General features: G+C 42.8%; 5 protein-coding genes across 7 annotated transcripts; 2 read left to right on the plus strand and 3 right to left on the minus strand.

Annotated features, from left to right (window-relative positions):
• Positions 1-1,586: 1,586 nt before the first annotated feature.
• CCDC168 (coiled-coil domain containing 168) lies at positions 1,587-36,491 on the minus strand. Its single transcript, XM_052650045.1, has 7 exons — positions 36,258-36,491; positions 35,887-35,920; positions 29,972-30,047; positions 8,451-26,136; positions 5,444-8,273; positions 2,369-4,081; positions 1,587-2,311 (listed from the first exon to the last, which is right to left on the minus strand). The coding sequence occupies exons 1-7, from the start codon at positions 36,489-36,491 to the stop codon at positions 1,587-1,589; spliced, it is 23,298 nt and encodes a 7,765-aa protein (XP_052506005.1).
• Positions 36,492-41,940: 5,449 nt separating this feature from the next.
• TEX30 (testis expressed 30) lies at positions 41,941-48,293 on the minus strand. The gene is made up of 6 exons (XM_052650286.1): positions 48,229-48,293; positions 45,130-45,203; positions 44,414-44,644; positions 43,481-43,532; positions 42,767-42,972; positions 41,941-42,119 (listed from the first exon to the last, which is right to left on the minus strand). Exons 2-6 carry the CDS (start codon positions 45,142-45,144, stop codon positions 41,946-41,948), a joined length of 678 nt encoding a protein of 225 aa, XP_052506246.1. The 5' UTR covers positions 45,145-45,203; positions 48,229-48,293; the 3' UTR covers positions 41,941-41,945.
• A 1,606-nt stretch (positions 48,294-49,899) lies between these two features.
• POGLUT2 (protein O-glucosyltransferase 2) lies at positions 49,900-62,474 on the minus strand. Its single transcript, XM_052650071.1, has 10 exons — positions 62,293-62,474; positions 60,491-60,696; positions 58,240-58,445; positions 57,992-58,069; positions 57,462-57,634; positions 57,103-57,340; positions 54,508-54,717; positions 53,731-53,820; positions 52,212-52,319; positions 49,900-49,964 (listed from the first exon to the last, which is right to left on the minus strand). Exons 1-10 carry the CDS (start codon positions 62,472-62,474, stop codon positions 49,947-49,949), a joined length of 1,509 nt encoding a protein of 502 aa, XP_052506031.1. The 3' UTR covers positions 49,900-49,946.
• A 673-nt stretch (positions 62,475-63,147) lies between these two features.
• On the plus strand, positions 63,148-131,997 carry ERCC5 (ERCC excision repair 5, endonuclease). Its single transcript, XM_052650070.1, has 24 exons — positions 63,148-63,339; positions 74,557-75,154; positions 78,840-78,966; positions 82,653-82,748; positions 83,281-83,385; positions 83,604-83,698; positions 91,358-91,490; positions 92,111-92,197; positions 93,146-93,242; positions 95,009-95,240; positions 106,086-106,267; positions 107,169-107,278; positions 107,672-107,755; positions 108,799-108,859; positions 115,783-115,926; positions 118,248-118,455; positions 118,779-119,876; positions 122,829-123,076; positions 123,429-123,548; positions 123,788-124,001; positions 125,666-125,810; positions 128,266-128,466; positions 129,561-129,645; positions 131,312-131,997. Exons 2-24 carry the CDS (start codon positions 74,680-74,682, stop codon positions 131,894-131,896), a joined length of 4,932 nt encoding a protein of 1,643 aa, XP_052506030.1. The 5' UTR covers positions 63,148-63,339; positions 74,557-74,679; the 3' UTR covers positions 131,897-131,997.
• A 5,405-nt stretch (positions 131,998-137,402) lies between these two features.
• LOC128057553 (protein-lysine methyltransferase METTL21E) lies at positions 137,403-153,486 on the plus strand. Of its 3 annotated transcripts, none has more exons than XM_052650006.1 (5): positions 137,403-137,649; positions 138,628-138,707; positions 148,269-148,435; positions 149,608-149,725; positions 152,708-153,486. In XM_052650006.1, exons 1-5 carry the CDS (start codon positions 137,603-137,605, stop codon positions 153,166-153,168), a joined length of 873 nt encoding a protein of 290 aa, XP_052505966.1. In that variant the 5' UTR covers positions 137,403-137,602; the 3' UTR covers positions 153,169-153,486. The 3 variants fall into 3 exon arrangements, 2 of the variants coding, with proteins under 2 accessions (XP_052505966.1, XP_052505967.1); XM_052650007.1 differs by lacking the exon at positions 137,403-137,649 and adding an exon at positions 137,811-137,914; XR_008200325.1 differs by lacking the exons at positions 137,403-137,649; positions 148,269-148,435; positions 149,608-149,725; positions 152,708-153,486 and adding exons at positions 137,811-137,914; positions 141,479-142,190.
• The last annotated feature ends 134,872 nt before the right edge of the window (positions 153,487-288,358 follow it).

Here is a 288,358-nt window from a genome sequence, read left to right on the forward strand (position 1 = left end):
GCAGAATGCAAGCTATGGGAAACTCTATACAACAAACAACCTGGTTTCTTCGATTTGAAAAAAATGTCAGAAAAAAAAAAAAAAACCCAAGGGAATGGGAACCATTAGAAAATGACATTCATGAGAGCTGGAAATCATCTGACTAAATATTTGATACCAAGTAATTTCTGTTGCTTCTTAGATAGGAGATGGTTGTTTAAAATAATCTCTCTAGTAGAGATTTGTAAAATGATAAAAATTATATATCTGTGACTTGCTTCAAAACACTAATGGAGAAGTAGAGGAGGCAGGTGTGACTAGAGGTTAAAATTTTAGGGCTGAGTGAGGGGCACACAGAAGTCCATTATACTGTTGTCCTTTTTGTGCATATGTTCAAAATTCTCTACAATCGAAAGTAAGAAAATATTCGACTTGATTGTCAAACCTGACAGACCTGACTCACAGAAGATGCCAAGACCAGTATACTGATGACAGAATCTAGTCTGTGGCTGTAGCTGTGGGTCTTGGGGAGTTAATGTCTTGTTATTGTTAAATATCAAGAAGTGAAATAATTTCATTGTTTTTATTACTAAAAAAGTTCTGTGTAAGTTGTACAAAATTAGATACTTTCCTTGGTTTAAAAAAAAATTGAAATGTTTTATAATTTTCTATCAAGCACGCCCAAATATTCCACACACAGCAAATAATGCATTTCAAAGAGATCAAGGAGCATTTATAATAGGGGGAGGAGCATTGTTATTCCTAGCATGAATATAATGGGGATGAGTAAAATAAAATGATCAACATTATGGAATTTTTGAGGCAAAAAAAGATTTTTTTTTCCCCCAAGTGAGACCAATATTTTATTAACATACTAGAAATAAGCCAGCACAAAGTACATTCAAAAAAATTCACATGGTGCTAAAAATCCCACCACCACCCCACCCTCAGCCTCACAGATCTGGGCTTTCCCAGCAGCCCCTGGGCAGACTTGGCTTTTCCGGGCCTCCTCTAAGAGCCTGGGGGTGGGGTCTGAGGTCCTCAAGCGTGTTGATGCCCCAGCTATGGCAGGGGCAGGTCATGGAGATGCTGCAGGTTCTGCTCACCACTGGGGATGGTGACAAAGTCATCAGAGGAACCTGAGTCCTCAGGAAAGTATTTTTACTCCTGTATCTTGTGACACATGACGTTGTTCAGCCCTCGCTGCTCCCTGAAACTGTCTCCCTCTAGTATCTACGTCCCTCTGCCTTTCAGATTGTTCTTTCTCAACCTCATTGATGGGCTACACTTCTTCCAAGTCATCCTGCAGTCACTGGGGTGGGGTGGGGTGGGAAGGGGGCTTTGGCACCTGGGGGCTTCTCCTCTGGGGGCTTATAAGGAGATGGCACAAACTAAAGAGAGCTCTCCTGCACAGCTAGACCAAACCTAAAGTCATTCTCTTTCCCAACACGCCCTCCCAGAACAATAGATTCAAATCTACTGTAGGATGTCAGTTTAGAAAACACTCCATGAGGAAGCCATTTGACTGAATACGATTTTATTTTGCAAAGAATATCATCTTAGCAACCAGCTGTCCTCTGGAGATGAATCTTGAAATGGTAACATTTTTAATGAAGTAAGCTGAAGGACTCTAACAGTGATTCCAACAACTTTTTGGATGAGTTCCATATGCTGTAAGAAGTTGAAATCTTGGCCACCAGGGGAACTCTGAAGTTTCTCTTCCGTAAAGTTCTGGGGGGAATAGTCCAGCGAATGGTTTGGGGTATAATCTCCAGCGAGTCTGCTGGTATACAGGCATAAAAAAATGGCTGGTTTTGTTTTTTTTCAGAATGGAAGCTGATATCCTCTTGATGAGGTTTTGCTGATGATTTGTATTTACTTGGGAAATAATCCAGTCTTTCTGATTCATAAGCCCTCTCATCCTTCCTTCTTGTGTGTTTCTCTTTACTCTTTGTATAACTGTCATCACATTCCCAAGGCATGCTGTTCTTTCTAAAGAAGTCCAATTTGGCCTTCCTTCTTTCTCTGCTTTCTGCATGCCTGTGAGGTTTGCCTTGGCTTTTTGCAAGATGTAATTTAATATTGGATTCTGTTAAGGGAACTACAGAATTTTTCCCGCTTACTGTAGTCTGTGAAAGCATCTCCCCATTGAAAGAGATGGAAGAGGATACAGATGGAACCTCAACGGTATTTAAGGAGCTGTGACACCACAGGTCAGGGGGCTGCATTTTGGAGGACCACCCACGTTTCCTGCTTTTGCAGCATTCATGAGATGATGGCGTCATTTTGGAGGACGATCTGTGTTTCCTGCTTCTGTGGGATTCACAAGAAGGTGGTGTAATACTGGAGGAGGACCTGTGCATCCTGCTTTTATGGGATCCGTAAGAATGGGGTGTCACAATTGACGAATGTTGTCGATGACCTCGAAGATGATGGGAACCCGAATCTTCACTGTAATGTGGTTTCAAACCCATTTTGGCTTTCTTCTTGTAGAGATTTTCCACAGGTATGCCTTTCTGTAATTCAAATAGAATAGTCTCCGCTTCCTGCCTTAAATAAGGGGTGGCATCTAAAAAGATAAAGTCTTCACTCTCATGTACATCATGAGGTGAGCATTCCTCCAAGTTATCTGAATTCTCAATATCTGTCTGACTGTCAGTAAAATCTTCAGAATTATGAGTTGAATGGGAACTGCCTGCATCCTGAGCCTTTTTCTGAATCATTAAATCAACAGATTCATATGTACTTGTTTCTTGAAACCATACATGACATTGTTTATCTTTTTCTGGAGTCACATGAGATTTTAACTTAGAAAGAGCCATGCTATCTTTCTGCACTGTGCTGTGTTGATCAGGGTCAGGGGCACACAGCTGGGTAGGTGCCAAGAAATTTCTGACTAATGATGAGTTTTCATGGAAACTTTGTGTTTTGAAAGGGATATGTTCTAATGGTTGTGTATTAATGGAATGACCGCCACTTCCCCCACTGCTATCTACCTTTTTACATATTGTAACTGTCTGTAATTTCAGACTATGTTTGGGAAATACAACTGGGTTAGGGAACATCCTTGCAACTGGAGAACCCAGGAGAAAACGGAGGTATTTGTATTGTAAATCAAGATCTATTTGATGAAGAGAGTCTTCCTCAAAAAGTAACAAAACTCTGTTTCTTCGTTTTGGTACTTTGACCACAGAATGAACACATTTAGATAAAGGTTTCCGTCCATCCTGAGCACTGGCCATTGTGTAAGAGTCCCTTACAATTCTGGGAAAGGCTTTCATTTGAATCTCCAGTGTCTTCTTAGAAAAGTGTATGAGGAGTTTGTTCTTCTCTCCTACTGAGCAGTTCTGGAGAATATGAGGCAATGTTTTCTCTCTAGCGGAAGTCAGTGAAGGTGCTCCACTTTCTAGCGCTTTCATCCGCTTTAACTTTGTAATGTTCACTGCCTCTTCACTACCTCTTGAAACATTAACAGTCAGTGACTTCATACAATTGACAGGAAGTGAGTCTTTTTTGGATTCGCATTTTAGGTTAAATTCTATAGTGTCAATCCCTTCCAGAGGCAAAAAGAACATTTGTTTATGTCTTGGATAGAGCTTCCAACTGTTATGTTTTGAAACAGCCAATTTTTGATAAAAGCTGAACCTTTGGAAGGATTGTTTTACCACCTCTGGTATTAAATTCAGTCTTATTTCAGGTGCTTTTGATTCTAAATGATTTGTGAGCTTAACTTTTTCTTTGCAAGTAAAATTTTCTAAAATAGGTTTTGGCTGCAATTCAGGACGCATTGTCATGGATAGTGTACTTGGACCCCTTGTGAGACGTGGTGACTTCCAATCAACAGGTTTATTGTCTTTTGCTTTTTCAAGGTTTTTAGGAAAAAACGTGTTTTGAATTATGTTTTTTATCTGGGATTCAAGAACATTTTTAATTGCTTCACAAATAGGAATCATAATTTCTGCACTTGGACTATATCCCACTGGTTTTCTTTCATTACCTTTAGCTTGTGGTTGAATAGGCACAACTCCTAGAGAAGTTTCTTGTTGCTGGACCTTTTGCATGGCTGTGTCCTGTACAAGTTCACTCTGATCCCTATGATCAAGTGGCGAGGCACACCCCGTGATATCAACGAGTTGAGTCTCATCTTGCAGTTCTTCTACCCTTGGAGGAGAACTGTTCATATTTAGGGTGCTTTTCATGTGAGTTTCCACATTTTCCTTTGGATTTGTAGACATGATTAGACACCCTGTAGGTGTCTCAGTGGGTTTTGGTGCCTTTTCTTGCTGGATCATAAGCATGTCAGGTTCTTTTACAATCCTTTCCACATTTTCCTTTGGATCTTCAGACATGATTAGACACCCTGTAGCAGTTTCAGTGGGTTTTGGTGCCTTTTCTTGTTCAACCATAAGCAAGTCAGGTTCTTTTACGATCTTTTCCACATTTTCCTTTGGATCTTCAGACATGATTAGACACCCTGTAGCAGTTTCAGAGGGTTTTGGTGCTTTTTCTTGTCCAACCTTAAGGAAGTCAGGTTCTTTTATGATCCTTTCCGCCTTTTCCTTTGGATCTTCAGACATGATTTGACTCCCTGTAGGAGTTTCAGAGGGTTTTGGTGCCTTTTCTTGTTCAACCGTAAGTGAGTCAGGTTCTTTTATGATCCATTCCACACTTTCCTTTGTATCTTCAGACATGACTAGGCACTCTCTAGGTTTTTTAATGGGTTTTGGTGCCTTTTCTTGTTCAACCTTAAGCAAATCAAGTTCTTTTACGATCCTTTCCACATTTTCCTTTGGATCTTCAGACATGATTACACACTCTGTAGGTGTTTTAATGGGTTTTGGTGCTTTTTCTTGTCCAACCTTAAGGAAGTCAGGTTCTTTTACGATCTTTTCCACATTTTCCTTTGGATCTTCAGACATGGTTAGACACCCTGTAGCAGTTTCAGTGGGATTTGGTGCCTTTTCTTGTTCAGCCATAAGCAAGTCAGGTTCTTTTATGATCCTTTCTGCATTTTCTTTTGGATCAGACATGATTAGACATGCTGTAGGAGTTTCAGTGGGTTTTGGTGCCTTTTCTTGCTGGATCATAAGCAAGTCAGTTCCTTTTACGATCTTTTCCACATTTTCCTTTGGATCTTCAGACATGATTAGACACCCTCTAGCAGTTTCAGTGGGTTTTGGTGCCTTTTCTTGTTCAACCGTAATAAGCGAGTCAGGTTCTGTTATGATCCATTCCACGCTTTCCTTTGTATCTTCAGACATGACTAGACACTCTCTAGGTTTTTTAATGGGTTTTGATGCCTTTTCTTGTTCAACTGTAAGCAAGTCAGGTTCTTTTATGATCCTTTCTGCGTTTTCTTTTGGATCAGACATGATTAGACGCCCTCTAGGTGTTTCGGTGGGTTTTGGTGCCTCTTCTTGTTCAACCATAAGCAAGTCAGTTTCTTTTACAATCCTTTCCACATTTTCCTTTGGATCTTTAGACACGATTAGACACTCTGTGGGTGTTTCAGTGGGTTTTGGTGCCTTTTCTTGTTTGATCATGAGCACGTCAGGTTCTTTTATGATCCTAGAGATATCCTGGCCTGGAACAACCCTTTCGTTTGTTTGTGGAGCTAAATATTTATTTATTTCTCTGCTGAGGTTTGCTTCTGATTTGGTGTTAGGAAGTTTGCGCATTTGTTGGTTTACCATGAAGGGCTGGGAATCCTGTGGAATTGTGTTTGTAAAATTCTGGTTCCCTTCTTTCACAATGCTTGAACTGTCCCTCTTCATAGTTTCACTAGTATTTGGTGATTTCTTCTGGAATTCTGAAATATGGGTTCTCTTTGCACTTTCTAGGTTTGTCTGAGATTTTACTGGGTCTTTAGTCTGAGATGGACTCACTGTGGAAATAGAAAGACTTCTGATAAATATTTCTGAGGCATCTCCTCTTCTCAAAGCTATTTTCTTTGATTTGTTAAAGTTATACTCTAATTTCTTTCGATTGCTTGGAGTACCTCGTCCCGTGTTGCCTAGAATCTGTGAAATTGGATGTTTTTGGATTTTCATATTTAAATGTTTGGGGCCCAATTCTCTTTTCAAGTCTGCTATTGTTAATCTGCCTTTCTGGCCTCCTAATTTTGGAGAAAGAGGAATATAGGCATAAAATGAATCCAGAGCATGTTTTTGAAGCATTTTTTGTAGTTGAATGTCATGTTTTGCACTGGACACTTCTCGTTCCTTTTTCTGTTTTTGCTTGATTGGGCATCTGTTTGCCACAGGAGTGATTACCTGAGTCTTAATCTGAGGCTCCTCTGCCTTTAGAGATGCCGTGTTCAGGTTTATGGTATTGCTTGTGTCCATTTTTATTGTCTCCTCCTCCAGATTAACAATGGTGTGTTTGTGCATTTCTATTCTGTCCTCTTCTAGACGGACAGCTATGTTTGTATCTATTTTTAATATCCCTTCTTTCATTTCTAACTTTTTTTGCTCCAGATTTCCAGCAGAGCCAGTGTCAGTTTCGTCTTTTCCCCCCGCATCTCCAGATTGAAGTGGAAAAGTCCAGGAGGAAGCAGACTTCTGAAGCGCTTCTAGACTCTGTGCCTCTTTATCTGGAACAAGCAATGTCTGCTCCTTTTTCTTTCTTTGGGCGTCAAACTCTGTCATACCCGTTCGTATTCCTGGGAGCTTTTGTATTCCAGGGCACACTGTAGTTTGCTTGCGCACATCTATTTCCAATGATGTCCTTTGCTTTACATGTTGCAGTGGAATTTTCAGAGAAAGACTAGAATCCACTCTGGTCTTTTGTCCACTCCCAGACTGCAGCACCACTTGCTTTTTCATGACAATTTCTTGATCTGCATTTTGGAGTGCATCTGACTCTGTGAGATTCATTTCCTCAAGGGGTTCCTTTATCTGTGGTGCTAACACGTTGGGAGGGGACATTTCCTTTGTTTTTCCATTGTTTTGTCTATCTTCTTCTGGCTTATCCAGTTTACATAGATCTGTAGATGCTGGAGATGCTTGTGATAAAGCTTCTTGTTGGTGGTGGACATCTTGCTTGGAAGCAGAAAATCCTTCTGAACTGACAGGGGAGCCGAGTGTGGCATATATTTCCTTGGATAATTTCCTTGGCAGTGAAACCAGAATGTGAGGACTTATCTTATGGTTTAAGTTATTCATTATTTCTGTTTCTTTCTTCAGACTTTCAATTTTAGTGAGATCCATCATGGGGAAGGAAAGAATTGTAGCCAAAGTTTCTGGTTTGTATTTTTCTTGCTGAGCCTCTGACCCTGCAAAGAAACATTCTAGCCTTTTCCCACTTTTTATAGTACCATACCCTGTGACATAAAAGTCTTCCTGCTGTGAATTTGAAAGTAACCGACTCACATCTCCTTCAGATTTGACTTGTAGAGGTTCCCTCCTTTGCAGTACACTGATCACAAAGTTTGATGTCCACTGTTGCATGGCGTCTTCTGGCACTGAGCATTCTGCATTTTTAACAATTTCCCTCTCACCAGCAGCTGATTCTCTCATTGCTGTTTTCTGGGTATCTGATGTTTCCTGGAGATGTTGCTGTGAACCAGAGGATCCTGTGATTTCTGGTGTGTCTTTGTCTGTTTTGCTCCCTAAATCTAAATAAAGAGGTGCAGAAGGGATAGAAAGAAAAGTCCTTGTCAGGACCATGCTTGGTTCATCTTTATCTTTGTGTACTTTTTCCCCTGGCTCTTTAATAACATTCAACACAAATTTCTTTGTACTAAGGACATCTGGAATTGGTGAAATCGCTGATTTTTTGTGATGGGTCCGTAGCCTCATATCTACATTTTTCACATCAAGCTTTTTTTCTTTCTCTGACATGCATTGTTTTCTTTTTATTACATCACCGCTGATTCCCTTTGTATCTGTTCTCTTCTTTGCATCTGATAATGCTGAAATCATTCGTGGAAGTAGAGAGGGTTTCTTAATTCCAAGCTTTCCTTCATCTACTTGTGTGCCTCTGTCCAATTTCAGTTTAGCTGGAGGTGTGGCAAGATAAATATTTCTTACCATCTTACCAGGTGGTTTACCTTGAGTTTCCTGTTTCTTTTGCTCTGTCCCTCCAAGGTTCAGATACAATTCTGATCTGTGGAGTGTATATGAAGAAGGCGATTTCTTGGACTTCAAAATTATATATTTGGTGTGCATCACACCTCTCCTATCTACTGATTTTTCTCTGTCCCTCTCTTCTTTCTCAGGAATACGTTGTTCCTCATTTTGAACATCTTTCCTGGAATCACGACTAATTGAATATGTATGTATCATTTGCCCTGCCTTTGATATTCTCCCCAAAGCAGACCTTCTATGTGCTAGCATTTCCTCATCAACTTGTACTTCTTTATCCAACTTGAGGGCAGGGATAGATGGTGACGAAATAGAAAATTTGGTCAGGTTTTGACCATCTTTTGTGATATCATCCCTAATTGAATATGTATGTGATGTTTCCTCTGCATATGAAATTCTCCCCAAAACAGGCCGTCTAAGTGCTAGCATTTCATCATTGACTTGTACTTCTTTATCCAGCTTGAGGGCAGAGAGATATGGTGATGAAGCAGAAAATTTGGTCAGGTTTTGACCATCTTTTGTGGTATCACCATGAATTGAACCCCTATGTACTATTTCCCCTGCAAATGAAATTCTCCCCAAGGCAGACCTTCTACGTGCTAGCGTTTCGTCATCGACTTGAACTTCTTTATCCAATTTGTGGGCAGAAGAAGATGGTGACAAAGCAGAAAATTTGGTCAACTTTTGATCATTTTTTGTGATATCACCACTAACTGAATCTGTATATGCTATTTCCCCTACATATGAGAGTCTTCCCAAGACAGACCTTCTACGTGCTAGCGTTTCGTCATCGACTTGAACTTCTTTATCCAATTTGTGGGCAGGAAGAGACAGTGATGAAGCAGAAAATTTGGTCAAGTTTTGGTCACTTTTTGTGATATCACCGCTAATTGAATCTGTATGTCCTCTTTCCCCTGCATATGACAGTCTTCCCAAGACAGACCTTCTATGTGCTAGCGTTTCGTCATCAACTTGTACGTCTTTATCCAGTTGGAAGGTGGGGAGAAATGGTGATGAAGTAGAAATTTTGGTCGGGTTTTGACCATCTTTCATGGTATTACCACTAATTGTCTCTGTATGTACTTCTTCTCTTGCATACGACATTCTCCCCAGAGCAGATTCTCTACATGCTAGCATTTCATCATTGACTTGGACTTCTACATCCAACTTGAGGGCAGGGAGAAATGGTGATGAAGTAGAAGATTTGGTCAGGTTTTGAGCCTCTTCTGTGGTATCACCGCTAGTTGTGTCTGTATATAATTTCCCTCCAAATGATACTCTCTGCAAAATAGACCGTGTACATGCTAGCGTTTCATCATCCACTTGTACTGCTTTATCCAATTTGAGGGCAGAGAGAGATGGGGATGAAGTAGAAAATTTGGTCAGAACCATACCTGGTTCATCTTTACTTTCCTGCATCTCCTTTCGTTGATGTTTGGGAGACACAAAGTTTCTTCTTTCTACTCCGTCCTCTTTCTTGTTCCGGGGCAAATATTTTTCTTTGTGGGGACTAATGACAGTATCACTCGCCATTGACTCTACATATATCACTTCCTCAGAACTTGATGATTTCTGGAAGTTTACTGGGGGCAAAGAGGATCTTGGTAGCATTGACATGCCCTCTTCTCTTATGCTGGTGTTTTCATCAAGGCGAAGAGAAGAAGAGAGAGAAGCACAGGTCTCAGTGTGCATGGCATCACCTGGCTCCTGTTTATCTTCCCAAACCTTCCCTTTAGTTTTTCCCTGAAGGTCAGTTAGGTTGTGTGTAAGTACAATAGGTGATTCTGCTTGTGGGGGAGGCAATTTTGTGATTCTTATCACGTACCTCTCTCCTTCTGGTGTATCAGATTTAAGATATGGTAGAGTCAGTAAAGAAGTACAGATGTTTTTCAGTCTTGTAGCTAGTTCACTGTCCTCTCTCTGTACCATTTTCTTTTGCTTTTTCATTTTGCACTGTGATTCTTTGGTATCACATCTGTGTGAAAGTGGTAATTCTGTTGCCTTTTGATGCACAGATATTGGAAGCACTCTGTCTTCATTATCTGTTTTGAGTCTAACTTTGTTTTTTAACAAATAACCATCAAATGACTTAGCATCTGCTTTTGTGTTTAGGTTGAGTGGATCAAAAATCTTCAGTGGTGGAAAACAGGATTGCGTGATTCTTTCTGCATCTTTCCTTTCATTTCTGCTAGTGTCTTGTCTCAAGGAAGATAGAGAAGGTAAGGAGGCACGAGTTTCCCTCAGAACCATTCCCAGCTCACCATTGCCATCCTGCATTTCCTTCCCTCGCTCTTTGACATTCAAAGGCAGTCTGTTTCTACTGAGTAAATGTGTAAGTGGGGATGTTTGGGCTTCCACAGCTGTGATTTTGGGGTGTTTTCTACCTTTCTCGTCTTTTCTTTTTACTCTGATCTCTGTCTCTGTATACGACACACGTCCGTTAGCTCTTACTGTTATATTACACGAGCTAATACCTTGACTGAAATCTGCATGCCTGATTTTCCCTGCACCCGATGACTCAAGGAGCTGAAAGGGTGGAGAGAATCCCGTGACTGCAGGCGAGTGTTTGTCTTCTTTGATTCCTGCATCCAGTCCACGGTCTGATGGAGAAGGCAAGGCAGGAGGGGTTTTTTTTGGAGTCACACCAGGCTCTCCTGTTCGCCCCCGCCCCTGTTCTGCGCTCTCCTCCGCACTTGCGCGCGCTTCCTTTCTCCTGCTCAGAGCATCGTGCTTGGCGACACCGAACACATGACGGAGGGATGACGTCTTTGCCTTGAAGTCTGAGCCACTGGCATGCACCGTGCCTCTCACAACTGTTGCGTGTGCTCTGTTCCTTTCTGTTGGTGGCAGATATTGTCTTTCTTTCTTCCTATCAGTTGACTTTAGAGGTGCTTTCTGTACTGAAGGCCGTGAGGCTTGGATCTTGAGATGTGGCCCAGAGTGCCTTAGGACTCCTGGACCACCTTTGTCTTCTTTTATCGTGTCAGATTTAAGATGAGTTGAAGAAGTGACGAAAGGGCAGATTTTGCTCAGAATCACAACTGTGTCCCTTCTCCCTTTCTGCTCCCGTTTCACTTGCTCCCTAATGTTCACTTGCAGTTTCTTTGCTTCGAGCATACGGAAAAGCGGGGATTTCCTTACCTTCAGAGATAAGGACTTGGGATGCACTGGGTCCCTCACAAACATATTTGCTTTATCCTTTTCTTCCCACGTCACGTATTTTGTTCTTTTTGAATCACTTGAGATCTCACTCAGAGGTGACACTGTATATTTTAACTCCTGCGCATCTGATGACTTCCTGCGCCCTAACGGTGGAAGACAGGATTTGAGAGCTCCTTGGTTCTCCTTCTCGCCTTTGATTGATGTAAACTGAGGTAGACAAAGTCCGGTCAGGACCTCATCTCGTTCACTTTTTCTTTCCTGTGCATGACCCAGGTTTTCTCGTCTGTTCGTTGGTTTATCTCTAGTCTGGGGGCTGTGGCTCCCAGGGTTACTGGGAACGTGTGGAAGTGGGAACTCATTTGCCTTGGAACTTGTTTCTTTGGAGTACCTCATATAATTCATATTGGCTGTTTCTCCTTGATCCTCTCCTTTCTGGGGCATAAAGTCCTTTGCTGCTTGTACATCACTTATGATATCTATCTCAGTTGACTCTCGATTTGCTTTTTTCACTACATCTGATGATTTCTGGTGGGGTAGTTCTGAACAAGAATATCTTGTTACTTTAGCTCTGTCATCTGCTTCTATTATTCTTGTGTTCAAGTTAAAAGAAGTGGCAGGTCTCGAAGTACAGATCAAAATCACACTTGGTTCACCTTGAATTCTATGTATCTTTTTCTTTTGCTCCTTGACATCCAGCTGGATTTTCTGTGATAGTGTTGAATTCTTTTTCTTCGAAAGGACGACTTCTTCCATATTAACTCTCTCCTCTTCTTCCTGGATTGCATGTTCTTTAGCTTGTTTTACCCTGTTTGAGATATCACCAGAAACAGACTTTTCATATGGTACGTTTCCCATATCTGATGACTCCTGGAGTTTGGGTTGTAGAAAACAGGATCTTGTTTTTCTTAGCAAGACTGCTTCTCCTCCCCTTCTTGTGTCCACTTCAGAGTAAGGTGGAGAAGAGATGCAAACACAGGACTGTCTCTGAATCCTGACTTGTTTACCTTTATCTTGCTGCATCTTTTCCTCTTTTTCTTTGATGTTCAACTGCAGTTCCTGGGCAACTGGAGACTGGTTCACCTCCAGAGGCATTCTTTGGGGATGCCTTATCTCTTTCAAAGCCGTGTCCACTCTGTCTTCATTTTCCTGTGACATATATTTTGATCTTTCTATATTGCTTAAAATATCATCAGCTGGCTCCTTACATGCTATCACTGCATCTGACAGTTCCTGGAGGGTCAGTGATGGAGGGCAGAACCATGATACTGTTTGTGATGCCGCTTCTTTTACTCCAGGACCCTGCTCCAGGAGAGAAGATGGAATGGAGGCATGGGGCTTATTCAGAACTACATTTCCGTCACTCTCATCTTCCTGTATCATTTCCTCTCGCTCTTTATTGTCCCACTGCGGTTCATTTGCATGCGGTGTGTGTTTGAAAAGTTTTTTCTTTCTTTTAAAAGTGGCCCTTTTGCAGTCCCTTTTCTCTTTCTCATATACCATATTGTCTCCATCTTCCCTCTTTTGCTGTGGGCAATGTTTTGACTCTATTATGTTGCTTAAACTCTCTCTATTAATTGACTCTGCAAATGACGCTTTCCTGATATTTGATGTTGCCTGGAGCTTTAGTGGTGGAAGGCAGTTCTGTGGTATTCTTGACGAATCTCTTCCGCCTTTTGTTCTTAAATTCAAATCAAGAGGTGACAGAGATGGTACAGAAGCAAACAAGTTTGTCAGCTTCACACCTGACATACCTTTGCCTATCTGCCCCTCGCTCTCTTGCTTTATAATGTTCAACGGCCTTGGCAATTCCTTTTCACTGAGCATGTGTGATCGTGATGGTTTCTTTGCCTTCAAGGTAATGTTGGGGTCCACTGTTCCTTTCACATTGACTCCCTTTATTCTAATCTTCTCCTTTCTCTGCGATATAAGTTGTTTAATTCGTTTTACATTATTTGAGGTAATCTCATCAGCTGTCTTTATATTCAGTTTGAGAGAAGAGATGGACTCATATACATCTGTCACAACCAAATCAGGTTTAACCTTTCTATGGTTCAAATTTACCGTTTTCTCTTTTATCTTCCTCGGCAGTTCTGGTCTGTTGCCTGGACCACCACAGTCAGTGGTATTAAATATGTTTGAAAATATCAATTTCTCCCAAGTCCTTTGGGTGGATACCATGTCTTTCTCAACTTCTTGTTTTAGGTCATTCTTCTGTCTTTTATTTTCAGGCAAAGGAAACATATGGATAGAAAGAGAATGTGAAAAAAATCCAGGTAGACACACCTCTTTTCGTAGTTTTTTTTGACATGCTTTACGTAAGTGCGCCTTCTTTCTAACACTTAGCTTGGGGGAGCTAACTTTTGTTATTGAATCAATTGTCTGCTCCCCATATAATATTTTCTTTCCTTTTATCAGTGAGACATTCTGATATTTTGCAGTTTCACTGGATGATTCTAAAGGTGGCCTTGTATTTTGTCTCGTCGTTTGCGTTGGAGGAGCTGAGGGTGCAGTCCATTCCAGGCCACACTCACGCTGAGTATTTAGTTGTTCTTTAGAAATCAAGTCTAATCCTTTTGTCCTGCTCGACACATTACCTACTTCGGATAATGCTTCCTTCGTCTGAGGCGTTAAATGCGGCAGGAGCCAGGGATTGTTTTGAGGGTAAGATGTATGCTCAGAGGGAATTCTCAGGGAGGGAAAATTCTCAGAGGGAATCGGTAGGTGCTGCTGCTTTTGTTCCACGCTGGGTAAGTTCTGTCCTTTTTCACTTTTTTGTGTATATCCAAAAATAACATCCATTCCTTTTAATGCTTCTTTAGCCTGTGGAGTTGAATATTCGGAATGCATCTTACTTGTGTCATCAAACTTTACTTCTTGCACTGAGATATTAGTTTGGTGGAGACCTGCTTGGGGGTGAGATGTGGACTTTTGAAGGGTCTCAGGCATCCATTTCTCTTGCTGGCCTCCTTTTCCTGTAATATGTGAACCAAGTCCTTCTGTACTTGGAGTATACTCCACAGTGCTAACTACTTCTTCCGATACTGTCTTTTCATACGGCATCTTACTTTGAAATAATATATCTCTTGAAGGATCAGAAGCAAGATTTGGCCAAATACGTTGTACGCATTCTGGTTGCTCTTCTGTTCCTGCACCAGGCAAGCCAATTCCTTCTGTGTTTGAACTGTGGTGCCTTGGACTGTCGACTTCCTTTGCTGCCTTCATTACTCCTGGCAATTTAATCTGAAATATATTCATTATAGAATGAGAAAGAGATGTTGGGAGACCCTTGCGTGTACTTTCCTGTTGATGTTCTTTTCTTCTTCCTGAGCACGGAGGTTGATCCACTGGAGTATCTACTGTGTTTGATGCTTTCTGGACCACTGGACTCAAAACCGCTGAACTCATTCCTTTGGCTGAGATTTCTTTCTTTCGCCTTTCAATATGGAGTTGATACAATATGCAAGAGGAAATGAATTCCAGAAGATTTCCTTTCTTCTGGTTAGAACTGTTTCGCTGCTCTGTCCTCCCTTTTTTGGAACAGTTTATTTTCTGTTCATTCGATGTTAATAGAAGGTTCGTTAACTTTGGCATCTCGGTTTCCCATAGATTGACGTCTGAAACAACAGGGATGCTAACTTTTTCTTTCCGTGTTGCATTTCCTGCCTCTCTCACATGAAGTTCCCCACTGGGGCAAGATGCTGAATCCAGGAGACGTTCCGGAATGGGATCTGGTTTCACGTCTCTGATCTCCACCGCAGGTGTATATTGCCGGGCTTCTGCGTTTGCACAAAGAAATGTCTGTCCTTTTGAACCTTGTAAGGTATCAGTTTCTCTTAAGCCATCTCTTGCCAGTTGATTTGGAATGGTATTTTCCAAATGAGAGGTTTCCGTAATGGAGTACAAAGTAGGCTCCACCAGTGTCCTTGAATTACTTCCTTCTTTCAGCAGATCCTGTTCCTTGCAAGTCTTCTCTTGAGAAGCGTCTGACTCTGGAAGACACATATTCTGTCCTTTTGAACTTAAAGAAATATCTGTTTGCTCAGATACTTCCGTCCTCTGCGGAGTCGACACTGGAGGTTGGGCCTTGTCTCTGTCTCCCGCCTTTACTCCCAGGGCGAAGAGGCGCTGGCGCTGTGTGTGCACTCTCACTCTTGAGATGTCAAATGTGGTGGAGCAGCTTGCTGTCTTTGGTGGAGGTTGAGCAGGATGTGCTTCTCTTTTCAAATTGACTGTGTATTTGACATGGGTGGGGCTCTTCTTCAGTTGCTGTCTCATCACGAATCGGTATCTACACTGTGGGAAGAGGTCCAGCGAAGCAATTTGGCCATTTTCTTCTTGCTTTCTGATACACTGTCTCGGGGTTTTCCTATTTCTGGATTTGGCACTCTTAGCAAGAGACTGTGAAAATGCTATTTGTCTTGTGTTCAGCGATTTCTCCGGCCTTGGTGGCTTGCCTTTCTCCCTTTCCGCTTCCATCAACTCTTGAATTTGAGGTGGAATAGACTCAGGGTCACAGATAGTTTTCAGAGAGAATTCTACCTCAGTTTTATCTTGCTGGAACCCTGGTTTCTGCTTCTTGGTGTTAAACCTTGTCTCCTTTTCATGGCTTCGGGTTCCATGCCCTGCTGTATTATACATCAGGGAAACAAGTGGTTTCTTTGCCTTTGATTTTACCTGTTCAGTAGGCACAGTGCTTTCTACACCTGCTGCTTTCGCATTAGCTTGATGGTTTAGGATTTGGGGGTATGGAGGTGTATAAGCATAAGCAGAGTTCTGGATGTTTCCTGAGACACATAGTTCTTGCTGTTTCTTTTGTAGAAACTCAAGTGACGGGGTATATTGTGAAGGTGTTCCAGACAAGACCTGTTGTTCACACTCTTTTTCCTCCATACCTTTTGCTTTCTTTAGGGCATTTCTCTTTTCAGAAGATTCTTCATAGTTACTCGAGGTGTTAGGTGACTGCTCCATTTTTGTATGTGGTGGAATAGATGGAGAAGCATCTGTAGATTTTAGGTCTGTGTTTAACACAGCTTTCTCTCTGTGTGTGTCTATCTCCTGTTCTTTGTTAATGCTTAAAGCAGCAGGATCTGTGGCATTAAGTGACTGTAAAACCACTCTGTCTTCGACTGGCAGCTGAGTGTGTGTTGGCTGTACAGGATTAAACCCTGATATTCTGTCTGCCTCTGTTTGGAATCTGCTTTGCCTTCTAATGTTGGAGGTATCCACTTCGAAGTAAGTGGCATTTGTATACATATCAGTTGCATTTTTACCTGAGTGCATCTCTTTCATTTTGGTTTCTACCTTGGATCTAAATTTCGTCCTCTGTTTTGTGGCAGATTGCCTACTGATTTTAAATAGCTGTGAAATGAGTGGCTCCTTTTTTTTCATCACCGAACATTTGTGTTTTGGTATGATTTTCTCTTGCACTGTGTTTATCTGGCTTTCAGAGTCAGATAAAACCGGCATGAATAAATCAAAAGGCCCCAGGAGAACTGTGGCTAAGTTTTTGTCCAGCTCTGCCTTTTTCTCTGTAACAAAATCACCTAGATTTTTGTGAAGTGTTCCATGGTTATCCAGACTGTCTCTCACTGCTGTATCAAATGAGAGTTTATCAGTCACTAACGTGGTTGGTGGACTCTTAGCTCCCTCGCTGGCATGGAATAATGTCTCTCTTGCACCTTCATTCCATTGCTTTTCTCTTGCCTTGGTCTTTAGTTTGTGCCTTTTCTCTCTTTGTTTTTCGGTAAGACACCTCGTGCTATTAAGCTCCTGTAAAGCTGGTAGCTTCCCTGCCTCCAGAGCTGCCTGCTTGGGACTCATTGTGCTTTTCTCGCCTACAGCCTCTGCTGTATGACTCTGGCTCTCAGGTTCAGATGAATCGAGGCTGGAGAAACCTAAAGGCTTTGAGACTGTTCCCAGTAAGTCACTCTGACTCCTTGCCTTTTTCTTAAAAATAGGATTATCTCGTTTCCTCCTAGGATTTCCATCCCAGACACCATCACAGTGTATGGAACCAGTCTCTGATTTCCTAGCTTCTGGAAATGGGGTCTTTAGATCTGCCATGTGTTGGATTTCCTCTTGAGTGTGAAGAACTTTCTTCAGTGTTTGGACTTGAATTAAAGTCATCATGCTTTTAGAGACAGGCTTTAAAATAGTTTTTCTAATGTGTTCTTCTTGCCTCATGTTTTGTGCTGCACAAGACAGATTCCAAGTACTTCTACCTTCTGAACTATCCAGTTTAGGTTTTGATTTGCAAGGGCCAAGATTTTTCACATGATGAGAAGTGAAATGGAGATGTTGGCTCTCGTGTGGAACTGATTCTGCTGACATTTCTGGGACGTTTTCCTCTTCCTTCTCATGTGGCACACTCACTCCCCCTGTGTTGCTGGATCTGCTTTGTGTATCAATCAAATTGGCCTCCCATGCTTCCCCAACACTCAGTGATTTCTCTAGCTCTGGGCAGGTGTGGTTGTGTGTTTGTACTCTTGGTTGATCTGTCCCTGTTGTGAGTGTGCTATCAATTTCAATATCTATCTTATTATCCATTGAAACAGGTGTGAGAGATGAAAATGCATCAGCTATACATTTATGTTGTTGCCTGTCTTTTATCACAGACTTTAAATAGCATTCCTGTTTCTTTTCACAGTACTGATGACCATGCTCAGTGATATTAAGCACCTGTGAAAAAAGAGGCCTCTTTGTCTTCATGGTTATATACCTGGGACCCATAAGATCTTTCCGTTCTGGAAATTTTAGTGCTTTTTTCTGCCTTCTAGATTCAGACAAAACAGACGTTGTGGATATTGTTAGTAAATCTCTTTGCAACTCTTTATGTTTCTTGACAATAGAACCATCCACTTTCCTTCTACAGCTTTCAATAGGTGAATCTTCAAGCGCTGAGATCCCTGACTTGGGTGGGATATTTTGATCAGCTGCGTATTTTGTTACTTTCTGAGTTGTTCTGTCTTTCTCTTCTCCAGGTTGTAGGGGAGCTGGACTGGAAGCATCCAGCCTCCTTGGGGGATTCCCAGCAGATGGAGTCCTATACCCTGCCTCATCAATTAAAAGACCATCGACCATCGCTTTCTCTCTGTTCACACATGAAGTCTTTTCACTTTTTCTATGCAGTATGTTTGTATATGGTGGGATGTTCTTCACCTTTTCAGTTTGAAATGGAATGATCAGAGGAGAACAGGTAGACTCCAATGTATTTTCTGAAACTAGTGTTTGTTGCTGCATGTCTTGCTCTGTAATAAGCATATCTTCATCTTTTCTACTCTCTGTTTTGGATGCAGCTTCCTTGCCCTCTCTTTCGTTTTGCTGTCCTGACTGGGACGTGGTGCCCAAGGCGCCGCACCCTTTACACAGTCTTTGCCTGTCCTCTGGTCTCAGCTGTATAATACTGACTTTGACTGGGTCTTTCTTGGCTTTCCGTTTTTTATGTGTTTTGGTGGCAGGTGAAACAGGTGTAGCTGCAAAAGAAGTATGCATAAACATATTTGACATACTCTGAGATAACTCTTTGGCCATGTTATCAAAGGTGTAGACCAGTTCCTTTCCATGGCTGGGGGCACTGGGACTAGCGGTATTAGTTGTCTTCAAAACCGACGCCATCTGGGCTTCCCCAGTTTGAGACGTAGGGATCAGTGCTACCTTTCTCAACCCTTTAACTTCAGATGAATCCGGCCTGGAGATACCGAAAGACTGTAGGGCTCTGCCTTGTAAATCTGTTTGTAATTCTTTCTTTCCCTCTGGACTAGAACTAGCAGATTCCTCTGCTGGGTCTGTCTCAGGCAGGAGGTCACTTGGTACTTTAACAGCTAAAGAGTCGCCGAGTGATTTCTCTGTCGCTGGAGATAAAATCCTTGACCTCTGTGTTTTTGTCCTTTTTGGTGCCTTCTCAGATGGAAGTGAATTCAAAATAGAGGAAGACACAGAACGCAACGCACTTTGTGCAAAAAACGTGTGTTGTTGCAGCTCCTCCGCTATGGTTAGTGATTCTGGGATTTTTCCCCTTGCTGAATACTTCCGTTTGAGATCGGATTTCACACAGCGAGCCTCCTTAATATGGTGAGCACTGGAAGTGAGGTGCTGGAAATTCCAAGGCGTTGCTTCTCCACCGTGGCCTTTGAGTTCCTTCCTGGCCTTTTCCCTCTCCGCCCTAGAATGGGGACACGAGGCTCCCCCTCCATCTGGCCAGTGCCCTTGCTGTTGTAGCTCAGGATGGAACCTCGTCTTCCCCGGCATGTCTGTCTCTACTTTGGTTCTGTTATGCACCTTCATGTCCAGTGAAACCGACATGGGAGAGGAAGTGGCCTTCGGCGTGGCGACTGCCAGTGGCTGACCTTGTTTCCTCATGGTTTTGAACTTGCCTTCAAATTGCCTACCACGGCTTGGCACACCACGTTTTGTGACATTAAATGTCTTGGAAATCGGTGTCTTCTTTGCCTTCAAAGTGATATATTTGGGCCTCATTTTTTTTATCTTGTCTGTAAGTTCTGAGTGGTTTCTCTCTCTTTTCGACACAGGTAAAGCAAGTGTGGCTGCCTCCCAGAACTCCAGCATTGCTGCTAGCAATTCTTGGGCTCCTCCTTCCTTCCTCTCTGCAGTAACATCTTCTAGCGCCCCAGAGGATTTTATCTGAATCAAAAACTCAACGATCTGTGATCGCAGGGCTTTCGACGGGAGGGTTTTCAGACAGCCATTCCCAGGGATGTTAAATATCTGTGACACTGGTGCCTTTCTTGCCTTCATAACAACACACTTGGGACTCATTTTACTTTTTAAGGCTCTACATGTGTATGTCTTTCTCCCCTGTTTAGGGTCAGGGGGATCAGGTGTGGTAGTAGCTGAAGACTCAGGGACAGGTGCTTGTAGATCTGTTTTAAACTCTGACTTTTCCTCTTTACCATGATCATCCAGCTCTCCCATGCGGCTCTCATCACTTGGGACGTCACATTTCATTGTATCAATTACAACTTGACCGGTTAGTGATTCGTTTGACTTTAGAAGAGGAAGGTTTGAACTCACTGACCACACTGTGCCGCTTTGTGTCTGCTGGCTGCTCTTTGGCTGTGTTGCCTGCACTGGATCTGGTGTGCGCTGGGGGATGTCCTGTTTGGTAAAAAACAGAGTTTCCCCACATCCTTTGTTTCCTGGTTTGTGAAGCTCAAGCTCCTTCGTCTGGTCTGAACAAAGTATGAAATGTTGGCTGTGCTGTGGAATTACTTTTAGTAACATCTCCTGTTCACTTTCTTCATCTTGAAGATCACCTTCTTCGGGGTCATCTGGAGTCACATTCCCTTCGTGTGGGGGTATATTTTGCATTACTTGTTTGGAACTGAGTCTTTTTTCTCCTAACATGTCTTTTTCCCCTTCTCGGTCACTATATCTATTAATGGCAGAGATGATGTTCAGGAGGGAGTCCCTGCCCTCTGCCATTTTTGTACCCTGACCTACCTGTCCCATTTTGGTGCTCAAGTTATATCCCAATTCTTTCCTATGATTTTGTCTAGCACCACCCTTGATATTGAGCATGTGTGAAATGGGTGGTTTCTTTGCTTTTAAAATTCCACATTTGGGATTCATCAAGATTTTCATGTCTGAATATTGTTTGAAGTTTCTCTTGCCTTTGGATAGAGATAAAGCAGCCATGCAGAAATCTAAAGTCACTTTCTCTTCCTTTTCAGTTTCACCAGCTTGTTCCTTTTGATGGTTTGCCTCAGATGGAACACCACCTTCTCTTGCAGAAAGTATTTTTTCATCAAATTTTGTTTCTCCTGACGTTGGAGGAAAAAACCTAGCATTGCTCTCTAGCTTTCTCAGTTGAAATGGATCCAATGTTGGGCATGAAGCAGAGCTCAAAATACTCTCTGCAAAATGTGTTTGTGGTTGTACATGGATATTTATACTTCCTGTTCGTTTCTGCCCCTCATCTGATTTGATAAGGTCATGATCCTGCTCCTGATATGTACTGAATATGAAGCCTTGGCCACTCTCTGGAATTGGTAAATCTTGTTCCCCTGCCCCCTTCTCCTTCCTGTCTTTCACACTGTTAGGTAAAGTACTCATATCCACAGAAGCTGGGCAACATACTTTTCTTTCATTGGGTGATTTCTCTTGCATTTGCATATGATCAAGCCTTGTTATCCTTTGGGTTTCTGTCTCCACATTTAATCCGATGCTCATTTTGGTGCTGGGCCAAACAGGCACCCTGGACAGAATGACAGGTGAACACATATCTCCTGTGTTTTTATTTTGCTGTAAACCCTTCATTTGAAAATTGCATTGCAATGCCTTTCTCTGCCTGCCAGGGAGCATACACAGAGTGGATAGGTTTTGTTCTCTCATAGCTCTGTATCTACGACTCACTGTTGTTTGCTTTCTTGCTAATCTTAGTGTGTTTTTCTTTCTTTGAGATTTAGAAACGAAAGTGTCAACAGAACCAGAAGACTGCAAGAAGGTCACTTGCAAACTTTCTGGTAATGCTGAATTTTTATCCACAGAATAAAAACCTTGTTCCCTTGTAAGATTTCCACCAGAGGCTACACCACACTCTGTTGGAATGTTCAAAAGTTTCACAGGTGTTGAGTTCCCTGCCTCGGGAGGTAGAACCTCCAGACCCACAGGGGCTGTTAGGTCATCTTCTGGTTTCTTGGTCTTCAGGAGTTCCTTAGCTTCTCGAGGACCCATCTGGACATCAGTCTGCAAAGCAGCTTGTTTAAAGCATGTTTGGTGCTGTGTATCTTGCTCCTGTGTTAAACAGTGCAGGCCTGCATCTGGTTCAGCAAGGTGAGTCTCCTTTCCTCGACATCCATTGATCCGGAAGTACTGGGTATGCTGCGGAGCTGTTATTAGCAAAGTCTTTTGCTCCTTTTCCTCTACATCTTGTCCTTTTTCTTCTCTGTCACAGAGTGCATTACTCTCATCAAAAAAATCAACATACAGTGGTCTCTCTTCAACGGCTAGACCCCGGAGCTTTGGTTGAACATGGCAGAAGCTCTTTATCGCTCCTGGTAACCTGCTATGCACAGGAGAGTAAAGGGTGTTTAGAAATTCATATTCCAGTCCATTAGCTTGGCCGATCTTTTTGAACTTGGCCTTAAAGTCAGATTCCAGTTTCTTTCTTTGATGACCTGTGATATCACACATTTGTGAAATGGATGGCTTCAATGCCTTCATAGGTACAGACTTGGAGTTCACTCTACATTCTCTGTGTGAAAATCTTACTCTAGTTTTCTTCACTTTAGAATGAGATAAGACAGGCATGTGGCAATTAAAAGTCTTTGGGAACATTGCTGGTAAATCTTCAGGTCGTTCCACCTTCATTGCTGCAAAACAGTAACCTGTTTCCCTGGTATCACTTCCATCATCTGGTACATCACTTTCTCTTGTTTGGTTTAAAAGGTCTCCAATCAGTGATTTTTCTGATGTGGGAGCAGATATCTCAGAATCATCTTCAGTGCATCTTAAATCTGTGGGTGCTATCAGGCTTTTCTCCATATTCTCAACATGAACTAGGCCTGTTGTGGCCATGTGAATAGGCTCTGCCATGACTTCTGCAAATGTGATCAGTTGTTGCATTTCTTTCATGGATTTGAGCTCTTTCTCTGGATCTTCATCCAATCTGAGGTTCCAGAGATCCTCAAGGACTGCTTCTGGTGAAGCTTCCTGGTCCCCACTCACTTCCTCCTGCAACTGAGCTGCTTCTAGTGTGTTTCCAGAGTCACTTCCTTTATTAATGATATCTAAATAGTCTTCTTCTCTTTCAGCTTCCGATGTCTCTTGTTTTAGCTCGGTATGACTGTGATTCCCTATGTTTAATCTGCTGTGCATTCTAACATGGGGCAAAATAGACAGACAAGGGTCAGTAACATTCAGAAGCATATCTGCCATGGATTTATCTTGAAGTATGCGTTTAATCATGATTTTGAAATTGCTTCTTAATCTTCTTCTGTGACATTTTGGTGGCTTTTTTACTTTCGTAATCACACATTTGAAACTGAGTACATTTGTGGTTCCTGATAATTTTTTTCTGATTTTCTTCCTTTCCAAATTTGATAAAGGAGCCATATGCCTATGGAAAGACCCCAGGGCAACTTCAGGTAAAACTCCTTCTAAGTCCTGCTTTTCTTCTGCAATCTGAGCATCCAGGAACTTCTCAGGGCTTCCACCCAAAGGGATACCACATTCTGTTGATTCAGTCAAAACTGGCAAGCTCTCGAACACGGTGAGAGGATGCACTGGGTTTGCAGTTTCCCTGCCTGTAGGTCTGTCTGTGCTTTGCTTCACCTCAACTTGAAATGGATCCATCACGGGGTGTGGGTTAGTCTTCACAGTTGTCTCTGTAGAGAGAGTTTGTGGGTAAACATCGAGGTCTTTATTTTGAGTAGTTCGACCTTTTGAACTATTCTGTCCTGGTTCCAGTTGGACATACGTGGGCTTCTGCTGTAGTCGTAGGCTGAACCTGAAACCTGGAGTTAGCTGCAAAGCTGCTTCTTGTGGAGCCTGTTGTTCTTCCTCTCTGTTGTCTTCTTGTGGTTTTTTAACTAGACAGTTCTTCTCAAAGGAAAAATATATTTTCCTGTCATCTGGTAATTCGTCTGGCTTTACTGTGGAAAAACTAAGTCCTATTTCTGATGTATCCATCTTGGTTTTTAATCCACTCTGCATTTTCATACGAGGTGGTAAAGAAAGGGCAGTGTGAGTGGCCTCATGAAACGCAGGAGATATTCGTTCATCTTGCATATTGTTAATGTTGCTTCTAGTGTTGCATTCGAGTTCCTCACTTCCGCTTATGTCATCTTCCATCACGTGAACTCTTATTGCGTTCTTTTCCTTCTCAGTTACATCCTCTGGCCTCTCCTGAATTTCTACAACTGCTGGTTGTCCACTGCTTTTATGATTTTCGGTTCCTAGGGGAATGAACAAGTTGACGTCAGAAGACTCCAGAACAATTTCAAGAAGATCTTTTCTGTCTGTATTCCCCTGTGAGAAGCATCTTTGCATTTCTGATATACTCGTTGGTAACTCCTCTCTTCTTGAAAGGGCAGGATTTGAATTTTCTGAACCTTGTAGGTCCTCCCATGTTTTCATGTTTCTGTCTGACTCCATCTGGGGAGAGGAAACACATTTCTGCAAAGGTTCTGATATGGCTTCTTCTAAAGGTGTCTCTTGCCTTGCTACAGGCAGGTCAGATGTTGTTTCGCTATTTGGGGCACAAGACTCTCCAATATCCATTTCCTTTGGATCTTCAAGAGACTCTTTATTCATCCTGTTTGTTTCTATTAATGAAGGACAAGGTACTTTCTGTTGATAAGTACTGACCATGAAAGACTGTTCTAGCTGAGATGGAATTTCTTGTGAAATGTTTTCTAGTTCTTTATTGTTTCTGCCATGCTGCTCTTCATTTTCAGTACTCCCCATGGTTCCTTCTTCCTCAACAGACCCTATGTAATTAACTTTCTCTGCACATAGTGACTGATCTGGTTTCGGCAGAAAATCTCTACATTCTGTTAAACGTGGAGTGAATTTTGCTTGTCTTTTCCTATAATACTTCCTAATATAAGGAGGGACAAGCTTGAAAGCATACGTAAAATGCAACGCTATACCTGATACACCTTTTCTTTGATGTAACTCTTTCTTCTTAGTTTTATGCTCATATCTTAACTGGCTGCACTCTGAAGTGTGACATGCTGTGGTCTGAAGTATCTGTGAAACTGGTGTTTTCCTTGACTTCTGAGGCAGATCTTTGAGGCTAAGTTCACTTTTACTACGTGAGGGTTTTCTTCTGTTTTTCTGCCTGGTCATGAGAGGCAGTGAGCCATATGAAGGAGACTGGTTTAATGTTGAGGAAGCAATTTGTTTCTGGCCTTCACTCTTAACATGCTCTTGTTGTGGCATCACTTTATCAACTGAATTTGGGCTCAGAGGTAAAACCAGATGTCTGGCATCCTTTAAAATAGTGTCTTGCACTGGGATAGAATATTTAATCTTGTTTGACTCTTCAGACCAGACAGAATCCTGGGCCTCATCTGAGTGTTTTGTATCAGACGCTAGGCCCTTGACTGGATCTTGAGTCTCAGCAGACTGTGGAACTTGGACCAGATGTTGGCACCCATCCATGTCTGCAGTCTGGAAGGAGTCTTGGGTGCTGCTAGTGAGTGGTTCCCTCACCAAATCTTGAGGCAGAGCAAAGTATCTGGCCTCACTCTCAGGCTGCCTGTTGACTGATGACTGATTGTTAAAAAATTGGTGGGCTTGACCAATAAATTGGGCTTTGGAAAATCCTTGATTCTGAGTAGCCTTTTGTTTGGAAAAAGAAGCTTGTGCTTGGGGAGAAAGGTCCATTGTAGCAGAAGGTTGATTCTGAATCAAGGGCTCTAGAGAGGTTGGGGACCGAGAGGTAGTTTTATTCTCTAACGTGGCTTTGGATTTTGGAGGGCTTTGATTTCTCACATTTTCTTCCAGAAGTCTGACTTGGTCTCTAGAAAGAAACAGATGGGCAGGAGGGCATGGTGCCACATCTAGATCTTCACTTTCTATAATGATTCTCGAAGTTCTTGAAAAGTTAAAGTCAGAAGAAAACGTCCTGTTTTTACTTCTGTTACTTTTCATTATGGAAAATAATTTCTTTGATGAAAACTGTATTGTTTCGCGTTCATTTTTTGGGCACCCGCTACACCTTAGCAAAATTTCCTGTACTTCCGAATGAAATAGTGACAAAGATGATGAGCTAGTCCCATCTGAAGATGTCATATGGCTTTCGCTAAAGTGACTTACTTGAAATCTACTTTCACTGGTACTTTCCCGTGGTGGTTCATCTGGTGGTGGAACGCTGTCTTCAAAGTACTCTTCATTTCCTTCAGATGTAATTGATGAAGCATTTGTTCTCTCTGAATAGTTATCAACTCTGAAATATAAGAAAAACAGTGAGTCAACTGTCACTGAGGACCTATTTCATATAAGAACTCTCTTTGAAATTTAAGGAAATCCAATATAGTATATGAAAACATAGTTGAATGTAGAGATAAGTTGGGAAGTCATTATCCACATTACAAAATAATTCATTACCTAGTTGCATTCATTCAATAAATCAATCCACTGACAAAGTGAAGTAAGTTATTTTCATATCTAGGAGAATGAGGGATTTTTCCCCACAAAAATCTGTCCAAAAGTCTACTTTTGACTGTCTATTTTGACAAAGTTGCAGATTAAGATTATATCCTTTTACAAGGAATATCAGTTTCTGTTCTCTGTATGACAGTTTTGATAAGAATGAAAACATCCGTATGGAAATTTAAGAGGTACAACAGAACAATGCCCAATGCCATAAACTATAGCTTTCTATAAGTCCTAATTATTTAACAGCTGTTTGTTTTTGATCAAGAGAAAAGCCTACATTTTAGGGTAATGCTTCTCAGCATAATTTTGGTTTAAATAATTATCATGAAAGAAGGCAATAGAAGATGAAGATGGTTGAATAGCATCACTGATTCAATGGACATGAACTTGGGCAAACTCTGGGAGATGGTAAGGGACAGGGAGGCCTAGTGTGCTGCAGTCCATGGGCTGAAAAAGAGTTGGACACAAATTGGTGACTGAATAACAACAAGAATGATCACAGAGGACTTCCCAGGTGGCTCAGAGGTAAAGAATCCACCTGCAAATGCAGGAGACTCGGGTTGGCTCCCTGGGTCAGGAAGAGGCCCTGGAGAAGGAAATGGCAATCCACTCCAGTGTTCTTGCCTGGAGAATTCCATGAACAGAGGAGCCTGGTGGGCTACAGTCCATAGGGTTGCAAAGAGTTGGACACGACTTAGTGACTAAAGAGCAGCAGCAAATGATCATGGAAGTGGACCCTCCAGCATCCTTTCTACCTCAAATGATTAGGCTTGGTCTAGCAATGCTCAGACCAACAGCATCAGCATCACTTTGATCAGAAATGCAAAATGATCATAAATGCAAAATGACCAGAAATGCAAAATCTCAGATCCCACCCTAGACTTCCTGAATCAGATGCCCTAGGTGTGGGGCCTGGAAATTTGAATTTTAACAAGCTCTCCAGGTGATTCTGATGCCCCTTAAGTTTTGTTTCATAGTTGTTATTGTTTAGTGGCTAAGTCATGTCTGACTATTTGTTTCATGGTAAGGTACCCTAAAATCATAAACTGAAACTCATATAAGCTAAGTCAGAAATTCTGGTGGCTGTCTTTCCAGGGATCACAGATTCTCTTTTCCTTTACTGGAAGAATGGCCCTAGTTTTAAATAACTCATCATTATGAACAAAGCCATGAAAGTGAAAGTGAAAGTGAAGTCGTTCAATCGTGTCTGACTCTTTGAGACCCCATGGACTGTAGCCTATCAGGCTCCTCTGTCCATGGGATTTTCCAGGCAAGTGTCCTGGAGTGGATTGCCATTTCCTTCTCCAGGGGATCTTCCCAACCCAGGGATCGAACCCGGGTCTCCTGCATTGTAGACAGATGCTTTACAGTCTGAGCCACCAGGGAAGTCCAGAGCCATGAAGCTAATAAATAAAATTATCAACATATACCCCCATCACACAAATAGTTTTTCTACATGTTTACTTATACAGGAAAATCTCATTGATTTGGATTCTGCTAATTATTAATAGAATTTGGAGTATTTTAGACTGAACTATTGATTACCTTTTTTCACAGGGAACACAAAATTATTAGGTGGATGTTTAAAATACATTAAATATTTTTCAAGTTCTCTCTACTGTCAGGAGAAGCTGTTAATGTCTAATATACAGGCTGTATACACATTTTTGTTACCTAGTGTGATAGTCAATTTTGTGTGTCAACTTGCCTGGGCTGAGGAATGCCCAGACAGCTGGTAAAACACTATTTCTGAGTGCCTGTGAGGATGCTTCAGGAGGAGATTCACATTCGAATCAGCAGCCTGAAGATATAGAAGATATGCCCTCCCCAGTTGGCTGGGCATCGTCTAATCCACCGAGGGCTCAAATAGAACAAATAGATGGAAGAGCAAACTCCCCATCTCTTCTTGATCTGGGATGTCCATCTTCTTCACCCTCAGACATCAGAGCTCCTGATTCTTGGGTCTTTGGGCTCAGAGACCATCCACAACTCCCTGCACAACTCCCTGACACCCCAGGACTTCTGCGTTGGGCTGAATCATACCACTTGCTTTTTTGGGTCTCCAGTTTTCATTTGGTAGATCAGGGGACTTTTCTCAGCCTCTATAACCATGCAAGCCAATTCCTATAAAACTCCTTTTATCTCTCTCTCTTTTTTTGCATTTCTCTGCAGAACCCTGACTGATACACCTACCCATCATCTTTAGTATCATGTCACCTTTGGTATCATCATCTCTCCTTATGACTAAAGCAAAGTTATGGCTTGGAGTAATAATCATGGATGCGGACTCTTCAACATCCATTCTACCTCAAGGGTTTATGCTAAATCTAACATAGTAATCTCATTTCCAAGTAATTGAATAACGAGTGGGTATGAACTAATCCCAGTATAAGACAAAGACATTTAACAACTTCAGGGAAAAGTTGCCTTGTTCCTAAGAAAGACACAGAAAGAACTGGCCTCTTACATCCTCTGGACATTGCTGGTCTGATTTGGAAACTCTTGGTGGTCATCTTTCTATTTACCTCAGGGTAAAACCAACACCAAGAAAGGCAGAGGGAGGGGCTCCCCTGGTGGGCCAGTGGTTAAGAATCCACCTTCCAGTGCAGGGGACATGGGTTCAATCCCTGGCTGGGGAACTAAGATCCCACATGCTGTGGGGCAAGTAAGCCCACATACCACAACTAGAGAAACCTGTGCACCACAGTGAGGACCAAGACCCAAAACAAATATTTATAAACAAATAAATACAAATAGAACAACCATATTACATGAATAAAGCCCCTTTACACCTGACAACCCAAAGAAATTAGACTGAAGTCAAGTAATCTTCAGGTTTGTACTCTACACAGCTACTAGTGATTCAGCTGAAACACAAAACTGTCACTTCTACGCTCAACCACCTTCAGTGGTTCCTCACTACCTACAGAATAAGCTCTAAGCTTTTCACATGGCATACAGAGTTTGTATAGTCAAAGCTATGGTCTTTCTAGTAGTCATATACAAATGTAAGAGTTGGACCATAAAGAAGGCTGAGCACCAAAGAATTGAAGCTTATGAACTGTGGTGTTGGAGAAGACTCCTGAGAGTCACTTGACAGCAAGGTGATAAAATCAGTCAATCCTAAAGGAAATCAACCCTGAATATTCATTGGAAGAACTGATGCTGAAGCTTCAATACTTTGGCCACCTGATGCAAAGAGCTGAGTCATTGGAAAAGACCCTGATGCTGGTAAAGACTGAGGGCAGGAGGAGAAGTGGAAGACAGAGGATGAGATGGTTGGATGGCACCACTGACTCAATGGACATGAGTCTGAGAAACTCCAGGAGATGGTGAAGGACAGGGAAGCCTGGTGTGCTGTAGTCTATGGGGTTGCAGAGTTGGACGTGACTGAGCGACTGAACAACAATGAGAGAAAGTCCTTTATGATCTGACTCCTGCCTGGTTTTTCACATTCATCACCCACGACTCCCGGGCCCATCCTCACCATTCCAGCAACCCTGAAATAATCATAATTTCGTGTACATACCCTGCAGTTTCTTATTTCCTTGCCTCTGTTCATAGCCTATAAGGCCTTCTTTATTCTCCCAACCAGTGTCTTTTTCTGACTAATTTCCACTTACCTTTTAAAGTTCAGCTCCAGTATAACCTTCTCCATGAAGACATTCTCAACACCCCCTAAGCTGGTGTAGGTGTCTCCTAAAATGTTCTCCTAGATTTCTGATTATCGTGTTACCATACTGCAAGAAATCATCCTTTTATGCATAGAAATGAATGAAAATGAAAACACAACAACCCAAAACCTATGGGACTCAGTAAAAGCAGTGCTAAGGGGAAGGTTCATAGCAATACAAGCTTACCTCAAGAAATAAGAAAAAAGTCAAATAAATAACCTAACTCTACACACTAGAAAAGGAAGAAATGAAGAACCCCAGGGTTAGTAGAAGGAAAGGAATCATAAAAATTAAGGCAGAAATAAATCCAAAAGAAACAAAAGAGACCATAGCAAAAATCAACAAAGCTAAAAGCTTTGTTAAAAAAAAAAGCTGTTTATCTTCTTTGAGAAGACAAATAAAATAGACAAACCATTAGCCAGACTCATCAAGAAACAAAGGGAGAAGAATCGAATCAACAAAATTAGAAATGAAAATGGAGAAATCACAACAGACAACACAGAAATACAAAGGATCATAAGAGACTACTATCAGCAACTACATGCCAATAAAATGGACAACTTAGAAGAAATGGACAAATTCTTAGAAAAGTAAAACTTTCCAAAACTGAACCAGGAAGAAATACAAAATCTTAACAGATCCATCACAAGCACAGAAATCAAAACTGTAATCAGAAATCTTCCAGCAAACAAAAGCCCAGGACCAGATGGCTTCACAGCTGAATTCTACCAGAAATTTAGAGATGAGCTAACACCTATCCTACTCAAACTCTTCCAGAAAATTGCAAAGGAAGGTAAACTGCCACACTCATTCTATGAGGCCACCATCACCCTAATACCAAAATCAGACAAAGATGCCACAAAAAAGTAAAACTACAGGCCAATATTACTGATGACTGTAGATGCAAAAATCCTTAACAAAATCCTAGCAAACAGAATCCAACAACATATTAAAAAGATCATACATCATGACCAAGAGGGCTTTATCCCAGGGATGCAAGGATTCTTCAATATCCACAAATCAATCAATGTAATACACCACATTAACAAATTGAAAGATAAAAACCATATGATTATCTCAACAGATACAGAGAAAGTCTTTGATAAAATTCAACATCCATTTATGATAAAAACCCTCCAGAAAGCAGGCATAGAAGGAATACTTCAACATAATAAAAGCTATATATGACAAACCCACAGCTAACATTATCCTCAATGCTGAAAAATTGAAAGCTTTTCCTCTAAAGTCAGGAACAAGACAAGGGTGCCCACTCTCACCACTATCATTCAACATAGTTTTGGAAGTTTTAGCCACAGCAATCAGAGAAGAAAAAAGGAATCCAGATTGGAAAAGAAGAAGTAAAACTCTCATTGTTTGCAGATGACATGATCCTCTACATAGAAAACCCTAAAGACTCCACCAGAAAATTACGAGAGGCTAATCAATGAACACAGTGAAGTTGCAGGATATAAAATTAACACACAGAAATCCCTTGCATTCCTATACACTAACAATGAGAAAACAGAGAAATTAAGGAAACAATTCCATTCACCATCACAACTAAAAGAATAAAATACTTAGGAATAAATCTACCTAAAGAAACAAAAGACCTATATATAGAAAACTATAAAACACTAATGAAAGAAATCAAAGATGACACAAATAGATGGAGAAATATACCATGTTCATGGATTGGAAGACTCAATATAGTGTAAATGAGTATACTATCCAGAGCAATCTATAGATTCAATGCAACCCCCTATCAAGCTACCAATGGTATTTTTCACAGAACTAGAACAAATAATTTCAAGATTTGTATGGAAATACAAAAAACCTTGAATAGCCAAAGCAATCTTGAGAAAGAAGAATGGAACTGGAAGAATCAACTTGCTTGACTTCAGGCTCTACTACAAAGCTACAGTCATCAAGAGAGTATGGCACCAGCACAAAGACAGAAATATAGATCAAAGGAACAAAATAGAAAGCCCAGAGATAAATCCATGCACCTATGGATACCTTATCTTTGACAAAGGAGGCAAGAATGTACAATGGAGAAAAGACAATCTGTTTAACAAGTGGCACTGGGAAAACTGGCCAACCACTTGTAAAAGAATGAAACTAGAACACTTCCTAACACCATACACAAAAATAAACTCAAAATGGATTAAAGATCTAAATGTAAGACCAGAAACTATAAAACTCCTAGAGGAGAACATAGGCAAAACACTCTCTGACATAAATCACAGTAGGATCCTCTATGACCCACCTCCCAGAGTAATGGAAATAAAGCAAAAATAAACAAATGGGACCTAATTAAACTTAAAAGCTTCAGCACAATGAAGGAAACTATAAGTAAGGTGAAAAGACAGCCTTCAGAATGGGAGAAAATAAAGCGAGCAAAAAAAGCAACTGACAAGAATTAATCTCAAAAATATACAAGCAGCTCCTGCAGCTCAATTCCAGTAAAGTAAATGACCCAATCAAAAAATGGGCCAAAGAACTAAATAGACATTTCTCCAAGAAGACATACAGATGGCTAACAAACACATTAAAAGATGATCAACATCACTCATTATCAGAGAAATGCAAATCAAGACCACAATGAGGTACCATCTCACGCCGGTCAGAATGGCTGCTATCCAAAAGTCCATAAACGATAAATGCTGGAGAGGGTGTGGAGAAAAGGGAACCCTCTTACACTGTTGGGAATGCAAACTAGTACAGCCACTATGGAGAACAGTGTGGAGATTCCTTAAAAAACTAGAAATAGAACTGCCATATGACCCAGCAATCCCACTGCTGCGCCTACACACCAAGGAAACCAGAATTGAGAGAGACACATGTACCCCGATGTTCATTGCAGTACTGTTTATAATAGCCAGGACATGGGAGCAACTTAGATGTCCATCAGCAGATGAATGGATAAGAAAGCTGTGGTACATATACACAATGGAATATTACTCAGCCATTAAAAAGAATACATTTGAATCAGTTCTAATGAGGTGGATGAAACTGGAGCCTATTATACAGATTGAAGTAAGTCAGAAAGAAAAACACCAATACAGTATACTAATGCATATATATGGAATTTAGAAAGATGGTAACAATGACCCTATATGCAAGATAGCAAAAGATACACAGATGTATAGAACAGTCTTTTGGACTCTATGGGAGAAGGCGAGGGTGGGATGATTTGAGAGAATAGTATTGAAACATGTATATTATCATATGTGAAACAGATCGCCAGTCCAGGTTCGATGCATGAGACAGGGTGCTCAGGGCTGGTGCACTGGGATGACCCTGAGGGATGGGATGGGGAGGGAGATGGGAGAGGGGTTCAGGATGGGGAACAGATGTACACTCATGGCTGATTCATGTCAATGTATGGCGAAAACCACTACAATATTGTAGAGTAATTAGCCTCCAATTAAAATAAATAAAAACAAAACAAACAAACAAAATCATCCTTTATGAATATGTCTCCTCCCCAAGAATATAAACTTCTTGAGAAGAGATACTATCTTCTTATTTGTGCATGCATGCTCAGTCACTCAGTCGTGACCAACTCTCTGTGACCCCACGGACAAATGAGGAAAATAAAGCTTAAAGGTTAAGTGGCTTGTTTACCTACCATGACCTCTCTCTTCAATGCAAATGAAGAAGTAATAATCACCAGTTCTGATAATTCAGTTGAAAAATATTTATTTAGCATCTATCATAGCCTGCCAGACTCCTCTGTCCATGGGGTTTTCCCAGCAAGAATACTGGAGTGGCTGGTCACTACCTCCTCCAGGGCTTATTATTTGAATACCAGTGTAAAATACAAGGTCCATTGTATAGGGATATCTAATGGTTACTGAATGGATTTTGATGAAAACAATTAGGATGTTGATAGCAACAAGAGTAGCAATGTCAGTGCTGAATCTCTAGCACTCATGTATCCTCAGGATGCAGGATGAATTCTGATTGTATAAACTCCTTTCATGGCACTCTTGAAGAACCTAGCTCAGGGTCTGCTGGGTTCATAGTAGGTGCTAAATGAATACTTTTTCAGTTGAATTATCAGAACTTGTCATTATTACTTCTTTGTATTGGAGAGAGAGGTTGGGGTAGAGAAAGAAGCAAGCCACTTAACCTCTAAGCTTTATTTTCCTCCTTTGTAAAAATAGGAGTGATGCTCTGTGGCGACCTAAACGGGAAGGAAATCCAAAGGAGAGAGGACATATGTATGTGTGTGATTCACTGATTCACTCTGCTGTACAGCAGAAACTGACACAACATTATGAAGCAACTATGTGCGTGCTCGGTCGCTTCAGTCATGACTAACTCTTTGCAACCCTGGACTGTAACCCGCCAGGTTCCTCTTTCCATGGAATTCTCCAGGTAAGAACACTGGAGTAGGTAGCCATTTCCTTCTCCAGATTCCCAACCCAGGGATCAAACCTGGGTCTCCTGCATTACAGGTGGATGCACTACCATCTGAGCCACCAGGGAAGCCCCAATATATACATTATATACATATATATACATGTAGTATATATATGTATATATAGTATATATATATAGTATACATGTATATATATATATACATGTAGTATATTATATACATATATACATGTACAAATACATGTAGTATTCGTACATACTCTGAAACAAATTAAAAAAAAAAGTAATGATACTACCTACATGGAAGGATAATTTAAACAATATATAAAAAGCCATTAATACAGTTTGGAATAGAGCAATGATTTAAAAATCAAAGTTAAAAAACAGAACTACCATATGACCCACCAATCCCACTCCTGGGCATATACCCAGAGAATACCATAATTCAAAAAGACACATGAACCCCAGTGTTCACTGCAGCACTGTGTACAATAGCCATAACATGGAAGCAATCTAAATGTCCATCAACACAGGAATGGCTAAAGAAAATGTGGTACATGTATACAATGGAATATTACTTGACCATTAAAAGGAATGAAATTGTGACATTTGCAGAGATGTAGCAGCAGCAGCAGATGGACCTAGTGGAGAAGGCAGTGGCACCCCACTCCAGGACTCTTGCCTGGAAAATCCCATGGATGGAGGAGCCTGGTGGGCTGCAGTCCATGGGGTCGCACAGAGTCGGACACGACTGAGCGACTTCACTTTCATGTTTCACTTTCATGCATTGGAGAAGGAAATGGCAACCCACTCCAGTGTTCTTGCCTGGAGAATCCCAGGGACGGGGGAGCCTGGTGGGCTGCCATTGATGGGGTCGCACAGAGTCAGACACGACTTAAGTGACTTAGCAGTAGCAGCAGATGGACCTAGAGACTGCCATACAGAGTGAAGTTAGAAAGAGAAAAACAAATACTGAATATATCACTTATATGTGGAAACTAGAAAAATGATACAGATAAACTTATTCACAAAGTGGAGATACAGATGTAGAGAACAAATGTATGGATACCAAGGGGGAAAGAAGGGGTGGGATGAACTGGGAGATTGGGACTGACCTATATACACTGCTATGTATAAAATAGATAACTAAAGAGAACCTAGTGTAGAGCACAGGGAACTCTACTCAGTGCTGGGTGGTGACCTAAAGGGGAAAGAAATCCAAAAAGAGGGGAGATATATATATATATATATAAAACTCATTCACTTTGCCATACAGTAGAAACTAACATAACTTTGTAAAGCAACTATACTCCAATAAAAATCAGTTTAAAAAACAAAAATCAAAGTTAGACTGAATTATGATGTTGAACTGCTGTTATACTCTATACAAATGGGAAAACTTTTTTCTGTAGTTCAGATGTAATTTTGAATAGAAAAAAACCAATCCGTTTCATCTAATTTCAAAATATATCATTTACCTTGCTTCTGAGGATGAAAGAGCTGACCTTTTATCTAGAGAGAAATAGGAATAAAAAAGAGTCAGAGTATCAATGGGAGAAGTTCAGACTGAACAAGTTTTATATTAAAATATGAAATTGTATTGAACTGAACTGAACTAATAAAATTGTAGGATACTTACCAAATTTCATGCTTGTCAGGCAACTCCCATTGTCTTCTTTCTGTCAAGGGAGACAATAAAATGTTCAGTTCAGTTCAGTTGCTCAGTCGTGTCTGACTCTTTGCGACCCGTTAGAGTAATCCAAATACCAAAGTTACACAATTTTATAAGTTATTCTTCTGTGTTATTTTGAAAAATCTTGGAAAAGGAAATCAAGCATTTTTTTCTTACCTTGTGTATATCTGACTTATCCTTTTCTGAAGGAAGTTCAGGCTTCTTCTGAAAGGACATACAAATCTTTAAGAGTATAATCTCAAAAATAATTCCCAGGAAAATTATAAAGAAGATTGCCATCCAATTATTTTGAGAAGTCCAGGACTCTAGAAGTTCCCATAATGTCAAAAATGTATCATTTCCCAATCCTCCTTGCACCACTTTTTTAAAAAAATAAAATTGCTTTGACATTGTTATGTAATATATGAAATAGATGGATCTCTTCATTCCAAAGCCCTTGATTCTGGATGCCCCAAAACACAACAAGGTGGTATGCCCATCTCATAACCATATGCAATGTTCTGCCAGGAAAAAGTGCCCAGTATTGCCCAGTGCCTTGTTAAGTACAGTGGTGATTGCTCTGGGTCTAAGTGAGGTACGTGTCATAGTGGGTATTTAACTGAGCTCATATCAACTTACTTGAGCAATAATGAAAGTTCACTGGTGAGACATGTATGATGCTATCTGTAGTTTATTTAAATTAAAATAAAAAATAATCCTCCATTAATTTCATACAACACCCCCCCCCCCAATTCTATAAATAATTCCTTAGCACATTCGGGTTATAATGATACTGTAAATTTTTAAAATGTAGAACAAATTTGAATTGGACAAAACCATTTTCTTTTACAACCAGGAAGTTTATTTTATATTTCCTTGTGATCGGGAAAACATGAATGTAGGGTGGGAAGATTTACCATTAAAACACACACACAAACAAACTACACACACACACACACAAACTACATACACATACACACAAACTAGATGCTGCAGTTTAATCTGAACTTCAGATAAATACCAAATAATTTTTTAGTATGTCTCATTGTCTCTGCAGGACAGATAATAGCTTGTCTCTTGGGGGCCAGCCTGATGTTTTCTTAAAATAGAACACCTCATTTTATATTTCTTTTTGTCAGAGGTGTCTGTCAGCAATCTTCCTCTCCAATAATCTACTGCAATGTTGAAAACCAAAGTTAGATTTGGTGGGTTCTGGAATGGTCTCCTGGTGAATTTCCTCTTTACTCTGTTTCTGGTGATACCAAGGAACTTGGTATGCTTGCTGATGTCAGAATTAGGGTGGGGCAGAGCCAAAGTCTTAAGAGTCTAAGTATACAAAACAATCGGGACTGTTAGTGAAAATATTAACACTACCTTGGATTTAGAGCACTTTCCTTTGGAAGATGTGCTGAATTAATACTTCCATTGTCTTCATTTGTTCAAGGTGGGCTGAAGAAAGAAGTATAGTTATTTACACCAGAGTTTATTGTTCAGGTTTTCTCTGTTGCATAACTTTGAGAGCAAGAAAGATTTCTTGAGTTCTTACTAACCTAGAGTATTAGAGAGCAGGAGATCAATGACACATCCTAGAAGCTTATGATCTTATTTTAGGTTTAACTGTGATCTTGGGGTTTGTCTATGCAGACATATGTCTCACTGGGATGCATGGTATAGGAATTCCTTAGTTCTAGAAGAAACAATTCCTCTAGGCATTTCTAGGTTAAAATACACCCTCCTCTCTGACTCCCCTTCCATATACACAAACAGGGTGATTTTATTCTGCTGGGTTTTGCCATATCAATGCAGCTACTGAAATACTCAACTTCTCTTGACCAATGGCGAGAGAAATTAAATTCCTTTAATGTTTACTACCTTAAAGGGGATTCAACATTTTAACAAGAAGAAACTCTCTAGTTCGTTCCTAAGATCTTTTAAGTGATGACACTGAACCCATTAATTAGTATACCACTAATGTCTACCTCTCCTGCTAATGCTTAAGTTTGCATAGAGGTAAAGAAGAGTCTCCGCTTCCAGGGCTTTGTTGTTCAGTTCAGTTCAGTTCAGTTGCTCAGTCGTGTCTGACTATTTGTGACCCCATAAACTGTAGCATGCCAGGCATCCCTGTCCATCACCAACTCCCGGAGTCCACCCAAACCCATGTCCATTGAGTCGGTGATGCCATCCAACCATCTCATCCTCTGTCATCCCTTTCTCCTCCTGCCTTCAATCTTTCCCAGCATCAGGGTCTTTTCCAATGAGTTGGTTCTTTGCATCAGGTGGCTGAAGTATTGGAGTTTGTTTCAGCATCAGTCCTTCCAATGAATATTCAGGACTGATTTCCTTTACGATTGACTGGTTGGATCTCCTGGGAGTCCAAGGGACTCTCAAGAGTCTTCTCCAACACCACAGTTCAAAAGCATCAATTCTTCAGCACTCAGCTTTCTTTATAGTCCAATTCTCACATCCATACATGACTACTGGAGAAACCATAGGTTTGACTAGACAGACTTTGTTGGCAAAGTAATGTCTCTACTTTTTAATATGCTATCTATGTTGATCACAGCTTTTCTTCCAAGGAGAAAGTGTCTTTTAATTTCATGGCTGCAGTCACCATCTGCAGTGATTTTGTAGCCCCCAAAGTGTGTCACTGTTTCCATTGTTTCCTCATCTATTTGCCATGAAGTGATTGGACCAGATGCCATGATCTTAGTTTTTTGAATGTTGAGTTTTAAGCCAACTTTTTTCCTCTCCTCTTTGACTTTCAGCAAGTTCTTCTTTGCTTTAGTTCTTCTTTGCTTTCTGCTGTAAGGGTGGTGTCATCTGCATATTGGAGGTTATTGATATTTCTCCCGGCAATCTTGATTCCAGCTTGTGCTTCATCCAGCCCAGCATTTTGCATGATGTACTCTGCATATAAGCTAAATAAGCAGGGTGACAATATACAGCCTTGACGTACTCCTTTCCCCATTTGGAACCAGTCTGTTGTTCCATGTCGTTTTAACTGTTGCTTCTTGCCCTGCATACAGACTTTTCAGGAGGCAGGTCAGGTGATCTGGTATTACCATCTCTTTAAGATTTTCCCCCAGTTTGTTGTGGTCCACACAAAGGCTTTGGTGTGGTCCACACAAAGGCTTTGGTGTAGTCAATAAAGCAGATGTTTTTCTGGAACTCTGCTTTTTTGGTGATCCAATGGATGTTTGCAATTTGATCTCTGGTTCCTCTGCCTTTTCTAAATTCAGTTTGAGCATCTGGAAGTTCATGGTTCATGTACCGTTGAAGCCTTGCTTGGAGAATTTTGAGCATTACTTCTTGAGTGGAGATATGTGGCTTCCAAGGAGATACTTGGTTGGGGTAATTCAAGAAAAGCTATGAAGTGGTAAAGAGAACTTAAGGGTCTTAAAGGATGAAGATTGGTAGCAGACAAAGACTAACAAAAAAGTTTCAGGAAGAAAAGGCAGAAAGACTTTGTTCCAAAACTTTGTGCAGTGAATTTAGCTGGAGTACTATGTATAGGTTCAGAGTATGGGGGAAAGAAAATAAGGTTAAAATGTTGGTAGAGCCTATTGTGGAGGGCCTTGAACTAAGGTCTTTAACCTTAACAATCACCTTTGGAGATCCACCAACAGTTTCTGGGTTAAAGGTGTTAAATGGTTTACTGGTACAAGGAGACAATAGTAAAATGAATTAGGCTACTGTAACTATACAGATGTGAATTGATAAGGGCCTGGCTTGTAAACCACGCAGTGTTAACAAAATGTGGGTAGAATCAGACGTTGATACTGAAAACATAGGATTTAACTAAAAGGAAAGCAAATGGATTCAGGGGTGGTGTAGAAAAGCTAATGTGAAGGAGAAAGGACTTAAATCTCAAAGCTGGTTTGTCAAGGACAAGGTTCTCAACCTAGGAATTACTAACATTTTGGACCAGGAACTTCTTTGTAGTGGTTGGTTGTCCTGTGCCCTGCAGGATGTTAGCAGAATCCCTTTCTTGTGAGGTGCCAGGACCACTCCACCCGTCCTGACAACCAAAAATGCAGTTATGTGGTCCCCACCCATGGTACACAGTTCTCCAATGACAAGCTGTTTCATCAATCTGGAGTAGTTTCTTAGGGGTAACTCAGGGCAAGCTGAGTTGTGCTGTCGTGTCTGACTCATTGTGACCCTGTGAACCGTAGTCCACCAGGCTCCTCTGTCCATGGGATTCTCCAGGCAAGAATACTGGAGTGGGTTGCTATTTCCTTCTCCAGGGGATCTTCCCAACCCAGGGACTGAACATGCATCTCCTACATTGGCAGGTGAATTCTTTACTGCTGAGCCACCTGGGAAGCCCAACTCAGGTCAGGGGAAAACCAACTTTAAATGAACTTCTACGTTATCCTTATATTTGCAGTAGTATCTTTGAATGGTTATCCATATTATGCCTATAGTTTAGTGTGCAAACTTTATTATGACTACAAAGACTGGTTAGTAATCTTTCAAATCTATTTCTTCATTGTACTTTTATACTATAGTCTGCATTCTAGTAAGTTTTCCTTTGTATTTTCCTTTTTATAGTTTCACTCTTGGTTTACAATATTATTTGCCAATTGATTTACACATAATAGATCATTATTATATTTGTCAGCTCTGGTTAGGTATTTTTTATGTTAATATTTTATTCAATCTTGTTTTAAAAGTATTAATTATATACTATTTTTAAAAATTAAGGCATCATTCAAGAAATTCAGTCAAAAAGTAACTATTATACACTGAGTGACATGGAAATTTTGATTTTGTAATAGTACATTTGATTCTAATATTCACATTATATCTAATATACACATTAGATAGTTATCTAGATTTTTGTTCTTTATGCACTATTTAGAAAAATTAAAATCCATTGACTTCATCAGGGCAGGAGAAACAAGGGACCTGAAAACACTGAAAGCTTCCTAGGCTGCCCTGGCTGTCGGAACAGCCTAACCTGAGGTCAGTAGGGAACTCAGGGAGTTAATTTCCTACTGTAGAGAAACCACTGCTCACTACAAACTTATACGATAGATCATCAGCCTCATCAAATTTTTTGCATTTTTTATAGGAAATATAGAAACTAAAATTTTCATATCTAACTAATACCATTCAAGTCTAGTCCAAGTGATACCTGCACTTCTCAAAGCAAAATTAAGAGCCCTAACTCTGTCTAGATACAACACAGATGTTAGTTCCACTATTTACTCATTTCATTCTCTCCTTAATCAGAGAGCTTTAGACATCAAGTTCCCCTACTATATTAAACTCCAAATGTTTACTCATTGTTGTAAACCTAATGAAGCTTTTCCTGTAACAGACCTTCAATAAACATTTATTCAATAAAAGTTGTTACTTTATTCTAAAAACAATGTTCAGAGTCCTCATATTTGAAAATGTATCTTGATCTATCCCTTGAGATTTAGCAAAACATTAGGTGACTTAGATGTATACATTGTATAAAACTGACTACATTTACTAAAGCATTGTTTTTCCTTCATAAAGACTACACTGCTCTGCACAATTAAGAGCACTTTCTGAGTTGCACTGCAATAAGACAAAAGTTCTGTTGTAACAAAATTCAACGTTTAATTTTTCAAAACTTATTAAAGTAAATAAATTATATTTAGACCACCTTCAATATTTGTACATCATCTTTATACAACTATAACAGCACTTTTAAGAGACATTTTATAAAGAACATTAATTTCACAATTAAAATGTGTTTTAAAAACAGGGGAACATGAAAGAACATTAAATTAGTCTGAAATATATCTCATAATGCCAAGAAGTATGCTCTTCTTTAACAAATTAACTGTATTTGTATTCAAAATAACATAGCCTTTAACTTATAGACAATTATTTCTTGTCTGTTTCAGTAATTTCCTGGATCCAAAACAAAATCTGTGTGTTTATTTCTTTGAAAACATCATTTGTTGATCGTCCTTTCACTGCCATGGAATGATTTGCCTTCTCAATCCAGTGGATTTTATGAGGAGCTTGCATTTTCTGTGCCACTTTCTCCAACAAGTTCTAAAAGGAAAAAAGAAGATGATACTAGACTAATACCCTATTGGTGTTTCATAAAGATTTACTCTCTCCTACCCCGCCTATACTTGGCATCCATTCACTAAATATTAAAACCTACTCTACAGATAACTTCTGAGGCAATGGATCGTGCAAGAAGTAACAATACAGACTTCTTACATATAGCAACACCATAGTACAGATCAAGCATTCATTCTTGACAAGTCAAAAAATTCTTATAAGAAGTATTTTTTCCAAGAAAATTATATATTCTGGGAAAGACACTAAAATTTAGTAATATGTACAAGTTACTTTTCTTCAAGGGTCAATTTTATAACAAATTTGAAGAATCTGATTAAATGTTGAAATGATAAAACAAATATACAGTCTAGTAATCCCAAATTCACAAGATTCAGATATTAATCCTTCATTTGCTAAGTAAGAGTTTGTAATTTATACCTAATTACAAGGGTTGAATATTGTCAGTATGCTCATAGTTTTAGATTTCCCTCAGTAACAGGGTACCAAAGACACAAAAGCAGCATAGTAAAACCAGCATCTTTTTAAAGAGAGTGAATGTTGCAGGTAGCATCTTGTTCCCAAGATGTTTCTTTCATTCTGTTTCATTCACACAAATAGCAAGTCATAATCACCTTTTCACACATTTCATCTGCTGAGCCTGACACAAACAGTACAGGATCTTTTATACGAAAGAGATCTTCATCTCTAAGTTTATGCTGCTGTTTTGGATGGTGCAGTGGATAGGAAATACAAATGAGACCTCGAACAAAATCATCAGCATCATCAGGCTCAATATGACACAGTACAGAGGCAGCTGCTCTTGAGCCCATTGAACGACCTAAAATCAATTAAGATCAAGTTCAGTTTGAAATACAGACATTCACATAAAGTAGTAGTGATGATAATGGCAGATTTAATTTACTATGCATCCATCATATTGCTTATCTATACTTAACCAACAGAAGGTGGCAATTAACAAGCCACAATACCCACAGACTTGTGAAGAGCTAAAAACTGATCCTAAATCAAATCTTAAAAAAAAAAAAAATTATTTATTGAAAGAATACTTAAAGAGGTAAAGACAAACCTTGTGAAGGGATCAGTTCAGAGGATGACTCAAGAATTTAATAAAAGGAGACGTCTTTGGGTTATAATACATGTGTATTTGGCTTAAATTTATTTTAAGTATTAAAGTACCTTGATGTTATTATACCTGGAAGTGACTTAACAAAACAAAAAAAAAATCCTTAACTCTATTCCTGTCATTAATTTTAATTCTTGATTACCTATTCCTGTATTAATGTGAGTAGATTTTAAAACAAGTATTCACAAGTATTGCAACTTACCTCCAAGGAAAACACCTGCAAGTTTGTATTCTCCTGAGGTCTTTAGGTAATTCTAGAAAAATCAACCAAAAAACCATCAATTCTTCTCCTATGAAATATTCCACTGGAAAAACCAACACATATTTCTCATCATTACTAAAGTGTATAAAAACTTTTACAAAGACAACCACAACATTTTAAGGGATTCTACTTGGAAGAGGTAACCAGTTCTTTGCTCTTCTGGTCATGCCTTCACCATCAAGTCATATATTGGGTAATACACGCAAATATGTGGGGAAAACAAAAACACTGTCTAAAAAATTCAAGTACTAAAACATTTTTAAAGAAAAAAATTTGGAGGGAAAAAAAAGAGCCAGTTAAAAGCTTCCAACTTCGATGGACATGAGTCTGAGTGAACTCGTTGGTGATGGACAGGGAGGCCTGGAGGGCTGCGATTCATGGGGTCACAAAGAGTCGGACACGACTGAGCGACTGAACTGAAGGCAAAATCTGATAATGCTACAACTAACATCTGATTTAAAGCTCTGAAAAACTTAGCACGATTGAAGTAATTTGGATAAAAAGAAATTTCGGGTTTCATCCAGGGATTTTAGTTTCCAACGTGGAAATCATGCTAATTGTACACTCACAGCATATGAGGCTGTCTAGAACTGTATATGCTTAAGTTATATAATTCCAAGAAGGAAATTACATCATAAGTAGATGCCTTGGCAGTGTCATGGAGAAACATCTATGACGTGAGCACTCATCCCTATAGAAACTGATGGCAAAAAAGAGCAATCTGACCACTACCCAGCCTTCACACACTGTTGAGTTTCTAAGACTATTCATTAGTGTTTTTAAAATTAAACCAAATGACTAATAAAATTTGTCAATTTACTGTGCATTTAAAAAATAGAATTGTTTTTAGTAAATATAAAGAAATTTTCTTACCAAAACTGATTTATATGCCTTAATTCTATGTACAATATTAAGGCCTTTACAGGTAAACCTCAGGCAAAAAAACCCATGAGTGGCAAGATGGGATGCCAGTGACGTCAAATGAGGGAGATTCATATCTCCTGACGCTCCATGTGTAAGAATGACTCCATATGTTAAGCTCTTGTTAGGTACCAAACAAACAGCATCTAGCAATTTATTTCCAAAAGGTATTTTTAATTTTACCTGGAATTGAAGAGAATAAAGGGGTCAAAAATTACTTCCATGCCTATTCAGACAAATGAATAACTATATAGGTTTGTTCTGTAATACAAATGATTCAAATCACAGCCTCAAAATAAAAAGCAATATTAATAATAATTTATATTTAAGTACTTATTGTATGTCAGATATTATCATAACTGCTCTTTATGTATTAACTCATTTAACCTTTCTAAGAATTCTGTGGTAAGTACTGTTACAATTTCCATTTCAGAGATGAGAAAACTGAGGCACAGTACGTTATATCATGTGCCCAAGGTTATATATCCACTAGCCAAGATCCAAATTCAGGCAGTCTGCTCCAAAGTTCTCACTCCTAACCACTAATGCTATATTGTCTCTCACAGTACAAGCTGAAAATAAGAAAATTATTCTGGAGCCACATGACTACAAGAAGAAAAAAAAAAAAGGAATCCTGAAGATGCAGAATGTATGAAAATATGTATTACCTCTGTATGACTCATTTTCACTGTTGAATAACAAACTTTAAGTGCATTACATCTGAGACGCAAAGGACATCTCCCTGAAAAGAAGATTCTATTGTGAAAGGTGGGTTGGCAGACATGGATATGATACAAGAACTATTAATGAACGCATTTAGTAGCTAAAATAAAGACATTTATAACTACTTTAAGAACTGATACCTTTACATGTACCTTATTTATTTTCATTCCTATGGTCATTCAGAATTGGTTATAGGGCCAGGAGTGGGGCTGGCAGATGTTATCTAAGATAAAGTCAATGTGATACCATAATATGCATTCTGTAAGAAGACTCATATCAAAGTTGGATGCTATATCTTGGTACATATAAATATGTATTTTTCCTAAGCATCTTTATTCTCAACCAACTATCTTCAACCTAATTTCACAGCATCTTTCTACTAACCCACTTCCTTCGTCTTTACTGGTCCCAATTCTTCCTTCTACCCTGCAATGGAAGCATTCATCCACATCCTTCGTCCTGAGACTGCAGAAACCTCCCAGTAGACAGAATGTATATCTTCACACTATTACCTTTGGGCTTGACTATGTGACTTGCTTTAACCAAAAGATGTTTCAGTGCCACTTCTGAGCTGAAGCATGGCAAATTTTCCAGAAGTGCTCTTAAACTCTCACCGTCAGCCCCAAGAAAAGTACGCTCCATGTATTTTTGCTTCATGGAAAAATGAAGTGAAGATACATGGAGCAGATCTGAACTCAAAACTGAAGTCTGGAGTCCAGCCTAGTCCAATCAACATCGAAACCACTGAAGAACCATGAAATGTCTACCTGAAGAATCAAGGGCATGAAATGCTCTGAGCCACTAAGATTTCAGGGTTGTTACACAGTATTCTTTCTTGTAGTAAGAGATCTTTTATTGTTGAGGATATGCTTAACATCAGGATCATTAATTTTTTTCCTATTAACATTTACTAATTTATTCAATGAATAACATGTTCAAAATGTTCAAAAATATACAGTGAAAAGTCTCTCCCTAATTCCACTTTTGCCTTACCATCCAGATCTCCTCTTCAAAGGCAATCAATATTCTGCTTATCTTTCAGGTATTTTATATACATATATACATACACACATCTTTTTATAAAACTAGTAATATATTTTTCTGAACCCCCTCCCCAACATACATCTTTGTGATTACTCTTTTTTATACAATGAGCTTCTTTCACTATTTATGACTACAAAATATTCCAAAGGAGGGTTGTATAAAATTTATTTTACTAACCATCTATTAATGAAAATTGAGACTGTTTCCAATCTTTTGCTAAAGCAATATTGCAATGAGTGGCACTGTACTTATTATTTTACACGTGTGTAGACATATCTATAAATTCCTGTGTCAAAGGGTGTATTTATTTGCATTTAAGAAACATTTCATTTTTGAATAGGCAATATATGCACATGGTACATTATTTTAAAAGAATAAAATGTGTGAATAGTTAAGTCTCTTCACATTTCTCCCCCCAGCCACGAAGTTCCTCTTCCTTCCAAGAAGCCATCACTGTGACTAATTTATTGTACAGATCCTTCCCTTTACGTGTATGTGTGTGTAGAATTCTCATACAGAGCCTGAAAGGTATTAGACCAGCTGCAAAAAGTTCTGGGATTTAAACTGGAGGAGGAGGATGAAGAGTTTCAGCCTTCACTGTCTGTTTTCACAAATGTAGCCTCGTAATTGCGCCTGGGGTCCCCAGGTTCAAAGATCCCGTTTTATGTTCTCAAGAGGAGCCTCCAGTCTCCTGGTGGGAGAGAAGCAGTATCCTACCAGTGTGAAACGGGGAAGGAGAGCTTGCTATCTAATTACTTCTCAGACAGACCTCACCCAAGTGGTCTTTACTTGAGCCATCCACACCCATCCCCAGCACCATTCATTGCCAGCTCCCAAAGTGTCCTGGGCTGCCAGTTTCTGCACATTTTGAAGATTTTGTTTCTTATATATGTATATAATTGTACGACGCTTGCTTTCTGGAGCCCAGTATTTTACTGCTATTGTTTCTTTCCCATTTTCTTCAGCTCTGTGGGTTTGTGTCTTTTTGAAAATCCCTGTACTGTACATTCAGTGAGATTTCAGGGAGTAAAATTAGATACACGTCCTCAACCCACTCTCTTAACCTAGAATGCTCTACTATTCCTCGACAAGTAGGGTGTTCGTGGTTTTTTTTTCTGGCAAACGCCACTCTCTTGCGTGATGGACAGTCTGTCCTTGCCAACAGTGCACACACGTGCTGGATTATAGGGGCAATAGTGAGCCGGCACTAGGATCTAATTCCGACCTGCTCTAGCTAATAAATCTCGGGTTTAGCGGGTTAGAAGGGGCGGCGGGGTTGGAGCCTGGCTGCGCCTCGGTGTCTTCAAAGGCAGCAAACGCCACCAACTTCGGAGAGAGGCTGCGACGGTTCACCGTCTGGACCCGCGTGCCCACGCTTGTGGGCGTTTTCAAGAGTGATTTGTGTGACTACTGTCGTCAGGACGCGACAGAGACCACATCCGAAGCCGGATGATCGGATGCCACCACCCCTTAACTTTCAGTTGGAAAAAAACGTTCGGGCGTTATCCGCCTTGTCCGGGCGGAACGTTAGAAATCGCGAGGCAAACGCAATGGCAACTGTCAGACTTCAAGTTCTTCAGGGGGGTCGCGGGTCCGGGCTGCGTCGACAACAAGCGGAACAAGGGCAGAAACTCGAGGCCAGGCTTCCCGCGGTTGGGGGACCCAAAGGCGCCCGAGGACCGTCCGATTCCGCCCGTCGGGGCTGCACGGTGGCCGGCGCGCGGGAGACCCTCCTCGCTCGGGGGCCGCCGGTGCCCGGCTCGCCCCGCCCGCACCGTCCCTTCTCGGAGCCTCCCGACCGGCCGGCCGAAGCCCCAGCGGCCGCGGCCCGCGGGACCTAACCGACGCCTCACGCCTCACGGAGCCGCCCAACAGCCCCTGAGGGGCAACGGCCGCGAGCCCGAAACGCCTCTGGAGGGACCGCGGAAAGCCCTCGGAAGTCGTTCCCAAGTAGCAGCCCCGACCGCTGCCGCCGCCGCCGCCACAGCCGCCGCACTTACCAGGGACGGGAAAGCGGCCGGCAGCACCTAACCGTCCTCACTCCCTTCTGGGAGCGAACTACCACACTCGAAGCGACCGCCTCGCCGCGCCCGCCAGCGCGTTCCGCTACAGCGCAGGCGCACGCAGGCCCCGCCCCCAGGCGCGCGAGCCGGCGCGCGGGGCACGCTGGGAGCGGGAGTTTTCCCGCCCCTGCCGCCTCTGCTGTGGCGGTGTCTGCTGCTCAAACCCAGGGGGCGCTGCCGGGCCGCCTCCCCTCGCTGCTCACCCGCGACTTGCTCAGGATCCTTCGGCGTCCCAGCCATATCCTTCCAGCAGTTGCACTGGTCATAAAACTAAGACACCGCATGCCGCGTGATCAGAAGATTCCATCCATATTGTATCTTATCTAATAGTACTTTGCTCCTTATAACTCGTTCCTTTTCATTGCTGAGTAGTATTCAAGTTTACGGATAAATCCACATTTCGTTTATCCATTCACTGGTGGATGGCTATTTGGATGGTTTCCACTGTTTGACTTGTTATAAAGAACAGTGCTGCATCACTCAGAGAGAGAAGGCAGTGTGATGACAAAGATTTGAAGATGCTGAGCTGCTGGCTGGGAAAATGAAGGGGCCACAAGACAAGAACCATAAGAAACGCAGCCCTGGGAGCCAGACAAGGCATTCTGCCCTCAGAGCCTCAGGAAGAGACCAGTCCTCCAAATACATCGCCATTGTCCCAGAAACACTGATTCCTGACTCTCAAATCCAACCCTGAGATTGAATTCCTCTTGTTTTAAACCACTAAATTTGTGGTATTAATACTTTGTCACAGCAGCAATAGGAAACTAATACAAAACTATGGACACCAAAACTTCCATTTCAGATAAATTTTGCATGTCATTATTACTACTCTTTTCTTGATTTTTTTCAACCATTTAAAAGTTTTAAAATCATCCTTAACTTGCAGGCTGTCCAAAAATTGGTGGTGGGCCAGATTTAGCCGAATATTAGCATGATTAGTCCATCCATGGATTAAAACAATACATAATTGGATGTACTAGAGTTTTTATAATGTTCTATAGTGTTTCAAAATAAGAATAGCAATAATGTAGTTCATCATGGATTAATGGAACAGAATAAATCACCATAAAACATGAACATGTAAATAGATGCCTGAAAAGCATTTAATACAATTTTAATGTGCTTCCTTTTTAATAATTGGAAATTTCATATTTTAGTAGTGGTTGTTAAAATACTTGTTAAATAAAATCCATTTGTAATGGATACAGGAAGAGGCCAGATTACAAAAAACCTTGGAAGGTATATTAATTAGTATTCAGTTTGGCTGTGAGTGACTGATTATCTAAAATAATAGTGTAAACAAGTCAGAAGTTTACTGCTTTGTCATGTAAACTGTGTATCTAGGTAGGTGATGGCTTTTGACATACTTCAGACTGAGTTCAGGACTCAGACACCCTTTTTTTTTTTTTACTGCTCCATGGTCCAAACACAGCTAATGATGAGCACAACACAGGCCTTTAAAATAAAAGTGATTTTATTATAAAATTCTAAAAATGTACTTCCAATGACCATCGTGGAAATACTGCATAAGAAGAAACAGATCTTCATAATCCAGACAATCATAGAGCACGGAATTAGTATTTAGAAGACATTCTTCTTTTCACTTAAGAAGAGTCTTCAGAGCACCACTATTTGAAGGAAAGGTATTTTGCATATCACAGTTCATCTTTGGTCTGCAATTAAGAAACAAAATATTTAGAGCCATCAAGAAGTTTTCCATGAGTAAGAAGGCTTACATTTAGTCTATTAATTACTTTCCCCTAAAGACAAAAGAGGCTTCCCTGGTGGCTCAGATCTGCCTGCCAATGCAGGAGATGCGGGTTTGATCCCTGGGTGGGGAAGATGCCCTGGAGGAGGAAATGGCAACCCATTCCAGTATTCTTGCCTGGAAAATCTCATGGACAGAGGAGCCTGGTGGGCTACAGTCCACAGGGTCACAAAGAGTCGGACACGATTTAGCAACTGAGCACACAAGCACACAAAGATGAAGGAAGGGATAAACAAAGCAGAGTCATCACTAGAGGGCTTTAGTACTTTATTATTTGAATTTTAGGATTCAAATAAAATTTTAGGATTTTATTATATGAAATCATCTAAGGGTAAAGTCTCATTGGTGGGAACCTGAACATCTAAGGGTCTGTATTATGGTAAAGGCTTGTGTTCTGAACAGTATCAGTGAATGGCCAGAGTAGACCACGAGGGGTGGGAAAATCAATAAAGCTATCATTCTAGTCGTAAGTTCTACCAATCAGGGGAATCGTTTGGCATGCCTGGAAGTCACTTAAGAGATAAAAATAAATTTAAAAAAAGAGGAGTGGTGTAAGGCAGTCACCCAGTTCCATTTGGAGCCAACAGACTCATTCTGATACCAAATCAAACTCCATGTGGGAGCACCTTCCAATTTTGGCCATTTCTGTTTTGAAACTGGTTTTCAGTGATTCTGTGGCCTTGCAGCACTGAGAGGAGTTATCACTGATGCTGTACCACTTCTGAAGGCTGCTGCTGCTGCTAAGCACTTCAGTCATGTCCGACTCTGGGTGACCCCATAGATGGCAGCCCACCAGGCTCCCCCGTCCCTGGGATTCTCCAGGCAAGAACACTGGAGTGGGTTGCCATTTCCTTCTCCAATGCATGAAAGTAAAAAGTCAAAGTGAAGTCGCTCAGTCTTAGCGACCCCATGGACTGCAGCCCATCAGCTTCCTCCATCCCTGGTGTTTTCCAGGCAAGAGTACTGGAGTGGGGTGCCATTGCCTTCTCCTCTGAAGGCTAGCTAGGGGCAAATCCAAAACAAAACCAAATGAAGCAAAATAAAACTAATTTCAGCAGGTGCTGGTTTCATGGTGTAAATACTGCAACCAGGTGTATTCCAAACTACCAAAGGTTAACCACCATGCAGAATTCCAAAATATTTAACAATCAGTGAGCTTGTATGTAAATCCCATGGACTGAGGAGCCTGGAAGGCTGCAGTCCATGGGGTCGCTGAGGGTCGGGCACGACTGAGCGACTTCACTTTCACTTTTCACTTTCCAGCATTGGAGAAGGCAATGGCAACCCACTCCAGTGTTCTTGCCTGGAGAATCCCAGGAATGGGGGAGCCTGGTGGGCTGCCCTCTATGGGGTTGCACAGAGTCAGACACGACTGAAGTGACTTAGCAGCAGAGCTTGTATGTGACTTGGCCGGTGGCTCAGCAGTAAAGAATCCACCTGCAATGCAGGAGACAGTGGAGATGCAGGTTTGAACCCTGGGTTGGGAAGGTGCCCTGGAGGAGGGCATGGCAACCCACTCCAGTACTCTTGCCTGGAGGATCCCATGGACTGGACCAGCCAAGAGTACTGGAGTGGGTTGCCATTTCCTTCTCCAGGGGATCTTCCCGACCCAAGGATCGAACCCGGGTCTCCCTCATTGCAGGCAGACGCTTTACCATCTGAGCCACCAGGGAAGCCCAGTAACGTAGTGGTACTAACAGAGATCACGTTTAAATGCATAATCTATTAACATGAATAATCATGGTTATATATTTTTTCATCTCTAAACTGGGATGATAAACTTTGCAGAAACTATCTCACAGGGAGATGAGGCTATTAGATGATACATGTGAAAATACTTTGCAAACTGCAAATATCTATTCAAATGCCATGTGATCTGTAATTCTCACAATAAAAAAGGCCTCCCTCCACTTTGCTGGGAGCTCCTATGTATCTTCGCTTCACTGCATCTTAGCACCTGGTTTTTTTTTTTTTTTCTTTTTTGCCTTTTGTTGGTAACTGTTTTTTCTGCCTCTGCTAGAATGAGTTGCTTAGAGGCTCCAGGAGGAGTTTGAGTAGTTGCTGCCTGACTGAATGAGTAAAGGGGAGAATGAGGACTCGGATCACGGTTAGTTCTTCCTGTGACATTGGCTAGGAGGTCAGTTCCGGTTACCTTCTTCCTGTGGCACGTGCAAGGAAAGAGGTCATCCTCGGTCTCTGGCTCTACCCTCATCATGCCCTCTCGGATCTGGGGCTCACTCACTTGTAAACTGGCATATTCCTGTACAGGCAACAATACGAAAGCATGTTTTATTTAGCATTTAAGATGCTGAAACAGAAGGTCCAATACTCTGGCCACCTGATGCAAAAAGCTGACTCATTGCAAAAGACCCTGATGCTGGGAAAGATTGAGGGCAGGAGGAAAAGGGGGTGACAGAGGATGAGATGATTGGATGGCACCACTGACTCAATGGACGTGAGTTTGAGCAAACTCTGGGAGACAGTGAAGGACAGGGAAGCCTGGCGTGCTGCGTTCACGGGGTCGCGAAGAGTCAGACACAATTCAGTGACTGAACAACAATGTAAGGCGCACTTACCAAATTAGATACACTGGAGTTTGCTAGAACTCGGTCTGTTTAATTCACCTGCGCCCAGTTACGAAATGCAAGGCCCTCCTTAAAACCCCACAACAGAGCTTCTGAGAGGTGACTGTCCTATTTCTAATGGTCCACTCCTAACTCTACCCTTCATTTATGACTCTTTTATGGTATTTATTTTCATCTTCTGCCACGTAGTAAAAATGACTGTGTTCCCATCTTCCCTTAACTGAGAATCTGAGGACAGACTATTTCTGCCTGACCCACCACAGCTGGTACAGCCTCAGTCACGTCTTCGTTCATCATGGGCTTCCTTGTCCTAAGTTCTGGGCGAGGTGCTTATGTTCTAGTACATGTGAGTTGAATGAATGAACTCTAATAACCTGTGGCTCTTTAGGAATTCAGATTAGCAAATCCCCCCCAGTTCTTTCTATAGTTTACATATCACTCTTTAGGAAAGGTTACAAAGGGGGAGGGGATCAGCAATGACCAACTTTGTTCTGTAGCAGAGCCTGAGACACTGGGCTCAATATCTAGAATTCTGCAACTCTGAGATTAAAAGAATCTAACTTAGAGCTAGAACTATTTATTAGCGAATTACATGCTTAAGACTGCATTTTTTAAAAAACAGAACCTTTCAAATTGTCAGGTAGGCTTTGACTACAATCCCTAAATGGGTTAAGTCCATAAAGGCAAATTGCAAGAGAAGTTATGGCCCATATGGGGTAAGCACAACAGGTCCAAACATAGCTTGCACTGTATAGAGAAAGAGACAGTAACACAGTAGCGGTTTTGTACAAAAAACAAATGAGAATCCTCGCACAATAACTTTCTAGGCTCAGAGACCACTTTTCTAACCACATGCCACACAGTTCTAACATTAACACCTTTCCCTTAAGGTTGTGGCATTCTCCATTAGCTATTCCTTGGCATCCTTCACTTTTACTATAATTTAATACTTATCCCTGACTTTCACTTACAGAGGTATATATGTATCTCCTTAATGAAAATACTTTTAGAAATTGTTCAGTGAAACATTACTTGCTACTAACATGAACAATTACAAATATTTCCATTTTCTTAGAAAATACTGACCTGGAAAAGTTTAAAATAGTAACAGAATATGTCATCGCCCATGAGATTATTTCTTGCAAATTCTTGTCCTGTTTTGGCTATCTTCTTTGCCTATGGGAGCAAGAATAATATCCTTTAATGAAAATATTTGTCCCCATGCAGACATATGCTAAGTGATCTTCCAAGTACATTTTGGTGGGAAAATAGTGGCTACAGTATCTTTGAAGTCTTGTGTGTAAAGGGAACATTTAATAGAGGAAGTGTGTTCAAATCAAAGTGAGATTTTTAAGACTTGATAGTTTAAGAAGTCATATTGGGCCTTCTAGAATGGGCCTCTCTGGGACAGAAAGGGGAGACAAAACGAAGTAACAATGACTTTGCAAAGTCAATGCAAGATGAAGCTTAATGCACTGCCTGAATAAATTTTAGCAATTAGTTTGAAGCTTCTCTCATGCAATCCTTCATTTTAATCCACGGCACAGTTAGTTCTTCCCCTGCCAGGCTGACCATCTTTATCTTCATGTTGCTAGTGGAGGTGAGGCAGTGCTTGGAGCTCAGATCTAACTGAGTGAGACAGCAAAATCGAGGCCAAGGTTTAGGTTTTCGTGTCATGTGCAGAGTGGGCAGTTAATCCAAGCCACTATGCCTGGCTTTACCCTGAAGAGATCTGTGCTATGCATGGGGAGGTGGCTTCCCACTTACAGGAAAGGGTCACATGTAAGCATGTTGAATGCTTTCCAGGCACAAGACATGGAAATGACCCCATGATACCTGGGGGAACAAAGAGACTGACCTTACCTCTTCATCGTGATCTTTTGCCCACTGAAGTTTCTCTAGGAGATCGCTCAGGTTGCTTTTAATTGGAATGTAGTGTTTCCAGGGCTGCAGTTCGTTATAGAAGTGTTCATAGTAGATGGAGTCCTGCTTCAGCACCACACTGTCACCAACCAGCAGATACGGTAGGCGGTAGGCTGCCACGGTGCCATCGACGTTGATCTGATATTTATGCTGCAAACAGCGGGACAGCAGAAGAACCTCCACTGAACTCCCTTCTTCCCACTCTTCTTTATTCTCTTCCTCTTTCCACACATCAAACCTCACCATCCTCAGATACAAACTGGCTAGATTTTGTCCTTGGCCCCTGCCACTTGGGAAGTGCTATTAATTATTTATATGTATACATAACACACAGACCTAGATCTAGGGCCTATTTCGATGTTCCCCCAAATTTCAAGAAAGGGTGCCAAGTCTAACGCTGGAGCAGCCAATAAAATGATACAACTGTTGTCCAAAGCCTGCCAGCGAAGGAAATTAGATTTATTATGACTACTTCCCAGGTGGCAGTCACGGTGAAGAATCCAGCTGCTGATGCAGGAGACGTAAGAGACATGGATTCAATCCCTGGGTTGGGGAGATCTCCTGGAGGAGGAAGTGGTAACCCACTCCAGTATTCTTGCCTGGAGAATCCCCATAGACAGAGGAGCCTGGTGGGCTACAGCCCACAGGGTCAGAGTCAGACACAATTGAAGTGACTTCGCATGCATGTGACTACTTTATCGATGGCCTGATAGTACCTACTGAGGGCACATTCTAAACTGTGTTAACCACACCTTTGAAACATCAGGTGGCCACACCCAGGTCTTAAAGAAATTAACAAGCTCTGGGGCAAGAACATTTATGAATCAAAATATTTCTAGCACGGCAGAGGTCAATAAATATTTATCTGTTTATTTAACTGGGTCTTAGTTGAGGCACATGTGATTTTCATGCAGGCTGTCTAGTTGGGGCACACGGGCTTAGCTGCTCCACAGTATATGGGATCCCAGATCAGGGATCGAAACTGCATCCCCTACCTTGCAAGGCAGACTCTTAACCACTGGACCACCAGGGATGTCCCAGTCAATAGTTTCAAGCTGTATAAATCATAACAGGTACAACAGAAAGAAAGCAAAGGTCTGACAGGACACTCTCAGAGGAGGAATGGCTGCCATCAGCTCTCTTTGGTTATAACCATTTCTTTCCAAAATTTCTGTGACAGGCATATGGAAGAAAAACTGATTATTCAGCTAATGGCCATCTTTAAGTCTTCTTGCGCTCCGTGTAGTAAGTCGCTTCAGCCACATCTGATTCTTGCGACCCTGTGGACTGTAGCCCACCAGGCTCCTCTGTACAGAGCTCATCAATCACTGACCTTCCCACCTGCAGGAGATGGCAGACTAGGCTTCAAAACCCCTTGTGGGGTCTAGAGATCAGGGTGGTATACCTCACTGCTTGAGAAAGGGGAGTTGTCAGAAAAAGGATCAACCCTGGGAAAATAGAAACAGCCCACATTCTAGACACAGAGAGTGTAGAATCCCCAGAGTTTCTGAGCAGAACAACTGGATGGATTCCAAGTCATTTCCCTACAGAAGGGAAGAGACACCTGCTCTATATTCCTTCTTTAGTCTATTGTGATTCTATGGCTCAGGGGAGAAATATTTATAAAATCACTTACATGTATTTTTTAATAAAAATAGGGTTTGGAGTGAAAATATGCTTCTCTTGAAGGTCAGTTGGGAGGAAAAATTACCCAAATCCCAAACTCCCTTGGTGCATATTTCATGTCAGGTCTAGATACTAAGTCAAGGCTTCCCTGGTGTCTTAGACAGTGAAGAATCCGCCTGCATTGTGGGAGACCCACATTTGATCCCTGGGTTAGGAAGATCTCCTGGAGAAGGGAATGGCAACCCATTCCCATATGCTTGCCTGGAAAATCCCAAGGACAGAGGAGCCTGCAGGCTACGGTCCACGAGATCACAGAGAGCTGGACAGGACTGAGGAACTAACACTTTCACTTTTCTAGGTACTGAGTACAATCCAGGTTGCCTGCTAGGGGTTGGTTAGTCCCTGGTGCCCCATGCCTGGATGTTCCTAAAATTTTGTGCTCACCTCTCATCTTCTGTTGGAGAAGGGAATGGCAACCCACTCCGGTATTCCTGCCTGGAGAATTCTATAAACAGAGGAGCCTGGTGGGCTCCAGTCCATAGGGTTGCAAAGAGTCGGACACCACTGAGCAACGACTATCACTCACTCACTCATCTCCTGTAATTTACCTTGATTTCCCACCACTCAAATGCAGGTGGGACTTTCCAGGTGGCACTAGTGGTAAAGAACCTGCCTGCCAATGCAGGAGACGTTAAAGACATGGGTTCGATCCCTGGGTCGGGAAGATCCCCTGGAGAAGGAAATGGCAACCCACTCCAGTACTCTTGCCTGGAGAATCCTCACGGACAGAGGAGCCTGGTGGGTTACAGTCCATAGGGTCACGAAGAGTCCGACACGACTGAAGTGACCTAGCACGAAAATGCAGGTATTTGGAAAATCACAAAGCATTGGCTCTGGATGATGTCATACCTTGAAGAAATCGAAAAATGAAATGTGCTTCACGATGGGACCATACAGGCTTTCGTCGTGTTTAAAGAAGAAGAAGTTGGTGAAAGCAGCGTCTATGAGCTCCGGGTGCTTCCTGCTCAGCTTAACCAGCTCCAGTCTCTCTTTCCGGCTGTCTCGCCCTCTCCACACAGCGGTAGAGTTTTTGCTTTCCCAGGGAGGACCCGTGTTGGCCTGCACGGACATCATATCCAGACTGACTCTGGAAGACAGACAGTGCAACAGGTGTTTCCCCCAAACCATCGCCTCGCAAGGGGTGTTGGGAAAAAACTCATCAAGGAAAGAAAACCAAGACTCTGGGTTGTCTGCAACCCATCTCTCACCGGCCCATGGTTTCTAAGACAGAGTCTGTCAAGTCGTAGGTGGGCATCACAATATCCTTGGAGTCTGTGGAGCCACACCAAGAAAAGATCGGATGGATGTGGGGACTGGATTTCTTTTTTTCCAAAGGCCAGTCTCCCAAATTAACAAAAAACTCCACATCAGGCATCTTCACCTAGGACAAAGAAGCCCAAGTGTTAAAATGATGGTATCATTTTTCATATCAGCCATTTCACTATCACTGTCCAAACCCCACTGCGGTTGTCATTGTTTAGTAGCTCAGTCATGTCTGACTCTTTAGCGACCCCATGGACTATAGTCCGCCAGGCTCCTCTGTCCACGGAATTCTCCATGGCAAGAATATTGGAGTGGGTTGCCACTTCCTTCTCCGGGGTATCTTCCCAACCCAGGGATTGAACCCAGGTCTCCTGCACTGCGGGCAGATTCTTTACCACTGTGCCAGCTGGGAAGACTATGATGTAAAACCTGGATTTAAATTGTCCATTATACACAAGAGAAAAGAAATACTTACTTTTCTAGTCAAAGAAAGTAGTATGGCATCCATGAAAATTCTAAAACCTACATGTTCACCGTGAGTCTTGATATAAACCTGGAAGACAATTCCATGTTTATTCCATTAGTCTAAAAGTACACTTTGGCTTCACTGAGAGCAAGCTTATCACAATGATCGGCAGGATATTTTTTAATAAAACTAGGTAGCTAGTTGTAGCCACATGGCCAAAACAAAAATTAATCACCAAGACAAACAAGCAACTGCACCTTGTTATCCTTCAAGGTATAATGACACAAGCTCTGTCTTTGTCCAAATCTTTTTGGGATTTCCGTTGCAATCTTTTCCGGGTCAACGGTAGGGAAATGCACCAGATCTCTGTGAATCTGAGCAAAGGTTTCTGGGCAGTTCATCTCCCGCAGCCAGGCTGCACTGTCTTCCAAGGGACAGTCACAGCTCTCGTGGTACACCGGCCCTGATGACACACGGAGCAAAGGGTACAGGCACAATCTCACTCAGCGTGTGAAACGTGTAACAGATATTTGTAGCACGACTTCAGATCCTGCCTAGTTAGATGGGGAGGGAAATTTGATGGAAAACCTATTTTAAAAAGAGAAACCTTTCTATTACACTGGGGTATCGTGAGTACATCTGTTCTGACGGCTCTTTATGGTTGGGTCTTAAGATCTTTTCACAGTAAAGTCCACTTGGCGTGACTTCAAAAGAAAGCTAATGGTACTACATTTTGCTCTAAGTGGCTTCCACAGTCCCTCCATTACTCTTTTTTTTTCCCACATGGCATGTAGGGTCTTAGTTGCCCAACCAGGGATGGACCCCATGTGAGTCTTAACCACTGGATGGCCAGGTAAGTCCCCATAGTCCATTATTCTTTTTTTTAAATTAAATTTTATTGGAGTATAGTTGCTTTACAATGTTGTATTAGTTTCTGTTGCACCGCAAAGCATTACTCTTTATGTTTTGTGTACTTAAGAATAACCAAGCATTGGTAAAAGGATATCAGAGGCATATCCCTGTTTTAATGAAAGACAAAAGTGACAAGAAATTAATATTTCAATGGTCTGTTATACAAACCAGTTCTTAAAATGTCTAAGATACTTTTCTCAATGGGTGAATCATCCTAAGGATCAATACAAGTGGGAATTTCCTGATGGTCCAGTGGTTAGGATTCTGTGCTTCTGATGCTGGGGCCTGGGTTCGATCCCTGGTGGGGAAACTAAGATACTGCAAGCCTTGACACGGACATTGAAGTCGCTCAGTCGTGTCCGACTCTTTGAGACCCCACGGACTGTAGCCTACCAGGCTCCTCCGTCCATGGAATTTTCCAGGCAAGAGTGCTGGAGTGGATTGCTATTTCCTTCTCCAGGAGATCTTCCCGATGCAGGGATCGAACCTGGGTCTCCTGAGTTGTAGGCAGACGCTTTACCGTCTGAGCCACCAGGGAAGTCCAAAAAAGAAAAAAAAAAAAAAAGCCTTGAGGTGAGGCCAAAAAAAAACAATACAAGTAAATAAAGCACCCCTACTATGGTTAGTAGGTTTTTAAGGATAATATAAAGAAGCAAAATAATCCTCAAAACACCCATTTCACTAATACTATAATGAATTAATTACATGTAGAAATAATACATAACATAGAATCTGAATTGAGATTTCACTGTCATTTATTTCTGTAATTCTCAGATTGTCACTTGACCCAGGCAGGAGGAGACAATGGGACATCTTTTTAAGGTTTCACAGCTTATATGGTACCATGTGGTTCTAGTGGAGTTAGGGGAAGGAACCTAGACACTTTCTAGAAAAACGTTTGCCTTTCTTGGAGTAGTGGGTCAAGAAAGATTTGTGTGTCTGTATTCTCCTTGCTTCTCTAATATCTTAGGATATATGTCTGCTGAGATGGAATGATATGGCTTTAGGGAAGAAAGCTGTACGCTTATCCCATATAAGAAAACATTGGAGAATTTCTCTGGAAAAATAGCATTGAAACAAAACCAAAAAAACTACAGTCAACTTTCAAGTCAACTTGTCTCTATCAAGCCCTTTCTTCCTGAAGTGATTGACCAAATTTCAGTGACACTCATCAGCTACTTAAGTCATATGTCTCTAACTAAGAAAGTGCCATCTATGACCAAATATATATATATATAGATAGATAGATAGCTTGACTGTTCTTGCTAATGTTGCATCATCCGGAAGCAAATTCTCTATTACTAGAACTTAATACTATTAAGTTCATATTAAAGAACATATTAAGTTCTTTCCTCTTTAGTGAATTATAATTTCCATTCAAATCTTGCATTTCTTTCTTCTACCAGGATTCTCAACTTAGCTTTCAACTTCAGTCCATAGGGTCACTAAGAGTCTGACCTGATTTAGCAACTGAAACACAATAACAAAATTTTTTTTCTTCCAGTGAAAAATATCAGGCTAACCTGCTTTTACTGACTGAATGACAGGTAATATTGTAGTCAAACACTGTTGTTTTGAAATTATATTCCACATTACCTTTTAAAATATATGGAGATTTGGCCACATGTTGACCTTGGAATTTGACTTCTATCTTCAGGTTTTTGTAGCTGGCATACATTCTGTATCTTACTATGTAGGACCCATCTTTTCGGTCTAAAACCTGGACCCCAACTCTAGTAAATTGCTCATCTGGGGCTGAGACTTTAATCTGGAACACTTTTTCACCCGGAGAAGATGTGAATCTGTGATGGGAAGAACAGTGAAACATAAAGCTTATTTTAAGAAACAAACGTACAAAGACTATGGTCTCCAGTCTGTGAACCTGACTGTTCTCTATATCCTCCCCCTAATATGTGCTTGTTTCCTTTTCCTTATGCTTTCAGTACCAAAATGAATAGGATGGATCGGAGATTAAAAAAAAAATAAGAAGAGGATGACAATGGTCAAGATAAGTTAAAACAGTTTCATTAGAAAATTACAAGGAGGTATTTTAAGACTACTAATCTCTGTAAACATAGAATATCCTTATGCATTTCATATATAAAAATAGTCCTATTAACCTACTATTTATTTCGTGTCCATCACATCTGGAAATCTGTGATCAAATGATGCCTCTAATGGTTTTCTGAAACATCGCTCTCAATGATTCTTTAAAAAAAAAAAAATCACTATTATAAATTGTACTCAGCCATGGACAAAGCTAGTAGTTAGCATATTATCCAAGTGATGTTGTATAAAAGGTTTTTTATACAAAAGGCCATGCTCTTGGTGTTAAGATTAAGATGGTACTTAGTTTCCCAACCATACTATTTATAAACAAGTGACAAAATTTATAAGCTTCCTTTTCTTTGGAAAACTTCTTATTCCCAAGATTTTTTTGCCAACAAAATATACACAGACAGCTTCAATATAAAAAGACAATCATGTCAGAGGTATGTGAATTCTACAAATAAGTTTCAAGTACAAGTGGAATAGTTGAATGCAGTAGGATGAAATAAAGTTGTAACAAACACATAGGAGATTCATATTTTGATACTTTCTGCCTCAACCATAAAGTTATGAATCCTGTTGTATTTTTCATTTTGAGTTTCAAAACACACTTATGTGCAGAGGTCTACCTGAAAACACAGCAGCACCGGAAAAAGGTGAAGCCAACTAGTTTCTAACAGCTGAGTTCAAATTCCTTATAACGATTTATGCAAAAATTAGAAAAGAGTTCCTTGTGCTAGGTTTTCATTAGTTATCTCTTTTATACCTACTGCTATTGGGATTGACTGTATCTATGTCAACCCCAATCTATGTAGTGCTCTGTGGTGACCCAAATGGGAAGGAAATCCAAAATAGAGGGGATATACGTGTATATATATAGCTGATTCATCTGTACTAGCAGAAACACACAACATCGTAAAGCAACTATACTCCAATAAAAATTAATAAGAAAGAATGTATAGATCTAACTGAACCACTTTGTTATACAGCAGAAATGAACACACTGTAAATCTACTATACTTCCATAAAATAAATAAATAATAAATTAATTTAAATAGAAAAAAATTTAGAATAGCTTAAGCAAAGTACAGGGGTTTGTTTGCTCAGCACTCATGTAGGACTCCCCTTCAAAAGGGCCAGGAGAAGAGCTAATTGGAAACGATTTCTAAAGCTACAGAGAAAAATTGAGTAGGAGGGGGATAAACTTCCAAGGAGATGTGAATAGCCCCCAAGTGTCCTGAATTTTAAACTGCTGTGGAGAAACGAGTTCTGGGAGGACAGAACGCGAGGAGAGAAGCAGAAAGCTTGAACTGCCTTCCCAAATCGTCATGGAGCCATTGCGGACTTACTTCTCGCCAGATGTGTCCACCGCCTGAATGTAGAAATAGCGCGCGGGAAGGACCACGGCTGCCTTGAGTCCGGGACCCCATACTTCGCTCTTCTCGGGGCTCAGTCGCCTCTCTCCGCCGCTCTCGGCCAGTGCTGGAACGGTCCCCAGAAAGAAGCAGTAAAGTAGCAAAATGCTAAACATTTACAAGCTGGACTCAAGATGATCCACGGATAAATGAGGTGGAAGAGGTGGACGCAGCCAGCCGCGGCTCGGGCGGGGGCGCGTCGGCCGATCGCAACAGCAGGCGAGACTCCCGGAGGGGGTCTCTGGCTGTGCTGTTCGCGCGCGGAGGTCTCCCCCAGAAGGTCACAACCGGGGCGCAGGCTTGTCCAGCTGAAGGATGCCAGCAGTTCTGCTGAAACGGACAAGAAGCACGCCGCTCCTCTTTCTTGGGACGATGACAAACCGGCGTTGCTTCTGTAACTGTAGCATCATTGGGGGCGAGCCCGTCTCAGGTTCCAGCCCAAGGTGCAGGGCGAGGGGATTGGCCCGCGCGTCGGCCGGGCCTCAGTAAGGCCTCCTCCGAGTGGATGGCCGAGTGGACACGCGTCCTGGCGCCGGAGCTTCCTGGGACGTGTAGTTCGCGGCTGGGCTAGCGGAAATCCTGCCAGGTTTTTTTTTTTTTAACCTCTCCCTCGTTTATTTACTTTGCGGTAGCCGCTTTCAGGGGACAGATAAACAGTAGATGCCCAATTAAGGGGCACGCGCCTCTTGGAGGAGCAGCTAAGATTAAAAAACAAAAACAAAAACTGCCACCATATCCTCCGCACGTGCAGAGGACAGGTGTAAAACAAGATGAAAGGAAGGTGTTGCCCATGACATCGGACGATCGGTCGCCCGGCACGGCCGTCTGGGCGCTGGCCCCGCGCGCTCCGATGGGACGCGAGACGCCGGCCCCAGGCTAACCCGAGGCGCATCGCGGGCGGCGCGCTGGAAGCTGTGATCCCGGACCGGGGCTGGGCTCCGCCGCGACCGCCGCGGCCCGACTCCACCGGACAGGCCAGAGGTACCTCGGGCGGTGGGCGGGGGTTGAGGTGGCCGCCGACGACCCTGCGCCTTGCTCGCTGGGCCCGAGGCGGGGGGCAACTGAGCGCCGCTGGGCCGGGCCTGCTGCCTCCCACTTGCTCTCCGCGGGGCCCGGTGGTCATCCGAGTGGACGCCCCTGCATGGGGACCGGTCCTCCCGGGAAGAAGTGGGCGAAGACTTGGGCCGCAGGGCGGAGGAAAGCGTCCGAGAGAGAAAGGACACGTCTTCTCGGGAACAAAGCCCGGTTTGGAGGGGCGGCGGGGACACCGATGGCCCCCCGGCCGGCGCGGCGCGAGCCTCCGCGCCACGCTTGGCTGGGCCCGGGCCGGGAGAGCGCGGTGGCCGGGCCCCTACCGTGCACGGCCCGCGCGGTCGCCGGAGGGGTCCGGGCCAGCTCCGACCTCGTACCGGGAGCCTCCTCCTCTCCCTCTTCCGCCCTTCTCTCGGCCTAGTCGGCTACCCCACAAACTCTGATGAGCCGGTAGCCCAGCCAGCCAAAGCCGGGGCCCGGGCAGGGGTCAAGGCGAGGGTTTTCTGTACTGTTTTCTTCGGGGGACAGTTAACATTAGTAATCATATCAACTTGTGCATTCAGAAACGCCAATCGGGGGCTTTCTCTTAGCCCGGGGACGGGACTGCCTTGCGCGCCAACCCGCTCCGCGCCCCCGGGCCCCCGCGCGGGCTGGAGGCCGACGGCGCGCGGGTGAAGGGCGGGAGGAGGGCGCGGAGGCCCCGCTGCCGGGCCCGGGGGCGCGCGGCGCCTGGGGATGCGCGGGGATGTCCGGCGGCGCGGGCTGGGGTTGCCCCGCTCTATTTCCTGCGGGCGGGCGCCGCCTCCGTCTCTGCTGGCGCCGGCTGCAAGCGGCAGGCCTGCGCCACTGTCGTCTTCATCCCGGGGGCCTCCGAGCCCGCCGGCGCCGCCAGCTTCGCAGAGAAGGGCGGTGGGGCCTCCGATTGCCTGCCCAGGAGCCGGGGCTCGCCGCTGGCTGGAGCGCGCGGAGAACCCCCCTCTCCACCTCACCCACTGCCCGGCATCCTTCGGAGGCGGGCGCCTCTGCCTGGGCAGGGGCTCAGGTCTGAGCGAGGAAGGGGCCTGAAGGGCGTGCGGAGGGGGCTGGCAGGGGGCGGAGGGGGGAGACGGAGATCTGACCCCCTGGGCTTAGCGCGTCTGGCCCTCCGGCGTCTATTTCATTCCATCTTGTTAAGTCCTTCGCTGCCCTTGGTCTCAGAGACCTTGGGCAGAATATATAGATCACAATAGTGGTCCTACGTGGAAGTCTTTATTGGAAGAATTTTAAAGATACTTCGTTCTCTAAGCAAATCTGGTGCTTAAAAACAAGGATTTAAAATACAACCAGAAAACAGTGTAACTGAGGCCATGAATAGTGTATTTCCAAATGTTTATTTTACCTAGCAGTTCCTTCCAGTGACAAAAATCTTTCCTCCAGCGGTGCATTTGAAGCTGGCCATTTGATGAGATTTTTTTCTACACGGAGCTAAAGAGTACTTTTGTTGCTTCTCATAGGATTTTATGAATAAATCATTAAGTCCTGAAGCTTAGGCCCTGCAATCAGTCTTACTAGTAAATCATCATAGAGCATGGCCTCCTTTACTGGATGAGGGAACCTCAGTTCTCACCGATGAGAGCCTGGGAGGAGGAGTCCCTTTGCCTAGAACTCCCGGTCCTGGTTGCCAAGGCCACTCCTGGTAAGCCCTCCTGGAATCTGGGCTCCTAATCTCGGGCTTTATTTTTTGGGGCTCCAAAATCACTGCAGATGGTGACTGCAGCCATGAAATTAAAAGACGCTTACTCCTTGGAAGAAAAGTTATGACCAACCTAGATAGCATATTCAAAAGCAGAGACATTACTTTGCTGACTAAGGTCGGTCTAGTCAAGGCTATGGTTTTTCCTGTGGTCATGTATGGATGTGAGAGTTGGACTGTGAAGAAGGCTGAGCGCCGAAGAATTGATGCTTTTGAACTGTGGTGTTGGAGAAGACTCTTGAGAGTCCCTTGGACTGCAAGGAGATGAGCCCTGGGATTTCTTTGGAAGGAATGATGCTAAAGCTGAAACTCCAGTACTTTGGCCACCTCATGCGAAGAGCTGACTCATTGGAAAAGACTCTGATGCTGGGAGGGATTGGGGGCAGGAGGAGAAGGGGACGATAGAGGATGAGATGGCTGGATGGCATCACTGACTTGATGGATGTGAATCTGAGTGAACTCCGGGAGTTGGTGATGGACAGGGAGGCCTGGCGTGCTGCAATTCATGGGGTCGCAAAGAGTCGGACACGACTGAGCGACTGAACTGAACTGAAGCCCGGGCTTACGATAATGCCTAGGATGCTGCAGGGGCTTAAATATATATCTATTAATGAGACTTTTACAAATCACCCTGGGAATAGAGTAGTCAGGAAAACCAGATTTGCAGGAGACAGACATTCATCATATAAACAAACACACGATCTAGAATTGCACCCTGGTAAGACCTGTGAAGTCTCAGGGTACAAATCTGCCTGCCAGCGCAGGAGACTCCTGTTCCATCCCTGGGTGGGGAAGATCCCCTAGAGAAGGAAATGGCCACCCACTCCAGTATTCTGGCCTGGAAAATACCATGGACAGAGGAACCTCATGGGCTACAGACCAAGGGGTGGCAACTTAGCAACTAAACAACGAAAGACTTGTGAAGGGGAGGCACTGAGCTTGTACACGGTCGCCTGGTCTTATTGAAGGAAGGAAGCATCTGGCAGAAAGTGACATTTGACTGACATCCAGATGTGGCCTTCCCAGGTGGCTCTAGTGGTGAAGCACCCACCTGCTAATGCAGAGGATGTAAGAGACTCAGGTTCCGTCCCTGGCTTGGGAAGATCCCCTGGAGTAGGAAAGGGCAACCCACTCCAGTATTGCCTGAAGAACCCATGGACGGAGGAGCCTGCAGGGCTACAGTTCATGGGGTCACAAAGCGGTGGATACCACTGAAGCAACTTAGCGCCTAGCACACGGAGGATAAGGGGAATTAAGTAAATAAAGGAGAAAAGGGAGGAGACAGCATTCAGAGAAGGGAAACATGGTCCACAGGCAGACGAGAGTGAGGTGGAGGTAAAGAGAGAGAGAGAGCCAGTTTGGCTCTTTGTTTTCATAGCGGAGGGTTTTAGGCAGGGGAGTTACATGATCACATATGTGTACACGATTTACTTTCCATTATCTGTGCATAGGTCAGGTTAGAAATGGCAATGCATGGGAATGGGCAGGGACCTAGGAGCAGAAATAAATGGTTTATAAGAATAAGGGCAAAAGAAGATGTCATGATATCATGAGAGGTGAAGGCCATTCAGTGCAGGGACAGCCTGCCCCTCTGTACCTAGTCATGTCCTGAGGCTGTGATTACAATCTAATATATTAATTGACCTCCATCATGAGTCTATAATGAGTAATAATTTGTGTTTAGTTCATGTCTAAGAAACTCCGAGGATGCAATAACACCAGCGCCCTGGGCTTCATGGAGCTGTCGCTGTCATGAGGAGAAGAGACACCGGTCAGACAGAGAAGCTGGGTGGGCTGAAGTTCATGGGGTCCCAAAGAGTCAGACATGACTGAGTGACTAAGCATGCAAGCACAGGTAAATAACGAGGAAATCAACAGCAGCAGGGTTGTGGTCATGGGGTTTGGATAATCTTCCTTTTTGGTATGAAATCTTCTGGTAGTTTGCAACATTTTTCTCTAATTTGGTTTACTTAGGTGATAAAATTTATAAATATGACAACTTTTCAAAGAGAAATTTCTTTCTTTTTTTAAAAAAATATATTTATTTGGCTCTTCTGAGTCTTAGTTGTGGCATGTGGGATCTAGTTCCCTGGCCAGGGATTGAACCTGAAACCTGGGCCTTCTGCCTTGGTAGCGTGGAGTCTTACACCAGGGAAGTCCCTCAAAGAGAAATTTCCATCAATAGTAATTCAGGTGAGAAAGTTTTCATACCACTCCCAAGTTTTACTCTTGGCTTGGTTGACAATCAATAGAAAAACATGTCCTTTTGTTGATGATCTTTTGTTTTTGTTTTTTTTTTTTTTGGTGAAAGTGCAACTAAAAAAGATCATTCTTATCAGTGACCACTATTTAAAAGCAAACAAACTCCAAACAAAACAAACCAGATTGTTACACTTTTATTAATCAAGTGTTACGTTCTTTCTGGTCTATAGCTTCCAGGAAGCTCAGCTCTACCTTTTATACACAAATGCAGCAATTTCCCTTTCTCTATGTTTCTTGTTTTTAAATAAATTTTTATTAGAGTATGATTGCTTTACAATGCTGTGTTTCTAATGTACAGCAAAGTGAATCCCCCATACATAAACATATGTGCTCAGTCTTGTCCAACTCTTTGTGACCCCATGGACTGTAGCCCCCAGGATCCTCTGCCTGTGGAATTTATTTTCCAGGCAAGAATATTGGAGTGGGATGCCGATTCCTACACCAGGAGGTCTTCCTGACCCAGGGATCGAACCCAAGTCTCTTGTGTCTCTTGCATTGGCAGGTGGATTCTTTACCGCTAGCACCCACCTGGAAAGCCTATCATTTCAGTTCAGTTCAGTTCAGTCGCTCAGTCGTGTCCGACTCTTTGTGACCCCATGAATCCCAGCACGGCAGGCCTCCCTGTCCACCACCAACTCCTGGGGTTTACCCAAACTCAGGTCCATCGAGTCAGTGATGCCATCCAGCCATCTCATCCTCTGTCGTCCCCTTCTCCTCCTGCCCCCAATCCCTCCCAGCATCAGGGTCTTTTGCAGTGAGTTAACACTTCTCATGAAGTGGCTAAAGTATTGGAATTTCAGCTTCAGCATCAGTCCTTCCAATGAACACCCAGGACTGATCTCCTTTAGGATGGACTTGCTGGATCTCCTTGCAGTCCAAGGGACTCTCAAGAGTCTTCTCCAACACCACAGTTCAAAAGCATCAATTCTTCAGTGCTCAGCTTTTTTTATAGTCCAACTCTCACATCCATACATGACCACTTGAAAAACCATAGCCTTGACTAGACGGACCTTTGTTGGCAAAGTAATGTCTCTGCTTTTTAATATGCTATCTAGGTTGGTCATAGCTTTTCTTCCAAGGAGTAAGCGTCTTATAATTTCATGGCTGCAGTCACCATCTACAGTGATTTGGGATCCCCAAAAAATAAAGTCTGACACTGTTTCCACTGTTTCCCCATCTATTTCCCATGAAGTGATGGGACCGGATGCCATGATCTTCGTTTTCTGAATGTTGAGCTTTAAGCCAACTTTTTCGCTCTCCTCTTTCACTTTCATCAAGAGGCTTTTTAGCTCCTCTTCACTTTCTGCCATAAGGATGGTGCCATCTGCATATCTGAGGTTATTGATATTTCTCCCGGCAATCTTGATTCCAGCTTGTGTTTCTTCCAGTCCAGTATTTCTCATGAGGTACTCTGCATAGAAGTTAAATAAGCAGGGTGACAATATACAGCCTTGACGTACTCCTTTTCCTATTTGGAACCAGTCTGTTTTTCCATGTCCAGTTCTAACTGTTGCTTCCTGACCTGCATACAGATTTCTCAAGAGGCAGGTCAGGTGGTCTGGTATTCCCATCTCTTTCAGAATTTTCCACAGTTTATTGTGATCCACACAGTCAAAGTCTTTGGCATAGTCAGTAAAGCAGAAATAGATGTTTTTCTGGAACTCTCTTGCTTTTTCCATGATCCAGCGGATGTTGGCAATTTGATCTCTGGTTCCTCTGCCTTTTCTAAAACCAGCTTCAACATCAGGGAATTCACGGTTCACGTATTGCTGAAGCCTGGCTTGGAGAATTTTGAGCATTACTTTACTAGCATGTGAGATGAGTGCAATTGTGCGGTAGTTTGAGCATTCTTTGGCATTGCCTTTTTTATGGATTGGAATGAAAACTGCCCTTTTCCAGTCCTGAGGCCACTGCTGAGTTTTCCAAATTTGCTGGCATATTGAGTGCAGCACTTTCACAGCATCATCTTTCAGGATTTGAAAGAGCTCCACTGGAATTCCATTACCCCCTTTGCTTTGTTCATAGTGATGCTTTCTAAGCCCCACTTGACTTCACTTTCCAAGATGTCTGGCTCTAGATTAGTGATCACATCATGATTATCTGGGTCGTGAAGATATTTTTCGTACAGTTCTTCTGTGTATTCTTGCCACCTCTTCTTAATATCTTCTGCTTCTGTTAGGTCCAGACCATTTCTGTCCTTTATCGAGCCCATCTTTGCATGAAATGTTCCCTTGGTATCTCTAATTTTCTTGAAGCTCTGCCTAAGCAGAAGCTAAGTCTGAGATGAAGAGATAACAGGACAGGGCCTGGAACATTTCTGTCTATCCTGACCCACCCGGCCAGCCCCCTAAATCTTTGTTCACTGCCCCTCGCCGTGGCCTCATGCTCTGTTTCATGTCCCACCCTCCTGGAACCCACCCACACAAGCCCAACCCAGAAATTAGACCTCCCTCTATTCCCCACTGTGGCTTTTAGTGAAACACAGGAGAAAAACAGAAAAGAAGTAGGAAATACTTTGCTCGCAGGGAGCTATATTCCATATCTTGTGATGAACCATACTGGAAAAGGATATGAAAAAGGATATGTGTGTGTGTGTGTGTGTGTGTGTGTGTATACATATATGTGTATATATATGTGTGTGTGAGCATAGCTAAGTCACTATTCTGTACAGCAGAAACTAATGCAACTTTGTAGATCAACTTTACTTCAACAAAATTTTTTAAAAAAGAAAATGCTTTGCTAGGGCATCTGCTAAGAGAGTAGCTTAGAGTTTGGCCTGTACAACCTCAGATACACAGAGCTTCTTCTCTCTCTTTTTTTTTTCCCATCAATTTTATTTATTTATTTTATTTTTGACTGCGCTGGGTCTTTATTGCTGCGTGAGCTTTTCTCTAGTTGTGGAGAGTGGGGGTGTTCTCTAGTTGTGGTGCATGGCCTGCTCGTTGCGGTGGCATCTCTTGTTGGGGAGCAAGGGCTCTCAGCCTGCAGGCTCAGTAGCTGTGGCTCGCGGGCTCTAGAGCGCAGGCTCAGTAGCTGTGGCTTGTGGGCTCAGCCTGCGGGCTTCAGTAGCTGTGGCTCGCGGGCTCTGGAGTACAGGCTCAGTACTTGTGGCCCACGGGCTTAGTTGCTCCCCGGCCTGTGGGATCCCTCTGGTTCAGAGATCGGTGTCTCCTGCAGGAAGCTTCTTTACCGTTGAGCCACCAGGGAAGCCCTACCCAGAGCTTCTTTTTGAATCTACATCCATCATCACATCAGGAGAAGAGGAAGAAGAAAAAACCGTCAAGGCGTCCTGTCGAGAAGATCCGCTGCTCCTAGGATTTCTTGACCAAAAAGCAAAAAAACCGTGGAGGTTCCGCCTTTGGCAATGAAGCTCCCTCCAAACCAGCCCTCCTCCTGCAAATTACTGAACTCTGCATAAAGTACTAAAAAAAAAATCACTGTCCGAAAGGTATGACTAGGGAGGAAGCATTCCTTCAAAAGAAAGAAAATAAAATCTTCCCTGGGATATGTGGGGGCTTTCCTGGTGGCTCAGACAGTAAAGAATCTGCCTACAATGCAGAAGACCTGGGTTCGATCCCTGGGTTGGGAAGATCCAGTGGAGGAGGGCATGGCAACCCACTCCAGTATTCTGGCCTGGAGAATCCCGTAGACAGAGGAGCCTGGTGGGCTACAGTCCATGGGGTTGCAAAGAGTTGGACAGGACTGAGCGACTAAGCACAGCACACAGGATGTGTGGGGTCCTCTTTGTGGGGAGCTCTGTTCCATAAATTCCACAAAGGACACGCGGTAGCTGTGCCGGTTTCTCCTCACAGACTCCAGGGCTCTTGTGGGAACCATCTTCTATGATTGCTTATCGCTTCCGTTGTTCAGTTGCTCAGTCCTGTCTGGTTCTTTGTGACTCCATGGACTGGAGCACTCAAGGCTTCCCTGTCCTTCACTATCTCCGAGTTCAGTTCAGTCGCTCAGTCGTGTCCGACTCTGCGACCCCGTGAATCGCAGCACGCCAGGCTTCCCTGTTCATCACCATCTCCTGGAGTTCACCCAGACTCACGTCCATCGAGTCCGTGATGCCATCCAGCCATCCCATCCTCGGTCGTCCCCTTCTCCTCCTGCCCCCAATCCCTCCCAGCATCAGAGTCTTTTCCAATGAGTCAACTCTTCGCATGAGGTGGCCAAAGTACTGGAGTTTCAGCTTTAGCATCATTTCTTCCAAAGAAATCCCAGGGCTGATCTCCTTCAGAATGGACTGGTTGGATCTCTTTGCAGTCCAAGGGACTCTCAAGAGTCTTCTTCAACACCACAGTTCAAAAGCATCAATTCTTTGGCGCTCAGCCTTTTTCACAGTCCAACTCTCTCATCCATACATGACCACTGGAAAAACCATAGCCTTGACTAGACGGACCTTAGTCGGCAAAGTAATGTCTCTGCTTTTGAATATGCTATCTAGGTTGGTCATAACTTTTCTTCCAAGGAGTAAGCATCTTTTCATTTCATGGCTGCAGTCACCATGTGCAGTGATTTTGGAGCCCCAAAAAATAAAGTCTGACACTGCTTCCACTGTTTCCCCATCTTTTTCCCATGAAGTGATGGGACCGGATGCCATGATCTTCGTTTTCTGAATGTTGAGCTTTAAGCCAACTTTTTTGCTCTCCTCTTTCACTTTCATCAAGAGGCTTTTTAGCTCCTCTTCACTTTCTGCCATAAGGGAGGTGTCATCTGCATATCTGAGGTTATTGATATTTCTCCCGGCAATCTTGATTCCAGCTTGTGTTTCTTCCAGTCCAGCATTTCTCATGATGTACTCTGCATAGAAGTTAAATAAGCAGGGTGACAATATACAGCCTTGACGTACTCCTTTTCCTATTTGGAACCAGTCTGTTGTTCCATGTCCAGTTCTAACTGTTGCTTCCTGACCTGCATACAGATTTCTCAAGAGGCAGGTCAGGTGGTCTGGTATTCCCATCTCTCTCAGAATTTTCCACAGTTTATTGTGATCCACACAATCAAAATCTTTGGCATAGTCAAGAAAGCAGAAATAGATGTTGTGCTCAAACTCATGTCCATCGAGTCGGTGATGCCATCCAAACATCTCATCTTCTGTTGCCCCCTTCTCCTCCTGCCTTCAGTCTTTCCTGGCATCAGGTCCTTTCCAATGTATATTTTTAATTTATTTTTTAATTGAAGGATAATTGCTTTACAGATTCCAGTGTCTTAATCATCAGTTTTTGTTATTCAGTAGTTGAGGATGGGTTTTATATAATCATTTTCCTGTAACCTGGGAAAACTATTCTCATTTCTAGTTTTTCACGTAAGTGAAGGGGCAGAGACAATAACTGGTTACATTCCAACTGGCGACCCGGGGTGGGTTTTATCTATGAAGTGGTCCCTTGGGAGGTGGGCTTACTCTGCTTGGGCACTTGCTTCAGGGGATCTCCCATATCACCTGGAATGGTTTGATTCACCAAGGTCTTCCTTTTGTTTAAATCTTCAACTTCCTCAGATAACCCTCGGTTGTTATTAAACTTTGTTTCCTTCCCCAAAGGCTAGGTGTGCGCCTGAAACTCAGTTTTTCCTGAGACTGATCAGAAGTTAGTTACTATGGGCTATAATTCATTGTGGTGATGCCTGCAGAGTTTTGAGATATGTATACACCATGCGTGTGTGCGTGCTAAGTTGCTTCAGTCATGTCTGACTCTTTGTGACCCTATGGACTGTAGCCCGCCAGGCTCCTCTGTCCATGGGATTCTCCAGGCAAGAACACTGAAATAGGTTGCCCTGCCCTCCTCCAGGGGATCTTCCTGACCCGGGGATCCAACCCCAATCTTCTACGGCTCCTGCCTTGCAGGCAGATTCTTTACCACTGAGCCACCAGGGAAGCTTATATACCATACAATTCACTTACTTATTTATATCTATCTATTTATATTTATTTCTTATTACTTATTTTGGGAGAGCACACAGAGAAAAAGTTTATTTAAGACAGAAACAAGACAGAGATACACGCCCAGAGAGAAAGGGGCATGGGCGCCTTCCCTAATGAGGAGGAGCCCCTTGCACGTATTTAAAGTGTACAGTTCAGTGGCTCTTACTACATTCACAAAGTTGTGCATTCATCATCACAATCGGGGAATATTTTCATTCCTCCAGGAAGAAACCCCATCACTGCCAATCTCCTTTCCCCTCACAAGTCCTTAGGTAATCCCTAATCTAATTTCTGTTAGTGTAGCTTTTCCCAATCTGAGCATTTCATGTAAAAGGAGTTGCACTCTCTCTGGTCCTTTGTTACTGGCTTCTTTTACTTAGCATAATGCATTCAGGGTTCACCCATGTTGTAACATGGATCAGTATTCCGTTTCTTCTTATTGTCCAATAGTATTTCATCGTTTGGATAGAATTGAGTAGTTTCCTTTTTTTTTTTTTTTCAGCTATTATGAGTAGTACTGCTCTGGACATTTGTGTGGACAGACGTCTCCAGTTCTCTTAAATATATTCTGAGGAGTGAAATTGCTGGATCATATGCTAACTTCCTGTATAACGTTTAGGGAGCTGTTTTCCAAACTCACTGGAGCATTTTGCATTTCCACCAGCATTGTATGAGGGTTCCAGTTTCTCCACTTCCTTCTTGATCCTTATGATTATCTGTCTTTTTGATTCAAGCCGCTTGGATCAATATGAGGTGGTATCTCATTGTGGTTTTGATCTGCATTTCCATGAAGGCTAGTGATGCACCTCTTTTTATGTGCTTATTGATTGTTGCTACATCATCTTTGGAGAAATGACTGTGCAGATATTTTGCCCATCTTTAAATGGAGTCATTGGTCTTTTTATTATCCTATTTGTTGTTCAGTTGCTAAGTCATCTCCGACCCTTTGTGACCCCATGGACTGCAACCTGCCAGGCCTCCTTGTCCCTTACTATCTCCTAGAGCTTTCCTAAGTTCATATCCACTGAATCAGTGATACTATCCAACCATCTCATCCTTTATTATCCTAAAGCATCAATTAAAAATAATTTTTAACCAGACAGATGGTCAGTGATCACAACTTAAGTGTACAATAGTTGTGAAATAAATATTTATCGAACGAAGGCCTGTGAAACACTTGGAATATGTGTTTGCATTTTGCAGTGTCTAGTGGGTTGTTGATCTTTCTGTCTCCTCCCTCTTTCCTTAGGAGCCCATTTTTGCAGCTCTCACGTTTTTGCAGAATGCTGTAAACGATTGTCACAGCTGTTTCTCAAGAAATAGAAAGTGTGGCACCCTCTTCCTCACAACAGAACTTTCACAGTTGTGTTCAATGCCTAACGTTGCAGAAGCAGAAGGGGCAGATGATTCTGGAAATGGTGAGCACAAATCCGAGAGAAGGTCTCCCGAAGAGAGCCTGCAAGGTGCCGTTCAATCTTTCTGCACCCGCGCCTCCGGAGAACCCCTGGGTCCCAGAGGGGATGGTCATTATCCGTGGAGCTGTCCAGTGACCCACACTCGGGAGAAGATTTACGCCATCTGTTCAGACTATGCCTTTCTCAACCAGGCCACCTCAATCTATAAAACTCCAAATCCAGCTCGTTCTTGCCTCTCTGATAGTACCTCTTTATCTGCGGCAAATAATTCCTCAAGGTACATTGGCATCTCAGCCAGTACGTCGGACATCATCTACAACGAAGAAAACAGCTTGGAGAACTTATCCAACAGCCTGGGCAAGCTACCTCTCGCGTGGGAAATTGATAAATCTGAATTTGATGGAGTGACCACTAATTTGAAACACAAATCAGGTGAGGAAGGAGCCTGGATGTTTTCAAGTGAAAATAAGGAGAAAACAAGCAATATCACTTGTTTAAACTTGCAATTAGGCATATTTTCTTGCAATACAGGAGACCCAGTTCTGGAAGATCCTCTGGAGAATGGAATGGCAACCCACTCCAGTATTCTTGCCTGGAGAATCCCCATGGACAGAGGAGCCTGGTGGGCTACAGTCTGTGGAGTCACAAAAAGATGGACACAACTGAGTGATTAACACTTTCACTGTGCTGTTTTTCATTATCACTTCAGGTCAGTTGCTCAGTCGTATCCAGCTTTTTGCAGCCATGTGGACTGCAGCATGCCAGGCTTCCCTGTCCATCACCAACTCGGAGCTTGCTCAAACTCATGTCCATCGAGTCGGTATTTCATTATAGTTTAAAAAAATAACCTTGGGTGTAAGACACTTAGTTGATTAATGTGTTGCCATTGGAAATTTCAAACTTAACCCTTGTGTTTTGAGAGCTTGGGCCAAATCTAAGAGTGCTGTTAAATGGAAGTATTACAGCTATGTACGCAGTAGTTTAGAAGTGGGTAATGAGGTGGCTAGAATAACAGTATTTCTGTTTTGCAGCGATGTGAATTCATATTTCCCAATTAAGCATCTAGTTTTCTTTGTTACTATATAACAGTCTGACTTTTCTGTTGTTAAAAAGTTTTGAGCACTCAGCAGGGTCTCCAGGTGCCACCGAGTAGGTTGCCCACTGCACAATGTAAGGGGGTGCAGTGCAGTCTTCACTATCGCAACGTGGTAGTTCTGGAGCACATACTAATGCCCTTCATGTCTGTCTTTGGAACGCACAGTAAGACTGTAATTTTGTGAGGTAGGTCCTGTTGTCTTCATTTTATAGGTGAAGGAATGGAGGCATAGAGGGGATAAATTTTGGGATACATTTGCACAGCTAGAAAGAGGCAGAAGTCAGGTTCGTATTATTTCTTGGCTTTTCGGATCATTTTGTAAAATCTCTGTCCATCTGCTCGTTCATTGACAAAATCAACTTGTTTCACAGAATGTTTTGTAAATTTGTAATTCTTGGGGAGTCATCAGAATTTCACTTTGTGTCTCTGTTTGTGGGTGATTGGTCCATAATTTTTTTTGGGTAGTATCTGTTCAGGTCTCCTAAGATGTGTTGGGAAGTGTTCTTTCTTCCTGTTTTCTGAGGGGTTTTCAGAGGGCTGATAGCACTCTCTAAATACGATGATTGAGCTGTCTTGTGTGTGCTGTATGGGCTAAGTCACTTCGGTTTGTGTCGGTCTCTTTGTGACCTTATGGACTTGTAGCCCGCCAGGCTCCTCTGTCCATGGGATTCTCCAGGCAAGAATACTGGAGTGGGTTGCCATGCCCTCCTCCAGGAGACCTTCCTGACCCAGGGATCACACCTGCATCTCATGTCTCCTGCACTGGCAGGCAGATTCTTTGCCACTAGTGCCATTGGGAAGTGTCCTCTCATCCTGTCCTGTTTTCTGAGCGGTCTTCAGAGGGGTAATAACAGTCTCTAAATACAGTTATGGAGTTGTCTTAATTCCCATAGATTCTGTCAGTTTAGTCTGTGCATTTCATCTACATTGTCAAGGTGTTGACATAAAGCTGTTCCTAACAGTTCCTTTTATCCCTCTAACACCTGTGGGGTCATTAGTGATAACTCCTTTTTCATCCCCGATGCTGGTAGTTTACGTTCTTTTTTTTTTTTTTTTCCTAGCGGTGGGTGTATCAACTTTGTTTGTCTTTTCAAATAACCAGCTTTTAGCTTTACTAATTTTCTGAATTGTCTGTTTTTGTTTCACCTATTTATGCTCTTTACTATTTTGTTCCTCTTATTTTGGGTTTATTTTGTTCTTTATTTTCTATCCTCTTGATGCAAGACTTTTCTGTGTTAAGTATTAAATGCTCTAAAATTGCTCACCAAGTACTGTTTTGGGGTTTCCCTGGTGGCTCTGATGGAAAAGAATCTGCTTGCAATGTGGAAGACCCAGGTTCGATTACTGGGTCTGGAAGATCCTCTGGGGGAAGAAATTGCATATCACTCCAGTATCTTGCCTGGAGAATCCCATGGACAGAGGGACCTGGCAGGCTACAGTCTCTGGGGTCACAAAGAGTCAGACACCACTGAGCAACTAACACTTTCACTTTGAGTGCTGTTTTTGCTGAAGACCATAGATTTTAATACACTTTATTTTCAACTGTCATTTAGTTTGAAGTATTTTCCAATATCCCTTATAATTTCTTCTTTGATAAATACCTTATTTAGAAGTGTGCTATGTTATTTCCATATATTTAGGATTTTTCTAAGTACCAATGTCTAATTTAGTTCATTGTGGACAGAGGACATATGACCTCAGTTTTTTTAAATTTTTTTATTAAAGTATAGTTGATTTACAGTGTCATGCTGTTTCAGATGTACAGCTCAGTGGTAGGGTTATACATACACATATATAGTTTTCAGATTCTTTCTCCTTACAAGTTATTACAAATTATTGAGTATAGTTCCCTGTGCTGTACAGTAGGGCTTTATGGTTCCAGCTGGTTTTGGGTGCCAGATGGTTTCATTGTAGAGCATCTTGAATGAAGAAAATGTATCTTCTTCCACGTTTGTTTTCTAAACATGTATCTCTATAATCTATATTGTCCAATTTATGACTGACTCATGAAAATGAAATATTAGCTTTTATTTAATTTTTATAGCAGATTGATTTTGTTTAAAATGTAATATGTGTGAGAGATTTTAAAGTGCACCTAGCTAGGACTTCCCTGGTGATCCAGAGGTTAAGACTTTGCCCTTCCAATGCCAAGGGCGCAGGTTGGATCCCTGGTCGGGGAACTGAGATCCCACACGCGGTGAGATCGAAAATAAAAATAAAGATATAAAGTGCACATAGCTGTGTGAAATGTTCATGGTGTTTTAGTGAAATGAGGCTTGGATGTTAATTAATAATATTTTAATTTATATTATTTTTGGACTGGGTGATCCACTGAATGGAAATAAAAAAGTATAGAAATCAAAGAGTATAAAAATTCCCTTTTGTTTCCCCTTGGTGAGGCTCCCAATTTTCCCTACCCCCAAAGATAACCACTGTGTTTCCTTTTGTGTCTTTTAGAGAATATGTGTGGTGTCTGTGTGTCTGTCTGTGCACACATATATACCTACTTGCACAGAAAGGAGACTTTGTTTTCCATTCCGACTCCCGGTGCTAAAGTTGCATTTTAATAATGTACTTGTATGCATCATTCTTAATTCATTTTGTGACCTCTATAGGCCTGGAGCTATTTTTAAACATCACATCATCAGATTATTGGATCTGCTGCTTTTACTTTCTCAGCAGAGTAACGTTAATGTGGTTTTATTGTTTTTTAGAAAGGAAATTTGATTTTCTAAATGTGGCTAAGCATTTTGTGATTGATTCTTTTGCTAGCTAAGTGAGTAGTTCAGGGATTAAAATATAAGAACCTGATAGGAAATGACATTCATGGTTGTTTAAATGTATTTTTATTCTCTATCCCTTTCTTTAAGGCAGAGGGTATTCTTGAAGATACATACAGTTTTGAATATGTTTGTGAATAGCATTTTTAGACCTAGCTACTTTGATATTTGTTACATAATTAATTGTATTGTTTAGAGAGCTTACTTCATCTTACCTCATTTTTATACTCTTGTGTTCCAGGCAATGGAAAGAAGCAAGTTTCCAAGAAAAAAACATCAGATAAGAAAGGAAAACATCAAAGGGAGTGGACTCAGTATTCTCCTCTCGAAGATATTAAGCAGCGGAAAGTATTAGACCTCAGACGATGGTAATCGCTAAAAATTGACCTTTTTTACCTAACCACAGTACCACTGTCATACCTAATGAAGTTAACAAATATTTCCTTAGTATCTCAGTTTTGGGCTTCCCTGGTAAAGTGGTAAAGAATCCACGCGCCAGTGTAAGAGGTGTGCATCAGGAAGATCCCCTGGAGAAGGAAATGGTAACCCACTCCAGTATTCCTCCCTGGAAAATACCATGGATGGAGGAGCCTGGGGGGCTCCAGTTCATGGGGTCCTAAAGAGTCAGACATGACTGAGCTACTGAGCACACACACAGCGGTCCTTGTAACCTGGAAGTTAGATGTAAAGACATGATTAGATTCTGGTTGAATACTTGGGGGCGAGAATGCTGTCTTGGTGACCTACTGCATCCCATCAGAAAGTATGTGGAGTCTGCTCATTCAGGATTAGAGCTTCTAAGAGTGGTCCCTGGAATAAGGGGGCCGCAGCCTCAGCCACACTGTTAGGCCCCTTTCTTCCCTCTGCAGCTGTCAGGTCATCACACTGCTGACAGTGGCTTCGAGCTAATATCTAGACAGCCGTCAGCTTTTCATCTAGTGGTTTTAACCAAACCCACTGATGACCCCTGCCTGAATCCTGTTATAAAATGGTGATTTTTCAAAATTCTCTCATTTCTTCTGCCTTTACTAACTGGCATTCCTTTAATGAGAAGATCTTCCACTTAGCAGCTGGGGCTATTTGGTGGCCTTAACATAGAGTCCCTATTCTAAAGAAAAGGATGTTTAAGTCATGATAGTTTTTAGGTACTACTAATCTGTGATTTGAGGTTTTTAAAAATTCTTTTGTGTGACGTTTTAGAAATATTAGATTTCTTTCTCTTACTTTATAAATATTGGACGCTTTGCTGTGGGCTGAGTCCAAAGAGGCAGAAAACAGGACTTTATTTTCCAATCTAGTTGAGAAGAGAGAAAAATGTAAAAAATCTCAGGAACTTGGTCAGATGGTGGGTGGGAATAAAGAACCAACTTGAGAGGAGGTATGATCACTGAAGCGCTTCACTGAGGAGCTGGGGCTTAAGAAAGGAAAACGAGGTAGCAGAGGGTCTAAAGGTCTTTGAATGGATGGTAGGAAAGTGTCTGGCAGGTTGGTAATGAAGAGGAGACTGATCTGTCTGGCGGGAGGTTCAGAGCAGCTAAGAAACTTACCCAACATCACATGGCAAATACGTAGATCTTGCATTGAAACTGAAGAGAACTGGACTTCAGAGTCCTTGTTCTTTCTTGATAACACCTTTCAAAGTCTATTTCTTGGATGTCAGGTTAAGGATTTAGAACTTTTTTCCAGGGTAGAGATAATCCACTGATGCTTTCTTAACAAAAGCATATTTTACACAGATAAACTGGTAGACTGTATTGGATAAGTGACACAGATAAAAAACATTAACTTTAGTTTCTTTGGAGTGAGGTTTTATGCATTTTGTTCTGAATCCCTTTGACTTAGGATTTCTTATAACCACATATATGAGTAATTATTCTTAGTAGTGTAACACGTAAGGCCATAAAGACTTGGATGAGGAAAGATAGATGTGAAAAATAACCTAAGGGGAAAAATTACCTGGATGACAAGTGTATTTCCTGGAGAATGATACAAGGTTAGAGATGGAATGGAAAGACCCACAGAATGTCAGTAAAAGTTTTAAGGTGGTCATGAACAAGACTGGTAAACAAGTTTGGACTGATGAAGATGTATGAAAAATCTTAACAGTCTCTAAGCTTGATCCTAAGGATTTGTGAAGAAGTGTGTAAGATGGAGGAGGCAGACTGAACCATGACAGAATAAGGTCTTTTTACTCCACTCCTTCCCTCAAACCCATGAAAACAATAACAACAAAATGAAAAACAGGAAATCCTCTATCTTCCCCGAAACAAAGAAATAGCAACATCTCCAGACCATCGGCTCTAATATATACTCATCAGATGCCATACATTCTGTATTAACAGAGAGGAGATACTGAGACCTCATAGACTACTGCTGGCCTCGAACAATGCAGGTTGCTCTATATTTCAGGTGACGTCCCCCAACCATTTGGTGACTCTGGTTAAATCTAGGGGTATGAGCCCTGGAGTGAGAGGGGAAGAATCTGAGTTCTTTTAGGAGATCCAGGACAGCACTACAGAAATGCAGGGAGGGTTTCAGGAGAAGACACTGTATTGATATCTACCTGATTATCTTACCCCCTGTATGCCAGCTGAGGACACTGCCTCTAGGGATTTACAGGAAAGGTGGTGCTTACAGGAGGGCAACACAGGCCACACACTTCCTGATTTCAAAACATATTACAGAGCTACAATAACCAAGATGGTGTGGTACCGGCATAAAGACAGACATAGACCAATGGAACAGAATTGAGCTTAGAAATAAACATTCATGCAAATAGGCAAATAATCTTTTGCAAGGGTGTCGAGACCACAAGATGGGGAAAGGATGGTCTCTTTGGAAAAGAGTGCTGTGATATCCATGTGCAAAAGAATGAAACTGGACCCTTACTTCACATCATACACAAAAATTAACTCAAAATTGATTAAAGACCTAAATGTAAGACCTAAAGCTATAAGATCCTAGAACATAGGGGACAATCTTCATGACATTGGATGGCAGTGATTTCTGGAGTATGACATGAAAAGGACAGGTAGCAAAAGCAAAAATAGACGAATGGGACTACATCAAACTTAAACATTGCTGCGCATCAAAGGAAACAATCAACAAAGTGAAAAGGCAGCCTACAAGGTGGGGGAAAATGTTTGCAGATCATGTATCTGATAGGGGATTAATATCCAGAGAATATATAGAATTCCTATAGCTGAAGTTGCTAATAGTCATTCATGTAGCTCAACTAGGAGTTTGCAATGAAATTTTAGGAGCTGGCATCTAAATTTATATATTTGTAATTTTTTTCCATTGATTTGGGTAGCATTCACTTGAACTAGTCATACTTCAGAGAAGGCAATGACAGCCCACTCCAGTACTCTTGCCTGGAAAATCCCGTGGACGGAGGAGCCTGTGAGCTACAGTCCGTGCGGTCACTAAGAGTTGGACCGACTGAGTGACTTCACTTTCACTTTTCACTTTCATGCATTGGAGAAGGAAATGGCAACCCACTCCAGTGTTCTTGCTTGGAGAATCCCAGGGACGAGGGAGCCTGGTGCCGTCTATGGGGTCGCACAGAGTCGGACACGACTGAAGCGACTTAGCAGCAGCAGCAGCAGCAGCAGCAGCAGCAGTCATACTTAGCCATCATTCTTAAAAAGCATGATTTATTGTTATGCATTTACAATGCATGCATGCTCAGTCATGTCCCACTCTTTGCAACCCTGTGGACTAAAGCTCTTCAGGCCTCTCTGTCCATGCGATTTTCCAGGCAAGGATACTGGAGTGGGTTACCATTTTCTCTGCCAGGAGATCTTCCCGACCCAGGGACTGAACGTGCATCTCCTGAGCTGCTGCACTGCCTGGTGTGTTTTTGACCATTTGAGCCAGTTATGCATTTATAATGTGTTTAACAAATATGAAAATAAATGAATAAATATTTAACATTGGTTTGAATGATCAAAGTTTTCGTTATGCTAACATGCTCAGTTGCCATGAGTGTTCTGTTTTTATATGCGTATTTTGTGTTTATTCAAGTGAAGAAGACAGTCTTTTATTTTTTCAGGTACTGCATAAGCCGACCACAATATAAGACTTCTTGTGGCATCTCCTCATTAGTTTCTTGTTGGAATTTCTTATATAGCACAATGGGAGCTGGAAAGTAAGTTTGATAAGCTATCTCTAAACTCCAAATTCAGGAGTTCTTTGGTGTTGCAAAAGCAAACCAAAGATTTTGAAATATGGAATAATAATTTTGAAGATTTTGAAATATGGAATAATGAAAGATTTTTTGAAATATTCTTTTTAAAAATGTATTTATTTATTGATTGCATCAGGTCTTAGTTGCGATGCACAGACTTAGTTGTCCTGCAGAATGTGGGATCTTAGTTCCCTGACCAAGGATTGAACCCACATCCCCTGGATTGCAGGTGGATTCTTAACCACTGGACTGCCAGGGAAGTTCCTATAATGGAAGATTTTTAAGAACAGATTTTTTAGAAATTGGGGGGAAACTGCCATATTTTGTTTGAAATCTTTTAGCTAAAAATGTATGCATGCATTGTTTCTGATAAGATAAAAATTTTAAATGTTAGTAAAACTGTTTGCAAATGAGACAGACATAGTGACATTGAGACAGGCTGCATTTGCGTCTGATGGAAATTGTCAAATGAAAGGCCGTATTTCTTTTGTAGTCTTCCAGCCATCACTCAAGAAGAAGCTTTACATATTTTGGGCTTTCAGCCTCCGTTTGAAGATATTAGGTTCGGCCCCTTCACTGGAAATACAACACTTATGAGGTATGAAGCCCGTGCTTAGAGGAAGACCTTATTTCTAGTTCTGCAAAATAATAATTCTGTAGGTGTACATTGATAGTAAACCATGTATCTGACTGCTTGAACCCAACTTCTGATAGATATGCCAGACTTGGGCTCTGCCCGAATTTTACTGAAATTAGAATAGCACTTTCTTTGTTATGGAATTGTTGCTATGAGTGAGTCTTCTTGTTATTTTTCAGGTGGTTTAGACAAATTAACGACCACTTCCATGTAAAAGGCTGCTCATATGTTCTATATAAGCCTCATGGGAAGAATAAAACAGCTGGAGAAACTGGTAAGTAAATACATAGAAGATTTACACACACCCATACATAGACACACACACACACACACACATACACACAGGTATATGCTTTAGGATTCATCTCAAAGATTGGTTTTGATTCGTGGGATATGCTGTAAACTCTAAATACAGTCTATCACTCTATCTAAGAGGAAATCATAATAGATTATATTGATAGTAATATATAGGGTACTTTTCAATATACAGTTTAATATTTTTTAGTTCTTTTCCTCTTTGAGTGTAGAACTTTTAAAACTTCATGGCATGTCATAAACACTGTTTTAGCACGGTGTGTTTTTTGGGCCCATGGAGTGTGTGTGTGTGTGTGTGTGTGTGTGTGTGAAAGAGAGAGAGAGAGAGAGCTTGCTGCTACTAAAATCCTTTGAGGAAGCAGCACGGAATTTGCAGTTCCTCTTCCTGAAAGGGAATGCAAGGATTTTAGAATATTTGTTAGAGTGGCATAAAAATACATAACAACGGGACAGCGAACTGTGAAAGTGACACAGTTCTGTTATAAAAGGGTCTTGGTTGCTACAGAGGATAATGCAGTCGATCTTAAGGACTGTGTTAGTTATGTGCTCGTTAAATAATTTGCATTATTTGAACATTTCCATTTTTTAAATTTCACGATCGTCTTTTGAATTTACGATCAGAAACCTACAACACAGTGTTAAAGAACATGTTCTTCCGACACTTGTCGAAAGGGTAAGGAAGACTATTGAAGACTGTCGTAATGGGGAACTGGGTCATGGGGGAGCAATCGGGCTCAACCTGAAACAACAAACCAACTCTCAAAGTGAGGGTTCCATGGATGGAAGGTGATTAAGAAGAGACCTCAAGGGTCCTTGCTGAGCCAGTCTAACAGGTCTTATCTCAGGCAGTCTAACGGTTGGGCTTGAAGAGTGAAGGATAAGGACCTTGATCTGGTATCCGGGTGGGGGATTCTCTCTCAGCTGACTTTGGCAGAATTTTTGCTAAAACTGGATTCAGCCTTGATGGACACAGAAGCCCAAGGTCCAAGCCTAGCTGAGAAGAAGGCTCAGTGATGCCTTACTTGAGGTAGGATACAGGTGGACTCCAAGTTGGGGAATTTACAGTCAGCCAGCCTCCTCTTTGGATTTCTTGACATCAGAGAGAGCTGGGCTCCTGTTGAGGAATTTACAACCAACAAGAAACAGGATAAATAGCCAGTCTTTGCTCTTACCTCAAGGGCATAATTATGGCCAGGACAAAGAAAGGAAAAAGCCCTGTCTGATAAGGGAGATACTACCCATGCTCAGAAAGGCTTCTTGGAGTCAAAAGTCAGAAGATAATTCCAAGCCATAATGAGTCGTGTTCCTCCCAGAAGCCTTCACTTCGAGATCTATCCTGGCTAGGGTGTGCGTGCACATCCCAGGGGACGGTCCTAAGACATATTAACCAGGGGGGACAAAGCAAGGTGACTGGCCTGAGGGAAGATCTAGATCCAGAAAATGCCTCTTTCTAAAGGATTTAAATTTCCCGAAGGCACCACTGTCTCTCTGAGTTCGCCCATGTGCCTTTCCGCATGTACTTTTCTTTTCAATAAACTCTTTACTTTAGTCTTTATCTTCTGCCTCCTTGCCTGAATTTGTTCCTGACTAGGCAGGCAAGGCTAGGAACCTTAACCCTATCTGCTGGCTCCTGTGGCACGGTGGTTAGGAGTCCGAGTCTGAGAAACTAAGCCCCTGCTTCCAGCTAGCACTCGCTGCTGCTTGCTGCCAGCTGCCACTTACTGCTGCGTGCATCCGAAATCAAACTGAAGTCTGCTCAAGCAGAGGCTTTGTCAGCAGAGAGGGTACCTGGTTTACCAAGCTCAAGGTAACGGTAAATAAACAGGGTCTATTTCTGTTGCCTTTTTGCAGGCGTATCCAGCTGCTTGTGAGGCAGGCAGACTTGGAGTCCGAATAGTGGTTTCTGCACATCCTGGTTCTGTGATCTGAATGAGGCGCCTAAACTCTCACTCACTGAGCCAGTGTAGACTGTTATCTTACTGAGCCAGTGTAGACCTTGTCTCCATACTTTCACCCCACGGGGTCACTGTGAAGATAAAAGGAGACGTATTTGTAATACACTTAGCCCCTTGCTTGACAGAGTAAGGACTCAGTCAGTGTTAATTTTATTCTTATTGACTGACCTCTGTACAGTTGCAGGGGGCCTTTCTCCATGGAGCCTCCCTGGTCAGGCTCAGACGGTAAAGCATCTGCCTGCCATGTGGGAGACCCGGGTTTGACCCCTGGGTTGGGAAGATGCCCTGGAGGAGGACATGTCAACCCACTCCAGTACTCTTGCCTGGAAAATCCCATGGACAGAGGAGCCTGGTAGGCTACAGTCCATGGGGTCACGAAAGAGTCAGACACGACTGAGCGACTTCACTTTCCTTCCCTTTCTCCATGGAAAGGGGAGCCTTAAATGATGTTAATAATTTTTTCTGTTTCCACGGTGGCTGTCAACACAGCCTCTCTAAGTAATTGATCAGGCGATGGAAAGCTAAGAGAGGATAGACTTTGCAACACACATCAGTGTTTTTCCTTCGAGGAATAGGCTCTTCTCTCCATCCCTCTTTTTTTTTTGATGGGAGGAGAGGAATTGTTTCTATAATTTCTTCAAATAAATTTCAATACTGTATTTTTCTAATTTTGTTCTTGTTTTCACTTTCCCTGTTATAAGACTTGACTCCTCAATGTCTCTTTTTCTACGTGTGTTTTCCTGAAGAATAACTGATCCATCTTCCTCTTCAAGCCTCAGTGGTCCTTAGCAAGCCCTGCCTTATGTCTGACACTCGGATTCCTCTTAATTTCTGTAATACTGGTCATTTTTGTCTGTTGTTTGGCATTTGGAACGTGCAGCCTCATATGATGTCGTATCTTTTTAATGTGTGTCTGCCCTGCTTCTCGGTCATAGGGACTTCCCTCAGTAGCCCTTTGATTCTAAATATGATGCCCTCTGACCTTACCCATGTGACCCTTGGGACTTCTGATTGTATTCTGAGTGGAGAGTGTTAACCTGTGTCGAGCAGAAGTCGTTCCTGTTCCATCTCATTGTAAAAGACAGAGTTGCAGAGAGAGGCTTTTCTCGTTTGTCTCTGGGATATTCAGTAGTGAAAACAGTGGCCAGTTGTTAGTGTGCATTTAAAAAAACAATTTGAAATGTATCTTTTGTTTGTTTAGATTTTTTTTGTGGGGTGCCCTGTGGCATAGCATGTGGGATCCCAGTTGCCCAGCCAGAGACTGAGCCCACACTCCCTGCAGTGCCAGCTTGGAGTCCTAACCACTGAACCACCAGAGGAGTCCCATGCTTAGATTATTTTTAAGGGCTCCAGGCCTGTTTTCTTCAACAGGCTTTACATTTCCTGGTGACTACACTTCTTCGATTTTGGAACTCCCTCTTTTCTGGCTGACTTGCTCATTTCCTGTGGGCCTTCAGGAAATGTGAACCGAGCTCGTGCATGCTCAGCCACGTCCAACTCTTTGCAACCTTGTGGACTGTGGCCTGCCAGGTTTCACTGTCCGTGGGATTTCTCAGGCAAGAATACTGAAGTGGGTTGCCATTTCCTTCTCCAGGGGAGCTTCCGGACCTGGGGATTGAACCTGTGTCTCTTGAATTGGAAGGCAGATTCTTTCCTACGGAACCACCTGGGAAGCCCTCACTCGTGGAATAAAAGCAAAATCCACGGATATTAACAAAAATTAACAGATTTGACTGTGAATATGAGTTGAAGCATTTTTTAAGAGCTGTATTTAAACATGACTCACAAAATTTTGTGCCAGAAGTTGTCAACATTAATGTCAAACTATTGGTTCACTTATTATTATTCACTTCCTATTATTGTTACTTATTAGACTAAAATGTCAAACTGTTGGTTCCCTTAGTTACCAGCTTTTGTGCCAGGAACATCTAGATTCATTTGTTTTTAACAGCTAGCTTGAAAGTTACACTAACATTCCTATATTTAGTTTTGATTCTTCTAGTGGATATCTGCCCTGTCCCTACATAACTACCAGTTAACTACAGTGTCTTAGAGCATCTTGAGTGGACTGGGCATTTGTATTCTGTTTTCCTCATCTTCTGGTTTTCTCCAGTTCATATTAGACACAAGATCAAATAAATCTTCTCCGTGTGTGGCACTAATATATCCTTTCCTACTTTGGGGACGCTGTGTAACTTGCTGAAAGCGTCAAGTCCTTCGCACCATTCCAGGCGAGAGCAGATTGGTCTTTCAATGCTGTCCTGCATGAACCAGTTGATTTTAAAAGATTCGAGGGTCTAAGAACCTTGCAGGATGATACAGTGTTGCTAGATTACAAAATCCAGTTCTTGTCTTTGAAGGTGTAAAAACACATTTTGATAAGTTCTTTTAGAGTTCTCTGGAGTTCTGTTCTTATAGAATAGACTCTGACTCAGCAGGTTCACAGAATATCAGAATGCTAATAGATTAACTGAGAGTGAGAGTATCAAAGGCACCAGCATTTCCTTGACGGCTGCTCAGGACACACACAGTGCTCCTCAGGGGACGGGGGCCGGCACCTTCTGGTAGTTTTGATCTGCTTTCTCTGCACCATCCGCATCATGGCTCTGCATTTGGAAGTGGCTGCTGTGTCGCTGAAGTTTCAGATTCTTGATGTCCTCTGGCTTAGACTCCACGTTAGTCTGAATTTAGTTTCCATCTGTAACGCGTTCGTTTGTCTTCTCCTATGTAGCATCCCTGTCTTGGATGACCTCCTTAATGTACTAAGTGGTGTGTTGACTGTGGTGTGTTTTATTTCAGAAGGTGATCTTTTTCTGACCTTACCCTGAGATTCTGGGGGTGCCCTGCGAGAGGCCTCTCTGCGTGCCCTCCATTCTGGACCAGACGATGAGCTCTTCCCTGACTGTTTCCCTCCCATGCAGTAGTGTGCCTTTCTCCACATGCTCCTTCCTCTGGGTTCTCAGAATCCTGCCACTTGATTTTGTTCTGTCCTGAATGCCACCCCCTTCTTGATTCCTTAAACCCGAGGTGCTCTTTCTCCTTTGAATTACATCCCCCCTTTTATTTCGTGGCATTTTTTCCACCCTAGATCCAAGTCACCTCTTTTATCTTCTCTACAAGGGCAGCTTGAGGTACTGTGTATTCCTTGCCTTTTGTTTCCTTATGGTTCCTGATAGATTGGGTTGGCAGAACAATTCAGGTTTTCCTGTTACCGAAAACGTCATGATACAGCTTACAGAAAAGCCTGAACGAACTTTTTGGCTAACCCAATAGTTGGTAGCTGTTCATTAGTTTGCTTCCTAAACTGAGTGCAATAAAAATTTCCTGTTAACCCTAGACCAGTGTCTATTCAGATGTGACCCCTGGATGAATATCAGCATCACTTGGTAACGTGTTAGACATGCAAATTGTTGGTCCCCACTCCAGACCTACTGGGTCAGTCACTGAGGGGGTAGGTATCAGAAATCTGTTATTTAACAAGCCCTTCCTGCTCAGGTTTGAGAACTACTGCTGTGGCCTTTCTGGACTTCCCAGGTGGTGCTGATGGTAAAGCCTGCCAGTGCAGGAGATGTAAGAGACACGGGTTTGAATCCTGGGTCAGGAAGATCCCTGGAGGAGGGCATGGCAACCCACTCCAGTATTCTTGCCTGGAGAATCCCACGGACAGAGGAGCCTGGGGGGCTACAGTCCATGGGGTCGCAAAGAGTCGGATAATTAGTGACTGAACAACAACAACAATCTAAGTCCTTCAGAACGTTGTCATGTACTTTGAAATAGTAACAAAAGACATACCCGAGTAGCATGATCATTACTTCATAGAAGAAAACCCACCTCGTGTCCTCTAGAAAACGAGGACATAGCCGAAGAGTATTTGTAGCAGGTGAAATAGCATGAATATTAATGATGGCAAATTTTTCATCCCTATCTCATTTGCCCCTGAATATATTCCAGACATTAATGTGACTCCTATTCATAATCACAATAAGGAAATCAGCTGTTTTGGATTATATTTGACTTAAGCAGGGAAGTGTGAAATAAAGATTTCCATTAAAAAGTTACAATAAAGTTCTTTCACAGTAAGTTTTAGTTATCTGGGGTAACTTTTTACTTGGCATTTTCACAATCTGACAAAGATTTCAAGAGTTCTTCCTAAGCCAGTTATGTGTGTAAGAATCTTTACACATGTGGATTTATGAAGAGTCCAAATCTATTTACATTTGCTGACTATTCTGGAATATATCTACAACCAAGTTCAGCTATGGAAATGAAATACTGAGCATCTTCTTAATTTTAGTTCTTAGAATTCATTTAGAACTGTCCTCGGGTGTCGGTTTTTAGTTTGTCTGGGGAACTCAGCCCAAAACAGCAGAAAGACTTATTATTATGAAATAGAGATTGTAGTAGAAAAGATTGCCTTTCATGCAGGAATGCACATAATGAAGTAAAAATCTATGGTGAATCTATGAGTAAAAATCTCCTAGCTGACCTTGGAGAAAGAGTTTAAGACAGAAATGTTATGGTCTCCATGGAACTCACAAATTGTGTGTATCTCTGGGGGTTGGGGGTGGGCTCCCACCTACAGCCATTGACCAGCTGTTCTTGGGCTTCAGCTGTTTCAGTGGCCAGAAAGTCCATCAGAGAAGCCATAACTTGGAAACTTTTTTCTGCTTCAACCATTTTTAGTATTTCCTGTCTTAATGGGCTGTTTGTTCATGAATTATTTAGCCTCTTCCAGGAGATGCAAGTTAATGAAACTTCACTTAATGGCTCTAAGTTTTGAGTGGTGGTTAAAAACTGGTTTCTTATGTAATACTTTTGAAATTACTTTGTCACTAATAACACGCAGCCATCGGAAAGACACAAGGAGAAGCAGTTATAAGAGGATGCAGTTTTTCACCAGCCAGTCTCTAGAAAGGTGTTCTTACCACTTGGCTTATGAAAACTGTTCCTCTAATTTGGGTGACTTTTGTAGAAAGGATTGTAATGTGTATTAATGGGAGAAAGTTTTCATCTTTGGAAATTGTTTGGAGTTTGTATTTGTCCACATATTTCAGTGGTTTCCAAATTGGGATGTTTGCATATGACAGCTTTGCAGAGTGATCACTGTGGTCTGGGAAGAATGTATTAGATGTCTACATTTTAATCTAATTAAAAATTCCTATTTTTGTGTATCTTTTATATTAGTAGTCAATATACATAGTTTATAAACAAACATGCTTATCATGGACATGCTTACTTAGAAATTTCTAGTGACAGATGTGTGCAATCAGAGAAGTTGAGACCCTTGCTATATATACTAAGTATTAATGTTTGTAGACAAGCATATGTGTTATTTGAAGGTTTTGGTAATGAAGGACATATTTCAGTTATTTAGTTTGCTATTCAGTTTATTTGAATTTCAGTCTAAAGGGTAGGATTGAAATCCATTAATTTTTAAAAAAATCTATCAATAGTTATTCACTTTTTCCCCAGCAATGTCCCTTTGTCCCAAGTAATGTCTTTTCTGCCTTTGAGTCCTTAACTAATTGTTTGTATAATTACTTGTATATATATATATATAAAATTGTATATATAATATACAATATATATATTATATAATTGTTTGTATGATGCATAGACAGTGCTTTATGGTCCCTTAGTTGGTTTGTTTTGCTTTATTGTAGCATCTGGGGCCTTGTCGAAGTTAACTCATGGATTGAAAGATGAATCGTTAGCTTATATCTATCATTGCCAAAATCATTATTTTTGTCCAATTGGCTTTGAAGCAACCCCTGTTAAGGCGAATAAAGCATATAGGTAAGCATTTTTATATTTTATGTGCATACTTCACCAGAAAAATATATTGTTGGAAGCATTTATGAAATATTTGGTTTATTAGACATTGGAAGACTTGATGATTTGCTTTCCTTACATCAAGTAAGACTATCCTTTTAAACATTGTAGCTTAATCTTTTGCAGAATTGTGTTTGGTTTATTAGGCTTTTCTCAGGATTCCCTGGTGGCTCCGTGGTAAAGAATCCGCCTGAATTGCAGGAGAGGCGGGTTCCATCCCTGGGTGGGGAAGATCCCCTGGAGAAGGAAATGGCAACCCACTCCAGTATTCTTGCCTAGAGAACACATACCATGGGCAGAGGAATCTGGTGGCTACCTTCCACGGGGTCTCAAGAGTCAGACACAACGTAGCAAGTAAACAACAACATTTTATAACAAGGGATCAAGCCCTACCCTGATTTATGGTTCCTCTTTAATGGCCTCTGGAGTTTTGTTCAAACCTTAACTCCAGTTCTGTTCTAGTGCTAATGAATGCTATTTCTGCATAAACCTCAGTGTATGTTTTATCAGTATATAATTAAAGTAATATTTTCAAGGGAGTGAATGACTTTATGAAGCTTACTGTGAATGTATTTTATATCTAGCAGGGGTCCCCTCACACCACAGGAAGTAGAATATTGGATCTTAATTGGAGAATCGAGTAGAAAACATCCTGCTATTCACTGTAAAAAGTATGTTAACCCCTCCCTCTCCACTTTTTCTCAGTTTCTGCTAAAAAGCCTGTTGGAATTTTAATTAGAATAGAATCCATAGAATCCATAGTTTAGTTTGGGGAGCATTACATCTGAATAGTGTGGAGTTTTCTCTTTATAAACATAGACTGTATTTCCACTTAATTAGAACTTTAATTTCTCTTGGCAATAATATTTTTCAGCATAGAGTTTAATATATATTTTGTTAAAAATTTTTCCTAAGTGTGTATATTTTTTGATGCTATTGTAAATTGATTTAGTTGAAGTAATAGTTGAGTTACAATGTTGTGTGAGTTTTAGGTGTACTGTAAAGTGATTCAGTTATATATATATATATTTTTTCAAATTATTTCCCATTGTAGGTTGTTACAATATTGAATATGTTCCTGTAAACTGACTTTTAAAACATTTTATCTCCCAATTATTTTCTGGTAGTGTACAAAAATATAATGGATTTTTCTATATAGGCCTTAAATCTTACACCTTTATCAAATTCAGTTGTTAGTTCTAGTAACAGATTTGCAATATAAAGCAATTTGTAATTGTTTTGGATTTTCTATACCATCAATCATGTTGTTTGTGGATGAAAGCATACTAACTTGTAGGACTTTTGAAAATCTACTTGTCTCCAATTAAAAAGAAAATATAGAATGTTTCCACACTAGCCCGCAGGATGTCACTTAACAGGTTGATATATATTTTTATTTCATATGGAGAGTAACCGTTTTTAACCTTGGTACTAATTGGATAAAGAGAACTGTCATTTAAAAGAGGATTTATGAAAACCTAATAGATGCAATAAACCTCTGATGGAAGAATTATTGCCATGGAACTGTTGTAGCAAATTGCTCATGTGAAAAGTTCCATTACTTTTTAAAAGTATTTTAAACTTAAAGAAAATTGTGCTTTATTCTTCCTTAACAATAGATGGGCAGATATTGTTACTGATCTGAACACTCAAAATCCAGAATATCTAGATATCCGGCACTTAGAGAGGGGCCTGCAGCATCGAAAGACAAAGAAGGTAAGAATACCACTGTGTGGGAAAGCATTTCTCAGCTGGCCGAAATGCGGTTATTTTACTCAGCACTCTAGGTGGTAGATAACAGAAACCCAGTCCAGACCATTTTAGACAGAAAAGTGAAAGCTGAGGACACGTGTCTTTAAAAGGAAATTTGCAGTAGCTAGGACAGGGAAGCAATCTAGCTGTCCATTGACAGATGAATGGGTAAAGAAGTTGTGGTGCATATACACAATGGAATATTACTCAGCTATAAAAAGAAACGCATTTGAGTCGGTTCTAATGAAGTAGATGAACCTAGAGCCTATTATACAGAATAAAGTATGTCAGAAAGAGAAAGACAAATATTGTCTGCTAACACATATATATGGAGTATAGAAAGATAGTACTGATGATTCCACATGCAAGGCCGCAAACACAGACATAAAGAAAAGACTTTTGGACACAGCGGAGGAAGAGGAGGGTGGGATGATTTGAGAGAATAGCACTGAAACACATACACTACCATATGTAAAGTAGATAGCTCGTGGGAATTTGCTGTATGATGCAGGGACCCCAAAGCCAGTGCTGTGTGACAACCTGGAGGGGTGGGACGTGGGTGGGAAGAGGGAGGGACGTTCAGAAGGGAGGGGACCTATGTATACCTGTGGCTGATTCATGTTGATGTATGGCAGAACCACCACAATATTGTAAAGTAATTATCTTCTAATTAAAAATTAAAATTTTAAAAAGGCAAGAAGCCCAGCTGGGTGCCAGGCAGAAATGTTATCAGGGGCAGGGAGCTAGTCTGTCTCGTTCTCAGCTGTCTTTCTGTTTGCTTCCTGAAGATCATCGTCTTTCAACTTAGGTCTCCCTTTCAGAAGAACAGTCTAGACTGAGATGGGCCTGCCTCCAGCCCAGTTCTGTAGTTGTGGCCTGGTTGGAGTCGTGCTGGCTCCTGGGGCATTAACTGTGGCCTTGGGGCAGAGCTGTGTTTACCAACAAGGCCACTGGGGGCAGTTCTCAGGGAATGGTATGTTCTGTGGGTTGAGGAGACAGCCCATTGCTATAATCCCACTAACATGTGAAGAACACATAGCAGGGAGAGGAAGAGGAATGATCTCGGTGTTTGGATTAGGCAATGTGGGAGGGCTGAGCGTGCGTGAGAGGTAGAGAGGCATATGGGGATGGGGAAGGGGTCTTGGCTCCTGTGGACATTGTTATTTATATTTTTGTAAAGGCAGCTGGTCAGGAAAGATGCTGGGTATTGTGATCTGATGATGTCGGAAAGGATAAATACTATTTAGATGCAGATGACAGCAGGGAAAAAATCCCATGGACAGAGGAGCGTGGTTGGCTACAGTCTATGGGGTCGCAAAGACAGCACAAATGAGCATGCATGCATGCTGCTGCTGCTGCTGCTAAGTCACTTCAGTCGTGTCCGACTCTGTGCGACCCCATAGACGGCAGCCCACCAGGCTCCCCGGTTCCTGGGATTCTCCAGGCAAGAACACTGGAGTGGGTTGCCATTTCCTTCTCCAATGCATGAAAGTGAAAAGTGAAAGTGAAGTCACTCAGTTGTGTCCGATTCTGTGCGACCCCATGGACTGCAGCCCACCAGGCTCCTCCATCCATGGGATTTTCCAGGCAAAAGTACTGGAGTGGGGTGCCATTGCCTTCTCCATACATGCATGAAGGAGGGAAAATAACAGAATTCATTGGAACCCACATATTATAACTAGTTTCCTCTTGTTTTCTGAACCCAACATTTTTTTTTTCCCTCTTCTCAGGTTGGAGGAAATTTGCATTGCATCATAGCATTCCAGAGACTTAGCTGGCAAAGATTTGGCCTTTGGAACTTTCCCTTTGGAACCATTAGACAGGAATCACAGCCTCCAACACATGCCCAGGGAATTGCCAAATCTGAGAGTGAGGACAATATCTCCAAGAAGCAGCAGGGGCGCCTGGGCCGGTCTTTCAGTACTGGATTCCATCAGGACTCGACGTGGAAAAAGATGTCCAGTATCCGCGAGAGAAGGAACAGTGGCTACCATGGTTACAGTGATTACGAGGGGAATGACTGACCACGCTGGGTCCCTACGATGGCACACAGCTGGTCGATGCAGGACTGCGTTAAGGCAGTACGAGATTTTAAGTCTATGTTAAATAGGAACAGATCTTGTGGGGCAAAACATAACCTTGTAGTTCCTCCAGTAAGTAAGCTTGCATATGAATAGGATGGGTGATTTCAGACATGTAAACAGATAAGCACAGATTTTTTTTTTTGTCCTTTTAAAATTAAGAGTATATAAACATTCTGGACAGTTTTGCAAAGTCCGATAAAATTACGTATAAACAAATCAGACACAGTTTCATTCAATAGCATCATGATTTGAAATACTTAAGCATGAAGGGATTTCTTATGACTCGACCCCCAGATATTTGTTGCGGTTTTATTCCTAAGCTCAAAATTTAAGGTACTCTCTCTCTGCCTTTTAAAAAAAATTGGGGCTGTTGACTTCTAGTTTTTCTCTTGTGGTTAAAGCTCATTTCAAATAATTTAGTGAGTCTAGAAATTCCTTTTTACTTGTAGCGGTAACTTGCCTGCCTCGTATTTTTCCTGATTAACTTTCTCAGGATTCTCAATAAAGAGGCAAAAGAGAAAAGACTCCAGGCACTGATCTTTTCTGCTGGTGCAGATGGATGACTTCCTGCGTCAACTTAGGTGTTCTGGACTTTCTTGGTATGTTGTTGTTACATATTGACAAGAACTTTAGGTCTTGAAAGACTTCTCTAAGTCTACAATAAACCTTGGTTTAGGGATAGAGTAAATGAACAAGTGGGTTTCCCTGATGGCCCAGTGGTAAAGAACCCGCCTGCCAACGCAAGAGTCATGGGTTTGATCCCTGAGTTGGGAAGATCCCCTGGAGATGGAAATGGCAACCCACTGCAGTATTCTTGCCTGGGAAATTCCATGGACAGAGGAGCCTGGCGGGCTACAGTCCATGGGGTCGAAAAGAGTCAGACATGACTTAGCAACTAAAACAACAAAATAACAAGTGGCATCTGAAGTTTCTACACCCAAAGTAACCTTTGAGATGAGATCTGATATTTGACTGGTCCCCCCATATGGAGTCATGTGTTGATAAACAAAAGCATTAAGGATGTGTTAGGACTGCCCATCACTCAGAGGGCAACTATCCATATTCCGGGCTCTGAGCTCTTTCCTTTTGTAAAACCATATAGACTATTAGCTATTTGAAGTGAGTGTGTAATTGTTCAGAACGTGTGGATTTCATGTATTTGAGCTCCTGTCCAGTTTTTCTTCTTCTGCCAACCTGTGACTCGTGAACAACTAGGATCTCTTGTTCTTTCATTCCAGGGGCTGTTCCAGGACTCCAGTCAGTAACTTGATTATTACAAGGTGCTGAATATGTTGGTAACCATATTGCAATACACCTCAAGGAAAGGGTTCAGATTTTTATTTTGAAAATATTTTCATTTCCTTCTCTTTTGAATTTTATATCCATGTATCCACTCAGATACTCCTAGCCTACAGATGGGGATATTATGAAATGGGCATTTTTCTGAAGAGAATATTTTGCTTGAAAGGCCAAGGACTGAAAGAGATTTGTAGGTTGTTGATTTTGTTACTTCATACTGGAACTTTTAAGAAGTTTTCATCAATAAAGTTTTGTTTTCTACTTTTAATCATGTGAATGTTTTGAACTTTTAAGGATGGAGTGGCCTTATAATTTGAAGTATATGACAGAGGTACATGACAGAATTTGTCAATTCTGCCTGAGTAGCATAAGAAATATCTGACTTTTATAATTAGTGAGACTATAGGCATATGTCTGTAATTTTAGATTTTTGTAAGACTTTATAACAGGAAATAGAAAACGTAATTCTTTAGCTTGAACCAAATGAAACTAATTTCTAGACGTAAAATCTTGTTGATTTCATATGGCTCAGCCAAATATTTCAGAGAAGAGGTTGGTAAAGAATGGAGATGAATGCAACATAAAACAGAGAACACAGTGACATTTAGGAAAAGAGGATGAGTTTATACATATTGCTTATTGGCCATAATCAACTTTTATAAAACATTTAATATACATGATCACTTAATAACTTGGTTTTCAAGTTTGGCAGTTATGAGGAGCACACTGAGGTTTATAGGGACTGTTTTTCCAGAATCTGTAAGCAAGGGACTGAACATTGCTCTTTGAAGCTTAGTAACATTCCTGTTGTAATTTCTTGGTCAGTTTTTCTTAGGGGTCTCCATAGAAGTAATGAAAGTTCATATTACTGGCTCACTACTAACTGGCTGTTATCATCTTGGGCAAGTTAAGATTGTTTTTCTTGTGCATAATTCCTCACTGGATAAAATGGGGATAATAGTACTTATCTTACAAACTGTTATGAAGAATGAGTAAGTTAATACATGTAAAGTGTTTTGCACAGTGCTTTCTAGATAGGAATTGCTATTTAAGTGCTTGTTATTATTATTATTTGCCTATATAATGTGTATTCTCCTGTCAGAATCTTGATAGAGAGCCCTTTGCTGCTGCTGTTGCCAAGTCACTTCAATCGTGTCTGACTCTTTGTGACCCTATGGACTGTAGCCCACCAGGCTCCTCTGTCCATGGGATTCTCCAGGCAAGAATTCTGGAGTGGGTTGCTGTGCCCGCCTCGAGGGGATCTTCCCGACCCAGGAATTGAACCCATGTCTCTTATGTCTTCTGCACTGGCAGCAGGTTCTTCACCACTAGTGCTGCCTGCGAAGCCCTTTAAACAGCATCCAAAGGAACCAATTCCTTATTAATCAAATGAACACTCCTCAGTTGATGTTCCTGCAAAAACACATTTTGTATCCAAGAAATGTTCTGGTTTTACAAGCACTTACAGTACTCAAATGCTCACATTAACTACTTGTTTTTACCTAGCTCTCAGGTAGCTTCATTTAGATCAAATCCTGAAAGTGTTCTTTTTCCTGCTACAATGCCCCATCATTAGGGCAAGCTGGTGCAGCAGCTATAATACCCCCCAACTTGCCTTCCCCGGACACCAGAGGGTTTCAGGTGAGGTGCTCTGCAATTCAGTCACATTCTGTATTTCAATTTTCCTCATGGTGTTCTCCCCCTCAGTCATTCACTCAACAAACTAATGGGGGTGTCATTACCTACTAGGTGTTTCATGTTAAGTCACTGATCTCAGAGAAACTGCAAAAAAGAAGTGCCATCTCCATTTTATTCAGATTCTCAACATTGAACAAATGTGTCCAGGATCCTAGATGTGTCTGCTGGGGCTACCAAAATGAAACGTCAGACTGGTAGCTTACACAGCATTTATTTTCTCATAGCTCCAGAGGCTAGAAGTCAAGATCCAAAATTTGGTTTCCTGAACCTTCTTGGTTTGCAGCTCCCTGTGTCCTCACTTGCTTTTTCCTCTGTGCAAAGAGCCTTAGTGTCTGGGTGTCCAAATTTCCTTTTCTAAGGACATCAGTCAGACTGATTAACTTACCCTAATGGCCTCATTTTAACTTTAAAAAGGCCCAGTTTCCAGTTGGTCACATTCTGAGACACTAGGGGTTAGCGCTTCAACATTTGAACTTTGGAGGACACAATTCAGCCCATACCTCAGGATTATTACATGGCTCTGATGGGATCTGAACTTGTGAGAAAATTCAATAGGGTGCAAGATGCCCTGCAGATTTAGATTTGAGGCTGGGAAAGTGGTCATTTAGACAATATTTATAGAATTCCTGCTAAATATAAACAGTGGGGTATACAACTGGTGGCTCAGAGGATAAAGCATCTGCCTGCAATGCAGGAGATCCGGGTTCCATCCCTGGGTTGGGACGATCCCCTGGAGAAGGAAATGGCACCCCACTCCAGTATTCTTGCCTGGAGAATCCCACGGACAGAGGAGCCTGGTGGGCTACAGTCCACGGGTTCGGAAAGAGCCGGACACGACTGAGCGACTTCACACACACACATACAACAGTCAACAAAACAGTTGTTGGTTCCAGTAACTTTACAATCTACTCTGTTGGGTGGAGGAAGACACAAATAGGTAATCATATTAATTCCGGCAAAATACATTTAGGAACAAAAGTTCCGCGTATAATTTTACATCTGGAGGAAATGCAAGTAAGTACTTTACCAGGATTAGCCCTGAGAGAAAATTAGTTGCAACTAGGTCGTGGGGGTAAAGAATCTATGTGACACAGGAAATGCAGATTAGATCCTTGGGTCAGGAAGATTCTAAGTTAGGAAATAGCAACCCAAATCATCCGCCTGCAATGCGGGAGACCGGGGTTCAATCCCTGAGTCAGCAAGATCCCCTGGAGAAGGAAGTGACAATCCACTCCAGTATTCTTGCCTGGAAAATCCCATGGACGGAGGAGCTTGGGAGGCTGCAGTCCATGGGGTCACAAAGAGTTGGACACGACTGAGCGAATGCACTTTCCTTTCACTTTTCCAGTATTGTTGCCTGGGAAATCCCACGGACAGAGGAGCCTGGTGGGCTACAGTCCATGGGGTTACAGGGTCTGAGGTGACTGAGCAACTGAGTACACAGGTTCAGGAAACTTGGCTACTGGGAACCATCTGTTTGGGCAAAAAAATAATTTCGCTAAAAACTTATTTTCCAATCATTTCTTTTCACTGATTTAAATCTAATTTCAATAGTCCAAATCTGAACAAATTTGTACAAAAAGGCTACCATTCATTGACCACTAGTGGTTAAGTACTTCACAAACATTACCTATGATCCTTGCTTGAAACAGTTTGCAAGACTGCTTCTACGCCTGCCTATTACAGATGAAGAAAGATGTTTTGAACAAACCTCTGGGCAATGCTAAACACCATAAATGGTTCGGTGGGGGTTTGAATCTTAGCCTGAGGGTCCAATCTACCACCTTTCCAGGAGCTACTCTGGCAATGAGTTTCTTGTTATTTCTGATCTACAAGCCTCTTAAATGCTGAAGAAAAATGTACTTCAAGGGCTAAGATTTTCAACCATATTACTATCTGGTTACTACAGATTTTCAGATAACTACCTACTTATTAATGAAAAAACATCAACCAAATCTTCCACCTACTTCTGTTTTGACTATGCTAAGGCCTTTCACTGTGTGGATCACAACAAACTGTGGAAAGTTCTTAAAGAGATGGAAATACCAGACCACCTGACCTGCCTCCTGAGAAATATGTATGTAGGTGAAGAAGCAACAGTTATACTTGGACATGGAACAACAGGCTGGTTCCACATTGGGAAAGGAGTACGTCAAGGCTGTATATTGTCACCCTGCTTATTTAACTTTTATGCAGAATACATCATGAGAAATGCCAGACTGGATGAAGCACAAGCTGGAATCAAGATTTCCAGAAGTATCAATAACCTCAGATATGCAGATAACACGTCTGGCAGAAAGCGGAGAACTAAAGAGCCTCTTGATGAAAGTGAAAGAGGAGAGTGAAAAAGTTGGCTTAAAGCTCAACATTCAGAAAATGACGATCATGGCATCCGGTCCCATCACTTCATGGGAAATAGTTGGGGAAACAATGGAAAGTGTCAGACTTTATTTTTTTGGGCTCCAAAATCACTGTAGCTGGTGACTGCAGCCATGAAATTAAAAGAGGATTGCTCCTTAGAAGAAAAATTATGACCAACCTAGACAGCATATTAAAAAGCAGAGATATTACTTTGCCTACAAAGGTCCATCTAGTCAAGGATACGGTTTTTCCAGTAGTCATGTATGGATGTGAGAGTTGGACTATAAGGAAAGCTGAGCGCAGAAGAATTGATGCTTTTAAACTGTGGTGTTGGAGAAGACTCTTGAGAGTCCCTTGGACTGCAAGGAGATCCAACCAGTCCATCCTAAAGGAAATTAGTCCTGAATATTCATTCATTAGAAGGACTGATGCTCAAACTCCAGTACTTTGGCCACCTGACGCGAAGAATTGACTCACTAGAAAAGACCCTGATGCTGGGAAAGATTGAAGGCAGAAGGGGACGACAGAGGATGAGATGTTTGGATGGCATCACGAACTCAATGGACATGAGTTTGAGTAAACTCCGGGAGTTGGTGATGGACAGGGAGGCCTGGCGTGCTGCTGTCCATGGGGTCGCAAAGAGTCAGACACGACTAAGCGACTGAAACGAATTCAAAGCCTTTCAGTTATTGCCTCCCGCGATAAACAATACTTAGCATCAAGAATTTTCACAACTGGCGGCAGACTGGGAAGAAACCGACGCTAGAAAAGGATGCACAAACCCGTAACTTCTGAGAGAAAACGCTTTGCGTACGGTTTCAACGTTTAACAGAAATAAGATCCCTCCATAGAGAAAGTAAGGCGGCCAACACGCCGTAAACACAGAAGCTGAACCACCCCCTCACTTCCGGAATGCATCGGCGCAGCGGATATACGTCATCGCGGGGAGCCAGGACTTCCGCCCTGCACGACGCATTAAACGGCATCCGGGAAGCTCCATTTCCCGTGCGTTTACGCCTGAGCTTGAGGAGACTGGAGTTTTCGGAGGAAGTTTTTCTGGCTATTAAATCTTGCCTGCGCCGGCCCCTCACCTTGGTCGTCCGTTAAGAGTGCTAACGTTTGGGCCAGAGCGCTGGAGGAGACGAGGACTTGCCCCTCAGCGTCGCCAGTTTTGTCCGGTCCCGTTTTTCTTCCGCAAGGCCGTGTCAGTTTCTGGAAACTGCCCGTTTCGCCGGGGTCGGTTTTTCCTGGACAGCTGCGGGCTCTTAATTTTCCGTCTTTCTGAGTAGAAGCTGAGAGGGCTTTTCCTGGGCCCCGGGCGGCGGTGCAGCCGGGCGGGGAAGACTTGGAGTGAGAAGCCGCCCGCGACGCCGAGGACACAGCTCCCTCATGGGAGTCCAGGGGCTCTGGAAGCTGTTGGAGTGCTCCGGGCGGCAGATCAGCCCGGAGACGCTGGAGGGGAAGATCCTTGCCGTGGGTATCCTTTACACTGGGGATGCTCGGTGGACGCCAGGGCTGTTTTTTTTTTTAATCGAAGGATAACTGCTTTACAGAATTGTGTTGTTTTCTGTCATACATCAACGTCAGACGCCAGGGCTTTTTGCCCTCAGTTTTGCTGGGGCGCAGAGCGGCGTTGGAGGGGCAGCCCAGGGGAGTCTCAGGCCGGGGAGGAGTAGCTATAGGATCTTCCTCAGGACGCTTCCTTTCTAAGTGTCTCATTTTCTTCCGCTTTGCAGTCACAGCTCCCTGGATTGGAGTCTTAGGCCCAACGCTCTGCGCCTCTCTACAGTTCTTTCATCTGGGAAGTGGAGGTGATAACAGTCTCTACACACAGAGTTGGTGGGAGGAATAAAGGGAATATTTAAATGAAAGGAGTTTAGAAATAGTGTCTGGCACTGTTAATATTGCAAATCCTGAAGGTGTTATTCTGGCTGGGAGGTCAGCCTAGAGAAAATGAAGTCGACTTCCTACCAGTAGTTTTGCCAGCCGTCCTGAGTCTTGCCGGTTTATATTTGTGAGAGGAAGAAAAACGTTGTGGACATGTGTTTTCATTTTCTTTTTTTAAAGTAGCTTTTACTGTTTTTTTTTTTTTTTTTGTTACTGTTTTTGCAATAGGAAATTCGTATGGTACAACACCGCAGAGATTTCAAAAGGTGTACCGTGCGTTATTTTCCTCGTTTGTGTGCGTGTTTGGCTGGTTTTGTCTTTAGAATTAGATGTTGTTTCCTAATTACGGAAGAAAGTGAAAGCTGTTTCTGAAGTTTTAGTGTTTTTATTCGTTAGGCATTCTTCATTATCTTTCTGTTTTTATCTTTTCTTTTTCTGAGTGTCTGTTCTGTTCCAGAAGCTGGTGTTACCTTCCACCAGTTCCCTAAGTTGGGACGTATGAGCCTAGGAGCTCCATGCTTTGTGGAGAAGACAGTCCTGCAGTAATTGCTGTGGTAAATGCGCTGTCAGGGGTTGGGGATTCAGCAGGAGGAGCCATTCATTGACTTTGGCTGGAGACAATTCATATGTAATGGAACAGTGATAATTTTTTTTTGGTAAGGCAAGACGATGATAATGATTACATAATTTTTGCAATGTGGTTAATTTAAAACACATCCGTAATGAATGGTGGGTTAAAAATTTTGTGCCTGATACCTTGTGGCAGAGGTTTGTTGTTTTTTTTTGAAGCACACGTGCTGTGTCCGCCCTCTAGTGGTTCCATAAACCATTGCTTCCTGAAGGTTTTCTCCATGGAACTATTAATATCTATCCATAGGAATGAAAGCAGTATTCAGTGTCAGGAACCCTTAAAACGTCAGCAAAAGTTTAAATCAGTTTACATTCCAGCCCATGTGAGAAAATAATAATTTGTAAAATGTATTCAGGTTTTTTGGTTTTATTTGTTAATGAAGAAATTACCCTTGGCATACTAGGTTCATAATTTATTCTTGAATCCCTGAAATAAATTGTTTGGTCTTTTTACCATTTCCAGCTGAGTGTCTTGTTTATTTATACAGTATAAATGTTTGTGTCAAATAATAAAGAATTAATAATTAAACTTTTGTCTTTTATGGACCTTACTTAAAAGTAAAATACACTAACTCTATTATTAACAAGATATTACACTCTGTGTAGGCCCCACCTGCAATGTGGGGACCTGGGTTTGATTCCTGGGTTGGGAAGATCCTCTGGAGGAGGGCATGGCAACACATTCCAGTATTCTTGCCTGGAAAATCCCTGGACAGAGGAGCCTGGTGGTCTTCAGTCCATGGGGTGGCACAGAGTCAGACAGGACTGAGCGACTAAGCACAGCATGTTTAATAGCCTGTGTTGCAGAAGGTTCATGTCTAGTTCCAAAGGATAGCAGAGTTGAGAGCTCCCGACCTGAAATTAGATTTCCCATTCCCTGGTGGCTCAGATCGCAAAGAATCTGCCTGCAGTCCTGGAGACTCAGGTTCAGTTCCTTTGTTGGGAAGATCCCCTGAAGAAGGGAATGGCTAGCCACTCCAGTATTCTTGCCTGGAGAAATCTATGGACAGAGGAGCCTGGTGGGCTACAGTCCATGAGGTAGCAAAGGGTCTGACACGACTGGGTGACTTAATGCTTCATAAAATTGAATGAGTTAGGTAGAAACTTATTCCACCTAATACAGTGGTGTAGCAGCCGGAACAAGCCAATTAGAAATCGACCCAGTACGATACAGAGCTAAGCCAACACCTAATCGTACTTCCAGGATGGACCCTTTAGCTGACATCTTGTCCTCACCACTGCATTCTGCTTTCACTCAGCCTATTGTAACTAGTTTAAAGCAGGTTTCCTTGTATTGATAGTTCATTCATCACTTGGCCACTGGGGTGAGCCTTCAGTGACATCCTTACATCACGTCCTCTCCCTGCTCCCCTTGCACCTGCCACGTTGTCCTTGAACGGAACACATTTCTGGTCGAGGGCATTTGTGTTACCTGTACCTCCAGCCTCACTGTCTTCTCTCATTTGCTCAGATCTCTGTTACTTCTTTGGACGGGCCTTCCCCATCTAATGTAGTCCCTGTTGGCTCAGATAGTAAAGAATCTGTTTGCAATGCAGGAGACCTGAATTTGATCCCTGGGTTGCAAAGATCCCCCCTGGGGCGTGAGCACCCTGGTGCAAAGACAGGGAGCTCTTTTTTTTTTTTTTAATTTTAATTTTTTTTATGAATCTCAGTTTTTGCTTGTGTCAAGTATGCAGTGACTGTGAAGTAGCAGGTAGACATGTCAACTCAGTCATCCATTCTGGGGTGAGGAGAGCTCTGGGTCAGAGGTCCATGCCTGGAGTGGGGGTCTGTGGGGGCTGCAGTTGCGGGGGGGGCGGGTCAGAGGTAGCCTGGATGGACACTGCAGACAGGAGGAAAGGAGAGGGCCTGAGAGCCCCCATCGTGGAAGTGAGCATTCTGATGGTGGGCCAGGAGAGTGGGCAGAGGGATCCAGGGAATGCAGCAGAAGGCTGTGTCCCTCTCTTAGGGACAAATAGAAAACAGTTGGTTAAAAAGCACTCTTTAGTGAAGTTTAAAAATAGAAGGTGACTCCAAGAAGAAAGCAATCAGCTATAATCACAGCAGAAGACAACTACTCTTAACATTGACCAAAAAGTTTGTTCCAGTTTTTCTGTAACATCCTATGGAAAACCCTGAACCATCTTTTGCGTCAAGTCAGTATTTTGAGGTCTGAGCTTTGAGTATATTTAACATACTGCATATGTTACAAAATAGATTTATACTTTCCATACTTCTGTAACCTGTTTTATTTCTTCCTTTAATAATATTTTCTGACTGCTTTATGTGCTCAGCTTCCATTTTTAAGGGTCGCTTGGATTGCAGCAAATCATGATATCATAATCTAATTTTAAAAAAAGACCAGTTGGAAAACTTCCATTCTTCATATTTTCATTATTATAAACAAAACCACCTTATAAGTCACTCTGATAAGTCTGTGATGATTTCTTGAGGATAAGTGTGTGGCAGTGGAATTCTTACATAAAAGAGAATGTAGATTTTAAAGTGTTTTGCTATGAATTGCTAAATCATTCTCCAAAAGAGTTGATTAATTTACTAAAATTTCATATAGATCACTGATTTCTTTTAAAGAAGTTGCTTTCAATTAGACTTTTTAAAGGAGACATGTGCCTGTGTAAGCTTTTACAATTCAGGATGTCAACAGTGATGACAGGAGCCCAGCTAAAGTGAGCTCACTTTAGGGAGATTCCAGTAGGGCTGAACCTTTTTCACTTTCAAGGGAATTGGGATGAGTGCTCAGTTTGAATGTTTTGATAATACCAGACATTGGGAATTTGTAAGGGGAGGTAAGGATTTGCAGAGTGTTTTCCATGAACAATTCTTCTAGATATTAGCATCTGGTTAAACCAGGCTCTTAAAGGAGTCCGCGATCGCCACGGGAATTCGATAGAAAACGCCCATCTTCTCACTTTGTTCCACCGACTCTGCAAACTCTTATTTTTCCGAATTCGTCCTATTTTTGTGTTTGATGGGGATGCGCCACTGTTGAAGAAACAGACATTGGTAAGAGTTACATATATATAGTTTTTTTTCTTTCTGCATTCTTAGAATTTTAGGTCATATTTTAACTGACCTGATATTAAAATTTTCTTAGAATTTTGGAAACCAAGACTTACTTTGACATATATCCAATTTAATTCAACTTTTAAAAGTTTATCATGAACAGATAATTTCAAAGAGATTTACCTCTGAAAACATTGTATAACATGGGTGCAATAATATTTAACTTTTAATAAAACTATTAAAGTTAACAGTAGGTAAAGAGTTTTCCCTTTGTATTGTCTTCTTGTGTTCTACAGTTAAACTTACACAGTATTGTATAGCAACTATATCAAAAAGAAAAAGAATGTTTTGATAGTCTTGCCTTGTATTCAACTGTAAGCACAGAGACTATTTCATTTTTTCCTGTTTGGAAATTTCTTACAAGGTATATCTGTACATTTTAGGATTTTTTATGACATCATTTTGGATATGGAAGGGCAGAGTTACATATAAGTAATGTGTTTTTATAAAAACTAATACCAGAAATTGGTTTTGACCTAATAGTAGCATTTTAAAGACTAGTTAATTGATGTAATAATCCCTTTAGGGAAGCATTTACTTAATTATATAGTATTAAGTTTAGGCTTCTTGGGAACATTAAAGGACATTTAAAAGAAACAATGGTTTCCCAAATACATTGTATAATAATTCATTAAGTAATACTTAGTTGGAAACTCTGGCTGTCCTTTACACAACAAAAACCTGAAGCTATTCACTCGTACACTAATTAGGAGAAAATACTAAAACAGCTATAATCTGAAAACTCAGAAGACAAACCAAATTCTATGGGGAAAATAGCCACAGAATTGTTTTTAACATCCTAATACCTCAAAATAAAATCCTATATTCTTTCTTCTCACAGGCTAAGAGAAGGCATAAAAAGGACTTGGCCACCAGTGACTCCAAAACAACTACAGAGAAGCTTTTGAAAACATTTTTGAAAAGACAGGTTATCAAAACTGCCTTAAAAAGCAAAAGGCAAGCAGAGAATTACACTCATTTCAAAGATGAACATTTTTTATGTTTGCACTGAATTCTGTGATTCCTTTCTCTAATGAGAGGAATCAGTGGAATGTCCATTTGACCGCGTGAATTGAAGTTGTGAAAGTTCTCTGATTTTTGAGAATCAGCTTTGACAGTGAGAAGGAAAAGCTGCTAGGTTGCATCGCTTGTACATTTTACCCTCCTAACAGTCTTCCTCATGCCAAGACCAGGTTCCCTCTTCCTGGAGGCAGGCAGGCCAGCGAGGGCAGAACCCATCCCCCTGGGTTTCCCCTTCTCGGCCGGGTTTGTGTGTTCAATGGGGAGCATTACTGACTCTCAAAATACTGTCTCCTGTCATCTCTGGTGAAGTCTCTGTGTACTTTGCAGGGAGGAAACCCTTCCCAGTCTTACTCAAGTTCAGAGAGATGACATCTATGCTTTGCCACCTTTAAAAGAGAGAGAGAAAAACAGGTAAATGTTTTAACTATTTAAAAATGTTATTGCTGCATTCAGACAGATTTAAACCTTTATGTTTTACTTAAATCATCAGGTGTGTTGGATTAATGCATCTGCAATACACATTCTCGACATTTTTATTGGTTTTTAAAGGCTACGTCTTCTATTGACTCCCTTTGTGTTTTAGTGGTTTGTGGTGGTTTCCTTTCTCCATCCTCAGGAGCCTGTGTTAGCACTGTTCACTTAGAGTTTGTGGAGATGTGGATTCTAGTTTTTCTGACTCTTTGTTGATACCTACCATCTCAGCCTGCTTCTCAGTCCGGCGTTTTCTCTCTCACCATCACTGAAGTCCACACACACGATGTCCTCCCTGTTAAATCCAGTGGCTGCTTTGCAGTTCTCAGGCTGACGTGCCCACATGGTCCTGCTCTCCGGGGACCTCTCTGGTCGCTCTTCCTCCTGCTGGCTGATAATCCTCAGCGGCTTCTCTGGTTGAAGTGCAGGTGGAGGGCCAGTTTGTACCCCCCGACCATCCCTATTCCTTTCCCAGGGCTCCCGTGAGGCCACACAGCTCTTGAATCCCCGCTGCTGCCATCACCGTATCTTGAGGTTACTGGCCTGGCTTCTGCACTTCTGTCTCCATCTCTGATCTTATCCTTTTGGAGGAACTCCTGTCAGGCCCAATTTCTGATTTGTAGTGTAGAACCTGTTAAAACTCAAATCTGATACTGTCATGTCCTTGCTTAAAACACTTTCTAGTTTCTTCTTTTTTCTCCAAGCAGTGTAATTGCGAGAGAATTCAGACAGCTTCTGCAGTGAGGTGACCCTTAATTGCCCCTTTGGCAACCTGCTCTGCGCTGGTGATGGAAGATGTTAGATCTTCTTAAGATCGCTCCCTTACAGGTGTCCCTACCAGACGGTGAGACCAAAGATGGCGCAGTTTTCGCCATCTTATTCACCACTGTAGCTTCTGTAACTAGCAGTGCCTTGCACTCAAGAAATATTTTTGTAAGTCGTCATTAAATCATAGGTATTATAAATGTGTGTTTGACTTTCAGTTCAGAAGAGGAGGATGAAAAAGAATGGCAAGAAAGGATGAGTCAGAAACAGGCATTACAGGTATTTAAATAATTTTTGACTGTACAATTCTATTATTGGTATTTGAAATGAATAACATGAAAATGAATGATTTTAATGGGTAGTATGGACTTATGCATGTTCTTGATAAGAAAGACAGATACTACCTTATTTGTTGTGTATATATATATGTATGCATGCCTATTAAAATATACACATGCTCATAAACATACATGGGATTATGCATATCTAGGTATCCAAAATAAGCCATCTTTCTTTTTTAACCAATCAGTAAATAAATATAATAGTTAATGCTTATATAAAAATATTGGAAAGCATATCACCCATGAATAACTTCTAGTAGCATTTTGCTGTATGTTAATGCCCCTCCCACCCTGTATAGTTGCATATCTGTGTGTGTGTGTGTTTGGAAATGTGTATATGTTTCAAAGGTACATGGGTACATATACATTAATGAAGATGTATGTTGGTGCACAGGCTGTAGTTATCTATTGCTGTGTAACTTAGTGCTGTGACAGCAGTCTTTTATTATCATCTTCTTTGCTGATCTGGGGGTTGATGAGCACAAGGGGCAGTTCCCTTGAGTGTCTCCTGTGTGGGTGCAGTCAGGCTGGAGCTGGGACTGGAGTCCCTCCAGGCCTCCTCTCCTGCGTGCCCCGCTGTTGATGCTGGCAGTTCGTCAGAACCCCTGCCTGTGTGTCCTTGCCGGGGTCCAGCCCCGGTGGATTCAGGAAATTCGAAGCAGGGACGGAGTCGGTGAGGAAAAAACTTATTTATTTATTAATATAAGATTAGATTAGGAAGAAATAGTGTAGTAAGAAAATTAAGTGGAGAAAGAAGACTGAATAACTTGGCTTACGGGGAAGGCCAATAAAGTTCCAGACAAGGAGCTTGCACTGTCTACGCTGGGCCACCGGCGCCCACTTGAATACCTAAGGGTGCCCCTTCTTAGGCTCCCTTTCGCGCCGGTCTTAAAAGCCAGGGCAAGTAAGTAGACTTAGTGAGCTGCCCCGCTCCAGATGGGAATTCAGCCTGAAATTAGAGTAAAGAGGAGAGGGAGGCAGAGGGAGAAAAAGAGAGAGAGAGAGACACGGGGGGAGCCAGATTCCCAAGAAACTAGGCCGAGAGACTAGTCTGAGAAACTGGTCCATCCTTTATTGTTCAGAAGGCTTTTTATACTTCTGATAAAACATGGAGATCAATGGGTAACACAAAGTTATGCAGCGTTAGCAGTCCAGACTCTTATCAAAACCAGGCTTTTCTCTCTGCATACCTAATTGTATATACAAGTCTTAGGTAATTTACATCACCTTCCGGCCAAAAGGGCCAATTAACATTTTACAGCCTTTTTTCTGATAAGGGTTTGTCAACCAGAAGACTTATTTGTGTTGATCTTCCCAAAGTCTGGTGCCATTCTCAGAAAGCACTAAAGTTACATTCTTACATAGCAAAGACACAGCAGTTTATAACAAGTGAAAGGAGTACAGTGATTTATAACAAAAGAAAAGTAATCAACTCAAAAGTCTAGTGTTGCTAACATCAAAACTACTATATATCTTTTTCCATATCCCGTTTACATTGATTAACATCCTCCCAGGTGCCTAAAAGATAAAGAATATGGAGGCCTGGCGGCAATCATTAAGTCAACAGTGAAAACCCATCACCAATATGATTTTTCGCTCTTTAGAAAAGGCTCTGTATCTTTAAGATGCTTTTAAGCTTTGTGCCTTTCCGGGTTGGGGGGCTGTAAGCAATTCACAAGCTGTAAGAGGTCAGGGGAACCTGTTAGGCAAGCTAGAGAGCTATCAGAGGGGGTTTAACTGAAACATCCCTTTCAAATGCAGAAGACTAAAGCCCTGAGTTGACTTTTTCCAGAGAATATCAGAAGAGTGGAAAAGCAGGTAGATTCTTATTTTTGGGGGGTGGATGCTCAGGAAATTCCAGGGGGAAAACCTGAGGTCTGATTAGCCTTGCCATCAGAGCTCTGCCGCATGACCTTGTCACGGGTGGAATTCCTCACGCTGGCTCCCAGCATGTCCTGAGCTCAGGCACAGCGGCGCTGGGTTCCCAGGGCAGGAGCCCAGGAAGAAGTGACTGCTTGGCCCGTGCTGCCCTTTCTGATGGCCTTGGGGGATGCACAGCCTCCTGTCCACAGCGTGCAGTTCACTGGCTGCCGAGTAGGGTCAGCACCTACTGGATGGGAGGGGAATTCATCCAGAAAAGAGAGTCAGAGAACCTGTGGACATGTTCTATCATCTAATGAATAGCATGCTTACAAATTGAACTTGTGCTGTGGATACATGTTTTTGAAATTTCCTGCAAGTTTCTCAGAAAAGCAGGTAACATTCTTTGATTCCCTTGTCTGTTTATAATAATATTTTAGTATGTCTGTTAGAAGACTTTTGAGCTAAAATTGCAAGGTTCTTCAGCTCATGAAGATACTGCCTTATTAACATAGCAAGAGAGCACAGACTTGGTGAAGACCAGGGACCCTGTGGGCAGAGAGATCTGCAGTTAAGTCTGGGCCCCATTACTAACTAGTTTTGAGATCTTAGATGCAACTTAGCTTCTCCATGGTGCTTTTTTTTAAAAAAAAAACTTTGATGCCCTCCCTGTAGGAGTGATGAGATCATTCTTGAGGAAGAACACTGGAAGCTCTGAGTAAAATGACTGGCCTGTTTTAAGTGCTTGCTGGTCTACAAACACAGAGCACACATACATACAAGAAAGCAAACTGTATTATTTTGTCTCCTTTACTAATGAAGATAGAGTGCCTGATGAACTATGGAATGAGGTTCGTGACACTGTACAGGAGACAGGGATCAAGACCATCCCCATGGAAAAGAAATGCAAAAAAGCAAAATGGCTGTCTGAGGAGGCCTTACAAATAGCTGCGAAAAGAAGAGAAGCAAAAAGCAAAGGAGAAAAGGAAAGATATAAGCATCTGAATGCAGAGTTCCAAAGAATAGCAAGAAGAGATAAGAAAGTCTTCTTCAGTGATCAATGCAAAGAAATAGAGGAAAAGAACAGAATGGGAAAGACTAGAGATCTCTTCAAGAAAATTAGAGATACCAAGGGAACATTTCATGCAAAGAAGGGATCCATAAAGGACAGAAATGGTCTGGACCTAACAGAAGCAGAAGATACTAAGAAGAGGTGGCAAGAGTACACAGAAGAACTGTACAAAAAAGATCTTCACGACCCAGATAATCATGATGGTGTGATCACTAATCTAGAGCCAGACACCCTGGAATGTGAAGTCAAGTGGGCCTTAGAAAGCATCACTATGAACAAAGCTAGTGGAGGTGATGGAATTCCAGTGGAGCTCTTTCAAATCCTGAAAGATGATGCTGTGAAAGTGCTGCACTCAATATGCCAGCAAACATGGAAAACTCAGCAGTGGCCACAGGCCTGGAAAAGGTCAGTTTTCATTCCAATTCCAAAGAAAGGCAATGCCAAAGAATGCTCAAACTACTGCACAATTGCACTCATCTCACATGCTAGTAAAGTAATGCTCAAAATTCTCCAAGCCAGGCTTCAGCAATACGTGAACCGTGAACTTCCTGATGTTCGAGCTGGTTTAGGAAAAGGCATAGGAACCAGAGATCAAATTGCCAACATCCGCTGGATCATGGAAAAAGCAAGAGAGTTCCAGAAAAACATCTATTTCTGCTTTATTGACTATGCCAAAGCCTTTGGCTGTGTGGATCACAATAAACTGTGGAAAATTCTGAGAGAGATGGGAATACCAGACCATCTGACCTGCCTCTTGAGAAATCTGTATGCAGGTCAGGAAGCAACAGTTAGAACTGGACATGGAACAACAGACTGGTTCCAAATAGGAAAAGGAGTACGTCAAGGCTGTATATCGTCACCCTGCTTATTTACCTTCTATGCAGAGTACATCATGAGAAACGCTGGACTGGAAGAAACACAAGCTGAAATCAAGATTGCCAGGAGAAATCTCAATAACCTCAGATATGCAGATGACACCACCCTTATGGCAGAAAGTGAAGAGGAGCTAAAAAGCCTCTTGATGAAAGTGAAAGAGGAGAGCGAAAAAGTTGGCTTAAAGCTCAACATTCAGAAAACGAAGATCATGGCATCTGGTCCCGTCACTTCATGGGAAATAGATGGGGAAACAGTGAAAAAAGTGTCAGACTTTATTTTTGGGGTCTCCAAAATCACTGTACATGGTGACTGCAGCCATGAAATGAAAAGATGCTTACTCCTTGGAAGAAAAGTTATGACCAACCTAGATAGCATATTCAAAAGCAGAGACATTACTTTGCCGACTAAGGTCCGTCTAGTCAAGGCTATGGTTTTTCCTGTGATCGTGTATGGATGTGAGAGTTGGACTGTGAAGAAGGCTGAGCACTGAAGAATTGATGCTTTTGAACTGTGGTGTTGGAGAAGACTCTTGAGAATCCCTTGGACTGCAAGGAGATCCAACCAGTCCATTCTGAAGGAGATCAGCCCTGGGATTTCTTTGGAATGAATGATGCTGAGGCTGAAACTCCAGTACTTTGGCCACCTCATGCGAAGAGTTGACTCATTGGAAAAGACTCTGATGCTGGGAGGGATTGGGGGCAGGAGGAGAAGGGGACGACAGAGGATGAGATGGCTGGATGGCATCACTGACTCGATGGACATGAGTCTGAGTGAACTCTGGGAGTTGGTGATGAACAGGGAGGCCTGGTGTGCTGCGATTCATGGGGTCGCAAAGAGTCGGACACGACTGAGCGACTGAACTGAACTGAACTAATGAAGAGTTTTAAAGTAGTTTCAGTAATCAAGTTAAATGTAGAAAAGTTTTACACTTTTGCATGTCTGAAAATTTCTCACAGTTAATTTCACTTTTGGTTTTAGAAAGGGAAAGTTGCACCCTTGTGTCCGACTGTTTGTGACCCCATGGACTGTACCCTGCCTGGCTTCTCTGTCCTCTTGTCCTAGAATTCTCTAGGCAAGAATACTGGAGTGGGTTGTCATTTCCTTCTTCAGGGTGTCTTCCCAACCTAGGGATCAAACCCAGGTAAAGAATTGCAGGCAGATTCTTTACCAGGTGAGCCACTAGGTTAAAAGCAAAACAAAATGTATCTAAGTAAAGCAATTATAAGTATTATTTAAATTCATAAGGCTCATCTCTGCCTCAGGGCCTTTGTACTTGTTGTCCCTTCAGCCTCAGATGCTCTTCCCTGAGCAGATTTCTGGAGTCTTTCATGTCTCTGCTCACAGGTCATTATTATTATTATTTTTACTGTGGTAGAGCCGATTAACATTGTTGTGATAGTGTCAGGCGAATACAGGTCATTGATTTTTGTGGAGTCTTTCCTATTTATCAAATATTTTTTTCTCTTTCTTTTCTTCTAATCAACTCAATCAGATTAACTTGCTTTGTTTTCTCATCATTTATCTTGTTCATTTATTTGTTTATCATGTGTCTTCTTCTTCCCCTGAGAATAGAAGTTTATCTGGCATGATCTCTAAAGTACTTTAACACCTGAAACAGTACATTGTATATTAGAGATGCCTAGTAAGTATTTCTTGTTTTTTTTTTTTTTAAATTAATTAATATTGTTGTTCATTCACTCAGTCCTGTCCAACTCTTTGTGACCCCATGGACTGCAGCACACCAGGCCTCCCTGTCCATCACTGTCTCCCAGAGCTTGCTCATACTCATGTCCATTGAGTCGGTGATGCCATCCAACCACCTCATCCTCTATGTCCCCTTCTTCGCCTACCTTTAGTGTTTCCCAGCATTAGGGTCTTTTCCATTGAGTCAGTTCTTTGCATCAGATGGCCAAAGTATTGGAGCTTCAGCCTCAGCATCAATCCCTCCAGTGGATATTTTGGATTGATTTCCTTTAGGATGGACTGGTCGGATCTCCTTGCAGTCCAAGTGACTCTCAAGAGTCTTCTCCAACACTACAGTTCAAAAGCATCAATTCTTGGCACTCAGCCTTCTTTATGGCCCAACTGTCAGATCCATACATGACTACTGGAAAAACCATAGCTTTGACTAGGTGGACCTTTGTTGGCAAAGTAATATCTCTGCTTTTGAATATGCTATCTAGGTTTGTCATAGCTTTTCTTCCAAGGAGCAAGCGTCTTTTAATTTCTTGGCTGCAGTCACCATCTACAGTGATTTTGGAGCCCAAGAAAATGGGCTCTCATTGTTTTCATTGTTTCTCCATCTATTTGCCATGAAGTGATGGGACCAGATGCCATGATCTTAGTTTTTTGAATGTTGAGTTTAAAGCCAGGTTTTTCACTCTTTCAGCTTCATCAAGAGGCTCTTTACTTCCTCTTCGCTTTTTGCCTTAAGGGTAGTATCATCTGCATATCTGAGGTTATTGATATTTCTCCCGGCAATCTTGATTCCAGCTTGTGCTTCATCCACCCTGGCATTTTGCATGATGTACTCTTCATATAAGTTAAATAAACAGGATGACAATATACAGCCTTGACATACTCCTTTCCCAATTTTGAACCAGTGTGTTGTTCCACGTAGGGTTCTAACTGATACTTCTTGACCTGTATACAGGTTTCTCAGGAGGCAGGTATGGTGGTCTGATACTCCCATCTCTTTAAGAATTTTCCACAGTTCCTTGTTATCCACACAGTCAAAGGCTTTAGCATCAATGAAGCAAAAGTAGATATCTTTCTGGAATTCTCTTGCTGCTTCTATAATCCAACAGATACCGGCAATTTCATCTCTGATTCCTCCGCCTTTTCTAAATCCAGCTTGAACATCTGGAAGTTCATGGTTCATGTACCTGTCTGTTCACTTTAATGCCTGTTGCAGATATGTATAACTGTGTTTAGCCTACTGTAGTTACGTAGAACTCTGTATACAAGCACACACACACACAAAGTCTGGCATGGTGTGTAGAGTTAAGTGTATAAAATGTAAATGTCATGGTGTTACGTTTCGCTCTTTACAGGAAGAGTTCTTTCACAATCCTCATGCAGTTGACATTGAGTCTGAAGATTTCAACAGCCTGCCCCTTGAAGTAAAGCATGAAATCTTGACTGATATGAAGGAATTTACTAAGCGGAGAAGAACATTATTTGAAGTGATGCCAGAGGTGAAATATACAATAGCATGTTAATGTGTAAAGTTAAGAGTGCCAGCAAAATTTTTTGTTAAAATAAGAGAATCTTGATAAACATTACTTACACGATCTGTTGTTTTCAGTAAACAGCCTTTGTATATTTCTGAGATCTTATGCAACATCATTTTGTATAAGTTGGAGCTTACAGATGCTTACTCACAGAAGACCTCTTGACTTTCCACCAAGACCAAGTCTTATCTCCTGCTCTGTGTTCTCACAGCTCCCTGTGGTGTCTCTTTAGATTTTTAGCACCCAGCTGTGCCTACCTTGTGCACTTCTGTATTTTCAGTGCTTAGCTCAGTATTTTTCACATAGTAGGTACTCAGTAGTTCAGTCCTTAAGTTAGTTCATGAAAGTTATTTTAATCCATCATATACATTGTAGACTATTCGCAGTAATAGAGAACCTAATCACAGTGGAGAAGTTTGTTCTAACTTGAAATTCCAGGTATCTGTTCCCTGAAGGCTAGAAGTGTAGTCGGATCTCCTGTCTTCCCTCTTCCTCTTTCTGGATGGTGGTAACAGGGAATTCAGTGGTAAATTGCTCAGTTTGGAGCCTCTGATGGTGGCTTCGCAGCTGCAGAAATGGGAGGTGGGGCAGTGCGTAGAATCAGGTTCTGTTGAGTATGTTCCCTGGTCTCACTGTACCATCATTACTGTGTTTAGCTGGTGAATGAGTCTTGTTTTCCTTCCTACTGCTACCACCTGTTCTTTCTAACATTGTTCTCCATTAACTTTACCTATAAATTTTGTAATATTGCTAATGAATGGATGTGGGGCTTTTTTTTTTCCTATAGACTTTTGAACTTTTCTTTGATTGATAAAAAAAATATGAAAAAGGCAGGAGCTATTTCTTTTCCCATCATTCCTTTCTGCTTTTCTATGAAGCACATGAATGTAGGAAAATGCCAAGGTGTACAGAAATGATGTACAAAGGACAGAAGTAGATTTATTTTCACCTCTGGGGAGGGGCGAATCTGTGCTCAGTTTATCAACCAAGCGTTTTAAAAAATAATTTGTATTTATTTATTTTTGGCTGCACTGGGTCTTGTTGCTTTGCACGGGCGTTTCTCTGGCTGTGGGGCGTGGAGAACTACTCTTCGTTGTGGTGCATGGGCTTCTCAATGCTGTGGCTTCTCCTGTTGGGATCATGGGCTCTAGGGCGAGCAGGCTTGGTAGTTGCAGCTCTTGGGCGCTAGAGCGCGGGCTCAGTAGCTGTGGCACACCGGCTTAGTTGTTCCACAGGCTGTGGGATCTTCCTGGACCAGGGATTGAACCAGTCTCTCCTGCATTGGCAGGTAGATTCTTGAATCCTGAGCCACCAGGGAAGCCTTCTGAAGCCCTCAGTCAAGCGTTCTATTTCTTGAGTGTGAAAGGACCTCTGGCTTGTCTTTGAGGAAATAGAATTTGGATTATGTAAACAACAGTGGAACAGATGGGAGAAAAAGAGGCAGTCCCAATGCCTTGCTCCATTTCTTCTCTTTCTGCCAATGCAGAGCCTCTGGGCTGGGTTGGCCAGGGTAGAATGGTGCACAGCCCATTGGATCTATCATGCTGGTAGCTGAGGGAAGTTCTGAGTCATACAGGTTGGACCTTTGCATTGTCTGTACATTAGGCAAATGCAATATTGATAATAGTAATGTTGGTGAGAATATGAGTAATCATAATAATTTGGTAATAATTTAGTATAAGGCTTAGCAACCTGGTTTTGACCCAAATCTACCATGTAACTAACCACACGGTTCTAGGGAGGTTACTTAAACTGTTTAAGCCTCAGGTTCTTCATTTGTAGAATGGAGGTAATGACTTCTGTCTCCTTGGTGGTTGAGTATAAAATGGGATAGTGTATGTAAAAACACTTAGAAGAATGCCTTACTCAGGAGATGTGCTGTAAATGTTAAGTATTATTAATAACTGACTACAGTGATTTATCGTGTGTCTTTTGTGGACCAGGGACCAGCACTTGACTTGCATTCTAAAAAACTGTTAAGCCACAGTCAACATTTCAGACTCCCTGGTGTGCATCCCATGTTCGGTAAATCTTTTTTGAGTAAATAATTGAATCATAAACAGGATTCATGATTTCTTTTCTTTTGCCCAGTTCTTTTTGTTTGAAAGATTACTCTTTAACAAGGCAATTATGGCTTTCCCCTACTACTCACATTTTACTTTTCTAATGTAAAAATACCACCAATGGAAAAAATCAGTTATCTCCTTTGGGGAAAAGGGTGGAAATATGGGAATATTATCTGTATTTAATATATGAAACCATTCTGTTTGTTTTTTTTGTTTTAGGAGTCTAATGACTTTTCACAGTACCAGCTAAAAGGCTTGCTTAAAAAAAACTATCTAAACCAACACATAGAAAACGTCGAGAAGGAAATGAATCAACAACATTCAGGGAAAATCCAAAGGCAGTATGAAGATGAAGGAGGCTTTCTGAAGGAGGTGGAGTCCAGGAGAGTGGTCTCCGAGGACACGTCCCACTACATCTTGATAAAAGGTACCACATACCATCACTTACTTGATGGTTAAAACCCAAAAGTATGTCGTGTCTCTGAATTCTGTAAACTCCCACCTGCAGATAACATGAATGAAGCCCTACTTAATTTATTAAGTGTAATTATTATTAATGTGATGATCTATACAACCATTAATGTATTAACTAGTACTGTACCAACCCACTTTAAGATTAATTAATTCCTAGTTGCTGGTTAAATGAGAATTTATAACTTCATGAGAACAAGTATATTCTTACTTATCTAACTAGAAGCATGCTGTCACCCTGTAGAACTACCTAGTGACCCTGTTTTAATTTTTCTCAAGGTGTTCAAGTTAAGAAAGTCACAGAAGCGGATTCAGAGTCCCTTCCTTCTTGCAGCGAAAAGCATAGTGGGGCTTTAGACACGAAGTCACCTCCGTGTGAAAAACTGAAGCCAAAGAAAGAACCCGACACCTCCCCTCCCTCCCCCAGAACCTTGCTGGCCATGCAGGCTGCTCTGCTGGGCAGTAGCTCAGAAGATGAGCTGGAGGGCAAGCATCGCAGGCCGTGCGATGTGAAGAGCCCACCAGCTCCCGCCTCTGAGGGTTCTGTGTCCCCGCTGACCCTCTTGGCCATTCAGAGAGCTCTCGATGACGACGATGAAGATCTGAAAGTGCATGCCGGTGTGCAGACAGAGGGGGCGGGCAGGAGAAAACCAAGACCGCTGGTGAGCAGTTCTGATGAGGAAGCTGTGGAAGAACCTGAAGTGAGAGATGGAGACCAAGAGCTGTTGACGGCAGCGCCTCGTGCTGCCAGTGTGACCCTCACAGAGGAGCATGTGACCAAGACCAGTGATGAAAAAGAGCAGACAGACTCAGCTCCTTTACTGCAGACTGTCTTTTGTCAAGGCAGTGAGTCTAGCTTTCCAAAAGAACAGACGCCATCTATGCACGCGTTGAAGGAACCCTTTCAGACCAGCGCTGAGTCTACAGCTCAGGATGGAAAAGATCTGGTGCCACACAGGGATGTGCCTGGGCTCCCGGGGGGACCAGAGCAGATACCAACACCTCCGGCAAGTCCAAGTTCTGGGTCAAGGAGTGGGACATACACCAGAGTGTCCAAGCCACAGCAGGCTCTTCCATCCGAGAGTAAGCATGACACCTCTGTTCTATCAAGTGATGACGAAGCAGAATCTGAAAAAAATCCTGCCCCTGACATCGTTGGCACCACCAGTTTGCAAGAATCGAGTAACATCCTGAGTGTCGCTATAGACACAGTAAGTGACTTAGGAAATGAGGCACCTATTAGTGCCCCAGAGCATGAGAATTTCTTGAAAACCATCCAAGAACACGAGTCCGTTGAATCTGCAGGCCAGGGTTTGATTTTGGTGCCAGAGTCCACGGAACCAACGGAAGTAGACTCCGAAGACAGTGAATCCGACGGTAGGTGCTTGTGCTTTCCTAAGAGATAAAGAAAAGCAGGATTTCACACCTGAGCATAGTCCAGGTCCACGTTGTTCAGCTGATGAACTAGAGACCCAGAAAGGTCAAGTGGCTTTGCGAGGGACACATAGCTCATAATGCGATCTTGACCTTTCCTGGTGGCTACTCTTTTTGTTTTATTTAAATTAGGGAGGAAGTGCCCTAGTTGGAGAAGGTAAAGGTGAGTTTCCCTTTTAATTTTTTAGTTTTTTGTTTTGAAATAATTAGAAAGTTTAAAATGTTGAAAAAAATACTTCAAAACCTATTTCCCTCACCTAGAACCTCATTACTGGCATTTTACCACATTGGTTTTTCCGTATCTATCTCTCTCTCTCTCTATATGTTCAGTTCAGTTAAGTTGCTCAGTCGTGTCCGACTCTTTGTGACCCCATGAACCACAGCTCACCAGGCCTCCCTGTCTATCACCAACTCCCAGAGTCCACCCAAACCCATGTCCATTGAGTTGGTGATGCCATCCAACTATCTCATCCTCTGTCGTCCCCTTCTCTTCCTGCCCTCAATCTTTCCCAGCATCAGGGTCTTTTCAAATGAGTCAGCTCTTCGCATCAGGTGGCCAAAGTACTGGAGTTTCAGTTTCAACATCAGTCCTTCCAATGAATACCCAGGACTGATCTCCTTTAGGATGGACTGGTTGGATCTCCTTGCAGTCCAAGGGACTCTCAAGAGTCTTCGCCAACACTACAGTTCCAAAGCATCAATTCTTCGGCACTCAGCTTTCTTTATAGTCCAACTCTCACATCCGTACGTGACTCCACTCCCCTGCAGAGGTGACCAGAGGGTAGAGACTGGTGCAGTGTAGACCAGGAGAAACCATAGCCTTGACTAGATGGACCTTTGTTGACAAAGTAATGTCTATGCTTTTTAATATGTACACATGTATATTATATATCTATACACATTTATGTACAGTCAAACCTCATTTTTCACAGATTTCATATTTGTGAAATTGCCTACTCACTGAAATTTATTTCTTAGCTCAGAATCTGTCCTCACAGTGGTGTCTTTGTAGTCATCTGCAGACGTGCAGAATGACCAAAAAGTTGAGTGACCACACTGTTCCCAGCTGAGACTGAGTGGGAGACACTCCGTCTTCTTGGTTCCGCTCCCCTGCAGAGGTGACCAGAGGGTGGAGACTGGTGCAGTGTAGACCAGGAAGCTCCAGCTCTGGGGCCATCAGATGGGGCTGGAATCCCAACCCCTGCACCTGTTCATGGGGCCGTGCAAACACCTTTGAACTCACACTCATGTCTGTACTTCCTCTCCAGTGTCACAGCTCTCACTCCACGCTCTGACCTCTTTGTAACTTCCCTGGCTGACAGTGAAGGACCTTCCACTGTCTTCAGTGTATTTACATATTGAGTCATTCTCTGTAACCACCTCCTGGTCTCCCTGGCCGCCTCCTTGGAGGAGGGCTGTCTCCTTGGCCCCAGCCCCCAGCCCTGAGCCCCAAGCCCTCTGTCTTGAGTATGTCCTCAGACCCAGCCTCCTCCACCTAAAGTGGAGGAAGGGAATTAATCCGTAGATACTTTTTAAAGAGAAGAAGAAATATTGAGAGAGGAGGGAAGGGACGTGGAAGACAAAGAGCTGTTTCTCCCATCTTTCTCCAGGGCTCTTTTTCTAAGTCACAGCTTTTTTCTTTGCTGTGTTCATAGTAAAACAGCATAAAAACATTTTCAACAACCTCCATAATTGTGTACATACCCTGATAGTTCTTTTTTAATTTTAAGACAATGTAAGTTAGAGAACATTTTTGTATAAAGCAGATGTGTAAGTATTGAAAGCTCAGTTCCTAATTTCAAAGACAGTGCCAGTATGTCTAGCTGAAGAGGCTTATTTTGAAGTTATAGACACTTATTACTAAATCTATTTAATAATAATATACTATGGTTATGTGTTTTCTGTTACTTTTAGGTCTTTCCTTTTTAGGGTAAAACACTTTTCAAGATTCTTTTAGAAAGCTCTTGATTTCAGGATCAGTTCAGTTCAGTTCAGTCGCTCAGTCGTATCCGACTCTTTGCGACCCCGTGTATCTTAGCACACCAGGCCTCCCTGTTCATCACCAACTCCCGGAGTTCACTCAAACTCACGTCCATCGAGTCAGTGATGCCATCCAGCCATCTCATCCTCTGTCGTCCCCTTCTCCTCCTGCCCCCAATCCCTCCCAGCATCAGAGTCTTTTCCAATGAGTCAGCTCTTCTCATGAGGTGGCCAAAGTACTGGAGTTTCAGCTTTAGCATCACTCCTTCCAAAGAAATCCCAGGGTTGATCTCCTTCAGAATGGACTGGTTGGATCTCCTTGAGTCCAAGGGACTCTCAAGAGTCTTCTCCAACACCACAGTTCAAAAGCATCAATTCTTCGGCACTCAGCCTTCTTCACAGTCCAACTCTCACATCCATACATGACCACAGGAAAAACCATAGACTCGATTAGACGGACTTTAGTAGGCAAAGTAATGTCTCTGCTTTAGAATATACTATCTAGGTTGGTCATAACTTTTCTTCCAAGGAGTAAGCGTCTTTTAGTTTCATGGCTGAAATCACCATCTGCAGTGATTTTGGAGCCCCCAAAAATAGTCTGACACTTTTTTCACTGTTTCCCCATCTATTTCCCATGAAATGATGGGACCAGATGCCATGATCTTCGTTTTCTGAATGTTGAGCTTTAAGCCAACTTTTTCGCTGTGCTCTTTCACTTTCATCAAGAGGCTTTTTAGCTCCTCTTCACTTTCTGCCATAAGGGTGGTGTCATCTGCATATCTGAGGTTATTGATATTTCTCCTGGCAATCTTGATTCCAGCTTGTGTTTCTTCCAGTCCGGCGTTTCTCATGATGCACTCTGGATAACTTTAATATTTCACTTGTAGACAAAATGACCTCATTATTTTGATACAGGAAGTTTCATTGAAGTGCAGAGTATAAATAGCAGTGATGAACTTCCAGCCGAGTTACAGGAAGCTTCCAGACCTCCCTCTGGACAAGGTGAGGAGGAACCGACAAGAAGTGAGAAGGAAGAAGCCACCAGTGACTCCGAGGGCCTCCCAAGAGAGATTTCTGAGAGTGAGGCCATGGCTATTGAGAGACGCGAAGAGACTGAGAAAAATGCAGAGGATTCGCTCCACGAGTGGCAAGACATCGATCTGGTAATAACGTGACGTCGCGCTTTTACTCATTGCTAAGGAAGCCAAGTTAAGTAGCGTTCGGGTTTCCCAGGAGTTGTGGGTTGAATCCTTACTAGCTGCTCATACGCATCTTCTTGCTCCTCCTGACGGCGTCTTTCTCGCTAGGTTGCCGGCTGGGATAGTGTCCGTTCCTTGTGTGAGGTAGTGAGGGAACGCTAAAGGTTTTACAGACTTGCTCAGAAATCCAAGTGGAAAGCTTCGTAAGGAGAAACGCTTATTGGTAACTTTAGTCAGACTAAATGCAGACTTTTTAGAACCAGTGAACTTAACTGGGTTATTAGTGTAATTGTCTACAAATGAAATTATTTTACAGGACGAGCTGGAAGCTCTGGAGAGCAACCTCTTAACCCAGCAGAATTCACTGAAAGCTCAAAAACAGCAGCAAGAGCGGGTGGCCGCTACTGTGACGGGGCAGATGTTCTTGGAAAGCCAGGTGGGTGTATAGCCGGGGCTTCCTTGAACAATACCTGCCGTGTCTCTACTGAATAGCTACTGAGTAAGACCCCCCGAGGGAACGTGCACTGAATGACACGTTTAGGCACGGCCCCCACTTCCGGGGCACGGCCCCCACTTTCGGGGTGACGGCCTCCACTTCCGGGTGACGGCTTCCACTTCCGGGGGGAGGACAGGTCCCGCTCCTCAGCAGGGCTCATGGAGTGTCTCACTCTTCAGGAACTGCTCCGCCTCTTCGGCATCCCCTACATCGAGGCTCCCATGGAAGCAGAGGCTCAGTGCGCCATCCTGGATCTGACCGACCAGACTTCCGGAACCATCACCGACGACAGTGATATTTGGCTATTTGGGGCACGGCACGTCTACAAAAACTTCTTCAATAAAAACAAGTTTGTGGAATATTACCAGTATGTGGACTTTCACAACCAATTAGGTAAGACTTCAGAGTATGATTGCTTTTTGAAATTTACCTTAGGAATTTATATTATGAATTCTTTCTTTCCAAGGGACTAGTTGGTGTATTGATAGAAATGGTAGGGGGAGACCAGATTGAATCCCTGGGTCGGAAAGATCCCCTGGAGAGGGAAACGGCAATCCACTCCAGTGTTCTTGCCTGGAGTATGCCATGAGCAGAGGAACCCGGAGGGCTACAGTCCATGGAGTTGCAAAGGGTTGGACACGAGTAAGTGGCTAACCCTTTCACATACATGTTTTCGTATGATGGTCTTTTGCTTCTGGAGAATAGGGTTTTGTTGCTTTCTTTTAGTTGCACGGGGTCTTTGCGGGAAGCTCAGTGCAGGCTTTCTCTAGCTAAGGCGCCTGGGGGCCGCTTTTCCCTGTGGTGCGTGGGCTTCTCACTGCGGTCGCGTCTCTTGCTGCAGAGCACAGGCTCTAGGCACGCGGGCTTCCGTCGTTGTGGCTCCTGGTCTTGGTGCTGTGCAGCATGTGGGATCTTCCCAGACCAGGGACCAAACCCATGTCCCCTGCATTGGCAGACAGGTTCTTACCCACCATACTACCAGGGAAGTCCAGAATAGGATTGTAAATTCAGAATGAAGAAATTAAAGCCCTTGTCATGTTCAGATGTTTTCTGCAGTTTCAGTCATCAGACCTGGTTACACTCGATTAGTCCCCCGCACTCTCCAGAGTAAACGGAGGTGGCAGAGAGGGGAGGCAGGTGTGAGTCACTCCCGCGGGAACCATGAGCCTCAGGGTCCTGTATTATTTCTGGCAGTGATCCCTCATCGTCCCATTCCTTCAGCAAATACACACTGAGTGATTCCTATATGCCAGTTGTTGTTCTTGGCATTGGGAAGTGGGGAAACAGCAGAGAATAAAACAGTCCAGCAGGAGACACAGATGATAAAAAAACACATAAATCATAATTTGACAGCGGTGTGAGCCAAATAGAAAAATAAAGCCACCAAAGAGAGGCAAGAGTGTCCTTCAGTCACAGGAAGTATGTGTCCTTTGTGGTCAAACAAGGCTTTACTAATCGTACCTTTGTGGCTGGAGCTAAAGGAGAGAGGAAGCAGGAGCTACAGGTACCTTGGGGTGAGCATGTCAGACAGAGGGGCTGGCATGTGCAAAGGCCCTGAGGCAGAAAGAAGCCTGCTTGGTGTGTTCTAAAGAAGCATGGAGGTGGTTTCGGGTTGAATTTTGTCTCCCCAGAATTCATGCATATAGAGTGGACTTGCCTTGAATGAGGAGGCGGAATGGTAGGGAGCAGGTAGGGGAACAGTGAAAATCTGGGCCTGACTGTGTTGTTTCTGAGACGCCCATGTGACATCCTGATGAACCCTTGATTATATGTGGCTGTGGTTCAGAGAAGAGGTCTTGGGGAGAGAGCTGCATTTGGGGGTCACAGGTTATGGGACATTGAAAACTGTGAGGATGGATGAAACTTTAAAAATCCTAACGCAATGTCATTTACAAGAAAGAATCCTATTTCAGATAATGAAACAGATATCTTTGGACATTGGATGAGGATATACACACAAGTATATTATCGTTATAAGAAAATAGTTATAAATCTTATGTAATAAATGTGTATAAAACAAAAGATGTAAAAATATGTAATAATTTTTACTTTAACAGGATTGGACCGGAACAAATTAATAAATTTGGCCTATTTGCTTGGAAGTGATTATACAGAAGGAATACCAACTGTGGGTTGTGTTACCGCCATGGAAATTCTCAATGAATTCCCTGGACACGGCCTGGAACCACTCCAAAAATTCTCGTAAGTCCTTTCTTAATTTCTTTAGTTCCGGTGTTTATATATAAACCCCCAAATTAAACAGGACTGTTACTTACATCATGAACTGTCTCAGATCATTCTTCATTGGGAATGGAGGAGGAGGTAACAGTTGGGGTTCTAAAGCTTCTTTTCCCTTTTCTAGTGTTTGAGGAAATCAGAGAAGATTCTGTTCAGATTATATTTTTTATCTGAGCTAAAGGATATGTAGCCAGTCCTGTAGGATTTCCTGGGAACGTAGAAGTTACCATTTCATTCCTTCACGTATGTTTTGAGTGGCCATTATGTGCCAGACAGTGTGCTGGGCTGGAGTAGGAAAGATGGCCGAGTCACAGGCGGTGCGCTTAGGAGCTGCCGCACGCTGGGGCCAGGGAAGGCGTGCGTGTACTGGTGCTTCTGTGTCTGAGCGTACCAAGGGAGATCGGCCAGACCGGGGAGTGGGAATATATGTCTTAGCTCGTCAATGGCAAATAGAAAAGGGCATGGAAAGGGTGAAGAGCAGGAAGACAGAGTGTCGCCTTGCTTTCTTCTCTGCTTTCCCTTCTACCCAGACCCTGCTCGATTACTCCCCACTGAAGCAGAGCTACTCCGAGTCTATGGGCTGAATTCAGCCCAGCTGTGTTTGGTTTGACCTACACAGTATGTTCTTCTTTCATTTGGAATTGGCTACCAACATTGAAATTGGGGGAGATTTCACAGAAAATTTTGGAGGAAGGGAAGTGAGACCTGAAAGTGCTGAGTCCAGATTCCCAAATAGTCCCAAAGCACAGAAGAGCAATTCCACTCCACTGGGGTGGTCAGGGCACGGACCCTTCAGTTTTATATCTCAGTCGCTGCCACCCCCTGTTGTCCCCCTGGAGCTCAGCTGGTGGGCAGGTCATCATGGCCGTCTTTCACGTTTGTGTTAAGTGCCTGGGCCACTTGTTTTAAAGAGGGGTGATCCTTTTGGTTTGATGAATTTGCTGTGCCGCTCTTCCTAGTGGCAGTCATGATTACTGTGTTGAAGCTGAAAATTCACAGGCCAGTAAGGGAGACACGGAGGTATTCTCCCATTGCCCTCTTGGACAGTATTATAGAACTGATGAAGATAGATCTTTTGTTTGTTTTTTTCCTTTTCGCATTTTGATCCTGCACAAAGACTGCAGTTGGTCTTTCTTAGCACTAGAGGGCGCTGCTGCCTTGGTGAGGGGCCGCCCTGACGGAGACCAAGTCTGTCAGTTCCTAGGACTCAGTATTGAAGCAGTGATTGTGAGTTTTTTAGGTTCCATTGAATGAATATATTGGAAAGGGTTATATTTACGTTTTTTAATTTTCATGCTATTTATTTATCCTAACTATATAAAATTTTCTGGCTGTTGGCTGCATTACAAGCTACCTTAAGTCTCAATGACTTCACGAAGATTTTGCTCATGAATCTGCAGTTTGATGAGGCTGCATGGGGATGTCTTGGCTGATTCCAGGTGTGTCAGGGGCACCTGAGCTGGGCTGGGGGGTCACTTGAGATGGCCCACTCCTAGCTGGTGAGTGGAGCTGTCAGCAGAGCTCAGCCAGCAGTGTGGATCGGGGGCCTGGACCCTCTCCATTGGACCCCCTCACAGCACGTCGGCAACTTTCAAGGCAAACAGTCTAAGAGACAGGAAGTGGAGACTGCAGTCTCTGAAGGCCCGGCAGAGTCACTTCCTTGGCCACAGAGTCCGCCCGCCTCAAGGGGAGGAGCATGGAACCCTGCTTCTTGTTGGGCGGAGGGGCCAACATGGGCTCTAACCCACCACAGTGATTTGTACTCACAACGGAAAAATTGAATAAAGAATAAAACATAAAGAAAATTAATAGCTGTATCCTCACTTAGGACATTGCCTAGCATAGGATAAAAGAGAGCTGTTAGTGTTTTTTATTATTGTAAATACCCCTGTGTACTTTTTCTCTCTTTCTCCACATATATGTATTTTCCCCAGTATTGGGATCATATTTGATGTAGAGTTGTATTCTGCATTTTTAAAATTTGACAGTCTTCATGGTGTTTTTACATTTATTAAATATTTTTGGGTTGCTTATTGTAGTTGACTTGAAGTAAATAATACAGATACATTACTTCAACTTGGGCTTTCCTGGCGGCTCAGCCAGTAAAGAATCCGCCTGCCAATGATGGAGATGCAAGAGATGCAGGTTCGAACCCTGGGTTGCGAAGATCCCCTGGAGAAGGAAATGGCGACCCACTCCAGTATTCCTGCCTGGAAAATTCCATGGATAGAGGAGCCTGGTAGGCTCAGATCATGGGATTGCAGAGTCTGACACGACCGAGTGCACGCATGCGCATACATTATTTCCTTTTACCACTGGGAAAGACACAGAGGAATTGTGGCTAAACTAAGTTTAGCTCTTTGTCTGCGGTGCATCAGCTACAAGGTCTCAATGAAGACTGGTTTCCTTTGCCTTGTAGAGAGTGGTGGCACGAAGCCCAGGAGAATAAGAAGATAAGGCCGAATCCATATGACACCAAAGTGAAAAAAAAGTTGCGCAAGTTGCAACTCACGCCTGGCTTCCCTAACCCGGCCGTGGCGGACGCTTACCTCAAGCCTGTGGTGGACGAGTCCAAGGGGTCGTTTCTGTGGGGCAAACCCGACCTGGACAAGATCAGAGAGTATCCTTTCCCTTCCTCAGACACAGGGAACATCAAGGCAAATGTGTGTGTTGGTTTAAAACCTACGAAACATGAACTTGGATCACTTTTTTCTTAATATTGCTTTAGCTAAGATGCTCCTTTCCATTCCTTTCTCTCCATTTTTTTTTGGGGAGTTAAGTACGCATAACATAAAATGTTACCATTTTAACGATCTTAAGTGTACTGTTCAGCGATTATGACATACTTTGCCATTATTGTATATTCACCCTCATATTCTTCTCATCTTCTGAAACTAAAGCTCTGTACCTATTAAACACGAGCCCCCCGTCTCCCTCCCGACCCTGGCCACTGCCATCTGCTTTCTGTCTTTGTGGCTTTGACCACTCCATGTATGTTCATCACGTAAGTTACACCATACTGTATAGATCTCCTCGTGACTGGCTTATTTCACTTAGCATAATATCCTCAAGGTTCATCTAACTGTAGCATGTGGCAGACTCTCCTTCCTTTTTAAGGCTGAATACTGTTCCAATGTATGTAATATCACATTCTGTTTATCCATTCATCTGTTGACGGACACTTGGGTCTCTTCCATGTTTTAGTTATTGTGAGTCATCTCTTTAGTTTTAAGGAGGATCTTTATTTGAAATAAATAGTGATAAGCAATCATATTTAAGTATTTATTCTAAAAGAATAGAAAAGATGATTAGGTTTGTTCTTTTTATTACTGTTCTTTTCTGCATATTTAAATAATCACTTGGATAGATATTTTAAAGTTTGCAGTAGTATTAATCTAACTACATCATTTTCTCTCAAAGAAATATATATGATATCAGAAATTTGTTTTTATCCTAGATTAGCCTTTTTTTCACAGTCACTAGTCTTGGGTGTCCTAAAATGAGAGTTGGATATCTTTTATCTTAGAGGATATTTATAAGAACATACTGCCATTATGTTGGAGTAATCTGTTATCTTCTTTTACCATTTTAATCTTTATAAATATGAAAATCTTTGGAGATATGGGAAGTGGAGTCAAGGGTGGGTTTCTTGGACCTTTTTACTTATCACTTGTAAATATCTTTAAAAACAGTGTAAGTCTTAACTGCCTGCATATTTTGTCAGCGGTATTTTGGCTGGAACAGGACGAAGACAGATGAATCTCTATTTCCTGTATTAAAGCAACTGAATGTCCATCAGGTAATTGTGACAGCTCTTGTCCTAAGTTCAGGATGGTGAATAAAGTTAGGAAGGCTGTGATGGCCAGCTGCTAAAGACCTGTTATTTTTACTTTGTGGGGCATCCCTGGTGGCTCAGACAGTAAGGAATCTGCCTGCAATGCAGGAGACCTGGGTTCAGTCCCTAGGTCAGGAAGATCCCCTGGTGAGGAGAATGGCTACCCATTCCAGCATTCTTGCCTGGAGAATTCCATGGACAGAGGATCCTGGCAGGCTATAGTCCATGGGGTTGCAAAGAGTCAGACATGATTAAGCGACTGTAAAAAGAGGCCTCTGTGTGGCCCTCAGTTCCCTTGGGTAGGTAACTGCATCTTGTTTTATCCGTGAGTGTGTTCCTGCCCACACAGGAACCTCCTCTCACCCCAGAGACAGCCCACAGGATGTACATACAGGTAAATCATTCTTCAGAATTCAGATCAAATCCTGCAAGATACATGTTCAGATTAAATTCTTTTCAGTTATGTCGGGTTAACCTTGAAAAAAAGAAAATGTAAAGCTGAAGTAGACCGCATTTCCAGAAAGTTTCGTGTTGTTTGTTTGGCGACTTTCTGTGCTGGACACCTTGTATGCCCACCAACAAGAAAGTTAGTTGGCTTAGTAACTGATTACTGCTTAATTTCAGATAAATTTTGTTGTAATATTGTTCTCCTTTTTCATGGTAGAAGTTCATATAAGTTTATTTCTCCAAAATTAGAAAGTGAAAAAAATGAATTAAAATTACTCGTTGTTTGCTTCTTCCAACATAGAGGTTAACATTTAGGTCTGTTTTCTCTTATTTTCCCCCTGCTTCCCACATATATTTGTTACCAGACATAATTGCAATTTGATATAAATAATCCCCCCATTCACTGGTTAGGGTAAGTTTTTTTGTATGTGTTTTTTGCATAGCTTTCATTTTAAATGACCAGATTACATCATTTCATCAAAGAGATTTAACTTAATTGGTTCACTTCCCATAGTGGACCTTGAATTTTCAGGTTTTTATATGTAATGCTGTGATGGACATCAGGCATATAACTTTTCTCAAACAACTATTTTTAAGGACTGAGTTCCTGAAAGTGGAGTTTTAGAACAAAAGTCAAGAATATTTCTTACGACTCCTAATATGTAATACTGTGAAGTTGCTTCCTAAAGGAATCATGATGACAGTGTTTTTAAAAGGAAAGAGGAGAATTTAGAAACAGACTCCATGATATCGTGTTGCTATAAAATAAGATGATTTTGTCCCTGAAAAATACTTAACTCTCTTTGAATGCCGACAAAGGGATTTCTTACTTGATATGTGGGCAGCAGGATTAGTTGACAGAGGTGGCACTTTCAAGTATGATGTTGAAAGTAGAATTTACTGCCAGCATTCATTTGGGAGAGATGGACTTTTTGTTTTTGCATTGTCTTCCCTTTTTAAAAAATTTTATTTATTTTTAATTGGAGGATAATTGCTTTACAGTGTTATGTTGGGTTTTTGCCATACATCAACATGGATCAGCCATAGGCTTACCCTTTTGAAAAAGGATGAGTTAGTATTTTCTGAAAGAGTCATCCAGTGCCACAAATACAAGGTGGAACTCTTTGATTTGCTTTGTAAAGTTTTCTTCCTTGTCTGATCGATTATTATTTCATTTTTTCAGACACAGCTCCGAATTGATTCTTTCTTTAGATTAGCCCAACAGGAGAAACAGGAGGCCAAGGGTATTAAGAGCCAGAGGCTTAACAGAGCTGTGACATGTATGCTGAGAAAAGAGAGAGAAGCAGCAGCCAGTGAGATAGAAGCAGCTTCTGTTGCCATGGAGAAAGAGTCTGAGTTCCTTGATGAGGCGAAAGGAAAAACCCAGAAGAGAGGCACAGCAAATAGATGGGAAGAGCCATCCAGCCCTAAAAGAAAGAGGCTTTTGGATTCTAAAGGAGGGAACGAAAGTGGTGGGTTTTTGGGGGAGGCCTACCTCTCGCAGTCATCTGAGGCCTCTTCAAGTGAGGATGCGGAGTACTTCCCTGCGATGGGTGTGCAAAGGGTGAAAGCACCCGGGGGGTCCAGAGCCCGCTCGTCAGATGCACGGAGCACAGCACAGCCTGCTTCCCGGAGGGACGGCGGGACCACCACGAGCAGCTCCAGCGAGGACGACGATGAAGGGAGGGCGAAGCCCATCCTGGTGACCGCCAGGCCTGTGTTTGGGAAGAAAAAGAGGAGACGGAGAGGCACAAGAGGAAGGAAGTAGAAAACCTGAATACCCATGCAGCCTCTGTAATTGGGCACAGCTTAATGTTTGTGATGAATTTGTTGTGGGGAAATAATAAAATTCACAGCATTTGCACAGTCTTTGTTGTGTGGCTTTTAAAAATATGGACCTTAAGCTGGACAGTTACTTATTTTCTTTAATATGTTACCTTTTTCTAGTGCTTTCCACTTCATTGAATATTCCTTTATATCTACAGGCCTCCTCTGTTTATGTTTCCAGTATTATGCAGTGTCGATTCTTTCTAACATTAGAAAGGGAAAAGGGGTTTCTGTTGATCAGTACCTACTCTCAGTGTATGTTCCCTCTGACTTTCCAACCTAGATGAGAATAAAATATATTTATCTTTATATCCATTTCATTTATGTAAGCATTATGTATGTGCATGCATGCTAAGTCACCTCAGTCGTGTCTGACTCTCTGCGACCCTGGACCGTAGCCCAGGCTCCCCCATGCATGGGATTCTCCAGGCAAGAATACTGGAGTGTGTTGCCATGCCCTCCTCTAGAGGATCTTCCTGACCCAGGGATGGAACCTGCATCTCCTATGTCTCTTGCATTGGGAGGTGGGTTCTTTACCACTAGCACCACCTGGGAAACCCCTTATATAAGTATTTTTGTGTTTATATTTGCGTTCATTTATGTTTACATTCCAGTGCAGCTTCTCAAATACTTGGACTACAGCTGCTGCATTTCTTTGCTCATTATTTCTTTCTTCCTAATTTGAAATACGTCTTCTGCTTCAGCCTTCTCTAAAAGCTTTCTTCTAAAGTCAACACTGACTTCCACGTAAACAAAATCTTTTCTTCTTTTGTGTGTGGTTTCTTTAAATTTATTTTTTTTATTAAAGGATAATTGCTTTACAGAATTTTGTTGTTTTCTGTAAAACCTCAACATGAATGAGCCATATACATATATTTTCTCCCTTTTGAACCTCCCTCCCATCTCCCTCCCCATCCCACCTCTCTAGGTTGATACAGAGCCCCTGTTTGAGTTTCCTGAGCCACACAGCAAATTCTCGTTGCCTATCTACTTTACAAATGGTAATGTAAATTTCCATGTTACTCTTTCCATACATCTCACCCTCCCCTCCCCTCTCCTCATGGCCATAAGTCTATTCTCTATGTCTGTTTTTCCACTGCTGCCCTGTAAGTAAATTCTTCCGTATCACTTTTCTAGATTCCAAAATAACATCTTTCCTCAATACTTCTCTTCTCTGGAGATATTTTAAATAGAACCGTTTTGGGGAAGGGTTGGGAAGAGAGACATTAACTTTTTCATGTTATTCTCTAATTTCTCCAGGCTACATAAAATTGAGAGTTTTCTGCATATGTGTTTGTAGGTAGAATAGCAGTAGTTTCGCTAAAATGTAATTTTGTTGCCTTGATAACTTATATTTGTCCTGCACTGCAGTAGCTAGAGTGAATGCTAAGCTGCTGTAACCAAGACGTGTTCCTATACTCTGTGAACCACTGTTTCCCTGGTGGCTCAGATGGTAAAAGAACCCGCCTGCAATGCAGGAGTCCCAGGTTCGATCCCTGGGTCGGGAAGATTCCCTGGAGAAGGAAATGGCAACCCACTCCAATATTCTTGCCTGGAGAATCCCATGGACTGAGGAGCCTGCTGGGCTACAGTCCATGGGGTCTCAAAGAGTTGGACACAACTGAGCGACAGACACTTGTACTTTCAAGTAAGCTGAGACACCAGCTCTTCCTCAGCAGTCAGGCCAGTCTGGGCTGGTGAGGCAGGTGAGCACCTTGAGGTCATGCAGGGTCCGGGTTCAGCCATTCCCTGGGTACTGTGCCGCTTCAGCTGTCTATACCGGTCATGGCTGTTTCTGCAGTGGAACCTCCTCAAAGAGGAAAGACCCATAGTCCTGGGTGAGCAGGATGTCTTAAAGGTGACTAGAAAAATCACTTCCCGTTCCCATCCTGTTGAACTGTACTGACCATATTCTTCAGTGTATACTCGACATACTCAGAAATGTAATCTCTACCTGGGCTGTGTATCCAGAAGGAGGAATAATGGATATTCAGAACTATTAGTTCAGTTCAGTTCGGTTCAGTCTCTTTGCGACCCCATGAATCGCAGCACGCCAGGCCTCCCTGTCCTTCACCAACTCCCGGAGTTCACCCAGACTCACGTCCATCGAGTCAGTGATGCCATCCAGCCATCTCATCCTCTGTCGTCCCCTTCTCCTGCCCCCAATCCCTCCCAGCATCAAAGTCTTTTCCAATGAGTCAACTCTTTGCATGAGGTGTCCAAAGTATTGGAGTTTCAGCTTCAGCATCATTCCTTCCAAAGAGCACCCAGCACTGATCTCCTTTAGGATGGACTGGTTGGATCTCCTTGCAGAGCAAGGGACTCTCAAGAGTCTTCTCCAACACCACAGTTCAAAAGCATCAATTCGGTGCTCAGCTTTCTTCACAGTCCAACTCACATCCATACATGACCACAGGAAAAACCATAGCCTTGACTAGACAGACCTTTGTTGGCGAAGTAATGTCTCTGCTTTTGAATATGCTATCTAGGTTGGTCATAACTTTTCTTCCAAGGAGTAAGTGTCTTTTAATTGCATGGCTGCAGTCACCATCTGCAGTGATTTTGGAGCCCCCAAAAATAAAGTCTGACACTGTTTCCACTGTTTCCCCATCTATTTGCCATGAGGTGATGGGACCAGATGCCATGATGTTAGTTTTCTGAATGTTGAGCTTTAAGCCAACTTTTTCACTCTCCTCTTTCACTGTCATCAAGCAGCTTTTTGGTTCCTCTTCACTTTCTGCCATTAGTAGACGACTTAAATATGTTTGCAAAAAGCCTGTTTACTCAGTCCATATGCTAATTAAGATGTGTGCATGCTCAGTTTGTACTTGACTCTCTGTGACCCCGTGGACTGTAGCCCATCAGACTCCTCTGTCCATGGGATTCTCCCGGCAAGAATACTGGAGTGGGTTGCCATTTCCTTCTCCAGGGGATCTTCCTGACCCAGGGACTGAGCCCATATCTCCTGTGTCTCCTTTATTGGCAGGCAGATTCTTTACTACTGAGCCCCTGGGAGGCCCCATACCAATAATAGAAGTCTGGGAAAAAAAAAAGAAAAAACCAAACACCATTATTATGCCGTAAGTACATTATTTACAGGACAATTTGAGATTATATCCTTTTTTCCCTCTAAACCCTGTGACCAAGGTAGACCCTTTATAAGAGAAGAAACAAGTTTCAAGATGTTATTATAACTGATTTTACCAAATTCACCCATCTAATAGGAAAACATTGGGACCTGAACCCAAATCTTCTTAATTCAGAATTCAAGGAGGTCTGTTACCTATAAAAAAAGGTTACCCGTTTAAGACAAACAGCAGCATAACAAATTTATCATTTTTCAAAGCAAGTTGGGATACCTGTAACTTATTTAACATGGTGACCATCCTATACTTTTTCTGTAAATTTATATTTCAACTTTTCTGTAGCTTTCTCTACATTTGCAGTTAAACCCACTATAGAGCTTCTTATTTCATTTATTCTATTTGTTTCATTTTTATAGATTTATGTTCTCTGGTGTAATTCTTTTTGTCTGTTTTTTGTAATATCTTAATCACAGTTACTTTGAAGTTTGTGTCAAACAATCCTGGTATCTAGGTTACCTGTCTGTTTGCTGTCTGTTTCTTGGTATGACTAGTAAACTTTGAGTGTATGCTGGACATTGTGTGTAAAAATTGTCGATGTTGTGAGTCCTCCTCTGGAGAGGTTTCCAGAAGGTATTCTGGCGGGAAGCAGAGGGGAAGGTCACCTTACTTTAACCAGGACTGAGTGGATTCAGAGCTGGTTTGCAGTTTGTCAGACTCCATCTCCTAGTTTTCCTCCATCCCTAAAAAGTAGTTTTCCACAGGTACCAAGTGGGATATTTCTTCTTTTGAATCTTGTTCTGTTTTTAGCCACTTTATGCTTGGAAAGTTAGCCTCTTGCCCTAAACATCTTCCTAAGCAAATAATCTTGAGTAAAGAGTCAGTGCTGTGTTGCTATAAGCTACTTAGAGCTGGAGGCAGAAGTCTCTCTCTACTTCTTTTTTCCAAAACAGTTCAATATAACCAAAATAATCATTGTCGTCGTGTCTGTTCAGATGATTTAGACATTCTGCCTGTCTAAACTGAGGTTTCTTGATTTTTTAAATAACATGGGGATGGAGTATTACTCAGCCATAAAAAGGAACACATTTGAGTCATTTCTAATGAGGTGGATGAACCTAGAGCTTATTATACAGAGTGAAGTACCTCAGAAAGAGAAAGATAAATCTTATGTACTAACATATGTATGGAATCTAGATGATTCTGATGAATTTATTTGCAAGGCAGCAATACAGAAACAGACATAGAGAACAGACTTATGGACACAGAGAGAGGGGAGGAGAGGGTGAGATGTATCAAGATAGTATCATAGAAACTCACATTACCATCTGTAAAATAGCTAACGGGAATTTGCTGTATGTCTCAGGAACTCAGACAGGCGCTCTGTATCAACCTAGGGTGGGATGGGGCGGGAGATGGGAGGGAGGTTCAGGAGGGAGGGGACATATGTACACCTATGGCTGATTCATGTTGATGTCTGATAGAAAACAACAAAATTCTGTAAAGTAATTATCCTTCAATTAAAAAATAAACTAAAAAATAACTTGTGGGAAAAGACAGGTGGTTTTTATTCACCGAATAATTCTTCATTCTTGTTTTAAAAAGATCCAAAAAAGAAAGAGAGCATGTTCTCTGCCCAGGATTAACTGCCTGTGGATAATTGTTTTCATCATTTAAGATTTTGCAGTTTCCAGAATGTTTTTTTGTCTACCATATTCATCTCATAGATATTATGTGCCTTTTATATCTCTGTTTTACAGATGAGGAAGCCAAGAAACACTCTAAGTCAGTGCCTAAAAGCCCAGGCCAATTAATTGACAGGAGTGATTAAAATCAGGCTCCCAGACCACTAGTCCTGTCCTATCCACTATTGTGAGCTCCATCCATCATAATATGTGAAGTATTTCTTAGAGGCTGTACCCGCACTCCTAAGTTTAACTTTACAATATTGCTGAGTTTCATTACCTGTTAATAACTTCTTATTCAGGCTATTTCCAGCAGTCGCGGGAGTTAATACAGTCCGACATGCACGTGAGCAAGTGTACAGGCTACAAATGCCCTCCGCCTGCCTCTTCACTCCCAGTAGGAAGGAACTGCGGTAACCTAATCCCTGCGGTCAGAGCGCTGGACCACGCACTCCCAAACCTTCTGGGGCAGCTGTCTGAGGCTAAAAATGGCCTTCGCATCCAGACAAGGTGACATGGAAAGCATGCAGCCTCTGTTTCACAGGACGTCAGAGCTGGGGACGCTTAAATAACTCTTGGCATCCAAGTGAAAAGTTATCACTTGGCCCAAATTGCCTTCACTCATTTGCAGGAGGAGTTGAAACCTTCCCACTGGCTCTCGCTCTGGGCACGAGACGCCCACATGGAATGTGCCTACTTACTTTCTCCGACCCCTTATTTATGGGCATCCCAGCCTCGCTGCTGAATCTCAGAGGCTGTGCAGACGCAGCTGTCAGGCTTAGACCCGCTGGCCAGCGTGTACAGTAGTCAACTGCCGAGCTTGGGTGCTCGCCTTTCGGGCACCATCAGAGGGTCTCAGCAGCAAAGACAAAGTAGTGGATGATCCTTTTTAACCTTCTAGAAACTCAACTAACTCGTGTACATAGGTATGTCCAGACTTCACGTTTAATAAATGTTGACCTGCCGGCGGACAGGTGTCGTAAAGACCGCGTCCCTTTAATGGAAGAGAAACTAAATTGGGAACAAACCAGGTGACCACTTTCGCTATTGTTCAGCCCTGTGACCTCAGGGGTGTAATATAACCTTTGATTTTCCTCCTTTGTAAACTGTAAGGAAAACAATCTGTCTCCTAATTTACTGAGGCATATTTTAAAGAAAGATGTGGTGGCTGTGACGACTTTTAGGAGCCAGGTAGGAAAGGAGTGAATGTTAATTCATGGTAGTACAGTGATTATTAAAGGATTCAAAAACTGATGCTTGAAATGTCAAATTGTTATTTTCCAAAGTTGGAACTACAGCTTACTTAAGCCCATTCATTCACAAGATATGCTTTGAGAGGCATAAAGTACTTGAATTCCTTTCCTTTTAAATATCTTTGCTGAGATGGTATGGATTTTTTTTTTTTTAAAGAAGAAGCTACTCAAAAAAGAAAGTGTTTGGTGGTTGGGCTATTTGACCTTGGGTACAGGCTGATGACCATGGGTGACAGGATCTTTGCATCTGTTGTTATGTAGGGAGGTTTGTTGTGGATTAATGGTGTTCACTACACTGAGTGGAACCGTTTCTCTCCCAATGTTTTAATCACCTCTTAAGTTTTAGGATTGCTCTCTGACTAGTTAGTATGAAGATGATGGCTTTCTTTGTGATAGCTGAGGTGGCTCTGATGAAGAATTGTTTTCTTCTTCCAAGAACTTCTAAAATTTCTGACTCTGAATTTTAGTTGGTACTAGATAGATTGTGTTTTAATGCTCTTTTAAAAAATCATGACTTCTTGATAAGATATTTTAATATAATTTTCTCTACTGTATTTGGTGTTAAATTTTATTAGGTAACTATGAGAGCACTTAAAGGCACATTTTGAATTAATTATTACCATTTGATATCTTAATGTATTATTTGTCTAGTTTTCAAGAAATGATCCAGAAAGCATCACTATATCGCCATCCATTAGCTAATCACTTAATGGATCCAGAAGTTCAAAAAGGTAAACTATTTTATGTTTCTTCATGTAATTTGATCAATTCTAAGAAGACAAAACAACTAACAATATAAATGCTAACCTTTACAGTGTTCACTGATGTCATAAAGAGAGCTGGGACTTTTTATCAATTGCATATATATCTGTGCTTGTGTTTGCTCACCTGTAACTATCTCTAACAATGTTTATTATCTCCTGCTATACCTGATGATACGTTAGAGATAATTCTGACAGGTAATACATCAAGTATATGGTCTTGCTAGGTATTAATAGAGTTTTTTTAAATCTGCAAAAGTGGAATAAAAATTTTCCCCAGATGCTTAATGATTGTGATTTCTTAGTTATTTCTTTTCAGATAGGAAGAGAGATAAAAATAGTCTTATGGCTTTTACAATTGCTTCCATGGAAGTTGATTTTAGCCTATAAAATATATCTAGCTTATGTTTATGGTCCCTCTGATGTATTAATTAGAGGCAAACCTAGTGTAATTTGACCTCTTTTGACCTCTTGTGGTAAGGAGAATTTAAGGTCAAATTCCCCCTCCAGTGGAGTTATTTGGATTTGAGCCACTGTTTTTTTTTACTATCATCCTAACTATCAAGAATGACTTTTCATAGACTATGTAATATAACTGTTCCCATTGCCTTGGGATAAAAAGTGCAGATAGGGACTTCCCTGGTAAGTCCAGTGCTAAGACTCCACACTATCAGTGCAGGGCCCCAGGTTCGATCCCTGGTCAGGGAAGTAGATCCCATGTGCTGCCACTAAAAGCTCCTGCCCGCTGCAACTAAAGACCCTGCATGCTGCAATGGAAATCGAAGATCCTGCATGCAGCAACTAAGACCCAATGCAGTCAAAAATAAGTAAAAATTAAAACATGCAGACATAGGCTCTTGACATAGACTAGAAGAATTACTACCATGTTTCTATAGAACAGTTGTACAAACTTAATTATATAGATTTCTTTCTCTCTCTGTTTTATCTACACACTTTGGATATTTTCTAACGACTATAGTCCTGTTTTTTTCCCTCCCTTTTTTAGGCATACCAGGTGGCCTCTGCCTGGGTGAGCATCATTAGGCCAAGAGAGCTGGGTGTATGCCCAGTGTTGGCAGCCTACATGGCTTAAACATAAATGGTTTAACTGTAGTAATTTTCACAAATCTAAACATGTAAAGTCATAATCACTTTAGAGAATCCAACCATTTAGATGATTTGAATGAAGATGCAGTTTCTCTGCAGTTTAGGAATAAAATCTCATCACTATCATTACCATTAGTAACAAAGCCTGGTTTCCACTGTGCGTATGGTAATTTGGCGAATTACAAAAGATATGGAAGAAGTTCAAGGTAAGGTGCAGACAGAACTAGTATGAAAGTATTTTACAATGTGAACAAACACAGCCCTTAATAATCATCCACGTAGCCGACTGAAGCTTTCAAATACATTCACAGGCCTGGTGCTGAGGGGATTAAGAGTGTGCTGACGGGGCAGGGTCACATGGCATTTTGTTGGAAAAGCTTTCAGTAAGCAGTAGAACACTCAGTTCTCAAGTACTGAAGGGTATTGGCTCTTCCCGATCTAGCTCTTTTATACTTGGTTATCTTGTGCTTGGAAAGGATGGAGCAAGCCCATAGCCCAGTGCTTCTAACTCAACACTGGCCTGAAGATCCAAGGAAGCGCTTAGTTAGGACTACAGTGAATGCTGAAAATTCCTCTGTCTTTGGTTTCTAAGGAGACGTGGGTTCGATCCCTGGGTCAGGAAGATCCCCCGGAGAAAGAAATGGTAACCAGCTCCAGTATTCTTGCCTGGGAAATCCCACAGACAGAGGAGCCTGGTGAACTGCAGTCCATGGGGTCGCAAGAGTCAGACATGACTTAGTGACTGAACAACAGTGAACGGTTTCTAATGCTGCATTATAATCTAAGCCGTCTAAAACCACATCCGCGTTGACTCTGCCAAATCTCAGGTTGCCTACCCTTGTCAACAGCTGCTCTCCAGCTGTTAGCACAAGTAGCCACGTGCTATAAAGGCTGCTCTCAGGGTGCGCAGCCTTGGATCAGGTCCATCCTAACCTGAGGCTCTGTGATGCCTGCACACAGACTCCCAAAGCTGCCCGTCCAGCTGCCTATCTGATGTCCTCTGTTCTGCCTTGCGTTGGTTTGGTCCCTTCAAGAAGCAGATGCCACGATGGGACTAAACATGCCCGAGATTTACAGGGGGAGATGTTTGCAAAGAGCCTTCCCATCCCAGGTGGTGCTGGTGGTACAGAATCCCACCTGCCAAGGCAGGAGACACAGGAGATGCAGGTTCAATCCCCAGGTTGGGAAGATCCCCTGGAGAAGGAAATGGCCACCCACTCCGGTATTCTTGCCTCAAGAATCCCATGGACAGAGGAGCCTGGCCGGCTATAGTCATGGGGTGGCAAAGAGTTGGGCACAGCTGAGTGCAGTTCCCATCATAAGCAATACTGCCTTAATATAGGAAGAAGAAATTTTGAGTAATTCTATTGCTGTTTAAGAAACATACCAAACTGTAGTCTGAGTTAACGTTAATATACTAATTGGAGTACCAGAGTACACAAAGTTACTAATGGGAGAATCACCTATCAACACATTTTACGTGTTTAAAAAGTAATCTGGATAAATATCTGCTAGATAAGACTAATCAATGTTCCACATATTGAATAATAATCCTTAACCACGGTAATCTGCCTCGGATATCTTCAAAACTCAGGGTTGAATGTCAGGTTTGAACATCATTTGTTGCCCTCCAGGGAGGAGTCGACCACTGCCTCGGGAGCCCACAGTCACCCTTGGCTCCTAGACCCAAGGCTTGCTGCCTCACTGCAGACTCGGGCGTCTTCTGTGTAGATGATTACGGCTTCCGGTTCGCTTCTAACGTAGCCTCCGCTGCTGCCACCAGAAGGAAATTCTCAAATATCAAATTCGACGGGGTCAGTTCTCGTCCTCATGATAGTCGTTGGCTCCTGCTCACCCTGTAGAGGAAAGGCCAGCACTGCCCTCGGGTCATCCCCGCCTGCCTCTTCTGTCTTGCTTTCAACACCAGCCTGTACACCAGCTCGCAGTCCTCCCGGTTCCCCGAGCCTGCCTCCATGCCCCGGCGGGGGCTGCGTCTGTCTCCCCTGACCTCCCGTCTGCCCTTCCCTGCCCGGCAGCCCTTGTCTTCCCTCTGCCGCAGCTCAGATGTCTCCTCCTGAGGATGCTTCTCCTGATCCGGCCAAGCAGCGGGGCTTCCCATCGCTCGTCTGAAGTTATTTCTTTTATCCCACATTGGTACTATTCCGGCAGCACGCTCTGAGTACAACTAAATTTGGTTCTTTTTTATTTTTTTCTCCCCAACTTGCAACCTGAGCAGTCTCAGTAAAAAGTGAATTTTCTTTCTTTGGCAAATGTATTGATAGTTATCATTTGAGCCACTTAATGAAAGTTACAGCCTCTTGTACAACACGGGGAGCTCAGCTCTGTGATGACCCAGCTGGGTGGGGTGGGGGTAGGGTGGGAGGGAGGTTCAAGAGGGAGGGGACATATATGTGTATATACACACGTGTGTGCTAAGTTGCTCAGTTGTGTCCGACTCTTAGTGACCCTATGAACTGTAACCTGCCAGGCTCCTCTGTCCATGGGATTCTCCAGGCAAGAATACTGGAGTGGGTTGCCATTCTCTTCTGCAGGGGATCTTCCCGACCCAGGGTTTGAACCCATGTCTCTTGCATTGGCAGGAGGGTTCTTTACCACTAGCACCACCTGGGAAGCCCCCCCACCCACCACGCGTGCGCGCGCACACACACACGCACACGCACACATATATATATACACTTACAACTGATTCACATTGTTGTACAGCAGAAACTAACACAGATTGTAAAGCAATTATCTTCCAATTAAAAAATCCATTCTGGCAAAAAAAAAATTACAGCCTCTATATATTCTTGAAACTAAGCAGACATCCAGACCAAAAAAAAAAAATATTTGTGAAAACAGCATAAGGGAATCAGGTTTAACATGAGGGCCTGAGAACTTGACATTGCTGAGCCTTTCAGAATTCTAGTTTTCAGGTTTGCCTGTGACCATTCACTAATCTCAAAATATCTTTAACATCTTTAAAAAAAACTCTCTAGGTATTTCTAAGAAGCATATGACATTCATCTTTGAACAGAAGATTCTATTGAATGACAGTCTCTTTCATTTAGTTGAAGGGTTTTTACTTTAAATTTTGCTGACAGGTCTTCATGACAGCCCTCAAATGGAAGCTTAAATTCACTTGTCATAGCTGTTAAAGAATTTTTTTTTTCCCATGTATTTCTGTGATCTGACCCTTCCATCTATTATTGCTGTTATTGACCTTAAAAGTATAAAGGAGAAGAATGCAGACAGAACCTGCATTTTTGAAGGCTTGTTGCAATCCAGCCTTGAAAGTCAATTCACTGTTGAATTTTTCTCTTAAGAAAATCATCATTGTAACGTGGCAGAATCTTGCTAATTTTTACTTTGTAATTGAAACCACTTTCGTTCTCCAGAGGACAAGAGCACCTGGTAGATTTTATTCATGATCAGCAAAGATTTAATAGCAGGAAAATGGTGTTAAGCCTTTATTGTATCAAAAGCATTAAGACAGATAGGTCTAAAATTACAACATAATTGTAATGGTTTCTTGATTATGTTTTATTTACAATTTGTTTTAATATTTGTTTCAATATTAAATTCATTAACAATAATACTCTAAGATTAGGGTAGATAGCTTTAACTAGAGGTATAGCACTTCCCTGGGGGCTCAGATGGTAAGGAATCTGCCTGCAATGCAGGAGACCTGGGTTCGATTCCTGGGTTGGGAAGATCCCCTGGAGAAGGAAATGGCAACCCACTCCACTATTCTTGCCTGGAGAATCCCATGGACAGAGGAGCCTGGTGGGCTACGGTCCATGGAGTTGCCAAGAGTTGGATACGACTGAGCGACTAACACACACAGATATAGATATCAGAAGTTTCCTGCTTTTCATGTAGGGAAGCCAAAATTCCACATGTTGTATAACATTTCCTGGTTTTAGTTATTTGTTCTGGGGCTGAGTGCTAGATTACATGGAAGGAATATGTGTAGAAAATTGTTCTTTAAAAGTGTAAATTAGAATTCTGTTGTATGATAAGACTATTAACTTTTGGAGAAAAGTGTTCTTCACATCTTTCCTAAAAACCAAAGAATATCCACTAATTCATTGACCTCAAGATTCAGTCCCATAATCAACAAATAGCCAAACAAACTCTTTGGGGACCTGTTCTTTGCATATTATGTTTGGAGCATAGATTTCCCCCTTTTATTACAACAAGGCGATGTTAGGGATGCCCTGTAAAAGTGCAGCTTTTCCATTAGATTCCTGCCCAATGGCTCTTGTCATCAGCCTTGAAATAGGTGGTGATATTGCTAAAACACTGAGTGCATGCTAGTCCATGCTAAACTGCTTCAGTCTTATCCGACTCTTTTCGACCCTATGGACTAGCCCGCCAGGCTCCTCTGTCCATGGAATTCTCCAGGCAAGAACACTGGAGTGGGTTGCCGTTTCCTTCTCCAGTGGATCTTCCCGACCCAGAGATAGAACCTGTATCTCTTATGTCTCCTGCATTGGCAGGTAGGTTCTTTACCACTAGTGCTACTTGGGAAGCTCCTGTCTTTTAATTTAAATAAATAACTGTTCTTAAAATTATTAGTCCTGGGAGTTCCCTGGTGGTCCAGTGTTTAAGGCTTGGTGATTTCACTGCCACGGGCTGGGTTCAATCCCTGGTCAGGAAACTAAAACCCTACAAGTCTCAACGTGAACGTGAACATGAAGTCGCTCAGTTGTGTCCGACTCTTTGCGACCCCATGGATGGTAGCCTACCAGGCTCCTCTGTCCATGGGATTTTCCAGGCAATAGTACTGGAGTGGATTGCCATTTCCTTCTCCAAGGGATCTTCCCAACCCAGGGATTGAACCCGGGTCTCCTGCATCGTAGATGGACACTTTACCGTCCGTGCCACCAGGCAAGTCTCAAGGTGAGGCCAAAAAAAATTTTTTTTTAAACCTCAAAATCTTTCAATAGAAATTAATGCTAAAAAACAGTAAAGTTTTTTTGTTTTTTTTTTTTTTTAAATATATTTGGCTAGGCAAGGTCCAAGTTGCTGCTTGTGGGATCTAGCTCCCTGACCAGGGATCGAACTCCTGCATTAGGAGCCCAGAATCTTAACCACTGGACCACCAGGGAAGTCCCTGAAATTTTAAGCTGGATGTAACTGTGTGTGTGTATTTGCTCTCAAAATCCCATGTATTACATCTGGACAAATAAGTACCCAAATTCAGTATATTTTGATTTCATGCTATCAATTATGGAATATTTTTTATGAGTGTCCCTTTCTATGGAATGACTGATATTCATACAGTCTTTAAATTCAAAGGAGAATACTAATATAAAACACTGTCAGTTAAGTTTTCTTCAGCCTGACAGTGTTTGCTATAGGATATGTGATCATCCTAGGTGCATAACTAATTTCAAGTGACGGTGTGCAATGATATAATTGTGTTCTTTTAGGGTATATGTGCAATTAATCCCTGGGTAAAGGATCTGCCTGCAGTGCAGGAAACCCAGGAGTCTCGGGTTCGATCCCTGAGTTGGGAAGATCCCCTGGAGAGGAAATGGCAACCCACTCCAGTATTTCTGCCTGGGAAATCCCATGGACAGAGGAGCCTGGCGGGCTACATATAGTTCATGGGTCACAAAGTGTCAGACACGACTGAACAGCTAAACAACCACCACCACCACCACAACATGTAATTAATAGTGGTTGCTGTTTCATGAAATTTTTTGGAAATTTCATGAAATTCCAATCTCTTGGAATATCCTTTAATTTGGGGGGTGTAAGTCATTTTAAAAATTACATAATATATTTACATATATATATTTAAATCTCAGTTCCTTATAGAAGTAAAAACGTGGTCATTCTTGAAAACAAAAATGACTAGCTCTATTTATTTACATTTGTTCTTGCGCTGTGGTTGTTAGAACAGCAGCACTGATCTGGTCAACTAAGCTCTAAAAGAAAGTGCAAAGGCGGAGATGTCGGTGTGGTAGCGGTAAATACTCACCGGCAAAGTTTTTATATCCAAGACTGGAATCTTAGGGGGTGCTCCTGGGATTTCATGTGCTCTAAGGCCTATTAATCCCCGATACCTTAGGTGACTTGTCAAAGAAGTGCTGCATTTGTAAGGAGTTTGCAAGGAGGCCCAAGCAGGCACATTCAACTAAAGGTCAAGGAAGCAATTAAAGTTCTCAGCTTTCCCCTAAAGAACTTCTGCAGCCCTCTGCTGTCCCCCCAGCCTCCCATCTTAGCAAGGCAAGTGAATCTAGCAAAATGAAAGTTAAAGTTCAAATGCAACGTTATTACGGATATTCCTTGGTTCCTGGAGCTCTTCCTGAATGTGAGAGCGTGCTGTTGTTTCAGGAGAAATACAGTGAAATGTGTTAGAAGAGGTGTCTCTTGCTTAGGACTCTCCGTTTTTCACCGGTTTGTTTTCTCTGCATCTCTGCCAAGGCCAGTGTGAGTGCTGGTGGAGGGGGTGGGGTTGTGGCCCCGCCGTGGAACACGGAGAGGTTAGAGTCCTTCGGAGAGCGCTTGGTTCTGTCTGGGTCTGTTCAGGGATCACAGAATTTAGGACAGGAAATCATCTTGGCTCAAGTTCCTGCTGGATTGTGGCCCCTGAGGGAATCTTCCAACAAGGGCAAACTTCATCTCCTTCTTCCCACGTTCTCCCAGAATGCTAAGGAATGATGTTACTGGAGCTCACAGGACAGAGTTTGGCAGCTATTGGGTGGTTCAGAAAGTTTGTTCAAGTTTTTCAATAAGATGCTATGGAAAAACCTTTTGGCCAACTCGGTATGTCTTCTCTTAGGACTCAACGACTCAAGACAGCCTCTCACCCTTGTTTTTACCTCAATGTCACGGAGAAATTGCAAAATCTCCTGGGGCCTTGAGCCCAGAATTTTTAAGACTGGTGCCAAACTCCTCGTTTTTTTTTTTTTTTTTTTAAAAAACGTTTGTATGTTTCCCCTTTCCTAAAATTTTGGGACTTGTTTTAATGGTAAAAGTTTGCACATTTTTGAGGAAAATTGCTTCCTTACTTTTAGGAAGAAAAGATTTTAAAATTGCTGGTATCAGATTTGGTTTAGAGTTAGGGAGAATTGTGAATCATCAAATTTTCTAACTGCAGAATGGGCTCCTTGTGAAGGAGCAACTTCACCCTCCATGGAAATATTCAAAGAGGCTGAACAAGCTGGGCATGTTGTTCATCCCCAGAGGAACTTGAGTTTCCTGGATGAGGTGCAAGCTGAGACCAGGAGGCGGCCACGGTGTTTTCCATCTGACGTTCAAGGATCGGATGACATTTGACTTTGGAGTGTCATATCTGTTTAAGTATGAATGATGTCAAGGTTGGAAAGTGTGAAGGTTTTAACTTTCGAGATTTGGGAAATAAATTTCCCTAGAGAAACTTGTCTTCTTCTATGAAGACCAGAATGAGAAGTTTTTGTACTTCCTCCAAATTTCTAGGAAATGTTTTTGTTTTCTGTTTGTTTACTTACTTGTTTTTGGGTCTCAGGGCAGAGGTGTGAGCGAGTCATACCCTTCATGTCATGCCATCATCTCAGCAAGACCCCCCTGTTGTATGTGTATCTGTCTGTATCTTGTTTCATTCATCCTTTTTACCCATTTCATACTTCCTTTCCTTTTCCAGCTTCTTCCTAGCAACCTTTCTAGTGTGTTTGATGTAGGTCTTTGACAAATATTTTCACACATATCCACTTAAGGACTTGTGTAAAAATTTAGAAGAGGGAGCAGAATTGCTGACTTGTAGGATATTTATATATAAATTAACAAAATACCATAAGATTGCTCTTCAGAAAGCAACATTTTGTATTCTTATCAGTGAAACTTATCTGATATTGCCAATGTTAAGATGTCATGAGTTGCCCCCAAACAATAATAAAAAAAATAAGTAATAATAATATAATACAAGTGTAATTGATGGATGGTATCACATGTCTTTTGTTTGGATTAAGGCAGGTCACAAAGGATCTGCTATGTTGAACTAACTGGAATTGCACCGTAAAGCTAGTATGAATAGTAGAAATCTTAGATTCTATTGTCAGTCTTTCTTTTGTTCTAGATGAATTAGATTGATAGCCTTTATTTATTTATTCTTTTGGTTGATAGCCTTTAAAATATGCTGTTTTTTAAAAAAGTCTATCAATTGTTTATTTTATATAGCATTGCAGAAAGGACTAGCAGTTGATTTCAACCTCAGTAAAAATCAGAAAGATGTTGTCCCAGTGTATGAAATGTCAGCTTCTGCTAAGAGCTGTTTTCAAATAGTTTACCTTACTATCATGTTGCAGCTGAAGTCAATGACTGGTGAGAAGCAACTTAGAACAAGGGGAAGTGCTGCACTTCCAGTCGATTCTTCTCCTTTGCCATGGTTTTACTGCTACAACCACAACCACTGCCGTTTTCTTTTCCTTTCAGAAAGCGGGGAAGACGACGATGACAGGACAGTGGTTGCAGAGATCATGCGGAGATGTTTTGTTCCAGCGTTTGTAACAACCATCCCCTGGGAAGGGTTTCATTTCGCTGGTCATGAGATCCGGATCAATGAAGCCACGGATTGTTACGGCGCTGTTGTTTGGCCATCGGTATAATTTAAGTTATTTTTTCATCCAATTTTGTTTATTATTATATACCATTTGGAAGGAGAAGAGAGGTTCCATAGTTCTATTTTGTGACCTCAGGCAACAGTAAAATTTAGAAATCAAGAAATTGGGAAAATGCTTCCACCAATTCTATTTCTGACTTGTAGGGTTAATAAAGACTGTTGTTTACACATTCGGTTTTTGGTTACTATGGGTCAGAAAAGTTTAGAATTGTACACATTTTTATTTCCCATTTAACTGGGCTTTATTTGAATTAAACAATTAAAATGAAATCTGTATCAGTCTCAACATGCAGAATATTCTAAAAGGCCACACTTACTTATCAATTGTCCTATGAAGGCTGCAGCCCCCTCTACTGTCTGCCCCAATATAGTTGAACATATAGTTCTTTAAAATGACTCCTATTATTAGAAATTGAAACTGAAGTCACTCAGTCGTGTCCGACTTTTTGTGACACTGTGGACTGTAGCCTACCAGGCTCCTCCATCCATGGGATTCTCCAGGCAAGAACACTGGAGTGGGTTGCCATTTCCTTCTCCAGGGGATGTTCCCGAACCAGGGATCAAACCCAAGTCTCCTGAGCTGCAGGCAGACGCTTTACCTTCTGAGCCACCAGGGAGGCCCTATTAGAAGTTGGTTCCTTTAAAGATAATCAAGCCCAAGTAACTGAACTCCCATATTCTTAGTTCTCTTCTCTCCCCAACAATCCCCGAAGACTTTTTCTATCCTAAATGTTGAACCTATTGGAGAATGTACTTCTGTGGATGATTTTCCGTAGAGAGATGTGTATATATACACACATACACTCACATGTGCATGCGTGCTCTGCTGCTCAGTTGTGTCTGACTGTTTGCGACCCCATGGATGTAGCCCGCCAGGCTCCTCTGTCCATGGGATTTCCCAGGCAAGAATACTGGAGTGAGTTGCCATTTCCTCCTCCAAGAGATCTTCCCAATCCAGGGATCGAACCCACATCTCCTATGTCTCCTGCATTGGCAGGCAGATTCCTTACCACTGTGCCACCTCAGAAGCCCACTGTAACTTGTGCTCATATATGTATTATAGCATTAGTGGGGTATTTGTCTAATAGAGTTTAATATTGCTTTCTGTGATTACTTACTAAGCACTGGTTTTCTTTTTTTGCATCTTCATAGGCCCTTGTTCTGTGCTATTTTCTGGAAACTAATGTAAAGCAGTATAACCTGGTTGACAAAAATGTGATTGAAATTGGAGCTGGAACAGGGCTCGTCTCCATTGTGGCGAGTTTACTTGGTAAGTAGCTGCTTTAGATCAAGTGGGATCAGAAAATCCAATGATCTGATATCATTAGTTGCTTTTGCTATCCATTTACTATGCCTAGAGAATTCCATGGACTGTATAGTCCATGAGGTTGCAAAGAGTTGGACACGACTGAGCAACTTTCACTTTCATTTTACTATAACCTGGGCCTACTTTTTAAAAAATATATAAATGATAGTTTATTTTGAAATTCTCCTCCTGAGAGAAAGTTGGTCCCAGTTTCTCATAATTGAGTCTTTTTACATATTTTTCCTTTTGTACGTATATTTCCCCCCACCCACCCTGCTTTTTTTTCCTGGGCTTGTTTGCCTTCTTATTCCTGATATTAAGGAATATCTTTTAGTTTTTTCCTATGTTTATTTATTTATTTCTAGTTTTACTTTGAAAAATTTTATATATTTTCAATTGAAGGATAATTGCTTTATAATACTGGGTTGGTTTCCTCTCTTCATCAGCATGAATCAGGGCCTGTTTTCAACCCCTTCATGCTTTGAATGGGCTTCATTAAGAAACTCTAATGATGTTAGTCACCTAACTGGTTTCTTTCCGAATTTTCTGGGAAGCTGTATTAGTTCTTCTCCTGGGGTGTGGGTCACAAGCGCATTCTAGCTGGCATGTATATCCTGGCATTCTGGCTGCTGGAGGACATGGGGAATATGAGGCATAGGCAGAGCTGACTGCTGCGGACTCTCTCTTCCTTATTTAAATTTCAGCCCCATTTCAACATCCCCATGTATTCGGTATATTCCTTTTGGATTTTGAAGTCATTTTCTTATATGAAAAAGCAACTGTTAGAATAGAGAAAGAGTGTTAGAAATCACGTCTGCTTCTAAGTTTAGGCACGTGTCCTTGAATTTATTTTCTCAGTTATTTCCATTCTTCTTTTGCGACCGCTTGTTCTCTCACCAGCATCTTCTTTTCCAACTAAATGTGTGATGGTCTCTATGTGTGTCTGAGCCTGCTTCAATCTCTTTTGCTGTTGTTATCTATTTCACAGCCTTAATTTATCTGCCTTCTCTGATGTGCGCGGCCCAAATCCGTCTTGATTTCCTGGATCTTCAGAAGTGCACACCTGCCACTCTAAAATCTTGAGAGGAGTTCAAGACTTAGCAATTTACAACTTTCTAAAATACTGGAGAAATATAGGACCCTTGAAACCCTCCCCAAATATTTTATTTTTTTTAATTGCTCTGTCTTGACATTGCTTTGAAAGTTCGCATTCCACTTAGTATGGCTAGTGTCAGAGGTCCTATTGGATTTATACCCTGAAAGCTTCCTCATCTAAGAGCAGAATTTGTGTTTTGGGAAGTTGTCCATTCATTAAAAAGAGTAGGTCCTTTTGGTCTGCTTGTATGACTTGACACAAACATCAAAAGATGGAAGCTTGGTTTGGTCAGCGGTGGTGATTGCCTCTAGACACAAAGCTCCTCATAGTCAGCCCCAGTGCCTTAGGTCAGTCACTCAGTTGTGTCCAACTCTTTGCGATGTCATGGACTGCAGCATGCCAGGCCTCCCTGTCCATTACCAACTCCCAGAGTTTACTCAGACTCATGTTCATTGAGTTGGTGACGCCATCCAACCATCTCATCCTCTTTCGACCCCTTCAGATAGTTTATATTCCTATGGGTGAAGGGCAGTGGAGGGAGGAGTCATCCCTTATCTTGAGATCTTAAAAAGATTTGTTGAACTTGATAGACCTCTCGCCCTACACACACACACTAGAATGCAGAGATTTTTATCTCTGTGATTCTACCAATGAAATGTTTATTTCCCTCCCGTTTTAATAGTTTCCAGAAATAGAATCAATAGCCAGAGAAATTTGCCATCATGGGTGAGAAATGGGTTCTAAACTGGTCTGGGGTGAACTGGATTCCCCTCCAGATCTGCTCTCTCATCCCTTACCCGAGTCTGTCCTGGTCTGATGATGTAGACTTCAGACAATTCTAGACTTATTTCCGCATTGTTTTCAGGTTCTCCTACTGCCTAAATTCACGTTAGGGGACAAGTTTTATTGAGTTTTGGTGTACAGTTTTCTCCTGAAAACGACCACCAGTGTTCAGTTTTAACTGTGGGTTTCTTTATATGTTTTTCATCGGAGCATTCTGTCCTGTGTGTATGCTCTTTGGGTGTGTGAGCTGTCTGTGCAGGCTGTGTGTGCACGCATGCTCCGTCACTCCATCTTTGCGACCCCACGGACTGCCGCCTGCCAGGCTCCTCTGTCCATGGGATTTCCCAGGTGGGAATACTGGAGTGGGCTGCCATTTCCTCCTCCAGGGGATCTTCCTGACCCAGGAATCGGATCTACATCTCCTGCATTGGCAGGTGGATTCTTTATCTGCTGAGCCACCTGGGAAGCCCCAAAGGCAGGTTGTGAGAGTCAGGCTGTCATGGGGTCAAGCTGAAACCATGGGCATGAACCTGGCTGTCATGATACTTTCAATGTGGTGACACTGAGAAGTCGTCTCTCTTGCCTCCGCTTCTCACACTTAAGCACTTCCTGGTCAGTGATGGGGTGCTCAGTGTTACGTACACTCATTCGGTCTCACATGACTGGAGCTCAGGTTTCTTTTGGGGAAGATCCCGTTCATCTTTCAGCAGTGACATCTGATTGTTCCAATCCAATGAGGATACCAAAATCCTTTGAATTTCCCTTCCTTTTGATGTTTTAAGTAGATAAATAGAAAATAACAGCAAGAATAACAAAACAAAACTGACCAAAAATAAAAGCCCAGGAGAACAGAAAAGTGCAACAGATGTAAAAGCCTCAGTACCTGGAGTAAGGGGAGGCGCAAGGCTACCTTAGCATCCATTCTGAAGGGATGTCCTTCCTGTGTGTACTGTGTCTTTGACGTGGGGCTAGCCTTCGTGCTGAATTGCAAAGTGCACGGTCTCACAAACCGATGGCTTCACCTCGTCCCATGAAGGTTTCTCTCCCTGCTGTCCTTTGTCTCCCAGGCGCACATGTGACTGCCACAGATTTACCCGAGTTACTTGGAAACCTGCAGTATAATATTTCCCGAAACACCAAAATGAAAGCTAAGTATCTGCCTCAGGTCAAAGAGCTCTCCTGGGGTGTAGCTCTAGACGAGAACTTCCCCAGGGCTTCCACCAACTTTGACTACATCCTGGCGGCCGACGTCGTCTATGCTCATCCATTTCTCGAGGAACTCCTCATTACCTTCGACCATCTGTGCAAAGAAACCACCATCATCCTCTGGGTCATGAAATTCAGGCTGGAGAAGGAAAATAAATTTGTGGATAGATTTGAGCAGTTGTTTGACCTGGAGGAGATTTCTAGTTTCCCTAGCCTGAATATTAAGTTGTATAAAGCGATGAAGAAAAATCAGAAGAATGCATGTTATCCTCAAAGGAGGATGTGGAAAGCGAAGGCAATTTCTGGTAGATTATTGCTCTAACAAAGACCCTAGATAGTCTGATGTAGCACTGACTTTTCCAAGGGGAAACACACACACACACACACACACACACACACACACACACACACACGCACGAGCACACGCCTCACCCCAGGCAGGGATATTCCCAGATGTAGCATGTGGATCTAGAGAACGGCACAGCCATTGTGTGCTAATTGATTAGGACAAGGCCTGCTTTCCTTATCTTTCTATAACACCATCTTTAATTATTATCATCTTAATACATGGTACAGTCATTGAAAAAAACCCAATGAACAATGGTTTTTAATAATGGTGTCTCTAACATAAGCTTACGTGACTCTCTCTTTAGAAATAAAGAAATGTTCTCTAGTGAGCTCACAAATAAATCCTAAAAGGTGAACGAATATAGGATATGATGGTCGGTGTGAAATTACTGTGGCTTCGTTAGCGCCAGCTTACAGGTGGTCTGTCTTCTCTGCTCGGCAGGGTGGGTCTCCAACACACCCCCTGAAATCAATCAAGCTGGTGGATTTGAGGTTATGGGCAAGGACATTTCACTCCAGTAAATGAAAAATGAATGGAAGAGCACATAAAAACCGCTGAGATTTTGGGGGAGTTATTGTTTTATTTTTAAGCCAAGTACAGATACTCTGTATCACAAGAACAGAAATAAATATAAAAGTTTGAGCTGAAGATACACATGAAAAGATTTCAGTCTCTAATCTCCAATAACCAGACGTATGGCTGTTTTTAACATTTAAAGCTTTTCTGATGAACATACAGAGGCCTAGATATTTGAAATCCTATGTGCTTTTCTCCCACCCTCCAACCCCTGCCAGGTCCTTCGAGATTAGAATAAAGTCTGAAGTAATTAAAGTCCGTGCAAGAAGAGGAAAATATTAGGATTTTGTACCACGTAACAAGACTAGCGGTTGTAACCCTTCTGGGTTCTCGGTCATGTTTGCTGGGCTAGCTTTATGCCCTGGGAATGCTATCGTCCAGCCCTTTCTACTTCACTGGAAGTTCTCAGTCTATTCATGGTTGAGTAGAGCCAAAAAGTCGACTTCCTAGGACTCTGACCTTAAGCCAAGATGCAAGTATACTCCCAGTGGGTTTTTTTGGTATGCAAGGTTCACAGGGTCATCTCTTCAGAATTACCAGGATTTACATGCCCTTTGTTGTTTTCACAACTGAGTCTCAGGGGCCATTCTAATAGTCTCCGTGAAATCAGTCTCCCCACCATCAGGGGGCCTAGCCTGCCAGGGGTGTGGTCCCTGCCCCAAAGGGACCCAGCAGGAGGGTGGTGCTATGCACTGGGGCTCAGGGTTGAGTCCAGAACCCCTGAATTTTTTTTGTTGTTGTTTTGTTTGTTTACCATTACTTGGCCTTCATGTATTTAAAAAAGTCATTTTCACACTCTTATGTATGTGAAGTAATTTCTTCCAAGTGAAATCAACACCCAGACAGGTAAGCAAATGCATGCACGTGTTTAAGGTGATACTTAAGCAGAGCTGGAAGGAGGTGAAGGAACAGTTGCGCCAAGAGCTCCGTGCAGGAGCTCACTGGTCCTCAGGAGGAAACACCAAACCAAAGCGAGTGAGCTTGGAGCAGGGTGAACTGGGGAGACCAGGAAGATCGGGGATCAGAGAGGCTGGTGGGGCTGGATCGTGTGGGACCTTCATGGCAGGCTGGGGTCTTGGGAGGCAGGCCTGGAGGTGGTGTAAAGGGGGCAAGTCATTTTTCAGGACGGGATGAAGACGTGTGGAAAGAGCAGAAGGAAGCAGGGCAGTGGCAGAGGTCAAGCTGCTGTGCAGGCCCAGCCGTTCCCCCTACTCCCCAGGGCCTCTGGACCTGGTGACTGGCCCTGGACGTGGGTGGCCCTGGAAGGCTGTGGTTTGGGGAGGTGACAGTGGGGTTAGGCGATGCTGGAGGGCCCAGGGTGTTGCCAGCCCAGGCCTTCTGCCAGCAGTGCTGCTGCGAGGTGATGAGTCACTGTGAGAGGTTGGGCAGCACGTCAGGGTGGCCACCACCTCAGGGCCACTGTGGAAGCTGGGCTTCTTCTCTGTGCAAGTGGAGGATGGGGGAATAGTTTGGAGTAGAGTGAAACAGCCTCCGTGTAAGGACCACTCTGGTTGATCACTAGTGTGAGTGATCACTGGAAACTAGAGTTTCTAGATCACTGAGTAGGACACAGGGGCCAGCGTGAGAGGTCCCGGGGTGAGAGGGTGGCTGCCTGCTCACAGCGGGGACTGTGCCTGGAGGTGGCGAGAGGGGTCATTTCTGGAGGAGTCTGGAGAGAATCTGCCTGCAATGCGAGAGACACAGGTTCGATTCCTGGGTTGGGAAGATCCCCTGGAGGAGGATGTGGCCCCCCGCTCCAGTATTCTTGCCTGGAGAATCCCATGCACAGAGCAGCCTGGTGGGTACAGTCCATGGGGACACAGAGTCGGACGACAGTGTTAGAGCTCACACTGGAGCCTGAGGCCAGCCTGCCTTCTCCCCACACTGGATAGGATGCGATGCTGACTCTGGCGTTTTTGGTCCAGGTTGATGGACAGAATGTCAGAGCTGTGGGCTGGGAGGTGGTTTGTGATGCTCACGCAGGGAATGACAATGAACCCGGAGTGAAATAAGGACCCAACCCTGAGATGGCCAGGCCGAAATCAGGCACAGCTGCATCTGGGATAGGTGTTTTTAGGTTCTGGCCTCCTTCCTCCCGATTGTATTAGGATCTGTTGACTCCAAAAGAATTTGCTGCCACTGTGGCCTTTGCACTGGTCAGCAGAGTGCCAAGGTTCCTAAAAGCTGTCTCAGAGGCTTCGAGGAAGGTTTTAGGTGCCACAGCATGAATCTTGGGGTAGCAAGTGAAAAAAATGGTTCTTCTGCTCAAAAAAAATGTTTGTATATCACTGCTAAGCTATTTTTAGATAAAATAGATAAAGTGTCCTTTCAAAGACTGTTAGAACCCAACCTACCATATGGCTCCTAACAGTTCTTTTTTCTCTAAGTGTCAATCTGTCAAACACAATGCTCAATATCCATTGTTTTATTCTGTTTATAGCACTCACTTGCAAATTTTAACACCCACCCACATACCCTGTCGCTCTTGCTTCACTCCGTTCCGCGTGTTTGTCTACTTTTATCTCTTTGCTGTTGTTTCTCCACACTTTTCTAGATTCAATTTTACAATAATTGAATTCCAAAAGATGTAATTTGAGTGGGTTTTTTTCTATCTTACAGTTTTTGTTTTTTTTTTCTGTCTAGGAATTGATTTGTTAATTTTAATCCAAGGGAGTTTACTGTGAATTTTGCCTTTACTTCCCTTTGTTCTGGTTTTCTCTCTTTCTCTCGCTCTCCTTTTTGACATGTTAAACTACGCTACTTAAAACCTTTATTAATGCTTGCAGTAACTTTCTGGGTTTCTAATAGGAGGGAAATGCTGTCAAGGTTTTAATAGAGGTTATCAGAGAGTCATTATTGCTTCACAGTAGACATACTAACTTGCTGGTAGTACTCTGCGGCTTAAAATTTCTGTTATAGGCATGTAACCAGAAAAGTTCTTGTCCCCAGACTGTACCAGCTGACTTTAGGAAACTAAATGCTGTACTCAAATCTCTGTCTTAGAATTTACCGATCCACCTTATTTCATTTGTACTAATTTTTGTCCACCAGGATTTTTAAAACATTGGTGTTCATTTTGTATTAATATTTTGTTCTCTTTTGTGGATAAAGAATTGTGGCATTGGGTAACTTCCTAAAAGAGCTGGAGCCACAGCAGAAAGAAAAAAGATGAGCAAACACAACTGAATGGAATGTTCCTTTTTTACCCCTCTTTAAATCCTCAGATTCCAGGAGCTTGGTGTTCTCTATGAATGTCTGGCCTCTACAGAGACCATGTCCACCTTGCTTTAAGCAATGCAGATAAGTAATTTCTGAATAGCCTTTGGTAGTAAAGTATGTCCACTGGGTAAGATTTTGATACAAGAAAAGATTTACATGTAGTAATTTTGAAAACAATCTGGGGACCTTGGGTTCTAGATATAAAAGAAGTAATATCAAATTAAAGTAGATCAGATAAGTAAGCTTAATGAAACATTCGGAAGAAAATTAATCATACTGTGCCTCTTTTCTTAACTTCATTTTAACTTAGTTCATGTGGAAGAAATAAAAAATTGTCAAATGTGTACATTTTTTTCCAGCAAATTATAAGGCAATACTAAACAAAACTGGGAGTGTGGCAGGTAAATGCTTTCACAAAATGTAGGGGATATGGGCAAAGCGAAATGTAAAAGTGTCATAAATATTTACGAGTGTGTTTGTGAGTGTACTCAGTTCTCTATGCCTTCTTTATGGAGGCCAGAAATAGTTCACAAATGATTTCCTCATCTTGGTTTTGGCTTTTTTGAGTTTGTGATGTGAAGTTAAGTCTAGAATACTTACCTGCAAGTCCAGTGTCAATATGTGCTCTGCTTCCAAGTTTCATACATAATCCAAGTCAGTGTTCTGTATGATTTTGTGGTCGTATTAATGGGACAGTGTGTCTTAGGGGTCTTAGTGTCAGTTAGTTCTGTGGTCACATTAACTCCTCTTACTAAGAGTTCCTGGGCTAGACAGGAGTGTTTACTCAGCCTGTGTATAGCTGTGTTATGGTTAGATTGCTGTGCTCATCCCACTGACTATCTGCTATTGAACTAAACTGTGGCCTTTATCATCAACAGTGCTTATACCGAGAAGGCTCAAAGGCAGGAATTTTTCTTTTCAATTCTCTTAGTTTCTTTGTTTCTAAGGCAGTTGTCTTTCCTTGAAATCCAATCAAGTTTTAGAATTGGTGCTCAACCATCAAGGAGCTTAAAAGCATCACTAAAAATGAAAACAGATGTCCAGGTCATTTTTTTTTAATTTTTATAAATGGCATTAATGGGGGGAAAAAAAGGAGAATATTGGCTATCTGCTGCTAATTGCTAACATTTTACCATAACAAAATATATTGTTAGGCTTTCTAAACAACAACACAAGCTGAGTGAGATTAAAATAAGGCATATAAAAATATTTTAGTGGGTAGGCATTAGTTCATAATGTCACAAATGCAGAACACAAGGCATCTGAAAACTTTTATTTGGTAAGTGCTAGCTTTTGTAGCTTAGGTTTTTGAAATTTTCCTATTTTCTTTGTCTACAGTCTGTCTGTACTCCTGTTTGTTTTGATTTTAAAATTTCAGCCCCTTCATGTTTTTTTTTTCTTTAGTGTCATAGTTTAGTTTGGATTTTCTTATCTAGTGCTATGATTTAATTTGGATGTCTTATCTCTTTCTGTGTTTTCTTTGTTGGAAGAGTATAAATCATAATGGCAAAGGTTGTCTCTTTGTCCCAAACCATCATAAATAAGCCCAAAGAACAGGCCATAAAAATGTAAGAAATTCGTAGATTAAAAAACATGAGCAATATTTTTTGTACCTACCTGGTGTTTGGAGGTAAAAGTACAGTTTGCAACTAGTAAATTATTAACACTTTTCTACCAAGGATTTCCTTCTTCCTTAGGGTCTGTGTGACTAATACATAGTCAATTTAAGAATTAGAAAGGTGTCAAACTTGATAAACACATTTTATAGTCATGTATTCAAAAGAGGAATTGGGAATAATGAATATGATTATAATTAGTTGGAATAATTATACAATTATTCTAATAAATATAATGTATGTTAATAATAAAAATGTGCACATTCTTATTGGAGAAGGCAATGGCACCCCACTCCAGTACTCCTGCCTGGAAAATCCCATAGACGGAGGAGCCTGGTCGGCTCCAGTCCATGGGGTCGCTAAGAGTCGGGCATGACTGAGTGACTTCACTTTCACTTTTCACTTTCATGCATTGGAGAAGGAAATGGCAACCCACTCCAGTGCTCTTGCCTGGAGAATCCCAGGGACAGAGGAGCCTAGTGGGCTGCCGTCTATGGGGTCGCACAGAGTCGTTCACGACTGAAGCGACTTAGCAGCCCCAGCAGCACATTCTTATAGTGAGGGGAGGAAAATGCTAGAGCTTTTGGAAGCTCAGATTTCATATATTTTGAAGGTAATTCAAAGAGGCTTAAAGGCAATTATAAGAATGCAAAACTTTTACTTTCCTGATATTTTTTCTTCTCTAGGTAGTCATCTAATAATGGCTGTCATTCATTCACTCATTTATTCAATATTTACGGAAATCCCATAATATGCTGAGCAGGGGCTGGAGACACACAGTGAACAAGATAGACGCCCAGCCCTCCTGGAAGCATCAAGTTCAGGGCAGACGGGCGGATGCCACGAAGTCCACGCATGGCAGGAAACACGCGCTTTCAGAGCAGTGTCCTGCGTGCTGATAGGAGGAGAGCCAGTCGACCAATGGGGCATCAGGGAGGGCTTCCAGGAGGAATAACTTGCAGCTGGGAAAGCAGGAGGCAGAGGGGCTTTCTGGGCAGCTGAGAGTGACCTCTTTGAACTACTTGCTGGAAAAATTGTGGCTTCGAGTAACCCGTGCTGAAACAACTCTGTTTCGGAGAAGGCAATGGCAACCCACTCCAGTACTCTTGCCTGGAAAATCCCATGGACAGAGGAGCCTGGTGGGCTGCAGTCCAAGGAGTTGCTGAGGGTCGGACACGACTGAGAGACTTCACTTTCACTTTTCACTTTCATGCGTTGGAGAAGGAAATGGCAACCCACTCCAGTGTTCTTGCCTGGAGAATCCCAGGGACAGGGGAGCCTGGTGGGCCGCCATCTATGGGGTTGCACAGAGTCGGACACGACTGAAGTGACTTAGCAAGCAAGCAAGCAATGGCGCCCTCATGCTTTGGGCTCTGGTTTTAGATATTTTAGGTAGAGCCTCTCATTGATCACCTCTAATAAATACCCTGCTGGCATTAGCCCATTTTACACAGGAGGAAGCTGAGGCTCACTGAGGGTGAGCCGTCTCTCCGAGAATACTCACCTGTGTCTGGTTGGGATGGGGACCTCGGTCTCTAACGCACTGAAGTTTGTGCTGTTTTGGGGTACTGCCCTGTGTTCATGTTCCATTCTGAGATGGGCATAGAAATCCTGAATTTGAATTTTAATCTAGCTAGTTCGGAGCAATCTAAGGCAATGGCAACCCACTCCAGTACTCTTGCCTGGAAAGTCCCATGGACAGAGGAGCCTGGTAGGCTGCAGTCCATGGTGTCTCAAAGAGTCGGACACGACTGAGCGACTTCACTTTCACTTTTCACTTTCATGCATTGGAGAAGGAAATGGCAACCCACTCCAGTGTTCTTGCCTGGAAAATCCCAGGGACGGGGGAAGCTGGTGGGCTGCCGTCTTTGGGGTTGTACAGAGTCAGACACGACTGAAGTGACTTACCAGTCCTTATTTGCCTCCTGAGCCAGTTAGTGTAAGTGGGGTACTATTGAGATGTGTCTGCATTGTGAATTCCTTTTCACAGAACCTCACAAAGAATGCTTTTACAAATGTATGTGTATATACACAGTAAAGGCTTAAATTTTTCTTTGCAAGAAATATCATACAACTGTTACATCAATTAATCTAAACATGAGTAGTGATTTTTAAAAATTGTTTAAAAATCATTTATTTATTTTACTTGGAGGCTAATTACTTTACAACATTGTGGTGGTTTTTGCCAAACAGTGACATGAATCCGCCATGGGTGTACATGTGTCCCCCCATCCTGAACCCGCCTCCCACCTTCTTCCCCATCCCATCCCTCAGGGTCGTTCAAGTGCACCAGCTTTGAGTGCCCTGTTTCACGCATCGAACTTGGACTGGTGATCTGTTTCACATATGGTAATATACATGTTTCAATGCTATTCTCTCAAATCATCCCACCCTTGCCTTCTCCCACAGCGTCCAAAAGTCTGTTCTTTATATCTGCATCACTTTTGCTATCTTGTATATAGGGTCATCATTACCATCTTTCTAAATTCCATATACATATGCGTTAATATATTGTATTGGTGTTTTTCTTTCTGACAAAAACAGCTCAGGCAGACTGAAGGGAAGGCAGTGGGTGCCCTCGGATGACTCCTCGGGCGAGGAAAGGCCAAGGGGGCGGGGCTGAACTTTAGAGCATCACCCGATCTGTCAGTGACACCAGTGTTTACGGGCTGTCACTGGGGGTGGGGGTCACTGCTGATCCAGCCCCACTGCATCAGCACCATCGGAGCCCGGGGTGAGGCGTGCACACAGGGTCCCGGAAAGCACCTTTCCGCAGTCTTCCCAGGCAGCGTGGCTTCTGCAGCCCAAGCAGAGCGCACAGGGGCCGTGCCGGGGAGACTGGACGGATATCAAAGTGCCTGGCTAAGTGGAAACGGCCTCCGTTGTCCACCCGCCTGCGGTTCACCCGATACCAGGCCCTGCGGTTTCCGGGAGGGCGACCCTGCCGAGGAAGCAAGCCCCACATCTGGCTGGCGGCCTGGACCGGCGATGGGACGTCAAGAGATGCGGACGGGGCGGGGGTGGGGGCGCTGCTTCTGTGACGCCCGCGGAGGGCAGCTGTCAGGGGCTGTCCTTGAGAGCGCTGCCCGTCGCTGCTGAACACAGAACGTTCCAGAAAACAGAGCAGGGAGAAGGCTGTATCTAAACTCCCGGCAGGACTTAGCTTCTCTGGGCGGTGACAACTTCAAAGGAGGGATGGTAGGAGCGGAAACTCTAGGGTTATGGAGGAAGAGGAATCTCAGGACAAGTTTCTCTCTTCTGCTGTCTGTTTATTGCGTCCATTCCTGGCTGGTGTGTGCACTGACCAGCAGGTACTGAAGACCGCTGACCTACTCAGCAAGTGCCCGAGTGTGGAGTCTCATAGATGCAAGAAGGGGAAGCCAGAGCATCTGGGGACATTTCAGCTCGAATGCCGATAAAATCCACCTCAGAGACAAAGCGTGAATTGATGCTATCTTGCTTCTACCAACCAAGTGAAGAGCTAAGGATTTGAGTGGATACCATTCCCGCATAACTCCAGGTATTAAATCCGAGGCTGGCAGTACCAAAAGGCTGCCACTGGGGGGCCCCAGTGATCTGTACAATGAACTTTTCCCATCTGAATAAATAAGTGAAAATAAAAGAAATGATTTAAACGAATGAATTGAATTATGAAAGATTATATGCAAATGCACCCAAAGCGGTAAGGGGTAAATACAGCACAGTGTAATGTGATAAATATGTGGAGCCGGCTGCCTTCATTAGGGATTGTTTAAATTCCACCCCTGCCTCAGCGCCCTGCACACGAAAAGAAAGAAACTCTCCAGGAAAACGGAAAACAAGCGCTGTTTTCCAGTTCTTTGAACACTATACACGCGTCCACGGCTGCGTGTGTGTTTGTGTACGTGTGTGAGTGGGGAGAGGAGGGGAGGGAAAAGTGTAAATATTGATCATACTTTCTTGTGACACCGTGCTCTGCTAAGTGGCTTCAGTTGTGTCTGACTCTCGTTGACCCCATGGACTGTAGCCCGCCAGGCTCCTCTGTCCATGGGATTCTCCGAGCAAGAATACTGGAGTGGGTTGCCATGCCCTCCTCCAGGGATTCTTCCAGACCCAGGGATTGAACCCACTTCTCTGGCATCTCCTGCACTGGCAGGCAGGGTCTTTACCACGAGTGCCACCTGGGAAGCTACTCTTGTGACACAGTGGTTCTCCAAGCTGAGCCTGGCTCCGAGTGGAGCTTGTTAAATACAACTAGCCGGGTCCCCAGCCCATTCAGCAGATCTGGGTGGCCTGAGAAGTTTCATTTCTAACAGGGGCTTCCCTGGTGGCTCAGAGGTTAAAGTGTCTGCCTCTAATACGGGAGACCTGGGTTTGATCCCTGGGTTGGGAAGATCCCCTGGAGAAGGAAATGGCAACCCACTCCAGTATTCTTGCCTGGAGAATCCCATGGACGGAGGAGCCTGGTGGGCTACAGTCCATGGGGTCGCAAAGAGTCGGACACGACTGAGCGACTTAACTAACTAATAGGTTCTTTGGCCCAGGGATCACACTTTGAGAACTGCTGTTGTCATACATGACACTTCAACCTTGGGAGTTAATCACTCGAAACTAGGGCATTTGGGCAAATAAAGGAGATGCTGCCTTCTAACTGTTCCACCGTGTCCCTATACTGTGTCTGATATCCCCATCTTAAAGGGCACCGTCTTCCTCCAATGAACACACCTCCTCTGTGTGACCATCCCTGGAACCCCTACCTACATTCCCATAGGCTCCATCCTTTCTAAGTGGTTGGGAAGGCAACTTCATTAGCAAAACAGAGACATCACTTTGCCGACAAAGGTCCGCATAGCCAAAGCTATGGTTCTTCCAGTAGTCATGTACAGATGTGAGAGCTGGAACATAAAGAAGGCTGAGCACCGAAGAACTGGTGCTTTGGAACTGTGGTGTTGGAGAAGACTCTTGAAAGTCTCTTGGACTGCAAGGAGATCTAACCAGTCCATCCTAAAGGAGATCAGTCCTGGGTGTTCACTGGAAGGACTGATATTGAAGCTGAAACTCCAATACTTTGGCCACCTGATGTGAAGAGCCAACTCACCAGAAAAGACCCTGATGCTGGGAAAGACTGAAGGCAGGAGAAGGGGACAACAGAGGATGAGATGGTTGGATGGCATCACTGGCTCAACGGACATGAATTTGAGCAAGCTCGAGGATGGTGGAGGACAGAGGAGCCTGGTGCGCTGCAGTCCATGGGGTCCATTTATGTTCATCTTGAGTCTGCCTTGTTAAGCCAAATTATAAATAGCCTATGAAGTGAAGAGGGCGGAAGAAAAACTGTCCTGAGATTATTTCACAATCAAATCTAAAGGGATATTTCTTGAAACTCTAGCTTGGGGACTGTGAATACAAAATGCTTGTAAGCTATTAAAGAACAGACGGTGACACTGTTTAATTTTACTGGTCCACATTCAAATGAGCTTTTAATTAAAATATGTGTGGATGCTCCTAGTACTAGGGATTTAACTCCCAAGTCTTGTCCCATCTTTACAGGGGAAGTTCCAACACAGACAAGAGTGATGGCCTTGGGGGTGGGGTCTGTGGTGGTGCACAGGACTTTGTCAGGCTTGGAGTGGGGAAGTCCTTGGTTTCATCACTGTAGAAGCATCCTGTCAGTGGGCAAGCACCCCATTTGTCACCTACCTTCATCACCTGCCCAATAATTAGATGGTATTGCCCAACCCTTTTGGTCCCAAAGACCAGTTTTGTGGGAGATAAGTTTTTCTGCCGTAAGGGGCGGGTGTGGGGAATGGTTTGCAGATGACTCAAGCACATTGCATTTATTGTGCACTTTATTTTATTATTATGACACCAACTCCACCTCAGATCATCAGGCATTGGGTCCCAGAGGTTGGGGACTCCTGAGCTTGAAGATGTTGGCATTGGTGACTTTTTTTTTAGCCACAAGTGAATTTTTCTGGCATTGGGGTGTAGCATTTTTTCTCTTTTCACACATGTGATGAATCAGAGCCACATTCTCCCAGGAAACTGGCATAGTCATACTTTTAACTGGATGATATCTATGAATTAATTTGAAAAACTGGCATTCCTCAGCCCTGTCATAAAAAATAATGAAAAAATAGAAGTAATCAGAATATTCTGAAGGTGGAGTTGGAGGCAAGTGTTTCTTTGCTGTTTCCTAGTATGAATTCACAAGCATCATAGTGAAATCCACTGACTCAGAGCGGTGGTTCTCAAGCCTGGCTGATGAACAGAACCTTTAGAGAAAATAGGGTTTCCCTGGTCCTACGTTACCTGTGAATTAGAACACTCAGGGGTTGGTGGAGTGCATTTTGGTGCAGGAATATATATTTTTATAAATCTCCCCACAAGATCCTGTTAATTAGTCATTTGGGGGAAAATCCCATGGACAGAAGACCCTGGTGGGCTACAATCCAAGGGGTCGCAAGACTCAGACACGACTTAGTGACTGAACCACCACTGCTGGTTTGGTGTACGTGACGAGTCATCCTTTCGTGCCTTCTCTTGCACTCTCGTGACTTCTCTTGCACTCTCGTGACTTCTCTTGCACTCTTGTGACTTGCCAGTGACTGAATCACTGATGAATTCTGAGTTTTCTCATTGCCTGTAATTGCTAAATAGAGAATTTTCCAGTTGAAAGCCTCCAACTATATTGAAACCAGCTTCAGATATGTCCTAGAATATACATTTTCCCCAGAGCTCAGTCAGTTCACATTAATTAATTGTTTTGGGAGGAACGAAAACATACTTGCTCACCTCTGCACTGGAGTATTAATTGATTAATCAATAGAAATTGGAATATTACCATGTTCAACACCTACCAAGTACTTTGCTCAATGAGCCACAAAATCACCATTTTCCAAGAGCCTAAGAAGCTCTGCCCTCTAGAACAGCGTGCGTGCGTGCCAAGTCGCTTCAGTCATGTCCAACTCTTTGCGACCCCATGGACTGTAGCCCACCAGGCTCCTCTGTCCATGGGGTTCTCCAGGCAAGAATACTGGAGTGGGTTTCTGCTTTTCCCAAAGCAGTATAAAAGAAGACTCAGCCAGGGGCAAAATGTGCTGAGAAAAGGGAAACAGAGAATGACTCAGGCTCCAAGCGAGGGCACTCACTCAGGTTGTCAGTGCTTTCAGCAGCATTTATTATTTCCACGTTTTGCTTCCCTGGTGGCTCAGCTGGTAAAGAATCCACCAGCAATGCGGGAGACCTGGGTTCGATCCCTGGGTTGGGAAGATCCCCTGGAGAAGGGAAAGGCTCCCCACTCCAGTATTCTGGCCTGGAGAATCCCATGGACTGTATAGTCCATGGGGTCACAAAGAGTCAGACATGACTGAGCGACTTTCACGTTCACTTGTGTCAGTATGTGGGATAGAGGGAAAGATAGCTGACAACAATGCCTAACATCATAAGCAAATACCGTGACACAAAAGATATGTAGCGTGTAAAGATTTCATCAGATGTCTCTGTGTTCTTTCTTACGACTGCATGTGAACCCACAGATGTTCAACATGAGCTATGTGTGTTCAGATGTATTTATTTGTGTGTAGATGATGCACACACAACTTTTTGTCCTTCCCTCTCCCCACGCACCTGCCTGTGTTTGTGGATGTCTAGGATGCAACAGAAAATCTTCAAACAGAGCAGAGCTGGGGGTGCAGGGGCAAGTGAAGGACTCTGAGCTGTCTAATATCACAGTGTCTCCCCCCTGCCCCCGCCACCCCACAAAAGGGTTTCTTTGAGTCAGGGACTTTGCTAAGCTTCCTATATTCACTGGGAAGCCCACGTGGCTCCAGTGGGAAAGCATCTAGCTGCTAAAGCAGGAGATGTGGGTTGGATCCCTAAGTCAGGAAGATCCTCTGGAGAAGGAAATGGCAACCCACTCCTGTATTCTTGCCTGGGAAATCTCATGGACAGAGGAGCCTGGTGGGCTACAGTCCATGGGGCCACAAAGAGTTGGACACGACCTAGCAGCTGAGCATGCGTGCTATGTTCTTTATGTCGTTTAATTTCTTTATAATAGTGTCATAGCTAAATAGTATTATCCCATTTTACAGATGAGGAAATTAAAGCTTAGTGAGGTTAAGAGACTTGCCTAGGGTCACAGAAGTCTATAAATAGTGGAGTACAATTTGAACTTAAGTCAAACATAAAAGTCCATGCTTTCTTGGTTTTACCTGCTACCCCAGCTGTAAGGTAATGGGAATTGTACCCGCTGGTATTTTTGTCTGATTCAGCTGCTTTAGAAGAAACTATTGACTGCAGAAATGATTCAGGATTCTCTGGCAAAAAATTTGTTTTTTAAAGAACTAAGCAACCATATAGATTCTCAGGAACATGGAATTTCAAGCTACCTTTGAGATTAGGAGTCTGACCTCTTGTTTAGTATGAAGTCATCTTCTGAGAATGCAGTATATTCTAATTTTGAAAAAGAACTTTCTTATATAGAACTGAAATCTGCTTGCCTCTTAGATCCAACAGAAAATAAACCTTGTCTACACAAAACAAGCCTTTCCTCATCTAATATTGCAATGAGAGAAGTATAAAACAGCCTGTCCTTTTCAAGCCAGACGTCTCCAGTTCTTTCTCAATGGTATGTCATTTGACATTACTTTGGGAATCTTGACTGCATTCCTTGGAGATACTCCAATTACTCAATGTCTCCTCTTAAATTGTGGTCTTCAAAATGAGGCCGTGCTGCAGAGGTGGTCTGACCTAGATGGAGAACGCTTTTTCTGAACGTGATACTTCAACAGTGGGATGAAGGCAGTGGCTGTACTTCATAGATACGGAAGGAATCAAGATGTTATGCTTCTAGGAATCTGACTTTAGACTTCAGGCCTGCAGGAAATGTACTAGTTAAATGCACTGCTGTGCATGTCCGGGTCCACCCAGGGAGAGCGAGGGATTTCCTGTGGAAATTCCTACCCTCTATAAACTCAGAATTATTTGCTTTGCAAGATCAGAGTCCAGGGCTTCCGTTTTGCTAACTGATGAAATTACTCAAATGCATGCTGGGTGGGGTAATAGGTAAGAGGGAGCAATCATCCACTTGAAGGAGCTGGGAAATTGTAAGCACCTACCTGAACTTGGCTCCCAGCTGAAGGGTCAAGAAGGAATATGATTTTCGTATTTGACATTAAACATTTTCGTATGTACGTGGACTCAGTTAGGGAGTTTGAAAGCCACATTCAATATTGTCTTAAAACCACTAATGTTTTCTTCAGAAAGCTCAAGTTAAGTCATAACAATAAACCTGCTTTGAAATGTTCCCCGTTAAAAGAATTCCTACTTACCATTCAATGCAGCCTGATCATTTCAAAATAGCATTGAGCCAAAGACAGCTCTGTTGACCACTAGAGTTGGCATGTTTAGCCCACTTTTAAATGGAGTTGAATTTCCTAGGTCTGTTTATATTTTACTATTGAAACTGACGTGAACCACAATATTGGTGTCACAATTATACTTCTCAGTTTAATGAAGATTAAGAACACGTTGACATTCTCCAGTCTTTAGGGTTAGCAGAAGAATATTGTATTAGTCTTAGGATTGTTCTGCTCTTTGGATTGTTCAAGAACTTTGCTTGGTCTTGAAAAAGTGGAAGGGTTTTTGGTCCAGGGCAGCTGATAGTATTATAATGAAGGATATGGTGCTTTTTCACCATCTGTTGTTGTTCAGTTGCTAAGTCATGTCTGACTCTTTGTGACCCCAAGGATTGCAGTATGCCAGGCTTCCCTGTCCTTCACTCTCTCCTAGAGTTTGCTCAAACTCATGTGCATCGAGTCGGTGATGCCATCCAACCATTTCATCCTCTGTCGTCCCCTTCTCCTCCTGCCCTCAGCCTTTCCCAGCATCAGGCTCTTTTCCAATGAATTGGCTCTTCGCATGGGGTGGCCAGAGTATTGGAGCTTCAGCTTCAAAATCAGTCCTTCCAATGAATATTCAGGATTGATTGCCTTTAGGACTGACTGATTTGATCTCCTTGCAGTCCAAGGGACTCTTGAGAGTCTTCTCCAACACCACAGTTCAAAAGCATCAATTCTTTGGCGCTCAGCCTCCTTTATGGTCCAACTCTCACATCCGTATGTGACTCCTGGAAATCCACGGGGCTCTGCTTCTCCTGATGGATTTCAGAAGTGCCCACGTCTCCCAGGGAGCCAGGGAAGCCCTCGCCTGGGGAGGTCTGTGCTCTGTGTCGACTGCTTTGCAGGCTTCTCTCGTGGCCGTATTTCTATCGACAGAGTAGCTTTCAGGCAGCACACAGGCCCTTCCGATGTCACTGGGGAAAATCTTTTATTTTCTAAATTTAATTCCTTCTACAGAAATGACTTCTATTGATAGATCACCTTACCATACTACCTTGTTTTAAACTATCTCAAGGGAATTCCTTGGCGATCCAGTGGTTAAGGCTCTGCCTTCCAATACAGGGGGTATGGGTTCGATCTCTGGCTGGGAAACTAACATCCTGCACGCTGTGCTGAGAAGCAGAGCAAACAGACAAACAGTTAAACGACTTAAAATCTTCAAGTCTTTTTGGCAACAGGCACATACAGAGTGAAACCTTCCATTTACCTAACTTTCTCACAGTTCTAACGGTTGTCAAATGGACATGGCCACTTAGATGAAAAACCTTTGCTAGACATAGCTTTGGTCCTTTGTCTTAGTCAATACCTGCACCCGTGGCATTTTGCTTTTTATTAGGAGAGGCTGTTGCTAACGTGAATGACCGCCACATTTTTTGGGTTCTTTTTCCTTTGATATCAATTTAAAGATGAATTCTCCAGGTTTTAGTGTCTTATCATTTTTGATGATTTCCAGCTTTGTTACTGACTTAAAGTGAGTTCTATTAGAATTCTTGTTTTTATTCACTGAAGAAATGCATACATTAATAAGCTGATTTGGAATTTTAATAGAGTACCAGCAATACAACCAGGCAGCTGTGATTAGATGTCAGGAAATCTGTTGCCCTGGATGTCAGACCCTTGAAATATTTTGTGCAGGAAGAGGAGATATGTGTGTGTGCTCAGTTATGTCCAACTCTTTGTGACCACATGGACTGTAGCCCGCCAGGCTCCTCTGTCCATGGGATTTTCCAGACAAGAATACTGGAGTTGCCATTTCCTTCTCCAGGAAGAGAGGATGGTTTGCCACAGATCCTGTCTGGGCAGAACGGAGTCGAAAGGTCGCATCCACGGTCTTTCGCTAAAGGGCGCTCTGCGGGAGGCTGGGTTTGGCACATCTTTCTGTTTTCTTCAGACAGTATTGGGACTGACATGTATACACTATTGATAGGGCTTCCCCAATGCTCAGCAGGTAAAGAATCCACCTGCCAACGCAGGAGAAACAGGAGACTTGGGTTCAGTCTCTGGGTGGGGAAGATCCCTGGGGGAAGAAGTGGCAACCCACTCCAGTACTTTGCCGGAAAAATCCCATGGACAGAGGAGCCTGCTGGGCTACAGTCCATGGGGTCACGAAGAGTTGGACAGGACCAAGGAACTAAGTGCAGCGTGCTACTGATGCCGTGGATAAATGGGTAACTAACGAGAAGCCCAGGGAACTCTGCTCAGTGCTCTGCTGTGACCTAAAGGAGAGGGAAATCCAAAACCAAGGGGGTACACATCTATACGTACAGCTGATTCACTCTGTGGCTCTGTAGAATCTAACACACCATTGTGAAGCAGCTCTGCTCCAGGAAAAATTAAAAAAAGAGAAGTTGTCAGGAAAAGCTCTTCTTGAATGTAGAGGCGAAATATCGATGCTGGCACAATTCGTATGGGATTTAAATTCACTCATGCTTCAGGTCATCTTTGGTATGTTTCAAATAGTAAATCAAAGAGGAGAAAGAACATGGCTTTGAGGAGTCAGAGTAGATTATGAAAAGTCAATTCGGTTAGCTGTCTAGATAGGTGTTACCGAAAAATACAGTAAGAGAAATGAAGACATCCCTGTGAGTATGAGTGAAACGATTCAGTCATTCAGTTTGTTTGGTTTACACGTGTGCATCAACAAAAGTAAAAATGAAGGTTTACCCATACTTATCCATTCCTCAGTAAACTACACAGAAAACAGGACAAGAATATAAAATTTTGCATGAGAACAGCTTGGATGAATTATAATGACTTTGAGACCCTTATTAAACTATTTCAGACCTCCTTATGTTTACATTTGTAACACAAACATTGTTAAAAGGGCTTCCCTGGTGGCTGAGACAGTAAAGAATCTGCCTGCAATGCAGGAGATCTGGGTTGGATCCCTGGGTTGGAAAGATCCCTTGGAGAAGGGAATGACTACCCACTCTAGAATAGCTTGAATGAATTATAATGACTTTGAGACCCCTCTTAAACTATTTTCTGACCTCCTTGTGTTTACATTTGTAACATAAACATTGTTAATATACATTTCAGCCTTGATTTCCTGGGTTTGTAAGAGAAAAGAAAGAGTAAGAAGAAAAAAATAAAACCTTGGCTAGAACCATCTAGGAAGTAGTAATAATTTTATGGTGTTGTTTTGATACAGATTAAAAACCGAATGAAATAACTTATTGTGCAAAACTCTATTAAGTGGCTTATAACTTAAAAACAAGTGCTAATACCTTCTCCTTTTGGAGTTGAGTGAAACTTGCAGAGAGAAGTGGTTGTTAACTTCAGTGGAAATGGAAAAATTTACCTGGTTTTGAGTATTTAAAATGCCTGAGGGGAAGCTGGGGAAAATGTGATTTCCACGTACATTTTGCAACCAGGACGAGACTATTTGCATAGCGGCGTCCATCCATCTGCCCACATATTTGAGAGCGTGTGCTCTGGGCGCCAAAGGCAGAATGAGTAACGCGCAGAGCTGGGTCCCTGAAGGCCTGGGAGGCGGGGAGACAAAGGTCTGCGAGGCTGCGGGAGGGGCCGCCCCAGCCCAGACAAGCCACCGCCTCTGTCTGTCTCATATTCGTACTAAATGCGGCTCTCTTTCCTAGTTTTCTTGTTTCTTGTTTCTGAACCTCGAGCAGGTTTTTGAACTCCAGTGTTAATAAGGAAAACCAATGCAGGGTCTCTTCTCAGGGGAGGTAAAATTGAGATTGCATTTAAAATCCGGAAGTTAGGAATGAATGAATGTGCAGCTTTATCACTGAAATGCATTTTCATCCTTAATGCCAAACGTCGCCTTTGCTTTCTGATGCACCGTAGGCCACAGAAAACAAAAGCTCTACGTTTGCTGAAGTGCAATAGTTTAAGATAATACTTTCCTTGATCTCTGGAAGGCTTGTCAGGATTAAAGTATTTCTTGCTATTTTCTGGCAGAGGTAAGAAACCTGCCTTTGGCCTATGCCTTTAAGCATGTCATAGTTCAACACAGCGATGAAAATGCCGACTCTGTGTTGAGAGTGCCGTGCCTCTTTTTTGAAGTGAAAAATAGAGGTTCTGGTTTTCTTCGGACAAGCATTTCTTCAATCATTCCGGTGCCGTGCAAGAAGCCTCAGAGTCATCTTCAAGTCCACTTTCTCTCTGAATCCTTGGGTCATTTAGTCATCAAGGCCTATCAATTTTGTGGTTGTCGCTCGGTCCTGTCTGACTGTTTTGCGACCCACGTGCTGTAGCCCCCCCAGGCTCCTCTGTCCGTGGAATTCTCCAGGCAAGGATGCAAGGATGAAGGGGATAATTTGCCATTCCCTCCTCCAGGGGATCTTCCCGACCCGGGGAGGGAACCCGTGTCTCCTGCATTGGCAGGCAGGTTCTTTACCGCTGAGCCACCTGGGAAGCCCTTGTCAATTTTACCTCCTAAATATTGCCCTTAAAACAGCCATAAACAGTCTTTCTGACTTTTTCTTCTGCTCCGATCTATTTCCCATACCGTGTTGTTTTTAAAAAACAGAATCTCTCTGCAAACACTGACTCTTCAAAGCTTTACAAGGACACCCAGGAAGTGAACGAGAACAAGGGAACACTGACTCAGCTGATGGAACTAGGGAAATTGTCCTCCAGCCCATCTGAGCAGGAAACTCCCCTACTTTGCTCTTTCGTGGTACCTTGTGGCCCGCAGACTAAAGTCCAAGCTTGTTACTCGGTAGCACGCAGGCCCTGGTTACCCCACGCCCCACTCCACACGCTTTCTTAGTCTCTATCACGTCTCTTTCTCTCTCTCCACGTTTTCGGCCTCTTCTCTACTCTGTTCGTTTCCTTATGAATCCGACACAACTGCGTCCTCTTCCCCAGGGGCCCCTTCCTTCTCCTCCGCCTGTCCCCTCAGCCTGGAAAACATCCCTTTCCCATCTTTTTTCCTGCTCACTCTCCAAACGCTCAGCTTCAGTGTCCTTCCTCTGTCACCTCCCCAGGGCTGGTAGCCGCCTTCCCGGGGACCCTCCCGATGATGTAGCCTTGGAGAGGGATTCCACACCGCTGTTTTAAAAAATTTATTTTTAATTGCAGACTAGTTGCTTTACAATGGTTTCTGCGGTACACAAATGTGGGTCAGCCATAAATATGCACGCCTCCTTCCTCTTAAGCCTCCCTCCCACCCCAGTCCCCCATCCCAGCCCTCTAGGTCACCACAGAGCACCAGGCTATGCTCCCTCCGTTATACAACAGCTTCCCTCTGGCTAGCTGTTTTGCACATGGTAGTGTATATATGTCGGCCCTACTCTCCCAATTCGTCCCACCCTTGCCTCATCAGTTTTTCATTATTGGTTATATCCTCTCAGGGCTGCCCTGATAGCTCAGTTGGTAAAGAATCCGCCTGCAATGCAGGAGACCCCGGTTTGATTCCTGGGTCGGGAAGATCCCCTGGAGAAGGGGTAGGCTACCCACTCCAGTATTCTTGGGCTTCCCTTGTGGCTCAGGTCGTATAGAATCCACCTGCAATGCGGGAAACCTGGGTTTGATCCCTGGGTTGGGAAGACCCCCTGGAGAAGGGAAAGGCTACCCACTCCAGTATTCTGACCTGGAGAATTCCATGGACAGTATAGTCCATGAGGTCGCAAAGAGTCTGACACAACTGAGCGACTTTCACTTTCATTTTCTTTGTATCCTCTCAACTAAACTGAACTCTGACCGAGGCAGAGTCTATGCTTTTTTTATCCTTGTGCCCAAGTGCCTAGTGGAGGGGCTGACACACCCTAAGTGTTGATAAGTGTTTGTTGATTGAATAAATGAAATACTGTCACCCTCTAGCTAGTGTTGCTGATTTTTCATTTTGCTCCAGGCACTTTAATTCTGGACTTTGGCCAAGAACATCAGTTTGGCTGAACAGAATGAGCTCATTTGTTGTTGTTGTTGTTATAAAGTGTGTTCCTTTACTAGCCTTTAAAATGACCATCCTGATATTTACCCATTCTTTCATATCACAAATACAGTGGAATATTTTCTATTGTCAGTCAATGAGAACAAAAGTTGTCCAGGCCAGATATATCATTAACTTCATTTTGGATTCCTTCGAGGAAGGCAAATGAAGACCAAGCAGAACAAATTTGTCTCCTGCGTGTTTCTTCTGGCAGTTTCTTTTCTGGGCTAATCTTTCAATTCCAACAAAAGCTGGAGCGAGTTGAGGGCAGGGCCAGTTGACATATTGATCCGGTTATAAATGGTCCTGAAAGGTCCCTCTTGGCTTTGGCTGACGTCTGGGCTCAGCCAGTCCCTGCAAGGCTGAATTATTTCTAGGTCAACCATTTCTTCTTGGTTCTTCTCTCCAAGCAAATGCTTAAAACCTCAGATAAGAAGTATTTTCTATGTACCCAAAGGTGGAAAGTGAATTGTTGTGGTGGATTTACAGTCGTATTGTTCTTTTTGGGAAGATGGAAGGGCACTGACTTACACACTGGCCCTCCGGTTTATTTGCTGTGGTTTTGCTAATCAAGTCCCCGCTCCCTTTTCTCTTCCTGTCTGCCCAGCCTTCAGCAAAGCACTGGCGTCTGAGTTAAGTGAGAGGGAGGGGCGAGTTTTGTGAGGTGGCAGGATGCCAACATTCCTTCGCCTTCTGTCGTCTTGTGAGTGATGCCAAGTCATCTGGTGGCTACTTGTAGCCGAGCAAAGCATTATTAATTATTCCCTGACAATTCTCTCAAGGATTTCTCCAACCGCTGACTTCAAGTAGCTGTGGAGGAGATATCACAATGATTACGCACAAGGGCACTTAGTAGAGCAAACATTACACAAAGAGAAAGTTTTGCACAGGTCTTTTTGAAAAAGATAATTATACTTATTTATTTTTAATTGACTGACGATTGCTTTGTAATATTGGTTTGATTTGTCATACGACAACATGAATTAACCATAGGGGTACGTATGTCCCCTCCCTCTTGAGTCTCCCTCCCACCCTGTCTGAGTTCCCTGAGACATACAGCAAATTTCCACTGGCTAGCCATTTCCGTACCTTAGTGTATATTGCGCAGGTCTTCTTGGCCTGACTTTCACACCATCCCCCCATCACGTCTGCTGAAGCAGGAGGATGAATGTATAGGGCAGCAAAGCTAAGACAAATGAGCACCTCTCTTCGCAGCCGCCCAGCGATCTGGTTGTACCGCAGCGCAGATAAACAGTGAGGGCTCTGGGGCGAGAAGAGAAAACTGCTGACGGGGCACTCGCTGTGACTGGATTTATAATATTATAGGAAGAAACTTCAAGGAGGAGAGAATGGGCAGGGCTGAGGCAATTTGGGGTGAAGGTGGGGAGACGTATTGATGGCTCTTTAGTGGTCATAACTCAGCAGCTTTGTTTGACCTGCTCCGTGACCTGACCTTCCCCAATACTCTTGTTTGACAGCCCCAGAGAATAAATTCCTCCTTCATCCACCTCGCAGGCCCTGCAGAGGCAGCTGGAATGGAGCAGCTGCGCAGCAGATCCGATAAGTTCACTTCCAGAGGCGAGAGGGTAATTCGTCCTGCCTCCTCACTCCATCACTGACCTCTCTGTTCCAGTGCTGCCCAGGGTACCAATTAGTGCTAATTGCTGCCGATACTGGCGAAAGATTCTGTGACAAGTCTCGGCTCAGAAGGGGGCTGAGACCCCTAACTCATTTCATGGAGAGGACGCTCACGAGAGGAGGTGCTTTGGGATAAGATAGCAGGAAGGCTGGGCCGCGCAAAAGAAGATCATTACCAAGAGCCCCGTGCTTTTCAACAGGCCTGTCTCATTATCCTCTGCTAACAGATACTGAAAATCACACTTTTAATTAATTTTCCCAGAAAGAGGAATTTTACTACTTCCTTTCCAGATCTGACTTTGATGTGAGAGGACCCAAAAGAATCCCCAAAGTAAAAGTCAATCTCCTAATGTCTGGGGTGAGAAATTCACCGCTTCAGCTCCGCCTAGCAAAACAGCAGGAGGTCTTTATGCCCAGGGAAATACATTTCTAACAGACTTGCTCTAACGTGTGAGTTTCCTGCATGAAGTTGAGTGAGTAAGCATGGCTTTTGAGATCGTCCCATTTGATGGACAAGAAAAGATCAGTGTAGTGAAGAAGCAGGTCTCCTTACATCATTGCAATTAGCCGCATTATTGCAAGTGAAAAAGTCCCGTCGTAGGAGATTGGTGGCCCTGCTGTCATGTTTTTAAATGAGTGTAAAAATTAGTGTAAATTAGTGTAGAGCTGCTTTGTAGTAGCCAAGAGAAAGTTGAGAGTTTTCTGATTTGACCATTATACCACTGAAAAAGGCAGTTCGTTTCATATATGTATATTCCAGCCCAAACTAGCTCTAACAATTGCCAACTGCCAGTTATAAATAGCTTTCCTCTTTGAAACAAAGCTTCATCTTTCAAATTGCTGCTATCTTAAGCAAAGAAAAAAAAAAATCATGAGCTTCTTTCAGGGCCCACCAGCTGTTCCAGATGTTATGATTACACATTTAGGATCACATTCTGAACTAAAAATACATACAGGAGATTGACTGCCAACCTTTTCAGTGAAGCAACATCATAAATTATATTATTTACCCCTTAGTTATGTTCCAGAAGTGTTTGTAAATGATGTGTAAGGAGAGGGGTAACTTCATGCTCATTTCCCCTCATGAAACCTATTGCGATTAATACTAAATTTCACTAATAAAATTATAGCCTCATAAGATTATAACGTTAGAGTCTAGTCCAGACTTTGTTTTACTTACAGTGAAAAATAATAAAAGATCTTATTGCTCTTATATTTGTTAGGAAAGAGAAAGAAAATAGCTAAATTGAATAACAGATGCCTTTCGGTGTAAGACTGGAAAGAGTTTGATTGGAGAAGTTAGAAGATCTTGGGGGATTTTCTGGGAAGAGGTAGGTCTTTGCAGAGGCTCCAGGATCAAGCAGTTCCCATGCTGGCCGCCAGATGGCTGTCTGAGACCAGAGCTTTGTGCGTGGACCCTGGTGGTGGCCGCGCAGTTTCAGGGTGGATTGGGGAAGAAAGAATGCCAGAAGCCTGGCTCTCTTTTCCACTGCATCTCCTCAAACAGTTCTCCACCACAAACACTGATCAGTCAGGGTGGTATTTTGGAAATGGAACGCCAATGATGACATTTTGTTGCTCAAAGCTCTCCAAAGGCTTCCCACCACTGGTGGAATAAGCTCAAGACTCTTTCCCCTGGTTTACAAGGCCCTGCACAATATGGCCCGTGTCCACCCCCCTGGGGCTTCCCTGGTGGCTCAGTGGTAAAGAACCCACCTGCCAATGCAGGAGATGCAGGTTTGACCCCTGGTCCAGGAAGATCCCCTGGAGATGGAAATGGCTACCCATTCCAGTATTCTTGCCTAGGAAATCCCATGGACAGAGGAGCCTGGTGGGGACACGACGTAGCAATTGAAGAATAACACGGCAACTACTTCTCTGACCTTGTCTCAGACCATCATCCTCTTATCAGGCTGCCTTCTAGACACACGGGCCTCTGCGATTTTCGAAAGAGCACAGCGTGCTCCCTAGGAGCCTTTGCATTCATTGTCCGTTTCCCTGGGTGCTTTTATTCCTGTCTGCAAATGGCTGGTTCTCTTTTGTCCTTAGGATTTCAGTTCAGTGTCATGGTAGAATACGTCCGTTCAAATCTAAAGTGTTCACCCAACCACTTCCCCATGCATTACTTTAGTTTAATTTTCTGAATAAGCCTTAATCAGGATCTAATTCCTTTCTCCTTCCCCTTCTCCCTACCTCTCGTCCTTCCTAAATGTCATTAGTCTGTCTATCTGTCATATATCTAATAAATGCTCTATCTACAGTCAGATCCTCCCCGCTGGAGTGCAGCCCCCATTAAAACAGTTAGTTTGTATCATTCATTGTCATTTAGGACATAACTAGAACAGTGGCTGTTCTTTTATAGAGAATGAATGAATGAATGAATGTTTGAGGTATTTATGCTAGGCATTTATAGCCCAAGGAATATGAGTATTTGGATAATTCCTTAGAGTAAAATTTACTATATTTACATAACTGATTTAACTTTCAGTGTTTTAATATACACTTTTGTTTTTTCATCAAATATTCACTGAGTAACAAAAAGTGGCAGGTGCTGTGGTAAGTATTAGAGAAATCAATAGCCTAGTAACTAGTAACAGAAGCTGTGTGTTTGGAGCTGAGTCTCTATGCTAAGGGCCGTGTATATATAATCTCATTTAACACTTGCAACAATACAATTAGATGCTTTAATCCTTAACTCCATTCTACAGGCTAAGAAGCTGAATTTAGTTGGGTAGTTTACCCAGGATAATATGCCTATTCATCTATGGAACTGGGAAGCAAGCGTGGAAGAAAATAGTTCCTCCTGAAGGAATCAGCAGAGAAGGCAAACAATGGGCCTAGGTTCCAAGCAAATCAGGTGATAGAATTATCCGACAGTGACTACAACATGAGTGAATGCATATAATAAGTTATTAAAATGAGAACAAGACTACCAAAATGATCCGGATGCATTTGACAAAGAACCAAATGCAATTTCTAAAAATAAAAAAGCATGCTCATTGAAATAAAAATCCCGGTGGGTTAGGCAAATAAGGTCCAAATTGAGCAAAGAGAGTTAGTAAACAGATGAAGAGAGAATTAATGAACTGGAAGATCAATCTACGAAAATGATCAAGAGTGTAGCACAGAAAGATTAGGAAATAGAAATGTAGTAGGTGAAATTTAGAGAAGCGGAGAACAGATTTCAAAGGCCCAACATATTTCTAGTAGAAATTCCAGAGTGAGAGAAAAGAAAGAATGGAAAGAGAAATATTGGAAGAGTTAGTGACTGAAACTTTGAAAAAAATTGATTAAAGACATATGTCTTCACATTAGGAAATTCAATGTATCCTGATCTGAATAAATCCACACCTAGACATATCCTGATTAAATTTCAAAACACCAAAGGCAAACAGATCTTAAAAGCAACCGGAGAAAAAGATATAGCTCACCTACAAAAGAATAACTGCTAAACCGCCAGAAGACTTGTCATTGGCAAGAACAGATGCGAGAATGTAATGGCATGATATTTTAAAAGTGCCAAGGGACAGCAATAGTTAGTAAAATTCTATATTCAGTTAAAAACTATATGTCAAGAGGCAGGGCAAAATCAAGACAGTTAGACATAAAGAAAGACTGATTACCAACAAAACTGATTAAAAACATTGATATAGATTTCTTTGGCCAGCTGATGTGAAGAGCTGACTCATTTGAAAAGACTCTGTTGCTGGGAAAGATTGAGGGCAGAGGAGAAGTGTACAACAGAGGCTGAGATGGTTGGATGGCATCACCAATTCAATGGACGTGAGTTTGGGTAGACTCCAGGTGTTGGTGATGGACAGGGAGGCCTGGCATGCAGCGGTTCATGGGGTCACAAAGAGTCGGACACGACTGAGCGACTGAGCTGAACTGAACTGAACTGAACTGGATAGCATTTACTTCTAGCAAAAGAAAATTGAACCCAGAAGAAAGGACTGAGATGTAAGAAAGAATGACAAGCATGTGGGTAAATACAAACAACATGAACTAAATAAAGTGGCAGTGATGGCAATGACTTTGAAGGGTAATAAAGACAGGATGAGCACAGTTGCTGCCTCATCACGTAAGACGGGAAAGGGTATCTAAGAAGATCTCAGGTTAGATGCACTGATTATCTCTGAAGCTTAATTATGCTTTTGACTAAGCTAAGGTGATGAGTAAGCCCTGAAATTTCAGGATGACTGTCTTTGAAATGATGGCTTAACAATCCAGATCTCTTTTATTTGGGGACACGCTGCCTTTAGCACGTGGCTTCTGAACACACAGAGGGGAGGACAATGGACCATCAGACAGGACAAGTACGGCCAGGCTTGGACGGGAAAGACCTCACTTCTGCCCTCATGCTTTGCCTAGGGACCATCCCCATCATCCCAACTGAGCTGCCCTACTTTTTGTGTACTGAGAAATGGGGACAATCTTGTCAAAATACCAAAACACTAAACACTAAGAGAATAGAAATAGAACATGTAACTTCCAAATGAACAGAGGAGAGCAAAGGGATAAATAAAACTTGATGAAACCAATAGAAAGCAGGCAAGGAGGGAAAACTGTAGAAAAAAGATGAAAAAAAGGAATACAGTAAGACGGCAGAAATAAGCACGATAAATGTAGTTACATTACACTTCTCATTTGTTATGCAGAGATTATTGAAATAGATTAAAAATTCTTTACAACCAAGAGGCAGTTATAAAAACACCAAGCCAGCTATATGTATGTCCCCGTATTTACCAGGGACCTATCTAAAATATAAGGATATAATGGTTGGAGATTAAGTGGTAGAGAGAGATGTATCAGCTAAATATTAATCAAAAGAAAGTTAGTTTAACTGTACTAATCACCAGCAACAGGGGCCTTAAGTCAAAAAACACTGTTAAGGCTAAAGAAGATTGCAGTTGTATATGTGGGTTCTTCATCTGCAGGTTCAACCAACCTCTGGGCGAAAATATCCAGAAAAAAATTCCAAAAAATTTCAAAAAGTAAAACTTGAATTTGCTGCATGCTGACAACCATTTACATAGCATTTATCTTCTATGAGGTATCGTAAGTAATCTAGAGATGACTTAAAGTATACAGGAGTAGGTGCATCGGTTTGGTTCGGTTCAGTCGCTCAGTCGCGTCTGACTATTTGTGACCCCATGAATCGCAGCACACCAAGCCTCCCTGTCCATCACCAACTCCCGGAGTTCACTCAGACTCATGTCCATTGAGCCGGTGATGCCATCAAGCCATCTCATCCTCTGTCGTCCCCTTCTCCTCCTGCCCCCAATCCCTCCCAGCATCAGAGTCTTTTCCAATGAGTCAACTCTTCACATGAGGTGGCCAAAGTACTGGGGTTTCAGTTTTAGCATCATTCCTTCCAAAGAAATCCCAGGGCTGATCTCCTTCAGAATGGACTGGTTGAATCTCCCTGTAGTCCAAGGGACTCTCAAGAGTCTTTTCCAACACCACAGTTCAAAAGCATCAATTCTTCAGCGCTCAGCGGTAGGTGCATAGGTTATATGCAAATATAATGCTATTTTATATGAGACTTGTGCATCCATAGGTTTTGGTATCCACCAAAGGGCCTATGCACAAATCCCCTGAGGATCCTGGATACTGAGGGATGGATGGCTATGTTCAGTTCAGTTCAGTCCCTCAGTGGTGTCCGACTCTTTGCAACCCCATGAACCGCAGCACGCCAGGCCTCCCTGTCCATCACCAATGCCTGGAGTCCACCAAAACCCATGTCCATTGAGTCAGTGATGCCATCCAGCCATCTCATCCTCTGTTGTCCCCTTCTCCTCCTGCCTTCAATCTTTCGCAGCATCAGGGTCTTTTCAAATAAGTTAGCTCTTCCCATCAGGTGGCCAAAGTACTGGAGGTTCAGCTTCAACATCAGTCCTTCCAATGAACACCCAGGACTGATCTCCTTTAGAATGGACTGGTTGGATCCCGTTGCAGTCAAGGGGACTCTCCAGAGTCTTCTCCAATACCATAGTTCAAAAGCATCAATTCTTCGGTGCTCAGCTTTCTTTATAATCCAACTCTCACATCCATACATGACCACTGGAAAAACCATAGCCTTGACTAGATGGACCTTTGTTGGCAAAGTAATGTCTCTGCTTTTTAAAATGTCATCTAGGTTGGTCATAACTTTCCTTCCAAGGAGCAAGCATCTTTTAATTTCATGGCTGCAATTACCATCTGCAGTGATTTGGGAGCCCAGAAAAATAAAGTCAGTCACTGTTTCCACTGCTCCCGCATCTATTTGCCATGAGGTGATGGGACCAGATGCCATGATGTTAGTTTTCTGAATGTTGAGCTTTAAGCCAACTTTTTCACTCTCCTCTTTCACTTTCATCAAAAGGCTCTTTAGTTCTACTTCACTTTCTGCCATAAGGGTGGTGTCATCTGCATATCTGAGGTTATTGATATTTCTCCCAGCAATCTTGATTCCAGCTTGTGCTTCATCCAGCCCAGTGTTTCTCATGATGTACTCTGCATAGAAGGTAAATAAGCAGGGTGACAATATACAGCCTTGACATATTCCTTTTCCTATTTGGAACCAGTCTGTTGTTCCATGTCCAGTTCTAACTGTTGCTTCCTGACCTGCATATAGGTTTCTTAAGAGGCAGGTCAGGTGGTCTGGTATGCCAATCTCTTGAAGAATTTTCCACAGTTTACTGTGATCCACACAGTCAAGGGCTTTGGCATACTCAATAAAGCAGAAGTAGATGTTTTTCTGGAAATCTCTTGCTTTTTCAATGATCCAGGGGATGTTGGCAATTTGATCTCTGGTGCCTCTGCCTTTTCTAAAACCAGCTTGAACATCTGGAATTTCACAGTTCACATATTGCTGAAGTCTTGCTTGGAGAATTTTAAGCATTACTTTACTAGCGTGTGAGATGAGTGCAATTGTGTGGTAGTTTGAGCATTCTTTGGCATTGCCTTTCTTTGGGATTGGAATGAAAACTGACCTTTTCCAGTCCTGTGGCCACTGCTGAGTTTTCCAAATTTGCTGGCATATTGAGTGCAACTCTTTCACAGCATCGTCTTTCAGGATTTGAAACAGCTCAACTGGAATTCCATCACCTCCGCTAGCTTTGTTCATAGTGATGCTTTCTAAGGCCCACTTGACTTCACATTCCAGGATGTCTGGGTCTAGGTGAGTGATCACACCATCATGATTTTCTGGGTCTTGAAGATCTTTTTTGTACAGTTCTTCCGTGTATTCTTGCCACCTCTTCTTAATATCTTCTGCTTCTGTTAGGTCCCTACCTTTTCTGTCCTTTATCGAGCCCATCTTTGCATGATATGTTCCCTTGGTATCTCTAATTTTCTTGAAGAGATCTCTAGTCTTTCCCATTCTGTTGTTTTCCTCTATTTCTTTGCATTGATTGCTGAAGAAGGCTTTCTTATCTCCTCTTGCTATTCTTTGGAACTCTGCATTCAGATGTTTATATCTTTCCTTTTCTCCTTTGCTTTTCACTTCCCTTCTTTTCACAGTTGTTTGTAAGGCCTCCTCAGATAGCCATTTTGCTTTTTTTCATTTCTTTTCCATGGGGATGGTCTCAATCCATGTCTCCTGTACAATGTCACAAACCTCCATCCATAGTTCATCAGACATTCTGTCTATCAGATCTAGTCCCTTAAATCTATCTCTCACTTCCACTGTATAGTCATAATGGCTACATTAAGGTTTATTAAAGGAAAAATTTAGGAGGAAATATAAGAATATAACTGCTCTAAAGTTGCAAGTCACCCCATAATGCATTTGGTATTTAAGAAGCAAAAACTAACAAAATTACAAGGCAAAATGGACACATCCACCAGCATTGTGGGAAGTTTGTAACACACTCCTGTCAGATTGTTCGAAATGAAAACCGGTAAGGTTAGAGTGGATTTGAGCACCACAGCTAAAATGCTTGAGCAAATTTACCTTCTCGCAACAAAAAGAACTCACATTTAGAAAGATCTGGGCTGTCATTTCTTTAAGAGATGAAGTTGGTCTAGACAAAAACAATCTCAATGGATTGAAAAGGGCTGACCTGGCGGTTGAAGTGCTAGGATTTGCTACTTAACTGAAGACAGCAGTTGGAAAAGGGGGAAAGTGGGTGGGAAGTGATGAAAGCTAGGGTGGAAAGTGATGCTATGAATGGTGGGATGAAAAGGAGAGAGGAGGCAGCCTGAGCAGAGGGGAGGGTGGTGAGTTCCGTGGGATCTCCTGAGTTTGAAGTGCATTTCCAGTAGGAAAGTGACCTTCCGCTTTCTGTTTGTGCTTCCTTTGAGTAAATATTCTGGAGCATCTTCTTCCCCATATATACAGGTTCAATAATAATATTGCTATTGATCCAGTGTTTCACAAATATTTGTTGGTGGAAATGCTACTTGATCAATCAGGTAATATTTAGGGGACTGATGTTGAAGCAGCTAATTTTAGTATGCACTATTTACAATCAATTCATTAGAGCACTTCAGTAGATAATAGCCTTTCCTTTCAAGCAGGCTGTAGAAATTCCTATCGCTTCCTTAAAGGTGATCTATATCTTGGATCAGACATAATAATAATAGCCACTGGAGGGCTTATAAATTCTTCCACATATGTTCTCTATGGTGACTTTCACAGCCACACCAGCAAGTAGATGGGCTAGGATTTATTACTGTACCCATGTTGCAGATGCAGAAACTGAAAATCAAGTAACATGATCCTATCCTCCTGTTGGTTTTACAATTCAGGGTCCAGAACCTAGCAATATTAAGAACCACTGCTCAAGGGAAGAGGATAGTAACAGAAAAAAAGTTCCAAGAAATTATTAGATTTCTCTTTCCCATTTCCACTCTTTCTCTGTACTTCTCCATTTTTCTCTGTAGAGACCGTGAGGTCAGTTAAGAAGTAATTTATCACTTGATGAAATAGCAGAAGAAGGGAAAATTTTTCGATGTTTTTTTTTCTTCTCATTCAGGAGCAAATACATTGCTACTAGTTTTTCTATGGTCTACCAAAGGGAAAATGCCTTCAATATGCCTAATGTTTGTTTTTTTTTTTATCAAAGTATAACTGAGTTCTAATATTATGTTAGTTTCAGGTGTACAGCATAGTGATTTGGTATTTTACAGATTATACTCCATTAACAGGTATTACAACATAATGGCTATAATTCCCTGTGCTGTGCAATGTATCCTTGTTGACGATCTATTTTATACATAGTAGTTTGTACCTATTAGTCTCATACCTCTAGTTAGCCCCTCTCCTCTCCCCCTCCCTTTCGGTAACCACTAGTTTGTTTTGGAGAAGGAAATGGCAACCCACTGCAGTGTTCTTGCCTGGAGAATCCCAGGGATGGGGGAGCCTGGTGGGCAGCTGTCTATGGGGTCACACAGAGTTGGACACGACTGAAGCAACTTAGCAGCAGCAGCAGCAGCAGTTTGTTTTCTGTCTGTGAGCTTGTTTCTGATTTGCACGTAGGATCATTTGTATTACCTTTTTAGATTTCACATGTAAGTGATATCATACAGTATTTGTCTTTCTCTGTTTGGCTTATTTCGCATATATCCTATACAATTTTTGATATCTCTAGCATGAAATACAGATTGTACAAATTCAGCTCTCCAAAGGATGAAAGCAATGATAAAATTCCTTACATTTCTTCATTTCTTTGTATTTTCAAGAGGCATTTCCCTCAGTAGATAACTAATGAGCATCTGCTGCATAGCGCCAGTGAAAGTGTAGGACACATACCGTGTGCTGAGTGGCTCCAGTCATGTCCGACCCTGTGCCGCCCTACGGATTGTGGCTCGCCAGGCTCCTCTGTCCATGGGATTCTCCAGGCAAGGATGCTGGAATGAGGTGCCATTTCCTTCTGCAGGGATCTTCCTGACTCAGGGGTTGAACCCGCGTCTTTTATGTCTCCTACATTCGAAAGTGGGCTCTTTACCACCAGCGCCACCTGGGAAGCCCAGGTCACATCTTCAGTTCAGTTCAGTTCAGTCGCTCAGTCGTGTCCGACTCTTTGCGACCCCATGAATCACAGCACGCCAGGCCTCCCTGTCCATCACCAACTCCCGGAGTTCACTCAGACTCGCGTCCATCGAGTCCGTGATGTCATCCAGCCATCTCATCCTCGGTCGTCCCCTTCTTCTCCTGCCCCCAATCCCTCCCAGCATCAGAGTCTTTTCCAATGAGTCAACTCTTTGCATGAGGTGGCCAAAGTACTGGAGTTTCAGCTTTAGCATCTTTCCTTCCAAAGAAATCCCAGGGTTGATCTCCTTCAGAATGGACTAGTTGGATCTCCTTGCAGTCCAAGGGACTCTCAAGAGTCTTCTCCAACACCACAGTTCAAAAGCATCAATTCTTTGGCACTCAGCCTTCTTCACAGTCCAACTCTCACATCCATACATGACCACAGGAAAAACCATAGCCTTGACTAGACGGACCTTAGTCAGCGAAGTAACGTCTCTGCTTTTGAATATGCTATCTAGGTTGGTCATAACTTTTCTTCCAAGGAGTAAGCGTCTTTTAATTTCGTGGCTGCAATCACCATTTTGCAGTGATTTTGGGGCCCCCCCAAAATAAAGTCTGACACTGTTTCCACTGTTTCCCCATCTATTTCCCATGGAGTGATGAGACCAGATGCCATGATGTTAGTTTTCTGAATGTTGAGCTTTAAGCCAACTTTTTCACTCTCCTCTTTTACATATTAAGTTAACCTTAAAAAACACATTCCAGGATACGCTGCTGCTGCTGCTGCTGCTAAATCCAGTATACGTTAGGTGCAGACAAATACTGTTTGATTCAACTTATATGAGTTCTCTGCTTCTACTGCTAAGTCGCTTCAGTCGTGTCCGACTCTGTGCGACCCCATAGATGGCAGCCCACCAGGCTCTCCCGTCCCTGGGATTCTCCAGGCAAGAATGCTGGAGTGGGTTGCCATTTCCCTCTCCAATGCATGAAAGTGAAAAATGAAAGAGAAGTCGCTCAGCCGTGTCCAACTCTTAGCGACCCCATGGACTGCAGCCCACCAGGCTCCTCCATCCATGGGATTTTCCAGGCAAGAGTACTGGAGTGCGGTGCCATGAGTTCCCTAGAATAGTCAAATTCAGAGAGTCAGAAAGTACAGTGGTAGATGCCAGAGGCGGGGGGCGGGGGTGGGGAGGGAGAACGGGAAATCAGTGTTTATTGGGAGCAGAGTTTCAGTTTAGAAAGGTGAAAACTTTGGGAGATCGACAACGGTGAGAACTGCACATCAGTGTGAATGTCCTTAGTGCCACTAAACCGCACAGTTAAATATGGTTAAAGTAGCATGTTTTCCATTACATGACTTTCACCACCATTAAAAAACAAACAAAAAGTCATTTGCCTCCATTGGAATGAACACAGGCAGGAGGCTGAGAGACTTGCAAGTGGCTTCCTGCTCGTTTCTGCTTCTAGGCCTTGATTTTTTTCTCTTCTATTTGAAACGTTCTCCTCTCTTACTCCGCTTGCCAAATGCGTTCCCATCCTCAAGACTGATCTCAGTGATCTCTCCTTAAACTTGCAAGTGGCTTCCTGCCCCTTTCTGCTTCTAGGCCTTAATTTTTTCTCTTCTCTCTATTTGAAACGTTCTCCTCTCTTACTCCGCTTGCCAAATGCGTTCCCATCCTCAGGACTGATCTCAGTGATCTCTCCTTAAACTTTAATAAGTCCCTGTTATTAAAGGTATAACTTTACTGAAAGAACAGATTCAGACCTTCAGTCCTACATCCTGGGTGTCGTTCTCAGACCCATCTTCATTGTTAGGACTTTGGGTCGGGTTTACTTACAGAAATCTTATTTTTATGTTGTAGTATTTTATGTAAGTAGCTCAGAACCTATGTCATCTTCCTTTACCTTCCATGGACAATTCCATTTTTTCTGTTCTTTGCCTTCTCTCATCTTCATTAAGGATGTAAATAGTTTATAAAAGAATTCCAAATTTGTATTGTGGGAAAAGTTGAGTCAACCTGAATTTAAAAAAAAATTATTTATTGTTAATTGAAGGATAATTTTGCGTTACAATTATGTGTTGCTTTCTTCCATACACCAGTATGGGTCAGCCACAGGTATACATACGTCCCCTCCCTCTTGAACCTCCCTCCTACCTCCCACCCTATCCCAGACCTCCAGGTTGTCATAGAGCACCAGGCTAAGTTAACCTGAATTTAATGATGAGGAATTCCTGAGAGCCAGCATTCTGAGTTTTTCTACAGTGATGCAATTTATATCTCTTTGAAAGAAGGAAGACAAAAAGTCTCTTTGTTTGCACGTGTACGTAATCACTATGCATTTCTAGGCCTTATACATAATACCAGCGCCACAAAGGCAGTTTCCTATTGAACTCCATCGACGTGATTCTGACTTCCACAAGTCCCCATGGAAATGATCTGTACACTGTATTGGGTTGGCCAAAAAGTTCATTCGGATTTTTTGTAGCATCTTGTAGAAAGCCTAAATGAACTTTTGGCCCACCCGATACCTTCTCGAATGATTTGACTGTAGCCCTTTCACTGTGATGTCACAGGAGGAATCTGAGATGCTGTGACTGACGCTTTCTTTTCCCTTCCACCGCTCTCAGTGTCAGATCGTCCCGCCTGTAACCGGACGGCTGCAGCTTCCTTAGGTGACCGCGTCCCTACGGGAAATGGGGTCAGGTCGTGGTCACTGGACACCCGCAGGGAGATGAGTTCAGGTCAGGCAAGCTGAAGTCACAACAGGTCTTGCTGGGAAGACAGTTAAGTGAGCTCTTCTTGGAATGAGACTGGCAATCTGACCTGGTATTAGGCAACGTTCTGTACCGAAGACTTAACAAGCAGGTGGGAGAAAACCTCAGTAGGACTGAGTACAGCCTGAGGAATACTCAGAAAGATGAGTGGCTTTGATAAGGAGCCTCTGTAGACTGAGGCCTTTTGTCTGGGGCAATTCAGATCTATTTGGCTCAGATGGTAAAGCATCTGCTACAATGCGGGAGCCTGGGGTTTGATCCCTGGGTCAGGAAGATCCCCTAGAGAACGAAATAGCAACCCACTCCAGTACTCTTGCCTAGAAAATCCCATGGACGGAGGAGCCTGGTAGGCTACAGTCCATGGGGTTGCAAAGAGTCAGACACGACTGAGCAACTTCACTTTCACTTTCAACCCAGGTGGAGTCTTACTAGTCTTAAAGGGTCCTTACCAGCTAAGCAGAATCCAGTTCACTTAAAAGGAGAGGCTTCTCTTTGTGAGTGCGGTGTGCTAAGTCACTCAGTCATGTCCGAATCTTTGTGACCGCATGGACTGTAGCCCGCCAAGCTCTGCCCATGGGGATTCTCCAGGCAAGGATACTGGAGTGGGTTGCTATGGCCTCCTGCAGGGGCTCTGCCCAACCCAGGGATTGAACCTACATCTGTCTAGTCTCCAGCATCGGTAGGTGGGTTCTTTTTACCACTAGTGCCACCTGGGAAGCTGTTCAGCACGTGAATATGAGAGGGGGAGCTCAGAGCTGGACGTGGGAGGCTCCCAGGGGTGCTGGTTCTAGGGGACGGGGTGGGATTAGCCCTGGGGAACGGAGAGAAGGGGAGATGGAGGAGGAAAGTTCTTTATGTCTCCTCTGCTTGGCTTTCTCCCTCTGAGACTGAGTCACCATGTGGAGCTAAAGGCAGAGGTTTGGCTGAGGGCATGTGAGTAATTCGTATTTTCCAGTTTTCGTCAACCCACCGTGTCCCTCCAAATCTCTTCTGCATTTGTGAGATAAGCCTTCCTGGAAGGCGGTTTCATGATCTCAAAAGCCGCTAACGATTTCTCTTTTCTGTGTGTTAAATTTCTCCTCCCCCAGGCCGACATTCGAGAGCCTTTGCTGCCTGGGCCCCCACTGCCCTAATGATCCTCAGCACGGACCTTCCACCGGGGAAGCGGCCGTGCTCAGCCGCTGCTGTTCTCCGTGGCGAGTCCTGTCTTCGGGCTTTGTTTATTCTGCGGTCATCCACTTAGAACACCTTCCTTCCCTCCTTCCACTTCTTTTTCTCACTTCCATTCTTCCTTTTTAAAATTTATAAATAGATTTTTAGTTTGTCATTATACACATCTCTCAGCTCTGCAGAATACCCTAAGGATGGAGAATAAGGTTATTACATCTTACAGCTTATCTCATTCTACAAGTAATCTCATGTTGTTATATTACAAATGTTTTTATTCTCATCATGACTTTTTAAATTTACTTTTCATTGGAGGGTCATTGCTTTACAGTGTTGCGTTGGTTTCTGCCATACACCAACATCAATCAGTTCAGTTCAGTCCAGTCGCTCAGTTGTGTCTGACTCTTTGTGACCCTATGAATTGCAGCATGCCAGGCCTCCCTGGCCATCACCAACTCCTGGAGTTCACCCAAACTCATAAGTGTACATAAATCCTCTTCTTCTAGAATATCTACGCCCTCTGCCCATCCCACAGGTTGTCACAGATCACCGGGCTGAGCTCCCTGTGTTCTTCAGCAACTTCCCACTAGCCCTAACCCTCCCCCACTTCTACGCAAAATCCTAAAGACAAGGGTTGATGTCCTACCTGTTCCTTTCAGCCTTCATACCGCACTCCTGAGCTCTCTCAGATCAGGTGGGCTCTTGGCTTTCTTTCCACCCTGCCTAACTGAGTTTGGTGATTTATGGCAAGAGAGAATGAGCACAAAGAAAGCAAAACAACAAGGATGAAGTGGTGAGAACCGTACCTTCTGGAAATAAGCTAACTTCCCTTTGCACCTTTTGCTTTGCCCTCTTGGATCTCAACGTGGCACTTGTTGAAGACCCAGTGGGGATATTTTTGCATCACTGACTCTGAACAGACGCCAGGGGCTCATGTGGCGGGACATTCTCAGGACAGGCTCGGTGTCCAGAGTCTAGGATGTTCTCAGTGATCTGCGGATATCGGTTTTCACTCTAAACACGCATTCACTCCTTATGTAATCCAGGCTCAAAAGGTGTTTTCAGGACACTTAACTGTCAGTGAGATGGTGCATATGAGCACAGGATAACTCAGAGAGAAGACCAAACAGTCCATGCTCTAACCTCTGACATTGCCAGCTTGAGGAAGGCCCGAGAAAACATAGGGTCTTGGGAGGTGTGGGCCAGGAGGGGGCGTTGGCTTGGTGGCAGAAAGTCCTCGAGAAAACACAGGATATGGTTTAGATCTGCAGGCCTGTTTGCAACACACCCTCTCTATATGCACATCTCATGTGTAAATAATGAGACTCGACCAACTTTCCAAAATCTTAAGACAGACGGACTTTGGTCTAGTGAGGTCAGAGCTTCAAAATCGGTCCCAGGGCCTTGTCTAAATGCTTGCCTAAATGCAGCCAATGTTCTGTGGCTAATATCTTCCCACAGAGCTACATCAAATGGAAATAGAGCTGTGTATTTTCTTCGCATCTTAGGCCACGATACCCTGTGTGTTTAACTCAAATCTCTTTAAGCTATAGCAGTGTCCTTAATGGATCATTTGGCATATGTGGTGGATGCTTACATGAAACAAACTTCTAAAAAATTTAAACGAAACCTTTTAGAAATCCCCACTAGGGAGCACAGTTATATTGAAAGGTAATATAATTTGTGACGTCAGAAGTCTTTTGTTAGTCTCTTTTAGAAAGCATTCTTCTTTTTATTTTCCTGACTTCACTTTCTTACTGTTTTTTTTTTTCTTCCAAAAGAGACTTTATTATTTTATTAAATGGAGTATCTTTGGATGCATTTGTTTTTTTCCAGAAATCACATAAAAAGCTCTGTCATGGTTTCCATCCAGGCCCAGTTACATATAAATGATCTTTTTTCCAGATTTTCTCACTCATTATTTTTACAGGTAGGGTTTTATTTAGGGATGTATGATGGTGTCGTGGGGCTTCCCAGATGGCTCAGTGGTAAAGAATCCACCTGCCAATGCAGGAGACACAGGAGATGTGAGTTCGATCCCTGGGTCTGGTAGATCCCTGGAGGAGGGATCCAGCTGACTCCAGTATTCTTTCCTGGGGAATCCCGTGGACAGAGGAGCCTGGCAGGCTACAGTCCATGGAGTCACAATCAGACTGAGCATGATCATATGGTAGGGGACACTTTGGCTGAGACATTCAAATTAATTTGCATTTTAAACAAAAGTTTTAAATCTCTAAGTTGTAAACATTGGAAAGAGATTTTTATTCTAAAATGGTGAACTGCAATAATTAATCTTTAACAGATGCTGGTCCTGACACACTGTTCATGAGGATGACTGAATTTCAAAGTCGGCATTTCTTTTGGTCACATGCGTGTATACATGCCTTCCTTTTATTATGATGAAATTAGCTTCTTGTCTTTTTCACTGTTTTGAGGGGAGGAGAGTAGTTTGCAATATCAATCTGTAAGAATTTAGTGAACTAACTGCCCCTCAGTTTGTCTGGATGAGGCTTGTTGAGTCTCATGCCACACAGGTGTGTGCTCTGCTGTGCTAGGCGCTCAGGTGTGTCCGACCCTTTGCGACCCCGTGGACTGTAGCCCACCAGGCTCCTCTGTCCATGGGATTCTCCCAGCGAGAATACTGGAGTGGGTTACCATGCCCTCCTCCAGGGCCTCTTCCCAACCCAGGGATTGAACCCAGGCCTCCTGAACTGCAGGCGGATTCCTTACCGTCTGAGCCACCAGGGAAGTAAGTTGAAGACAAAGTGCCACCCAGAGGTTTCTGTAAAAAGTTTTAATGCTCCATTTAGGAGATTGTAGCTGCAATTACAAGGAACATTGTGGTTCATTTTTCATTTGCTCGTATATATACACAGCAATTCATTTTATATATAATCTGGCCACATAACTCAGTAACGTGACACAGCTACCCTCAAATATCTGGGCTATGTGAATTAAAAAATGTTCTTAATAACCTTGTATTTCTTCCTGAAGAACCTATAAAAAGGAATGATTGCTTTTCAGAGAAGAAAAGAATAATCAGAGAGCCCCGAGGGAAAAAGCTTGTCTCTGGGCTCTGCTTGGGACTCTTCATCTGCTGCGTTTTTTCTCACCTGTCTCCTAACACAAACCAAGAGACTCACATTCCATTTCTGTTGGGGAGTTTAGTACTTACCACCTTTAAGACAGACTCCATAATTTCAGTTCAACTGTTGTATGGCACCACTGAATCAATGGACATGAGTTTGAGCAAACTCAGGGAGATAGTGAAGGACAGGGAAACCTGGGGTGTGGCGGTTCATGGGGTCACAAAGAGGCTGATATGACTTCATGACGGAACAACAACAGTTCAACTAATACATGGGGCAAGACTGGAATTCTGCCTTGAGCAAGTTATTGGGTTAAGGTTCTAGACTGAAGAGACCTCTGTGATGGTTTAAATATCTTTTTGTATAAATAAAAAAATGGCTCTATTCAAGCCTGAAATCCAGAGCAAGTACTCTGAGTTAAAAACAAACAACAACAACAGCAAAACCCCCGATGTTTTAATTACTGCAGCTTTATTTTATTTACCAAGCGTTTAAGTAATGCTTACTCTTTGCCTGACGCCTGCAAGATGCCTTACAAATAATGAACTCATAATCCCTCATAATGATGCTAAGATATAGAGATAAATAACATGACTATGCCCATTTTACAGATGAGTAACTAATATGCCTATAGTCGCAAAGCTGGAAAGGGCCAGAGTCAGGCAATCTGCTCTGGAAACTGGACCACACTGTCTGCTGACCTGACACCGTTCTGCTCCTTCAAGGCCATCCTTCTGGACCCTAAACGGTCACGTGCCCTGACTGGTGTCTCTAAGCCAGTCCCAGAGGATGCTTATCGAGAATCACCGGCTTCCCTGGGGGAAGGTGACATCACACCGCACTTTCCCTTTCACCGTACACTCTAGCCACAGTGAACATCTCGCTGTTCCTGAACTTTGGGGGTTTCCTCCGACCCCAGTGCCTTTAGTGCTGCTCACTCCTCTCGTGTGTGTGTGGGTGTGTGTGTGTGTGTGTTAGTCGTTCAGTCGTGTTCAACTGTGACACCATGGACGGTAGCCCGCCAGGCTCCTGACCATGGGATTTCCCAGGCAAGAATACTGAGTGGGTTGCCATTTCCCTCTCCAGGGCATCCTCCCAACTCAGGGATGGAACCCAGGTCTCCCATACTGCAGGCAGAGTCTTTACCATCTGAACTACCAGAGAAGCCCCACACCTCTATTATGGGACGACTTTCCCGTCTCTTATGGGATGGCTTATTCATAAGACATCCTCTGAATCACTTTTCAAGATGGAGCTCACTTGGCTCCTCCTCTGACCCTTTCTACCTTCTGGTGGATGTTGGCACAGGCACTGTGGATGGAATGGGAAACACCAGCCCCCCAACAGCAGCACTTCCCATTCCATCGTGGCCCTCTTGGGTCTGCTTCCAGCTTGCTTTGAGTTATTGTAGACTGAATCTAGGTTCGGGAACTGGCCCGATAGGCCCTGGAGTCTGATAATTCTCAGTGGTAAGTGTGAAGCCCCTAACGAAACCCTAGACAATTCTTAGAAAGCTAGCCACCCACCTTATAAATATCTGTGAAAAGATGAGAAGTGAGAAGTAAAGGAGAAAAGGAAAGATATACCCATTTGAATGCAGAGTTCCAAAGAATAGCAAGGAGGGATAAGAAAGCCTTCCTTAGTGATTAGTGCAAAGAAATAGAGGAAAACAATAGAATGGGAAAGATCTCTTCAAGAAAATTAGGGATACCAAGGAAAATTTTCATGCAAAGAAGGGCATAATAAAGGACAGAAATGGTATGGAACTAACAGAAGTAGAAAATACTAAGAAGAGGTGGCAAGAATACACAGAAGAACTGTACAAAAAAGATCTTCACAACCCAGATAATCATGATGGTGTGATCACTCACCTAGACCCACATATCCTAGAATGTGAAGTCAAGTGGGCCTTAGGAACCATCACTATGAACAAAGCTAGTGGAGGTGATGGAATTCCAGTTGAGCTATCTCAAATCCTAAAAAATGATGCTGTGAAAGTGTTGCACTCAATATGTCAGCAAATTTGGAAAACTCAGCAGTGGCCACAGGACTGGAAAAGGTCAGTTTTCATTCCAATCCCAAAGAAAAGCAATGCCAAAGAATGCTCAAACTACCACACAGTTGCACTCATCTCACATACAAGTGAAGTAATGCTCAAAATTCTCCAAGCCAGGCTTCAACAATACATGAACCATGAACTTCCAGATGTTCAAGCTGTATCTAGAAAAGGCAGAGGCACCAGAGATCAAATTACCAACATTCTCTGGATCATCAAAAAAGCAAGAGAGTTCCAGAAAAACATCTACTTCTGCTTTATTAACTAAGCCAAAACCTTTGACTGTGTGGATCACAATAAACTGTGGAAAATTCTTCAAGAGATGGGAATACCAGACCACCTGACCTGCCTCTTGAGAAATCTGTATGCAGGCCAGAAAGCAACAGTTAGAACTGGGCATGGAACAACAGACTGGTTCCAAATAGGAAAAGGAATATGTCAAGGCTGTATATTGTCACCCTGCTTATTTAACTTATATGTAGAGTACATCATGAGAAACACTGGGCTGGATGAAGCACAAGCTGGAATCAAGATTGCTGGGAGAAATATCAATAACCTCAGATACGCAGATGACACCACCTTTATGGCAGAAAGTGAACAAGAACTAAAGAGGCTGTTGATGAAAGTGAAAGAGGAGAATGAAAAAGTTGGCTTAAAGCTCAACATTCAGAAAACGAAGATCATGGCATCCAGTTCCATCACTTCATGGCAAATAGATGGGGAAACAATGGAAACAGTGACAGACTTTATTTTTTGGGGCTCCAAAATCACTGTAGATGGGGACTGCAGCCATGAAATTAAAAGACGCTTGCTCCTTGGAAGAAAAGTATGACCAACCTAGACAGCATATTCAAAAGCAGAGACATTACTTTGCCAACAAAGGTCTGTGTGGTCAAAGCTATGGTTTTTCCAGTAGTCATGTATGGAGGTGAGAGTTGGATTATAAAGAAAGCTGAGCGCTGAAGAATTGATGCTTTTGAACTGTGGTGTTGGAGAAGACTCTTGAGAGTCCCTTGGACTGCAAGGAGATCCAACCGGTCCATCCTAAAAGATATCAGTCCTGAATATTCATTGGAAGGACTGATGCTGAAGCTGAAACTCCAATACTTTGGCCACCTGATGCGAAGAGTGACTCATTTGAAAAGACCCTGATGCTGGGAAAGATTGAGGGCAGGAGGAGAAGGGGACGACACAGAATGAGATGGTTGGATGGCATTACCAACACAATGGACATGAATTTGAGTAGACTCTGGGAGTTGGTGATGGACAGGGAGGCCTGGTGTGCTGTAGTCCATGGGGTCACAAAGAGGAGTTGGACAGGACGGAGTGACTGACCTGAATGGAGCTGAGCCACCTCCCCCTTGAGCAACGCCTCCTTACCGTTCAGAGTCTGGCATAGTCCTTATTAGGTGGGTCAGACAAGCTGTTGAAATCTCTATCATGAGCATAATAAGTTGTTCCGAAGTGCAGTCTCCTCAATACAGATGTATCATGAGAAAGCCTACCTGTGCTAAATTTGAGAGATACTGGTACTCATGCGAATTTGGTCGAAATGCTAAAAACAAAAGCAAAACAATAAAACCCCAACCATTCACCTGAGAGAATATTAATTTCATACTAAATATACCTATCATATCCTCATGAATACATAATACTGGTGTTTCCCTATGGGCTGGAAATGCTACATTGTTAATAGCTTCCTCAGCCACTTGTTTCTTCTTATGACTTCTCCAGTAATGTGCAATAGTTTTGGCAAAATGCAATAACATATATTCTTATAATCGTAAAAATCTACAATATTCTTTAGTTAGCCTGGTTTTGATATTTGAAAAATAGAGATATTAATTTCACATGCAAACAGAGAGTAAGAAAATGTCAAAGAAATCAGTTTATGAGTCAAATATGTATTGTAACAAAGTTGTTAGGATTTTAAAAGATCCTTTTAGTAAGTACCCTTAAGTATACCTAGGTTTACTAATTCCTGACTTTTTTTAAATTGAGATATAATTGATGTGTAACATTATATTAGTTTCAGGTGTATAACATAATGATTTGATGTATGTATATTTTGCAAAATGACCACAATTGAGGCTAGTTAACATCCATCCCCACACATAGTTACACATTTTTTTTTCTTGTGATGAGAACTTTTAAGATTTACTCTCTTAGCAACTTTCAAATATACAGCACAATATTGCTAACCGTAGTCACCATGTTTATTTACTTTATAACCAGAAGTTTGTACCTTTTGATTTCCTTTTCATTCACCCCAACTCCCTGCCTTTGGCAACTGCCAATCTGTTCTCTATGAACTTTGGTTGGTTTGTTTGTTTTTAGATTCCATGTATAAGTGAAATAATTTGTCTTTCTGCATCTGACTGACTTAATTTAGCATAATGGCCTTAAGGTACATCCAAGTACATCCAAGCTGTCACAAATGGCACAATCGTCTTTTGAAACATATATATGACAAATCTAGACAGTGTATTAAAAAGCAGAGACATCACTTTGTTGACAAAGTTCTGTATAGTCAGAGCGATGGTTTTCCCAGTAGTCATATACAGACGTGAGAGTTGGACCACAGAGAAGGCTTAGCACCAAAGAATTGATGCTTTTAAACTGTGGTGCTGGAGAAGACTCTTGAGAGTCCCTTGTACTCCAAGGAGATCAAACCAGTCAATCCTAAAGGAAATCAACCCTGAATATTCAATGGAAAGAATGATGCTGAAGCTCTAATGCTTTGGCCACCTGATACGAAGAGCTGACTCATTGGAAAAGACCCTGATGTTGGGAAAGATTGAGGGCAAGAGGAGAAGGGGACGACAGAGGATGAGATGGTTGGGTGGCATCACTGACTCAATGGACATGAGTTTGAACAAACTGCAAGACAGTGAAAGACAGGGAAGTCTGGCATGCTACAGTCCATGGGATCTGAAAGAGTTGGACATGACTTAGCACCTGAACAACAATGTACGATGTGTGCTCCATTTTCTTTATCCATTCATCCATCAGTGGACGCTGAGATTCGATGTCTTGGCTATGTAAATAATGCTGCAATGAACATTGGGGTACAGTTCCTCACTCTCTAATATACTATAGTTACCCTACTTCATTGGGAAGTACACTTTCCTTATAATTGTACAGAAAAGAAAGGAAATAAACATCGTGAGTCAAATAAACTCCCAGTATGGAAAATCTTGCCTTAAGTACAATCTGCACTCTGAGTCATTGACTTGCATTGAGGGCCTTTCAGGCCAAGCAGAAATAAAAGGTGCTGAGAATGGGGGGGTGGGCAAGATGACGGGTGCTTGTGTTGTCTTGTAGGATGATTTCAGAAGCAACTGAAATAGCACGAAATTTCCTCTTTTCTTCACTCAACAGAGGATGTGGGGCTGTCATCTGAGGAAACACAAAGGGAATAAATAAATGATCGGTCTCGAAAGTTTTAAGGATTGCTTAAATGCTGTCTGTCAAAAAAAGTTGCCTTTAGCTGAAGAGATTTGGATTTCAGTCTTTACTGCTTGTTAAGTGCTGTTAAGCAAAGTTACTTTTTCTCTTTGACTTTTCCTTTCTTTTTTTAAAAGTGTTTACTTGCAGATTCTGGTGGTTTTGATGAGACCAGGTTTTAAAGGTAATTTGAAAAGTGGAATGAACACATTACTGCGAAATGAAGTACACAGCTACCAAGGATGGTTGACTTTTAACTTTTACCTTGAATCACTTCACTATTGAATTGAACATAAACTTCTTTTGTCAACAGATGAAATGAAGTGAAAAGACATCTAGGTACCACCTGTTTCTTCCCAGAGAGAAAGAAGCACTCTTACTGGTAACTGATGGAGCCACAAGGGTATTCAGGTTTTATATTTCATTTACTAAAGTTCTTGAAAATGAAATTTGTTTAAAAGCCTTTGTAAATACCTCTCTTCTACATGATAAAGGCTTCTGTGCAAATTCATAAGCTTCTATAGAAGGGAGGTCTGATCTCTTTGCTGGCACATGCAAATTAGAAATTTCGCATGTACAGGATGTGCAGCCATGCAAGAAACCACCACCCATCTCAAGCTGAATGATTTCATCCAGTTTCTACCTGGAGGGTTTTTTTTTTTTTTTTTTTTTCCCAGTGCAATTAATTAAGCAAACAGGAGCAATGTTGGTACTTTTGACAGATTATAAGAACAAAGCCTCTTGCATTGGGGCTTTCATGAGTCTCATAAGTAGACAGTGCTTATAAATCCTGCATAACAGATTTTTTGATTCTCTCTCAAACGCTTTATCCTCTTCCAATTGGTACTCATCACCACGGGAGGCTTGCTACTTGCAAATTTCTCTATTGCTGTTTTCCTTTCCTCTTCAGTAATAGAGGCAATCAGTTTCTCATTATCCAGAAGACCCAGTTTTGGCATTTTAATTTTAGCCAGAATTTTCATAATCTTTCTGTTATCAGCTGCTAACTCGGATGCAAATATCAGTTTTTTTTTGTTGTTGTTGTTGTTGGAGAATGACAACAAAAAAGGGGAAACTTTACTGCTCTCTAAAGATCAAATGTAAAACCTGTTGAAATAAAAAAAAACTGGTATTTGTGATTTTGATTCTTAGTATTAGTTGCTTTTGACATTGGCATGCTTATAAAATTTGATTTAAAAAACTTTAAGAAAATTGTAGCCTAAAAGCCAGGCAGGCTCCATGGGATTTCCCAGGCAAGAATGCTGGAGCAAGTAGCCATTCCCTTTTCAAAGGCATCTTCCAGACCCAGGGATTGAACCCAGATCTCCTGCATTGCAGGCAGATTCTTTATGTTCTGAGCCACCAGTGAAAGTGAAAGTCGCTCATTCGTGTCTGACTCTTTGTGACCCCACGGTCTATACAGTCCATGGAATTCTCCAGGCCAGAATACTGGAGTGGGTAGCCTTTCCCTTCTCCAGGGGGTCTTCCCAACCCAGGGATCGAACCCAGGTCTCCTACATTGCAGGTGGTTTCTTTACCAGCTGAGCCACAAGGGAAGCCCAAGAACACTGGAGTGGGTAGCCTATCCCTTCTCCAGCAGATCTTCCTGACCCAGGAATCAACCCAGGGTCTCTTGCATTGCAGGCGGATTCTTTACCAACTGAGCTATCAGGGAAGCCCTCTGAGCCACCAGGGAGGCCGCAAAACAATGCTAGGGTTTACTATTCACTGAATTTCTGCTTTGGGAATAAACTGCATCAGGTGTTATCAGGATCATGGGGAACAGGTTTAAGTCCCAGTGGAAAAAATTTTGTGCTTGTCAACAAGGGAGGAATTTTACTGACATGCTGTAGATTCAGGCCCCACGTGTAAGCGCTGGTCTCTAGAAATTTTGTGCCAAACTCTGCCCCTCCACCACCATCGTTGGCCTTATGAGTTTTGAAGAATAAGAAAAATTTAGAAGAGAGAATATACATAAAAAACAAACAAAAAACCAGAACTAGAGGAAAAGACTCATATGCTTTATTTTTTCCTTCTTTGCTATTGTTTATTCACTAAGTTGTGTTTGACTTTTTTCCACCCCATGAACTGAAGCACACCAGGCTTCCCTGTCTTTCGCTATCTCCCAGAGTTTGCTCGAATTCATGTCTATTAAGTCAGTGATGCTCTCTAACCATCTCATCCTCTGCCACCCCCATCTCCTTCTTCCCCAGCATCAGGGTCTTTTCCAAGGAGTCAGCTCTTCCCATCAGGTGGTCAAAGTATTGGAGCTTCAGCATCAGTCCTTCCAGCGAATGTTCATGGTTGAGTTCCTTTAGGCTTGCCTGGTTTGATCTTCTTGCAGTCCAAGGGACTCTTAAGATTCTTCTCCAGCATCACAGTTCAAAAGCATCAATTCTCTAGCGCTCAGCTTTCTTTATGGTTCAACTCTCACATCCATACTTGACTACTGGAAAAACCATACCTTTGACTATACGGATCTTTGTCGACAAAGTGATGTCTTTGTTTTTTAATATGCTGTCTAGGTTTGTTATAGCTTTTCTTCCAAGGAGTAAGTGTCTTTTAATTTTGTGGCTGCAGTCCCCATCTGTAGTGATTTTGGAGCCCAAGAGAATAAAGTCTTGTCACTGTTTCCATTGTTTCCCCATCTATTTGCCATGAAGTGATGGGACTGGATGCCATGATCTTTTTATGAATGTTGAGTTTTAAGCCAGTGGTTTTATTCTCCTCTTTCATGTTCATCAAGAGGCTCTTTAGTTCCTCTTTGCTTTCTGCCATTTGAGTAGTATCATCTGCGTATCTGGGGTTGTTGATATTTCTCTCTGCAATCTTGATTCCAGCTTATGACTCATCCAGCCCAGCATTTCGGATGGTGTGCTCTGCTTATTGAGGTATATTTGCTTTACAATGTTGTGTTAGTTTCTGCTGTACAAAGAAGCGAATCAGCTGTGTGTGTACACGTATCCCCTCCCTCTTCAACTCACATATTTTATAATTCAAACTATTAAACAACTTGTACAAAACCAAAGGGCTTTGCTATAATAAAACGTAGAGTTCTTTAAAAAGAACTTTGGAAAACAGTCTGTGAATTCAGCCTTTGATATTCACTTGGTAGTCAGGGGGCCAATTTTTAAGCTTGCTTTTTCACACCAATTTGTGTGAACACGCTTGAGTTTCCGTATGACTTATTTGGGGCAATTTATCTTATAATTTCCTCTTTTAGAGTTTTGGTTTCTGAGCAATTCATTACCTCTTTCTTGGACCTGTGATCTGATGCTGTCTCTGCTTTGGGGGAGTGTTCCATTGACTCTGAGGGCCAGAAAGAGATGTGGACACACAGCCAGGCTGCTGGGACTCCAGCCTCTAGGTCTGGGGCTGGGCGGGGGCCACTGCTGTGCTCTGTTGGAATCCGTAACTGATTAGCTGAAGAGGAAGCACTGGGACAATACAGTTGTGAGGAAAAGCACATGGTTTCCTTCGTCCCCTTGAGGGCTGCAGCTCGTCTCTATTCAACCCGACACAACAGCAACACAAGGAAATATATTCTACTAAGGGGAGAGAGAGAGTCCCCAGTTGGGTTGCCTCCCGTGTTTCTGCCTCTGGTTAAGTTCAAGGTGCCAACTCTCTTCTAATTCGGCTGCAGACCGTCCTGACTGGCCCTCAGCCAAATGGCCAGGGGCATGGTCACCTCAGAAAGCAGGTTCTGAGGGGTGGGAGGTGGAGGGTGGCCCAGAGGGGCTGTGAGGAGCAGCGGGGAGGAGGCAGGGAGCACCCACGAACTGGGTGCCCATCACGGAAAGGCATTGTGGCAGGCGTGGAGGACATCGGTGGGTGGGCAGATGGTCCTCACACGGGTGAGATTCTCCCTGCAGAAATCAGTATCGCCACGTGGATGGTGCTTTCAGGGAGAATCTCTGCTGTGAGAAGAGGCGTCTCCTGCCGTGAGCATTCCTGTCGGAGCCCCAAGGACCTGCAAAGGCATAGTCATGTGAATCCAGAATGTGTGTGTTAAGCACGGTGGCACCCCGGCGTGACTTCAGTGTAAGGTGTCTCAGAGGGAGGGGTGGGAAGGGAAGTGGACGTGTGGGTTGGGGTCAGAGGTCAGAGGTAAAAGAATCTTCTATGAGTGCTAGTAGTTGTGCATTCTATCTGAAAGGAGTGGGAGACCTTTAAACAGGGTTGGTATCATCAAATGCCTAACTCTGGTGACCTCGGAAGACAGGTTGAAATGGGAGAGAGGCTGGGTGCAGGGAGAATTATTAAGGTGTGTGGGGTGAGCGATGCTGAGGACTGAATGAGACCCTGGGATTGAGTCGATGTAGTGGATTTGAGATAAAATGATGAATTAAAAACACCGGGGCTTAGAAAATGGGACCAAAAGGGAGAGGCTGACTCTGAAGTCTTGTACTTAGGGAACTGGGAGGTGGTTGTGCCACAAATAAAAGGAAGGAAGTGGGTTGGTTTTAGGATGGAGATTTGGTGTCCAATTGTGGAGCCCATACACACTGCCCCCCACCAACCCAGAGAGATTAACATTTACAGAGCACCTACCTGCCTGCTACTTGGCACTTTACACACTGGATTTCACTTGATTCTCACAGCAACCCAATGAGATAGATGCTCTTTACAATATTTAAGAGACAAAAACACTGTTTCAGAGAGGCTAAGCCACTGGCTTAAGGCCACCTGGCTAGTAAGTGGCAAAGCTGGGACTTGAACCCAGATCAAGTTATCAATTTTTTGTTTTGCCACTTCTTTCATTGAAAAGTAGAGTCCAATTTGCCTCTCCTTGAATCTGGACTGATGCCTTGGACTTAGACTTATCTCAATTGAGCAGACATAACATTCTAGAATTTATAAGGTTAGGTTTCACTAAGTTGCTTAAGTTGTGTCCTGTTTTTTGCAACCCCGTGGACTACAGCCTGCCAGGCTCCTCTGTCCATGGGATTTCCCAGGCAAGAATACTGGAGTGGGTTGCCATGCCCCCTCCTCCAGGGGATCTTTCTGACCCAGGAATCAAACTGCGTCTCTTAAATCTACCTGCATTCCTAGGTGGTTTTTTTTTTTTTTTTTTTTTTTTTAATCACTAGTGCTGCCTGGGAAGCCCGTGGCTAGATCAAAAGAAGTCTAAAGCTTTCTCCCCAGCCTTTTAGGATACATGTTTTGGGGCAGCCATTTGCCATGTGAGAAGCCTGGCACTCTTCCAAGTCTGCCATGCTAAGAGGTGGTCAGAGCGAACCCAAGGATGGGCTCGACCAGTTTCCACTTGTTCCAGCCATCAGAGTCCAGACACCAGAAACATGAGTGAGGGGAGGCCTTCTAATGATTCCCATCCCAGCCAGCACCTGACTACAATTGCATGAGAGAGCCTGAGCAAGAAACTTCCAGCTGAGCCCAGGCAACCCTCAGAAGCATGAGAGACAATAAAACATTATTGTTTTAACCCACAGAGTTGTGGGGTAGTTTGCAGCAAGCCTAACTGGCACCCCAGCAAACACAGGTTTTCCCTCTTTGTGCTGTAGACCCTCCAGAGTGACAGGGCTCCTCCTGAGGCAAAGAGCATGGCGGGACATTGCAGTAGAGCATCAGGGGTACTATGAGGGCCCTGTTGGAACCGGGTGCTTGTGGACAAGAGGAAGGGGCCGAACTGGAAACTGTCTTAAGAAAAGAGCTTGCATTCGAGTGTAGAGTAGACCTGCATTAGTGCTTGTGGATGGGAAAGAGGGTGAGTTCATTATCAGATAGTCTTGAGCTGGTCATTCTACTTTCTTACTTCCAAGATGTTGGACTTCGGGCAAATTATCTTAACTCTCCAAGCCTCAGCTTCCTCATCTTTAAAGTTCAGATGATCTGACGATAATAAGACCAGATGCAAGGAGATAACAGCAGGTATTCAATCAATGTGTTCCTGCAGTTTTCTAAGCATGATCTGTCTTATAGCAACTGTTCCATTGCCTTCGAATGGTTTCTTTCCTTGCCTGTCTCTCCCAAGTAGACTCTGAGATGCCTTAGGGGAGTGAGATTATATTATGTATTTTTGTGTTCTCGGTGGCAGGCAGAGTAAACAGAGCAGATGTTCAAACAGGGTGAATGAAAGAAGGAGTTGATATCAACATGGTTGAGGAAGGAAGGAAGGATGATTAGTCTGTTTGGTCAGGAGGTCAGAAGCCACATGGGTTAACGGAGGAAACCAAGGCAGAGAGAATTCTCAGAACAGTAGCAAGTTGACATGGAGTGAGAAATGCAATACTAGATGAAGAAAAAAGTTTTGGTAGAGGGTTTCTAAGCTCCAGATAAGGTGTTTAAGGGAGAAATGAGTGTTGAAAAATGGAAGCGGCTCAGGAGTTGGCAGAGTTGGTGGAGAATCGATACCTGTACATGCAGAGTAACTTTTGTAGAAAGACCACGGGCTGGGGAGACAGATGTTCAGCTTCCATATTGGGTGACCTTGACCAAGTCACTTAAATTCTTAGAACCTGTTGTTTCATGCAAAAAAAAAAAAAAAAAAAAAGGCTTATCATAAGGGTTAAAAATGATAATTTTTATAAAACACCTAGAAAGTTGTCTGGCATAATAAGGGATACATAAATGTATGCTCTCATAAGGACGGCATATAAATATCAAATTGCTCTAGGTGGTTTTCAGTTGAAATTTATACAGGGTGTTTCATTTGCCTAGAGGTCAGGTAATTTAGTCTTTTATTTTTACATTAAAATTCAGAAAGAGAAGAGCCTGAAAGACAAAACCAAGCCATTTTGCCTGGACCACTGGATTCTTGTAATGACCCTTGTTCTCCCTTGTTCTGAATGCTCAGACTAGAAGGTGAGTCCCCAGAGGACATTGAACTTGGACTCTGTGAATCATTGGTTAACGTACTCTGTTTTTCACTTTTCCAGAAGGCAAGTGTGACCTTCTGGAAAAGTTAATCATGCTCTAATAGTGAGATCTGAGTGGAACTTCATCATTTTTTAAGATTTTTTTTCACTTACAGAAACTCCACCCAGCCTCCTGGCATCTGGGGACATTTATTCATTGTGCTAGGGGAAAGTGGTCTGAGCCTAAAGCAAGAATACTACTTTCAAAGTAAAATGACTGAATAATTAACCAGGGCACCTTCTCAAAGGTGAAATTTGGCCAAGGTATTAGAATTGGTACTTGCAAAATGCCTAAGGTGTATCATGGATATTTGATGAAAGGACTAGGTCATCTCTGGGATTTTAAAATTCATCCAGTGACCTGGAAATTCTGGAGGTTTCTAAAAAAAATAAAATTTTTTTTTTTATCATCTCAGAGTATGTTGGATTGTGCATAATGGATTCCTTCTACAGAATTACCCACAGGCAATGTCCTCCATTGACAGGGAAGTGCTAGCTGGACATTTACCTGAAGTTTGGGGAAAGAGCCTGTCTCCTGGGCATGGTGAGAAGTTGAGGGGATAGTGTGTGGTTTAGATGGAAACTTCCAGAAGTTCAGCATAAGGAAGCTGGCATGTTGGGATTTGCCTGTCTGTTGTGTAATTTGATCCCACTGGGAAACAGGAATTTGACTATCACAGAGTTTTGTCTCTATCAGATTACTATAGTGAGTTCCCTCAACTTCTTCTTAGGTATTACTCTTGCACCCAGCGATGGTGGGGTTGACCAGGTATCACTTGTATGTCTCATTTCTGGTGCGGAGTTTTAGCAATTCTAAAACAGAAAGCCTGACAGTCTATACCCAAAACTATGCATTATTACTGGAGGAGGGATGTTCACGGAGTGGACAGCTATTTGATTTTTGAAAATTTTTTTTGAAGAGTAGCTGAACAAATTGAGAGAAATGGGAAGGAAATAAACTGCACTGAAGAGAAAGTCCTTTGGACTTTTTTTTTTTTTCTGTACAAGTGGATCATCTATAGGTTGAAATAATTATGAAACTTGGAATTCATCCAGTTCTGTAGTGGGTAATTACAAAATTGCTTTGTTTAATTATGTGATATTTTATAGGAGGACATTTTTAACCTTTGTCACTGGTGGCAAATGAAAGGAGACTCGGCTCTTCATAATAAGTATCATCATTCTAATTGCATCTAAGGTTTATTTAGAAGCAATTCATTTTTTAAGACGTTCTAATTTGTATAACTTTTTTTTTTTTTTTAGTAGGTAAAAACTGCTGAAGTGAATTGGTTTGCGGTAACAGACATAAAACAAGAATAACAGCTTGTTAATAGTCTGCTCCACTCTTCAAATACCCTAAGTTCATCTCTGAGAAACATGGAAACTGCAGATTCATGTCTGAAACATGAAGCAGAGCTTATATAATCAAGTGGCTCATTAGAGAGGATCAGAGAGTTTCAAAGTACACTTTAAAAACCAGAACTAACGTCCTGTAGTTAAAGAGGAGATCAAAGTGGATGCCATGTCCAGAAGATCCTTTACAGACCTTACCCATCTGCGTTAGTATCAGAAGTGACTTTTGCTGACACTCACTGTAAATCCATGCATCTACTCATGACAGATTCAATGGTTAAACCACCACCTTTGTTCATTCAACATGATTATTGGGTGACTTACATGCAAGGCAATGCAAAGCCAATGCTGCCTATAATGTCTTTTTTGATTCTGTTGCCATATATATGTATATGTATTCATATATATACACATACTTATTTTTAATTGGAGGATAGTTGCTTTACAATATTGTGTTGGTTTCTGCCATACACCCACATAAATCAGCCATAGGTATGTATATATGTATATATGTCTCCGCCTCTTGAACCTCCCTCCTACCCCATCCCACCCCCTAGTGATTCTGTTGTTTTTAAAATACAACTACTAAAGTAGCACTTAAAAAAGAATTATGATATTTTGTATGTTATATCTTGGGGAATGGGATAGTTTAAAATAATTAAGAGAAGTAGAAAATATATTAAATTTTATAAAAGCTTATAAAAATGAACTTAAGTCAATGCAAACTTTAAGAAAATCTCTTTGGATTTTTTTTTTTTTTTTTGCCACACTATTTGGCATGTGAGATCTTAGTTCCCTGACCAGGGACTGAACCCCAGCCCCGTGCAGTGGAGGTATGGAGTATTAGCCACTGGACTACCAGGGAAGTCCCTAACCATATGTATGTGGATGTCACTTATCATTCAGAATCTTAGTCTTCTCATTTCTAAAAGGATATCAAATTAATTTCTTCCTGCATTGTCAGAATAAATGGAAATCTCAGTCACTTAATGCAATGAAGATCAAAGGTCTCCTAACATCCCAGTCCATTTGATTTTGGGGGGAGCTGGTGAAGCGGTGTTGGGGGGAACACGAGTTTCAGGCATTCCTTCCTGGGATGCCATTGTCCTTAACATATGACCCCAAGTTTGCCACAAAAGGGAAGAGAGAAGAAGAGCACGTGAGAGATCTCTTAGGAAAACAGGCCTATTAAGAAGTCCAAATCTGTTCACATTCTATTGACTGGAACTAGTCACATGGCTCCACCTAGATGTCTGGAGTTTGGAAACCAAGTTCTGGTGAGCCAAGGGGAGAAATGAAATGTTTTAGGGGGACACACAGCATTGCTCAGATAATCTCCATTGTTGTTGAGATAGTGTTTGTGAAAATGCTAGGGCCGTGTATATGGAATACTATATGCCAGAGGACTGCTGCTGTTAAGTCGCTTCAGTCGTGTCCAACTCTGTGCGACCCCATAGACAGCAGCCCACCAGGCTCCCCCGTCCCTGGGATTCTCCAGGCAAGAACACTGGAGTGGGTTGCCATTTCCTTCTCCAATGCATGAAAGTGAAAAGTGAAAGTGAAGTCGCTCAGTCGTGCCTGACCCTTAGCGACCCCATGGACTGGAGCAAAAGGACTGGGATCATGTAAATCACTCCTTGACATGTTAGTTTTTTAAGACTGGAAAGATAGATTGGGGTCAAGATGGTGAGGTCCCCAAATTATTGCTGGTTAAGAAATTTATAGTTTACTCCATGGGTTATAGAGTGGAAGTAAAAGGTTTTGAAGAGGAAAGTGGAAAAGGAAATTGCTCAATCGTGTCCAACTCTTTGAGACCTCATGGACCGTAACCTACCAGGCTCCTCTGTCCATGGGATTTTTCCAGGCAAAAGTACTGGAGCAGATTGCCATTCCCCTCTCCAGGGGTTCTTCCCGACCCAGGGGTTGAACCTGGCTCTCCTGCGTTGCAGGCAGACACTTTACTATCTGAGCCAAAGGTCTACTTTGAAGAGGGGAGTTACTTACAGTTGTGTATTAGGAAGACTGAAGCACTGTCTATTGGCTGGAGATTCTGGGAAAATGGTAGACAATAGTCTTTTTTGGTTGTTGAGGAGTGATAGGGCCTGGACTAGGGCCAGGGTAGAGGTTGTGGAAGTGAGTGAATGTAATGTGTGATTAGCCTGCCAGTGGACTATGATATTTTGTTAGGCCTTGTCCCTGCAGCATCTTCCACAGACCCTTCGCCATAAATGCGTTCAATAAACACTGCAGAAATCAGTAAGGACTCGATGAATGGATGAGTAAGTGAACTCCATTCTATAGCACAGTTAGTTCTGTGTATGACTGTCTTCTCACGTAGGTGATAAATTCACAGGGGTTGGGGATCCTTTTTTTTCAATTTTCTGTAGGAAAGGTCTTGATGTGGGTCTAATAAGCACAAATAACCAAGAGATGAGTGTGGTAGTGAGTCCTCACACACGAGATTGGTGAAGCAGCTTTGAAGCTGAGGATTATCCTGGCTACACCAAGTCTAACAAACAGACAGACAAACAAAGCTCATGGGCCCAAGAGACATTACATTTAGCCCCGTCTAACTCAGACACAGGGACAGATAAGTTACCTATGTGGTTTCAAAACTTTTATTGATTTCAACATGAATTGCTGACTCCTCTGCATGACTTTTGTTTAAAATAACAAAATACTGCTCTGCTAAAATCCAGAGGATTTATAAAATAAATGCTACTTGTTTTAAGAAGGCTAAAGATCTCAAATAAATGAATATTGTAAAACTCTGTCAAATAGTTTATAAAGAAAAACTGTGGTAACAATGTGTTTGCTTTTCAATTTAAGTGAAACATCTATATAAGCAAAATGTTGTCTACATTTGCTAAATTGTTTTAACTCTAATTTTTTAATATAATCCTTAGGATTTTAGTAATTTAATCATTCCTCCATTTGAACATTTAAACCATTTAAACACTTCTTTTACATTTCTTTTCTTTTCTTTTTCGTGAACTTTCTTTTGTTGTTCAATCGCTTAGTTGTGTCCAACTCTTTGTGACCCTCGTGGACTGCAGCACGCCTGACTTTCCTGTCCTTCACTATTTCTTGGAATTTGCTCAAACTCATGTGCACTGAGTAAGTGATGCCATTCAACCATCTCATCCTTTGTTGTCCCCTTCTCCTCCTGCCCTCAATCTTCCCCAGCATCAGAGTTTTTTCCAATGAGTCAGCTCTTTGCAGCAGGTGGCTAAAATACTGGAGTTTTCTTCAACCTCAGTCCTTCCAATGACTATTCAGAGTTGATTTCCTTTAGGTTTGACTTCCTTGCAGTCCAAAGGACTCTCATGTGTCTTCTCCAACACTATAGTTTGAAAGCATCAATCCTTTGGTGCTTAGCCTTCTTTAAAGTCCAACTTTCACATCTATACCTGACTACTGGAAAAAACATAGCTTTGACTTTACACACCTTTGTGGGTAAAGTGATGTCTCTGCTTTTTAATATGCTGTCTAGGTTTGTCATAGTTTTTCTTCCAAGGAGCAAGTGTCTTTGAACTTCATGGCTGCAGTTACCATCTGCAGTGATTTTGGAGCCCAAGAAAATAAAATCTGCCTTTCACCCCTGTTTATTTGCCATGAAGTGATGGGACTGGATGCCATGATGTTAGTTTCTTAGATGCTCAGTTTTAAGTCAGGATTCTCACTGTCTTCTTCCACCTTTCATACCCACTTGAATTAAATGGATTGGTGGTAGAGAAATTCACAGAGAGAAAATGTACTTAAAATTGTATGGTATAGTTATATCAATTTCCAGGTGAAATTTTACTTATTGATTCAATAAATAGTGATGGGATGTCTTGTATATGATGGCTCTGTGCTAGGGGTGAGGGATTCAGGATAGATTTACAGACAGCAGAAAACCATCTAATTGAATCTTTGCCCTTTAATAGATTGAAGCAGGTTAAGACAAAATACTTTTGGTCAAGAGAGCTTTTCAATGTGGGAAATACCAGTTTTCCCTACAACTTCAAGGAAAGTATTTTTACATCTGTATTGTAACATGTGCTTGGAGCAATGATTAAACCATTATTTCAGCTATAAAATGTCTAACAATCAGAAGGCTATCAACTTTGTCTTGTGTGGTTTCTGTAATCTTTTTTTAAAAATTGAAGTATAATTGCTTTGCAATGTTGTGTTCATTTCTGCTACACTACGGAGTGAATCAAGGTATGTATACAGACATCCCCTCCCTCGTGGGCCCCCCTCCCCTCCGCCCATCTCACCCCTCTAGGTCATCACAGAGCCCCAAGCAGAACTCGCTGTGCTATAGGGCGTCTTCCCACCAGCTGTCTGTTTTACACATGGAAGAGTATTTATGTCATTGCTTCTCTCTCAACTCATCCCACCCTCTCTTTCCCCCACTGTGGCCATACGTCTGTTCTCTATGGCTGCATCTTTCTTCCTGCCCTGGAGCTGCGTTCATCTGTACCATTTTTCTAGATTCCACATACATGTGTGAATATATATTTCTCTTTCTGACTTCCTTCGCTCTCTAATCCTTTTAGTTTTAGAGTTGAAAGAACTTGCATAGGTGTTTTCAAAATGTATGTATCTGATACATAGGCATACATACAATACGGTAGTTTATATACATTATATATTTTTCACATTAAAATAATTTAAGGATACCATGCTCTATTTTCAATGACCGAAGTGCATTCTTTGACAAAGAATATATAACACGTGAATTGTACAGGGTAGATCACAGACTTGCTGTGTTTGATTGTGATATAGTAACATATACTGGCCTTCCCATGTGGCTCAGATGGTAAAGAATCTGCCTGTCAATGCAGGAGACCCGGATTTGATCCCTGGGTGGGGAAGATCCCCTGGAGAAGGAAATGACAACCCACTCGGTATTCTTTCCTGGAGAATCCCATGGACAGGGGAGACCTGTGGGCTATAGACCACAGGGTCACAAAGAGTCAGACGTGACTTAGTGACTAAACAACAACAACAATAAAATATGTTTAATACCACGTGAATTGCCCTTGGAACAGGTTATTCAACCAGAGATGAGACTGCATGGCCCAAATGCTTAACTGTTTCTGTGTGGTGAATGGAATGATTTGTTAATTTGTAGATCACTGAAGCAGAGAAGAGAGGCAGATGAGCATTTATGAAATTTTACTTTTTTTAGGTCATGAAGGTTTAGGACCACAGGCTCCTAACCCTATGGATACATTTGAAAAGCAAATCCAGTCAAAGATTAATTTTATCAATTATAATTTTTCTGTGTTTGCTTATAAGTCTATGGTGCTTGCTCAGCCACTAAGTCATATCCAGCTCTTTGCAACCCCATGGACTGTAGCCTGCCAGGTTCCTTTGTCCATGGGATTCTCCAGGCAAGAATACTGGAGTGGGTTGCCATTTCCTCCTCCAGGGGATCTTCCCATGGACATAGTGATTTTTAAATGGATTTAGACAGACATTACTCACATCAGCAGGAACAGATCAATGATTCCAGGCAACGTTAGTCAGGGTTCCCTAAACAAAGGATATCTGATCAGATTAGCTTGGGCTAGGCGGAGTGCTAAGTGTTCCCTTGGTTTTTAAAAAATATGCATAACCACGTTAAAGTATTGAGGAAACTTCAGTGGACGGGGGGAAACCTATTGAACTTCATCTGCAGTTAACAAACTAACTTAATTGTGCAAGGAAAGTCGATTTTTCTTGGAACACCAATGAACAGTATACAGAACAGTTTTTCTTTCAACCTCAGTTTGGGAAGAACTGCGTTAACTAAGACTATGGTTAATATTATTATCAATAAAAATTTTAACTCGAAATGACCCTTGAGGCGAAATTGAATCCATTGATTTAGTTTCATGACTGTGTGTAAAACTCTTGATGATCATCTGGCCAACCTGTTCTAAACCGAGGTTTTCTAAATGCACTGGGTGGTCATGCTTTCTGGCTTTTTGTGTGTGCTGTTCACCTTGTCTTCTTGGATGTCCCGTGGCTAACTTATACAAAGCTAGCCTGTCTTGGCTCAAGTGGTTGTCAGGACCTACCAAATCTGACCCCATCTAAATGTCAAGAACCGTGAAGATTCCTAGGTTTTATCGTTTCAAGCTGACATTGCAGCCCAGCACTGTGTCAAGGGTGCTGGGAGAAGACACAGCCCTGCTGGGTGAGAGACGAAGGACTTTACTATTCTCTGCAGAGCAAGCACCTCGTGTCTCACGTGTGTGTCAGCTTCTTTTGTCCCCAAAGTCACGTGGGCAGCAGAGAGTGTCCAGAACGCTGCACCTGAATTGGGTTTTCTTCACAGCTGAGGAACCCCCAGCTTAGGAAACCTCAATCTTTTTTTAACAATGGACTGCAAGGAAACATGCCTGATTTTTTCCCAGGAGGGAGATGAGATTTTTATTGTACTATACAATAAACATTCTTCCCTGTGCTCTGGAAGGAGACACCATTTCTATCTTCCAAGGCTGTGCGCTGTACAAACCATTCTTGAAAGAAGAAAATGCGGTCAGCACCTTTATGCAAAAGATGTGTAGAAATGAGAAAGACTCCAGCAGTGTAGTCTCCTGGCACTAAAATCTGTGTCCCCAGTTGTGTGCTATTCCTTGAAATCCTGTAACCACCTTTCTGCTCTGTCACCATAGTACTTCTTTCTTCTTTTTTAAAATTTTTAAAAAATCTTGGCTGCGCTGGGTCTTCATTGTGGCATGTGGGCTTTCTCTAGTTGCAGCCTGAGGGTTTAGGTGCCCGGTGGCAAGTGGGATTTTAGTTCCTCTCCCAGGGCTCAAACCTACACCCCCTGTATTGGAAGGCAGATTCTGAACCACTGGATCACCAGGGAAGTCATGCATAGCGCTTCTTGAGCTGCTCTGGCGAGCAGCACGCGCGTCTGGGGAGCAGTGTCCTTCCCGCCATATTCACTGCATCCAGCTGTGTGCCAGGTACAGAGGAGACATTTGGCAAAGTCTGTGGGATACAGGTGGGTGTCCTTTAAGTGTTTTCTGGATGGGTTTTCAAGCTTATTGCCCCAACTACCCTAGAAGAAGGAACAGAAGGTCTCAAATGATTTTAGTCACTTGGGGGAAGTTTTCCTTTAATTTTGTTGTTGTCCAGTTGCTAAGTGACCCCGTGGACTACAGCCCACCAGGCTCCTCTATCCATGGGATTTCCCAGGGAAGCACACTGGGGCTGCAGCAGCTTTGTGGAGGTGGTAACTGATGGCTGTGAAGATGGAGAGGCACCAGAGCAAGTGGAGGGCTGGTGGCCAAGCAGCAAGCGTGCTGGGACAGTGGTGGCCGTCAACCACGTGTCAGGGACAGCTGCAGCCTCCAACAGCAGATATGCAGGGCTTGCAACATCTGAACAGGATCTTAAAAGATGTTTAGGTGGTTTGGGGTCACAGAAACGGGAAGGAGAGATGAAATAGCACGTGAGAAAGAATAGAGAGAGAAACACAGTATATTGGGGGGGGAGCACCCAGGTTATTATGTATTCTTTCGATTGATAATAATTGTATGTATATATATCATAAATTTATATATATCATAAATTTATATATATGAAAAGATGAAGAGTTTGGAGGAGATTCGACCAGACTATTGCCCATCAGGTCAAGCATCCAGTGAAGGCTCATCTTGTGTCCCCCAGTGACCCCAGAGTGATCCCAAGTTTGATCTAAGTTCCCTTGTTTCTCCCTCCACTCCCAATAAACATGGATCTAAGAGAGCACTGGTTCATCAGTGACAGATTGAAAGCCAAGCTATTTTGCTAGGTGGTTTTCAAAAGTAAGCGCTCTGCAGATTTCAATAATTTTTTTTTCTCTTTGTAAATGCTTCTCAAGGTAAATAGTTTCCAGAAATGGAGGTGGGCGAATGGCACTGATCGGAGAGGTAGGAATCATTTTTCCCTTCGAGACTTCTGGAGTGCTTGTCATCTCTTCGGCTTTTGCCTCGCATCTTGCCTTCACTGGTCATTGCCTTGTTGACTCTTTGCTGGTGTCATTTGCATACATTGTCAGGTGCCTCATCGAACATTTCTGAGTGGCCAACATACTTTGCCAATGCACATTTGTATCACTGAGTACCCACAGATAATTTGGTGATGTTTTAGAGGACTGGGTTTAGTATTGCAAACGTTCTCATGGTCTCCTTATGCAATTAAGGGAGGAGTCCAAGAATCAAGAGAATGTGCTGGGAATGAGAGTTGGTTTATTCGATTCTTCGTGCAGATTCTGGAATAATTGGTTGATTTTAGCAGACAATATGGGCCTTTATTGCCTGGAACTCAGTGTACTAAAAAAGAAACAGCAGAGTGAGTGAGTGTGTGTGTGTGAGAGAGAGAAGGAGAGAGAGAGAGAGAGAAAGAGGTCGGGGGGAGAGAGAGGATTAGTTTATCAGTTTGTCTTTTACCAACAGAGTATGCTTAACAGAACTTCATTGTACTCATATATTCTTATTTTCACTACCAGACGTCTTTCCATTTTTGATGTGTTCTCTTTATCTTGCCTTAAATTAAGAGAAAGCAAGAGAATTGGGGATAATCAATGCTCAGTTAATGTGTACCTCTTGAAAGGTATTCCACTTTCTCTGGCTGTCTAATGATTAGGTTTCAGTAATTGCATTCAGGCGTTGTTGAGCTGGAGAGAGTAGCAAGCTGTGTGTTTGGTCGCAGGCTGTCTGTCTGCATCGCTTTTCAGTCCTCTTCCATAGATTCTAACTGCAGCCACTTTCCTCTAATGTGAATTCACAGAAAACCAATAACATCCTCAATAAAAGGGTTAATGACATTTTCTTCTCCTCTGGGGCCCTTAGATTCTGCTGAATCTCTTTCCAGGACTGCAGAAATCCTATTAATGTCAAAATAAAAGCAGATTTTGCTGCACGCGCTGGCACTCGCCCTGTCCCTGGTCATGGATGATGGTGAGTACCGTATTTCCTCCTGGAACCCATCTGAGCACCATTCGAAATCTGTTCCCATCAGACCTTGGATTTGACCAAAGGAGGGGTGTCCTGGGCAAGGCTGCCCAGCGAATCATCAGATCCAACCTGTTTCTGTTCAGGTTGTTAAACATTTCTTTGGTTGAATCATCTGGAGATTTCCCTCCTTTTGAAAGAAAATGGGGAGTAGGGGTGGGCAAATATAACTGGAGAGACAGAACAGGAATTCTTTATAGGTACAGATTTATAGGTAAGATACCTCTCTCCATTCCTGGCAAGAGAACAAAAAGGAGAGGCAGTACCCGGACAAAGGAGGAGCAGTGTCTTTCCAAAAGGTTTTGAGAATAAATAAAGCATATACTTCGTTCCTTTGGGCATCCCAGGTGGTTCTCGTGGTAAAGAACCCACCTGCCAAGGCTGGAAGCATAAGAGACATGAGTTCGATCCCTGGGTTGGGAAGATCTGCTGGAGAAGGACATGGCAACCCACTCCAGTATTCTTACCCAGAGAATCCCATGGACAGAGGAGCCTGGCAGGCTATAGTCCATGGGGTCGCATAGAATTGGACACGACTGAAGTGACAGCAGGCCCACACACTTTATCCCTTTATCCCATTTTTTATTGCCTTGGAGCAATGCTTCTCAAACTTTTATGAGCATAGAAATTCCATAGGGATGTTGTTAAACCACACGTTCTTATTTACTAGGTCTGGGATGAAGCCTGAGATTCTGCATTTCTAACAAGCTTCTAGGTGATGCTGACACCATGGGCCACACTTGGGGTAAAAGCTAGAGCAGGAGTTCACAAAGTGTGGTTGCTTGACCAGCAGCATCACCTAGAAACCTGTTAGATCAGAAATTCTGGGGCCCCAGATTGATTACAGTGGGTAAAATGCACCCACTTCTGAAAAGAGATATGTGTTCTCTTATCCATGGTTCCTGTGACTATGCTACATACAAAGGGAAGTTTGCAGATGTAATTAAGGTTTCTGGACTTTTAAGACTGGGAGATTTTCCTGGATTACCAAAGGGCCAGTCTAATTATGATGAGTCCTTAAAACCAGAGAACTTTCTCTAGTTGGAGTCAGACAGATGCTGCAGAAGAGAAACTTAGAGATTCAGATATTTTGGCCTTGCTGGAAGGGGCCACTCGGAAAGTGTGGGAGGAGTGCAAGAAGCCCCTACAGGTCAAGCTTGACCTTTGATGAGACAAAGGGACAAGGGGACATCAGTCCTCCAACCACAAGGAACTGTTTGGTCACCAAGCTGAATGAGGGCAGAAGCAGATTCTTCCCCAGAGGCTCCAGGAAGGGAGCCTCCTGTCAACACCTTTGATTTCAGCCCCGTGAGACTCTAAGCAGAGGACCCACTAGAGCTGTGCGGTATATGAACATCTGACCCACAGAACTGTGAGATAACGACATTGTGCTCTGAAGCTGCCCAGTTTGTGGTGATTTGTTACAGCAGCTGTAGGAAATGAACACACTGACTGAATCAGAGACTCTGAGTAGGGGAGTCTGACAATGTGCTTTAATAAGTTCTGCAGTCATTCTTGCAGGTTGTGGAAAGATTATTCTCTAAGACATGCACAAAACCCAACATTAATGGGGTTCTGCCACTTAACAGCTGTTGCAATCTCCCTAACATCCCTAATCTTTCATTTTCCCCTTTGTAAAATAGGGTTAATAAAACAGAGTGTTGATGTGAGAACTTTGGTTGGAATCTCTGGTGGAATATTTCACTGTTCTTATTATACTAGATCCTCAAATGTTACCTTTTTCTTTTCTTTTCTTTTCCTTCCCTGGACACACTGAATGCAAACAATTATTGATGATTCTGATGTCAGCTTTCTGAGGCTTAGGGCTTGGAACTTGACCTTGATTGTCACTGTGTAAATATGAGCTGGAAAGGAAAAACAGAATCACGGGAAGGAGATGTAGGTTTAATTTAAAGGCAATTGCCCTGCTCAGCTTAATTGCTACCCTTCAAAGCAGAGAACAATGATGATGCTTCCCTTGTTTTTAGAAAAAAATTCAGCACTATTTAAATCTGGATATAGAATATTTGGTTCTAAATGTGACCTTTTAATCATGGCACTAGTGTAAGTCAGTACTTTACATCATACTGAGTCTTTGTAGTGGGACCACAACTGCACAATATGTTTACGTTTTGTATGTTCTTAAGAATGCAATGTACTAATTCTAGTTTGCTAGTCTGCCAGAGTGCTCTGATGCTCATTAATTTTTAGTTTCAAGTGTTTTTGTTTTTTTCTTTTCATTTGTATCCACCCCTGAGCTGGAAATATTTGCTAGTTCTTCCTGGTTTCTCCACTGCATGGTGAGCTGCTTCCTTGGACAATTACACGTTTTTTTCTCCATGATCTCTGCAGCCTTTTCTTGCTGACCATCCATCACTGTGTGATGAAGTTTGTTGATTGGGTGTATTTTGCAAATGATGCATTTTGCAGAGTCCCAGGTTCATTGTCATTTTCCATTGCTATCTAGATGAGACTAAAGCTCTCAATCAATCAACACTTCTAGATTAATTTTTCCCTCTCTGTGAAATTAAAAAAAAAGTGAATTGAAAGTTAAACTAGGCTTCCTGGCTTATGTATTTATTAATCAATCAACCTTGTGCATAATACTAAATTAATGTTTATGGTACAATATCTGCATACCGATTTCTGTGTCTGCCAGCTCCAGTGCTGTGCTGAAGCAAGATTCTATCTGCTGTGAGCAATTTTATAATGAGCTGCAGTCCTGGAAACATTGAAACCCATTTAAAAAGTGACCTGAATAATTTTTCAGAGAAAATTAAATGGGTGAAAGATCATGAATAAGAAGTAAATATATATTTAAATAGCATCAAGATGGCATTATTCCATTATTCTTTACTGTGCAGCTCTTGGTTTTAGTCATAGAAAACTGCATCTGTGTAATTTGGGAAGGGCTTGGGGTCTCCCTGACTTACAGATGCTCTGTCTTTAAATATATTAATACGTAGAACCCAAATTCCACATCCGTATCACATTTCTTATTGTTACGTGTATTAAATGCTCTGAATGCCCAGGAAATGATGCTAAATATTCTTTTATGGTTAACATGTTGATTTCTGCAACAATGGAGTATAGAGCAAAGGTTAGTTACCTAAAACGTGATCCTCAGACCGGAAGCGTTAACATCACTCGGGTTCTAACATCACTTGTTAGAATGGCTGACTCTCAGATTCCGGATCTTCTGAATCAGAATTTGCATTTGAACAAAATCCTAGGCAGTTTGTTTGTACATTAGAAGGTGGGAACTGCTGGAGTAAGAAGCTGTCTGGGAGGTGGGGCTGTGGGGACCGTGGATTGTGAAGGACAGCGGTGGGGAAAGACAGTGTTGAATGGAACCGCGCTTCTCGTCTGCTCGTTGGCAAGTCCTGGAGGGCTTGGGGAGAGTCTGTTGTGCTCTCTTTGTGTTTGTGTTCAGCAGGATGCATGTGGTAAATGGTTGAGTAGTGTGAGGGTGTGGTTTATAATTATGCGCTCATGGAGCAAATCTGTATGGTCTGCATTCCATCTTCTGATGTAATGTCTTCCGAACTGTAGCGTGACCTTGAATGAGAGGCAGGGTGGACAGTGGAAAACCTGAGGGTTTTGTGGCTACCCAGAACTAGGTTTTAATTCCAGTTCAGTTCAGTCGCTCAGTCGTGTCCAACTCTTTGCGACCCGATGAATCACAGCACGCCAGGCCTCCCTGTCCGTCACCAGCTCCCGGAGTTCACTCAGATTCACGTCCATCGAGTCTGTGATGCCATCCAGCCATCTCATCCTCTGTTGTCCCCTTCTCCTCCTGCCCGCAGTCCCTCCCAGATTCAAAGTCTTTTCCAATGAGTCAGCTCTTCGCATGAGGTGGCCAAAGTATTGGAGTTTCAGCTTTAGCATCATTCCTTCCAAAGAAATCCCAGGATTGATCTTCAGAATGGCCTGGTTGGATCTCCTTGCAGTCCAAGGGACTCTCAAGAGTCTTCTCCAACACCACAGTTCAAAAGCATCAATTCTTCAGCGCTCAGCCTTCTTCACAGTCCAACTCTCACATCCATACATGACCACAGGAAAAACCATAGCCTTGACTAGACGGACCTGAGATGGCAAAGTAATGTCTCTGCTTTTGAATATGCTATCTAGGTTGGTCATAACTTTTCTTCCAAGGAGTAAGCGTCTTTTAATTTCATGGCTGCAATCACCATCTGCAGTGATTTTGGAGCCCAAAAATAAAGTCTGACACTGTTTCCACTGTTTCCCCATCTATTTCCCATGAAGTGATGGGACCGGATGCCATGATCTTCGTTTTCTGAATGTTGAGCTTTAAGCCAACTTTTTGACTCTCCTCTTTCACTTTCATCAAGAGGCTTTTTAGTTCCTCTTCACTTTCTGCCATAAGGGTGGCGTCATCTGCATATCTGAGGTTATTTAATTCCAGCTCTGATATTATTAATCGAGTCTATGGTTTCTTTCTGTTTAAAGTAGGCAGAATAGCAACACAGTCACTGATGGATTACATGAGCTGATGCCTAGGAAGTTGAAGGTTTAGTGACCAGAACCAAGTAGGTATCTGGCACATTTGTCATTGCTTATTCTTTTCTACAGATCATCCGTTGATTCCCTGTGGTTGTTCACTCGCTCAGTTGTGTCTGACTCTTTGTGAACCCATGGGCTGCAGCAGATCAGGTTTCCATGTCTTTCACCACCTCCCAGTTTTCTCAGACTCATGTCCACCGAGTCTCTGATGCCATCCCAAAATACAAATGGATCTGTCTGTTCCTCTACCCATCCACCCATCCATCTGTCTACTATCTGTTTATGTATCCTTGCTCCTTTTTTTCTACTTCTCTTTTCCTTCTGTCTTCTGATGGCAGTAATCACGTCCCATCTTTCCGCCTGGCGTGCCACCTCCACCATCTCCATCCCTTTCCCATCATGGCCAGTGAAGACATGGAGGCAAGTCAGGTCCTCGGGAAGAGGTGTTCCAAACAGCTGAGCCCGAACATTATTGATGGCTATTGTGTTAACATTGTGTGTCACTTACATCCTGCTTCCTGGGCTACTAATTTCTTTTTCCTTAGATGATGTCTGGCATTTCCCAGAGCCTGGTATTCCTCTTAGCATGTTCTTAGGGATCTGCTGGCCAACTGAGATGGGTTTCATTCTGGATTAAATATTGCCATGAACATTTTTCTTGGCTTTTCCTGCTTGCTCAGTGGTAAAGAATTAGCCTGCCGGCACAGGAAACTCAGGTTTAATCCTTGGATTGGGAAGATTCCCTGGAGAAGGAAATGGCAACTCACTCCAATATTCTTGCTTGGGAAATCCCATGGATAGAGGAGCCTGCCGGGCTACGTCCATAGGGTCGCAAAGAGTCAGACATGACTTGGTGAATAAACCATAACAACAGCAACAGCAACACTTCTCTCCCAGTCTGTTCCCCATTCCCTGACTGCTTCTGTAGTAGTATCTGATGATCCCATAAATACATCTAGGGAAGAGGAGAGTCAGTTTAGGCTTCTGTTGGCATTCAGGCTCTGCGTGCAACTTCCTGAGGATGTGGGTAGGGATGAGGGGGACATACACCTATCCTCACAGGAAGGCTCTTGAACTCAGGTGTCTTCAGGTAATCCGTGGCAGGACCCTGATATTGAGGCAATGAGATTTTGATACTGAGGCTGGTCCTTCAATGTGAACTGAAATAATTCCCCACTGAACCGAAGTTCTCATTTATCTTAGACGTGACAAAAATCTGCTCCAGCATATGGTTTCACCTTGGATAGGGAAAAAAAAAAAGTCATTTTAATTGCTAGTTAAGACTGCTGGGTTTCTTTAATTTGCAGGCTCTTTATTAACTGTGATCTATTTCATTTAAAGGAGTCGTAACAGAGGTTTGGTGTGAACCTCCCAATGATTAAATTTCACAGGCACTGTTAGGAGACTTGAGATCGCCCTTTTGGAGACTCTGAGCCACTGATGTGTAAGAACAGAGCAGGCTTGGCGTGTAGGCAGAGTTTGCACACGTAGTAGGTTTTTAATCCATGTTTGGAAACTTGACAAAGAGGATGTCTGTGTGCTCTCTCCCGTTTCTTTCTTCCTCTTGTTGTCTCCAGTGAGGGCAGAATGTCATTTCTCCTCACTAAATCTCTCAAGTAGAAACATATACGGCATGAGTGGCTTAAAAAATCCACTATAGGGGTTGAAAGTGAGTCCATCCAGACAATTTCCTTATTCTGGTGACTTTGATGAAGGTCAGAGGAGCAGTGGCTACTTCAGATAGTACAGCTATGGTGAAGTAGATGCCGGGCGATGATGTTTAGCCAGTGGGAGGTAAGTTCTGTCAAGCTAAGGGTGGATCTTGATGGAAAGACTATATCATACTAGAATCCGTGAGACCTGTGTTCTTGATGCCATGCTATGGGCCCCCGAATTGTGACCTGGAGCAAGTCATTTCTCTCTCTAGAGCTCCGTGGTTTCACCTGCAAGACCCAAGGCTGGTGATGAAAATCTGGTTCCGGTTCCAGGGTCCTCAGGCTCTGCCGTTCCCTCTCACATCTCACTCAGGTAACAGAGCCTGGATTCTGGCTTTGGTTTTGACTCCAACTTGTGGTTTAACTCAGGTCAGATGTTCTAGGTCTTCATCTCCACGTGTCCCTCTAACTTGTGAGGGATATTCCCGGGTCTTAGCCTTTTAGAGGTTAGTTGGACACGTTTTGAAGGAACTGACGGGAGTCTCAGTGTGGTGTGCCTCGGTGTTGCCTCGGTTGCCAGAGGAAACAGACCACAACTTACCTCCTTGTGATGACTCGGAGATGTTAGGTGAGCATGGACGTCGCGCTGACTCATTTCCATGTGTTTGTGCCCTTGGGGTTGGGGAGGTGCCTCCGCCCATCACCTCAGCTGAGGTCGTGGAATTGTCACAGCACCTCCATCTCGTCTGCTTTCCCGTCAGTTTCACTTCTTGGGCTGTCGGTTACCAGGAGATGCTGGTAATGAAACTTAAAATCAATAATCTCAAACTCTACAGTGGGTTCCCATTAGTTGTCTATTTTACACTCAGAACATCTAACTTAAAAGCATATATATATATATAGGTAACATAATATAACTAACGTATATGTCGATAGCATATATATGTCTAGCTCAGGGAACTCTACCTAGTGCCCTGTGCTGACCTGAATGGGAACGAAATCCAGAAAAGAGGGGCTATATGTATACATATGGCTGATCTGGGTTTACCTGGTGGCAAAGACAGTATAGAATCTGCCTGCAGTGCAGGAGACCCAGGTTCAATTCCTGGGTCAGGAAGGTCCCCTGGAGCAGGGAATGGCAACCCACTCCAGTATTCTTGCCCGGAGAATCCCATGGACAGAGGAGCCTGGCAGGCTATAGTCCCATGGAATCACGAAGCGTCAGCAATGATAGTGACAGATTTTATTTTCTTGGGCTCCAAAATCACCACAGACAGCGACTGCAGCCATGAAATTAAAAGATGCTTGCTCTTTGGAAGGAGAGCTATGACAAAGCTATACACCATAATAAAAAGCAGAGATGTTACTTTGCTGATAAAGGTCCATATAGTCAAAACTATGGTTTTTCCAGTGGTCATGTATGGATGTGAGAGTTGGACCATGAAGAAGTCTGAGTGCTGAAGAAGAATTGATGCTTTTGAACTGTGGTATTGGAGAAGACTCTCGAGAGTCCCTTGGACAGCAGGGAGATCAAACCAGTCAAGCCTAAAGGAAATCAACTCTGAACACTCACTGGAAGGACTGATGTTGAAGCTGAAACTCCAGTACTTTGGTCATCTGATGGGAAGAGCTGACTCACTGGAAAAGACTGATTCTAGAGAAGATTGATGGCAGGAGGAGAAGGGGATGACAGAGGATGAGATGGTTGGATGGCATCACTGACTCAATGGACATGAGTTTGAGCAAGCTCCAGGAGATAGTGAAGGACAGGGAAGCCTGGCGTGCTGCAGTCCATGGGCCTGCAGAGTCAGACAAGACTGAGTGAACAGCAGTACACACGCACTCATGCGTGCACAGTTCATCCAACATACCTCTGCTCCAAAGCCCATGGGCCTTACATGACTCCTAGATCGACCCACCTTTTAAAGGCAGGATGAAGGAATGTCCTGTGATGGAGAGATGATGAGATACCATCAAGGAATGATCTCTCACATGCATTTACCAAAATTTGAAAAAAATAACGATGGGTGTCCCAGAGTAGGAGTAGAAAGAAGCAGAAGTAATGGATAAGATTCATGCTGTGTTGAGCTAAGCACTGGACCAGGAATTGAATCACTGGGGTTCCAGTTTAGGTTTTGACACTTTCCGGCCTTGACTCATTGGTTGCTTGTTATTGTTTAGTCGCTAAGTGGTGTCCAGCTCTCTGTGACCTTGTGAACTGTAGCCCACCAGGCTCTTCTGTCCATGGGATTTCCCAGCCAAGAATACTGGAGTGAGTTGCTATTTGCTTCTCCATCTTCCTGACCCAGGGATCGAACCCACATCTCCTGCACTGGCAGGTAAGTTCTTTACCACTGAGCCACAAGATACTAAATCTCGGGCCAGTCCCATCCATGTAGAAGCATAAGGTAGGAGGTGCCTTGAATTCGTGATATTCCAGCCTAAACATCAGATACTCTTTTGAATCAAATCATGCATGAAACTCTAGCATACTTGCCAGACAGAAGAGAAGTCACGCTGGTAAAGAGAAGGACTGAAGGCCTGTTGCTCCTCTAACCGGCTTTCCCCTCTCTAACTGGCCTTCCCTTCTCCCTCCTACAGCAGCTTTGGGGCAAGAAGCCAGAGCTTCTGGAAATTCAGTCCCCTGCCTCACTGCTTCCATATTCCCACCACTGTTGTCTAAGTGGAAGCTGGCTGGCATTTCGGGCCATCTGGTGGGTTGACTGTGGTCCACACCAGTGATTGAATCCAGCATTAGGTAAAGACGCCGTACAGACTGTGGAACACTTGACTTATGCAAATACGACCTTACTTGGATTGTTCTGCGAGGCCTCTAATCACATCTCAGAGATGGAGATTTTTGTCCTGCGGTGTGTGGCTGATTGCGGCGAAGTCTGGAAGCTGGGCCGGCAGCGCCGCCACAAAGTGAGGGCCTTTAGACTTTGTTTTCCTGTTGTTCTGTTTTGCCTGCGGATTCTTGCTACGGCTGCCCGGGTTATTTCAGTATCGTTTGTGTTATTACCTCTTTTATGTCATTCTCACTGTGACTGAATGCAGTAGCAAGGGGTATATTAGAAAGGAAATAAATAAAGGTTTAAAGAGGCTTAAAAGGGCCAAAGCCTTTCTTCCATTGTGTGTGGATTTCCTTTGGCTGCTTCAATGTTGAGAAGTATTTTGCACAAACAGCACATGCATAAAAAAGCATATAAAATGTTCTGCACATGGTGTAATGTTTGAATCTCTTTCCTGGAGTTAGGCAGATGGGGGTTCAGAATTTTGTCTTTTAGCTGTGTGACGTTTTGTCAAATGGCTTAACGTCTTCCAGCCTCAGGTTTTCATCTGTAATATGGGTGTGATGAAACACCAGCACCTTATGAGACTGTCCTGAAGATTAAATGAGATAATACATATAAAGTGCTTTGCTTTCTGCCTGGCACAAAGTCCTGCGGCTGCTGCTGTTTAGTCATAAACCATGTCTGACTCTTTGAGACCCTGTAGACTGTAGCCCGCTAGGCTCCTATGTCCTTGGGATTCTCCAGGCAAGAATACTGGAGCAGGTTGCCATTTCTTTCTCTAGCAGATCTTTCTGACTCAAGGATTGAATTTGCATCTCCTGCTTGGCAGGTGGATTCTTTATCACTGGACCATCTGAGAAGCCCTTACAAAGTCCTACAATTTACTATTAAATTTCATTCTTCACCCACATTGTTGATAACATTTCCATTCCTTAAGTAGCTCCTACTTCGGTGCAAAGATGGATTTTCTTTTTTGAGTGCCTAAAAAGCAGAATCTAAATGGAAAATTAGCAAAAAATGTAGATGAAGGATGAAATGTAAAAAGGTATGGGATATGTTCAAATGATAATTAAAATGAGGAATTGTTGTAAATTGATGTAAAAGGAAAGTGCAAGATTTTTAATGCAATTCTGTGCCTAGCTGTGGGTGGGCAATAGATTTAAAATGTCTACCAATGTTCCAAATGTAAAAATTGGAGGTTGGGAAGGCTAGTATTGTTTTAAAGTGGCAAATGTTATCCCAAAATGTTATGAATAATTATAAGGAGACAGTGTCATTGCATGCAGTGAATTGTTAGTGTGAATAAAATTGGGCTGTTTCAGGGAGTGATAGTAAACAACATTTTGAAGGTAGGAAACAATGCTGTCAGTATTGAAGACCCCAAAGCTAGACATGAGTTCTCCCTTTCCTTTAAAGCTTAGTGTGTTATCTAGAGCTAATACAAGCCCTTGCTTATCATTGAGAGCATCTGCATGTACTTGAATGCCTTGGCAAGGCTGCTGATATGTGTGTATTGGAGCCAAATGTGCTTTGCAGGATAGCCTGAAACTGAAGGAGTGTGAAAGGGGGCATGTGGGTGAGGGTCAATGTGATTAAACACAGGACAGGCCTCAGAGATGCTGTTTTCATCTTTTGAGATCCTTGGCAAGAGAATAAACATCGGTCCTAATGGCTTAGTGTTGCCTGAGGCTCTCTTTCCATTAAGTGAATTTATATTTTTATTTTCCTGACTTTCAGATGCTTATGGGTACTCTCAAATGGGCCTTTTACATTCCTGTTTGGCTCATCTTTACTTGGAGTACACCTGGATGCTTATGAAAGAGACCTTACTTAGGTTTGCTAAAATCAAAGTTTCATTTCTTTACTTTCAGCCACAGTAACCCATGTTTGTCTAGAAGTTGGGCAGTCAAGGTCTCAGAAGGCATAAATTGGCCCTGCCTAGGATAGTGAAGGACAGGGAAGCCTGGTGTGCTGCAATCCATGGGGTCACAAAGAGTCGGACACGACTTAGTGATTGACCAACAACAAGTCTGGTCTACAATCTCAACTCCATGAGCTGTAGCTAGTTATCCACCTGCCTGACTCTGATCTCCTAGGATTTCAGCCCCTCTGTCTTGCCCGCTGCCTAGAACACAGAAGGAACTCCGTATATACTCTTTGGATGAATGGGGAAAAAAAAAAACACAACAAGATGAATGTCAAATAGACATTTTTTTCCCCTATAAAATCAATTCATGGCTAAGTTGGAGAAGAGAATGGCAACCCACTCCAGTATTCTTGCCTGGGAAATCCCATGGACAGAAGAGCCTGGCGAGCTGCAGTCCATGGAGCTGCAAAGAGTCAGACATGACTGAGCACATGTCTAAATACTAAAGACTGAAAATAATACACATGGCCATAATTATAACAGCATGAGTTTGTAGAGAGTTGACTGCAGGGCAAGGATGGTGCTAAGCTTTATATTCATGTAATCCCTACAACCCTAGCAGGTAGGTATTCTGGTCTTCATTTTAAGATGAGTAATAGTGTTTTAAAGTCTGGAGAATATCCAGAAAGATAACATTATTGTTGCAGCTGAGCCTGAGTGATGGAGAGATTACAGTGATTTGTTCAGTGTTATTCAGCTTCCTCCTTGCCCTGGGGTCTGTTGGATGGAGAACGGAACACCGTGGTCACTACCTGGGTAAGTTTTTGTCTCAGAACATTTGTCCATTGTCTTCCCACTCTGGGTGACCTGAATTATTTTAGACATTTCTATATTTTAAATCACAAACCCCTAGTTAGTTTTTTATTTTTTGCCAAATGAATTTAGTTTACTGAGATACACTCGCATGTCTTACCATATTTCCTTCTTCAAGATTAACCATTTCTAGCTGATATATCGTTGAACTTGAGTGAGTCAGCTGTTCTCATGGAGTAAGAATTTTGCCTCTTGTTCTTTAAGCAACGCCCTTCGGTGCCCTGCTGGACATAAAAGCATTCAAAATGCCTTCTAGTGTCCTGCAATGATATTTAGAGGTGGGAAGGCAAGACTATTCTAGAATAGTTTCAGTGGGAATGTCACTTGCTCTCTCTCTTTTCTCTCTCTCTCTCTCTCTCTCTTATTTCTTTGGGAGCACCAGTGCCATTAGTAATAAAGAAAAAAATCAATCGCCTTGCAAACAGTCATGGTCAGAATAACTCTCAGGAACACTATCTCAAGAAATGTCAGTGCTTGTCAAAACACAGACTCTGCCAACGGGGTGGTAAGTTCAGCCAGTTTACTCCTAAAGTATTTGAATCCACCTTACATTCTCCAGCAGTATATAAATAGACCATCTTCTCCCTGCTAATTTTAAATCAGAAATTGTTATTTGGAGTTAATTTTAAAAAATCAGCTCAAGCTTATTTGCTGTCATTAATTTCATGCAGATTTTTAGAGCTTTATGAAAATTGTCCTGAACTACGGGCCTGTGAAGGCAATTCACGAACAGATGTTCGGGGTAAGTGCGGAGATGTTATGCGGTTTCTAGCAAATGTGTTTCGAACAGTTGGCTCAGGCATAGGCGCGCCCTTTAATTACACTGAACTTAGGGTAGGTCAACATTTCAAGGTTTATCTGAGTCGTGCGTCACCTTGACTGCTGTCATCGTGTGAAGGGCAGTCACTGACCTTGAAAGAAGAGAGTTAATCATGAAAAGCAATTCAGCAATTGGCCATGTCACTAAATAACTGAGGAGAGGGAGGAGGGAGAGCGAGAGGGAGGGAGAGGCAGAGAGATGCACAGAGGGACAGACAGAGAGACCATGGTTTAAAGATGTGCAATTAATGATCCTGCATAAGTCATCTCTGTGCTTGCCATTTCTTTCTAAGGTGGGACAGTGTGCACTGAACCATCTATATTCTTTTCAGCTCTCCCTGGGCTGAATTTATTATTAGGAACTCTGGGGCCGTATCTTTGTTGTGTGATGTCAACTGGCTTAAATGGGGGTGAAACTTGCCAGCACTGTGCCTGAAACATAGCAGACAGCAAACGGGTGTTGGATTGGCCCAAGGCTAATGTCTCCGAGGCTATGCTCCAGAGGCTGATTGCATCACCTCTCAGGAACCCAACTGTATGTGAAAACTCATGATTTTCCCTGATCTTTTTTTCTTTAAATCCTTAAAAACCAATTTCTTTCTCAGCTTCTCTAGGAAAAGGAAATCATCCCTACGTAGAAAGAGAATTGTCTCCTGTTATTTTTTTAAGATGCAAATGATTTTTCTTTCCATCTTCCTCCCAGCGTTGTGTTCCTTGTTAAAACTGTGGATGAGGCAAATGGTCCTTAGATAACATAGACCCTATGGTCTTTGGAAAGTCCCAAAATGTGCTGAAGGAGCAGGCAGTGTGGGCAGTGTTACCTGCCCAGCATAGGTGTGGTCTCTGTCCCCACGTCCTGTCTCGTCTCTGCTCCTCTGTCCACTAAAAAGTGCCTGCAAGATGCTCCATCCCAACCTTACCTTTCTGACACAGCATCTGTGCAGAGCGCTTTGTAAGAATTCCTGCCAAGTAAGCCAGCGAATGTCAAGTGGTGTATGAATATGTAATAGCAGTCATTATCAGTTGATGTCCCGTCTTTGGAAAGAATCTTTTCATTTACTGTGGAGAGAATGAGGGGCAATTTGAAATGGCCCGAAGTAAGTGGCATTTCATACCTTGCCAATCAAATTAACCTTGAACCTTTCTCTGCTACTTAGAATTCTCGCTCTTTTTCTTCTCTCTCCATCACTGAAAATGAAGATGACATGTCTGAAACCACTCTTTGCTCTACAGTATTGCACGTGATCCTCGTCTGCCTCCCTGGAGAGGAGGGAGATGAACAGTTCTGGGGTGTCAATCAAACTGATTGAGATGTTAGAGTGGGGGAAACTGTCACCAAGACCCTGTCAGCAAATCCAGAAGACGCCACAGTACGTCAGCTTCACTGACTTCACCGCAGTAATTGCTTCTCTGGTTCTCCCCTTCCCACCAGCGTTTGGTCTGCAAACGTAGCCTGACTTGAGCGAGGAGGTGTAATCCTGGATCAGAGCTACCGAACTTGGGCATGAGATTCTATGGGATCTATTCCATCCCCAGACTCTGACGTGAAGTTGACCTTGATGGAGAGTAGGTCTCTGGGGAGCTCCTGCCTGATTTTTGCTTTGAGCAGAGACAGTAGCCGTTGTGTGCACGCACACAGTAGCAGATGCTGCAATCCCTGCCTCCTGCCAATGCCATTTTTTTCACTGGCTCAGTCCTGTCCGACTCTGTGACCCCATGGACTGCAGCACTCCAGACTTCCCTGAATGTCACCATCTCCCAGAGTTTGCTCAAACTCATGTCCGTCGATTCGGTGGTGCCATCCAACCATCTCATCCTCTGTCGTCCCCTTCTCCTCTTGCCTTCAATCTTTCCAGTATCAGGGTCTTTTCTAATGAGCTGGCTCTTTGCATCACATGGCCAAAGTTTTGGAGCTTTGACTTCAGCTTCAGTCCTTCCAGTGAATATTCAGAGTTGATTTCCTTTAGTTAGGATTGACTGGTTGGATCTCTCAAGAGTCCTCTCCAGCACCTCAGTTTAAAAGCATCAATTCTTTGTCTCTCAGCCTTCTTTATGGTCCAACTCTCATATCTGCACCTGACTAATGGAAAAACCATAGCTTTGACTCTATGGACCTGAGTGTCTAGTACCTTTTAAATAACAATATAAGTACACTCACACACATACATACTAGGAACACACATGTTTTCCTTTCTTAATTTGAACCCACCAGATATAACAGGCATATCAAAACTCTACCCTCTTAGGGAGTTTGGAATGGACATGTACACTCTGCCATATTTGGAATGGATAATCAACAAAGACCTGTTGTACAGCACGGGGAACTCTGCTCACTGTTATGTGGCAGCCTGGATGGGAGGGGAGTTTGGAGGATAATGAATCCATGTATATGTACGGCTGAGTCCCTTTGCTCCTCACCTGAAACTATCACAACATTGTTTGTTAAATGGCTATACCCCAATGCAAAAGAAAAAGTTAAAAATAAATAAATGAAAGAAAAAGGAAACAAATTCTTTAAGTAATAGCTAGATTTATATGCAGAGCTTGCCCTAGATAAAACTTCAGCGTATAAGAAAAAAAATAAATGGGAGTGTCTTCAACCCACGCCACTCCCCCACTCCCCCAAAAAACCCCACAAATAAGCACGTGAAAATTCCACTGTTTTTAGAGAGGACAAGTCTTAACCCCTAAATAGTCATCCTGCTGCTTTGGATGACTGCTTTATCCCGTCTTCCTCTCTACCTGCCACCCCCATTCCTGTATCTGTCCTGTTCTCACCTGGATGGCCCACTGCTCCACAACTGTATTTCTGCCATTATCCAATCTCAGTAGATAACCAGTTTCAACAGGATCCACTCTCCGGTGCCCATTCTTTTATCTTATTATCCGTCCTCCTCCTCTCCATGGAAATGACTCCTTCCTTCTTTTGAACCTTAATAGCACTTTGTTCTATTTCACGGCGTTTGTTGCATCCTATTCTATGCCGCACTTCTATGCTAGAGCTACATTTTAAGATCTGTACAGGCAAGAACCGTCTTTGGTTGTTCGTGTGTTTCCCACGTGGTGGGAGAAGGATTTAATAAGGCTTTCAGGAGTTTACAGGAAAAGAATAGAAATTAGAGATGGGTGAGAAAAATGAGGCCCAGGGATCTTCTCTGTAACCTGACAGTATCTAGCATAGAGTCCTTCGAGCAGAGGGGTGGGGGTGTTGTGAGTCCCCCAGATGGAGGTGCTGTCTAAGCCTCCGTGAAGCCACAGGCCGGCAGCCAGCATGTTCTCAAGCAGACCAGGGTTTGGGCGGTGTATGTTGCCACTGTTTATCTCTATTCCATCCAAGTTACAGCTGTTTCTGAGCAAATCAATGAAATAAGCATTAAATAATGTAATTTTACCTCCAGGATCTGCCTCCAACCAGGTAGAATGAAGTGGGGATCAGTAAGATCAAGTAAGCGAGTGAGTCTTGACCTTGGTGTCAAGGATGAGTGATGCATTGGTTGGCAAACACGAGCTGATTCTTGTTGGGGAAGATCTGGGCGAATACTTAAAGCAGCACCAAAATGCTGAGTGTGTGTGTTGTGTGTTTCAGTTGGGTTGGAACGTTCAGACTGAAGGCTGGTTTCTTCCTGGTTACTCTCACTGAGACTGAGGGATATTTGAAGGAAGAAGGTAGATGAGATAATGTTAAGAGTATCCATGTATTTATTATGTCATTTTTCTTTCCCTCTAAATACTGATCCAGACCATCCTAGAGGAAATCAGTCCTGAATATTCATTGGAAGGACTGATGCTGAAGCTGAAACTCCAATACTTTGGCTACTTGAGGTGAAGAACCGACTCACTGGAAAAGACCCTGATGCTGGGGAAGATTGAAGGCGGGAGGAGAAGGGGAAGTCAGAGGATGAGATGGTGGGATGGCATCACCGACTCGATGGACATGAGTTTGAGTAAGCTCCAGGAGTTGGTGATGGACAGGGAAGCCTGGCGTGCTGCGGTCCAGGGGGTCACAAGGAGTCGGACACAACTGAGTGACTGAACTGAAATACTAATTCACTAAAATTTAGGGTCACTGAATTTCTAAACTGGTACATTATTAAAGTGTTATTTATTAAAAATATTTATCTGTTTGGCTGTGTCGGGCCTTAGTTGCAGCACACAGGATCTTCATTATGCCGTGCTGCGTGGACTCTGCAGTTGTGGCTGGAGGGCTCAGTTCCCACATGGCATGTAGGATCTTAGTTCCCTGAGTTTCAAGGTGGTTTCTTAGCCACTAGACCACGAGGGAAGCCCCTAAACTAGTAGATTTTTGTGAATCAAAGGTGCCCTTGCTATTGTCTGGGGCCGCAGCCAGGACATCCAGAGACCTTCTGATAGGGACTGATCCGTATGGGCAACAATCAACAGGCTGTTGTGATTCTGAATTTTCTCTTATACTGGAAGCATTCTAGGTTTATCTTTTTGGAAAAGTCTGATTGGAAAAAACCCCATAGCCTCTTAGAACCACATCCGGCTGATTACTTTTATGCTACACATTAGGGACATGCGCTTGCTTTCCCATAGTGTCTTCCTAAGCTCATAGGTATGTTGAATCACCTTACTGAGTTCTAACATATTTCCTGTGTGACTCGATGGGTATTCCCTATCCACCTTGACTCCCCTCTAAGTAATAGTTGTACGATTGCTTCCCTGTTGTCCTAGTTCCTTGCATCTCTGTTTCAGGGAAGCTGTTGATGAGCATTGGTTTAATCTGTGGCTGTGCTGTTGATGACTTGCCTCAGTCAGTTAGAATTCAGGAGGGCTTGAGGTGAAGTTGATTAAACCAACCAAGAGGCCATATTTGGGAATAGCTTATTGTCACTGCCTGTAAGGAAAATTAATAACCGTCGTGCATGAGAGTCCATTAGTTTGGTTTGCTTTGAATATGCTTCTGTAAGAGTAACAACTCGAATGGCAGGGATGGCTAATGAAAAGGAAGCAAACTTTTCTCCAAGGCTTTGTTCAGAGTGACAAAGAGAAATATGGAGTTATTTATCTGGAAAATCCAGGCTGAAAACTTTTACTACCAAGGACTAAAATTATATTGTCTTGAATCACCCATATTGATGACTAACATTGATTAAATTCCTTGAATTATTGCCTAAATCTTTATTTCATTTATCTTGTGTAAAAAATAATGCAGAAGGGCTCTCTAATGCTTGGCAGTGTGAATAATGCTTCTCAAAGGGCTTCCAGTCTCTTAAAATCTTACCCCCATTTTGGAAGCAGAGACTGGAATAGTAGAAGTCAAAAATCTAAAGATGCAGCTTAGAAACTCAGAGGATGGCTTTTTTTTTTTTTTTTCTTTTTTCAGTTCTGATGAGGTAGATAAACCTGGAGCTTATTATTCCTGGTAAGTAAGTCAGAAATGGAATCTAGTGAGATGGTACGTCTAGTCAAGGCTATGGTTTTTCCAATGGTCATGTATGGATGTGAAGAAAGCTGAGCGCTGAAGAATTGATGCTTTTGAACTGTGGTGTTGGAGAAGACTCTTGAGAGTCCCTTGGACTGCAAGGAGATCCAATCAGGCCATTCTAAAGGAGATCAGTCCTGGGTATTCATTGGAAGGACTGATGTTGAAGCTGAAACTCCAATACTTTGGCCACTTCATGTGAAGAGGGGACTCATTGGAAAAGACCCCTATGCTGGGAAAGATTGAGGGTGGGAGGAGAAGGGGACAACAGAGGATGAGATGGCTGGATGGCATCATCGACTCGATGGACATGAGTTTGGGTGAACTCTGGGAGTTGATGATGGGCAGGGAGGCCTGGTGTGCTGCAGTCCATGGGGTCGCAAAGAATCAGACACGACTGAGCGACTGAGCTGAACTGAGCTTGTGAACCTGTTTGCAGGAAAGCAGTGGAGGCACAGACATGGTGAACAGACTTGTGGACACAGTGCGGGGAGGAGAGGGTGGGGCGAATGGAGACAGCGGCATGGAAATAGTATTCATCACCATGCGTGAGACAGAGAGCTAGTGCGGATGCGCTGTGTGACCCAGGGAGCGCGACCCAGGGCTCTGTGACAACCTAGAGGGCTGGCATGGGGTGGGAGGCAGGAGGGAGGTGCAGGAGGGAGGGGACCTAGAGAGACCTGTGGCTGATTGATGCTGATGTGAGGCAAAGACCAACACAATGTTGTAAAGCAATTATCCTCCAATTAAAAACAAGTATTTTAAAAAGAATATGACAAAAAAACCTCATATGAATTTTGAACTGGAAAACTCTTCTCAACATTTGTGAGCAAGCCGAGAACAACTGAAACTCAAGAACGCCCTGTTTTTTTGTTGTTACCGTTGCTTAGGAAAGGGGAACCAGCTGGAATTGGTGTCTTACACGTCAGGAATGCATAATTAAGTCTGCATGTAATAGGATAGTAGTTTTACAGTATATAATAAACTGTAAATGGATGCTGGTTTGCTATAAAAACAATTATCCCTGTATAAAATGTTTCCATAGGTTTATTGTGGGTGCTTCAGATCAAGGATCAAATCTGGTTGCATAAGAGGCAGATATGGTTTGCCTGCTTCGACTACAGTCGCCTGAAAGTGAGCTTCCCTGGCTGGTGAATGCTGGTTGGTACTAGATAATATGTGTGTGGGTAGTCACTCAGTCGTGCCCGACTCTTTGCGACCCACGGACTGTAGCCCACCAGGCTGCTCTGTCCGTGGGATTCTCCAGGCAAGAATACTGGAGTGGGTTGCCATGCCCTTCTCCAGGGGATCTTCCTGACCCAGGGTTCGAACCGAGGTCTTCTTCACTGCAGGCGGATTCTTTACCATCTGAGCCACCAGGGAAGCCTTAGACACTATAGAAACAGGTTGAAGAAAGCAGAGAGATGACCTCTGATAGCATGCCCTCTTACCAACAGCAAAGACAAGGACTGGCAGGAAGACTCCTTCCCTTTATGTAATTATGTCGACTGAGCTCCAGCAAAGCAGGGCGCTTTGGTTTTTAAAAACTGAATGCTCTGAATGCTTCACGCTCAGTTCGTAATCTGTGTTCACATTTCTCATTGCTCAGAGGAAACGGGAAGCCTGGATTTTAGATACAAAAAAAAATCAGAAGTGGTTATTTGCTTTTCATACGTTACTGTTGATGCTTAGTTAATCTTGGGCGAAGTCAGTGGAAGGCCACAATGAGGAGGGTGGAAGTGGCCTGGGGGTGACATCAGCGCCTAAACAATGTGGAAGAGAAAAGCTTCTGTCTTCAGTTGGAGGACTATGCTATTTGGGTGGGACTATGATCCTCTCTCAGTTGATTTCCATGCCTGCAGTTTCATCCTGTGTGTTTTGGACAAGGACTACCACCAGCTGGGTGGTTTTCTTCCCACTTACCTGATCTTCTAGGTAAACCTGACTATGCTGATTATTTTTCTCTGAGTGTTTTTCTTCTTTTCCAAGAGTTATGAAGGAATTAAATACTTATTTTGTGTTTTGCTTCTTCAGTTGTACGTAACTCCTTACCAAACATCACAATAAACACAAATAGATTTCAAGCAAGGAGAGACTTGAGTATAAAATCTGACTACTTATTCTCTTGACAAATATTTCCCACATCCTCTTTTATGCCCCTAACTCCTGTGACGAGATATGACGGGAAGTTTGGAAATTTTCTCAAGGAGCTTAACCTCTAATAAAGGAGAAAACTGCAAATGATACATGTCATTATAATGTGCTGTGCTTAGTGGCTCAGTTGTATCTGACTCTTTGTGATCCCACGGACTGTAGCTGCCAGGCTCCTCTGTCCATGGGATTTTCCAGGCAAGAGTATTGGAGTGGGTTGCCACTTACTCCTCCACAGGATCTTGCCAACCCAGGGATAAATCTATATCTCCGGTGACTCTTGCATTGCAGGCAGATTCCTTATCTGCTGAGCCACCAGGAAAACCATCATAATAGCGGTCTGAAATTTCATAAGAGAGGTGAGACCCAGCCAGATATGATTTTAGTTACTATTTCTATCCACGTAGTCTGGGAGAGATTTGTGGAAGAAGGGTAATTTAATCTGGATCTTGAAATGCCTTTATAATTGAGACATTTGGAAATGGATCAGTTATCTAATGGTTATCTGTTGTTTGTTTCTATTATTAGTTATCTAGTATCTGTATAGCAAATTACTCTAAAAATAAAGTGGCTTAAAATAGCAAACATTGTTTATTTCTCAAAGCTTCTGTGGGTCAGGAATTGGGATCAACTTTGGAGGTTCTGCGCAGTGTCATGAATACGTAATACATAAATACAAATCCTCCTGAGGCTGTAGCCAATCTGAAGGCCTGACGGAAGCAGGAGGGTCTGCTGCCAACATGGCTCATTCTCATGGCAGTGGCCGGAGGCCTCAGTTCCTCTCAGTGGGCCTGTCCAACAGGACTGCCCGAGGGTCCTCATGACATGGCACTTGGCTTCTCCAGAGGCAGTAATCTGAGAGAGGGAGGGGGTGGTGGAAATGAGAACAATCCAGAGGTGGTGGCAGTTTTTTTATGACCCATATTTGAGTCCTCATGATCATTTCTGCTTCATTCTGTTTGTTATAAATGAGCCACTATGTCCATTTCACATTCAAAAGGAGGAAAATCAGGTTCTACCTCACAAAGGGAGAACCACTGAAGAGCTTGTGGGAATATTTCTAAAACCTTCCCCATGGAGTTGGGAAGATGAGAGGATACATCCATTATGGGGAAGGGGCAGGTCACAGCAGAGATTGATACTTGGTACTTGGACCTATGTGCAGGAAACTGGAGATAACCCCCTTTGGAGAGATTTCAACTAAGATGAATGATATGGTGGAATTAGACAGGAAATATAGAGGGAAGTGAAGCAGGAGGGAAGGTGGCAGAGTGCAACCTCTAATAGAATGACATAGCTGTAAGATGTGATGAAGATTGGCTAGACCCAACTGGGTCCCAGATGGCAGAAGATTAGTTTCCAGTGGACCTTGAGCCTCATCATACGCTTATTAGAACACACTAGCATCTAACTGATACACCCACCAGGGACACAATTCTGAGGCTAACCATAAAAGGCCAAAAAAGTGGGTAGTGGCCCAATTTCTGGAAATCTCTGCCCCTTCCTCAAAATAGTTGGAAAAATCCTCCCACTTATTAGCCTATGAAATTACCCAATTCATAAAAACTAACCACACCATATTTTGAGGCCTGTCTGCCTTCTCTGTTTCACCTTCTGTGATGGCCCACACTCTGCCTGTGAAGTGTCCTTCTCTCTATATAAACCCATTTCTTACCTATCACTTTGTCTCCACCTTCTTTTTGCGACAAAGTAAGAACCTCACATTCACCAGCAACAGAAGGAATTTAGATACTATTGGACAGGGCTGGGAATCATGGAAAGCTTTTGGGCAGGGCAGAGGTATTATTACAGCTGCATTTTTAGGGGGATTAGTCTGGCAACAGTAAGCATGAAGGTTGGGAGTGTGGACACAATGAAAGAGGGGACCAGTTCAGAGGCCAAGACCATTCTGGTCTTGCAGGGGTTTGGTCTGGAAGGGGATAGTTGGAGCATGGTTCCAAAACAATGCAGCTCTCCTTCTTTTAGACTCTACAAAGTGCAAACATCTATGAAGATAAATGCATTTTTATGTATCTGATCCAGTCGTTAAGGAAATCTGCCTGTGCTTTCGATGCTGCTCCTCATGGAGCTTTTAGTGGGCTAGTGAATTGAGTTGTAAGCTTGATGCATGGCCATCATTCCTTCCGTGTTGATTGAGTGCAGTTTGTCCCTAGGATGGCAATTGCACCTAATACCACAGGGTGTATTCCTAATTGAGTCTGTCTCTTAACTGTGGCAAGAGCCTGGTGTTATTGCTAGACTAAAACCATCCAAAATTCAGCTCACAGAATGTACAAACCAGGATTTCGTGGCAAAATTGCTACCCTCTTCTCCCTTAGTTATCAACATCTCCATTACCAAGACTTCTATTATTCTTCCCCAAGCACTTAGAGTGTTCATTTGATCAATTTGTATATTCATGAACTTCATTTGCAATATAGAAACGTTCTGGGTTTCTTGATGATGTCCATCCTCATTGAATAGACAGCCCAGAGCACTCAAAAGGCAGGCACACAGCCAGAGTCGGAATTCCAATACTGATGCTTTGACTTTCCTCATTGTTCTTTAGGAAATCCAATAATTCCAGACTGTAGGGAATCTTTTATTTTCTCTGTTTCTGGGTTCGTCTGAATTTATGCGTCTCTCAGAGTTTGCCTTTAATCATTTTCCTAATTCTTAATTGAGCATTCATTCATTTTCTCATCAACTCGACAGCCAACTCACAGAATGTACGAACCAGGATTTTGTGCATTTTAAAATTGGGCTTGGGGGGTGTGTGTTGAGCCCAATACACTGTGGGTGTTTACTAAACTCTTAATTGAAAAATACTACTTAGATGAAACTGGTCCCATTTATTTGATCTTCTCAACACATACATTCTCCGCACGAGTACTTTATCTTCTTCCTTTGTACCTCTAAATCCCAGTTGCTGTTTAAAGCAAGGTTGTGATTTATAGCATCTGCCCACCCCCTCCTTTCTGGCTGCCTTTTTGACCCTGTGTAATGACTAGATGAAAACTTGAAGTGATCTCAGATTTCCCCAACGTCCACTCATATGTGGATTAATCTCAATGGTGATAATGTGCTGTTTCATAAATATCTGTGATTCTGAATATTTGGTTGGTCCTCTGCGTTGTTAATTGTAAATGTTACGCAGGAGGTGTGTGTTTGTGTTCAGCTGTGCCTGACTTTTTGCTACCCTATGGACTGTAGCCTGTCAGGCTCCTCTTTCAATGGGATTTTCCAGGCAAGAATACTGGAGTGGGTTGTCATTTCCTCCTCCAGGGATCTTCCTGACCCAGATATCAAACCCCTGTTTTGTACAGCTTCTGCATTGCCAAGCAGATTCTTGACCACTGTGCCACCTGCATGTAATGTAACTCATTGTCCGTTTAGCAGAGTTTCCAATAATAAGTGCCTTTTAGGGTGTGTACCATGGTTTAGCAATGGAATAAAACCCCGTTTTCATACTGCTTTTTGTAATTGCTTATCACCAATGGAGTATTCTCAAGCCTCAGGATAACTTTAAGCTCCTGGAATATCAGGAAATATCAACTGGAGGTGAGAAGATTAAGATCTAGGCACACCTTTTCCCCTAGGTCATTGTATAGGCAGGTTGTACACTTGTAGCAAACCATGGATGAGTTATATTACGAGGAAAGCAGAGTCTCTGAACACAACCCTCTCACTTACATGTGAAAAGAATTGATTTGCAGAGATGTGGAGTGGTTTCTCAAGGATTCCAAGTCTTAGTAGATTATCCATGACTTAAACCTAGTTTTCTGGGTCCTGTGTTCTTTCTAATAAAAACAAACAAGTGAAAGAACCCCTCACGTCTCAAAAAATCCCTCCAATGCCATTTTCTATGAATGCAACACCAATTGAAACCAAGATGAGAAACCCTCACTTGCTAATTTCTTCTGCTTTTCTTTTGGAGAGTTCCTTTTATCTTTCAAGCCATCAGCTTCCTTTGATGTGGTAGACAGGTGTCCTCTTTCACCTTCCTGTCCTGTTTCTTGGCCTCCACACTTCAAGTCATGAATATCAGTTACCATTTACTAAGTAACCCTACTCATCAGAAATTGTCTACATGAATACAGAGTGGAGTAATGAACAAAAGGACCTAAATTAGTGTCTGAAACATGGACATTTCTTTAGCTGTTCCCTTCTCTAGGGGATCTTCCCGACTCAGGGATGGAACCTAGGTCTCCTGCATTGCAGGTTGGTTCTATACCAGCTGAGCCACCAGAGAAGCCCAAGAATACTGGAGCGGGTATCCTAACCCTTCTTTAGTGGATCTCCTGACCCAGGAATCAACCTGGGGTCTCCTGCATTGCAGATGGATTCTTTACCAGCTGAACTCCCATGGAAGCCCCAGGTATCAACACACGAAATATATTTTCAAAATGTGAGTATTTGGGAGTGTGTTGATGTCATATCAAAGCTCTTTAAAGTATTTAATAGTAGAGGTGGTATAAAAACTTTTATAGATAATTTGGACTTTCTGAGTGTTCTCCAAGAAGGAAGAGGACCATGAAGAGGCGGCAGAAGGATTGTAAGAGAAGCAGAAGGAGGAAGAAGCGGAGAAGGAGGAGAAGGAGCAGAAGGAGAAGGATGAGGAAGAGGAGGAGGAAGGAGGAGAGAGAGGGAGGGGAGGGACAGGGCAGGAGGGGGAGGGGAGCTGCTTGAATGAGGCAGGGTAGGCAGGAACCACTTGTCTATATACGGAGCCACAAGTGGATGAGCATATCATTAGTGTCTTCGGGTCCATTATAAATAAGTTAATTTATGAGCCCCAATCATGTCTTAAGCGAAGACATTATTGTTTCATCATGGATTGTGTGGCGATCACAGCGGTGGAAAGGTGGAATGAACACATTTGAGAAGGTGAGCGGAAGATTGCCACGTAGAGGACTGGGGAAGGCTATGCTGGCTGGTAGCTGAGAATAGATTCCCGAAATGGAAGCTAGGAAGTTAAACAGTTGTTCTCTGAGGAGGCCATCAGGTGCTGCAGGTGCGGAAGCCCCTGCCCGCCAGCGGGGCACAAGGTACACAGTGTCAGCAGCAGACCAAGGACAGGTTCCCCAGTGTTAGTGGGGGGCGCACAGCGTGGCTGTGCAAAATATCCTGTGGGTAAAGTCACAGTTCCTAGGGCTTGACAAGAAGCGATACGGCCAAGTAGTTGCTAACTCACCTCTCTCATATCAAAACAGTGCCTGGCCCAGAGCAAGCACTCCATAAACACATAAAGGATACAGAGAATTTGTTGTAGTGTCATGGGAAGCCAGAGAGAGCTGATGATATTGTGGAGAAAGGAGAGAAGACTTCTCAAATAGGAGTTATATACAACCGTTCAAATGAAAATGAGGGCGTGTGTGCGTGCTAAGTTCCTTCAGTCAGGTCTGACCCTTTGAGACCCCATGGATTGTAGCCCGCCAGGCTCCTCTGTCCATGGGATTCTCCATGCAAGAATTCTAGACTGGATTGCCATGCTCTTCTCCAGGGGATCTTCTCGACCCAGGGATTGAACCCAAGTCTCCTGTGGCTCCGACACTGCTGGTGGATTCTTTACCGCTGAGCCACAAGGGAAGCCTCACAGAGTCAAGAGAGTCTTAATTTGAAGGTTGCCGAGATGATGCAAGTGAAGTTGCTCAGTCATGTCTGACTCTTTGTGACCCCATGGACTGTAGCCCACCAGGCTCCTCCATCCATGGAATTTTCTAGGCAAGAGTACTGGAGTGGGTTGCCATTTCCTTATCCAGGGGATCTTCCTGACCTGGGGATGGAACCCCGGTCTCCTGCATTGCAGGCAGACGCTTTACCATCTGAGCCACCAGGGAATCCCGAGATGATAGGTTTAACCATATTTACTGCAGATCTGTAGGTATTTAAGGGCAACAGCCTGGAGGTGGAATAGAAAATACCTGGGGACCTGAGAAGGGACACACCCTAACAGTCCAGTTTCCTTCTCAAGCCAGTTCTGAAACCCATTTAGCTGCTCTGACATTTTTACACTTGAGCAGAGTCTCAGAGCCAAAGGCCTTGAGGTCCTTCGAAAGTTCATTTCCTGGGATGCGGTAACCTCCAGCACAGCGGTCACATTCCAAGAAATGCTTAATATTTAACGTGCTGCTGATTTCCTCAATCATCTTTCAATATCAGGCGCCTGTGCAGATAAGCCTTTTTAGCCTATGACAGGCGATCCTGTTTAATCCAATCACAAAGCATCCATCTCTGATGATGATGTCCTCGGTGCTGATTCAGGATCTTTCACCAAATTCAAGCGCCCCGTCAGTTGCCCAGGAAGGGAGTTGGGAGGAGATTCCGAGGTGAATATTGACTGCTATGTCCTCCTGGGATTCTGAGATTCAGGCTCTGAGAGAATGGCTGTGGGTTGGTTGTGTCCTGTGGTTGGTTATACAATGCTGTGGCATGGCTGTTTGCAGATATTTGCAGCCTCTTTAAGAAAAGCTTAAAAAGCATTCTACTTAAAACATTTTTTTTCTATGTCATGTGCAAGCCAATACCATTGCTCTATTGCTGAGCCTTATTCTGTGACTACATCTGTCCTTGGGGGTGGGGATGGGGGACAGGTTCAGGGATATGGTGGCGTTCAGTTTCTATTGTCCACATTACCGCTTCAAAAAAAGTGCTTTTAACATTTTGTCACGTCCACTTTTGTGCAACTATGCAGAAGTGCTGAAACGCTTGTGTCAGATTCTCCATATCAGACTGTTTTGTCTCCAGATACTCTGTCCATGGGATTTTCGAGGCAAGGATACTGAAGTGGGTTACTACTTCCTTCTCAAGAGGATCTTCCTGACCCAGGGATGGAACCTGGGTCTCCTGCACTGCAGGCAGATTCTTTACTGACTGAGCCACCAGGGAAGCCCCCCAAAGAAAGACATTAGAAAAGATCCTCTTACCTTCTTTAGGACATGAAAGTTTCTAGGACCAGTCCCTACTTTCACTCTTAATCTGAGTGAACTCCGGGAGTTGGTGATGGACAGGGAGGCCTGGCATGCTGCAATTCATGGGGTCACAAAGAGTTGGACACGACTGAGCGATTGAACTGAACTGAACTGATAGATTATTTTGATCCAGAACTCATATTCTTGCTAGAGCTGACTTGATTGCCAGGATGTCCCATGTCACTTGGTCATCCAGTCTTGAGCTGGATTGGTTTCCCTGGTATGCAGTCTAGGACACTCCAGCATCACTTTCTCCACTGAATTGATGAGTCAGCTGCAAGAGGAATGAGGCATGCTCTGTTAGCAGCAAAGTAGCTTGTCCTCAGGTGTCTTCCTGGGACTGGGCTATCATGTAGGCATAAGGACCTACAGAGTGTCAAAAAAGTGAAGTAAATCAGGAAGAGAAACATATCATCTATGAACACATAGATGTGGGATCTAGAAAAATGATATAGATGAACTCATTTGCCAAGCAGAAATAAAGACATAGATGTACAGAACAAATGAAGGGACACCAAGGGGAAAGGGTGGGTAGGATGGAGGGAGGTTGGGATTGATTCTTTGTATAAAATAGGTAACTGATGCCAACATACTGAATAGCATAGGGAACTCTACTTAATGCTCTGTGATGACCTGAGTGGGAAGGAAATACATGGAGGAGGGGATATATGTATGCACGTGGCTGATGCACTTCTCTGTACAGCAGAAACGCACCCAACATTGTAAAGCAACTATATGCCGGTAAAAAGACAACGGCGGTCTATGACACGACTGCATAATGGGCGATGCTTCCACCTCTGTGATCTCATTTACTGTGGATGGAGTGAGGATAAAGAGATTTCTCCACTCGAACATCTGTATCTGTAAATGATGCCCATCGACAAGTTTTTGTTAATGAGACAGCATATATCTGATACATACTAAATGATAATCGCAACAATTAGAGTGTTTCGTTGTCATGCAGAAATGACAGAGGCGTTGGCAAGGCCTGGATTCCTATATCTGTTCCTTTGCTTCAAGTCTTCAAGGGCAGAAGAACAGATATGTGAGTTGGAACACAGAATGGTGGAGATAACTGCTGAGGAGCAGAATAAAGAAAAAAGAATGGATAGAAATGAGGACCGTCTCAGAGACCTCTGGGACAACGTTAACCACACCATTGTTTGAATTATAGGGGTCCCAGAAGAACATGAGGGAGAGAAAGGGTCTGAGAGAATATTAGAAGAGGTTATAGTTGAAAATTTCCCTAACTTGGGGACGGAAATAGCCACTCAAGTTGAGGAAGCACAGAGAGTCCCATACAGGATAAATCCAAGGAGAAACACACTGAGGCATAATAATCACACTAAGAAAGACTAAATTCAAAGAAAAAATATTAAATGCAGCAAGGGAAAAGCAACAAATAACACACAAGGGAATTTCCATAAAGTAATCAGCTGATTTTTCAGCAGAAGCTCTGCAGGCCTGAAGAGAGTAGCAGGATATATTTAAAGTGATGAAAGGGAAAACATATATGTCTTTTATTGACTTTTTCTGAGGTTTTGATTTTTTGTAGGTTTTGGACTAAACTACATAATCTGCTTGAATATAAACCCATAGTTAATTCAAACAGGCTAAGAAATCCTGCCAGATGGAAACATACAATTTCTAAATGTGTGTTATAAAAGATTGCTTTCTGTTGTCTTTTCAAGAAGTTTCATAAAGAGCATATATACTACTTTGGAGTGGATTAGCTAACTTTCCTTCTCCTTAAGAAGGCAGAATGCCTTGCATGGTGTCAGGCTTTTCTTGTCTTGAACCGACAGTGCCCTGAATAGATGCCTGATGACCCTAAAAAGCTAATTATCACAGGAGAGAAGGACCACAGATCCATATTCCGAAACCAAAGTTACTATTTTTGAGGACTTGTTCTCCAACATTTAGTTGGTCCACAAAAGAGAATCCAACAAGCATTTCATATGCTGGAGGGTTCGCTGTACAACTTGTGTAGGAAGGAGGCCGCTTCCCATTGCTCTGGGCAAAGTGGTGCAGGGGTGAGCTGTTGACATTTTTTTGTGTGCGTGGTACCTTATATTTACATCTGCTTTCAAAGTTTTCTAGGCTGAAATGTGAGCACAAGAGAGGGTTTGGGGACAGTCATTTATTCTTGTGATTCATGTGGTTTAGTCACTCAGTGTGTCTGACAGTTTGCGACTCTATGAACTGCGGCCCACCAGGCTCCTCTGTCCCTGGGATTCTCCAGGCAAGAACACTGGAGTGGGCTGCCATTTCCTTCTTGAGGGGAACTTCCAGACCCAGGGGTCAAACCTGGGTCTCCTGAATTGCAGGCAGCCTCCTGCATTTCAGGCAGCTTCCTGCATTGCAGGTGGATACTTTGCTGATGCAGCCACCTTGAAGGAGACTCTTGGTTCTGTCTCGGCTCCTCTGCTCAGAGAGCAGCGATCATCTCTCGTTGAGCATGAATCCTCACTAAGCCCCACAGATTTCAGAAGAGCTACCAGCTTTACCCTCAGCTTGATGGGTAAAGTGTACAGGTTTGTGCCTAATGAACAACACTGTTTGGAAAGGGGGAAAACATGCCCTCCTCCACCTTTCTTGAGTTCCTGCGGCTAGACCACTAATGAAATTAACACAAGACAGTTTAACAAGACAAAGACACATTTTAATTTGGGGGCATGGAGCTTTCATGGGGCCTAAGAAGTGGCCAAAGCAGGCAACTTGTATAGTTTTTAGACAAAGAATAAAAAAATTTATGAAAAATTGATAAGACCGAGAAACTTAGGCTTTGGTTGCTTTATTAGTGAAGACTCTAAACAGAGTTTGGGGGCTTGGAGGAGCCAGTTAAAGACAAAATGAAGTTTGTTTATACAAGCTTCTCTCCTCCAAATTACCATCTGGATGGTTGGTGTCCTTCCCTCTCCAGATTCAGGGAAGGAGCTTTCCCAGGGGAGCCTTATTTCCTGGTTTCAGAGAGACAGAGAGGAGCGTCAAAGTGTCCCTCTTGCGTTGGCTGTTTCTTGAGTCACTTCATTTTTTTTTTAACTTAAAAAAATGTATATATTGAATCCTGGGGATGCACTGGACTTTGTCCATGATGTGAATGTATCTGCTGCTGTGTGGTATTACCGCTCTAAGGCAGTGACATAAGATTGTCATGCAATAAAATTATTACATCATTTACTAAGCAACATACCTAACAACATACCTAAATTGAAATCAATCTACATGCTCAGAAGATGAGTGTTCTTGCTATTTGACTTTTTAAAACTACTTGTTGCACTTTTTTTCTTTTTAAAAAAGATTTCTTTTTAATTGGAGGATAATTGCTTTACAATATTGTGTTGGTTTCTGCCATACATCAACATGAATCAGTCATAGGTATACATATGTCCCCTCCCTCTTGAACCTCTCTCCCGCCTCCCACCCCATCCCACCCCTCTAGGTTGTCACAGAGTCACTTTAATTTCAAATCATCCGCATGCCACTTTGGGAGAGCCTGCCTTGAGCCCCAGTAATACTGACTGCTTTGATATAGGCATCCTACAGTAATTTTTTTAGAAACTCAATTGGGAGGATGGTTACAAGAGACTGTACAATCCATTTGTTCCTTCTGAAATTCTAAAATCTGCCAGATTAAGTCATATCAGCAGGGAGCTGGACGCTCTGACATCCTGGTACTGACCGTCTGTGAAGGTGCTTTACTATAATTTTGGTTTGGGAGTCTTAGCCTACGATGATAACCAGCGTAAGAAAGAGCTGTTTGAAACGTACAATTATGACAACTGTAAGTGGAGCTGAATGTTTAACATCACACAAAAGCTTTCCCTTGCCTTCCATGCTCTTCCCAGATCCCCACATTGAAATTGTTCCCTAATTTTTCAGGAAACTGAACAGATTCTAGGCTGCAATCTGTCTTCAACCAAATACCTGCTGTTCTCCAATTCTATTAATTAAAAAGTTACTTTTCTCTCTTTCATTATATATTTTTTAAAATATTTTTGTTGTTGTGGACCATTTTTAAAGTTTTTATTGAATTTGTTACAATATTGCTTCTGTTTTTATGTTTTGACGTTTTGGCCAAGAGGCATGTGGGATCTTATCTCCCTGACCAGGGATGGAATCTGCTCTGTCTGCATTGGAAAGCGAAGTTTTAACCACTGGACCACTACCAGGGAAGGCCCTTTATTACTTATTGGTGTGGATTTTCCCTCCCATTTTGTTGTTGTACATGGGAGATAAAGGAATAATTTGTTTCTTTATCTCACTTGTAAGATTCATACAAAATTTTGTATTTGCTCAGTTGTCATTAAAAATATCTTGGCTAAATTGCTAAATTGAATTGGCTGTTCATTGCTGTTTGAATGTTCATTTCTTTGATTGATAACTGAGGTTAACTTTTTCAAATATTTATAAATGATTATATGTCCTCACTGGGCTTCTCAGGTGGTGCAATGGTGAAGAATCTGCCAGCCGGTGCAGGAGACTCAAAAGACAAGTGTTCAGTCCCTGGGTGGGGAAGGTCCCTGGAGGAGGGCGTGGAAACCCATTCCTGTATTCTTGCCTGGAGAAGTCCTTGAACAGAGGAGCCTGGTGGGCTGCAGTCCATGGGTCTGCAAAGAGTCTGACATGGTTGAGCACACATGCATGCACAGTGTCCTTGCTGGTGAATCTCATGCGTCTTATCATATAACATAACTTCATCATATATCAAGGAGCTATATCCTTGGTGTATCATAATCATATATATTTTTCACTTTGTTGCTTATCATCTGATAAGCCTATATTTTGAAAAATAGAAGGTTTACTTTTTCATGTAATCAAGTCGATTTATCTTTTCCTTTGTGATTTCTTCCATTTCTTTTATGCTAGCTGTGTTTCCATGCAAATTAATAAAAAATTTACTCCTTGGGGGTTTGGACATGGTGGTATATAATTTTTTACTAGGTTGTTTCCGTAAATAGACTTAGTATTATGCATAGGGAACAAAAAATGCACAATAAATATTTGTCGATATGTTGATAAGTTTTACTCGATTAATCTATGGAGTTTACATTTCCTGAAAAGTTACATGGTGAATTTTTAACAGAAACACACAGGGTTCATTTGCATCAGCATTTCCTTTTGGACACTTACAAAGAATTTAAATAGAGTTATGCTTTTGGGCAATGTGAGCAGAAAAATGTTGCCTTATCAATATTCTTGGTTGAAGAGAGGGAGAACTTTTTATCATATCTTTCAACTTGCCTGGCTTACCAAAAATCACATCTCCCTTGCACTGAGAGTCTTGATTCCAGCTTTAGTACATGAAGCGCCCAGAAAAGAGATAAGATTGAACTGTAACATGATTTCCCATCTAGCAAATAGCTTTCTATCAATTTTTTGTGCGTGACTGTGAGATTGTTTAGCCAGTTAGTATGACGTTTGTGTTCTCAGGAGACTAACCCCTGAGAAGAGAGAAATCTGAAGTTAGACAGAAGACTCCAGTCTTAACAGAATTATGGTTCCCTGGGTGGGAGAAGGAGGTGGGGCTAGAAGGAACCCAGTGCTAAGAATCCAGAGGTAAAGAAGGAAAAAAATGAATTTTGCAATGAAAAGTGATTGCATCGTTGTTTTTTTCCCTCACTTAAATCTAGTAGTGAGATGTGAAGAAATGGCAGTTTTGCAGAAGTCAAGGGCACTACTTTTGGCCACATCTTAATAAGGTGTGTAGGCAGAGCAGCCTGACCTACATACTTTGATAAATATAAACAGACTGCAAAGTCAGCACATCATTTCAGGACGTCCCTGGAGGTCCAGTGTTAAGATTTCACCTTCCAGTGCAGGGGGTCTGGGTTCAATCCCTGGTCAGGGAGCTAAAACCCCACATGCATCATGGGCAGAAAATCAAAACACAAAACAGAAGCAATATTGTAACAAATTCAACAAAGACTTTACGACTATCTGCATCAAAAAACATACATCATTTCTCCTACTACAGATTAGTGAAGTGAAGTGAAGTCACTCAGTCCTGTCTGACTCTTTGCGACCCTACCAGGCTCCTCCGTCCATGGGATTTTCCAGGCAAGAACACTGAAGTGGATTGCCATTTCCTTCTCCAGAGGACCCTCCTGACCCAGGTCTCCTTCCTTAAACCTTGGTCTCCCGCATTGTAGACAGATGCTTTCCCATCTGAGTCACCAGGGAATAGACCCTAATAATCTTTAAACTGGAAAAGTGACTGCATGTGAGACAGAGGAGTTCCTATGGGGACCTGGTCTGGCCCCTGACTTCTTCGTGGATGTCTGGTCCTGGATTCCCACCAGCTCCATCATCTCCCATGTTAGGCCAACCTACAGGGAGAAAGAGCAGCTTCCTGACTCAATTTGTTGACCCCAGTGGTGAAAATTCTTTAAATACCTTTACATTGTGAATTTGGTCTTCAGGCTCTTCCTAGCTTTTGAATGACTTCATACTCCCAGAAGCCACCCTAACTGAGGTCTGACCCTCGGTTTTCCTTTGTAGTTTGGGGGCCGTTCTGCTGACTTCTAGTTCAGACCCTACCTCTTCTTGGAGTCTCAGCTCCCAACAAGGTGGGGAAGGGAGGCAGGGCTTCCTCGAAGCCTCATGGCGGTTCTGGGGCCTTGGAGATGGAGTCGTCAGGCTGCCTCTGCTCCTTGGCTGATCTTGGGTTCTGACGCCCATCTGAAACTGGGAGCTGAGTGAAAATTGTTCTGGGGCAAAGAAGACATCCTTGGTTTTTATCAGGAGTTTTTCTGCCTACCCCTGGCTCTTGTCTACCTCAGTAGCTAATTGCAAAATAGCAGAGATGGGCTGCAGAAGTCTGCTGGGGAATCAGGCAGAAATGAAGGGAGCATCCAGCAGGTTCCCATGTAAAGCCCTGAATTGTGCATAACCCTGGATTGGTGGGGGGCACCCCAGGAATGACTGAGGTGTCCTACAAGTATGGACGAAGGTAGGCTCACAATTGCAATCACATTAATTTACAAAAAGCAAAGATAGGGGCTATTTCTTGCACCTTTGAGTTTGCGGACTGAAGTTCATACTTCCTATATCTTATTTTTTTCTAATGGAAGAGATCCATACCAGGAAGGCACGCTGCATCGGCCCTGAGGGTCACTGAGAGCAGCTCTATCCTCCTGCGAGCTCCTCCTCATCCTCTGACTGTACCACCAGGTTTCCAACAGCAGAGCCCCCCGACCTCTCGATGTTGGAGGGCTCTCTTGGAGGGCTCCTGCATTTGATCACCACCCACCACCCACAAGCCAATGACCAAAAAAAGCACAGAAGATGGGAAATCCCCCAAATGTTTTTACTTTTGAACTGCCTACCGGCCAACCTATTTACTACAAAATAGCATATTAGCTGTACCCCATCCATGTAAAATGTTGTTTTGACTTGACACCCCATTCCTTCTTTCTACTTCAAAATACTCTCACCATCCTGAAGGGCAGCCAGTGTCTGGGTGAAACACAGGTATCTTGGAAGGCTCCTGAAGTCCATACAGGGAAGACCCAAGGTAAAGAGGTCATGGAATCATGTCTGACTCTCAGCGCATCAACCCCACCTGCCTGTGCTAGAAGTTTTAGAATGTTCTCTGGGGCCCTTCAAGGTGATCAGAGGTCTGTGCTGTGGCCTGTAGGTTTCAGGTGCTCTTCTTTTTTATTGCTACCATCCTGCTTTCCCTGATGCTGTGGTTCTCTTTGACTCCAGCCATTGGCTTGACTGATGAAAGGGAGAAAGGTCCCGGCAGTGCTGAACTGCAAGCGAAAGAGTGCTTCTCTGAAGGTACAAGCACTCCTGCAAGGCTCTCCGCTAAATGGCTTATAGAAACTCAGGTGGCGTTTTGGTATGTGATGGTGAAGTGGGCTGCTGGGGGTGGTATTTGAACCAACCACTCCTTACCAGCAGTTTCTCTCTCTCTAATCTTCATAGAGGGGGTTTCATTTTATTTTGTATCCTGGGCACAGGCAATTACTGCTCTTCCCTGAATCTCTACATTTTCAATCTCATTCATTCATACATTGATCATTTATTGGATTTCCAGTAGTCATGTGTGGATGTGAGAGTTGGACTATAAAGAAAGCACTGAAAAATTGATGCTTTTGAACTGTGGTGTTGGAGAAGACTCTTGAGCGTCCTTTGGACTACAAGGTGATCCAATCAGTCCATCCTAAAGGAGATCAGTCCTGGGTGTTCATTGGAAGGACTGATGCTGAAGCTGAAACTCCAATACTTTGGCCACCTGATATGAAGAGTTGACTCATTTGAAAAAACCCTGATGCTGGGAGGGATTGGGGGCAGGAGGAGAAGGGGACAACAGAGGATAAGATGGCTGGATGGTATCACCGACTCAATGGACATGAGTTTGGGTGGACTCCGGGAGTTGGTGATGGACAGGGAGACCTGGCATGCTGCAGTCCATGGGGTCACAAAAAGTTGGACATGACTGAGCTTCTGAACTGACTGAACTGAACCAGCTCCTCTTCTAGGTGATGAGACAGTACTCATAAAACATGAGTATGTTGCCTTCTCTCTTCCTTGGGTAAATATGGAGATGGCATGTTTATTTGCACAATTTCTTACTTTCTGAGGCCACTTTATTCAGGCGTGCTTTTTCTGTTCCCCTCTGTGAAGAAGACAGGGCCAGCTCCTGGTACCCCATTCTGCACTGGAGCCCGAGGTCTTCCCCACATTTCAGCGGAAATGTTTGACAGACCCTGGAGCAGACTCAGATAAACAGTACTTGAAGGCATTCAGAAGGCATGGTTTGGGCCCCAGTTTTGGAATGAAGCTAGAGTCTGAGTAGTGCTCTTTAGTTTATTTTTTTCTGGGGAAGAATGCTGAGAAGTGGGGCAAGGACTTGCAGAAGGATCCTTGCTGAAAGTTCACACAACCTTCCTTCTACTGAAGCTTGAGAGCCAAAATCATTCATTCTCTTCTCCTCAGTGCATCCGTCACCTTAGCGCTTAGATGATTTATGTAAAAGCTTTTTTTGTTGTTTCTCATAATATCACAGGACTTTAAACCCAAACAGAAAAAAGGACAGAACAATAAGGATGCTTCAGGGTGAGATGGTGAGGACACCCAGCCTGCCTACTCCACTTTTACCTAGATGAGATTTTTTTTTCTTTTTAATAAAGGGCATGTGCTTTCCCAGTCTTGCAACAGAAAAGAAAAAAAAAAAAAAAAAAGATGGATGCTCCCTTGGGAGAAAATTTCTGCTAAAAAAGCGAATGAGTAAAGGAGGCCTCTGATTTGAGAGAAGATTTTGTAAATGCTTCCCAGAAAGTTCTGCCTTACTGGGGAGAGAGAATGAAAATGTGCAATTTTGAGGGGAGGGAAAGCACTGCTTGTCTGATTTTTCTCGAGAAACATGTCTCATCTCAGTCTGTGTCCTGGCAACTCTTTCCTAGCGGTTAAAATAGAGGTTGGGGCATCGGGAGAGACGTGAATGCACCTAGAGACTGTCATACGGAGTGAAGTAAGTCGGAAAGGGCAAATAATGTAACAAATGCATATATATGGAATCTAGAAAAAAATGGCACAGATGATCAGAAACAGAGACCGAGATGTAGGGAACAAATGCATGGACACAAGGGTGGGATGAATTGGGAGCTTGGGATTGACATGGATACACTACTGATACTATGTATCAAATAGATAACTGATGCCAACATACTGTATAGCATAGGGAACTCTAGTTAATGCTCTCTGATGACCTGAATGGGCGGCTGCTGCTGCTGCTGCTGCTGCTGCTAAGTCGCTTTAGTCGTGTCCGACTCTGTGCGACCCCATAGACGGCAGCCCACCAGGCTCCTCTGTCCACAGGATTCTCTAGGCGAGAACACTGGAGTGGTTTGCCGTTTCCTTCTCCACCTGAATGGGAGGGAAGCTCAAAAGGCTGGGGATATACGTATGGTGGTGGTTTAGTCACTAAGTCGTGTCCAACCCTTGCGATCCAGTGGAGTGTAGTCTGCCAGGTTCCTCTGCCCATGGGACTCTCCAGGCAAGGATACTGAAGTGGGTTGCCATTTCCTTCTCTAGGGGATCTTCCTGACCCAGGAATCGAACTCAGATCTCCTGCCTTTCAGGCAGATTCTTTACCCACTGAACTATGAGGAAGATGATATATGTATAGGCATGGCTGACTCATTTAGCTATACAGTAGAAATTACACAACATTGTAAAGCAACTCTACTCCAATAAAAAACAGCTTAAAAAATATGACTGGGGATAGTTGCCAGGCTTGTCTGTGCCTCTCCTCCATCATTTCTAGGATCTAAATCCTGCCTGGTAGGTTCATTTTACTTTTACTCAACAATTATTTATTGAGCAAGTATTGTGTTCCAGGCTTCGTGCAGTGGTAACTTTCAGGGCAAGGCTTTTTTTCTCCTTGTGGTATATAGGCATATATAAACGGAGTGTTGAAATAGTGCAGAAGTTTAAAACTGAATCACTGCATCAGAGATAAGAGAGTAGTTAGGTATCAAATGGACACTTTGTTCAACAGCCTGCCCAAACCTTCAGGTGAAGTATACGAATAGATTCAGTTGCTCACAGAGCAAAGAAATAACACTGGCTCAGAGGCCAAAGCGTTGATCATTGAATAATAGACCCAACACTTTCCAAAGGAACCAGTGGTCAGTATCTCTCTAGTGCCACGGTACCCATTTTCTAAAACATCTGTTTTGAGGAGTGTGAAGTGTTCATGAGGTCATGAGTATTGTCCTCTGTGTTGAGTGCATCATGGGCATATAATTTGTGGGTGGCTTCCTGGCGACAGACAACTGCCTGACAATCAATGTCAAGATCCAGTTCCAATATTGCTGAAGTCATTTGTCATTTGTTGATTTGTTTGGGTTTATTATTTGTCTGCTTTTGAACTGTGGTGTTGAAGACTCTTGAGAGTCCCTTGGACTGCAAGGAGATCCAACCCCAACCAGTCCATTCTAAAGGAGATAAGCCCTGGGTGTTCTTCGGAAAGAATGATGCTGAAGCTGAAATTCCAGTACTTTCTCCACCTCATGCGAAAAGTTGACTCATTGGAAAAGACTTTGATGCTGAGAGGGATTGGAGGCAGGAGGAGAAGGGAACGACCGAGGATGAGATGGCTGGATGGCATCACGGACTCGATGGACGTGAGTCTGAGTGAACTCCGGGAGTTGGTGATGGACAGGGAGGCCTGGCGTGCTGCGATTCATGGGATCGCAAAGAGACGGATATGACCGGGCGACTGAACTGAACTGATTCTTTGTCTGCAAGTCTTATAAGGAGGAGATAGGGTCACGGATCCTGGCTATGAAAGCATGAAGGTCATTGGCTGTGTTTATGAGAGCATGAGAGCAGCCCAGATTATTTGAAGGACGTTTCCTTAGCCTTTTCTGCCCACAGTGGACCCGTCTCAGAAGATCTTGGGTTTGAAGGAATCCAATCGATCCAGTGAGGTTCATTCCTTATTCCCCTGCTAATGCTGGTAGAAAAGTATTCTAGGAAGCCCCCAGGGGCAGAGCTGAGAGGGGCAGAGCCAGGTAGAGGATTCAGAAGGGGATTCTCGCTCTCCTTACACCTCCTGACTTATCTCTGTTCTTAGAGATAAGCCGGTAGGATGACAGGAAGCATCTGGTTTCTTCACCTTTCCTTCTGAAACGATGGGCTAAGGGGATACTTCCTCGATGAGTCATGCTGGTCAAGATTCTCTAGTTGAAAAGATGATGACTTGATAAGCAAGCCACTTGTTCAGGGTGGACTTCCTGTTTCACATTTATGATTGTGTGTGGAGATTTAATTGAGTGTTCTTCACTAAGATGGAATGTCGGATAATAAAGGCCTAGGGGATGGAACGTGTGGGAAGTCCCTTAAGTGATGGGATCAACCAGAAACCAGAAACCCTAATTCTCAGCTGCCCTCCTGCTGTTCTCATGCCTGGTGAGAGTGGTCAGAAAGGGGACGAATGAGCCTATCAGTGGAAAGGAGCCTGACTATAGGTGAGCTGACTGATGGAAGACCACGGTCAGCCCTGCTTCACAACAAAAAATACTCTGTGCAGGTGAAAGATTGTCACTGAACTGCAGAGCTTAAAAGCCCATCCTGTATCCCACTACTCTGTAACCAGAAGGAGAATGACACACGGTTACATAAAAATAAAAAGATGGATATAACGAAATAAAAAGAAAAACCTCTTCAGATTAGGAATGCAAAAGTCTGGTTTTTAATCTTAGTCACTTGTTGATTGTATGTTCTTGTCTCATTGTATGTTCATGTCTCATCACCCCTACAAGCCCCAGTTTTCTTCTTTGTGGAGTGAAGATATTAATAACATCAATTTCATGATATTTTAGAAAAATATTGAATATATATGTGCAGTGCTTTGTAACATAGAATGTCCTCTGAAATCTTTGCTCTTCTTATTCTTAATAATCACACGGATAAGACCTGATCAAGATAGTCTTTTAGACATACCTGGGCTTGGTGAATAACGGAAGTGTCTGTTCTTTTAGGCTGCTCTTGTGTTCAGACCAAACAAACAACAACGTCCATTTCTTGAGAAGTTTAATCTCCTCCACTTGTCAGCCTTGTGCAGAGCTCAGTTTAACACTGAGGTCTTGGGCTGACTGTTGTGTGCAGTCAGCCCAAGGCAGGATCTTAGGGTGGCCATAGTATAACTACAAGTATTCATCTTGCTCAGGATCAGACAAAAATATGCACATGAAAGCCAGTACAAATAGAAATGTGAATTAAGGGAGAGCCCCATTTTAGGAGCTCGGTCCAGTAACATTTGTTACTGTGTGAAGCCAAGTCCAGAACAGCTCACTGGTCCATGTCATCCAAGGCGAGAGGATGCTGGTTTGGGTGCACCCTTGGGTGGTTGGCATCAGTCTGAAGTTTAGGTAAGTTGGAGGAAATGGCATGTTAGCGCTGGATTTCACAACATCGATCTTCAAGCAGTGCGCTGGGTTTACTTACAGAAGAACCCTTTTCAATGTCTTTAGATGGCTCCAATCGTATTTCATGTTTATAAGGGCCGTTTTAACTCCCTCAGCTATTGCCTGAGATCGGTCTTTCAGATAATGAGATAAATAAGGAAAACTTCATCTTTTGTCTGCAAGATTTTGGTGCATATACTAGTAATCAGGTACATTTCAGGATTAGCGTAATTATTTTTACATCTCCGGATTCAGTTTGGATCATCCTGGCCATTTGAGAACGAACATTAATCCTCCCAAATGTCAAAGGATCTCTTACTTTGGCCATTTACCATCAGTTTTCCCTGTTTTTAATTCTACAGAGTGCTCTACTAATAAGAACATGCCATGGTCTCAGAAGGGGATAAAGTAAAATATTTTGCATCTGCCAGAGATGCCTGTCTAAATAATAACGCTCTTCTTTTAACACATGGAGTTAATTGTGCATTCTTCTTAGAGAGAAAGTTTGCTTTCTTTAGCCAGGCTTCTGTGTTTGGCGTTAGCATTTCTGTCACCAGCACGCCCACCACCGCTGTTAGGCAGAAACCTCAGTCACAGCACTCAACAAAGAAGTGGCAAGCCTCCAAGAAATATATTTCCCACAAAAACGCAGCTGAGAACATTAAAAACTGCGTAGGTCTGGTTTCTGTTTGGTTCACCTCCCAGGTCTCACGCATACCTTCTGAGCTGAATGAATTGGTGACAATTTCGCTGGATCACTCAGGAACTCTGGAGTTTCTGTTCTGACATATATAATATATACCACTTCCACATTTGTCTTCCGAGATAGCCTAGGCTTTGTGGACAGAGTCCATTAAAGAACAGGGGACCAGGCTGAGTATGGTTTACACTGTCTTCAATCGTGTGGTGAAAGTGCAGGAGGATTTGTTCAAATTCAGCGAAGGAAAAAATCCTCCACTTCACCACCTCGCTCAGCCAATATGAGAACCAGATGGGATTCCACACACTCCTGATTGCTACTGTTTGATGTCAACTATCGGAATTCCGCACATCTGTGCCCTGACATCAGGAAAACGCCCCAGCCCTTCGTTTTGCTTGGTAGACCACACTGGAGCACATTTTTCCCCCCTAATTCTTATAGGAATGAAACCAGCATTAAAAAAGCACCTCGTCCCAGCCATTTGTAAATTAATTTGTTAATGAAACATTACATCAGGGCAGTACTTTACAGTTTACAAAGTGCTTTCATTTCCTCATTTAATCCTTAAAATAACCCTGTGGAATAGGCAGGGCTGTTGAAAGAAGCTAAACAGTTGAGAAGAAATCCAATGTGCTACTATTCCTGTCTTTAAATATCTGGTGTTAACTTATATAAGCACTAACATTGAATTTTCGCCAAGTATAGAACATGTCCCAGGAGGAGGGCATGGCAACCCACTCCAGTATTCCTGGCTGGAGAATCCCACGGACAGAGGAGCCTGGAGAGCTACGGTCCATGAGGTCGCACAGAGTCAGACATGACTGAAGCGACTTAACACAGACGCACGCATAAAACACGTATGAGCCCCTAGAATGTTTCTTCTTGTGTGTGTGCGCTTAGTCACTCAGTCGTGTTTGACTCTTTGTGATCCTTTGTCTGTAGCCTGCCAGACTCCTCTGTCCCTGGGATTTTTCAGGCAGGCATACTGGAGTGCCTTGCCATTTCCCAACTTATGTGTGCGTTATCATTGCATTGTTGCCAAGTATAAAGCATGTATGAGCCCCCTAGAATGTGTTTCTTCCTGAAGCGGTTTAATTTCTGTACATAATTTATGGAGGTCTGGATTCTCAGGCACTTTCATTGACGCCCATAACTGAATCAAAGAATGACTTTCTCCCCTGGAGGTGGGGATGGGGATGGGCATTTGGGAGAAAAGTTTGAATTGCAGGTAACAGCACAATGTTTTGCAGTCATATTTTTTTAATCTTGAAAAATATCGATTTAGAAAAATGCCTACATGTTAATTTTTGCTACACAGTATTAACCAGAATTGACACATCAGGAAGATATACCATATTTATGTACAACTGTGTAACCTGGTTTGAGAAATTTGGATTATTTAGCACATGCTATTTTGTTCAAAGAAGAACAATTTCCTTATTTCTTTTTCATACTCTTTAAGTGCCCATCTGACAGCACTAGGATAGATTTTCTTCCCTGAGATTGTTTGGATCTTCATTCAGGCTTTGGAGTTACCATGCTGCTGATACCATGGCTGTGGAAGCAATGCCTAGTTGACATTTTCCACAGAGGAATGCTTTACAGGCTCTGATGATGGAGACACAGGCTTTGATGATGGAGTTGCAGGCTCTGATGATGGAGATACAGGCTCTGATGATGCTCTATAGGCCCTGATAATGGAGATGCAGGCTCTGATGATGGAGATTCGGGCTCTGATGATAGAGATACAGGCTCTGATGATGGAGATTCGGGCTCTGATGATGGAGATGCAGGCTCTGATGATGAAGATACAGGCTCTGATGATGCTCTATAGGCTCTGATGATGGAGGTAGAGGCTCTGATGATGGAGATTCGGGCTCTGATGATGGAGGTGTGGGCTCTGATGATGGAGATGCGGGCTCTGATGATGGAGATGCGGGCTCTGATGATGGAGATGCGGGCTCTGATGATGGAGATTCAGGCTCTGATGATGGAGATGCGAGCTCTGATGATGGAGATGCGGGCTCTGATGATGGAGGTGCGGGCTCTGATGATGGAGGTGCAGCCTCTGATGATGGAGATGCGGGCTCTGATGATGGAGATTTGGGCTCTGATGATGGAGGTGTGGGCTCTGATGATGGAGGTGCGGGCTCTGATGATGGAGGTGCAGGCTCTGATGATGGAGGTGCAGGCTCTGATGATGGAGATGTGGGCTCTGATGATGGAGATGCGGGCTCTGATGATGGAGGTGCAGGCTCTGATGATGGAGATACAGGCTCTGATGATGCTTTTCAAGCTTTGATGACAGAGATCCATGCTCTGATGATAGAGATACAGGCTCTGATGATGCTCTATAGGCTCTGATGATGGAGGTAGAGGCTCTGATGATGGAGATGCAGGCTCTGATGATGGAGGTGCAGGCTCTGATGATGGAGATACAGGCTCTGATGATGCTTTTCAAGCTTTGATGATAGAGATCCATGCTCTGATGATGGAGATGCAGGCTCTGATGATGCTCTATAGGCTCTGATGATGGACATACAGGCTCTGATGATGCTTTGCAAGCTTTGGTGATAGAGATCCATGCTCTGATGTTAGAGATACAGGCTCTGATGATGCTCTATAGGCTCTGATGATGGAGGTAGAGGCTCTGATGATGGAGATGTGGGCTCTGATGATGGAGATTCGGGCTCTGATGATGGAGATTCAGGCTCTGATGATGGAGATGCGGGCTCTGATGATGGAGATTCGGGCTCTGATGATGGTGTTGCAGACTTTGATGATACTCTATAGGCTCTGATGATGGAGATGCCGTTCTCTTGAGCCAGGGTGCTGAGCTAAGCCTCAAAGCAGCTCCTCGAGCAAATACACCAAGGATGTACCTCTTCTCTCAATTCTTGCCCTGTGGAATCATGTTCAATTTTTCTCTGCCAGAAAAACAAGGGCTTTTGTCATCTGGCCCCACCCCACATGTCTGTTTTATATTCTGCCTCTTGTATTTTCTCTTCCCCAATACTTGGGTTCTTGTAGTCTCTGAATACTGGAGAATTTCTTGTGTTTTCACCTTTGCACATTTGCACACACTGCTCTTTCAAACATTCTCTTGCCCCGTTTTTGAGAGTGGCAAACTCCTGATCCTTCAAGTGTCACCTCAAGCATGACTTCCTTATATAAATCTCTTCCTCGTGCCCTAAAACAGTCTAAGGGTGTGATCTGAAATCCTTTTATGTCCTCTACACTTGTACAGCTCACCACAGTCCCAGGCATATTTACTACTTGTTTGCCTGTCTCCGGAATAGCTTATGAAATACTCGAAAGCAGGAGCCATCTGTCAAGGTGACTGGCACGGAGTGTGTACTCCAGTCATTGAGGAAGGAATGAATGAAGGACTATGAGCCCTGCAGCAGTCATTTTAAAGTGTTTTTTAAGATGTCATCCCAAACTAGCAGTAAAGAAGGAAATATACCCTGGTTTTGTTCCTTAAGTTACAGAATATCTTATCCACGTTGAAAATTATAATCTTAAAAAGTGATTTGACTGTACTTTGGGGTTTACTTGAAGCAATGTTTGGATGAAATGCCATTAGAAATGTCATATAAGAATGGGGGAAAGTAAATGTCCTTACAAAACATTAAGTTGTAACAAATCACATTTTCCTCCCTACGTTATCAATTAAATGGCTTAATTGACATTTACAGGTTAAGTTACAATAAGAGAAAGTTGCAGTGAACATAGTGTCGTGTAATAATAATGGCTTATTTTACCCAGACTTCGTTGTTGTTGGTAAGGATGGATCCTTTGTAGTAACTACCTGTTGGCAATTCTTCTGAGATAGATTATGAACTCAGTGACTTGTTGCAGGCTTTACTGTGTGACTACATCATCACAGTGAAGAAAACAGGATAACTGCAAGGGCAGGGCTGTGGCTGAAGGGCAGGAGCCCGAGTCTATGACTCTCACTCTGTTTGAATTATCATTATTATTAGACAGTATTGCAGCTCTTGTTATATGAAGCTCCAAAGTTAAGATTTATCAGTCATGCTGGTCAGATGAGCTTCTTTTCTTTCCCTCTCTCTCCTCTTTCTTAGGCTATGGGTTAGGGTGAATACCATTTAGAGCACTGTACCCCTTCCCCATTTTGGGTTGGGTAAACTTAAATGAAAATAGTAAGATGATGAAGGATGGGCCATATCAGTAGGATTGTCTAGGAGTCAGAAGAATACGTGAACCCTGTCTGCTTTGGAGGATTATTGAGAAAAACAAATGATCTAAGGTAAGTGAGATACCTGGCATCAAATTAAAGAAAGGACTTAATTCATGTGTTTAGGAAGGCATTGCATCTTAGACTGACCAGGCTGCTATAAGAATGCAGCATAGACTGGGTGGCTTATAAACAGCAGTACTTTATTTCTCATTGGTCTGGAGGCTGGAATTCTGAAATCAGGTTGCCAGCATGGGAGGCGTCCTGGTGAGGGCTGTCTTCTGGGTTGCAGACTTCTCATTATATCCTCATATGGTCAAAGGGAGGGAGCTCTGTGAGGTTTTTTATAAGAGTTTTCATCTCATTTATAATATCTGAACCTAAATGCCCACTCAGTCACTAAGTCAAGTCCAACTCTTTGCGGCCCCATGTACTGCAGCACGCCAGGCCTCCCTGTCCATCACCAACCCCCAGGGCTTGCTCAAACTCATGTCCATCGAGTCAGTGATGCCATCCAACCATTTCATCTTCTGTTGCCCCCTTCTCCTCTTTCCCTCAATCCTTCCCAGCATCAGGGTCTTTTCCAATGAGCTGGCTTTTTGAATCAGGTGGCCAAAGTACTGGAACTTCAGCTTTAGCATCAGTCCTTCCAGTGAATATTCAGGGTTGATTTCCTTTAGGAGTGACTGGTTTGATCTCCGCTATCCAAGGGACTCTTGAGAGCCTTCTCTAGCATCACAGTTCAAAAGCATCAATTCTTCGGCGCTCAGCTTTCTTTATGGTTCAACTCTCACATTCGTACATGACTACTGAAACCTCCTAATAACATCATATTAAACATTAGGGTTTCAACATATGAATTTGCACAGTAGACACAAACCTTCAGGCCATAGTATATTGGATCACACACATTATGTTCACACTTTCATTTCTTCTTTCTTAGCAGCTAGTTACATTTCAAGGTGGAAAAAGTAGTTTAAGGTTACAAAGAGGACAGTCGTAAGACTGATCATTCACTCACCTCTTCATCTGCCCATCCATTCATCCATTTTCTACTTATTTTTGTCAGAAACAAAGAAAATGGGTAAAAGAATAAGACATACCGAGACTGTGGCATACATCTGTTTATCTGTCCATCCACCCATCCACTCATCTCTCCAACTATCCACACACCTATCCAGTAAACATCATAAAGCATCTGCCCTCATAAAGCCTAAATATCAGGAACAGACCATGATACTCTTTGGATAATAAAATTATAAATGGGCAGACATCTTTCTTTACTGAGTAGAATAAAGCGCATATTTAACGGACTTTTGGACTCAGAGGGAGAGGGAGAGGGTGGGATGATTTGGGAGAATGGCATTCTATCATGTATACTATCATGTAAGAATTGAATTGCCAGTCTATGTCTGACGCAGGATACAGCATGCTTGGGGCTGGTGCATGGGGATGACCCACAGAGATGTTATGGGGAGGGAGGTGGGAGCGGGGTTCATGTTTGGGAACACATGTAAGAATTAAAGATTTTAAAATTAAAAAAAAAAGAATATAAAAAAAATAGATTAATCATAGTGGTATTTTTATTTCCCAGGGCTTCTGTGAGGATTCAAGAGGTAAAACATGGAATAGTACTGCCCAGAGTTGTCTGAAGAAAGATACCAGGGAAACGAAAGAACCCTGCAATGAATGCTCTCAGTAACTTCCAATCATGGTCCTAAAGGAAAAACCAAAGCTGAGAATTCAAATGCAAGCTACTAAATTTTCCGTAATGATTCTCCAGGGGGGAAGGAATGGAAGCAGAGTTGTGCCAAAAATGATTTATTCTAAATAGAAAAAGGAAAATTATTTTTGGCTCTGATAGTTTCACTCTGTCTGTCCCATGGAATGGGGATGGTTGGGCTTTCGTGGTTGATAGGAAGAAACTGAAGCAAGCTGCTGAATTTACAAGTCACTTTTAAAAACAAGTTTTACAGTGCAGGGAATTGGGATAGTTGGTCTACCCTTCATGATCACGATTGAAACTTGGATCCTTTTAAATACTGAGGAAAGGTGAGGAAATGAAGTAGGTTTTTAGGCTCAGATTCAGGAAAGAAACCTACCCAGACTCTGGATGTAATGTCTGATAGGAAATAGAGTATTCCCTGGCTACTTGTGGAAATGCCACCTGATAATGAGTTTTGACCCAACTTATTTCCTTGTAGCAGCATAATAATTTAAATCACTGGGGGCATATTCTGAAGCCTTTAAAAAAAGTTCCACTCCTTGATTAAACAAGGGTACCCGCCCCCTCCTCAATCTGACCTAATCTTACACATCCCATTTTCACAGTGTATTTTACTCAGGATATTAGTGGGCTTGACTCTCAAAATATTAACCTTTAGGCTAATTGTCTTTTAGGGTTTTCCTGGGGCTTATTCCTGGATGTGTTACAAAGATTCTATTAGCATACTATTTTTAGAGCATTCATATATGTTCTAGATTTAACCCCTCCATCCCCTTCAGGGTACTTCCAGTTAAAATGTGATCAATGGTATTATTTTTAAGGCTGCTGTTTCCTAACTGAAATGTGTTGACGTTTTCATTCATCCATTCATGTTTCTTTTTGTTTTCCCCCCAATAGTAGAGGCAGACACAGCATAGAAACACTGAACACTCAGACAGTAAGAACTAAAAATCTCCCCTGATTTGTGTTTTCTATAAGCTGTTTTTCAGAATGTACAGTGAGATTCTGGTGTACGAGAGGATGACAAGGTCAAATTTTGGGAACAGTCTCCAGTGTTCATTTGGATTCACTTGGAAGAAAGAATTGGAAAAGACAGAAAAATGAGTACAAATGGGATATGTCAGCAGAACCGGTGGGATCTGGCAGAATAATGGTAGGGTCTGATGCTGGGGAGTTCAGTCCTTGTTCAAGAAGGCAGGTCTCAACCTCTCTGAGTCTCCTTTTCCTTACCTGTACAATGAAAGTGCTAACTAGATGGGCTGGAAAGACCACAGAAATGATTCCAGTTTGCAGATGCATACGGATGATGAATCAGATTGCTCTCACACTGATTTCCAGCAAAAGAGAAGAGCAAAGGACAGATGCTGATATTCAGAAGACAAATCAATGTGACTGTGTCTCCGATGTCGTGCCCTTGGTCTCCAGCGAAAGTGAAAGTCATGTCTGACTCTTTGTGACCCCGTGGACTGTACAGTCCATGGAATTCACCAGGCCAGAATACTGGAGTGGGTAGCCGTTCCCTTCTCCAGGGGGTCTTCCCAACCCAGGGATCGAACGCAGGTCTCCTGCATTGCGGGCAGATTCTTTACCAGCTGAGCCACAAGGGAAGCCCAAGAATACTGGAATGGGTAGCCTATCCCTTCTCCAGCAGATCTTCCCGAGCCAGGAATCGAACCCGGGTCTCCTGCATTGCAGGTGGATTCCCTACCAACAGAGCTATCAGGAAAGCCCTGGGCCCCAGAGAAGCCTACGAGAATTAGAGGTCTTAGCTGCCTATACCGTGAGAGGAACTCCCCCGCTCACGCAGGCTAGCAGTGTGGGTGGGCCATCCCCGGAACCTCAATGTAGCCCCGGGTCCCTAGCTCTCTCGGCACTTGTCCATCTTGTGTTATACTTCCTTTTTCCTTCCTGCCTCCTGGGTGTTAGCAGTGACTCGAGTTCCTTCTGCATCTTCCAGCTTCTCTCCTTCTTGGTGATCTCCTTTGGATGCTCTGACACCATTTGATAAACTGTTTCCACATGGGGTCCACTGCCGCCTACATCCAGAAAATATTCAGACTTACCTCTGGCCTTAAGGTCCTACTAGACCCTTTGCTTGAATACCCCTAGGAAACCTGAAACCATTCAGCCCAGATTCTATCACCGGACTCAGTCCTCCACAGACATATCCTCTTTAGTGAATGGAACCATCATTCACAGATTACCATACTATATATAATAAAACTGGAGAGGTTTGGAATATCATGAGAATTAAAAGCACGTGACTTAGACATGAAATGAGCAAATGCTATTGGAAAAAATGGTGCTCACAGACTTGTTCTCACAGAGTTGCCACCAACTTTCAGCTTGTGGAAAACTCATTCTTCGAAGGTGGAAGTTTGGTGATCACCTTCCCTTCCTCCCCACTCTGTCCTAGTGGGAGCACGGACTCAGTTTGTTCCACACCAGCTCTTATTCCAATTCCACCTCCTCTGAGCTGGTGCTGTCATCTTTGTCATATTCAAATTACAGGCTACGACTGCTCTGAGAAGCTACTAGGGCTCTCTACTGCTCGAAGGTGAGTGTCCAGGTTTCCTGGTAGGATGCATCGGACGCCTCCGTGGTGGGACCTCTGCCTCCTGTCTTGTCACTGCTCCCTGACACACCTGTGTGCCACGCACGCTCGGTCCACGACCAGGAACCCAGTGCCCTGGGCTGAGGGGCTTGTCTCTCACGTCTGAGTTTTTCCCCACCCTGCTTTCTCTGCCTTAAATGCTTTTCTCTTTTATCCCCATGATAAACTTGTTGTCTTCAAAGCTCACCTCAGGGTTTCTTTCTTGTTTTCTCGACTCTCGTTGGCTGCACTTTCTGTTTTTCTGCAGCACTCTTGAAGAAATACTTCCTTCGAAGCATTTGTAGAAGGGCTACACTTTTGTGTAGGTGCTGGTTCGTTTTTTTCTCTCTCTCCTTAGGCAGGCAGTGAGCACTTTGAGAGTAGAAACATTTCCTTAATTCATCCTTATTGCTGTTTAGTTTATAACTTGTGTCCAACTCTTTGCAACCCCATGGACTGTAGCCTACCAAGCTCCTCCGTCCATGGGATTCTTCAGGCAAGAATACTGGTTAAGTGAAAGTCACTCAGTCGTGTCCAGCTCTTTGTGACCCCATGAACCATACAGTCCATGGAATTCTCCAGGCCAGAATACTGGAGAGGATAGCCTTACTCTTCTCCAGGGGATCTTCCCAATCCAGGAATCGAACGCAGGTTTCCTGCATTGCGGGTGTATTCTTTACCAGCTGAACCACAAGGGAAGCCCAAGAATGCTGGAGTGGGTAGCCTATCCCTTCTTGAGCAGATCTTCTCCACCCAGGAACTGAACTGGGGGCTCCTGCATTGCAGGTGGATTCTTTACCAGCTGAGCTATCAGGAAAGAATACTGGAATGGGTTGCCATTTCCTCCTCCAGGGGATCTTCCCAACCCAGGGACTGAACTTGTATCTCCTTCACTGGCAGGTGTATTCTTTACCCACTGAGTCACCAAGGAAGCCCTTGATTCATCCCTAGCCCTACACATATTGCCTGGCACAGAGTAGGAGCTAAATAATGCTTTTCTGGAAAAAAGTGAGTGCATCGAATAAAAGACCATCCTGAGACATTGCTCGCCTTATTGTTTGGCCACTGTGTCCTAGTTAACATTTTGTTTGTGATAAGGCAGTATACCCAACTACACTGAAAGTCTGGGGAGAAATAACCCAGGGTGGTGATTCTTCACCTGCCTGGTCATAAGCAAAGCAGACCCCCTGTTTTTCTTTTTGATGAATGAATGAATGATGGTTAGGTGACGGAGAAGGATGCAAATGGGCAGAATCCTGAGCGAGTCTGAAGTTTCAGCAAGTCACTGTGAGGCTCCTGTCCCACCGCTGTAGATGAGGCGTCTTGGAGGAGATTTTCTCTCCATTCCTGTGCTGCAGCTGCAGTCGAGCCTGCAATGGGAGGTGGAGTAACAGGCGGGCCCAGCCCGTGGGCAATGAACGTAGGAGGAGGAGACACGGAAGTATACGTTGCTGTGGGTTTGTTAATCCAGCACTGATCATACAGAAAATGTCTGAAGCAATATCATTTCCAGAGAGGTAGTGGTGTCACAGTGGTGAAGAATCTGCCTGCAATGCAGGAGATGCGAGTGAGATCCCTGGGTCAGGAAGATCCCCTGGAGAAGGAAATGGCTACCCACTCCAGTATTCTTGCCTTGGAAATTTCATCAACAGTGGAGCCTGGTGGGCAAGAGTCGATGGTGTGGCAAAGAGATGACTGAGCACTCATGCACGAGCGCACGTGCGCGCGCGCGCGCACACACACACACACACACACACACACACACACTGGAGCATCAGTGGAGGGAGATGGCTCTTCCTGATGTGTGTCAAGCAGGCTTTATTTGGTTCCCTTTGACCAAGTGGTTGAGGGGATGGGGTCCTCCAGGAAGCCGTGGGGGCTGTTACCCAGAACACAGACAACATAGGCAGTTCACACGGTGAGAACCGTTTTCCTAGGTCTTTTCAAATACAATTAGGTGGATCTGAAATAGGATTTCAGATTGGAAGCTCTCACAACACCTTGACATCAACAAACCATGAATAAATAAAATTACAAAATCAAAATGCAATTCAAAAGGATTTCATGTAATGATGCCTTTTTCAATAAACGCCGCGGAGAGAAAACAGTGGGATAAACCATATCGTTTCAATTTTCTCCTCGGGGGTTTTTAGATCCATATGCTTTTATGGAGAAAAATGTTATTAAAAAAATAGAATCTCTGCCACCACGACTGTTGAATCGGAGAGACTAGGTGAGGGGCTGTCGTTGGGGGTTGGGCTGGGCTGGTTGGGTTTCCTGCTGATATTTCCTGGGTCTGGAAAGACTGTTACTTCTGCTTCCTCAGGGGACTGTCAGTTGTATAAGATTCTCCCTCCAGGAATTCCTTCCTTGGGTTAAGGCATATTTCTAGGAAGTTTAACTTAAATTGCAAATACATTAGCAGGGACAAGTCACATGTTCATCCCATTCCAGGCATAAAGACTTCAATGCAAGTTTTCCTAAAAACATATTTCAGAGAATATTATTTATGAGAAATTATATAAACCAAGAGGTCTATGGTCAGAGGAGCGTCAGAAACACTGGGTTAAATGGAAATAAATGCTTCTCCCCCATGTTCTTCCTCTTCCTCTTCCTCCATCTCATTCTCCTTCTTCCCTTTCTCCTATTTTTAGCTGTGGATTTTCCCTCAAAGCTTTAGCATGCCTAGAGTGAATTCCCAAGCAGGAAATAGTCAACCAGGTTGGCAAAACGTATTTGAACCTGAAAACTGGTTTATTTGGATGTTTAGAGAAACAGTTTGGAAAAGATTCTGTTTTCATGACAGTCAGATGATGAAACATTGGGAAGCTGAGAGAGGAGGGTGGGAAGCAAGGTTCCCATCTCAAGTGAGGCCGGGGTTGCACACGTGGAGCCTTGCAGAGGGGGCCTGAGAGGTTTCAGAGCAGAAAGTTTACAGGAGGGCACTCGGGCAGAGCTCAGGGGTCAATAAGCGAGCCTCCGCAGGGAAGCCAGAGGCAGGGGCAGGTCAGAGCAAATAGCGGTTTTGCATTTGTTTCCGACTTCGGTTCAGATCTGGTTCTGAGCTCAGCTCAGTAACTGGGTGAGAAATTAGACCGGTTAAGACCTCGTTAAGAAAGAGTCTGGATCTTCTCCAAATCAACTGACTCTCTCGGGTGTTTTTAGGCACAGGGTGACCTCCCCCAGATCTGTTAGGATGCTTTGGCTTCCAAATGTTGCCTCCTGGATTACCGGCTGCGGAGAAAACAACAGGCAGGCAGGATGACAAGGTGAAAAATCCTGAGTTTGGGCTTTAGAAAGACAGATTCTGACAGATTCAGGATCCTGAAGTGGGTATAGTTGTTCCCTTCTCCAGGGGATCTTCCCAATCCAGGGATCGAGCCCAGGTCTCCCGCATTGCAGGAGGATTCTTCACCAGCTGAGCCACAAGGGAAGCCCTCTGAATCCCAGACCCATGTTTTAGTCTGAGAGCTGCCACTCTTCCAAGAGATTATCTTGCTCGATTATTTTAACTTTCTCCTCTCAGGGTCCATGGGGGAGTGGCTCTAGGACCCCAGTGGATAACAAAATCCGAGGGTGCTCAAGGCCCTTACACAGAACGGTGTAACCCACGCAAACCTTCCAAGAACTATAAATCACCCAAACCTTCCAAGAACTTTAAATTACCCCTTGCTGTTGTCGTTCAGTCACTAAGTCATGTCTGACTCTTTGCGACCCCATGGATTGCAGCACGCCAGGCTTCCCTGTTCTCCACTATCTCCTGAAATTTGCTCAAGTTCATGTTCACTGAGTCAGTGATGACATCCTACCATCTCATCCTCTGTCGTTCCCGTCTCCTCCTGCCCTCAATCTTTCCCAGCATCATGGGTCTTTTCCAGTGAGTCAGCTCTTCGCATCAAGTGGTCAAAATATTGGAGGTTCTGCTTCAGCATCAGTCCTTCCTTCTAATGAATATTCATTGGAATATAAGTAATCATCCCTAGATTATTTATAATGGTGGCTCAGTGGTAAAGAATCTGCCTGCCAATGCAGGAAATGTAGGTTCAATCTCTGGGTCAGGAAGATCCCCTGGAGGAGGAAATGCAAGCCACTTCAGTATTCTTGGGGGCTTCCCTTGTGGCTCAGACGGTAAAGCGTCTGCTTACAATACAGGAGACCCGGGTTCCATCGCTGGGTCGGGAAGTTCCCCTGGAGAAGGAAATGGCAGCCCACTCCGGTATTCTTGCCTGGAAAATCCCATGGACGGAGGAGCCTGGTGGGCTACAGTCAGTGCATGTCTGTGTGCTTTGTCACTTCAGTCATGTCTGACTGTGACCCCATGGACTGTAGCCCGCCAGGCTCTTCCCACATCCATGGGATTCTCCAGGCAAGAATACTGCAGTGGGTTGCCAAGCCCTCTTCCAGGGAATTTTCCTGACCTGGGGGTCGAATTCACATCTGCCTGCATCTCCTGCATTGCAGCTGGATTCTTTACCTGCTGAGCCACCCGGGAAGCCCTGGGCTACAGTCCCTGGGGTTGCAAAAAGTCAGCGACTAAGCACAAGTGTGAGATTACATAGAATACCGAATATAATGTGAATGCTATGTAAACGGTTACCAGTGCAGGGAAATCTCAAATTTTGCTCTTTGGAACTTTCTGGACTTTAAAAAAGTTTATTTTTGATTTTTGCTTGATTGAGTCTGTGGATGTGAAAGCATACTATGGAGACATTGCTGGTTCGATTCCATATCACAACAACAAAGCTAAAATCACAATATTGTAATAAAGTGAGTCACACAAAATTTTTGATTTCCCAATGCAAATAAAAGTTATGTTTAAAAAAAATTAAAAAAAAGTTATGTCTACACTATACTACAATCTACTATGTTTTATGTCCCAAAAAGCATGTATCTCAATTAAAAATTACTTTATTGTTAAAATGCTAACCATCATTTGAACCTTCAGTGGACTAATCTTTTTGTGATTGTAACACCAAAATTCACTGACCACTGATCATCCTAGTATTAATAAATATGATAAAATGGAAAAATTGAAAATATTGTGAGAATTATCAAAATGTGACACAGAGACAGGAAGTGAGCAGATGCCGTTAAAAAAATGATGCTCACAGACTTGCTCATGCGGGGCTGCCGTAAAATTTCAATTTGTAGAAAACACAGTGTCTATGGAGTACAATAAAGCAGAGTACAATAAAACGAGGTTGGGCTCTAGAAGTTTGGGTCTCAGTGGTTTGACCTGTTAAACAAGAGCAGTACATTAGATGACTTATAAACTTACTGCTAGTTTTAATGCTCTGAATGCGATTTTATATCTCTGTATCTATAATCTCTATCTATAAATGAATTATTCACATTTTTTAGTAATAAAGAAATGACTAAAATACTTTCTTTGGTCTGATAAATGTAATATTTTCTTCTGCTTACATCTCCAGAATATTTCGAATGACTCTAACAAAAATACAGACTCTCAAAAGGAAAAAAGCAGCTTTATAAATTTGAGATAATATCTATTAAGATAAATACATTAAACAGGAGACTTTCAGGATTTATATATCTAAATTTTAAGTTTCAGTTCAGTTCAGTCACTCAGTCGTGTCCGACTCTTTGCGACCCCATGAATCCCAGCACGCCAGGCCTCCCTGTCCAACACCAACTCCCGGAGTTCACTCAGACTCACGTCCATCGAGTCAGTGATGCCATCCAGCCATCTCATCCTCTGTCATCCCCTTCTCCTCCTGCCCCCAATCCCTCCCAGCATCAGAGTCTTTTCCAATGAGTCAACTCTTCGCATGAGGTGGCCAAAGTACTGGAGTTTCAGCTTTAGCATCATTCCTTCCAAAGAAATCCCAGGGCTGATCTCCTTCAGAATGGACTGGTTGGATCTCCTTGCAATCCAAGGGACTCTCAAGAGTCTTCTCCAACACCACAGTTCAAAAGCATCAATTCTTCGGCGCTCAGCCTTCTTCACAGTCCAACTCTCACATCCATACATGACTACAGGAAAAACCATAGCCTTGACTAGACGGACCTTAGTCGGCAAAGTAATATCTCTGCTTTTGAATATGCTATCTAGGTTGGTCATAACTTTTCTTCCAAGGAGTAAGCGTCTTTTAATTTCATGGCTGCAGTCACCCTCTGCAGTGATTTTGGAGCCCAGAAAATAAAGTCTGACACTGTTTCCACTGTTTCCCCATTTATTTCCCATGAAGTGATGGGACCGGATGCCATGATCTTCGTTTTCTGAATGTTGAGCTTTAAGCCAACTTTTTCACTCTCCTCTTTCACTTTCATCAAGAGGCTTTTTAGTTCCTCTTCACTTTCTGCCATAAGGGTGGTGCCATCTGCATATCTGAGGTTATTGATATTTCTCCTGGCAATCTTGATTCCAGCTTGTGCTTCTTCCAGTCCAGCGTTTCTCATGATGTACTCTGCATATAAGTTAAATAAGCAGAGTGACAATATACAGCCTTGAGGTACTCCTTTTGCTATTTGAAACAAGTCTGTTGTTCCATGTCCAGTTCTAACCGTTGCTTCCTGACCTGCATACAGATTCCTCAAGAGGCAGGTCAGGTGGTCTGGTATTCCCATCTTTTGAAGAATTTTCCACAGTTTATTATGATCCACACAGTCAAAGGCTTTGGCATAGTCAATAAAGCAGAAATAGATGTTTTTTTCTGGAACTCTTTTACTTTTTCCGTGATCCAGTGGATGTTGGCAATTTGATCTCTGATTCCTCTGCCTTTTCTAAAATCAGCTTGAACATCAGGAAGTTCACGGTTCACATATTGCTGAAGCCTGGCTTGGAGAATTTTGAGCATTACTTTACTAGCATGTGAGATGAGTGCAGCTGTGCAGTAGTTTGAGCATTCCTTGGCATTGCCTTTCTTTGGGATTGGAATGAAAACTGACCTTTTCCAGTCCTGTGGCCACTACTGAGTTTTCCAAATTTGCTGGCTATCCTTTAATAAGGATAGCCCAATAATAAAATTCCAAATTATGATTCTGGAAGTTCCTGATTGAAAATGTGGAATTTTTGAGGGTTAGTTGTTCCACTGTCCATGAATATTTATTATAATGACTGTGTGTTTCGGCATACTAATTTTTATGTTTGCATGGCAGTGTTTTTGCAGGGGTCCCATTATTTACAAATGCTAGCTCACTCATTTACAAATAAACTTACCCAATAAAGAACGGAGTGCTTGGCTAGCCCTTTTTAGCTCAACGTAGAAGCAGCAGGATATAGCAATGACTCTCTTGGAAGCTGGGAATTAAGACAAACTGAGCATAGTCCTTTTAGAATCCTAATCTTTGATTGGCCAGTCTATGAGCAAAGGCTTAGTGCTCTGTATTAATAATGAAGAAGATGGATTATAACAATATTTGAGTTTTTTATTTTGAACAGTTCAACCTGCTTACTCCAAGCCCCTCATCCATTTTTTTTTTTTTTTTCTTTTTTAAAACATAAGAGCCAAAGTTAGGAATCAGGCTGGCTTTTCCTGCTCCTTTATTCCTAACCTCTGGATGCTGTTGTTTAAGTCTTTTCTTTATTTTTAAATGTACTTTTAAAATTTATTTTATTTACTTTTTGGCTGTGCTGATCCCAGCATGTAGGATGTTAGTTCCCTGCCCCAGGATCGAACCCATGTGCCCTGCAATGGAGAGGCGGGTTCTTAACCACCGGACATTCAGGGAGGTCCCCTGTTGTTTTCAGGCTTACGAAAGCCCATCAGGGTTAGTCTCTCCGCCTCACTGCTACCTTCCGTCATTTTCATCACACGCTCATCTCTCTGTTTTCAGCCTTATTCCTTTCCGTTTCACCCTGCACACCATCACCAAGTTCATTTCACCACCCCCTCAGGAACCAACAGGCTACTGTATTCAGCCCCGTCCCTCTGGCTGCTTTTCGAGGCTGCCCATGTTTGGAGCTTGTCGTAGTCAGCTGGGGCTGTCATAGCAAAATACCACAGATGGGGCCACTTAGACAAGAGACATTTAATCCTGGTGTTTCTGGAGGCTAGAAAGCCCTAGATCAAGGGGTCAGTAAGGTAGGTTTTTATTCTGAAGTCTCTTCTCCTGCCTTGTAGGAGGCCTTGTCTCTCTGAATACTCGTATGACCTCCAAATGAGCCCCTTGACTCTTTTGTTACAGTAGTGAGTCTCCTTACAGAGGCTCTAACCCTGTCACACCAGGGCCCTGCCCTTCTGACTTGGCCTAACGCTGATTCTCTCCTGAAGACTGTGACGCTGGGAGTTAGGATTCAGCAAATTCGGGGAGGACCCAGATATGCAGTCCACAGCAGGACTGGCCCTCATTCGTGCCCTGGGTGTCCATCCCGCCAGGGCTCTCACCGGGAGCACCGTTTCCCCACACTGTGACGTCACCTGCTTTTGCACCTGAGACCCTCCAGCTTCGCATCCCCCACCCCCAAACCTGTATACTACTCCTCTCACCCCGAAGACTTTCTTCCTCTCTTGTACTTGCTCAGATTGGACCTGTCCTCAAGGCTCACCCAAAACTGCACCTGCTCCAAAGCACACTTTTCTAACCTTCTTTGATTCATGCTAACAATCTCTTTCCGTGAACTCTTCCAGTGTCACGTGCATGCAGGCCAAGTTGCTTCTCTTCTATCTGACTCTCTGCGACCTCATGGACTGTAGCCCCCCAGGCTCCTCTGTCCTTGGGATCCTCCAGGCAAGAATACTGGAGTGGGGTGCCATGCCCTCCTCCAGGGGATCTTCCTGACCCAGGGATCAAACCCGCATCTCTAGTGTCTCCTGCATTGGCAGGGGGGTTCTTCACCATTAGCGCCACCCTTACAGTTATAGTCCCACCCGTATTTTAACAGTTATTCTTGACTGCTTTTATGATATTAGTGAAATATCTTATTGGGGATTTATACTCGGTAGCATACTTTTATGTCTACAGTCTCATGTGATTCTCTCAAAAATCCATTGAAGTAGAGTTTAGTTGAGATTCTATTTTACGCATAAGGAAGTTGAGGCTCCATGAAAGAAATGATTTAGAGAGTTTATAAATCAGGGTTCCAATGCTGTTTTCTGACTGTAACCTTCATGATCCATCTGCTCATTCCTTACCCCATTTTATGAATCTTCTTTCTAAAATATTTTAATTTAAGTTTTCTGGTATTTATGTGTCTCTTTAGACTGAATTTAATTCTTTCTTGGGGAGAGAAACAAATACAATGCATTTCTATGAAGGAATTTAGAGTTCATCCCATTTGAGTGTCTTCCCACTAAATCCTGTTGCTGTTGTTCAGCCACTAAATTGTGTCTGGCTCTTTGTGACCCCACGGATTGCAGCACACCAGGCTTCCCCGTCCTTCACTGTCTTTCTAAACCCTACACTGAGTTATTGTGTGATACATAGTAGTCTCGCCACTTAATAAACGAAGAAACTGACAGACACAAGCAAGTGATTTCTGCCTTCCATCTACTGGATTAGGCAACGTCTCTTTATTTATTTATTTTTCACTTGTGAACCGTGTTAATGAGAAACCCCTAGAAAAGAGAACACATCTATTCTATTCCAAGCCATTGTCCTTTTTTGTTTTCTTGTGATTGCAACGGTGTAAATCTAACTTCTTTGGTGCCTGACCTCAGCATATTTTGGCCTCCCACACAGAAGATGAACCCTGAGGTTACAGCTGTTAGGGTGGGGGTGAGGCAGTGCGAAATAGCTGAATAGTGGAAACCTACCAATCACATGTGACCCCAGTCTACTCAGACATTGGTGCAAGAAACCACTCACACATTCTTTTAGAGTGATACCAAATCAGAAACATTTAATGGGCACTGAAACAGCCGAGTTAAGAATCAGGTTCAGACACATCGAGGTGTGATATCTCCAACCAGAGCCAAGTGAGAAAAGAGTTAGCCCTTGAAATGGCCAAATTAAACAGGACACAATTGAGAGCAGGTCGTCCCTCCAGGCCCTCGTAAACTCGCACGTGGGAACTTTTGAAAATGGAGTTAGCGCCGATCGTGTCTTATTTTGCTTGGCCGTGTAGTGGGCTCACCCTTCAGGAATTTGGCTCTGACTGGACATATCACACTTTTATGTGTCTGACCTCCTCCTTCAAGTCTCCTTTTTTCGCGCGTGCATGTGTGTGTGTGTATATATATATATATATATATATATATATTTATAGAATTAAAAAAATCAGATATGGTGTTGTGTTATTAAGTTTAATAAGAGGTACAGATTTAAAAAAACTACAAAAAAAAGACTGTGCTGAAGGCCATGTAGTTAGATGACCCAGGATGTGGGTCTGCTAGAACTGTGTGGGCTGAGTTGACTAGTACTGATTAAGATCAACAGGTAAGCCACTGGGCAGGAGGTGGCGTGGAGGTGGGGCTCCTGAACCCCACCTCAGCAGCTCACTGCCCGTGTTCTCAGAAGCAGGATGCTCAAAAGCAGACAGCTGCAGAGGCGACACGACAAGGTTGAGGGTCACATGGTAGAAAGCGGATGCAGTGACATCCCAAGAGGGCGCCCGTCCAACTTCTTGCAGGGCTTGAAGCCAACAGACCGCGTGTCACGACTCAAAAGCTGCCGTTCTTGGGACTGGATGCAGACGCAGGGGAGAGGATGTTAAGAACATGATGAAAAAACCTGTATTTCAAGCGTATTTTCCTCCTAGGATGGTCTGTGTCCTACCTGTCAGCATAAGTCCCCTCCTTGGAAGCTGTAAATGGAAACAGCTACTCACCCATGCAGTGTTGGCAGCAGAGATTATCATGGAAAAATTTCATGGCATTTGATTAACTTGTGAGTTTCTATTGCAATGTCACAGAAAGGGGATCTCTACTGAAATCCCTTCAGCATACAATTCTGAGTCACCATCTCAAGTGACTGCCCGTGTATTGAGATACATGTATATAGAAAACTGTATTTGGGGGCCATAACCAACTGATGGTTCTTTTCTATTCCTTTAATAAGGCATTCAGAGGAAAGGAACATCAAGATTAATAAGTTAAGCTACACACACATATATATATAACTTATTAAATTGCATTGTTGTTAAATATATTTTAAATGTGTGTGCATGCTCTGTTGCTTAGTCGTGTCTGATTCTTTGCAACCCAGAGGACTGTAGCCCACCGGGCTCCTCTGTCCATGGGATTCTCCAGGCAAGAATACTGGAGTGGGTTGCCATTTCCTTCTCCAGGGGATCTTTCTGACCCAGAGACTGAACCCGCGTGTCCTGCATCTCCTGGGTTGGCGGGTGGATTCTTTACTATTGAGCCACCTGGAAAGCCCCATTATATTGCGACTCCATGGACTGTAGCCCACCAGGCTCCTCCCTCCATGGGATTCTCCAGGCAAGAGTACTGGAGTGGGTTGCCATTTGCTTCTCCAGGGGATCTTCCCGACTCAGGGATTGAACCCGGGTCTCCTGCATTCCAGGCAGACGCTTTAACCTCTGAGCCACCAGGGAAGCCCATATCTATGTAGATATATAGATAAATATATAATGTTTTCAGTTTAAGTCCTGCAAACTTCTCCTTTCCCTTTTCACATTCACATTCCTTGGCATTGCTGTGCCTGCATCAAAAACAGCCTCAACCACTTCTTATGGTCTGACTTCAGGTGTTATCGTCGGGTTGATTCTGACACCAAACAGGTGAAATAATCTTTTCTACTGTCAGATTTCAGGCAAGATTCAGTGCTCTGAGCTGAGGAGAGGCGTGGTAAAAATGTGCATTTTCATGCCCATCCAGCCCTCTGACTGTTGTGTAGTTAAGGGTAATTCTCTTAAAAATTTGATGGTGCTTTTTTATTCGGCAGTTTCTCGCTGAGGTCAAGGTTGGCAAAGGACCAAACAGCTTCTGCTCCAACTTCCCTGTGGTTCCCTTCCAGGTCAGTCCTGGGCTTCTGGGCTAATTTGAGAAGTTTCTGCAGGTCTCCACCGTTTCTGGCCAAGGAGACCTCTGGGAGGCCAGCTTAGAACCGTGACTGCTTTGCTCAGCTGTGTTTGCTGGGCACCTAGCTTGGAAATCTATTTTCCTCTGTGCAGACTTCCTGGATCTGTCTATTCATTACTGAAATTTCTGGATAAAAGACATCTTTTATGATTTGACCAGTCATTTATGCTTTGGCCAGTCATTGTTTAATTGTGTGTGTATTTTCTTAGAAAACTAGGGCTAACTTGCCAAGCATCTGTTTTATTCGCTTTAGTCTATATTTCCCAGGGCTCACTTCTAAAATTCAAAGGCCCCTTTGAAGTGGCTCTGACTCTTAAATGACTAAACCTTTACTTTCCTCTTTCCACAAACCGCGTGCATTTAAAAAAAAAGTGTCTCTAATGGTCTTTATAACTTTGTAATTGGTCTCTCTTCATCACAAAACCATTGATATGCCAGAATGTGCCATACTAGAGACTGATGGTATAGTGGAAAGACTCTTCACATGGAGAGATGAGAAGCTGAAGGAAACTTTATGCATTCATTAGACGTTAATTATATAGCTGGTCTGTGCAAAGTTTTGAAAAGTGTATTAGTTGCTCAGTAATGTCTGACTCTTTGAGACCCCATGGACTGTAGCCTGCCAGGGTCCTCTGTCTATGGAATTCTCCAGGCAAGGACATTGGAGTGGGTTGCCATTTCCTTCTTCATGAGATCTTCCTGACCCAGGGATTGAACCCACATCTCCTGCATTACAGGCGGATTCTTTACCGTCTGAGCAACCCGGTTGCATAGTAAATGCATATTTACATTTACATTGTAAAATAATCTAGATATAATATGAGATTGAGTGGAATGCTCTTTATCTGAACAAACATTGTGACTGAAACTCAGAATAAAAGGATTTTCTGAAAGAAATGATTCTAATTGATTGAATTTGAGAGAAACAGTCTCGATTTGGTAGACACAGAGTGGAAAAAACTATTTTCCAAGGACTGGGAGGATGGCAAAAAATAGTGAAATAAAAGTGAAATAATAGTGAAATAAAAGGGCTAAATCAAGTAAGTGCTTATAGCACAGAGCCTATGATGAGCTGACTTTAGCTAAGATAATACATTTCATGGCTTGAAAAAGTGGAAAGGATTACATAATGAAGTTGGAGAGGTGCTCTTAAGGGAGACCTTTAAAGACCGTGGGCATGAAGTTAACTAGACAGTATCATATTGTGGGGAAGTTGGTTTTAAACTTTTTTTGTGTGTTCAGATGGATTTTCTGGAGTGTCAGTGTTTCTCTCCTTGATTTGCTAATCAGATTGTGTTAAATATGAATCGCAAATATAAAAGACAATATACAGGATCCTAAAGCAAGGAAATTGATCTACTCCCAAAGCCAAGCCCGGGCTGGCAGACAAGGTTTGCTCAGTAGATAAGTGATACTCCAGTGAGCAAAGGTCCCAAGTCAGCTCACTTCCCCGGCTTGTGCATCATTGCACACACTCATGGCTGATCGGCAGTGCCTCTTTCACTGAATACTGATCACTTTTTATATTTTTAAATCTCAGTCTTAATCAATTCATAGAAACTCAGAAACTTTCCTAAATAGAACACTCCATCTGAGCGGTGGTAAACAAGATGTTGAAGTCTGCATAGTGGAAAACAAATTATGCAGAGGAGCTGTGTGCCATGGCTGAGAAAGGATAAAAAAAAAAAAAAAAAAGGACATTTTTTAACCCACTGCTGCTTCCTTAATTGTTTTGGCATGTGAGAATCGGAGAGTCACTCAGGCGAGCAAATGTTAGCCTCCCAGAAGCCTGCCACTTGGCTGCTCAGATCAGTTCATTTTCGGTGTAGCTCCCCCGGCAGTGGTTAAGACACAACAGCATAAGGGCAGGCAGGATTGTTCTGTTTGAAAGGACAGAAGGTGGCTTTGAACTTTTCACTGAAGCAAGTGTCATGGGCGAAAGCCTTCAACCAAGGCTGCAGTGAACCACAAAACTGTCTCCAGGACTCAGCTTACTGCTCCTAACTGAGGTTGGATACCCATCAAGGATTCCAAAGTGATGCTTGACAGCAAAGACCTTGGCAGCATTATTTGTTTGGGTTATTATTCAGAGTCAACATATATGTTATAAATGCTTCCTTTCCTTTGTTTTTATTGCCTTCTCATACTTTTATGAGTTTGGCAGGGAAACTTCAGAAAAATACGGTGAAAAGGAGTACATTTTCTTCAAAGAGTTTAAGGGGATAGTTAAAATTTTGTAAACAAAGCATCATCTCTCACCAGAGACATGGCTCTTCTCCCAGTTATGGGTGGAAGAAGACTGCTAAAAGCACCACCGCCCTGGGAATACCCAAAACAGGACTGAAGAACAGCTGATGCTGCTACATTTCCCAGATGCAGCCGCTGAGGCTGGTGGAGGATAAATAGCAACCTTCTAGATCACACTGCCACCGAGTGTAGGTGACAGAATCAGTATTGGATTCCAGATGTTTGAACTCTAAACCACCGTGTTACAATTATTTAAGGGGTGCTTCCTGAGTCCCCAGTTATTTCTCAGTCCATGTATGGCACTCTGCATCCTGGTGGTTGAATCCTACAACACCAGACAGAGCCCTGCTCTTGAGAAGTTCCTCCTGTTGCTAGGGGAGATGAAACATGTTTAAACAGAAACTCACCAAAATAGAAGACAGTGAAGATGTGAAGACTTAATGAAAGTGAAGTCGCTCAGTCATGTCCAGACTCTTTGCGACCCCATGGACGGCAGCCCACCAGGCTCCTCCGTCCATGGAATTTTCCAGGCAAGAGTACTGGAGTGGGTTGCCATTTCCTTCTCCTGGGGATCTTCCCAACCCGGGGATCAAACCCGGGTCTCCAGCATTGCAGGGGGACGCTTTGCCATCTGAACCATCAGGGGACCCACCATGTGAAGACTTAAGAAAAAGGAATTAATAGGTAGGCATTTTAAGCAAAGTAGGCTCGTTTTTGGCCCCAATGCCTTGTCCTTTGAAGCATAAAACATGATATTGATAAAAGAAATGTCCACTTATTGAAGTCTGGGGAAGCCTTTCTGGCTTATACATGAGTTAACTTGAATTTTATGCTAGTTAAAACAGCCGATTGGCAACTTTCAAATGTATATTGTACATCTGCTTGAATTATTAAAGGAAAGAGTGCATTGACCAGAGGTAAAGAATGTTCATGTTAAAAGTAGATTAAATGCCTCCCTTCCTGGGATGCCAAGGCAGGGACTCCTTTGATGATAAGCCTCCCTTCCCAGGTGCCAAGGCCAGGATGACTCACTGTGTAGGTGCTGTATTTTTGAAACCTTGAAGGCATGTATCTCTGACCTGTTCAGTGTTCTTTGTTCTGAGCAGATGTAGAACTGTGCTGAAACTACACTTCTCCAGAGCAGTTCCTCAGAGTTATCTGGGATGCTGGCTTCCGGGTTATAGTCCTCAGTGTGGCTCAAATAAAACTCTTTTTTTTTTTTTTGATATGGACCATTTTTAAAGTCTGTATTGAATTTGTTACAATATTGCTTCTGTTTTATGTTTTGGATTTTGGGCCCCAAAGCATGTAGGATCTTAGCTCCCTGACCAACACCCCCTGTATTGAAAGGCCAAGTCTTAATCACTGGGTCACCAGGCAAGTCTCCAAACTCCTATTCCTATTATCGATTGTTGATTGACTAGTTTCACGGACAGTATCAATCCACCAGTACAGGCTAACCCACTTGAGGAGAGAAGACACAGTATTTGTCTGAATGTTACAGCTCAGCAGCATTTCTGAAGATTCTGATATGATCAGGGAGGGCTCCTCAGGGGAGGTGGCACTCGAATGGGACCTCCAAGGAGGTGAAACTTGAGTAGCTGGAAAGGGGAGAAGAAGATGTCAGAGGCTATGGAAATGGTTGATATTAAGGTGGAGAGTCAAGTGTGTATGAGGAGTTATGGTAAAATGTTGAAGAGGGTCAGCCTTATTGGAGAGCAAGTTTTCTGGGGAAGCAATGCCAGGTAAGACTGAAAATCCGAACGGCCCATGGCGGGCACTTGGCAGGAAGAGGGAAGCAGGATGTAGGAGGAGGGGGAGATGCACCATCCCCTCACAGTCCCTCTGCTTACACCTTAGGCTTTTTGTCTAGAATCTTTCCTTAAAAACTTCCACTATTGAGCACCAAAGCTAAATGAATACTGAAATAATTATCTGAAAAAACAGGGGATAAAGATTGGGGAATTATTTCCATAAACAGCAGGGTATTTCCTGAAGCCAAAAAATGTGAGTTATTTCCTGTATTATTTTTAATGCCCTACTAAATGCCCGCTAGTCCTTGGAGGGTCAAAAATAAACTCTTATCTTCAGTTGCTCTTCTTATCTTTGAAACTTATCTGATAAGAACATTTTCAACTTTTGAGTTGCAGGAACAAGCATCCTTAATAAAATTATATAGTACTTTCTTTGATATCTGATTTCTGCCTCTATTTATCCTCTGTCTTTTGACATTACTATTACTGGACACTTTTAAAAAACAGGTTGTACAGTTTGTTATTCTTAAGTACATAGAGAATCATTAAATTAAGTAAATTTTTCTAGATAGTTTTTATACAACAGGAATAAGTTTATGTATATGTGTGTGTATTTATATATTCTCATTTCAACCAACTGATAATAAGCAGTAAGTTAGTTTTGGCATTTCAGAAAGCAATAATGAAAACAATAAAATATTCCGCTTTGAATTCTGATCATTTACTTTTTTCAATTTTGTGACTATAAATGTAAACATTTAGAAATTTCTACTTATACAGGTTCTGTTGAGTTATATGCTTCATGTTAATTAATTGGTGTAGAACGTGTGATTTCTTGTCCTTCCAGGAGTCTGTTATGTACAGTTTTTTTTCTTTGCTTTAAAGTTTGTTTTCTTCTTGTTCTTTGTGGGATGTATGCATTGGCAAAATGAAGTAGGTCAAGAGTTAGAGAGATACATAGGCCTTTAAATCACTGTAGCCAGTTGAGCAAAGACCTTAAAATATACTGTCCATTTCCCAGTATTATGTAAATCTAGCTGAGAGAAGAAGATATATGGGCAAGAAACAATGAAGTGACGTTGCAGATAGAATGCCAAAATTTATCACTACTGTTTAGGGGATGTTATAGGAATTAAGAGATGATGGATGGCTAGGGAGTGCACAAGTCATTCTAGACATGCATTCATGGAGGCAGCGGGGCGAAGTTTGCATATGTCAAAGCTTGGGTGATTTCCCGAGCCAGAGAAACTTGATTCTGGCCTGCTTAGGGCAAGCTACCTGGGCTGGTAGGGTAGTCTGAAAATAGTAGACAGAAGCTGGCATCAGACTGTAGACAGATTCAGAGTCTGAGCTGAGACATATTGGGATGGGGTGACTACTGTGAAATATGTAAGGCACTTTATGTGATAGAGCATTTATTCACGAATCCATTCTTCCATTCATTCACTGAACAAACAGGAGTCAATTCCTAACATTGATTGGGCGTACTTTCAAGGGCTGGGTGGACAGGATTTTAGAGGGAACAGAAACTGGAGGAAGGGAACCCAAGAGGCTAATGAAGTGCCCAGATAAGAGAAAATGAGGGCCAGTGTGGGGTATGGTGATGGAAGTGAGGGAGAGGGGCTGGACTTAGAGGGTTTTTCTAAAATTTTACTGGAGGGTAATTGCTTTACAGGCTGTGTTAGTTTCAGCTGTATGACCAACAGCGTGGATCAGCCCTGTGTATTCATGTGTCCCCTCCCTCTTGAGCCTCTCCCCCCTGCATCCCATCCCTCTAGGTCATCACAGAGCCCTGAGCTAAGCTCCCTGCGTCACACAGCAGGTTCCCACTGGCTGGCTGTCTTACGCATGGTAGTATATCTACTGCAGTCCTAATCTCCCAATTCGTCCCCCTCTTCCTTTCCTCCCACTGTGTCCACATGCCCAATCTCTTCATCTGTGTCTCTATTTTTGCCCTGCAAATAGGCTTACCAGTATCATTTTTCTAGATTCCCTATATACGCATTAATATGTGATATGTGTTTGTTTTCCTCTGACTTACTTCCTCTGTGTACAGACTCTAGGTCCATTCACAGCACTACCAATGACCCTGTTTTTTTCTAGGAGGCCTTTTGAATTCCTACTGCAGTCGTCATTTAACTCATTGGCTAAAGGAGATGAAGGAAAGGGGAAGAGGAGAAGGTGGCTTCAGAGTCTTAAGCTGGGCTGACTTGGCAAATGCTGTTGATAGAAGGAATGAAATTAGTGAGGGGATGCAAGGCTGGAGTAAAGAGGACAGATTTACTTTAAAGGAGCAGTACCCTACATGCAATTAGTTCCAGGACTAGAGTTGAAATGAGAGATCAGGGTTGCGTATACATCATTAACAGTGTAAAGAAAGCCACTAAGTCTATTTTAATAAGACATTTTATAGTCAGCCCTCCATATCTGCAGGTTCCACATCCAAGGACTCAACTAACCTCAGATCAAAAATATTTGGAAGAGAAAATTCCAGAAAGTACTAAAAAACAGAGCTTGTCACCATTTACATAGCATTTGCATTGCATTTACAATTAGCATAGCATTTCTGCTGCATTAGATATTCTGTGTGTATGTGTGTGTGCACTCAGTCACTCCGTTGTGTCTGACCCCATGGACTGTAGCCCGCCAGGCTCCTCTGTCCATGGGATTTTCCAGGCAAGAATACTGGAGTGGGTTGCTGGTTCTTCCTCCGGGGCATCTTCCTGACTGGGGGATCGAACCCTCACCTCTTGGTGTCTCTTGCACTGGCAGGCGGATTCTTTACCGCTGAGCAATCAGAGACGTGTAGGTGGGGCTGTGCGTAGATTATATGCAGATAAAACCACATTTTATATGGGACATGAGCATCCTGAGCTTAATATCCATGGCAGTTCTAGAACCAATCCTCCGTAGAAACCAAGGCATGACTGTACTTATACTGTAGTTGATGATCATAGAGCCAAGAAAGAAATAATGGAGAGGATCACAGATTGTATAAGCGTTTATGGAAAGAATGAGGAGACAATTTATAAAGAGCAGGGTAATTGGAAGAAAATGGGAGCAGAAAAATGTTTCCCGTGTTAATATTTTCAATAATAGATTTTCATACTCTTTGTTAAGAAATGTTGCTGTCTAGTTACTCAGTCATGTCCGACTCTTTTGTGACCCCGTGGACTGTAGCCCACCAGGCTCCTCTGTTCATGGCATTTCCCAGGCAACAACACTGGAGTGGGTTGCTGTTTCCTTCCCCAGGGGATTTTCCCAAGCCAGGAATGGAAACCACATCTCTTGCATTGGCAGGTGGATGCTTTACCACTGAGACACCCAGGAAGCCTTAACAAGTATCCTTGAGCCCCTATTATGAGCCAGGCACTATTTTAGGTCTAAGGTTATATGGGATTGTGTATAAATGTCCTTGACCTCATGGAGATTATATATTGGTGGGGTAAAGGCAAGACAAGGCGATGGCACCCCACTCCAGTACTCTCACTTGGAAAATCCCATGGATGGAGGAGCCTGGTAGGCTGCAGTCCATGGGGTCGCTAAGAGTTGGACACGACTGAGTGTCTTCATTTTCACTTTTCACTCTCATGCATAGGAGAAGGAAATGGCAACCCACTCCAGTGTTCTTGCCTGGAGAATCCCAGGGACGGGGGAGCCTGGTGCGCTGCCGTCTATGGGGTCGCACAGAGTCGGACACGACTGAAGCGACTTAGCAGCAGCAGCAGCAGCAAAGACAAGACAGCTTGAAAGACTCTCGTGTGATGTGGTAAAACACGCAGAGATTTTAAAGAACTGCTATGCAATATGTTCATGCTCAGTCTCTCAGTCAGGTCCGACTCTTTGCCACCCCATGAACTGTAGCCCGCCAGACTCCTGTCCATGAAATTTTCCAGGCACGAATAATGGAGTGGGTTGCCATTCCCTACTCCAATATATGATGAAGATTCAAAGTATGGGTGTAACCCCAGAAGATACTTTAAAATGAAACATTTTTTTCTTCTTAGGTTTATGATTCAGTAATGCCAATAACAATAAACTAGAGTTATAAAAGAAGAGATAAGTAGAGTGTGGAAGGGACAGAACTTTAGGTAAACGACTGATGTACACTGTCATCATCAGATATAACACAGCTTTTTTACAAGTCTATAAAATGCCCAAGTCCTTGAAGAAGGGAGTTGCAGAAGAGGTGGGGCAGGGTCCTTGAGGCACGTTTCTTTGGGAAATGAAGCTGCTGAGTAGATGTTAACTGCGAGACTCAGTCTTTTCTGAATTGTCAGAAATGAGTGTAATAAACAAAGGCAAGCAAGGTTCAGAAGGCAGCCAGCCTGCTAATGTTATAATCAAAGGTCGCCTCTCTGCAAAGATGCATCTTGCCTTTGCAAGGATAGTGCTGTTTCTTGCGGAAATCATCTTCCCTGTAAATATCAGGATCCTGTGTGTACTAATTAGATACACGAAATGTGTGTGTGCGTGCACGAAGCCACACACACACAGGTGTAATCGCAGTGTGCCCTTTAGTAACTTCTCTCATCATTGCAGTTCTTTCCAAGGGTATTGAAATTCAGTGAGGCATGAGCCCTCAATAAATGCTTGCTTGTTTAGCCAGAAAACACTGGGTATGAGCCAATGTATTTTTGTGAGTTATGAAACAATATGTTGTAGGATTAATGAATATTTGAAACACAAGATTAAGAAGCCTTTTGTCCAGGTGGCATGATAAAGGCATAAAGACACTCTGAGTGTTTTAAAGATCTATAGTACATTGAAATAGTCATTATACAATCAATCTTCATCAAAGTCTACCTATGTGTGAGTGTTCAGTCACTCAGTCATGTCCGACTCTTTGCGACCCCATGGTCTGTAGCCTGCCAGGCTCCTCTGTCCATGGGATTCTCCAGGCAAGAATACTGGAATGGGTTGCCATTTCCTTCTCCAGGGGATCTTCCTGACCCAGGGATCAAACCCAGGTTTCCTGCACTGCAGGCGGATTCTTTACTGTCTGAGTCACCAGGGAAGCCCTATCTCTATATGTATATGTTTAGCTAATTCCCTTTGCTGTACAGCAGTAACTAACACAACATTGTAAGATCAATTATACTCCAATGAAAATTTTTTAAAAAGAAAAAATTATGGGCAGAGAATAATAATAAGATCACCAAATCTAAAAATTAAATCATTTCAGCATTTTGGTTGATGTGGTATGTGTTACATAAGATAAAATAATTTTTTTTAAAAGATACCAATTCATGCTGGACAAGTGATTTTATTCTCACCTCTGGAGGCACTAAATTGATAGAATCTGGATTTAGGAGCATTCCCAAGCAGTGGACCCTGTCCAGTGGTATGGAGGAAGTATCAACTTTGAGGAAATTTCTCAGGTTCAGCAGCAGAATCTCCAGGTAAAGAAAAAAAGATCACGATTTCAAATGTGAATGGAAAGTAGGGGTTGGAAGTTTGGGAAGACATCAGTATGTGGGAGCTTAGAGACCAAAGGTAACACAATTCTTTATAATGTTGGTGATTCATTCATGGCCCTTTATATCATGAGAATTAACACCTGGGTTATAAAGTTAATTGTATTATATCACTTCAGCATTTTGAAGAACATCATTTGACACAGTCCATTAAAAATCCCTAGCATAATGAATATATTACTTTGGGATTCCAGTGAAGTCTAATGAATAAATATAACACTTAAGCACATTCCTAAGAACCTAGCCTAGATTCACTTGATAAACTAGATAAGCTCACTGTTAATGGATTTGTTCTGGTTGGCTGAGTTAATAATGAGTGCTTAAAATTGCACCTAATGCATATTTACTCAATAAAAGAACCATCTGAGTGATGCTTCTATGTGCAATTGGAAGCCCAATGTAATAAGCATGCATTTGAAAGCTTTAAAAACTATTACTACACATTAGGATTGTATAATTTGAATTTTTTTGAATTTTTTTTTGTCTTTCCAATCTCATTCAATCACTGTCAGGCAGGACATTTGTTTACATTAGTGCAAATAAATAGTGTAAATATACTTTAAAGAAATTTGCATGGTCTGGGAAGACTAATAAAAATTATAATCATGCTATGTACAAAGTAAAATATTCCAACATGTAGCTTGGCAATAGATACTTGGAAATAATCCAGAAAATTCCTAGTCCTTATATCTGCAACTTCTGTGTTTACTATTTTTCATTTAATTTTTAGTCTATGGGAAGATTTTTGGGGCTTGAAAATGGGCAACGGTTTTTGTAATTTGATTCAGGATCAGTGTATTCACTTTCACAAATATGTACTGATTTTTTTTGTGGTAAGAGGTAGACAAATTAGATGTTATTTAGTTATGTCGTTGCTTTTACTGGGAATTCCCTGGTGGGCCAGTGGTTAGGACTCAGCATTTTTGTTACCAGGGACTCAGGTTTGATCCCTGGTAAGGGAACTAAGATCTTGCAAACTGTATGGCATTTCCTCCCCGCTGCAAATCACTGCTTTTACAGAACCTGCCACTTGTGCCCTGAGCAAAGCTGTCTGTGGAGAAGATTTGTCTTGACTGTTCCCTACACCTTTCAGCTTCTTCTTGTCCACCATGGCTGTGTCCTCAGATGTTTGTGTGGGAGTCTTATACCCGAGGCAGCTCCAGTGATAGTAATGACTAGGTCTATGAATTAAGAATGCTTCTAGCTGCAAATAACAACACACCTGGGCAACAGCCACATCCATAAGCAGTGTTTATTCTTCTCAGGTATCAGTAAGCTCGGAGGCAGGATGCTGGTGGCATTGGCTCAGTGGTTAGAGGTCCTAGGGCTGGTGTCTCTTTGGATTTCTGTTCCCTCCTAGCCGCTAGACTGGCACCAGGCACTCTGTCTTGAAGGCAGAAGGACGTGGGGGAAGAAGCAATGCCAGACACATCTGTTAACCTTACAGCAACATCGAACAAAAATTACCAAAGGTTTTACTGTTATTCAATCTCCCTGGACATTTCTGCCTCCATGCAATTGTCTAGAACTGTGGGATATGGGGACCCAGCTGCAAAGAAAAGTGGGCACGTGAGATTTTAGTTGAGGGGGAAATGGGAGAAGGGAATCAGAACTGAGTGTTGGGTTAGAACACACAGTGGGGTTAACCAGGCCGTCGTGCCGGCCACACCTGGAGAGCTGGGCTCTAGCGATTAGGAGCAGAGACTCACGGGGACCAGCTGGACGAGGAGACAGGTGACAGAGGCTGCTTGCATCACCACTGGCGTCCCCCTCCAGCCACACTCACCCTGATCTGCATATTGACATGTGGGGAACTACTGTACCCCTGGAGGTGATTCTTAATGTTTCTTTCTTTCCTTCTAGGTTTTATTTGATTCTCACATATTATATAATAATACAGAAATAGATTGCAAAACCATCTCTCATCACCATTTCCTTAATTGGTTTTCATGCTTCCTTTTTCCTTTTGATCCATATCATTTGCATGCGTTTCAGTGGAAAGATAATTAAACACTAAGTTATTTTTTCACTTCACATTATTTCATAACCATGTCCCTCTGGCTGCTTTCTTCTGTCCTTAATGAATGTCTGTATCATCTACACTGATTCCTTTAAAGGATAGACATTATTGGCAATCCCAGCTTAGTAGCCATTATAATGCTCCTTAGCTCCAAGAGATTACTTGCAAAAGAATCATTACATCCACAGTAGCAGAAGGACTCAATCATATTTGTTATTTTGGAAAAGCTATTTTTTAAAAAATTCTTCTGGTTTGAGACTGATGTAACCATGGTGACTTAACGACTTTCGTAGTGTATGGATCAGTCAGTCAACTGAGAACTCTGCTAGTTCAACGTGCAAGTAATCTTTGTGTTTAAACATCCCAAACCACTATTTTAACTTTGAATAGTGATCAAAATTATCACTAGATAGGTCAAAAGAACCATCTTTCTTATTACTTTTGAC

This window comes from Budorcas taxicolor, chromosome 12 (genome assembly GCF_023091745.1).
Source record: "Budorcas taxicolor isolate Tak-1 chromosome 12, Takin1.1, whole genome shotgun sequence".
NCBI lineage: Eukaryota > Metazoa > Chordata > Mammalia > Artiodactyla > Bovidae > Budorcas > Budorcas taxicolor.

Excerpts from the sequence above, each read along its gene's own strand:
- CCDC168 (XM_052650045.1), bottom strand. The coding sequence starts at position 36,491 with ATGTCAAAGCAATTTTATTTTTTTAAAAAAGTGGTGCAAGGAGGATTG. Across the intron at positions 30,048-35,886 it reads CTTTCATCCTCAGAAGCAAG|GAGACACCTACACCAGCTTA; the intron begins GTAAATGATATA and ends AGAACATTTTAG. Across the intron at positions 26,137-29,971 it reads CTGGAGCTGAACTTTAAAAG|AGTTGATAACTATTCAGAGA; the intron begins GTAAGTGGAAAT and ends CTTATATTTCAG.
- TEX30 (XM_052650286.1), bottom strand. Across the intron at positions 43,533-44,413 it reads AGGCATATAAATCAGTTTTG|AATTACCTAAAGACCTCAGG; the intron begins GTAAGAAAATTT and ends TGATTTTTCTAG. Across the intron at positions 42,973-43,480 it reads TGCAGGTGTTTTCCTTGGAG|GTCGTTCAATGGGCTCAAGA; the intron begins GTAAGTTGCAAT and ends AATTGATTTTAG.
- POGLUT2 (XM_052650071.1), bottom strand. The coding sequence starts at position 62,474 with ATGTTTAGCATTTTGCTACTTTACTGCTTCTTTCTGGGGACCGTTCCA. Across the intron at positions 57,341-57,461 it reads GTCTTAGAAACCATGGGCCG|AGTCAGTCTGGATATGATGT; the intron begins GTGAGAGATGGG and ends TCTGTCTTCCAG. Across the intron at positions 54,718-57,102 it reads CATTTTTCGATTTCTTCAAG|CATAAATATCAGATCAACGT; the intron begins GTATGACATCAT and ends CGCTGTTTGCAG.
- ERCC5 (XM_052650070.1), top strand. The coding sequence starts at position 74,680 with ATGCCTAACGTTGCAGAAGCAGAAGGGGCAGATGATTCTGGAAATGGT. Across the intron at positions 91,491-92,110 it reads AAGGCGAATAAAGCATATAG|CAGGGGTCCCCTCACACCAC; the intron begins GTAAGCATTTTT and ends TTTTATATCTAG. Across the intron at positions 92,198-93,145 it reads CCTGCTATTCACTGTAAAAA|ATGGGCAGATATTGTTACTG; the intron begins GTATGTTAACCC and ends CCTTAACAATAG.
- LOC128057553 (XM_052650006.1), top strand. The coding sequence starts at position 137,603 with ATGATCCTTTTTAACCTTCTAGAAACTCAACTAACTCGTGTACATAG. Across the intron at positions 148,436-149,607 it reads GCGCTGTTGTTTGGCCATCG|GCCCTTGTTCTGTGCTATTT; the intron begins GTATAATTTAAG and ends GCATCTTCATAG. Across the intron at positions 149,726-152,707 it reads CATTGTGGCGAGTTTACTTG|GCGCACATGTGACTGCCACA; the intron begins GTAAGTAGCTGC and ends TTTGTCTCCCAG.